Source organism: Sciurus carolinensis, chromosome X (genome assembly GCF_902686445.1).
Source record: "Sciurus carolinensis chromosome X, mSciCar1.2, whole genome shotgun sequence".
In the NCBI taxonomy this organism is placed as follows: domain Eukaryota; kingdom Metazoa; phylum Chordata; class Mammalia; order Rodentia; family Sciuridae; genus Sciurus; species Sciurus carolinensis.
The window spans coordinates 74,985,436-75,273,793 of record NC_062232.1 but is presented as its reverse complement, the minus strand read 5'-3'; the positions used below and the strand labels follow the sequence as shown (position 1 = coordinate 75,273,793).

The 288,358-nt window shown below is 33.2% G+C and overlaps 1 pseudogene; it reads left to right on the top strand.

Annotated features, from left to right (window-relative positions):
* Window positions 1-60,528: 60,528 nt before the first annotated feature.
* LOC124971350 (ATP synthase subunit O, mitochondrial-like) lies at window positions 60,529-61,161 on the top strand (annotated as a pseudogene).
* Window positions 61,162-288,358: the final 227,197 nt, after the last annotated feature.

Below are 288,358 nucleotides of genomic sequence, written 5' to 3'. Positions count from 1 at the left end.
AGCTGCCCCATCACGGCAAGGGTCAAAATGAGCAGGCCCGAGCAGGCGGGCTGGGGAACACCTGTGCATGTGTTGTGCTCGTGGATTTAACTGAATACGGCCAGTGATAAATCACCTGAGTGTGCTTATGTTAATTAACCTCCTCACTGCAGATGTGAGCATGGCACAGCCCCCAACACATTTCACCTCTGAATATTCATATATTAATAGGAGCTTTTGGGAGACATTTCGGGTTCAAACCATTGCAGATCTCTACAAGTAAATAACAGAAAATTGAAAAAAATAATTTGAAGAAGACATTAGAATATGGAAACATCTCCTATGTTTATGGATAGACAGAATTAATATGGCAAAAAAGCCATGATCTACAAATTCATTACAATCCCCATAAAAATACTGATGATGTTCTTCACAGAACTAGAGAAATAGTCCTAAAATCCATATGGAGGAACAAATTATCTAGAATAGCCAAGGCAATCCTGAGCAAAAGGAGTAATGCTGGAGTAATCACAATACTCTCTTCAAATTGTGCCAAAGGAACAGGTAATGATTTCCTAAACACGATACCTATAGTTTAGGCAGTAATACAAAAAAAGGAAAAAAAATCAATCCAATGACATCACAATGAAAAGTTTCTGCACAACAATGAGAACAATGAACATTGCAAAGTGTCAACCTATGGAACAGGATAAAATCTTTGCCAACTATTCTTCCAACAGTTGATTAATATCCCAAATATATAAAGAACTACTAAAAATTCAACACCCAAACCAAATAAACCATTCAATATATACACAAATGATCTTAACAGATACTTATCAAAAGAAGCACAAATGAGCAACAATTAACCGTTAACTGTTAAGCATCTTCACTTGTCTGGGAAATGCAAAACAAAACTACATTGAAATTAAATTCCATCCTAGTCAGAATAGTATTCATGAATAATTCATACAACAATAAATGCTGGTGAGGATGTAGGGGCAAAGGAATTCTTTTACACTGTTGGGAATTTTAATTACTGCAGTCACTATGGAAATCAGTATGGAGTTCCCTCAAATAAATAAAAAGCAGAACTACCATATGATCCAACTATATTGTTCCTTGGTATTTATCCAAAATAATTAAAGAGATGACTGCATTGGCATATTTATCATAGCAGTCACAATAGCCTAGTTGTTGAATCAGACTAGGTATCTGTCAACAGATGAGTGAATTAAAAAATGTGGTTTATTTATACAATGGAGTTTTATTAAATCATAAAGAACAAATGCATGTCATTTGTAGAAAAATGGAACGAACTGAAGAGCATCATATTAAGTATAAGTCATACTCAGAATGATATATGTTGCATATTTACTTTTCTGTTTGACAGAGGGAAAAAAAGACCTCATAAAAGTGAGACCAAAAAAAGAAGAACAATAAGGTACAGGATAAGGATAAGAATGAGGGGAGGTATTAGGCACTGAAATTGTCAAATTATATTGTATACATGTATGAATATGCCACAATGAAATCAATTATTCTGTATAATTAAAATATACCACTAATTTTGAAAAGCTGTGTTTTCCAGTTGTTGAGGTATCATTTCATACTCTTCAATTTAATGTTTTAATAACAGATTTGTTGTTTATAATTCACAAGCCATACAATTTAATCACTTATAGAATACAAATTATGTGCTTCTAACAGAGTCAAAAATTGTGCACCCATTAGAATAATCTTTTTCTGAACATTTTCCTCAACCTTTAAAGAAGCACAATATACTTTACATATCTCTCTACTATCCATTTATTTATTCTAATATTGAGTAACTATAAATTCTTTCACTATATATACAACTATCTACTCAAAATTATTAATGTAAATTAGGTCATGTTATATGTGTTTTTATGTTATCTTTCATTTACCATAATGTTTTCAAGGATTATCTGAGTTTTGGCATTTTTAATCTTCCTGTCTTATAGTTATTTGTATACTTGTCATAGTTATTTATATTCCTGTTTTGCTATTATTATTTTTATTTCAGAATCATATTTTCTTGTATGGATATAACACATTTTGATTGTTCATGTATTTATTCATTGACATTTGGGTTGCTTATACTGTTAGGCTACTATAAATTTCATGAATATTCATATTTAATTTTTAGGTAGACATATTTTCTTTCTCTTGATATATATGCAGTAGTAGAATTACCAGGTTAAAAAGAAAATCTGTGTTCAAATTTTTGAAAAAACTTTTGAGAAACAAGTCTTGGCCTCCCTTTCCCTTTCTCTTGCTCTCCCTCTCCCTCTCTCTCTTTTTCTCTCCCTGCCTCCCTCCATCTCACTTTGTAACGTTAGAGATTATATGCAGGGCCTCATATATGTTAGGCAAGCCTTCCATCACTAAGCTATACCTCCAGCCACAGATTCTTTTCTAAATGGGTTACACCATTTTGTATTCCCACCAAAATGCTCCAAAGTGCTCCAATTTTTCCATGTGCTTATCAACACATTGTTTTTTTTACAATTTAGCCATAATATTGGTTGTGAAGTAATACCTCACTGTTGGTTTAATTTTCATCATCTTAATGGCTACTGATGTTTAGAATTTTTCCCATGCTTATTGCCCATATATATATGCTTATTTGAAAAGTGTCTATTTGAATATTGTCCTCATGTTTTGATTGTTATTTATCTTGTTATTAAGTCATAGAAGTTCAGTTCACAACAGCTAGATTTTGGAACCAACCTAGATGCCCTTCAACAGATGAATGGATAAAGAAACTGTAGTATATATACACAATGGAATATTATTCAGCCATAAAGAATAATAATATTATGGAATTTGCAAGTAAATGGACAGAATTGGAGAATATCATGCTAAGTGAAATAAGTCGACCCAAAAAACCAAAGGCTGAATGTTTTCCCTGATAAGTGGAGAATGATATGTAATGGTGGTGGGGTGTGGGGAGTGAGAGAAGAGTAGGGGAACTTTAGATTATGTAGAAGGAAATGAGAGGGAGGGGGTATGACAAATGGTGGAATGAGACAGACATCATTACTCCATGTACATGTATGATTACATGAATGGTATGAATCTACATCAGGTACAACCATAGAAACTAAATGATGTACCCCATTCATGTACAATGAATCAAAATGCAGTCTGTAAAAAATTTAAAAATGAATAATTTTTTAAAAATTTAAATAAAAGTTGTTGAATAGCCCCAAAAAAACCTTATCTCGTATTTTTCCCTTTTGTGAGTTGTATTTTGATTTTCTTGATGGTATTATTTGAAGAACAAAAGTTTAATTTTGATGAAGACAATTTTATCTATTTTTATTGGCTTGTTCATGAAGGGTATGTAGAAATTCTCATAAGGAAAAGAGGGCATGCACTAATGTGCAAACACTTTTCAAGTCACTGCCTGTATTATATTCATTAATATTTCTGTAGTCAAAGTACTTGACGTGATCAAAGTGTAGAAAGATAGATTAAATTTATTAATGAGTGAAGGTACAAAATGTGGTTTATATTGACCTTTGATCACCTTTCTAATAAAATGGAACTTCTAGTGTGATTTTTTTATTCCATTACTTAGCAACCAACTAAGTGTGAGTCCAGGTTACAATGCATTTTTTAACAGTGGAAATGATTCTTTGACTTTTTACTTTTGTTTTTTCACTTTTACGGTCAAATAAACATTTCTATTTCCTTTGACTCAGATACCTAGTTTGTCTTATTTCCTGCCATTATGAATTCAGCATATTGTCATTCACCTCACATATAACATTTTCCTATCATTAGAACTTTTTTAGGATATCAATATTATAGTTCTTTATATACTTACCTCTGCTATTATATCATAAGCAACATTGATAGATATGATTATATATTATTTTTATATCTCCAGCTGTCTTTCACATGACCTTGTCTCTTAAAATTTTCCTATCTCTAGAGACACCACTGAACCATGGCCCAGATTCTAATAGTATTTTTCTTCCTTATTCCTTTCACTTACCTGGTGTGTTAACATTACCCAGAAGTATTGTGCTGTGGTCTATTTGATTCTTGAAACTGAGAACAGTTTGTTTGATGTACATAAATGCCTCAGTGTTTGGGGCATATATAGTTATGATTGTTATGTCTTGTTGATGTATTATTCCCTTAAGCAGTATGAAATGTCTGTCTTTATCCTTTCTGACTAACTTTTACTTGAAGTTCACTTTATCTGACATGAGGATAGGAACCCCTACTTTTTTACATAGTCCATGTCAGTGTTATGTTTTGTTCTCAACCTCTCACCTTCAGTCTGTGGGTGTTTTTTCCTATGAAAAGAGCCTCTTGAAGGAAGAATATGGTCGGTTCTTTTTTTTTTTTAATGCAATCGTCCTGTCTATGTTTTCTGATTGATGAGTTTAGGTCATTAACATTCAGTGTTATTATTGAGACTTGATTTATATCCCTGGTCATTTTGATGTATTTTTGGTTTTTAACTTGACTCAATTTCTCCATTGATTGGATTATCCTTTACTGCAGTCCCTCCCTTTGCTGATTTCCCTGTGCTGATTTTTATTGTTGTTTTTCATTTCATCTTCATCAAATATTTTTCTGAGGATGTTCTGTAGTGCAGGCTTTCTAGATGTAAATTCTTTTGACTTTCATTTATCATTGGAGATTTTTGGTTTGTCATTAAATCTGAAGCTCAATTTTACTGGATATAAGATTACTGGTTGGCATCAATTTTCTTTCAGAGCTTGGTATATATTGTTTCAGGATCTCCTACTTTTGAGGATCTGGGTTGAGAAATCAGCTGAGATTTGAATTGGTTTCTCCCTATATGTAATCCGATACTTTTCTCTTGTGGCCTTTAAAATTCTATCCTCATTCTGTATTCAAGGCATTTTGTTATAGTATACCCTAATGTGGATTTGTCATAATTTTGTACACTTGGTGTCCTGTAAGCCTCTTATATTTTATTTTCCATTTCATTCTTCCACTTTGGGAAATTTTCTGATATTACTCATTGAATAGACTGTACACTCTTGTTTGTATCTCTGTGCCTTCCTCAATCCCAATAATTCTTAGTTTGGTATTTTTCTGTCATCCCAGAATTCTTGGAAGTTCTGTTTATGGTCTCTTGCTATCTTCACTGTGTGGTGAAATTTATTTACAGGATTTGGTATTTTGTCTTCATTGCCTGAGGTTCTGTCTTCTAAGTTATCTAGTCTGTTGGTGATGCTTTTTAGTGAGTTTTTCATTTGGTTTACTGTTTATTTCATTTTAAGTATTTCTAATTTATTTTCAGAATCCCTATCTCTTTATTGAAGTAAACTTTTGATTTCTGCATTTGCTCACTTATCTTCTTATTGAAGTGATATTATATTGCCTGTGTTTGCTCTCTTATATCATTCATTATTTCACAAATCATTTTAATTATTTACATTCTTAACTCCTTCTGTGACATTTCTTCTATTGTGCTTCAGTGAATTCTATTATTGTTGAACCTTGGTTTGTTTTGGGCTCTTTCTTCCCTTGTTTTATAATGTTGTTTGCATATCTTCCTCTCTTGCAGTGCAAATACATGGTTTAACATCTTCTACACTATAGATTTGTAGTGTCCCTACAAGTTTCTAATACTTCACCTTTAAGGGGGAGATCAATATTTACAGCATCCCATACAAACAATATACAGCTTTAAACCAAATAGTCCTATTAAGATATTTATAGCTTCCACACTGAGACCTAGCTGAGCCTCCAGACCCAACCAGTGTTGTGCAGTAACTCTTTAGTTTGATGTAGTCTCATGTATTTAGCTTCTCTTTTGTCGCCTGTGCTTTTGGCATCATATCAAATAAATTATTACCAAGACCAATGTCAAGGAACTTTTTTTCTGTATATTTCTTCTAGGAGTTTTACAGTTTCCAATCAATCATTTAAGTTCTTAGTCATTTTAAGTTAATTTTTATATGCTATAAGAAAAAATTATCCAAATTGGAAAGAAAGAAGATAGATTCTTGTTTGAAGATGATATGAAGTTATATAAAGAAAACCCTAAGTACTTCCCTAGAAACTGTTAGAATTAATGAACACATTGTTTTAGTCAGATTTATCATTGCTGTAACAAAAAGATCGAACAAGAACAATTAGAAGAGAGGAAATTTATTTGGGGCTCAAAGTTTTAGAGTTCTCAGTTCATACACGGAAAATTCCATAGCTCTAGGACCAAGATGAGGCAGAACACCATAGATAAAATGAATAAGAAGAAAATAGCTTAAGATGTGGCAGCAAGGAAATAGAGAGTTCTGATCATTAGGACAAAATATAAACACCAAATGCACAACCCCAGTGACTAACTTCTTGCGGCCACACTCCACTTGCGTAGATTCACTCAAGAGGATTAATTCATAGATTATATTAAGGCCCTCATAATCCAATTATTTCTAAACTTTCTTGCATTTTCTCACACATGGATTTTTGGGGGACAACTCATATCTAAACCATGATATACATTAAAGTTTTAGGGTACAATATCAATGTAAAAATCTGTTGTGATTTTTATCCAGTTACATGTATTATCTGAAAAAGAGATTAAGAAAACAATATCATTAATAATAGAATCAAAAAGAATAAAATACTTAGGAATAAATTTAACCAAGGAAGGAAACGATCTATGTACTGAAAACTAAAAATATTGTAAGATATTCATGAAAGATCTGTTAGAAGATACAAATAAATGGAAAGATATTTCAGTTCATTGGCTATAATGATTTATTAGTATTATTAAAATGTCCCAGGGATATCTACAGACTCAATGTAATCTCTATGAAAATTTCCATGTCAAGAAATAGAAAACACAATCCTAAAATTAGTATGGAACCTCAAAAACCCCAATTAACCAAAGCAATTTTCATAAGTCTCACTCCCTGATTTTGTTACCTGTGCAAGGGCAGGGGTCCCCAGGGAGTCATCCTGGGTCCAGGTTCTCAGTGACCTGAGCAAAGAATTGAGTAATCAATGAGAGGTTGGCAGGCAAGTCACAGGTTTATGGAAAGGTGAAAGTAACACTCTAGGAGAAGTGAGAGAACTCTCTGGGAGAGCAGAGTGGTCCAAGCTATGAAATAGCTCAAGGCCTGTTCTCTAGAGTAGAGTTTGATTTATTGAGCTGTGCTAGTTCTCTTCCTTTCTCCCTAGGTAGGTTTGGAGTTGACTGATACCTTGAATCTTATATAATTCCTTTGCTACTACCCTTGGGTAAGTTCCCCACCCCTTGGGAAAATGTACAAAGGTGGAGCAAACCACAATGTTAATGTGTTAAATAGAAACAAATTAACTTTAGGTCAGCCACTTATGCTTTTATCCATGCCCAAGATTTGGGGTCCTCCCTTCATGGTCTTGAATGGAGGTCCTCTAGCTTTCTCACTTTAACCACAAGATGGTCCAGTTTCCCTTCACACTAATGGGATTCAGATGGAATTTTGTGAGGGTTCAGGATGAAGTTGAGAGCTCAAACAAGTAGTCCTGTCCAGTGTCCTATCTCCTGCCTAACAATTTTACATTGTATTAGAAAGCTGTAGTAATCAAAACAGTTAGGACTGCATAAAAATAATAAATACAATGAAAAGAACAAATAAGACAAAATTAAACCCAAGTATACATGGTCAAATAAATTTAGCCAAGAATGCCAAGAATGCACAATGAAGAAAGGTCAGTCTCTTCAATAAATATTGCTGGGTAATTAGGAAATCTAAACACAAAAGGGTGAAATTGAACCCTTGTCTACACCATATACAAAAATTAGCTTGTTTATGTTGCTACATACTTTTTCAAGTAATAAATTTAAAGCAATTTTAAAAGTGAATAGAAGCTTTTAGTATTAGAGTGAAATCTCTTTTTCTTCTTAATCTTAGATAAAATAAAATCATTTTGGCATGTACACAAATCAAAGTCTTACACAGTATATTTAATGTTTTAAAGAATACAAAATGCTACTATTGCAAGTTGTTCATATTGAGGCCACAAACCACTGAGGGAAAGGTAAAGAGAATATGGAAAAAAGCACTGATACTCAAAGCTTCCACTCAGAAATGAAACAAAGAGCAGGGAGTGGGGAAAGGGAAAGGGAAGGAGAGATACTGGGATCTGAACTAGAACATGACATATTCCATGTTTTTATTATTATGTCAAAATGGATTCTACTGTCATGTATAACTAAAAAGAACTGATGAAAAATGTCAAAAAAAAATGAAACAGCGTATTTCCTGATATTTCATTGATTAAATTTAGTCTAGTAACCTTAACTAGTTTTGTGGGAATAGGGAAGTGCAATCTCATATGTGAAATGAAAGACAAGGACCAGAAATAAACTTTCATTAACAATATTGACTGCAATAATCTTCTCTTGTGGTCATGAAGGATTCAGTTCACGCCCTTTCTTCACACAGAATATCATCACTAATACTTTGGGGAATGGAACACAAAAATTTCATTGCTAACTACATGAAGTTCAAAAGATATGACTCTTCCTTAATACAAAATGAAGAAAAAATTCTGCCTCCTACAGATACAATATTATAATGGTCAAAGAGGGTAGAATAACACAAATAAACACGAATTGGGAAGGGGAAAAAATGGGAAACATACACATACTAACTTCTAAAGCTTTCATCTAGAAGTGATACATTATTTCTATTCATATTTTACTGGCCAATTCAAGTCACATGGCTACACATAATTTTAGGCATTTGGGAAACTGCAATACTACTATGATTCTGGAACACATAAAGTTTGAAATAGTGTAGAATACTCATGATTACTGTAGATGGACACATACAGATATCTTAAACTAAAATATGAAAGTAAAAAAAGTCTTAAATTAGTTGACCATTCTCTTCTATGCTCTGAAATGCAGACCTCTGTAGTCAGACTGTGAATACATCCAATATTTTGATCAGTCCACAAAGAGAGATGGCAACTTTCCTTGATTATTTAAGGTCAGTCCAGAGTACGTTTTGAGCAGCATTTTAATATCTTGCATTGGAGATAGTACCAAAAAAAGAAATAGTTTTGTGATAATTTAAAAAAAGAAACCTAAAGGAAATATAGGGTGCATCACAAATTTGTTTTTCATGTTTACCAGAACATATTTTTCTCTCTCTGCTTTAATATATTTTATTTCTTATATGTCTTCATGATATATACAACTTTAGTGTGCATAAAAAATATCTGGGTCCTAATTATATATGTAGTTGCTCAACTCTATTACTTGTTAGATCTGTGGTAGGTCTAAGGAATTTATGTATTTCTTAAATATTCCTAAATAGTCTGAAGTGGGTGGTCTCTGAAAATATAATTTGGAAATGTATGAAGACTGTAAACAGAGTCATAGTAATCCAGGAATTTCTGAAGTATTTTGCTGTTAAAATCCATATTAATAATAAAATTATTATCCTAAATACAAAAAAATACAGAATATGGTATGGTTCATGCTACAATAGAGAAATCAGTTATGAGTAAATATAATTACTGGAAAAATGAATCACATTTTAAATCTGGTATATTACCTGATGTATTAAATTTATTGCCTTCTGTTTCAGATATATCATGCATTATTTAAGGTATATCATCTGCTGAGTTAGATGTCCAGCATGAATCTGATACATTACTACTTTAACTAGAATCATAACCTTCTAAATTAGAAACATATCTTGCTGAATATAATATATTATACATTAAATCAAAAATACTACCCACTGATTCACAAGTATAGAAATGACTCTACACTCAGGTCGCATATATCTTTAAAGAATTAGAACATGCCCTGCATCATTCTTATTTCAGATTTTACTTGAGCAAGCACCCACAGATTTCTGGGGTTTTATTTTAGATTTAAGAATTTCATCATTCTTGGTTTATCTGCAGCCACCAATTATCAAGAGAAACAGGAGATATATCACTGCATGAGTTATGTGTTATGGAAATACACACACATATGTTTAGTTGGGGAATCTAAACTAATACAATATTTGATTCGTTGTACTTATTGTTGCTATTCCTGTATACAACGGCCATGCCTAAAGTGCAGAAAAAGAATATAAACTTGTCACTTACTGTTTAATGAGATTTACATAAATGAGATATCTTGTGTTCTATATTCCACATAGCCTTACAACTCGTAAACTCAGATTGAGGGGCTTGGGTATAGCTCAGTACAAGGTAGAGCACTTGCTTAGCACATGTGAGTCACTGAATTCAATACTCAGCACTAAATAAATAATAAATAAATAAAATAAAGGTATTGTATTCATCCTCAACTAAACTCAGACTGAGTGAAAATATTGGAAAATAAAGATTGAATGTATTCAAAGTCTAAAACATTGATTTGATATAGTTAAACATTGGAATTATATGACCACTGCATTTTTATGTATAGATGCATTTCAATGTGGTGAAAGTGATGATATTTTACACAAATATGGTTGTAAATTCAGTCCTACTACATGTGGTCAAAATACAACCTATACAACTACACATTTTAGCTTGTGTATATCACTCTTAATGATCTTCCAATTACATGGATTACTTAGGCTTAACATGAATCTCAATTCCCTATTATTCTTATGTGATCTTTGTTCATTTAAATAAAGTTATTGCAATTCATATTTTCTAAAAGAAGTAACTGGTCATATAACTATTCTGTCACAATCTTTTCATGATTTTAGGTTTATTTATTTTTCATTGTAGATGGACACGATAACTTTATTTGACTTATTTATTTTGATGTGGTACTGAGGATCAAACCCAGTGCCTCATATGTGTTAGGCAAGTGTTCTCTCACTGAGTCACATCCCCAGCCATAGGTTTTATTTTAAAAATATTTTAAAGGATAATATTAAATAAGAAACATGAAGAACTTTATAATTGGAAAGAAATTTAGCTCAGGTGTAATTATTGTACCTTAATATTAATTTTTGCTATAAAATTAATATCTCTAGAAAAAAATTAGAATACAAACAACCCCATTAATATTGGGATCATCAAAAATTTAATTAGACATAGATTACCAATGTTGTTAGTTGAATACTTCATATACAGATATGAGCACTGAACTTTAACTGAATAACAATCTGAGGATGATGTGCAGAATCAAAACTTTTCATGCGTATATTTAGTTAGCATAATTTCTTTAGAAAACTTGTGAGTTCATACAAAGGACTGGTACTGTCATTTCCATTTTATAGATGAACAAAGAAAAGAGACAGTTTCAGGTTGACATAGTGATAATATGCAGACTGTTTGATCTGTTTAAAACTCATATATTATTAATGTGTACAAAGTAAAAAATTAGTCTTTCCTATTTTTGTTTTTGTCAAGGTAAATACACTTCACACTTCATCAGGTTTTGTTCCTTTTAGAAAAAATCTATTTCATTTATTTCTCTATGGCAAATGTAAGAATAAGAAATTTCCCCCTCAAGGTTCCTGAATTAGTTCCACAGATAAAAATTGATGTTTTCCTAGCTCTATCTCATCTACTAGCAAATTCCTTTCAAGTCTATGTGTTTTCTGAACACCTCTTATATTACTTGAGAAATGTATTTCTGTGTCTATGAAATGATTAGGGCAAGTCAGAGGCATAAAACATTAGGATTGTAAGTGCTAGTAGAAATTCTCACCCACTCTTGTGTGTTTTCCCTTAAGAAATGGCAAAAGAGTAGGTAGTGCGTAATCTATCCAGATAAGAAGTAAAGTACAGAAAAGGGCTGAAGATGTGAACCAGTTAAACTGAGGACAAAAGCATGTCAGATCCGTACTGGCAATGATCTGTCACCATTAATGTTACCCCCAGAAGAAAAACACTTGCTTTGAGAAAATGAATTTCCTTTATTGTCTGGTTCTGTCTTTTAATTATTTTTAATCATTGTGTATTGATTATACATATTAATTGAGTTCAGGGTCATAGTTCCACACATGAATGCGGAATCAGAGTGTACACTGATTGTATTCAACATATCTTTATCCACCCTAATCTGCCTGTTATGGTTGAGATCTTAAATGCTCCCCTAAAAGCTCCTGTGTTAATACAGGAATGTTAAGAGGTGAAATTATAAGATTATAAGAGCTGTAATTTCATCAGTGACTGAATCCATTTGATGGATTAATAATTTGAATGTACTACTGGGTGGTAATCATAGGCAGGTGGGTATAGAAGTAGATCACCAGGGGCCTTTCCTTGGACTGTATCTTGTTCTTGGTTCCTCTCTTGTTCTTTCTGCTTCCTGGCTGCCTTGAACTGAACAGCTTTTCTCTGTCATGCCCTTCCTCCATGATGCTTTGCCTCACTTCAGGCCCAAAACCAATGAAGTTGATTGACCATGGACTGAAACCTCTGAAACAATGAACCCTAATAAACTTTTCTCCTATAAACTGTTCTTGTCAAGTATTTTTGTCACAGCAATGTAAATCTGACTTACATACCCTTACATACCCTTCCCAATCCCTAGTAATCACTGTTCTACTTTTAGGTCAACATTATTTTTTTATTTTCCACATATGAAACTCAAGAATGTGTAGTGTTTGTCTTTCTATGTTTGGTTAATGTAATGCTCACTAAGTCCATTCATATTGTTATGAATGACAGGATTCCACTCTTTTTATGGCTAATATTAGATTGTCCATGTATACCATATTCCTTTATGCATTTATCCTTTAATGGGAACATAGGCTGATTTTCTATCTCAGTTATTGTTAAAAGTGTCTCAATAAACATGGACCTGCAGTTTTCTTTTTGGTATGCTGATTTCATTTCCTTTGGATATATACCTAGGATCAAAATAGATGGATCACTTAGTAGATCCATATTCAGATTTTGGGAGAACCTCTATACTATCTTCCAAATGACCTGTACTGATTTATGCCGGGGTCCAGCCCTAGCAGGAGTCCATGGGTTCCACACCGGTAAACGGGGCGCGGGGAGACAGCGTCGGTGATGGATGGAGAATGAAAGACACAGACTCTAGTTCTGGTGCAATCAATCCCACTTTATTCTGGGGAAGGCTGGGTTTATATACATTTTTCTTCAGGATATAATGACAATCTTGTGGTTAATATTAAAGAAGTTTTCAAAGCATAGGGAGAAATTGTTTTTAACAAGGAACAGAAAATTATGAGAAAACAGTAACCTTACAGATTATCCTTACCTATTCACAATTGTTTTAAGAATATCAAACTATTATTATCTAAACTCTATGTGACCTAAAACTATTCTTAATATTCTCGTGGTTAAAACAATAGACAAGTAATCTCATGTGACTATCTCTACTAGATCCATCTGGTTAATATCTGAATTGCTGAGTTAAGGGGTACAGGAGGGCAGCGGTCTCAATTGTAATTGTGTACCAACGTTTATTATAGGGGTGACATATTCTTTGTAGGAAGGAAGGAATGTTATGAAACCTTATTCTCTTACCTCACCATCACACATGAACAAAACCATCGTTAAAATTTAACCAGCCTGTTGGAGACAAAGGCAGATCTACAACTATTTTCTCCAGAGGCTTTCAGGGACTCATTGTACGGTTGCAAAATTATTTTTAATTTTGTTAGTGGTAAAGACCCATTGTTTTTCAGATTGTAGGTAATATTTTCTGGAATTTTTGTTGTATTCCCTTCGTCCCCTTAAGCAATCCATTCAGACTGAAATGAGTAATATATTATCAGAGAAAACACCATGCTTCGGAGCAAAACATCCGGCAATTCCTTTTAGGATGAGCCTTTGCAATCATCCTCCAGAGGATCTTTGTCAAGCACTGGATGGAATTCCGGATGCCCCCGCAGATTTACATTACTATCAGCAGTGTATAAGTGTTTCTTTTTCTCCATATACTTCTAAGAATTTGTAATTTTTTGTTTAGCAAATCTAACTGGGGTGAGATTGTGTCCCAAATATTTCACTGTAGCTTTGATTTGCATTTTCCAGAGAGCTAATGATATCGAGCACTTTTTCATATATATGTTGGCCATTTGTATTTATTCATTAAAAATTATCAGTTGAGATCATTTGCACAATTTTAACTGGGTTATTTTTGTTTTTTCTTTGAGTTACTTATACATTCTGGGTATTAACCCTTTGTCGGATTTATAGTTTGCAAATATATCCTGTCATTCTTTGCATTGTCTCCTTGCTCGGTTTATTATTTTATGTGAAAAAGTCTTTTTTGTAGTTTCATGTAATCTCATTTGTCAGTTTTTGCATATGCTTCCTATGATTTTTTTCTCCTATCCAGAAAAAGCACTATCTCCACCAATGATTTTGTTTCTCCTATGTCTCCTTACAGTTTCAAAGTTTCATGTCATGTATTTAGATCTTCAATCCAATATGATTTGATATTTGCACGAGGTGAGAAATCAGGGTCAAGTTTTAATGTTCTGCAAGTAAGTATTGAATTTTCCCATCACCAACTATTGAAAAGACTGTCATTTCTCCAATGTGTTTCTGGCACTTTTGTCAAAAAATGGGTTAATTTCTAGAAATTCCTTTCTGTTTCATTGGGCTACATGTCTACTTTTCTGCCAATACTATGTTGTTTTCATAATGATGGTTCTGTAGTGCTTCTTGAAATCAGATTTTGTTATGCTTACAGTTTCATTCTTTTTGGTTATTCTGAAAGTTTGTATTTATATGTGAATTTTAGGATTTTTTCCAAGCATTTTAGAGAATGTCATTGGTATTTTTATGGGAAATTGCATTGGATCCACAAATAACTTTGGGAAATATGGATATTTTAACAATATTAATTCCTATAATTTATGAATTTGGGAGGTATTTCATGTTTTTTTAATGCATTTTTTATTGTAAACAAATGGGATACATCTTGTTTCACTGTACATGAAGTAGAGGCATAGCATTTGTGTAATCATACAATTACATAGGGTAATAGTTTTTGATTCATTGTGTTATTTTTTATTTTTTTTTCTCCCCACACCCTTCCCACCCCTCTTATCCCTCTATGGAGTCCCTCCTTCCTTCATTCTTGGCCCCTTTCCACCCACTATATGTGTCATCATTCGCTTATCAGTGAGATCATTCGTCCTCTGTTTTTTTGAGATTGACTTATCTCACTTAGCATGATATTAACCAACTGCATCCATTTGCCTGCAAATGTCATAATTTTATTATTCTTTATGGCTGAGTAATATTCCATGGTATATATATATATATATATATATATATATATATATATACCACAGTTTCATTATCCATTCATCAGTTGAGGGGCATCTAGGTTGGTTCCACAATCTGGCTATTGCAAATTGAGCAGCTATGAACATTGATGTGGCTGTATCTCTATAGTATTCTGATTTTAAGTCCTTTGGGTAAAGGCCAAGGAGTGGGATAGCTGGGTCAAATGGTGGTTCCATTCCAAGTTTTCTAAGGAATCTCCATACTGCTTTCCAGAGTGGCTGCATTAATTTGAAGCTCCACCAGCAATGTATGAGTGTACCTTTTTCCCCTCATCCACACCAACACCTATTGTTGCTTGTATTCTTGATAATCACCATTCTAATTGGGGTGAGATGGAATCTTAGGGTAGTTTTGATTTGCATTTCTCTTATTACTAAAGATGGTGAACATTTTTTCATATGTTTGTTGATTGCTTGTAGGTCTTCTGTGAAGTGTCTGTACATATCCTTAGGCCATTTGTTGATTGGGTTATTTGTATTCTTCATGTAGAGTTTTTTAAGTTCTTTATAGATTCTGGAAATTAGCGCGCTATCTGAAGTATGAGTGGCAAAGATTTTCTCCCACTCTGTAGGTTCTCTGTTCACATTACTGATAGTTTCCTTTGCCGAGAGAAAGCTATTTAGTTTGAATCTGTCCCAGTTATTGATTCTTGCTTTTATTTCTTGTGCTATGGGAGTCCTGTTAAGGAAGTCTGATCCTAAGTCAACAAGTTGAAGATTTGGACCTACTTTTTCTTCCATAAGATGAAGGGTCTCTGGTCTGATTTCAAGGTCCTTGATCCATTGTGAGTTGATTTTTGTGCAGGGTGACAGATAGGGATTTAGTTTCATTCTGCTGCATATGAATTTCCAGTTTTCCCAGCACCATTTGTTGAAGAGGCTATCTTTCCTCCATTGCATATTTTTGGCCCCTTTGTATAGTATGAGAAAATTGTATTTCTTTGGGTTTGTGTCCATTTCCTCTATTCTGTACCATAGATCTACCTGTCTATTTTGGTGACAATACCATGCCATTTTTGTTACTATTGCTTTGTAGTAGAGTTGAAGGTCTGGTATTGCGATACCCCCTGCTTCACTCTTCCTGCTAAGGATTGCTTTAGCTATTCTGGATTTCTTATTCTTCCAAATGAATTTCATGATGGCTTGCTTAATTTCTGTAAGGTATGTCATTGGGATTCTAATTTGAATTGCATTGAATCTGTATAGCACTTTATGTAGTATGGCCATTTTGACAATATTAGTTATGCCTATCCAAGAACATGGAAGATCTTTCCATCTTCTAAGATTTTCTTTAATTTCTTTCTTTAGTGTTCTGTAGTTCTCATTGTAGAGTTATTTCACCTCTTTTGTTAGATTGATCCCCAAATATTTTATTTTTTTTCGAAGTTATCGTGAATGGGGTAGTTTCCCTAACTTCTCTTTCTGAAGATTCATCACTTATGTATAAAATGAATTGGATTTATGAGCATTGATCTTATATCCTGCTACTTTACTGAATTCACTTATGAGTTCCAAAAGTTTTCTGGTGGAATTTTCTGGTTCCTCTAAATATATAATCATGTCATCAGCAAATAGGGATAGTTTGAGTTCTTCTCTTCCTATTCGTATCCCTTTTATTTCCTTGGTCTAATTGCTCTGGCTAGAGTTTCAAAGACAACGTTGAATAGAAGTAGTGAAAGAGGGCATCCCTGCCTCGTTCCAGTTTTTAGGGGGAATGCTTTCAGTTTTCACCATTTAGAATGATATTGGCCATGGGCTTAGCACAGATGGCCTTTACAATTTTAAGGAATGTTCCCACTATCCCTATTTTTTCCAGTGTTTTGAGCATGACGGGATGTTGTTTTTTATCAAATGCTTTTTCTGCATCTATCGAAATAATCATGTAATTCTTGTCCTTAAGTCTATCGATATAATAAATTACATTTATTGATTTCCTGATGTTGAACCAACCTTGCATCCCTGGGATAAAACCCACCTGATCGTGGTGCACTATCTTTTTAATATATTTTTGTATGCAATTTGCTATGATTTTGTTGAGAATTTTTGCATCAATGTTCATTAAGTATATTGGTCTGAAATTTTCTTTCCTCGATATGTCTCTGTCTGGTTTAGGTATCAGGGTGATATTGGCTCATAGAATGAGTTTGGGAGGATTCAATCCTCTTTTATTTCATGAAATACTTTGAGAAGTATTGGAATGAGCTCTTCTTTAAAGGTTTTGTAGAACTCGGCTAAGAACCCGTCTGGTCCTGGGTTTTCCTTGTGGGTAGGCTTTTGATGACTTCTTCTATTTCATTACTTGAAATTGATCTATTTAAATTGTGTATGTCCTCCTGGTTCAGTTTAGGTAATTCATATGTCTCTAGAAACCTGTTGATGTCTTCGAGATTTTCTATTTTGTTGGAGTATAGATTTTCAAAATAGCTTCTAATTATGTTTTGTATTTCATTCATGTCTGTTGTGATATTTCCTTGTTCATTCCAAATTTTATTAATTTGGGTTTTCTATCTTCTTCTCTTTGTTAGTTTGGCTAAGGATTTATCAATTTTGTTTATTTTTTTCAAAGAACCAACTATTTATTTTGTCAATTTTTTGTATTGTTTCTTTTGTTTCAATTTCATTGATTTCAGCTCTGATTTTAATTATTTCCTGTCTTCTACTACTTTTGGTGTTGCTCTTTCTTCTTTTTCTAGGACTTTAAGCCACAGTGTTAGGTCGTTTATTTGTTGATTTTTTTCTTCTTTTATTGAATGCAGTCCATGAAATAAATTTTCCTGTAAATTTTCCTCCCTAATGTCCCAGAGATTTTGTTATGTTGTATATTTGTTCTCAATTACCTCTAAGAATTTTTTAATTTCCCTCCTGATGTCTTCTCTTATCCATGTGTCATACAATAGCGTATTATTTAATGTCCGGGTGTTGGAGTAGTTTCTGTTTTTTACTGTGTCATTTATTTCTAATTTCAATCCATTATGATCCGATAGAATACAAGGTCTTATATCTATCTTCTTGTACTTGCTAATGGTAGTTTTGTGGCCTAAGATATGGTCTATTTTAGAGAAGGAATCATGTGCTGCTGAGAAGAAAGTGTATTCGCTCATCGTTGAATGGCATTTTCCATAAATGTCCATTAAGTCTAAATTATTGATTGTGTTTTTGAGATCTATGGTTTTTTTTGTTAAATTTTTGTTTGGAAGATCTGTCCAGTGGTAAGATAGGTGTATTAAATTCACCTAGTATTATTGTGTTGTGGTCTCTTTGGTTTCTGGATTTGAGAAGGATTTGTTGGACATATATGGATGAGCCACTATTTGGGGCATAGACATTTATGATTGTTATGTCTTGCTGATTTATGCTTCCTTTAAGCAGTATGAGATATCCTTCTTTATCCCTTCTGACTAACTTTGGCTTGAAGTCCACATTATCTGAAATGAGGATGGATACTCCAGCTTTTTTGGTGCATCCATGTGCGTGGTATGTTTTTTCCCATCTTTTCACCTTTAGTCTGTGGGTATCTCTTTCTATGAAATGAGTCTCTTGCAGGCAGCATATTGTTGGATCTTTCTTTTTAAATCTATCTGCCAGTCTATGTCTTTTGATTGACGAGTTCAGGCCATTAACATTCAGGGTTATTTGAGTCATTGGCTCATTTTTTTTTTTTTGACACAACTTGATTTCTCCTTTATTTGGTTGTTCATTTAGGGTAGTTCCTCCATTTGCTGATTTACAACGTTGTTTTTCATCTCTTCCTCATGGAATATTTTGCTGTGAATGTTCTGTAATCCTGGCTTTCTTTTTATAAATTCCTTTAACTTTCGTTAATCATGGAAGGATTTTATTTCATCAAAAATCTGAAGGTAAGTTTTGCTGTGTATAAGATTCTTGGTTGACATCCATTTTCTTGCAGAGCTTGAAAAAGTTGTTCTAGGCCCTTCTAGCTTAGGGTAGGGATTGAAAAATCTGATATCCTTATTTGTTTTCCCCTGAATGTAATTTGATTGTTTTGTCTCGCAGCCTTAAAATTCTGTCTTTATTTAGTATGTTAGTTATTTTCATTATAATGTGCCTTGGTGTGGGTCTGTTGTAATTTTGTGTATTTGGAGTCCTAGAAGCCTCTTGTACTTGATTTTCCATCTCATTCATCAGATTTGGAAATTTTCTGATATTATTTCATTGAATAGATTGTTCATTCCTTTGGTTTGTTTCCTCTATGCCTTCCTCAATCCTGATAATTCTTAAATTTGGCCTTTTCATGATATCCCATAGTTCTTGAAGATTCTGTTCATGATTTCATACCATCTTCTCTGTTTGGTCAACTTTGTTTTCAAGATTAAATATTTTTTCTTCAATGTCTGAGGTTCTGTCTTCCAGGTGTCCTATCCTATTGGTTATGCTTTCTATGGAGTTTTTAACTTGGTTTATTGTTTCCTTCATTTTAAGGATTTCCTTTTGTTTTTTTTTTTTTTCAATATCCTTAACTCTTTATTGAAATGATCTTTACTTCCTGTATTTGCTCTTTTAACTGTTGATTGGTGCAATCATTCAATGCCTTCATTTGCCCTTTCATCTCATCCTTCAATGCCTGCATTTGCTCTTTCTTCTCTTCATTTGCTTTCCTGATCATTTTGATTATGTACATTCTAAACTCCCTTTCTGACATTTCTTCCACCATGCTGACATTGGATTTCATTGCTATACCATCTAGGTTTGTTTGGGACATTTTCTTCCCCTGTTTTCTCATATTGTTCAGATATCTACCCCTCTAATAGTGAAACTCTGGGATATCGCAGATTTCTTCTATTGACTAATATTGTCTCTGTAGTTTTCCAATAACTCACCTCTTAGCCTTCAGTAGCCTGAAGTCTTGGAGGAACTTGATAATGCGGTGCTCCACTAGGAAGCTGGCCTTCTACGGGTGGTGGCCTTCAGGTGGGGTACATTCCCTGGTGGCTCTGAGTTGGTCCCGAGTCTCTCAATACCTCCTCTTCTTGGCTCCTGGGTCTTGTCAAAGGTCCTGTAGCCTCATGTAGGTGTCTCAGGAAGGGAGTTGCTCTTCCAATGATGATGGCCTAGCCCTCAGGAGTAATTAAAAATGCTTGCACCAGCCTATAAAGAAGCCTCTGGCTAACTCTGTGTTGGTGACAAACATCAGTGTGTTGGTTGGCCGTGGTTGTTCAGTGATGGTGTCTATCTTTGGTCTGGTGGTTGGGCGGGTTGGCTACCCACTGCCCAACTCCGCAAGGCAGGCGAGTTGGGTGCCCACCTGCTACCTCCGCGATGCAAGCTGCCTGACTCACCTGCCAGCTCACTCCGCAGCTGCAACCAACCAGTGATGGCGCTGACCTAGGTGCAGGGGTCAGGTGGGATCACTCAGTTATGTCATCTGTCCTTGGTCTGCTGACGGGCAGGTTAGCTGCCCACTGCCTACCTCCGTGATGTAGGCAGCCTGGTTCACCCGCCAGCTTGCTTCGCGACTGCGATCAACCAGTGATGGCATTGAGGTAGGTGCAGGGGTCAGGTGGGGTGGCTCAGTTATGTGTTTCATGTTTTTTTGTATGTCTTTTTATGTTTCTTTTATCAATACTATTTAATTTTCATAGTAGAGATCTTTCACTTCTTTTTTATTATTATTTTTTGGTTGTACATGGTCAGAATACCTTTATTTTATTTATTTTTATGTGGTGTAAGGATCAAGTCAAGTGCTTCTTATGTGCTATGTAAGTGCTATGCCACTGAGCTACAGTCTCAGACCCTCACTTCTTTAATTAAGTGTATTCCTGGGTATTTTTTAATAGTGCTTGTGAATTTCTTTCATGATTTTGTCTCAACAAATTTGTTAATGGTGTTAGTAAAACTACTTACTTTTTTATGTTGATTTTGTGTACTACAACTTTTGTTTGTTCTCGGTTGAGTCTTTAGTTTTTTTCTCTATATAGAATCCTCTCATCTGTAAACAGTGTTAATTTGACTTCCTCCCTTTCCATTTTGTATGGCTTTTATTTCTTTCGGTTGCCAAATTGCTGTAGCTGATTTTTCTAGAACTATTATCAATAAGAGTGGTGATAATGGACACTCTCGTCTTATTATTGAATTTAGAAGGAATTCTTTCAGGCTTTGCCCATCAGGTATGATTTTGTTTTTGGGTTTGTCATATATAGCTTTCATTATGTTGAAGTATGATTCTTCTATACCTAATTTTTTCAGGTGTTTCAAGAATACTTAAACATAATGATTCATCATCTTGGAAAGGCATTCTACTAAGAGTCAGAAAACTTGGTTCCCAGTATGGGACCAGAAGTTACATATTATTCAAGGAAGTCACCTTTTCTAGACTCATCTATTAAAAATAATTACATACATATCCCTAACAAAGCTCCACTCTTTCCCAAATAGTTTTCACCTTGTCCTCATTGCCAGTTGACTGGAAATTTACCCAGCACCAAAACTCCATTTTGACCTTTGCTATCTAGGCTTACATCTGCCACCAACTGTGGTAATTAGCTTCCCTAGATGGACTCTGATATGGGAGTTAGCATACTGCAAATGTTGGGTAGTGTTTCACCTAGAGTTGAGTAATTCAGAATTGTGTAGATGAAGAAACTGAGCACAATGCCCTTATAAGAATTCTCAATTGATGTACTCTACCCTTTATGTCATTATTTTACTAAGTCAGAAACAGGTCAATACTACATAATCACTCTCATATGTGGATCCTCAGTGGTAGAGCACATTCTTTTCACATGCAAGACCCTAGGTTAGATCCATATCACTGCAAAAATAAATAAGTATGAAAAATAAATAAGCAATTATAAATATATATGCATACAAATTTTAAAATAAAATCTTCATTTCCCTAGAAATCATATCCCCATTTCTTCTCTGGTTCTATTGTATTACTCTACTTGTTATCTCTTTCCCAAGGCAGTCACAGATATGAAACATTTACACATTACTATGCCCACCACTGCTTTCAGTGCCCTCTGACATGATATGCAAACTATATCACTGTTACTTTCAGCGCTATAATTGAGGCAAGACAGAAACCATTACATAAAGACCCAAGACAAGAAAGAATATTTTCAGCATGTGCTATTGTTTTCTTTTGGAGCTGAGGGAAGAAGCAGGAATTGAGAGGGGTCCCTGTCAACTATGCCATACCTTGCCAGGGAGGGCGTGTGGCATGGGCAAGCAGAAATGCTACGAAATTTCATACCAGTTTGAGTATAGCTTTTTTTGGTTAAAACAGTGCTTGGTTGCTATATCTCCTGACCTGCCTTCTAGAGTTTGCACAAAGCTACATTGATCCATATTATAATTAAACTTCCATGGTGTTTCCATGGAAAGTGAGCTTGTGTATACTCCTAGCTCACCATCTTGCCAACATCACCAATTTGTGCTTATTTTAAGTTATAAAAATGGCATAATAAAAGAAGTTTTCCTGTATTTTGCTTTTTAAATTCAAAATTATGTCTGTAAAATTCATCATTGCAGAGGGGTATAGTTGCAATTCATCACTTTTCTCTGTTGAATAATATTATTTAGGGGGAACATGCCAATATGAGTGTCTCCATTATGCTATTATAATATTTATGTTAGTCCAGGTTTCTGGTATTTATTCTAGGAATGTCCAGTATCTTCATATGTTAGCTCTAATTCATTCTTTCAGCCCTGGCTTTGTGGTGTTGGTAATTGAATCCAGGGCCTCCTACATGCTAGGCAAGTACTCTACCACTGAGTTACACTGTCAGCCCCCTCAGTTTTTCTTTTTAGGATTCTGATTATACACACATAATATTATATATTATGTATATTATAGTATACATAAAGGTCTAATAAGTATGCATTAAAAGGTCTAAAATATAATGTACAATGTATTATATATCATACTAATTATATATTGGATATATAATATGTTACATATAATATATATTTTATATGTTATGTATATATTATATATTGATATACTGATATTAAAGTTTCTTATATATAAATATATTTTATACCATTACTTAATGAATAAAATATATATTAGACCTTCCTATTTTGTATTCCTCATGTATTACCATTTTTTGTATTTTCCAATTATTTAACTTACCCCTTGCTGTACTGTATTCTATCAGATCCATCTTCCAATTCACCAATTTTCTACTTAGTTGTATTTAATCCACTATTTATATAAAGTGGTATCCTACACTACTTTTTAATTTAATTTTATTTTCATCAGAACTTTGGTAATGGAATTTTATATCACTTCATTATAATTAAACTTAACTAAAATAAAACACATAAATATTACATGTTCACTTAGATAAATTTTGATGATTTTATACACCTGTGTAACTCTCTCACATGTTCAGCTGTAGTACAGTGCCATAACTCAGAAAGTTTCTTTATATAGCTTTCCAGTCAATTCCTTCCTGAGAAACATTACCATGGATTGGCCTTACCTATTTTTTATTTTACAAAAATGTAATAATATAGTGAATACTTGAGAGAAGTATAATTGGGAGCAATGAGCATACTTTATATGTGGTAAAAGGCAAAAAAAAAATCTTGTGATCTAAGTGAAGAATTTTGTAAATTAAAAATGTCCACAGATACATTTTCACACATTCTACCATGACGTGGAGTCTAGTATATATTCAATTCAGCATGGTATTGCCCTAAAATGTATTGAAATAATATATTACAGTAGGGAATTAAAGGTATATCTTTGGAAGCCAAATGATTAAAGAGCTTTGATGTTTTTTGACATATCAACTTAGCTATGTTAACTATTATTCCAATCATTCCAGTTAGATTTTGTTCAGGAAATATTCTTTTGTGAGATTTGGAGAACAGTAGCAAAGCATATGTTTCTTAACATACTTATATGTTCTTCCAGATATTCCATCAAACTTTAATCTAGATGTTGCTCTGAAGAAATATTCTTAGATAAGATTAACATCTCTAATCTGTTGACTTTATGTTCAATGAAAGGGAGATTTTTGCTAGGTGGAATTGACTTCATCAGATGGAAGTCCTTTAAAAGTGGTCATTGATCTCCTGTGTGTAAAAGATTCTATTCACTGTGTCTGCAATTGTACTGGACTTCCTAGTCTTCTCCTTTCTGGCTCTTCCTTTCTGACTACTACCTATGAACAAAAAGTTTCATGTCAGTCCATGCCTGTAGCATTCCATCCTGAATGTGATATTTCCTTCTAGCCTGCCTTCTCAATGGACTTTGGACTGACTTTCAGAAATAAGTATGTATCAATAATGTATTAGTTTTGCTTTTTTATTGAAGACTGAATTATACAGAATTTAGACAGCAATAGACAGGTAATGCAGAGTGTGGTGTTATCTTCACTGGGGTGCTGCTTTACCAAGTACCTAGAGTATGGAAATACCTTTCAACAGTGCAATGGACAGAAGCAAGAAGACAGAGAAAGCTTAAATCATTGTTCACAATTATAAATCTGGACATGGATGATGCTTCTGAATGCTCAAAGGGTAAGGGAAGAACATTTTATTGGAAACTAGAGGAAGAAGTTTCATTGTTCTGAAGTGGAAGGAAATTTAATAGAAATGTCTTTTAAATTATGAAGACAGATTTTTTTTGGTATTAGGGAGAAAACTTGGGGATGATTTACCACTAATCTACACTACCTGTACTTTTTGTTTTTTGAAATAGGTTCTCACCAAGTTGTTGAGGTTGTCCTTGAACTTGTGAACCTCCTGTCTCAGCCTCTTGACTGACAGGAATTTCAGGTGTGGTCATGGCACTTGAAAGGAGAAAGGATTTTGAAGTGATAAACTTAAATATTTAGGTCAGGAGATTTATAAACAAACTGTTGAATGTATGGCATTGTACTTTTTGCTTATAGTAAAATCTAAGAGAAAAGAGATACATTGGGGGAAGGAGTGATATACACAGAGGAAGAAAGTATTGATGATTTTGGAAATTCTTAGCTTGTAAAGAGAGAAAAGATACCAAATTAGAAGCTTTACTGTTAGAAATGTGTGTTCCAGAAAAAAATTGATGAAGGTCATTCTACAACTCTTTCAAAAAAATCCCTTGGGCTGGGGAGATAGCTCAGCTGGTAGAGTGCTTGCCTCGCAAGCACAAGGCCCTAAGTTTGATCCCCAGTACCGCAAAAAAAAAAAAAAAAAAAACCCTTGAATGTAGTATGCCTGTCTATATTTCATAACTGTCACTGAGCTAGTAACTTGTTTTCAACTTTCATTATCCCTCTCATTCAAACTGAGATGTCTATTATTGTTATCCTATTCCTGTCCCACTACTGTGTGTTGAATTTTATATTTATTTGGGTTGGTTCACATGATTATGGAAGTGGAAAAATTAAAGATTTTTAGCTGGTCGGGTGGAGACCCAGGAAAGTTGATGGTATATTTCATATTTGTGTTCAAAGACTGGAGAATCAGTAGAAATGAAGATGCGTTTCTGAGGCTGGGGTTGTCACTCAGTGGTAGAGCACTTGCCTGGCACATATGAGGCACTAGTTTCTATCCTCAGCACCAATGAAAAATAAACAAATAAAATAAAGGTATTGTGTCCATCTACAACTGAAAATATAGTTAAACAAAAATATCATTCTAGTCTTGCTTCTAGTCAACAGAATATGAAAAAGTGATATGTCAGTTATTCTCACCATCATGCTATGTTATATGTGACTTTTAGCTTTGTAGAAAGATTCTCTACTGGCTTTGTAGTATAGGAATAGTTTGGTGCATAGCAACTTACTACTAATATTTAGACAGAAATAGATAAAGATATAGATATGGATACATTCATAAAAGTGATTTTCATTCATCTAAATAGTTATTCTTGCATCATTATTTCCTGAAGATCCATAATTCCATTTGCTTTCACCTAGTATCTTTAGCCTGAAAAAAATTATTTTTGCTTTTCTTATAGGGAAGATCATCTGGAGACAAGTTGTTTTATATTTCATCTGTCTCCAAATTTCTATACTTTATCTTTCATTTTATAAAAGTAAACTGTATTAAAGTATAATTTTACACAATAATTTTCACATATTTTATTTATAAGACAGTTTCTGACATGTTTCAATTTTAGATTTTGGACTTTATGATAGGTTTAAAATTATATGCATTTAGTGGAAACTCTATATAGAATTTTGAATTTTTACTTTTTCCTGGTTTTGGGACATATGGTAAAATATTCTCTCAATGTTGGGTAGCAGCAGTGAACCTTAGCTAACAATCAGCCATGGGATCATGAGGGTAAGCAAACAATTCTCCACAGTGTAGGGTGATGCCAACATTTTTTTGGATATAGGTATTCCATAAATAACCTGAGATGTTCAATACTTTATTACAAAATACAATTTGTGTTATTTTACTCAACTGTAGGCTAATATGGGTTTTATGAACATGTTTAAGGTGGGCTAGGCTAAGTTATGATGTGTGATAGGTTAGGAGTGTTAAATATATTATTGATTTGTGGTACTTTAAAATAATTGATTTATCAAGAAATATTTCATTGTAGTGAAGAGCTCACGTGTATACAACCATGTACTATATCAACAGCATCAAGATATGCTTTTCCATCATCCCAACATTTTCCAACATACTTATTCTTAGTAAACCTCTGATTTTTATCCCAGGAAATAGAACAAATAATCTAGTTTATCTCACTGGATTAGCATATTTTTTCTATAATTTCATATAAATGAAATACTATTGTGATTTCATTTTTGTGCTTGGTGGGTAGTGAGCCTGAGGGACATAAATGTTGTTGAATGTATCACGTGTTGGTTAATTTTTATTACTGTGAAGTGTTTTCTTTGTGGAGGAAATTGTTGTATGTACAATTAATTTATGTATTCTCTTATTGAAGGATGTTTTGGTAATTTCTAGTTTTTTTACACATTATGATTAAAATTACATTTGTGAACAAGTCTATTTATGAGCATAATACATATGATATATTGTAGAGTATGTACAGTGCTATCTCATTTGACTTTTAGTTTACATTTTCTTATAACTAATAATATTGAGCATTATAATAGACAGAACAAAGATGTTCCAAAGATACCTGCATTCTAATTTCCATAATCTATGAAGTTGCCAAATTTCCCTCTCAAAACAGACTGTACAAATGCAACTGAGGTTTAAGATTTTTTTGATGATTTTATTGTGGATTAGTTAGATGGGTTCATCCTAATCATATAGTCCTTAAAATGACTTAAGGCTCAATAGAGATGTGACTCTGGAAGACATCAGAGATGCAATGCTGCTGAATTTGATGATAAGTGAAAGAGACCATGAGCCAAAAAATGTGCACAGTTTTTGGAAGCTGAAAAAGTAAATAAAGACTCTAAGTTTCCAGAAAGGAATGCACCTTTTCAGACAGTTTAAATGACCCCAGGTAGATTCATGTGAATTTTTAACCTATGAAAGTATAAGACAATGAATTTGTGCTCTTTAAACAACCTGGACTTCTGGTATTCTACATAGCAGCATTGAAAGTGTTCATCCAAATATTGGCTTGTTTGAAGTTTTATAATTGAGTTTTATAAATTATAATTCTTTTATACAAGCCCTGGGTCAAGTATGGTCATATGATTTAAATCCCTATTTTCTTTTAAATTACTGAGGACCATTGCTTGTATATACACTCTACAAATAGTTTTTTGCCAGATGACATACATACACACTTTTAAATATGTATGTTTACTTTTTTCTAGGCCAGCAGAAGCACATCTGCTGCTGCTTCTTGTTTCTTTGAAGGGTTCACCTCATTAGGCCATTAGAATATACTCTGTTTTATTTAAGTAAAAATTAATTAAGTAGTAACCAAATAATGGGGATGACACTCCATTACAATCATGTGCCTTTTCCTATTTAAGGGGAGAGGATAACACAAAGTATATACAACACAGTCCAGGAATGTGGCAGGAGACACCTTAGAATTCTCCTAACACAAATGCATTGGAAGACTTTCTCCCAAAATGTTGTTTCCTTATTTATTTATTTATGTATTTAAAATTGTTCTTTTATTTATACATGATAGTAGAGTATATTGTGACATGTTTATACAAACACGGAGAACATCTTATTCTAATTAGAATCCCCCCCCCATCTTGTGGTTAGACCTAATGTGAAGATTCACTGTGGTTTATTTATATATGTATATAGGAAAGCTAAATAAGGTTCATTCCACTGTCTTTCCTATTTATTTCCCCCCTCCCTTCCCTTCATTTCCATTTGTCTAATCTACTGAACTTCTATTTTACCCCACCCCCCTTGTGTGTGTTAGCATCCACATATCAAGAGAGAGCGTTTGATCTTTGGATTTTTTTGTGACTGGCTTATTTCACTTAGCATAGTCTCCATATCCATCCATTTTCTGGCAAATGTCATGAAGTCATAAAGACATTCTATTTTATGGCACACACACACATACCACATGTGTATATATACCACATTTTCTTTATCCATTCATTTGCTGAAGGACACCTAGGTTGATTTCATAGATTAACTACTGTGAATTGAGCTGCTGTAAACATTGATGTGGCTGCATCACTGTAGTATGGTGATTTTAAATCCTTTGAGGTTATACAAAGGAGTGGGATAACTGGGTCAATTGGTGCTTACATTCCAAGTTTTCTTAGGAATATCCATACCATTTTCAGAGTGATTGCACCAATTTGCAGTCCTACCAGCAATTTATGAATATACCCTATTCCCACATCCTCACCAACATTTACTATTACTTATATTCCTGATAATTTCCATTCTGCCTGGAGTGAGATGGAATCTCAGTGCAGTTTTTTTAAATAATTTATTTATTTTGATTCATTCTAAACAAATGGGGTACAGCTTGTTTCTCTGGTTGCACATAAACTAGAGTCATACCATTTGTGTAATCATACATGTACATAGAGTAATGATGTTTGTCTCATTCTGTTATTTTTCCTTCCCCCCACCCCTCCCACCCCTATTTTTCCTCTATACAATCCATCCTTCCTCCATTTTTGCCTCCCTCCCACACCCAATTATGTATCATTATCCGCTTATCAGAGAGATCATTCATCCTTTGCTTTTGGGGGTTGTCTTTTCTCACTTAGCATGATATTCTCCAACTTCATCCATTCACCTGCAAATGTCATAATTTTATTCTTCTTTATGACTGAGTAATAGTCCATTGTGTATATATACCACAGTTTCTTTATCCATTCATCAATTGAAGGACATCTAGGTTAGTTCCACAATCTGGCTATTGTGAATTGAGCAGCTATGAACATTGATGTTGCTGCATCACTGTAGTATGCTGATTTTAAATCCTTTGGGTATAGGCCAAGGAGTGGGATAGCTGGGTCAAATGGTGATTCCATTCCAAGTTTTCTGAGGAATCTCCATACTGCTTTCCAGAGTGGCTTCACTAATTTTCAACTCCATCAGCAATGTATGAGAGTACCCTTTTCCCCACATCCTCACCAACACCTATTGTTCCTTCTATTCTTGATAATCACCATTCTCATTGGGGTGAGATGAAATCTTAGGGTAGTTTGGATTTGCATTTCTCTAATTGCTAGAGATGTTGAAACTTTTTTTCATATATGGGTTGATCATTCTATTTCTTCTTCTGTGAAGTATTTGTTCAGTTCCATTGCCTATTTATTGATTGTGTTATTATTTTTTAAAGCTTTTTATGTTCTTTATATATCCTAAAGATTAATGCCCTATTGGAAGTACAGGTGGCCAAGATTTTCTCCCATTTTGTAGGCTCTCTTTCCAGGCTCTGGATTGTTTCCTTTGAAGCAAAGGGGTTATTTAGTTTGATACCATCCCATTTATTCATTCATGATTTTACTTCTTGCATTTTAGGTATCTTGTTGAGGAAGTCAGTTCCTAAGCCAAAATGATGGAGTATAGGGCTTACATTTTCTTGTATGTGCAGGATTTCTGCTCACATGCCAAGGTATTTGATCTATTTTGAGATGAGTTTTGTGCAGACTGAGAGATATTGGTTGAATTTCATGCTACTACATATGCACTTCCAGTTTTCCCAGCACCATTTTTTGAAGCATCTATATTTTCTCCATTGTATATTCATGATGCCTTTTTCTAGGATGAGATAACTGTATTTATGTGAGTTTACCTCTGTGTCTTCTGTTCTGCTCCATTTGTCTTCATATCTCTTTTGGTACAATAACATGCTGTTTTTGTTATTATAGATTTATAGTATAATTTAAGGTCTGTTATTGTGATGCCTCAATCTTCACTATTCTAAGGATTGCTTTGACTATTCTGGTCTTCTCATTGTTCCAAATGAATTTCATGTTATTTTTTTCTGCTTTTATGAAGAATGTCATTGGAATTTCAACAGGAATTGCTTGAAATTTGTATAGTGCATTTGGTATTATGGGCATTTTAATAATATTAATTCTACCTATTCAAGAACACTGAGATGTTTCCATCTGCTAAGGTCTTCTTCAATTTCCTTTTTTAAAACATTTTAGTTGTAAATTGACACAGTAACATTATTTTGTTTATTTATTTTTATGTGGTGCTGAGGATCAAACCCAGTGCCTCACACATACTAGGCAAGTGCTCTACCACTGAGTTACAACCCCAGCCCTCTTCTTTTACTTTTTTCTTTGGTGTTCTGTAGTATTTATTGTAGAAATATTTCACCTTTTTTGTTAGTTTGATTCTCAGGTATTTTTTAGAGGCTATTGTGAATGGTTTATTTTTTCTAATTTCTCCTCCTGATTCATCATTAGTGTTTAAGTCTATTGATATGGTTAATTACTTATTGCTTTCCATATGAAACAAATTTGCATCCCTGGGATGAACCCCACTTTTTCATGGTGCACTATCTTTTTAATATGTTTTTGCTTGAGATTTTCCAGAAATTTATTGAGAATTTTTGCATCTATATTCATCAGGGATATTGGTCTGAAGTTTATTTTTTCCTTGATGTGTTTGTCTCATTTGGAAATAGGATGATATTAGCTTCATAGAATGACATTGAAAGGGTGCCCTCTTTTTCTATATCATTGAATAATTTGAGGAGGATTGGTGTTACTTCTTTGAAAGTCTGGTAGAACATGACTGAGAACGTATCCAGTCCTGAGGTTTTCTTTTTGGTAGGCTTTTGATGGAATCTTCTATTTCATTAATTGAAATCGATCTGTTAAATTTTGTATGTCTTTCTGATTCACTTTGAATAGGTCATATGTCTCTAGAAATTTGTAGATGTCTTCAAGAATTTCTACTTTATTGTAGTATAAATTTTCAAAATAGTTTCTGGTTATCCTCTATTTCTGTGGCATCTATGGTGATACTTACCTTTTCATCACAGATTTTAGAAATTTGAATTTTCTTCCTTCTTTTTCTTGGTTAGCATGGCTAAGAGTTTATTCATTTTATTTATTTTTTTTCAAAGAACCAACTTTTTGTTTCAATTTCATTGACTTCAACCCTGATGTTTTTTACTTCTTTTTAGTATTCATTTGTTCTTCCTTTTCCAGAGTCTTGAGATATAATGTTAGAATATTTATTTGATGCATTTCTATTAATGAATGAGGTCAGTGCTATGAACATTCCTCAGAACCATCTTCATAGTGTTCTAGAGATTTCAATATATTGTGTAGCTACTCTCATTTTCATCTAAGTATTTTTTAAAATTTCATTCCTGATATCTTCTGCTATCCATTGGTCATTCAATAGCATATTATTTAGTCTTCAGGTATTTAGTCTTCTGGATATTTTTATTATATTATTGAATTCTAATTTCATTCCATTATGAACTGATAAAATGCAAGATATTATCTGTATTTTTTTGTATTTGCTAAGCATTGCTTTGTGACCTTGTATTTGTCTATTTTAGAAAATGATCTGTGTACTACTGAGAAGAAAGTGTATTCAGTCATTGATGGATGAAATATTCTATATATGCTTGTTAAGTAAATTATTAATTGTATTTTTTAGTTCTATAGCTCCTTTATTTAGTTTTTATTTGGAGGATTTATGAAGTGATGAGAGAGTCATGTTAAAGTCACCCAGTATTATTGTTTTGATTCTAGAAATTGAGAAGAGTTTGTTTAATGTACAGAGATGATCCCTTCTGAATAACTTTGGCTTAAAGTCCACTATCTCTGCTGTGAGTACAGAAACCAATTTTGCTTTTGAGATCCATGTAAATGATACATTTTTTCTCATCTTTTTATGTTCAGTCTCTGTCTCTATTTGCCAATGAGGTGAGTTTCTTGAGGACAGTATATTGCTGAGTATTATTTTTAAATCCAATATGCCCATCTATGTCTTTTGATTGATGAGTTTAGGCAATTTTCATTTGATGTTATTATTGAGAAATCATTTTATCCCTGTAATTTTGATTTATTCCTTTTTGAATATGAATTGTTTCTCCTTGATTTACTGTTTTTGTTCTGCAGTTCCTCCCTTTGCTTGTTTTCAGTTTTATTTTTTATTTCTTCATGAAATATTTTATTGAGTATGTGTTGTAGTGCAGGCTTTCTGGGTGTCAATTCTTTTAATTTTTGTTTATTGTGGAAGATTTTTATTTCATCATCAAATCTGAAGTTTAATTTTGCCAGATATATTATTCTGGTTGTCATCCCTTTTCTTTCAGGGTTCAGTGTATATTATTCCAAGACCTTCTGGGTTTTAGGTTCTGGATTGAGAAATCACCTGAGATCCAGATTGTTTTCTCTCTCAATGTGACCAGCCATTTTTCTCTGACAGCATTTAAAATTTATACTTATTCTGTATGTTGGGCATTTTCATAATGATGTACCGTGGTATAGGTCTGTTGTAATTTTGCATATTTGGAATACTGTAGGCCTCCTGTATTGATTTTCTATTTCATTCTTATGGCTTTGAAAATTTTCTGATATTATTTCATTGAAAAGATCATGCATTCCTTTCATTTGTATTTCAGAACCTTCACTTATCCTGATAAATCTTCAATTTGGTCTTTTCAGGTTATCTTATATTTATTGAAAGTTCTGTTCATAATCTGTGAACATCTTTCCTCCATGGTCAACTTTATTTTCCAGATCATATATTTTGTTTTTGTTACCTGAAACACAATCTGTCAAGTGATCTACTCTGCTAGTGATGCTTTCTATTGAGTTTTTAATTTGGTTGTATGATTCCTTTATTTTGAGAGTTTCTGATTGATTTTTCTCCATTTTTTTATCTCCTTATTGAAATGATCTTTCACTTCTTGGATTTTTTTCTCTGTTTTCACATCTTACATTTTCTTTTACCTCATAGTTACCGAAGAACTTTCTAAGTTCCTTTTCAGGCATTTCCTCTGCTATTATATCATTTCATTCTGTTAATGAGACATTTTGATTGTTTTGAGATGGTTTGTTCCCTTCCTTTTTCATGCTGTTTATATGTCTGCCCATTTATCAGTAAGAATATAAGGTGGCAGAGCTGCTACAATTTGAATTTATAGTGTTACTGAAGATTGCTAGTACCTCATACTTTAGGGGGAGACAAATAATATTAACAACCAGTACAATCAATATTCAGCATTAAACTAAACACTTAGTCTGTATTCCAGCATCTACAATGTCAATTGGCATTATAAATAGAAATGGCATGGTAGGCAATTGCCAACAGAGAGATATAATCTTTACAAAATAGTTTGCTATTTCAAAAACATCTAGAGGGAGAATGCAAAGAAGATGTAGGATGTAATAATTGAGAGGGTAGATGAGAGAGAAGAAGGAAAGAGTTAAAGGAAGAGTGAAATGGAGAATAATAGAATTTGGCTGTTAGCAAAAGAAAAGAGAATCAAGGAAACTGGAAAAAAAACAATATAAAACAACAATAAAAAACAATACATAACAAACCAATGTATAATAATCCTCCCCCCATACCTGTCCAATCAAGCTTCCAGTCATCTCCAACTGGTCCTGTGAATCAAGACTCAAAGAGTTAGAGACACCTAAGATATCTGACTCTGAGTATTGAATTCTTCAGGATGCAACAATTTCCATGCCTGAATTTCACTTGATTTTCTAGTCCCACTCTGGGTCTGCCTGATCAGGTTTTGGATCCTGCTGGAATTACACAAATCTGGGCACCAGGGTTTGAACCCACACCTGCAGGCTACTGTAGTGCAGTGGGAATGGATGGTGACTGTCCCAGTTTTCTGCAGGACACCAGGAGATATGCAACATCCTTCTCACAAAAAACAAAGTGCAGCTCACCCACTGGATCAGCTCAACAAGGTCTCTGAAAACTGTCATCTCCAATTTAACACATGACACAGTGTGACCCATAATGGGGACCCTCTTGGTTTCCCTTTTCATCCTGCCTAAGGTAGATCCACATCAGCTGCTGGTGCCTGTTGTGGGTTTTTTCTTTTTTTAATTTTTTAGATTCTCTTTCATCCAAACTCGTGAGTCCCAAGGCTGTTCTCAGAGTCTAGTATTAAATCCCAGTAGGATTTCTTTCGTCACTTACCTAAAGGAGAAACTGCTTGTCTGCTGTATTGGTCTCACACCACAGAGCAGCTTGGAAAGTAACCTCCTCTACTCCACCATCTTCAACCCTCCTGTGACTTTCTTTTTCATTTTAAAATGTTATTTTTCTATTCTCTTTATTCTTCTGCAGAGGAAGGTCTATTCTCCTTTTTCCTAGAATTTATTTAAATTTCTTTGTGATCTCACCACTCTGATGAGACAAAAACATAAAACTTTTACTTAGTAAATTACCTGGATTTTTCTCATTGATTTTGGAGAGTAGTATCATTCAACTTTCTACATAAGATCAAAAACAGAAAATCCCAATTAATTTGAAATTTCAAAAAACATATGAGTATTTGACTGTATATACATATTTCTAACATTTTTGAAGGTTTTTTGAAAATCACATTTTTGATAGTCTTGCATGACATTTTTGAGATTGCATTTTTTATTTTGTATAATATCTAATAAAATTATAATCTTTTCCTGATTAATCCAATTTAGGTGTTAGGCATGTAAATCTTTTCTTGCTTTTCATTTATCATTGATTCTCACATCAATTTATTTGATTCATTTTTCAGCTATCTTTAATAGTACATTCAAATTTCTTATTTTTGTCTGTGGTAATATAAAAGCCTATTTAGGAAATGCTTTGCTTAGCAGTTGTCTCTGCCTGAGTCAAGACATATAAATAAACTGTAACTATTTTAAGCTCCTTTGAAAGTCCTTGATAAAATGTAGTGGTCTCAGGTTCATTTTCCTCATTTGTTGTTTTCTCAAGTCTTAATTTCTAGACTACAGTGCTGATTTCCCAGCATCTTTCAGAATAATTTTGGTTTTAGTTTTTGATTTTGCTTTCAATGGCAGATCACAACTCAATATTCTGGTTTTATATCACACTCAGTGTTTTATCTGTGGTGGGGAAATAATGGTACATAGAGGTTCTTTTTCACCCACTAGTTTAATAATGTGTTTAAATGCATAGCTTATAAAAATTTCTGCCTCTTTTTTTTAACCACATTTACAGAAAGTCTCAAAAACCTCATGCCAATGGGATTATAAGACTTGGTGACCTATTTCAGTGTTCTATTGGTTTCTTGGAGAGAAACATGTTAGATCCTTATAATGACCATTTTATGCTTGCACACACTCACACACACAATTTTTAATTAAAATTAACAATTGTTTCCATAATTCACATGATAACTACCAACATCTAAAGTAAAAATTTCACAGAAACATCTCTTGCAATGTACCCCCCAATTTTTTAGCAGTATGAACTAAACATAAAATTAAAGAAGAAAGGGCCATAAAATAGTGATTCTTCAACTGTAAATGTGCTGAATTTGGTTGAATTTTTTACATTTTTTAAGTTTTATTGGTTCTCTTTAGTTATACATAACAGTATAATTCATTTTTACATAATTATTAAAGTACAGGATACAATTTGTTGTAATTCAGTCCCTATTAGTTCCCCTTTCCCTTTCTTCCTCCTCCCCCCTGTTCTCTTTATTCTACTGATCTTTCTGCTATTTACTTATCTTTTTTCAATCAGTGTCTTTTGAATATACTTGATGGTGAGATTCACTGTGGTATATTCATATAGGTACATAAGAAAATTAGGTCAAATTCATTCTACTGTCTTTCTATACTCCATTCCTCCTCCCTTCCCTTCACTCCCCTTTGTCTACTCCACTGATCTTTCTTTTAATTTCTTATCCATCCCCTATTTTGAATTAGCTTCCACATATCAGATAAGCATTTAACCTTTGACTTTTGGGGACTGGCTTACTTCAATTAGTATGATAGTCTCCAGTTCCACACTCTACTGGCAAAAAAATCATGTGTCTTTTTTCTTTATGAATGAGTAAGAGTTCATTTTGTATATATACCACAATTTATTTATCCATTCATCTGTTGCAGGACACCTAGGTTGGCTCCAGAGTTTGGTTCTTGTGAATTGGGCTGCTATGAACATTGATGTGGCTGCATCACTGTAGTATGCTGATTTTAAATCATTTGGACATATAGCAAGGAGCTGGTGGCTTGGTCAAATGATGGCTCCATTCCTAGTTTTTTTAGGAATATCCATAGTGCTTTCCAGAGTGTTTGCACCAATTTGCAGTCCCACCAGGAATGTGTTAGTGTACATTTTTCCCCCATCCTTGGTGATATTAATTGTTACCTGTATATTAGAAAATTGTCATTCTGACTGGAGTGAGAGGAAATTTCAGTATACTTTTAATTTGCTTTTCTATAATTGTTAGATGTTAAACACTTTTTCATATATTTGTTTACCATCTGTATTACTGAAATATTTTTATTAATCTTTTTATTTTTACAGACTGCATTTTGATTCATTGAATACAAATGGGGTACAACTTTTCATTTCTATGGTTGTATACAATGTAGATTCACACGATTCCTGTAATCATAAATATACGTAGGGTGATACTGTCTGTTTCATTCTACTATCTTTCTGCCCCCCACTCCCTCCCACTCCCTTTTCCTCTACACCATCCAAAGTTCCTTCATTCTTCTCCTCCCCCTGCCACCACCCCTTGTTACATCTCATCATCCACTTATCAGAGAAAACATTTGGCCTTTGATTTTTCTGGGCTTGGTCTATTTCACTTAGCATGGTATTTTCCAACTTCATTCATTTACCAGCAAATGCCATAATTTTATTTTTCTTTATGGCTGAGTAATATTCCATTGTGTACCACATTTTCTTTATTCATTCATCAGTTGAAGGGCATCTTGGTTGGTTCCATAATCCAGCTATTATGAATTACAATGAACCAAATCAATAAATGGGTGTTGCCGCCCACAGCAACAATCCCGCGGATATTCGTTACCGCCTGCAGCAAAAATCTCATGGGTATTTATCGGAGGTGGACTGGAAATAAACTATTTCTATTCCTGAGCTGCTTCCTTGCTTGCTTGCTTATTCTCTAGCTTATAGAGAAAGAGATGCTTCCTTGATTTTAGAGGAAGAGAGGCTTTGAGAGGGAGTTTTAGAGAAAGAGGCTTGCTACGCTTTCAGAGATCTATTTCTTCTTAGAGTTCTGCTGCTTCTTCTTAGAGGTGTGTCCTGCATCCTGTGAACTAAAGGTGCATGCTAGATGTGCGTGCTAAAGGTGCTGTCTATCAGAGGTGCTTCTTAGTGGTGTGTCCCACGTACTGCGATCTGTGATCTGCGACCTAGAGGTGTGTTCTTAGTCCTCCACTCTGCGATCTGCCATCTGCCTTCTACCTTCTGCCACTGCTTTTTGCCTTCTGCCTACTGCCCACTTATATTCCCTCCAAGAGGTGGAGGGTAGGGTCACGACAGTTAAGTGAAGATCAGGTGAGGAGCCAGCTGCCCAATCACGGCAAAGGTCAAAATGAGCAGGCATGAGCAGGAGCACTTGGGAACACATTGTGTGCATGGACTCACTTGAATATGGCCAATGATAAAGCTCCTGAGTGTGTTTATGTTAACCGACTTCCTCACCGCCAATGTGATCAAAACAACTTCTGGCTGGCTGCCAGGTGCCATCTTGGCATAGGCCGCATGGCATAGCCCCCAACAAATGGGCTAAGGATCTTGGCAGATACTTCAAAGAAGAAGATATACAGGTGATCAACAAATATATGATGCTGATAAGCGGATGATGACACATAATGGGGGGTGAGAGGGGGGCAAGAATGGAGGAAGGAGGGACTGTATAGAGGGAAAAGAGGGATGGGAGGGGTGGGGAGAAGGAAAAACTAACAGAATGAATCAAACACCAATACCCTATGTAAATGTATGATTACACAAATGGTATGCCTCTACTTCATGTACAAACAGAGAAACAAGATGTATCCTATTTGTTTACAATAAAAATAAATTTAAAAAAACAAACATATGAAAAAGTGTTCATCATCTCTAGTAATAAGAGAAATGCAAATTAAAACCACCCTAAGATTTCATCTCATTCCAATTAGAATAGTTATTATCAAGAACACAAGCAATAAAAGTGTTGGCATGGATGTGGGGAAAAAGGTACACTCATACATTGCTATTGGAATTGTAAATTGGTGCAGCCACTCTGGAAAGCAGTATGGAGGTTCCTCAGGAAACTTGGAATGGATCCACCATTTGACCCAGCTATTCCACTCCTCTGTTTATACACAAAGGACTTAAAGTCAGCCACATCAATGTTCAAGGTACCTTGAAATATTTTTGAGAAATTAAACAGATTATAAACATAGCAAGTTTAAGATACCTGGTATAATGGATCAAAAATAAAGAGGTTCTTTCCTATAATCCCAGGAACTTGGGAGGCTGATGCAGGAGGATCATGAGTCAAAGCCAGCCTTAGCAAAAGTGAGGTGTAAGCAACTCAGTGAGACCCTGTCTCTAAATAAAATACACAATAGGATTGGGGATGTGACTCAGTGGTCAAGTGCTCCTGAGTTCAATCCCTGGTACCAAAAATAAATGAATAAAATAAACAGATTCTTGCTACATATTTGTACATCATATTAAAAGAAAGGAAATATATATTAACCTGTATGTCTGTGTAGTGTTGCATGATTATCATACATTCTTATTGTATTTGAAAATTTATAATTACAAATATCTATATTGGATCAATCTGGTGCTAATACATTGAAAATGAGAATAAACTGATATTTTAGATATTCTAAGAACTAAAAAAGTATATATGTACTTTTACTTATGTTATCTATTTTTTTTTGTTTTCTGTGTAGTTGCTTTCTAGAGCCTTCTTTACAAGAATTGACATATTTTTTCTCACAGTTTTATTTCTAAGAAAGAAGAAATTTGTATTAGTGCTTGTAGAAACCAATAAATTCTGCCATGAATCTTTCTACTCATTTTGCACTTCTAAGAAATTAATATTGTGGAAGAATTTAAAATGAAATGGACTTATTGCCTTTTATTAGGATTGTTCAGTTTTCATTCACCTCCTCTTCCAGGCAATGTAACTTCACATGAAAGTAATTTCCATTAGGTAAGAATGTACTTCTTTGTAAAATCTTCAGGGTAGTTCTAGGATATTATCAATTTTGTATCTATGTTTCAAACTGTAGGAAAAGGTTAACTAAATTTTATCAATATGGAAAGTGTAGTGATATTGAATATCTACAAATAAAATCTTTAATAATAGTTAAGATGCAGTTATAATACAATGATTATAAATAAATGGGTTATCTTACTCATGCAGAAGTATTCAAGAAACATGAAAAGATGTACTTTTTGAATTTTGAAAGGTTACTAATTTCTTTGGATAATTAACAATGTGAATAAATATGAATGGTAAATAAAATTTAATTTTTCTTGGAATCTATAACAACATACCTAATTAAGCATTGAAAAGTGTTCATGAAATTTGTTAAGCCTATTTTAAGGACATAAAGTGCTATGGTAGATCCTTAATAAATTCAAAAATTAGAACCTTTTTTTGGATTATGGATACTTTGAACTCAGATACCATGAACCTGATTTCACAGATTTTCTGCAAGACTAAACTGACTTTTGTCCTAAGGCAGATCCAAAGTTAGGGACAGAAACCATAATCTGAAATCTACTAGTTCAAAGACATAAAGGAAAAACGTACTGTCACTTGATATTAGGAGCTATCATTTTACCCCGGAAAAGTATGCTACAACTTGACATTAGGGACTATTAATTAGCTCAATTTGGAAATGCTAACCCTCTGTTAATTTTAAGGCATAAGGCTTGAAATCTTATAAGAAACAGAAAAAGTCATCCTACCCCTGTATTAGACATATAGTTGATCTCACCATAATTCTGTCTAATTCGATTCATGCTGTCTCCCATGCACTTTATTCTAGCAATACAAAGTGTTACAAAATTAAAGACTTGTACTTACTCCAGCCAAAATGACAAACCAAACAAGTAATGAAATGAAAGAATGAATGATTTATAAAAATTAATTTATAACCAATTCCTAATATTCTCAAAATTTAAAGTAAAAAACTTTTTTTATAATTTCTCTCATATTCATATATATATAACCTCATCTCAAACTTATGTAACTTTACCTTCAGTAAGTGCCTTTTTGATTCTGCTAGACATCTTCTTTACCAAAGATTTAAATCACTCCATTTTCCCCAGTTCAATAGTTCCTATTTCTGCCTCTTCATTGAGCCTTTAAAACTCTATATAGGTATTAGGACTGACATTACACTACATTATTATTGAATTAACCATGGAAATAAAAACTAAACCAAACAAAGAAACAAACAAGAAATAATCACTTTTCAATTAGAAACAAATGTTATGTAAAGAAGTGTCTTTAATAGCTATGCATGGCTTTAAGCTAGTATTGGAGTATGGGTCTTACCTTTGGATCCACTAATAGATGCTATAAGACCACAATTATGATGTGTACTATATAAGTAGTGGGGTTACCCCAAGAATTTCTAAATACACCTATCAAAATCCCAGTGGCATTATTAAAAAAATAGGGAAAAATATTCCAAAAATTCACATGGAACAACAAAAAACACCAAATGCCCAAAGTGATACTAAGAAAAAATAAAAACAAAAGAAATGGGAAGCATTATATTTTCTAATTTCATAATATATTGCACTTTTCAGTAATCAAAATACTATGGTAATGTCAAAGAATTTAAAGCATACCAATGAAACAGAAAGGAGAGCATATAATTAAATATTTACAATATGTTTAATTAATCTTCAATGAAAATTTCAAGAATGCAGAATGGGAAAGAATGGTCTCTTGAAAAAATGGTCCTAGAAAAATTGGATATCCATATCCGTAAGAATTAAACTACACCTTGATCTCATACTATATACAAAAATCAATGCTAAATGGCTTAAATATTTAAACATAAGACCAGAAATCATGATATTACCAAAAAAGAAAAACCACTTAACTTTCATCTGAACAATAAATTTTTTTGATATGATACCAGAAACACAAACAACAAAACCAAAGATTGACAAGTGGAATTGCATCCAACTTAAAAGCTTCAGCTGGCACACTAAAGGAACTAATAAACAAATTGAATAGGTAAACTATTGAATGGGAAAGATATTTATAAACAGTATATTTGATAAGGGATTAGTATGCAAATTATAAAAGAATTCATAAATCAATAACTATATCAATACATACATCCATATATAAAACATAAACCTAATTTAAAATGGGCAAAGGGCCTGAAGAGACATTTCTCAAAAAAATGACATGCAAATGGGCAACAAACATATAAAAAGATCTTCCACTTCACTAGTTATAAGAGAAATGAAAGTCAAAACCACAATGAGATATTGTCTCCCACCTTTTAAAACAGCTATAATCAAAAAGTCAAGATATAACAGATACTCTAAAGGGTATGAACAAAAAAGAACCCTTGTAAAGTAGTGGGGATGTGAATTGGTATAGCTGTTTTGTAAAAGATTATGAAATTTTATCAAAAAATTAAAATGTAAAACTACTGTGCCATTCAGCAATTCCATTTCTGGGTCTAGTTACAATGTAAATGAAATCAGCATGTCAAAGAGACATCTGAATTTCCATGTTCACTATAGTATTACTCAAAATACTGAAGATGTGAAAACAACCAAAGTGTTCTCTAACATTTGAATTGATAAACATGTTCTCTCTCTCTCTCATACACACACACACACACACACACACACATACATGCATACACACACACACATACGTAGGGAAATATGTATAGATATTTCTATCTCTATATAGATCTATATATAGTTTTAGAGATAGAATCTACGTATCTATATACAGATCTATATATAAGTAGATGATGTCTATACAGGTAAAGATATCTTCATATATCTATATAGATGATTTTATATATCTAATATATAGATACTTTTACATATTTATTACATATTTAGAGAGAGAGAGAAAGAGAAAGAGAGAGATAAATATTGAGATTCAAAAGGGAATGAAATCCTTATTTTTGTAATGACATGAATGAGTCTGGAGGATATTATACTAGAATGCAATAAGCCAGTCACAGAAAGACAAATATTGCATGATTTAACTTATATGTGCAATCCAAAATAGTCAAAATCATGAAAGTAGATCAAAATGGTTTTTGCCAGGTACTGTAACTGGGAAGAAACAGGGAGCTTTTAAAGTGGACATAAAGTTTCAGTTACGTAAGATGAATCAATTCTGAAGATCTATTGTATAGCATAACAACTACCTATAGTGAACTACACTATATTGTATACTCAAAATTTGCTAAAACTATAGATCTTAAGTGCTCTTACCACACATACACACCTTGGTAACCTTATGGGATGATATATATGTTAATTAGCTTGATTGTGGTGATCATTCACAAAGTGGATATTGGACTAAAATGTCTTTAAGGTTCCTTCCAACCTTGAGATTTCTTGAAAAGCTTTAAAATTTTCTGATACAAGTAAATATTAATGAGCATATGCTGTCTGTGTACTTTCCTTTGCAGGGTATTAGGCAACTTGTCCAGAAGGCTAGAAATTAGGTCCATGAGAGCAAACTTGGAACAGGTTTAAGTTCTGAGAAAAGCTGGTAGGTCTAATATTCTCAACCAGTCACAGCTATTGTCATATTGAGGAGCAGTAATGTCAGTGATAGTGAGAAGCAGAAATAAACAAGTGCAAACAATGAACCCAAAAGGCAATTGTAGAGTTAATGGAAGTGTCAGATTAGCCCAAAAATAATCAACCGTAGTGGGACTAAATCAAAAGAGGGACAGTTCAGAAACAAGTATAATTATTTTGAGATAATTGATATGAACACTATGTTCCTTTATGGAGATAGGTTGCATGGGTATCTTAGGGATAGATAAAGACAACCAAATTACTATATTCTCAATCTTTTTAATATACTTTCCCCAGAAACAGTATTATTGAAACAATCTATTCCTATAGCTCAAAATAGTGGTTATTCACAAATTCCCATTCTCTTTATTCCTTTAAAAATTGAACTGTCCAGTTTTATCTTGACACACAAAGAATAAAGAATACATTTCTTAGACTCCTTTGTAGCTTGTTTTCATGTCTAAGAAGGTGTATCACTTGTGGATCATGTACTTTAAAGGAAAAGGAATTTATTTCCCTTTCCCTTTATTTCTCTATAGGATAGAGAATCACCATGATGGGAAGATTTATGGCAATCACATTTACTATAAGTTGAACTCTATACTAAGATTGACAGAATAAGATAGAATGATACTTGTTCTCTGTAAAAATTCCAGGAACAAAACCACTGTATTATATCCAGACTCCCTACATCAGTACTATTAGCAGAGGCATAAACAAATTTCTGTTTTATCTTTTTCTTTTCTTCAGTGACTTATAATCTTAACTAATATATCTAAAACATTTTCTCTATCAAAAGCTTCAAATGAAAGAAATTTTGAAAAAATTGACTGCAACAAAGTTAAATTGCATATATATCTGTACAAACTGTATATATACTGTATTTTGGTATAGATAGATACTATACTTACTTCAGGCTAATATGCATTGTAACTCTCCAAAGAGGGATATAGTACATTATGCATTTAAAATTTTATAAAACTTGGAACCCCATTTTCAGATAATTTTAAACATGTTTCATGGTGCAATGAAGATTATGATCCAAAATTACTATATGTAGTGGAAGCATTGCCTTTGATAGACATATTTAATCTCCTTATCACAGAACCAAAGAGAAAATTTCTACATTATAACAAGGAAAAGGGAGCAGTATAGACATTTACATAGTGGTTACTTGATGTTCTACCAAATAACTAAAATTCAGTTTATTAGAGGAAGGAGGAATAGTATTTACAATACACTGGGTCCTGCACAAAATTGTATGCTTGAATATGTACATATACATATATATATTTTTTATACACACATTTATATATAATCCCTTCTCATTCTTATAAAAATGCTTTACAGAAGGCTTCATTAAATTCATTTAACAACTGAAAAAAAAAACAATTCAAATATAAGGACATTTAAAATGATCTTATATAATACTACTAGTAGGAGTAATACTCCTACTAACATCTTCTTGTCAAGGTCTTTATATAAAAACTCTTAAATGTGTGTGACCTAATTTCTACTGAGAGAATTATATAAAATTGTGAATTCTTGGAACCTGAGGATACTACTGGAACTTGGAATACCACTCTTAACAGATAAAATAGGGACATAAAGTAATGGAAAGTGAGGCAGGGCGGTTCTGCAGGAGGTCTTTTATTGGATTTGGAGTTGATGGTAAGGTCTTGGTTAAACAAAATGAAAACAAACAAACAAACAAAAAGCAGGGAAGAGAGCCCTGATGTCTTAGAAAATGAAGAAATAAAATTCGGCTATGAGATATGGAAGAATAGTGTCTCTTTAATAAGACTAATATCTTTGTCACAATTTTGTTGAGTCAGCACAAATAATTGCCACTCCATCTGTACAATCAAAATGTCACACAACAGTTAATTCCATTTCTCACTATTTTTTTCACTGTCTTCTTTATAAGAATATTTATTTAGTTAGTAGACTGCTTGTGCCTTTAATAAACTGATTTGTTAATTAAGTACATTGATCTATTTCCTAAGTTTATAGGCTTGTGAAAAATTGATTCATGGATAAATACTTGGGTCACCTCAGCAGTTTAATTATTTTTATATGAAGCCTGTTGATTTATGATTAGGGAATACTGCTTGAAGTATGTATTAAGCAGTGATTATACTTTGTAGGCAGTGTCTTTTAATTTGCTTCATACACTCGTAGGAGTCACATGAATATTCACATAAATACACACATATGCACATACATGTTCCTCTTTAAATTAAGCTTGCCATTCAAAAACAGTGACTACCATTTTATGCACTGAGATCACAAACCCATGGTTCACTCCTATCTTCAAAATATTGCTGTGGAATAAATAAACACATAAATATAGAATAAGTAGAACCTGTCACAATTGAACTGTATCCTGTGGGATACATAAGAAGAAAGAATTGTTCCTTTCTGCCAAGAATTTAGGAAAGAATCTCTGAACTGGATTTTAAAGAGGACTAATATCTCAACTAATTTTAAATGTCATATGGAAGGCCTTGTTGTATGCCTAGGCTTGTAAAGTAAAAAAATCTGTTAAATCTAATAATATAATGAAATTTTCCATTCTTAAGCATAAATACTTTTAAAACTAATACATTTTTGGATCCCAAGAGTGAATGCTGATGTTTATTCACAGCATTTCCAATCATTGGTTAACATATGGCCCCAAATAATGAAATTTTTTTATTCCTTTTTAATACAGTGTGATAGCCATTCATTAAATTACACATCAAATACAATATATGGAAATAATGACACAAGTTTGCAGTTCACTCTAATACAACAAATTATTTATTGTGTTCCAGGTATATACAGTGCCAGGTAAGATGAGTAATTTGTAAAGAAATAAAATATAAGATATAATTCTTGCATTCATTATTTTAAAGTCTATTTGTACAGCAATATGTAAAATATGCAGACAATATAGATGTCTTAATCCAGTATACAGAATTCATTGCTTTTACCACCAAGGATTTAATTCAGTTTTAACATTGGATCACAGTGTTATCCACAAACTTCTCTGAATCATAAAGAGTTTGAGTCTAACCTGAGTTCTTTCACCAAAATACTCCTTATGACTATGGAACATTATTTATTTATTTATGTTTATTTATTTTAGATTTAAATGTCTTAATTTATAAATTAAATAGTATCCTTAATTCTATTTCTCTTCTTAATTCTATTGAAATTTAGAAAAAAATATATTGTGGTTATTTCAAATGAATACATAATTAAAAGTGCTGACTGCTTTAAAGTCAGTGCTATGTAGTAAAAAATCATGAAGGATGTTGGTCAACTCTGTGAATAAAATTAACCATGAGAAATAGAAAATCTGTAATTCATCAATATCTTCAAGAATTTCTATTTTATTGGAGTATAAATTTTTGAAAAAAATTTTGATTATCTTTTGTATTTCAGTAGTATCTGTTGTAATATTTCCTTTTTAATCATGAAATTTAGTAGTTTGAGTTTTCTCTTTCTCTTTGTTAGTGTGGCTAAAGGTATATCAATTTTAGTTATTTTTTTCAAAGAACTAACTTTCTGTTTTTTCAAGTATTTGAACTGTTTCTTTTGTTTCAGTTTCATTAATTTCAGCTCTGATTTTAATTATTTCCTGTTTTCTATTGTGTTTAGTGTTGATTTGTTCTTCTTTTACTTGGGGCCTTGAGAAGTAATGTTAGGTCATTTATTCATTGACTTTCTATTCTTTTAATGAATGAATTCAATCCAATGAACATTCCTCTTAGCAATGCCTTCATAGTGTCCCAGAGATTTTGATATGTTTTGTCACTATTCTCATTTATTTCTAAGTACTTTTTAATTTTATCCTTGATTTCTTCTGCTATCCATTGGTCATTTAATAGTGTATTATTATGTCTAAGTGTTAGAGTAGCTTCTATTATTTATTTTTTCATTGATTACTAATTTCATTCCATTATTATCTGATAGAATACAGGGTATTATCTCTATTTTTTTTTTTTGTATTTGTGAAGAGTTGCTTTGTGGCATAAGATATGGTCTATTTTAGAGAAGGATCTGTGTGCTACTGAAAAGAAAGTGTATTTGATCATTGATGGATGAAATATTACATATATGTCCTTTAAGTTTAAATTATCAGTTGCATGATTTAGTTCCATAATTTCCTTGTTTAATTTTTGTTTGGAGGATCTATCCAGTGGTAAGAGAGTTGTGTTAGTGTCACCCAATGTTATTGTTTTGTGGTAGTTGATTCTTGAAATCAAGAAGGGTTTTTTTTTTTTTATGTATGTAGATGCTCTATTGTTTGGGGCATAAATACTTACACTTTTTATGTCCTCTTGATATTTAATTACTTTAAGCCATATGAAATGTCCTTCTTTGTCCCTTCTAGTTAACTTTGACTTGAAATCCAATTTATCTGATATGAGGATATAAACCCCTGCTTGTTTATGCAATTCATGTGAGTGATAGGTTTTTTCCCCATCCTTTCACCTTCAGTATGTGGATGTCTTTGCCTATGATATGAGTCTCTTAGAGACAGCATATAGTGTTATTGGTCTTATTTTTCAATCCAATCTGGCAGTCTATGTCTTTTGATTGATGAATTTAGTCCATTTAATTTAAGTTATTATTGGGATTTGAATTCTTTGTCATTTTGGTTTATTTCTCATTTTTAATTTGTATTAGTTTCTCCTTTGATTGACTATTCCTTTAGTGTTGTTCCTCCCTTTACTGGTTTTCACTTTTTTTTTCTTTTCATCTTCATGGAATATTTTGTTGAGTTGTTTTGTAGTGCAGGCTTTCTGGTTGTGAATTCTTTTAATTTTTAAGTTTCATGGAAGGTTTCAATTTCATTTTCAAATCTGAAGCTTAATTTTTCTGAATATGATTCTTTCTTGGCATCCATTTTTTCAGAGCTTGGTATATGTTATTCCCTGAGATTCTGGGTTCAGAAATCAGCTGAGATCAGAACTGGTTGTCCCCTAAATATAATCCGAAATATTTTTTCTCTGTATGTTAGGCATTTTTATTACAATGTGCCTTGGTGTGGTCTCTTTTAATTTTGTGCATTTGGGGTCCTATATGTCTCTTGTATTTGATTTTCCACTTTAATCTTTAGTTTTAGGAAATTATCTGATATTATTTTATTGAAAAGATTGTGCATTACTTTGGTTTGTATCTCTGTGCCTTCATCTATCCCAATAAATGTTGTTTATTTTTTTCATGTTATCCTGTATTTCTTTGAACTTCTGTTCATGGTTTCTTAACATTTTCTCTTCATGGTCAACTTTATTTTCAAAATTATATATTTTTCCTCCATTGCATGAGAATCTATCTTCCAACTGGTCTAGTCAGTTGGACATGCCTTCCATTGAATCTTTAATTTGTTGTTGCCGCCCACAGCAACAATCCTGCTGGAATTTATCAGAGGTGGACTGGGAACGAACTAGTTTTATTATCTTTATCTGGGTTACTTCCTTGCTTACTTGCTTATTTGCTAGTTTATAGAGGAAGAGAGGCTTTGCTTAGAGGAAGAGAGGCTTTGCTTAATTTTAGAGGTGCTACACTTTCAGAGGTCTGCTTCTTAGAGGTGAGTCACTTCTTGGAGGTGCAGGGTGAGGTGTGTGGTGTGCAGCCTGCATCCTGCAACCTGTGACCCAGAGGTGTGGCTTTAGTCCCACGTTCTGCGATCTGCGATCTGCGATCTCCTCCCAGGTGAAGAAAATGTCTTATATACCCTAATGCAGCCAATCAGCTTAGGATTAAGTAGCATGGTTGGAGCATGTGCCACGGTACCAATTAAAGCGCAGAGGAGACATTAACAAATCAGGCAAAAGGTAGATCATGCCGTGTTAACTAATGTGCCACCTCTTGGCTCAACGCCAGCTGCCATCTTAGGGCTACTTAAACATGTCTCTACAATTTGGTTTATTGATTTCTTCCTTTACAGGATTTCTGCATGATTTCTTCTTAGAATCTCTATCTCTTTATTGAAGTGATCTTTCACCTACTAAATTTTATCTCTGATTTCACTCCTTACATCATCCTTTATGTCATGGATCAATTTAACTATGGACATTCTAAACTCCTTCTCTGGCATTTCTTCTACTGTCTTGTCAATGGATTCTATTATTGAAGGTCAATTTCAAGCAATGAAATATAAGATGACATCAGAAGCCTACTAACCAGAAAAACCAAGGAACAGACACTCACCAAGTTCTATAAAACATTTAAAGAAGAATTATCACCAATACTCCTCAAATTATTCCAGGAAACAGACAAAGAGGTCACTCTTCCAAACTCATTCTATGAAGCTAGCATCACCCTCATATCAAAACCAGACAAAGACACATCAAGGGAAGAACACTTTAGATCAATAACCACGATGAACCTAGATGCAAAAATTCTCAATAAAAGTCTGGCAAATTGCATACAAAAACATTAAAAGGATAGTGCACCATGATCAAGTGGGGTTCTCCCCAGGGACACAGTTGGTTCAACATACAGAAATCAATAAACGTAATTCATCACATCAATAGACTTAAAACAAGAATCACATGATTACCTCAACAAATACAGAAAAGACATTTGACAAAGTACAGCACCCCTTTATGTTCAAAACAGGAGAAAAACTAGTGATAGGAGGAAAATATCTCAACATTTGAAAAGCTATATATGCTAAACTGAAGGACAATGTCATTCTAAATGGAGAAAAATTGAAAGCATTTCCTCTAAGAACTGGAAAAAGAGAAAGATGCCCTCTTTCACCACTTTTATTGAATATCGTCCTTGAAACTCTAGTCCAAGCAATTGGACAAAAGAAAGAAAGAAAAGGATTACAAATAGGAAAAGAACTCAAACTATCACTATTTGCCAATGACATGTTTCTATATTTAGAAGGGCCAAAAAATTCATGAGAAAATTTCTAGAATGATTAAATTGTTTCACATAGGAGCAAGATATAAAATCAACACCTATAAATCAAATGCATTATTATAGATCAGTGAAAAATAAATTGAAAGAGAAATTAGAAAAACTACCCCATTCACAATAGCCTAGGAAATGAAATATCTGGGAATCAATCTACAAAATTGGTGGAAGTCCTAAACAATGAAAACCACAGAACACTAAAGAAAGAAATTAAGACCTTAGAAGATGGAAAGATCTCCTGTGCTCTTGTACAGGCAGAAATAAATTTGTCAAAATGGTCATACTACCAAAAGCAATATACAGATTTAGTGCAATTCCTATTAAAATCCCAATGACATTCTTCATAGAAATAGAAAAGGCAATCATGGAATTAATTTGGAAAAATAAAAGACCCAAAATAGCCAAAGCAATCCTTAGAAAGAAAAGTGAAGCAGAAAACATCACTATACCAGAACTTAAATTATACTACAGAGCTATAGTAACAAAAACAGCATATTATTGGCACCAAAACAGATACATAGACCAATGATAGAGAATAGAAGACACAGAGACAAGCCCACATATAGTTATCTCATACTAGACAAAGGCACCCAAAACATACATTGGAAAAAAGATGACCTCTTCAGCAAAAGGTGCTTAGAAAACTGGAAATCCATATGTAACAAAATTAAATTAAATCCCTTTCTCTCACCCTGTACAAAACTCAACTCATAATGTATCAAGGACTTAGGCACTATAACAGAGACCCTTCACAAAATAGAAGAAAAAGTAGGCCCAAATTGCTGTCATGTTGGTTTAGGAACTGACTTCCTTAAGAAGACTCATAAAATGCAAGTAGTAAAATCAAGAGTCAATAAATGGTATGGAATCAACTTTACAAAGCTTCTTCACATCAAAGGAAACAATTAAGGATGTGAAGATAGAACCTATAAAATAGGAGAAAACCTTTACCTCCTGCACTTCTGATAGAGCATTATTCTCCAAGATATATAAAGAACTCAAAAAACTTAACACCCAAAACAATAAAAAATAAAAATAATAACAAATAACCCAATCAGTAAATCGGCAAAGGTATTGAACAGTCACTTCACAGAAGAAGAAATACAATTGATCAACAATTATATGAAAAAAAATTCAATATCTCTAGCAATTAGAGAAATGGATATTAAAAGTATACCGACATTCCCTCTCACTCTAGTCAGAATGGCAATTATCTATAATAAAAGCAATAATAAACATTGTCAAGCATGTGGGGAAAAAGGTAAACTCATACATTGCTGGTGGGACTGCAAACTGGTCCAACTACTATGGAAAGCATTAAAGAAATTCCTCAGTAAACTTGGAATGGAACTACCGTTCAACTCAGCTATCCAACTGCTCAGTTTATATCCAAAGGACTTAAAATCAGCATGCTGTAGTGGCACAACCATATCAATGTTTATAGCAGTTTAATTAACAATAGCTAAACAATGAAACCAACCTAAGTACCTAAGTACCTTTCAACATGCTAAGTGAAATATGCCAATTCCAAAAAGCCATATGGAAGATATGTGGTTGCTAATTCACAATAAAGGGGGATGATAGGAAAGAATCAAGGTACTTTGGATTAGACAGAAGGGAGTGTATGGGGATAGGAAGGATAGTAGAATGAATTGGACTTTATTACCCTATGTACATATATGTTTACATGACCAGTGTAATTCTACATCATGTACAACCAGAAAAATGAGATGTTATACTCCATTTATGTATGATGTGCTAAAATGCATTCTATTATCATATATAACTAATTAGTACAAATAAAAAATAAATTAAGAGTTAGACACAATGTCTGCCAGGTAGTAAAAACTCAAAAAAATCCATAATTTGTGTGATGCACTATAGAGTTTGTATTAGGAATAAAGATAAGATAATGTTAGACAGGTGAGATTGACCTAGAAAATGGAGGAGAATGCTAGCAAGGTAGGGCAGTATTTAGGTTGGATTACAGTGAATAAACTGCATACAGTGAGACCAGATGGAAGGATATTGTGATCCTCCAAGAATGAGCTATTGAGAGCCTGTATACAACATCAGGAATTGAAGTAGAGAAGAAAGGTAAATCTGAAATATTTTCTGAAGAATAATCGGCAAAGATCAAAAAACAAGTGACAAGTCATTCATCATTCTTAGTTTCAAATGTAAGATGATAGATGAACAAATGCAGTTACTTAGAGAAATTGGATAACTATCTGAAAATGAAAAGGGATATGGCATCCTTTCATACTTATAGAGTTTGTGAATGATGACAAACACTAAAAGGAAGGGTCCTATAGGTGTTTTAAAAGATGGAGAACTGCAGTTGTGTCTCAGTGGTAAAGTGCTTGCCTATCATGGGTGAGGATTGGTTCAATCTTCAGTACCATATAATAAATAAATAAATAAATAAATAAATAAAGTTATTAAAAATCTTTTTAAAAAACATGGAAATGGTACAAAGATAGAGAAATCACTAGAGATACAAACTGTAGAGCTAACAAATCATCATAACAAAAGTAATACATTGAATACATGAATTATTGAGTTTATCAATAACAATTTTGTTAGTCAGCTGTTACTAAAATAAATACACGAACTATATCGATTTTTTAAAAAATTACATTTATTTTGTTCTATAGATTTTGAGATACCAGTCCAAAATCAGGCAGATCCATTGCTTTTTGTCTTTTGGTGATAAGAATTGGCTGGTGTGGGGGACAGCAGGTTGTCAACCATTATTTCAGGAGTGCATGATATAACAAATCCATTCACCTCATGGCCAGGACACAAAATAGAAAGAGGCAGAGACCCCTTTGGGGCACACCCTCAATGAACTAAACCCTCTTCTAAGACATACCTCTTAAAGTTTCCTCCACCCAAAATAGCACTAAGCCTTTGACACACGAACCTTTTGGGAACATTTGTGGTAAAAGATATAGCTTTAATAATAATAGCTAACATTTACTGAGCATAGTGGTTCAAAATTCTAATATGTGTTAATTTCTTTAAAGTTCACAAAAACATATTTTAGGAAATATTATTATGAAACATTAGAGAAGACAAAAATGAAGTAAACAGGCGTTGAGTTACTTGCCTTAGGTTATAGCTGGGCAACCTGGCTCCAGAGTCTACACTCAAAACAAAGAAGTGAGTAAAGTTATAAAAAAGAAGAAAGATAGGAGCTGCCTTAAAGACAAAGAGGAAGAAAATGGGACAGCAAAAAATACTACAAAGAGTTAGGGAGGTAGGAAGAGATTTGGGATTCTAGGTAGTTGTTAAGAGTTTACTATTTGCATGGTCAAATGAGGTAGAAAGTTCTCATTGTCAAGAATGTTGCAAAATAATTAGGATCAGGGGACTCAAACCCATAAATCATTATGTATGGTCAGTTACATTTCTCAAAGGAGTTATACAGATAGGAAGTGATAAAGGTTAAGAAAGAAGGTCAATATCTATTGTTTTTTTTTTACTTTTAATTATTTAGTTGACTAATGAAGGTTAAATATATTCAAGGTGCACAACATTATGATTTGATATACACACATTTGGTTTAATAATCACTAACAAGAGACAATTTATTAAGTGAATTGATAACCAATCATTTCCTAGAGGAAAGAACATTAGCCTAAACCTTGCAAAAATTGTAGGCATCTAGAAGATATCTAAATGAGTGATGAAAGATGTAAAGAAAACTCTGAAAAGGAGTATGGATGCAATGTATCAACTAACTATCCATATTAATATGTTGTATCACAAAGCACCCCAAAACTTTGTGACTTAAAACAGGGTTTCAAGCATTGGTCAATCAACTGGGGGCTGTCCGATTCTAACAGAGCTCAAATGGGTTTGGTGTGATTTTTCTGGCCTTAGTCATAAGAGGTATCTTCCTATTATCAGCAGGAAAACTCAGATGTGGTAATGTTAGAAGCCAAGAGGAATTTTCCAGTCTTGCAAGTACATTTCAGGTCTCTGCTTATGTCAAGTATACTTGTTTTACATGCAACATCTGCTCAAACCAAGTTATATGACCAAGTCCAAAGACAGCTGGTAGGCAAGGAAGTTCTGAATGTAATGTGAGAAAACAGAAAATTCCCTGTTTAAAGAGAAAGAATTCAAAGTTTATAAGGGTGAAATGATTTATTTAACATATTACAGGTAAGATACCCAAGGTATTTGGATTCCTGTGATTTTTTTCAGACTTTCGAATGATGCAAAAGTTCAAATAAGAAGGCATTTGGAAAAACATTTTGAATGATAAGTTGAAGCTGTAAACACAAATTGATGAATGGCAGGTTAAAATATTTGTACTTTGTAAGAGATAATGAAGATTCATGAACACTGCAAGTGCTTTATAAAAATGATATTTTATGAAGATAGATCTGGAAGAGTTATTTAGGCATAATTAGAATGGAGAGAGAACATGATGTGTGAACCCAAACAGGTACAAGTAAACCTAATTATAAGAAAACCAGAGTGGATATATTGATATTTGATAAAGTAAATTTCAGGACAATAAATATTAGCATAAAGGGGAACATATGACAATGATAAAATTTTAAACTATCTATAAGGCAAATATCTTAAGTGTGCCTTTAACAAATAATGGAATTAAAACTACATAAAATATAAGTGAAGTAAGGGGAGCCATAAACAAATCAACAATTACATTTTAAGATTTCCATATTCCTTTATCAGGAATTGGTAGAACAAGTAGACAGGCAATCACAAGGATATAGAAGATTGATCAATGCTATGAACCATTTCAAATTTCTACTGATAGAACAATGAACCAAATAAAAGAAAATACATATTCTTTTCAAGAGTACATAGAACATTTATTCATATGGATCATATAATTGGCCCCAAATAAGGGTTGTTTTATGTTTTTTATTAATGCATTATATTTATGCATATTAGGATTCATTTGTACATAATCATACATGCATGGAATATAATTTGATCCACTTCAGTACCATTTCCTCTTTCATTCCCCTCCTCCCTTTCCCTATTTCTCTTACATTTTTTACTGATCTTCCTTAAATATATATTTTTAAATTGGTGCTTTATAGATAAAAAGAAGAAATTCACTGTGGCATATTCTTATATGAACATAGCATAATTTGGTCAATTTTATTCCACCATTTCTCCCTTTTCCCATTGCTCTATTTTCTTTCTCTACTGCAGTGATCTCCCTTCTAGTTTCATAAGATGCCCCCCAACTTTTTCCCTTATTTTGATCTTGTTTAAATCATGCAGACTATGTTCACTGACCAACATAATAGGTATGTAGAAAAGGGACTATGTTGAAGCTAAGCTATATATAACCCGTTAGGCAACAAATAACTCATGTATAAAAGAAAAAAATGTATAAATTAGAACAAATTTTGAATTCAGTGGTAATTTAAAAACTACATGAAAATATGTTGAAGACAGAGGTATTTATGGAGAGGCATCAGCAAAGTAGGTGAATAGGAGACACAATCTTATTCCACCCCTTTATAAAGATCAAGTAGAAACTATTCACAGATAGTAATTCCCTGTGGAAAAAAAATGGTAACATTTGATAATGGTTGCACTTCACCAGAGATATCAGGTAACAACATAGACCTCTCACAAAACTTATCTGGTTGTTCTCAGAATAGATGGAAATGTTACTTGAATTGAATACCTACATACCTATCTTCAGTCTATAACTGCTCCCTGCCCCTGAGATGGGCAAAATTCCTATAGTGAGTTCTAACAATAAGCAGATACTAATGCAGCATACCTGGGAGTTTAAGTAGTGCTCTTGGAAGCCAAAAATACTACCATCAGAAGTCAATCAGGTGGGAAAAAGAACACAGTGGCGAATTTCAACAAGCAGCCATTAATTTTGTCACCTTGAAGGTTAAGCAGTGATCTCAGAAAATTCAAATCTCATTCCCAGATATTACCTAGGGAGAGACATGCTATGCATACTGAATAATGATAGTAAACAGGAACTACTTCTGCCATACTCAGAAGTTCAATCAATGCTCACTTTTGCCTCAAAGATCACTCCCAGACTGAGTAGAGAGAGAAGCAAATATAAGCTTACCACTTCTACTGAATATAGGAATTGGTTCATCCATCCTGATCTACTTAACCATAGAGCCTCTGCTATAATATGCTCCAAGTGCTATAAATTAATAGTGGTACCAATGAATATAACCTGTAGCCCAGCCAGATTAGAGATAATTGCAGTACCTATCCAGCAGTGCAGCCTAATTTCAGAACTCAACCAGTGCTCTTGCCAAGTACTAGAATAAAGCCATCAAACCCACCTGAATTCATATCAAAGGCAGCAAACCAACTCCAGAGAAACCAAAAGCAACTTCTCCCTCTCTAAGGGCATTACCTGCTGACCTAATCAGAAACATAGTCTAGCATTAAAATTGAAAATCTATCTCTGCTAAGGAATGCCTGTGAAAAACAGAAATAGTGTTTTTTTCCACAAATGTACAAATGCAGACATAAGGACACAAAGATTATAAAAGCTCAGGAAATCATGACATCACTGAAAGCATCAAACAAATCTCCAACAATGGTCCCTCCTATAGTTTGGATCTGGAATGTCCTCCAAAGTCCCATGTGTTAAAAGTTTAGTCTTCAATGTGGCACTATTGAGGAGTGGTAGAACCTTTAAGAATTGATACCTAGTATGAGGTCTTCCAGGCTTTGGAGTTGTGCCCTTGAGGGGATAATTGAACTTAGGCCCCTTCCTCTCTCCCTTTCATACCTGGACATGAAGTGAGTGACTTTGCTCAACCACATGCTGCCTTCTATGATATACTCCCCCACCATGGGCCCCAAAACCAACAGGATCAACCAATCGAATGAAATCTCTAAATCCATGGGCCAACAAAAACTTTATCTCCTTATAGGTAGATTATTGTGGGTTATCAGTTAAAATAATGGAAATTTCAACAAAACAGATGCAAAGAAAGAGATACCTGTAACATGTCAGAAAAAATATTGAGAATACCTCTTAGAAAAAAGTTCCTTGCACTCTTAGAATATACAGGTAAAAATTAAACAAAAATTCGGGGTGAATGCAACAGAAAATTTAAGAAAATCAATGAAAAATCCCAAACAGAAATCTTATAAATAAAGTATATAATGACTGAATTAAAAAAATGAACAGAAAGCTTCAACAGCTGGCTCAGTCAAGCAAAGAAGGAAGAAAAGAAAAGAAATAGTGAGCTTGAAGATAGAAGATTTGAAATTATTCACCTACTGAAGAAAAAAGGAAATATGGAATATGAAATATGATCAAGAAACCTAACCTATGTAAGATGGAAATTAAAGGAGAAGAAGGAGAAAATGAATCAGAAATCATATTTTAAAAACTATTCAGATGAAAAGTTCCCTAATGTGAAGAAAAAAGCCAACATTCTGGCATATGAAGTGCAGAGATCTCCAATCAAACACAACCCAAAGAAGAGCTCACCATGAAATACAATGTTCAGCTACCAAAAATAGAAACAAAAATTCTAAGAGCTGCAAGAATTAAGAAGTATAACATATACAAAAGTATTCCAGTACAACTGTCAGCACACTTCTCAGAAAAAACCTTTCAGGCCAAAAGAAAATAAGATGCTATTTTCCAAGTGCTGAAGGAATAAATCTATAAAATAAGAGAACTGTATCTGGAAAAGCTATTCTTCAGAAAGGAAGGAAAGATAAAGACTTTCTAAGAAAAAGGCATTACCTAAGGGCATTACCTGTTGACCTAATCAGAGAGAATTCGCTAACACCAGACCTGTCTTAAGAAAAATGCTAAATAAAGATAATTCTTTATGTTGAAAGAAAAGAAGGCTAATGTGTAACTCAAAAGCATCTGAAGATATAAATCCCATAAGAAAAAATGAAGACACAAATTCAAAACACTTATAGTATAGTTGGGGGACTAAATCACTTTTATCCTAAGAAGATTAAAAGACAGAGCAAACTATCACATACAATGACTTCTTAAGATATAGGCAATATAAAAGATGTCAGTTGTGACCTCAAAATTCAAAATGTTGCTGGAGCATTGAGTTAAATTATAGAGTAGTGTCTATGATCAAAATCAAGCTGTTTTCAGCTTAAAATAGCATGCCATAATTACAAGATGTTGTCTTGCAAGCCTCATGGTAACAACAAATTAAAAAAATATACTGCTAAAAAATTACTTTACCCCAAAGGAAGAAAGTAAATGAGGGGAAAAGGAACAAAAGATCTACAAAATAAGTATAAAGCAAGTAACAGAATGGTAGTACTCAGCTGTGGCTTCTTAGTAAATTTATTAGTAATTTAGTCAATGCAAATAAACTAAAATCTCCAATGAAATGACATAGAGTATTTGAGTTGGTTTAAAAATTAAAAAAAACCACAATATCCAATTATATGCTGCCTGAAAAAGACTCACTTTATGAGTAAGGACACTGATAGACTGAAAGTAATTCCATAGGAAAAGATATTTCATGCACATGGATTCCAAAAGTATTAGGAGTAGCTACATTTATATTAGATAGTATAGACTTTTATTCGAAAATTATAAAAACAAAGTTTTTACATAATCCCAAAGTGGCAACTGAGCAAGACGCTATAATGATCATGAATACATAGAGAGCCAATATCAGAGCATCTAAATATATAAAAAAACATTAATAGGTCAAAAGGGAGAAAGAGAGATACATAACAATAAGAGTTCAGGACTTAATCATTCCACTTTCAGCAATGGAAACATAAATCTGCATCAAAAAATCAGATTTAAACTGTGCTTTAGACCAAATGAACCTAAGAGATATTTACAGAACATTTCTTCAAATGGCTGCAGAATACATATTCTTCTGAACTGTACATGGAAGACTCTACAAGGTAGATATTAAGCAATCATAAATTCAATAAGATCAAAATATCAAGTATTTTTTCCAAACATGATACTAGAAATTAATAGCTGCAGAAAAGCTAGACAATTAATCAATACATGGAACTTAAATATTCTCCTGAACAGCAAATGGGTCAATGAGCAAATTAAAAGATATATTAAAATATTTATTGAGATAAATGAAAATTGAAATAGAACATACCAAAACTTATGGAAGTTCAAAGGCAGTTCAAAGCAGATAAGTTGATAGCAATAAATGACAGCATCAATAAGTAGAAACAACTTAAAATTTAAAAAAAAAAACTTAATGATGTAGGGCCAAGAAAGTAAAAAATCACCTGTTGCTAAGTTGCCCATGGTTCTACTCAGCAGGCTACTCAGCAGGCTGAGGCAGGAGGATTGTAAGATGGAGGCCAGTGAGCAAATTAGCAAGACCCTGACTCAAAAATAAAATAAAATAAAAATGCCATGGATGCAGCCCAGTGATAGGGTGCTTGCCTAACTTGAGCAAAACTCTGGGAATAATCCTAAGTAATGCAAAAGGAAAAAAAAAAGAATAAAAACTAGAAAAATAAGAAAAAATAAGAACCCAAAGCTATTAGAAGGACAGAAATAATAAATATCAGAAAGAATATTGGCCTTTGGTTTGGGAGTACTGGCTTATTTCACTTAGCATATAGTCTCCAGTTCCATCCATTTACCAGCAAATGTCATAATTACTTTCTTCTTTATGACTGAATAATACTCCATTGTGTATATGTACCACATTTTCTTTATCCATTTCTCTGTTGAATGACATCTACATTGGTCGGATTGCTTAGCAGTTGTGAACTGAGCTGCTATAAACATTGATGTGGCTGTAAAAACTGAATGTTCCCTCTGATACGTGAATGCTAACATACAATAAGGGGGGGAGGGAAGAAGAGAAGTTAATTGGAATAGACAAAGGACAATGAAAGGAAGGGAGGTAGAAATGGGAATAGGAAAGACTAGAATGAATCAGACATGACCAATGTAGCTCCACAACATGTACAACCACAAGAAGGGGAAGTTATACGCAATGTATGCATAATTTGTCAAAATATAGTCTGCTGTCATGTATATCTAAAAAGAACTAATATAAAATAAAAAATAAATAAAATACAGAATATAAATAAATGAAATAGCATAAAAATATGAATATTAATGAAATAAAGAGCAGGTTTTTAAAAGATAAAATCAAGAAAACTTTAATTAGACCTACCAAGAACAATACAGAGAGGAATTAAATTAAATTAGAAATGAAAATGAAGATAAGTGCATCCATATAAATAGAAAGAATTGTAAGAGAATTTTATGAGCAACCATATACCAAAAATTCATCTCCCATCAAAGAAGAGTACCTGGGAGAAGATGGCTGCCCCAGCAGTGTCGCAACTTTCGCAGCAGGTGTGATGCTTCAGGACATCTGTGGTCAGACCATTTACCAAGCTCGTGAGACCACCTGTTCAGATAGATATATGTCATTGAAGGTCACTATGCCACTGTCCTTTATTTGGCTGCATCTAAACAGAATAAACTGGGACAAGTAGAAAAGGAGTTGTTGAGAGTAGCACAACTCCTTAAGGAACCCCAAGTGCCTGCTTCTATTCTGAATCCCTACATTAAGCGTTCTGTCAAAATGAAAAGCCTAAATGACATGACAGCAAAAGAGAGGTTTTCCCCCATCATGTCTAACCTGATCAGCTTGCTTGCTGAAAACAGTCACCTAGACAATACCCATCATCTCTGCCTTTTCGACCATCATGAGTGTGCACCCTGGAGAAGTACCTTGCACAGTGACCACTGCATCTCCTTTACCTGAAGTAATTCTCTCTGAGTTAAAGTCAGTCCTGAAGAGCTTCCTAAGTCAAGGCCAACTATAGAAATTGAAGATTAAGACTGATCCAGCAATCATGGGTGGCATGATTGTCCAAATTGGAGAGAAATATGTTGATATGTCTGCAAAAAAACGAAATTCAGAAGCTAAGTCAGGCTATAAGGTAGAGCATCTAAGTGTTGATTTTCTATCATCAGTGAAAATTTCTAGACATGGAGCAACAATAAAATGCTTCCTGAAAAAAAAAAAAAAGAAAAGTACCTCATGTTTTCATTGCTGAACTTCAGAAAATATTAAATGAAGTACTAATAGCATCTTCTCATTCTATTCAAAGCATTGTATAAAAAGGAATTTTCCAAAACAATTCTATGAGCCCAGCTTTACCTTCATACAAAAGCCAGACAAGGACCAAAAAAGAAAAACAAACAAACAAAAAAATTCCTTACACCTACAATCCAATAGCTCTGGTGAACAAAACCACAAAATACTCATTAAAAATACTAAAATCAATAGCACATTAAAAAGATTGTTTACTATACTCAAGTGGATTGCCTTCAAGGAATGCAAGAATGGTTCAACATATGCAGATGAGTAAACATGATAGATCACATTAACAGAACCAAGGACAACAATTATATAATTATCTTAATAGATACAGAAACAGCCTTTGATATAAATTGAATATTTATTCATGATAAAAACTTTCAACAAATTATAGAAGAAATGTACCTCAACATAATAAAGGTCATATTTCTGAAATTAACCCACAAATAACATTGTATTGAATGGGGAAATGTAGAAAATTTTTCCTGTAAAAACTGGTACAAGATGTGGATGCCAGCTTCCTCCACTTTTCTTCAACATATTATCAAAAGTCCTAGCCAAGGCAATTAAGCCAGGGAAAGAAAGAAAGATTATCCAAATTGGAAACACGGAATCTAAACTTCCCTTGTTTGTAGATTGAATTGATCTTTTATACAGAAAACCCTAAAGACTCCACCAGTTAAAACAACTGAATTCAGTAAATTTGTAGGATACAAAATCATGTAAAAATCAGTAGTAGTTTATAAATCAATAACAATTAGGAAAAAATTGAATAATTCCTTTTACAATAATACAGAAAAACAAACAAATAAATTGAATGAAGGAGGTTAAAGACCATCACAATGAAAACTATCAAAACTTCAATGTAATTTTCTCCAGAAAAAAATCTTAAAATTCACAAGGAACAATTTAAGTCCCTGAATAACCATAACAATAGCAAGAAAAAAAGCAATAATATTAAGGTACCATACTACCTGATATCAAAATATCCTGCAAAGCTATAGTAACTATGGCACTGGTATAAAAACATCTGACACCCTTACAAAGGGAATAGAATAAAAATTTCAGAAATTAATGCACACATTTATAGACAATTAATATTTGATAAATGAGCTGAGAATAGGTACTGGAGAAATGACAGTCTTTACAATAAATGATGCTGTGAAAATTGTGTATATACATACAGAAGAAGGAAGTTAGATTCCTCTCTATCACTAGTTAAAAATCTTAACTCAAAAATATAAAATATTTAAATATAAATTTATAAATTATGAAACTACTAGTAAAAAGTATCAGCTTGTGAAATACTTCAGAACATTCAGGTGAGCAAGGAATTTGGGGATATGACCCCAAAGTACAGAAAATAAAAGCAAAAAGAGACAAAAGGGATTATAACAAAAAAAGCTTCTACAGAGCAATTAAAACAATAAACAAAAGTCAGAAACTACAGAATGTGAGAAAATATTTTCAAAGTGTCAGTCTGTTAGGCGTTAATGTCTACAGTTCACAAGAAATTTAACAACTAAATACTAAACAAAACAAAACAAATAGTAAAAAAATTTGATTTCTAAATGGGTTAAAGACTGAATAGACATATTGCAAAAGACGACATAAAATATGCCAAAAGATATATGAAATAAAAATGTGTCCAGCATCACTATTTATCAGGAATTGCAAATCAAAACCACAATGAGATATTAACTCATCTCAGTTAAAATGGCTACCATGGGAAAGCCAAGAAAAAGAACAATGCTGGTGAGAATGAAAGGGGTACTGATAAACATTTCCAGTAAGAATGTACACTAGAACAGCCATTACAGAAAATAAAACAGAAGTTATGTTGGACATCAAAATGTTAAAAACAGAACTACTATATAATCTAGCAATTATAATACTATATATATTTCCAAAAGCAATGGAATTAGTATGTTGAAGAGTCTGATCCCTTGTTTATTCCAGTATTATTCTCAAATGCAAGATATAGACTCAAACTAAAATGCCTTAATGGATATAAGAAATAAAAATATGAAAGATACACACAGCAGCATATTATTCAACATGAGAAAATGATAAAATTCTGTCACTTTTGACATGTTTTGACCTGGAGGACATTATGATAAGTTAAATAAGGTGGGTACATAACGACAAAGATCACATATTCCCATCAACAGGCAGTCAAAAAAGTTAGAAGTTGAGAGTAAAGTGGTTACCATAGGATGGAAAGAGTTGAGGGGAAAAGAAAGGACAAAAGTTGTTTAAAAATGTACAATGTTATACTTACATAGGAGAATTAAGTTTTGGTGTTTCATGCCTCAGTTGGGTGAATACTGTTAATAGCAATGCATCATATAAATTATAATAGCTAAAATAGGGGATTTTCCATTAAAAAAACAATCCAGGACCTGAAGCACTCTCAGCTGAGTTCTCCCAGACCTTTAAAGAATAACTAATATCAATCTTTCTCAAATTATTCCATGAAATTGAAATATATTCCCAAATATATTCTGTGAAACTGATATAACCTTGATACCAAAACCAGAAATAGACACATCAAGGAAAGGAAACTATAAACCAATATTCCAGATGAAAATAGATGGAAAAATCCTCAACAAAATCTTAGCAAACCACACTCACAAACATATCAAGAAGATAATACATCATAATTGAGTGGGTTTCACTCGAGGGATGTGAGTTTGGTTCAACATACCCAAATTCACAAATGTAATTCACCACTTAAATAGATTTAAGGGCAAGAATCGTACAATGATCTCATGAGATGAAGAAAAGTCCTGTGATAAAATCCAGCATCCATTCATGTCAAAAACTACAGATAAGCTAGGGATAGAAGAAACTTACCTCAACATTATAAAGGCTATTTATGACAAAAACAAAGTCACTATTATATTAAATAGAGAAATACTGAAAACATTTCCTCTAAAATAAGGAACAAGAAAAAGATGCCCACCATCACCACTTTTATTCAATATAGTTCTTGAAAAAGTAGTTAGAATCAGATAGGACAGGGAAATATAAGACATGAATAGACCAGGTGCAGTGGCCCATGCCTGTCATCTCAGTGGTTTGGGAGGCTGAGGCAGGAGGATCCTGAGTTCAAAGCCAGCCTCAGCAAAAGTGAGGCTCTCAGTAACTCAGTGAAACCCTGTCTCCAAATAAAATACAAAACAGGGCTGGGGATGTGGCTCAGTGGTGGAGTGCCCCTGAGTTCAATCCCTGGTACTGAAAATAAATAAATAAATAAATAACAAAGTCTTGAGTAGGAAAAGAATAAATCAAAGTATCAGTTGAAGACATGATTCTATGACTGTATTTCTAGAATATCCAAAAAAGTCCACCAGGATATTTCTAGAGCTGACAAATGATGTCAGCAAAGTAGCAGGATAAAAGATCCACACTCAAAAATCAATAGCTTTCCTATACTCTCAACAGTGTTCTTTTGAGAAAGAAATCAGGAAAATTATTCCATTCATAAAAACCTAAAAACAAACAAACAAAACAATCTTGGGAACTGATCCAACCAAGGAGTAAAAAGTTATCTACACTGAAAATTATGCAATACTGAAAAAAGAAATTGAAGAAGACCTTAGAAGTTGGAAAGATCTCCTGTGTTCTTGGATAGGAAGCACTGATATTGTCAAAAACGCCATACTATGAAAAGTAATATGCGTATTCAATGCAATCCTCATCAAAATATCAATTGCTTTGTTCACGTAACTATAAAAACAGTCCTTAAATTTACTTGAATGAATAAGAGACCCAGAATAGCAAAAGCAATACTGAACAAGAAGAGCAATGCTTCAGGCCTTACAATACCTGTACTGAAATTATACTATAGTGGTATAGTAAAAAATAGAGCATGGAATTGTCATCAGAAAAGGTTTGAAGATCAGTGGAAAAGAATAGAAGGCACAGATACAAAGCCACATACAAACAGCCATCTGATACTTGACAAAACTGTCAAAAATATACATTGGATTATTAGTTATTTTTACTAGGAAGATAGTAAAAGTGTGACAAGTTTAGAAGAGAAAATATTCTATGACTAACTTAGCTTAAGCAATTGGTGTCCAAGCTAAAATATTATATCGAACAGGAAATCTTTAGTGATCTTAAAAAACATATGTGCATTGGAGAAAAAATAGGCTTTTTAATGAATGGTTCTGGAAAAACTGAATATCCATATGTAGAAGAATGAAACTAAATCCTTCTCTCTCACTTTGCCCAAATCAAAATGGATGAAAGACTTAGGGATTAGACCAGAAACCTTGTAACTGCTAAAAGAAAACTTCAGGTCAACAACTACCACTTGACCCACTCCTCAGTATATACCTAAAGGGTTTAAAATCAGCATACTACAGTGATGCAGCCACTCCAATGCTTATAGCAAATCAATTTACAATAGCTAAGCTCTGGAACCAACCTAGGTGCCCTTCAACAGATGAATGGATAAAGAAAATGTGGTGTATATACACAAGGGACTATTATTCAGCCATTAAAAATGACTTTATGAGGTTTTCCAGAAGATGGATGGATCTGGGGACTATCATGCTAAGTGAAATACATCAATCCCCAGAAACCAATGGCTGAATGGTCTTTATGATATGCAGGTGCTAACACACAATAGGGTGGTAGGGAAGGGAAGGAAGAATAGAATTTCATTGGATTAGGTAAAGAGGAATGAAAGGAAGGGAGGGGACCCAAGAGTAGAAAACAAAGAAGAATGAATTGGACATAACTTTCCTATATTCATATATGAATAAACCAGTGAAACTTCACACCATGTACAAACACAAGAATGGGATCCTAATTAGAGTAAGTTGTACTTGATGAGCTTATAATATGTCAAAATACACTCTACATTCCTGTATATCTAAAAAGAACAAATATAAATGCCAGAGTAGAACAAGTGAATCATAGGTAGGGGGGAAGGAGGAAAGGAGGGAAAGAGAAGGGACAAGGGAAGAAATTTGAGCAAATTATGCTATATGCATGCATGAATATGACACAAGGAATGGCACTAGTAAGTATAATTATAATGTACCAATTTTTGTTATTATTTTTTATTTAGGTTTTAATTTTTTACAGACTGCATTTTGATTCACTGAACACAAATGGGGTACATCATTTTGTTTCTATGGTTGTACACAATGTAGATTCATACCATTCATGTAATCGTACATGTGCATAGGGTAACGATGTCTTGTCTCATTTCACAATTTTTCATATCCCCCTGCATCTCATTTCCTTCTACATATTCTAAAATTTCCCCATTCTTCTCTCATTCTTCCCCCCATTATATATCATTCTCCACTTATCAGGGAAAACATTCAGTGTTTGTTTTTTTGGCTTGGCTTATTTCACTTAGTATGATATTCTCCAATTCCATCCATTTATTTGCAAATGCCATAATATTGTTCTTCTTTATGGCAGAATAGTATTCCATTGTGTATATATACCACAGTTTTGTTATCCATTCATCAGTTGAAGGGCATCTAGGTTGGTTCCATAATCTAGCTATTGTGAACTGAGCTGCTATAAACATCGATGTGGCTGTGTTACTGTAGTTTTCTGATTTTAGGTCCTTTGGGTATAAACCGAGGAGTGGTGTTACTGGGTCAAAAGGTGGGTCCATTCCAAGTTTTCTGAGGATTCTCCATACTGCTTTCCAGAGTGGCTGCACCAATTTTCAACTCCACCAGCAATATAAAAGTGTGCCTTTTCCCCTACATCCATGCCAACTTCTATTATTGTTCCTGTTCTTGATAATAGCCATTCTAATTGGAGTAAGATAAAATCTTAGAGTTGTTTTAATTGGCATTTCTCTAATTACTGGAGATATTCAACACTTTTTCATATATTTATTAATTGCCTGTGTGTCTTCTTCTGTAAAGTGTCTGTCCAGTTCCTTGGCCCATTTATTGATTGGGTTTTTTGTATTTTTGGTGTAAAGTTCTTTATAAATTTTGGAGATAAGTGCTCTATCTGCAGTGCATCCAGAAAAGATTTTCTCCCACTCTGTAGGCTCTCTCTTCACATTCTTAATTATATCCTTTACTGAGAAAAAACTTTTTAGTTCAAGTCCATCCCATTTATTGATCCTTGTTTTGATTTTTGTGCTTTGGGAGTCTTGTTGAGGAAGTCTGATCCTAAGCCAACATGATGAAGATTCTGTCCTACATTGTCTTCTAATAGGTGCAGGGTCTCTGGTCTAATTCCTATGTCCTTGATCCATTTTGAGTTGAGTTTTGTGCAGGGTGAGAGATAGAGATTTAATTTCACTTTACTGCATATGGATTTCCAGTTTTGCCAGCACCATTTGTTGAACAGGCTATCTTTTCTCTATTGTATGTTTTTGGCTCAAGAAGGGCATGGAACAATGTATTTCAAGCTCTGAAAGAACACAGATGCCAACCAAGAATCCTATACCCAGCAAAACTAACCTTCAGATTTGACAATAAAATAAAAATTTTCCACAATAAACAAAAGTTAAATGAATTTACAAATAGAAAGCCTACCCTATAGAACATTCTCAGCAAAATATTTCATGAGGAGGAAGTGAAAAGCAACAGTACAAGTCAGAAAAGGGAGGAACTACCCTAAAGGAAAAGTCAATCAAATGACAAGTAAAAAACCAAAAATAAACCAAAATGACCAGGAATACAAATCATATCTCAATAATAACCGTGAATGTCAATGGCCTAAATTCAATAATCAAAAGACATAGACTGGATTAAAAAAGAAAGACCCAACAATATGCTGCCTTCAAGAGACTCATCTCATAGAAAAAGACATCCCCAGATTAAAGGTGAAAGGATGGGGAAAAATATACCATGCACATGAACCCAGTAAAAAAGCAGGGGTCTCCATCCTCATATCAGTTAAAGTGGACTTTAAACCTAAGTTAGTCAGAAAGGATAAAGAAGGGCATTTCATACTGCTTAAGGGAAGCATAAAACAGCAAGATATAACAATTTTAAATGTTTATGCCCCAAACAATGGAGCATCTATGTATATCAAACAAACCCTTCTCAATTTTAAGAATCAAATAAACCAAAACACAATAATAGTAGAGAACTTTAATACACTGCTCTCACCACTGGGTAGATTCTCTAAAGAAAAACTGAACAAAGAAACTATAGAACTAAATAATACAATGGTATAGACTTAATGGATATTTACAGAGTATTTCATCCATCATCGAGCGAATATACTTTCTTTTCAGCAGCTCATGGATCATTCTCCAAATTAGACCATATACTATGCCACAAATAAACCATTAGTAAATACAAAAAAATAGAGATCCTACCCTGTATCCTACCAGCCCATAATGGAATGCAATTAGAAATGAACAATAAAGTAACAAAAACTACTCACACACCTGGAGACTAAATAATATGCTATTGAATGATGCAATCATAACAGAAGAGATCAGGGAAGAAATTAAAAAAAATTCTTAGAAGTAAATGAGAACAATGACACAACATATCAAAATCTCTGGGATACTATGAAAGCAGTACTAAGAGGAAAGTCCATTGGATTGAGCTCATACATCAAAAAAATAAAAAGTCAACAATTAAATGACCTAACATTACATCTCAAAGTCCTAGATAAAGAACAGATCAACACCAAAAATAGTAGAAGACAGGAAATAATTAAAATCAGAGCTAAAATCAATGAAATTGAAATGAGAGAAATAATTCAAAAAATTGACAAAACAAAAAGTTGGTTCTTTGAAAAAGTAAACAAAATTGATAAACCCCTAGCCACACTAATGAAGAGAAGGAGAGAGAAAACTCAAATTACTAGAGTTCGTGATGAAAAAGGAAAGATCACAACAGACACCATTTACATAACATAATTAGAAGCTACTTTGAAAATCTATACTCTAACAAAATAGAAAATATGGAAGACATTGACAAATTTTTAGAGACATATGATCCTCCCAAACTGAATCAGAAAGACGTGCACAATCTAAACAGATTAATTTCAAGCACTGAAATAGAAGAAGCCATCAAAAGCCTACCAACCGAGAAAAGCCCAGGACCAGATGGATTCTCAGCCGAATTCTACAAGACCTTTAAAGAAGAACTGACACAAATACTCCTCAAAGTATTCCAGGAAATAGAAAAGGAGGGAACCCTTCTCAATTCATTCTATGAGCCTAGTATCACGCTGATACCAAAACCAGACAAAGACACATCAAGGAAAGAAACCTTTAGACCAATATCCATGATGAACATAGATGTAAAAATCCTTAACAAAATACTGGCAAATTGCATACAAAAATATGTTAAAAAGATAGTGCACCATGATCAAGTGGGGTTGATCCTAGGGATGCAAGGTTGGTTCAACATTCGGAAATCAATAATTGTAATTCGTCACATCAATAGACTTAAAGTCAAGAATCACATGATTATTTCAATAGATGCTGAGAAACAGTTGATAAATGCTTCATGCTTAAAACACTAGAAAAAATAGGAATAGTACAAACAAACCTCAACTTTGTAAAGGCTCTCTATGCTAAGCCCACAGCGAACATCATTCTTAATGGAGAAAATCTGAAAACATTCCCTCTAAAAACTGGACCAAGATAGGGATGCCCTCTTTCACCACTTCTATTCAACATCATCCTTGAAACACTTGCCAGAGCAATTAGACAGACCAAAGAAATTAAAGGGATATGAATAGGAAACAAATAACTTAAGCTGTCACTATTTGCTGATGCCATGTCTAATTTTTTTAAATTAAAAATAATATTCTATCATATTGTTATTGGGGTTGACTTTATAAAAGACTATAGAACTCAAGCAGACATTTCTCAAAGAAGAAACACAAATTTCAACAAATAAACAAAAATAATTCTCAATATCTGTAGCAATCAGGTAAATATAAATTAAAACTACACTAAGATTTCATCTTACTCAAATCAGAATGCAATTATCAAGAACACAAGCAATATTACATTAAATGCTGGCAAGGATGTGGGGAAAAAGTATACACGTACTCTGGAAAACAGTATGGATATTTCTCAAAAAACTAGGAATGGAACCACAATATGACCAAGCTATCCCACTCCTCAGCATATATCCAAATGATTTAAAATCAGCATACTACAGTGATACAGCCACATCAACATTTATAGTAGCTCAATTAACAATAGCTAAGCTATGAAACCAGTCCATGTGCCTGTCAGTAAATGAATGTATAAAGAAAATGTGGAAAATATATACAAAACTAAGTTTTACTCAACCATAAAGGAAAAAGAAATTGTGGAATTTGTTGGTAAATCAGAACATCATGCTATGTGAAATAAGTTAGTTTCAGAAAATCAAAAGTTGAATGTTTTCTTTCACATGTGGAAGCTAGTGCAAAATAAGGGAAAGAAGGAGGAGAGGATCTGATAGCATAAACTTATTAGGGAAGATCTGTGGAATAGAGGAAAGAGATCAAACAGGAGGGAGGAAAGATGAGAAAGGGCAGGAAATGCAGAATGAATTTAACAAAAACATGTTACCTTCATATATAAATAAAGCACAAGAAATTTTATCTTTATGAATATGTAGGAAAAAAACAATAAAAATACATAAATGAGCAAAGGGAAGATGAATAGTGAAAGAGAATGGGGAAAGATAGAGGGAAGGCAAATGGGGGATCAGAATGAAATCAAATTCCATACATCTATAATCTTGTCAAAATGAACCCAGCTATTTTTCATAACTATACTGTAGCAATAAAAATAAATAAATTAAGGAAGTCTGAATGTACTTACCATAAAGAAATGATACTTGTTTAAGGTTATGAATATGCTAATTAACCTCATTTAATTATTTTTCATAAGACATGATTTGAAACATCTCATTGTGACCCATTCATATAACTCTTATGTGTCAATCAAAAATAAATGATAAAAAGAAGAGGCTCAAAAATTAAAGAAAATGGGTCTGGGGTTGTGGCTCAGTGGTATCTCTCTCACATAGCATTCATGAGGCCCTGGGTTCACTCCTCAGCACCTCATAAAAATAAAATAAAGGTATTAGGTCCACCTACAACTAAAACAAAATATTTTTAAAAATTAAAGAAAATGTATAGCGAGATCATTCATCCTTTGATTTTCTGAAATTGGCTTATCTCACTTAGCATGATATTCTCCAATTTTATCCATTTACCTGCAAATGTCATAATTTTATCATTCTTTATGACTGAGTAATATTCCATTGTATATATATATATATATATACCAAGGTTTCTTTATCCATTCATCAATTGAAGGACATCTAGGTTGGTTCCACAATCTGGCTATAAGTGGATGATGACACATAATGGGGGGTGGGAGGGATTAGTGTTAGGGTTAGGGTTTGGATTAGGGTTAGGGTTAGGGAGGGGGGCAAGAATGGAGGAAGGAAGGACTGTATAGAGGGTAAAGAGGGGTGGGAGGGGTGGGGGGGAAGGAAAAAATAACAGAATGAATCAAACACCATTACCCTATGTAAATGTATGATTACACAAATGGTATGCCTTTACTTCATGTACAAACAGAGAAACAACATGTATCCCATTTGTTTACAATAAAAAAAAAGAAAAAAAAAATGTATAGTATGCAGCTGGAGCAATAGATTTCCACATTCTAATAATAGAAAAATATTTAAAGATAAATGATATGTGAACTTTTATTTGTGAAGAAGATGCAGTAAATGGTTTCCAGATTTACTTTCCAAACTGGAAGAACAACAAAAACATCCAAAAATATAAACGGTGTCTCCTCCCATCTTCCAGATTGAAAAACCTCAAGACTGACAGTGAATGGGTAATGTCTTGCCTCGGTAGTAAGAAATAACTAAACTGAAACTGAGTATTTTTGTGGTCATATCCACCTAGGTATTAGTGGCAAATAAGCACAAGAAAAGGTTATCAACCTCACAGTGAGACTTTAGGATGCTTCAAATATGTATTAAAGACAATACTAAATGTTAGCAAATACATATCATCACCAAAATCTTCATCTGTAAAGTGATAGTATTAGTAAGTTGGGACTCTGGAAAGTGATTATGGCATAGGAGTGGAACTCTCATTCATGAGATTATTGCCCTTATAAAAGAGGCCTGAGACAAATCTTTCACCATTTCCAACATGCAAGATTAGATTAGGAAGACTGTCTATGTGGAAACAGGTCTTAATCAGGTAATGAATCTCTGGTCTCTTGATCTTGAACTTCTTGGCTTCTAGACCAACATGAAATAAATTTCTGTTGTTTATAAGCCACCTAATCTGTGACATTTTTATAGCATCCAAATGGTCTTAGCATAAATGTGTAACAATTGGACACTGGGAATGTAAAATGTTTAACTCCTTTAGAAAGGCAGCTCTCATTTTCTCCTAAGTTAGACATATTACACTTTACGACTCAGCAGTCTTTCTTCTAAGTATGTACCTCAAAAGTGACAAAAAAAAGTACATAAAAATTTGTACAAGAATGTTAATAGAAGTTTTATTCATAATTTCTCAAAACACCATTATTCACACTAGTTCCAAGGAAACATGGATATAGACTTTAAAATTGTGGTATATCTATACAATGAAAGGCTTCCTATGAATGAAATACTATTAAATACAACAGAAAATGTCCTTGGAAATATCAAGCTAAATCAAAAACTGGAAAAAAGTATATCTTACACAATTCCATTGATCTAAACTTTAATAGGTAAAAATTTTTTGGTGCAAAACTGAAAATAAAAACATCCATTGTCTGGTATGGGACTAGGGTTGCATGTGAAAGAGCTAAAAATGATCTTTGTTGGGTGATGGGGAGGGTCAACAACTTATTAGGGATGATATGCAGTTCTAGAAACTCATCAGACTACCCTTGTGAGACCTATCCTTTCCCTGCATGTGTAAATTACAACTGAATTTTAAAATACACGTTTGTAACAGTTAACAACATCTGTTTTTGATAGACAATATTTGAAAAATTGACAGTGATTCACAGAAATAAATCAGGAGTGAGTGTAACAAAGTTGAAATATTCTACAGTGTCAAATATTCCATCATCACCATCACCAAATAGTGTTACTATCATAATATCACTAGTATGATAGCTCCATTGGGAAAGATTTTTCTTTACTTTGAGTGCTTTTCCTTTTTTATTGTTTTTTGTTGTTTTGGTACTAGGGATTGAACCCAGGGACAATTAACCACTGAGTTGCATCTCTGGTTCTTTTTTAAAATATTTTTTATTTTGAGAAAGTGTCTCACTGAGTTGCTAAGTGCCTCACTAATCTGCTGAGGAGTCCTTTGAATTTGTGATGCTCCTGCCTCAGCCTCCCAGGTTGCTGGGGTTACAGGCATGCACAGTGCACTCAGCTACATTTGGTTTTTGATTTAACCCTGATACAGTGCCTGACATACAGCTGTTGCTCAACAAACATTTAATGAGTCAATGAGTATTATCAAAGTTGTAACAGATGAGATATAAAAAAGGAGAATAAATTTGCAATGTTGTCCATGAATCAGTTTTGAAATAATAGTTAAAATAATAGATTTAAAATAAATCTATTCTTCAATAAACAATCCTTGGATAATTTACATGGAGAAGAAAGACATGTATAATATGGGTTTCATGGAACATGGCAAAATTGTTCTATATTTTAAAATATTTAATTGGTAAAACAAATTAACCTCAAGCGTTGAGTGAGAGACAAATGATTTTTGTCTCCAATATGAAGATACAGAATAAATGAAGAAAATTATATGTTCACACATATAATTACTATAGTAGATTATGAATGCAGTTTGGACTGTAATTATGACAGCTGCAGACCTATGATTACAAAATTGGTCCCACTGAAGAGACCTTATAGAGATTCTTTTGTTTAATGCTAAACTGTTTCTGAAACAAGAATGTGTGGTACCAAATTTCAGGACAGTGTTATATAAATGCAGAAGCAGTTGTGAGTTCTCTCAATGTTCTTTTTATAAGAAGAAGAAAGGAAAATTAACAAACAAAACTATGTAACTCTTTCTTTCTCCCTCTCTTTCTCTCCAATTCCAACTGGGTTGCTATATGTAAATAAACAAAAAGATGGAACACAAGGAAAAAATGAAGCAACTCAACTAATTAGTACTTGCAGAAAAAAATTTCACTGGAAATAATGGTTGAATCAAGATTTCAAATTAACTGGAGGTTTCAATTATCTATGATATAATTGGAACATAGAGTTACTAAATGTTTATGTAAAGAATAAAGAAATCAATCTCTGGCACTCTATCACTGGGGGGAAAAACAGATTTGCCATCTTGAAACCGGAAAAAATTCTCTTGTCACAATTGTTTTGCTGTCAAGTCTTTCCACCAAACATATAAAGTGATGGCTTTGTGAAATTATAAATGATTCAAACTCAATAGCATATGGAAAAATGATAAGTCATCAGACAATCCTCATTTGTTAAAGTATGAGTTACACTAAGAATACTTCTCAAAACCGAATTCAGGTTTCTTGGTCTGAACTGATAAATCATGAAAAAGTGAATATTTACATCTTATCCAAAAGGGAAATGGCACTATTACCAAGGAACCGAGTATATTCAATTTTAAGTACATTTTAAAGTGATATTAAGGTATAAATATATTTATTTCCTGCAAGAATAAGGACATAGATGTAGTCTCCAAATATTTTTAAAACAGTACAAATAATTTCCTTCTTTTAAAATTATTTTTCTTGTCTTGAAAACTATTTGCTTATTATAATTTACATTTTATTAGCATTAGAAATAATTAGTAAAATACATATTATATGCAAAAAGTTCTTGACATACCCTTGTCTTTGCTACGTTAGTGTTTATTCACACATATTGGAAATCTACTATAAAGATGTTTCTGATGGGATGGGATGAAACTTGAAGTAGTTCCTTTCATTTCTTTCACAAATTGCTGGAAAATTCCAGGTCCATCTCACCATTTACTGTTTTAAAGCAGCGACAAGATAAATGGTATGTTCTTGGAGAGAAATATGTCATCAGTGATAAACAACCCTAAACTCAGTCAAGCAAGTAATGCATTGCAGGTCAAAAACTACACCCCTGACAATACTGCACATGCAGGTAATACACCACATGTCATATTTGAAGCAGGAAATGCTTTTTCTACCACTACATCTTCAACAAATTGTAGTGCTTTCTGACATATAGATATGAAGGACTTGCAGAAGTAGAGAAATACATTTACAAGTAGCACAACAAAGCACAGATGAAATTAGCAACTAAAACTTATCAACAATATTAACAAAACAATAAATCAGGATGGAATCAAATTATAAGTAAGAGTTAAATATTCCCTATAACCAAAGATTACATCTAAAATACAGAGAAGACTCTAGTTCAATGTCTAAAATATTGTACATGATTTTGGCTGAAATGATAAGGAGAGGAGATTGTTCATTTCTGATTTAACCTCATTCCATCTTCCCTCTATCTACTCAACTGTAGATGAATTAATTATGAATATATTAATGTACTCCTACTCTCCTCCTAGTCAATGAATACAGCTGCAGAAGGAGTAGGGAGGATATTACCTTCAAGATTTAATTAAGTATTTAAACAAACAGATCTAAATTACTTGAATAAAAAAATCTAGATATAGACGTTATACATAGCTATTTTTCTTTTCCCAGCAAAACTCAGGATTTTATTGAAGATTGGTGAACAAGATAACTACTTTTGTTTTCATGCAAAGACCAAAATGTAATCCTATGGGATAGTTTCATAGGTTTGATGTATTCCACATGTTTTCATCTAACCTATTTTGGCAGATTTGCCTTGTAAATCTCCTTTACCATGTTTTTGATGGGTACTTCATTTGAAATCTAAAAATAAGTGGAAAAGGTGGTTTATGCAGAGTTTATGTACATTTCCTCCAGGAAATTCCTGGAGCCACCTGAAAGACCAAGCACAACTTAGAATTAAATTTTCAATTAAGTTTGCCTATTATTGCTTAAAAATCAGATTAGAAGCAATAGGAGATTAGTATTGTTTTAATAACTTATCTATATACAATATTTACTCTATTTCATACCTGTTTTAAATGTACTGCATAACTAATTCCATCATTGAAACAAGACTATTAAATAAATACAATGATTATCCCCAATTTGCACATGGGATATCTGAAGCATAGAGAGGTCAAAAATCGAGTTTCAATCATGATGGAGGCATGATTTGAAGTCAGAAAGCTTATCCCTGCATCTTCATTTATAACCACTATGCTGCAATTAGAAATTTAAATAGTGAAGAGTAATAGAAAGCAGCAACAGAAAAGCATCAACAGCAAATACTCTAAGAGCAGTTAACTATAGATAGTGTGCACGCAAGTGCATGCACACACACACACACAAATTCTAAGGGTTTCACTGTGTTATCTCACAAAAATAATAATAGAGACAACAATAGTCTGTTGAACATCAAATGACACACCAGATTCTCTCACAATGTTATGTATCTGGTTAATCCCTATAGCTCTAAAATACATAATATCCAATAAAATTAGAGGCTCAGATAAATAATTAATATTTTTGTTATGTTACATATTTTAATATTATAGGGAATATAGTTATACTTCAAAATTATTCATTGTTTAGAGAACTTGAATTTAACAACATCTCATATTTAAAACGGAGTTTCAGAATTAAAAGTATTTGTTGAAACCGGGCACAATGGTGCATACCTGTAATCCCAGAGGTTTGGGAGGCTGAGGGAGGAGGATTGTCAGTGAGTTCAAAGCCATCCTAAGCAATTTAGCATGACCCTGTCTCAAAATAAAATATAAAAAGATCTGTGGAGACAGCTCAGTGGTTGAGTGCCACTGGATCCAAAACATTTGTTGAGCCCTGATTGTCTCCAAAAGAGATAATCTGTGGAGATCAGTCTCTACAGACTGAAAATTCTATGGTAAAATAAGAATTATAGAAGAAACAGAGCAGAAGAAACATAAAAGAAAAATAATTGAATTTGGAAAAAAACATAAAAAGAAAAAAGATTGAGAAAAAAGTGATATATATGTTAGAGAGTGGTAAAGTATCATTAATCTTTGAGAGTCAACATCTTTTCACTGATGTTAGGAAGTCATGGGATGACTAGTACTTGGCCAGTTCTAAACCAAACTTCATGGGGCTGAGGTATTTGTAGGGTAGAATAACAGAATTTAGAGACTGTAGAAACCAAACTAACTAAATATATACTGTATTTGCCTCAGTTTACCCATGGAGTGAATTTCTTAAAAGGTTAATGGAGATGATGAAGCAACTGAATAGCTATTTGTTTCTTGATTGCTACTCTTATGTTTTAACTTGGACTTTAATACTTTGGTAATTTGTAGGGGAGAAAAACTCCAAAACAATATCAAACAAACAAAACAAAGGACAAAGTTTAATGTCTCCGTCATGTAGATGAGGTATAGCATAAGCTTTGATAAGGTTTAGAGTTTATTTTCTAGTGGAGATATGTGTGTGTGTGTGTGTGTGTGTGTGTGTGTGTGTGTGTATGTGTGTATTCTGATAAAAACCATTGAGCCAGGATAATGGGTAACTGGCAGTCTCTGCCAAAATAAGAATCATGTTTCTATTCAACTTTATATTACCATAACTGAGTGCTTAACCTTACACTTATTGGGTGCTCAATAAATACTCATTGAAAAAATAAGCAAAATATTTCTTATTTATAGTATACATTAAAGTTCTCATCAACCTAATTAGACATTTTGCAATACTGGAGGCTAATTCAATATAGAACACATAAAAATTCTGAAAGACAAATTGAAATATATATTCATAGGTATGTATATAATCTCAGATATAAATATATACATATATATTCATATCTCAAATATGAAATAATATTGGTGCTCAGAACCAGTTTAACAGGACACTTGAATTTGTGGTGAGAAAATGTCATTTTTCAATTAACATACTAAAATAGTTTTAAAGGTTTTAAATCCAAATATGGTGTGAAGATCTTTGAGTCATCAACACATAAATTCTTTTACATCTATCATCTTTTGTATCTTTTCTGAGATACACAAGTTTTTATTCAAATTTAGAGGTGTAAAAATACTTTGGAAAGGATGGCAGGTCCATTTGTAGTAATGAGCCACTACTTGGAAATTTAAGCATGTTCTTTTTATGTCTGAAGCCAAAGAAAAACCTGGAGGCATTCTGAAACCTCATTTGTAATATTTAGGAGGTAATTGCATTAATGACTTTAAGTGCAAGCTTTATGCAATGTGTTTGAAGTGTTGTTTAAGGATCACTTGTTCAGACAATTTCCTGAGGACAACATAGAGAAAAAAAATGGCTGATTGCAACTCAAAATGACATTCAGTTAACATCCCTTCTTCACAGTACATCTGGAAATACATTTCCCTCGTGAATCATTTGTTTGGGGAGTATAAGGTTATCAGATGTTATCTTAAAAATATAGCTTTGCTTGGTTAACATCAAATTGTAACCTACAAGAGCAAAAAGTCTAAATGTGCCAATAGGAAGATTTCTTGCTTACTGTATTCATAATGTAGCATTTTATTTCCTTCAACAACTAACATTAAAGAGTTTCATTACATAGAAAGTATAAAAAAACCTTGAATCATTTCTTAGATACCTATAGCTATGGCAAAAACCAAGAAGAATTTTAAGCAAGTATGAAGCAGATGTTATTTTTATGAAAGCCATAATAATCTGATTTACATAAGAAATATAATTACGTTTCCAAAGATCAAATACTGATTATTATGTTTCACAGATGTATTATGTATGTGGTATTGAAGATACAGTTGCATCCAGTTAATAAAATGTCTCCCAATTTGTACATAGGAGAAGGAAATACAGATGTCTTGGGAATGTGCCATGCTATTAGTATTACAGATATGGGACATGATAATCAATAAGTAACTATCAAGAAACTATATACCTACCAGATAACTAATTCATAGAGCAATACTTTAATACTGGACAATGCTATTTTTAGAAACCCTGTTCAGTATATCATATCTCATACAGAGGTTAGGGCTATACCATGCTTTCAACAAAACGTCCCACTAATTAGAATTTCTTCACTGCCATATGAGAAAATTGAGAAGAGGACTGGAATGCATTATTTAAATTGTGTATCTGAGGATTGTCAGATTTCAAATCCCAGCCTTACTAATTACTAGTTGCATGACTTTGGGGTCTCATTGTATCAATTTCTTCATCTAAATAATGGAGATATTAGAATCTAGTTCATAGATTCTTAGAACTATGTGACATAATGCATGTGAACTTTTCAGCACTAGCAGACAAATTTATGCTACATAGTATTAATATTAATGTTATTTTTAGGCACCTAATCATTATGCACCATGCTATGTATTTAACATTTCTTGTTTTAATACTGAAAAAAAACTTTTTCTGTTGTTGCTATAAGATGCTCACAGCATCTCAGATCCTGCACAAAAAGAAATTTTGATAGGACCAATTTTATATGGGAATTATAGATGAGTTTCCTATCCTTTAAAATAATTTTCCTACTGAACTCAAATGGAATTTAATGGTTCTTGTAATTAATAATAAATCTAAAGCTTAAAAATGAACCTGACATTAGCTATCAAATTACCATAAATTTATTAAAATACCATCAGTAGTAAAAGAAAATCACTAATAATAGCAAAAGTAAAAGAAATTGGAAAATGTACAACATCCATAATGTTTATAAGCCTATTGAAAGTGTCCATTGACAGATATAGTAATATCACATATAGAATGATGTATGTGGAAATTTGCTTTGTAAATTCCTTTGGAGAAAGTAATCTGATTATTGCTATTTTCTGTAGCAAGAATGATCTTATATATTTATTTTCTTATTTAGTCAATTTGTTCATAATACTGTTCATTAATTTTATTGGTAGAAAAAGACTCAGCAACTAAAATATCACACTTTTATAGAATGACCAGAGCTTCAGTAGGAATCATTTTTTTAGCATATTTTCTATTTTCTTCCACTTTTTTGGGTAAATAACTCAAGTAAGTTTTCAGCCTAAGTCACATTATTTGACTGTTGATACATTTTGAAGTATCAGTTTTGACTCTTGGGTTTACTTATTGTAATATAATATAAAGCTGGGCTCCCCTGCCCTTTACACTGCAGTCATTACCCCACCTCCCAACTTCTTGTCAGTCTGTGAACATCCTAGCTAGCTATTGGTTCATCAGTCAGCTTGCAAGTATCCTTCTCTGTTATTGGTCCCGTTAACACATGGAATTTGACTGCTTAAGGATAGTTTGCTGCCATTTTCTCTCTCTTCTTCTTCTCCTCACAGTCATGCTTTCTCTCTCCTCTCCTCACTTTCTCTCTCTCTCTTCTTGCTTTCATGCCGTCTCCTCCATTTCACTCTCTTGCACTTGTGCCCTTTCTCTTTTCCTCTCATTTTCTCTCTTATCCTGCAGGGAGACACTCTGTTTGCTTAATAAACCCTCTTATGTCAATTCCCGTGTCCAGAGTGGTTTTGTGGGTTCTTACATTGGTGCCGTGACTCAGATGGGCTCTTCCACTGTCTCTTAAGCAAGTGGAACCCCATCTGACACACCAGTGCCCCCCAGACACAGCCTCACCTTCCAATCACCTGGATGTTCTGCTCTGCTCTGCATTTATCACTGGACTTCAGATTGGTGAGTTCCATAGGTAGGTACCCCCAGCCATGACTTTTATAGTTATAGCTGGCCCCCTTAGTCAGTCTTATCTGCTGGGTGGGTTCCTGATTTTATGGTGGAGATTCTTTCTCAGGGTTGAGGCCCCTCTTCATGTTTGTGCTTGCTCTCTCGAAAAACCTGAGGTCAGGTCCTCAACTCTTCTCAGCTTTTGCCTGGCCCATATTGATGCTTGGGTGACAAGCCCATCATTGTGCTGCCTTCTCATCTCCAGCCTACTAATCTGTGGCCTCGGGACACCGGGGCACAGACTCAGCTGTATCAGTCTCCACCATGGGATCTGGGTCCTCCATTCCAGCAGATTCACCCCTGGGATGGCTAGTAGACAACTTTAGAACCCTTTGCCTGACCCCCAGCTTAAAGCCATTAAAACTTAATGATATTTGGCCCCTTTCCCTACAGCAGTAAGGAGTTCCTAAAATTAGAGGGGGGAGTAAAGCCAGAATTGGGGACAGGCAGTTAGTGTAGAAATAGAGGATCAGTCAATCGAGGAAATGAAGTCCATGAAAACCATCTGCCTCTGGAAGACTGAAAGTTGAAGACTGCCCCTGGGAGAATGGACTTTTTACATCTCACCTGCAAAACAAGCTCTAGTCACTTAGGCAGGAGGGGGAGATAAGGCGGGGAAGAACTGGAGAACAAAAGATTTTCTTATAAAAACAGAAATGGGGAAATGTAATATAATGCAGCTCTCCCCACCCTTTGCATCACAACCTAGCTTGTCATTCTAAAAGCTGCTTTCCACGCCCTTTCTGTAGCAGCCATTTTCCCCGCCTCCAAACTTCTTGTCAGTCTGTGAACATCCTAGCTAGCTATTGGTTGGTTCATCAGCCAGCTTGCAAGTATCCTTCTCCATTATTGGTCCCGTTAACCCACGGAATTTGACTGCTTAAGGATAGTTCACTGCCATTTTCTCTCTCTTCTTCCTCTCCTCACAGTCATGCTTTCTCTCTCCTCTCCTCACTTTCTCTCTCTCTCTTCTCCTCACTTTCATGCTGTCTCCTCCATTTCACTCTCCTGTGTGCATGCCCTTTCTCTTTTCCTCTCATTTTCTCTCTTACCCTGCAGGGAGACACTCTGTCTGTGTGCTTAATAAACTCCCTTATGTGAGTTCCCGTGTCCAGTGTGGTTTTCTGGGTTCTTACACTTATTACTTGACACTTTATTCCAGCCTTTTAGAATGCATTGCAGTACCCATTTTTATGTGTATGGCACCTCTAGTGTAGGATGAAGTTTTATGTGAAAATTTAGTTCCAACGAGTTCTAAGACTGCTGTAACTGTATCCTTTGCACCTGCTTGGAGAGAACTGGAAGGTATCTTTATTCAACACTGAGGAAGGAAGAGGTTCCTCTAAAGGAAAGTTTCATCTATTTCAATAGTACTTACTCTAAACAGTCATAAAAGAAGAATGATTTTTACAGTTACATAATATAGTACCACTTTAAGTCAGAAACAGATGTTTCAAATTAAAGTGACCCATTTATAGAAGCACAAATTTAAAGACATTTTTTAAATGGTAGGATTACAGAAAGGCTACTTATCAATGAGCCTGCTTCAGAAGTCCTGAGTGTTGTTCTCCCAGCAAAAAAAATGACAAATTCTTTGAAAATATATAAACACCACAATATTTTAAAAGGTGTGGGGTTCAAAACTGCTGGCAATGATGATCACTTTCTTCCAGAAATAAGATCCTGGTTGTGCAATGAGCCTACTCAGAGTAATCTGTACACAATTAGCATTTGAAAACATTAAGCAATCAAAAATTTTACAAAATCATGAAATAGCACCATTACCAGAATACTAAAACTGTAGTGTAAGAAAAGATACATTGACATATTATATTAATTGAGGAGGTGAGACAATCTTAATGGACAGTAATATTTATCTAACTAACCCTGTCATAAATTTCTACTATTAGCCAACTCTTTCTCTTAAAGTTTTAAAACCTCCATTAGGTAGCATATATTATCTAAGAGAGTAGAACAGTAAGCCATTATATTTAAATTTTAGATGGATTATATTTAAAGAAATGAAACACACATGAGTTTTTTTTAAATTGAGCTGAAATTCACTTAAAATAAAATTAAACATTTGAAATGAATAATTCACTATCATTTAGTACATTTACAAATTTGCACAATTATTACCTCTAGTTTTAAATATTTTCATCACTCCAAAATAATATTTTATATCCACTAAGCAATTATTTCCTTTTCTTCCTTGCCCTCAGCCTCTGGAAACTACCATTATGAATTTTATCTTTATATATTTACCCATTCAGGACATTTCTTATGCATGGATTCATACCATATATAACCTTCTGTGTCTTAACATAATTTTTTTTTCCAGTTTTTAGCATCTATCAGTAAGTCATTTCTTTTCTTTTTTGCCATACTGGGGATCGAACTCAGGGCCTTGTGCTTGAGAGGCAAGCACTCTACCAGCTGAGATCTCCCCAGTCCTGTCATTTCTTTATATGGCTATAAATTTTACATTTTATGTACATACTGTGGCGGGCTGACAGATCTGGCTCCATGACAATGTTATAGGCCAGACTATGGGGAAATGACTGGAAAGACTCCATTTTGCTCTGAAATTCCATGTTATGTAGGAAATAAGCTTCTCCCATGGGAACATCCCGCCTCTGTGCCCATCATTAGTTGCTTAGCATGACAGGGTTAGCAATACAAAATGACAATTCTTATGTGATGAGAAATTTCTCTCTTTTGATTCCTTAGCTCCTAAAAAATGTACCATGTGAACAGTGATTGTGTGGATATTAGTAACCATTCTTTAGTTTGTATCTAGGTAAGGGTCATTTTGACCCACTTCCCCCTCTGTTGACGATCTCATGATGTTAGTTTGTAATTTTGAATCATAGCAACAGACACTTATGATTGATGCGATTTTTGGTATAAGAACCCATACAACCCTGTGGTCAGGGCTGTTCTCCCAATAGTCATTTTTTGGGGCATTGTTTGAGACAGTCAGTCGACTAGCTTAATAATGACTCTCAAATTGCACTTCTCAGTGGTGATCAGTCTGTTCTTAAGTTGTGCCCCATAACAATACTACAATTTGTTTATCCTCTCATTCATTTATGGACATTGAGGTTGTTTTCAACTTTTGTCAATTACAAATAATGTTACTATAAACATTTGTATATAAGTATTTTTAAGTACCAGTATTGAATTAATTTGAAAATATATCTAAAAGTAAAAAGTAAAATTTCCAGATTATATTAAAATTATATGTTTAACTTTTGAACAAAATGTTTATTTTTCACAGAAAATGATAATTTATTCACTCTTATCAGTAATTTGCATTTTTCCACATCCTTACCAACACTAGTTACTTTTAATTTATTTTCAATGATCATCTTAGTGGAAATGAAGTGCATCTTCTGTGTGATTTGCACTAAACCTAATAACTAATGATTTTAGCATTTTTTCATGTGCTAGTTTACTATTTGCATACCTTTGGAGAAATATCTATTCAAGTCTTTGGATTACTTGTTTTAAATTTTTTGGTTTTATTGTTATTGAACTATAAGAATTGGATTGTCTTTTTGTTATTGAGTCATAGGGCATCTGTATATTCTGGATGCTAGACCTTTATAATACAAGTGATTTGTAATTAATTTTTCCATTCTGCAAAATGGGTTTCTTTTTTAATTTCTTTATTAGTAGTTAGACATAATATTGTGATTCATTTTGACATAATTATAAAAGCATGGAATTTAATTTACTCCAATTCAATCCCCAGTATTTTTCCTTTCCCTCCTCTGGTCCCTATCCCTTTTTCTTTCCCTCTATTCTACTGGTCCTTCTATTTATAGTTGTTTTAAATTAAAGCATTATAAATATACAGAGGTGATATTTACCTGAGGTACACACGCACACACACACACACACCACCCCACACACATACAGGATAGATAATTCAGTTTCTTTCCACTGTTCCTCTCTTTTCTCATTCATACCCCTTCCCTTACACTTAATTCCCTTCCACTATTCCACTGAGTTCTGTTTTCATGATATAGCCTTCCTCTTTTGCCTAGCTTCTGCATATGAGAGAGATTATTCTACACTTGACGTTCTGGGTCTAGTTTATTTCACTTAAAGTGTTTCTAAGTCCATCTGTTTACCAGAAAATGCCATAATTTTTTTATTCTTTATGGTTTAGTAAATCTCTATTGTGTATATATACCACATTACTTTATATCTAATCATTTGAGACAGGCATGTGGGATGGTTCTACAACTTAACTATTGTGAATTGTGCTGTGACAAACATTGAAGTGACTGTATCCCTACTATATGCTGATTTTAGAGCTTTTGAAATTATACCAAGATTTTGGATGCTGGGTCATAGATACAGTGGATCCATTCCTAAATTTTTTGAGGAATCTCCATACCACTTTCCAAAGTGGTTGTACTAACTTTCAATTTCATCATAAATATATGAGTGTACATTTTTTCCATATCTTTGCCAGCATTTGTTATTATTTGTATTCCAAATAATTATCATCTCCACAGAAGTGAGACAAAATCTAATTTAATGTAGTTTTTATTTATACTTCCCTGATTGCTCGAGATGTTGAACACTTTTTCCCATATTTGTTGGCCATTTGTATTTCTTCTTTTGAGAAGTTTCTGTTTATTTCTTTTGCTCATTTATTAATTGGGGAATTTTTGGTGTTAATTTTTTAGTTCTTTATATATTCTGAATATTAATCTGTTATCTGATGTGGAGGTATCAATTTATTGTCCCATTCTGTCGGCTCTCTCTTCACAATCTTAATTATTTCCTTTGATATGCAAAAGTTTTGTAATTTGATGCCATCCCATATTGATTCTTGGTTTTATGTTTTGCATTTTAGAAGTCTTGTTAATGTCATTGCCTGTGCCAAATGGACTACATTTTCTTCTAGCAGATGCAGAATTTCTGGTCTACTTCCTAGGTCTTTGCTCCACTTTGAGCTGACTTTTGTGAGTCTGAGAGGCATAAATCAAGTTTCATTTTTCTACATGTGGATATCCAGTTTTCCCATTAATTCTAGTTTAAAAGGCTATCACCTCCAACATATATTTTTAACCCCTTTGTAGAGTATCACCTAACTATATCTATGTGGTTTGTTGCTGTGTCTTCTCTTCAATTGATCTTCAAGTCAGTTTTGGTGTAAATACCATAATATTTTTGTTACTATATTTCTCTAGTATAATTTGAGGTCCAATATTAGTTTACCTCTGTATCATTTGGATACTATGGGTCTTTCATTTGTCCATGTGAATTTTAGGACTGCTTTTTCTAGTTTTATGATGAACATCATTGGTATTTTGATAGGGATTGCATTGAATTCACATAACACTTTTGGAAGTATGACCATTTTCATAATATTAATTCAGCCTATCCAAAAACATGGCAGATTTTGCCATATTCTAAAATCTTTTATTTCTTTCATCACAGTTTTATAGTTTTAAATGTAGAGGTCTTTCACCTCCTTAGCTATATTTATTCATGAGTATTTTTTGAGGTTATTGTGAATGGGATAGTTTTCCTAATTTCTTTTTCAGCAGATTCATTACTGGAGTATAGGAAAGTGATTGCTTTGTGTATGTATATCTTGTATCCTACTGCTTTCCTGAATTCACTTATCAGCTCTAGAAGTCTTCTGGTATAGTGTCTTATGTCCTCTAAATACAGGATCATACTGTTAGTGAATAAAGATAATTTTATTTATTTATTTTTCTATTTGTACCACTTCAATTTTCTTCTCTTTATTGCTCTGGCTAGTTTCAAGTACTATGTTGAATAGCAGTTGTGAGAGGTGACATTAATCTTTTGTTCCTGTTCTTAGAGGAAATGCTTTTGACTTTTCTTCATTAAGTGTGGTATTGGTCTTGAGTTTGCCATATAAAGCCTTGAGTTATGAGAGTCTTAACTTATTCAGTGCATTAATTCTCTTATAGTGATTAGCTAAATGGTAAGTGTAGGCAGGTATGGTATGATTGGAGGAGGTATGTCATTGGGAGGCATACCTTTAGAATATGTATTTTGTCCATGGTGAAAGGAGTCTCTCTCTGTCTCTCTCTCTCTACTTCCATGTTACTAGCTGCTTTCCTCCACCACACCCTTCTGCCATGATATTCTGCTTCACCTCAAACCCCATGGAATGGAGCTGATCTTCTATGGACTAACACCTCTGAAACCATGTGCTTCAAATAAACTTTTCCTCCTCTAATTTTTCTTGTAAGGTCTTCTGGTCACAGCAGCAAAAAGACTGACTTAAGCAATTTGATTCTGGACATTTCTTTGTTCAAAGATTTTTAATAGCTACTGCAGTTTAATTGTTTGATATAGGTCTGCTTAAACATTCTCTATCTTCATGATTCAATTTGGGTAGGGAATATGTCCTTAGGAATTTATCAATGGCTTCAGTTATGAGTTCGTTTTAGTTTCTGCTTATCTTGAAAGGCTTTTATTTCATGTTCAATTCTGAAAGAAACTTTGGTAGGATATAGTAACCTTTGTTGGCACCCATTTTCATTCAGGGCTTGGTATATTTCATTCAAAGTCCTCCTGGATTTAAGGACCTGGCTTGAGAAATAAGTTGAAAATCAAATAGGCTTACCCAAAAGGGACATGCCAGATTTCTCTTGTGGTATTTAAAATTCCATCCTTATTCTGTATATTAGGCACTTTCATTATAATTCAATCATTTGGACATAATGTTTTTGATCTTGTTCATTGTGCTTCTAAATGTCTCATATTTGGATTTCCATCTCATTTCTAAGACTTGCAGAATTTTCTGTTATTATTTAATTGAAAAGATGGTGTGTTTCATTGGTTTGTATTTAGGTGATTTCTTCAACCCCAGTGAGTCTTAAATTTGGTGTCTTATTGTTGTCCCAGATTTTTTGAATATTCTGGTCATTGTCGCATAATATATTTTCTTTAGTATTGACTTTACTTCCAAGATTTTATATTTTGTCTTTGAGTCATGTCCTGTGAAACTATCTTCCATTGGACTAGTTTATTGATGATGCTATGAATTAATTCTTTGGGAAAACTGGGGATCAAACACAGGGTTGTTGTACTACTGAACTACATCCTCGGCCCTTTTTTTTTTGTTTTTTAATTTTGAGACAGAGTCTCACTAAGTTGCTGGAGCTGACATCACACTTGTGATCCTCCTGCCTCAGTATCCCAAGATGCTGGGATGACAGGCATGTGCCACTGTGCCTGGCTTCATTGAATTTTTAATTTTATTTATAGATTTTTCATTTCCAATATTTCTGTTTGGCTCTTTTTAAGATTCTCCATCTCATTATTGAAATGACCTTTAACTTCCAGTATTTTCTCTAAGTTCATTCCTTAGATCTTCTTTTAGCCGATTAAGAATTTTAACTATAAATCTTTAAATTATTTCTGTGACATTTCCTTCACTGTGGTATCAATGGGATCAGTTGAAGTATTGTGGTCTGGTTTGGTTGGTTTATTCCACTGCTTTTTCATACTGCTTGTATGCACACCATCTGTGTGCATACTACTTCTTTTATGCAAACAACCATTTAGTGAGCTTCTTTTTCTTAAGATCCCTGGACTGGACCAATATCCCAGTATTGATACTTTCACTCAGTGTATGTCTTCTTTAGTTTCCAATATCAGCATCACTTTGTGAGAAGACACTAAACTCTATTAACTACAATCACTTCAGAGCAAAGTAAAGTATTAATCAACATTAGGGAATCAATATTTGATGATATTGTTCTCCAAAGCTTTTCTAATCCAGCTGTACACTTGTAATAGTGTTCTGAAATAGGTTAAAAAAAGTTAATTATTTAGGAAAGTAAAATTTCTGTTATATAGAAACTAAAAGCGGAAGGAGAGAAAAACTGGAAAAAAGAAGAGAGAAAAAATAATAAAAGAAAAGAATTAAAAGAGTAATACAGAACAAAGTAAAAGAAGAAAAAAAAGATGGATGAGGCAGGCATTTGAGGCAGAAGTTAATGTACAAGGAATGATTCCAATTAATGTTTTAAAACATTAGAAGAAATGCAATCAAATGGGTTGAGGACACAATAGCAAATACTAAGGTGACAACTATTAAAGTGAAGAGTATTATATGTATGATCAAAGTTGATGTTAGAGCAATTCATAGTAAACCATGATAAGGTGGATAAGATTCTTATTGAGTCATTCTGGTTTGGATTTCATCAGGATTTGGAACTTTTAGAAGATGTTCATCACTCTTCAGCTCTGGACCCCCTCAGAAGTGCACAGGAGCCACTCCCTGGGTTGATATAATCCTCCTACTAGCAAGTTCTTATTTCTCAGCCCAGGGGCCTGAGGCTGGATGCTCCAATGGTGCTGTGCTGCATCTGTGGACTGTTTCTATTGTATGCAAAACACAGGATTTAGGTCTTCTTGTTGTCACTCTGACTGCCGCATGACACTGTACACCTGTCGCTTTCCCTGGATCCTTCTTTAAAGTGGCATAGTCCCTGGTGGCTGTCTGCAAGCACTGGACATGTGGTTGTAGGTTCTCTGTGGTTGGTCTGCAGTGAAGAAGCATTTCGCCTAACCAACACAGATCACCAAAGCAACATTCCTATAACTTGGCAAGATTCTCAGACATTTACCTGTGTCCCAGCTCCTACTGATAGTGGTTGTGACCATTGGGCAATGTTCCTCTCTGCTGACTGGAACAGAGCTAAACCTCTTCTCTGTGCAGAGCTCTTACTACTGCTAAGGACCATGGGCACCATCCCCCTTTGCTGCCTGGGAAAATGGTAATATTCCACTGATTTTAATCTCTCACTCCCCAATGTTGTGAATCATGGGTATCTGTCCCTGTCCCTTCCTGAGTTCCTATGGAGACTTTGCTAAACTCTGGGTTAGGCCAGCACTTCCCAGGAGTGACCAGCTCTCAGGTCTGTTACCCCTCTGTCCCCTTGTTCCCATTGACCAGTAGGGTGTTTTAACAAATTTTAGCTAGTTCTCATCACTCTACAATTTCCTTCTAGATGGATTATTGAGACATCCAACTGCAGAAGTACTTCCTCTATTTTTATTAGGGGCTATATGTAAGTAGGCAGGAGCTCTGTTATTGTCATTTCTTCTAGGGATACTGACTAGTTGTGGACTTCACAAAATGACTGCTATGTCCAGCATGGATTTCAGTTCACAATTTGGGTAAAACTGCTTGATCCACATCACTGATTCTGTTGCTCCTGTTGCATTTTAATTTGATCTGCTTTTCTTTCCAGCTGTTATTAAGGAAGAGCTTTTATGCTTTTCCTCATTCTCTGTTGCTCGTCTTCCCTCCCCACATCCCAGTTTAGATTTGGGACTAAGAAATTCTCTCCTTATTTTCTGTTACATTAACTAAATTTCAGGTCTCTCCAAGTATCATACCGACCAGTATTGAGTCTTGGAGCATTTACTCTGCCCCTCATATCTCTTGTCAGCTCTTCCTTCATTGTCTCCTTTCTGGGCTATGTGTGGTCAAGAGTCACTGACAAGCTCCACTCCACCATCTTCCAGCATTTCTCTTTCTTGATAATGTCCTTTTGTTAGGTAGTAGTTAGTGATGCTGTGCAGTGAGATTCACAGCAAGTTTACAGGTTTACTATAAGTTAGTCATTTTCTTTAAATTACTACCAAGGCAGATGAGTAAAGAACTTGTAGCAGATAATTTGTAGAAAAAACACAGCAGATGCATAGAACTTAAGAATAAGTAAATACAATCAAAAGGAGCTACTTGGGAGAATGCATCAAGAAAAGAGGATTAATGGGACTAACACTTGACAGGGTCCTCTGAGGTCCGGGTAAAGCTAGGAGTTATGACCATTGGTATCTCCATATATTTCAGAATGGAGATTTCTTTAGTAATGCAGGAACACTATGGTAAGTTCTGACTGGTCACTACCCCCAGTACCCACATTACCACAGAACTGACTTGTAGATGAAGTACCCCTGAGGAAGGTAGATACCATGACAGTTCCAGAGAGGACCAACTAAGGTGAAAAACTGCACTGCCTGATGTGAAGAAGGAGTTGAACACCTGACTCGTAAAGAGTGCAGAAGGTGGTCCCAGTTCTCAAGGCAAACATCAAACAATAATAAATTTGGAAGTGGCATGGTTTCCTTCGTCATTCACTGCTTTTAGACAGCTCTCCATCCTCCTCAAATGCTCTCTGCTTGAGCCTTATTTGCTTTTACTTTGTTTTCACTTATAATTAAGTTCCCTTTCATGACTTTTGGTGTCTGACTTTAAATTTTCTTTTTCATTGGAATAAAATAACTAAGGTTGAAGCTTCTGTTCCCCACTTTCCTATTACACTTTTACATGAAAAAAGTTTTTACATTTAATTAAGTCTAATTTGCATTTCTTCTTGCTAATACTTTTGATTTTTATACTTCTGGTTCTTATCATAGCTAAGAATTTGTTGCCAAACCAAAAGTTCTGAAAGTCATGAAACCCATATTTTCTTTTGAGAGTTTTTAAATTGCAGTTTTTATATTTAGGTCTTTGATCAAATTTTAATCTAATTTTTGTATGTGGTGTGAGATACATCTCCACTTTCATTCTTTTCTATGTGTATATCAAACTGTCTGAGCATCATTTGTTAAAGAGGCTATTCTTTCTCCATTGAAAGGTCTTGAAATCCTCACTGAAAATATTCCATTTCTGAACTCTCAACCTTATTTCATTGGTCTATATGTATATCTCTTTGTAAACATCACTGTTTTCATCACAATAGCTTTGTATTAACTCCAGATATGCAGAAGCATCAGTCCTCTAAATTTGTTATTTTTTCATGAATGTTCCAATATTTCAGAACCCATGTAATTACATATGATTTTAAGAATTAGACTTTCCATTTCTGAAAAAATACAGAATTCCGATAGAGAGTTCATTGAATCTGTAGATCACTTTGGGAAGTATTTGTCATTTTAACAATATAAATATTTCTAATCTATGACTATGAGATTCCTTTCATTTGTTTTTGTCCAATTTATTAGAGGATGTTTTGTAGATTTCAATGTACAAGTTTTCAACTGTTTGAATTTATTCCTAGGTATTTTAATTTATTTTTATTTTCAATGCCATTTCAAATAGAATTTTCTTAATTTCATTTACAGACTGTCGATTTTTGGTATATAAAATGTTTTGGTATATAAAAATGTTTTTGTGTGTTTTCACCTTATACTCACAAACTACTGAAATCATTATTAGATCTACTAGTGTTTTACAGATCCTATCATATTCTCTCTATAGGATCATGTCATCTATGAATCAGTTAAGTTTTGGTAGGAAAGTGAAGAAGCAAATGACCTTTACTGCTTGTTCAATTTCACTTAGCATAAATATTTTTGAGGTTATAGCATGTATCAGTAATTCATTATAATTGTGGTTAAATATATTCACTTTTATGCCTATATCAAAATTTATATTTTCCTCCACTCTTTTATGCATTTGTTTTTTTCAACTTTTGTCTACTATGAATAAATTGACAATGAAGTTTTTTGTACAATATTTTTGAGGATCAGCATTCAATGTTTTGATTATGTACTCAGAAGTGAATTTGCGGGATTATAAGTCTTTGTATTCTATGGGGAGCAAAATATCTAATAAAAATATAGGTTTAGAAGATATAAATCTTGCAAAAGATGCTACAGTTGGGGTAGAGGCAAGGAAATAAAAAGGCAGAATAAAATGATTAATTCTCAAGAAGTGTACAGAGGGTATGGAATTAAAAATGAATTAAAGGAATTTGAAAGATCAAGGTTTTGTACTTTATCAATTATGAACAAGCCAGCTTCATTAACAGAAAAGGAAATACCACAGGTAATCAAAACTATTATTATGAGGATAATGCTTGTTCTTATTGTAACAAAGACAAATTTCTGAGAGTCAAGCATGTAAGATTTTTTTTTTGCATTTGTATTTTATCATTTTAATATATATGAATTTACTTATTAATTAATATTTTGTTTTATCTATGCTTGATTCACCCTTTCCAAGTTGTCTCATAGAGAACAATATGAAATTTAGAAGCATTTAATAAAACCCATCTGTATTTTTAACAACTCTATAGTACATATTATTTTAAAATCTGCCTACTTTAGCACAATTGCATTTCAACTGTTTGCAGTTTGATTCTTAAGAACAGAAATCCAAAATGAGAATTCTTAATTTTTATGGTTTTTAAAAATCTTTTTTATTCATCTCTGAATAATAATTGAAGCATAGCTCATTCTAATCTACTACCCAAGTTCTACCTCATCACATGTCAGTAGATAAAAATTGCCATTTTGATCACTTTATTCTCACCTACCACATTTAGTAAATAGGTATTCCTTTAAATGCTACTTTTGAATAAAACCATTTACCACATTAAATAAGTGCCTACGTTAAAAATCTAGTCTTTCTGGGTGTTTTCCCTTAGTCTTTACACACTCATAATCCATCAGAAAGTGCTACAATTTCTACTTCCAAAATATATCCCACATATCCATTTCTTTTCCTCCTAACCATCTTCAGTCTAGAAATAGGTCACCCACATCTCCTGACTATCTTGAAATAGCCTCAAATATGGGACTCCTTAGCCAATAACCCTCCCCACCCAGTGACAACACATTTTTTATAAAAATGTAAATTAGATAATTTCCTATCATATTTAAATCCTCCATTGCCTTATACTTAGAATTTCTCTCCCAAACTATTTACTGCAACCTCTAAAACTCTGCATGACCTGACCCTTGAATGATTTTTTCATAATTCTCCTACTAATTTCTACCTCACACAATGTGTTCCAGGCTCTTTTTTAAAATTTATTTATTTTTATTCATTGTAAACAAATGGGGTACAACTTATTTCTCTGTACATGAAGTAGAGACATACCATTTGTGTAATCATACATTTACAAGGGTAATGATATTTGTCTCATTCTGTTATTTTTCCTTCCCCCCAACCCTCCCACCCCTCTTTTCCTCTTTATAATCCTTCCTTCCTCCATTCTTGCCTCCCTCCACACCCCATTACGTATCATCATCCGCTTATCAGAGGGATCGTTCATCCTTTTGTTTTTTGGGATTGTCTTATCTCACTTAGCATGATATTCTCCAACTTCATTCATTTGCCTGCAAATGCCATAATTTTATTCCAGTTTATGGAATAAAGTAATATTCCATCATGTATATATACCACAGTTTCTTTATCCATTCATCTATTGAAGGGCACCTAGGTTGGTTCCACAGTCTGGCTATTGTGAATTGAGCAGCTATGAACATTGATGTGGCTGTATCTCTGTAGTATGCTGATTTTAAGTCCTTTGGGTATAGGCCGAGGAGTGGGATAGCTGGGTCAAATGGTGGTTCCATTCCAAGTTTTCTAAGGAATCTCCACACTGCTTTCCAGAGTGGCTGCACCAATTTGCAACCCCAACAGCAATGTATGAGTGAACATTTTTCCCCACATCCTCTCCAACACCTATTGTAGCCTGTATTCTTGATAATCATATTCTAATTGGGGTGAGATGGAATCTTAGGGTAGTTTTGATTTTCATTTCTCTTATTACTAGAGATGTTGAACATTTTTTCATATATCTGCTGATTACTTGTATATCTTCTGTGAAGTATCTGCTCATTTCCTTCGCCCATATCTTGAATGGGTTATTTGTATTCTTGGTGTAGAGTTTTTTGAGTTCTTTATAGATTCTGGAGATTAGTGCTCTATCTGAAGTATGTGTGGCAAAGATTTTCTCCCACTCTGTAGGCTCTCTCTTCACATTGCTGATAGTTTCCTTTGCTGAGAAAAAGTTTTTTAGTTTGAATCTATCCCAATTATTGATTCTGTTTTTATTTCTTGTGCTTTGGGAATCATATTAAGGACGTCTGATCCTAAGCTGACGTGATGAAGATTTGGACTAACTTTTCTTCTATAAGGTGCAGGGTCTCTGGTCAGATTCCAAGGTTCTTGATCCATTTTGAGTTGAGTTTTGTGTAGGGTGAGAGATAGGGGTTTAGTTTCATTCTGCTGCATATGGATTTCCAGTTTTCCCAGCACCATTTGTTGAAGAGGCTATCATTCTCCATTGCATATATTTGGCACCCGTGTCTAGTATGAGAAATCTGTATTTATTTGGGTTTTTCTCTGTGTCCTCTATTCTGTACTATTGATCTACCTGTCTATTTTGGTGCCAATACCATGCCGTTTTTGTTACTATCGCTCTGTAGTATACTTAAAGGTCTGATATTGCAATACCCACTGCTTCACTCTTTCTGCTAAGAATAAGGATTGCTTTAGCTCTTCTGGGTCTCTTATTTTTCCAAATGAAATTCATGAATGCTTGCTCTATTTTTGTGAGGTATGTCATTTTTTGGGTTTTTAATTGGAATTGCATTGAATTTGTGTAGCACTTTTGGTAGTATGGCCATTTTGACAATATTAATTCTGCCTATCCAAGAACATGGGAGATCTTTCCATCTTCTAACGTTTCTTTAATTCATTTCTTTAGTGTTCTGTAGTTCTCATTGTAGTGGTCTTTCACCTCTTTTGTTAGATTGATTCCCAAGTATTTTATTGTTTTTTTTTTGAGGCTATTGTGAATGGGGTAGTTTTTCTAAATTCTCTTTCTGAGGATTCACCACTTATGAAAAAAAATGCATTAGATTTATGAGCATTGATTTTTTTTATCCTGCTACTTTACTGAATTCATTTATGAGTTCTAAAAGTTCTCTGGTGTAATTTTCCAGCTCTGCTAAATATAGAATCATGTCATTGGCAAATAGGGATTGTTTGAATTCATCTTTTCCTATTCATATCCCTTTAATTTCTTTGGTCTGTCTAATTGCTCTGGCTAGAGTTTCAAGGATGATGTTGAATAGAAGTGGTGAAAGAGGGCATCTCTGCCTTCTTCCATTTTTTAGGGGGAATGTTTTCAGTTTTTCTCCATTTAGAATGATATTGGCCATGGGCTTAGCATAGATAGCTTTTATAATGTTGAGGAATGTTCCTACTCTCCTTATTTTTCTAGTGTTTTGAGCATGAAGGGATGCTGTATTTTATCAAATCTTTTTCTGCTTCTATTGAAATAATCATGTGATTCTTGACTTTAAGTCTGTTGATATGGTGAATTCCATTTATTGATTTCTGGATGTTGAACCAACCTTGCATCCCTGGGATAAAACCCACTTGATCGTGGTGCACTATCTTTTTAATATGTTTTCATACGTGATTTGCTAAAATTTTGTTGAGAAATTTTGCATCTATGTTCATTAGGGATATTGGTCTGAAATTATTTTCCTTGATATGTCTCTGTCTGATTTTGTTATCAGGGTTATATTAGCTTCGTAGAATGCATTTGGAAGGGTTCCCTCCTCTTCTATTTCATGGAATACTTTGAGGAGTATTGTAATGAGCTCTTCTTGGAACGTCTTGTAGAACTTGACTGAGAACCCATCTGGTCCCGGACTTTTCTTTATTGTTGGGCTTTTGATGACTTCTTCTATTTTATTGCTTGCAAATTGATATATTTAAATTGTTCATTTCCTCCTGATTCAGTTTAGGTGGATCATATGTCTCTAGAAACCTGTTGATGTCTTTGAGATTTTCTATTTTGTTGGAGTATAGATTTTCAAAATATCTTATAATTATGTATTGTACTTCAATAGTGTCTGTTGTGATATTTCCTTTTCCATCCCGAATTTTAATAATTTGAGTTTTCTCTCTCCTCTTTGTTTGTATGGCTAAGGGTTTATCAATTTTGTTTATTTTTTCAAAGAACCAATTTTTTTTATCTTGTCAACTTTTTCAATTGTTTCTTTTTTTCAATTTCATTGATTTTAGCTCTGATTTTAACTACTTCCTATCTTCTCCTATTTTTGGTGTTGATCTGTTCTTCTTTTTCTAGGGCTTTAAGCTGTAGTGTTAGGTCATTTATTTGTTGACTTTTTCTTCTTTTATTTAATGTGCTCCCTGAAATTAATTTTTCTCTTAGTACTGCTTTCATAGTGTCCCAGAGATTTTGATATGTTTTACCTTTGTTCTCATTTACCTCTAAGAATTTTTTTTGTTTCCCCCCGATGTCTTCTGTCATTCATGCATCATTCAAAAGTGTATTATTTAATCTCCAAGTTTTGGAGTAGTTTCTGTTTTTTATTTGTCATTTATTTCTAATTCCATTCCATTATGATCTGATAGAATACAAGGTAGTGTCTCTATCTTTTTTATTTGCTAACAGTAGCTTTGTGGCATAATATATGGTCTATTTTAGAGAAGGATCCATGTGCTGCTGAGAAGAAAGCATATATGCTCATTGTTGGATAGAATATTCTATACTTGTCTGTTAATTCTAAATTGTCAATTGTGTTATTGAGATATATGGTTTCTTTGTTCAATTTTTGTTTGGAAGAGCTGTCCAGCAGTGAGCAAGTTGTGTTAAAGTCACCTAGTATTATTGTGTTGTGGTCTATTTGGTTCCTGGAATTGAGAAGGATTTGTTTGACATACAAGGAAGAGCCATTGTTTGGGGCATAAATATTTATGGTTGTTATGTCTCCCTGATTTATGCTTCCCTTAAGCAGTATGAAATGTCCTTCTTTATCCCTTCTGACTAAATTTGGTTTGAAGTCCACATTATCTGATATGAGTGAGGGTTCCAGGCTCTTTCTGATTCTCCATATTCTTTCTTCAGAGCATTTTTTTCCTTCTGTTATTTGTACTTGAAAAGCTTTTAACCAGATGAAACTTGAATGTCAAGTCCCACCAATATTTGGTATTTGGTCTTTGATTTACAGTAGATTGCAATCACATATTCTATTTACCTTGCTCAGCACATCCATTAAGGTTTTCTATCATCCCTACCAGATTATAAACTTGATTAATACAAAACTCTTATTTATTGATTATCACACTATCATATGCACATAGACTGTGCCTGATTAAAAAATAAGCACGTGTTTATTGTATAAACAAATTCCATATTATTAATAGAAAGGAAACTGCCATCTTCTTTTTTTCCATTTAGTTCATTACTTCCCTCTAAAACTTTATATTTTTCTTACATGTTTAATATCTTTCACTCAACTGTTATATTCCCCCAGTCATGCATAACTCAGGTTAATTTTAGATAACAAATTAAACCTTTAGACTCTTTGTCATGATATACCTTAACTTCTCAACCTTACCTCTTAGCCACTTCAAAGGATACATATCAAATTCATGGCCTTAGATGTGCTACTGGTGATATGAATAATAACAGATACTTGCATATATTGTTTCCCCTTCAACCCTTCCTGCCAAACAACTCAGAAACTAGTTCATGGATGGATACCCCTCAGAATCATGGTTTGGACCATATTAAAAATTATACTGTCCATTCCCAAATTAGTTTATTAAATAGACTTGAATTTCTATCTTGGTCTATATTCTTAACTTTCACAGAATTTCTTTTGATTTTATACTTATTCTAGGACAGTAGTCCTGTCATATGTCTTGATCACTAAAAGATCATGCTAAGTTTCAACTTAGTTATAACTATATTCTGTAATATTGGACACATATTCATTAGCTCAGTCTGTGGGATGATGAATGAAGATGTGATTTTTTTTATTTTCATGGCAAAATTTCCATCCAATGACTGACAATTCTTTATTTGTTTAGAGTTGAGATCCTTCTGTTAGTGTGATCTCCTCAGTATCAACTATTTCAGAATTGTTCTTGAGCTTCAGTGAGTTGCATAATCAACTTCATAATAAGCACTTTAGTCCTGAAACTTCAATGTCAAGTCTTGCCAGTCTCTGGTATCTTGTTTGTGACATAAAATAGGATGCAATAATATTTTCTATTTTGGCAAATTTAATCCATTCTTTTATTCCTTATCATTTGATTTATTTTTCTACCTCATCAGTAAAACTATTTTCTGGATTGGTCTCCAAATGATATCAGCAATTTCTTAGGTCTCATTAAAATGCATCCCTATGTAGATGTTTACTAATGATCACTTCCTTGTTGAAATGTTCTTAAATTTTATCATTTGTAAATTTTAATTAATATGTTTTTCATTTCATCTTTTTAAGCAGGCATTTTTGTTGCTTTTCTAATAAAACAGTCTTATTTTTCTTAATAGTAATATTTCCATTGATTTTATTTTAATTTGTTACTTAGAGAATTAACTTATTCAATATCTCAATTATCACTCTCATGTGAAGTTTATATTCTTACTTCAAACTTGTATGGAACACTCATATTTCTGTTTGATTCCTAGCAATTTCATTTTAATAGTTTCCCAGAACCTCTTTACCAACATGTCAAAAAGCTGAACCTCATTTTTCTAAATGGTTTCCAATATTTTTTGTTTTCATGTGAAATTCAGAGTTATTTTTATATCTCCCCACATCACTGCCACATTCAACTATGCAGTAACAGAGTTTTTTTATTAAATCATTTCTCACATAATACTTTATATTCAGCATTCTTTCCAGAAACCATGTTCCATCTTTTATAAAACATGTATAAATTATGCAAACACCTGCCTAATTGTTTCCTCAGTTTTCAATATTATTTCCTGTGGAGCAGTCATCTCCAATTGAGTTATATTGGCATAAAGGTACAAAAGATAATCCATTCAAATTTTAAACAGAAATATTACAGCATTGATTTATATTTATTTGATTCTTAAAATCAAAAATAAAAATTACTCATATTTAGCACACATTTTGGCACTAGCATCCAACTTGGTTCATAGGTCATGTGGTTGTTTGACAATGGTGATGTATTTTGATACCATAGTAATGGACGGGTTGACAGCAGTGGCTACAATTTTTGTTTTCAGCTTTTTGTTAGATACTGTGACTTATCTGTCCCAATTCAGTGGGTTTACATATTATATTACCAATTTTTTATTAAAATAATAAACAATGACTAAGGAGCCCAATAATATTCCTATGATGAAAGAGAAGATTGAAATATTAATAATGCAAATACAGAAGAATAATATGAAAAAAGCAGCACTGACACTTATAGAAGTAGCACTTTTTCACTCTTTCATAAGTTAAAAGTATTGATATATCAGATATAAGAAGTCATCCAAATTTACTAATGTCAACAAAATATTTAAAATACATATTTATATCCATTGCTCTCAATAATAAAGCTGGCCTTAAATATGAATGTGCTTTGACATATTCTTGACTAGTCACAATGGAAAGTATCACAGAAGTATGTCATAAAGTATTATTACTTTTATTTTAATCTCACTCTTTAATTTTAAGTATACTATTTGATGGTCATATGTAATACCATAGGAAAATTCATGCTTTATAATGAAATAAGTATACCCATAAAAGAATTATAGATCATATTAACATTCATATCACAAATTGATTATTTTTCATGAAACCCTCTTGCCACTTCATAATAAAGTTCTCCCGTCAATAAAGTTTAAACATTTCAACAATGGTCCTGTGGCTAGTTCCAACTAATAGTTTTAACATTTTTCTGACCATATTCTATCCATATAAACTTTGATGCACAAGAAGTCACCAACCATTACATCATCTTCTCCTATTGACCTTAATAATTAGGAGTTCTTAATATTGAGTTGGGTAGAATTATTTTAAAATTCTTTATTTCATTTTCCAAAATTTTATTTCTGAGAAACATCTAGAGTTTTAATTTCTGTTAAATATTGTAGAATGTAGCAACACTTGGCCTTTACTATTAAATGGCAACAGGAAGCTGGAGCTAAGTAATAGAGGTTCCCTTTATATTGAACATTTGCTTCAGTTCAGAAATATCCATCTTTATTTTTTTGTCTCTGTGCCTCTAAGGCCAAATGTTAATTGATTGTGATGTTTTAAGAGAAATGGAAGAACTTGGGAGGCTGAATCAGGAGGATCACAAGAATAAGGTCAGCTTTGACAACTTAGTGAGACTCTTTCTCAAAAAGATAAATGAATAAATTGATTAATTAATCAACTAATTAGTTAATAGATAAATAAATAGTTTGCGTCTGTAGCTCAGTAGCAGAGTAACTCAAATTTTAATCCCTGACACTGCAGCCAGGGGTGGGGTTGTAGGGAGAGAAATTTAAGAGAGCATATATTTTGTTGGAAGAGAAGAATGTTCTGAGTTCTCTAGCCCTTTGTGTCTCTAATGTCTGCTTTCCTGCTTCTAACAAACTTACACAACTCCAAAGATTCTAAGTGACCCTTCAAATCCATAATAACTTAAGTTTGCAGGATATTATCTTTCAGGTATTTAGGGTCTCACAAAAAGTAAAAAGTAGAAAAAAGTTCTCCAAGACTCCTCACCCTTTAAAATAAAAAACAAAAAGAGACCATTAGCTGTGAAAGGAACATGGAAGAACTGTTCTCCAGTTGAAGCCAGGAACAAAGAAGTATCTGGGAGGGTTATAGATGCCTGAGGCATAATTGCTATATGAAAACAGATCCTTTAGGTTACAAAGTAAAAGGAAAACTTGGAATTAAGCTCTAAGTTAAATCCTTGTGGGGGAAACTGATTGATTGTTGTTCAACAGTTTTGATACTTATAGAAGTAAAAAAAGAAAAGCAAGTAATTTCTGCAGGAATATTTTCCCATTTCTATTTAGAAATCCAAACAATAAACATCTAGAAATACCATTTTAATCAAATGTCATAACAAATAAGAGAAAATAAGCCACTATAACTGAAATTAAGTGGAGGAAAAAAATAGATAAAAAAGACCTAAACTTTCTAATACTGGATTGTTCAGATATAAAATGTAGAAAAGATTTGCATATAATGATCAAAAAACAAGAACACAATCATAAAAGTCATCATTAATTTCTATATTAAACATTGACATACAAATTCAAAACACAAAAGGAACTAATAATAGGAAACATAAGATAATTATTCAAATGTTTTTATGAATCACATCCGACACAGAAACAGCAGAATATACTACAAAGTAGATAATAATGTAGTGAACCATGGATTTGTAAAAATAACCCAAATATTATCTAAGGAGAGCAAGGATATAGCAATTTTTCTACATGTAAAAATATCCTGATTTAAATTAAGATAGCTTCATAAAAGAAGAGAATGAACATATTTGAAAGAGATTTAGTTTTAAAAAATAATAAGAGCACAAGGGTGGACTAGATGTACATGTTTTCTGCTTCTCCATGAAATAGAATGAAAACAACAGAAGAATAGTGGCAAGTTAAGGTGGGTGGCCATGGGAGAGCAGAAGCATTATCCAGCTTCTAGGGGCTCCTTGCATTCTTTGACTGCTGGCTCTTTACTCCATCTTCAAAGTCAGCAATTATAGTCTGTCTGTCTGTCTCTCTCTTTCTGCCCCCCCTCTCTTCTTTCTACTTCAGTTGCTATTACTCTTTATTTATTTAATTCCTTTAAGAATCCTTGTGTGGACATTAGGCCTATCTAGATAATCTAGGATAATGTCCTCACCTCAGCCCATAATTTAATCCCATCTCTATTTAAAGTCCTTTTCCCTATGTAAGGTAACATAGTCACTTGTTCCAAAAATTAAGATGTGGACATCATTGAAGAGGGAACTCAATGTTAGTCTTTTTGTTTAAAATAGATAAATTTACCTCGGAATCAGACCAGAGACCTGCATCTTATAGAAGAAAAAGTAGGTCCAAATCTTCAACTTGTTGACTTAGGATCAGACTTCCTTAACAGGACTCCCATAGCACAAGAAATAAAAGCAAGAATCAACAACTGGGATAGATTCAAACTAAAAAGCTTTCTCTCAGCAAAGGAAACTATCAGCAATGTGAAGAGAAAGCCTACAGAGTGGGAGAATATCTTTGCCAACCATACTTCAGATAGAGCGCTAATTTCCCGAATATATAAAGAACTCAAAAAACTCTACACGAAGAATACAAATAATCCAATCAACAAATGGGCTAAGGAAATGAACAGACACTTCACAGAAGAAGATGTACAAGTAATCAACAGATATATGAAAAAATGTTCAACATCCCTAGTAATAAGGGAAATGCAAATCAAAACTACCCTAAGATTTCATCTCACCCCAATTAGAATGGTGATTATCAAGAACACAAGCAACAATAGGTGTTGGCGAGGATGTGGAGAAAAAGGTACACTCATACATTGCTGGTGGGGTTGCAAATTAGTGCAGCCACTCTGGAAAGCAGTGTGGAGATTCCTCAGAAAGCTTGGAATGGAAACACCATTTGACCCAGCTATCCCACTCCTTGGCCTATACCCAAAGGACTTAAAATCAGCATACTACAGAGATACAGCCACATCAATGTTCATTGCTGCTCAATTCACCATAGCCAGATTGTGGAACCAACCTAGATGCCCTTCAGTTGATGAATGGATAAAGAAACTGTGGCATATATATACAATGGAATATTACTCCGCAATGAAGAATGATAAAATTATGGCATTTGCAGGCAAATGGATGAAATTGGAGAATATCATGCTAAGTGAGATAAGCCAATCTCAAAACCTAAAGGACGAATGATCTCGCTGATAAGCGGATGAGGACATATAATGGGGGGTGGGAGGGATTAGCATTAGGTTTAGGGTTAGGTTTAGGGTTAGGGATAAGGAGAGCAGTAAGAATGAAGGAAAGAAGGACTGTATAGAGGGAAAAGAGGGATGGGAGGGGTGGGGGGAAGGGAAAAAATAATCAAACATCATTGCCCTATGTAAACGTATGATTACACAAATGATATGCCTTGACTCTATGTACAAATAGAGAAACAACATGTATTCCATTTGTATACAATAATAAAAAAAATTAAAAAAAACAGATAAATTTATCCTAAAATTCTTCTCAAATCTCTAGAGATCCAAATAGCCAAATCTTCTTGATTTTAAAACATATTGCAAAGCTACAGTATTCAAGATAATGTGTACTAGCATAAACAAAAATGGATGTGTAGAGGGATGAAAAGGAATGTAGAGTTCATAATTAAATCCTCACATACAAGGTCTGACAGCTTTCAGCAAAGATTCCAATACAATTAAACAGGGTAGGAGACATTTTCATCAATAAGTTTTCTGGAAAATTGGATATTCACAAGAAAAAGTAAAGTTATACCTGTTCCTTATACTGCATAGAAAAAATTATCTCAAAATGGATCAAAGACCTAAACACACAATGTAAACCTATAAAATCCTTAGAGGGAGACTATTTTATTTTGCTAAAGGTGTGATAAATTACCACAGACTGAATGACTTAGATGGAAATACATTTTGTCTGATTTCAGAGGTTTTTCCTGATTCTTCACTTTTTTGAAAGTTTTCCCTTCCTTTTAACATGCCTTTGTCAGTAAATCCAAATTCAAAAACTGTAAAAGTTAAAGGAATTAATTTGTGGTCTTATGATTTGCAAATTAGGAGAAACAGGTTCCTATTCCTCCAAAGAAATGTTCTGAGGGAGGCCGGAAATTTCAGAGTTTATATAACATTGAGAAGGAGGAAGGGCTATGTGATAGAAGATTAAAAAAAAAAAAGAATGCATAAAAGAATGAAACAGACATTATTACCTTATACACATATATGATTACACTACCAGTGTGACTCTGAACCATGTAGTCAGAGGAGTGAGAAGTTGTGTTCCATTGTGTACAATGTGTCAAAATGCATTCTTCTGTCATGTATAACTAATTAGAACAAATAAAAATATTTAAAAAATGGAAATGTCCATAAAACAAGAGTCTAATAACGTCTTGATATATACCGTGAACCTTTGGGAACAATGTAATTGTCTAGGTTTTTTTGTTTTTGTTTTCGTTCGTTTGTTTGTTTTGCCTGAAATAAATAGGGAGAAACAAACATAGTCTACACAGCAGACTGGAATTGGAATCAGGCATAGGTCACATTTTATAATGGCCTCCTCATTTTGACAAGGGTCTTTCAGTGTTTCTTTCATCATAATTTTTCTTCTATTTTCACATTTCCCTTTCAACCATAATCTTTTCAATGAGAAGAGTTGCTGGTCAACCTTTAGATTTTTTATTGCTTTTTAAGTTCTGGTTCCTCACTGTTAGGGATGCCCATCCCCAAGGATTCATGTCCACAGAGGAGGGAGAGATGCTACTGAAAATGGAGAATCTATGGCTACATTTTAACAACAAGGAGATGGTTAAGCAGTATCTCAATATTCTTCATTTGAGGTTATCCAGTAAAGAAGATTGACTGCCTCCAGTCATCAGGTAATCATTGTTTTGGCAGAAGTGGCTAAACAGTAAGTTATACAATGTGTAACTTTGCAACACAAATTCTCATGTTACGCATGTAACTCTGTGACCTTACAGAAGAATTCTAAGTGCTGGGTGTAGTGATGCACACCTATTATCCCACTGGGGCAGGAGGATCATGAGTTCAAAGCCAGCAACATCTACCAAATGAAGGCATAAACAACTCAGAAAGACCCTGTCTCTAAATAAAATATAAACCAGGAGCTGGAAGGATGTGGCTATGATCACCCACCGCCCGCGGGGACAATCACAACGCCTGCGCTCTTCTTGATCATAGGAACCAAAAGGAGTTTATTCCACAAGTCTCAGACTTATATCGAGAACATAAGACTATCAGAGAGTAGACTACCAGGAAAGTCAGCCTATCAAGGAACAGTTTCCAGGCAGATACCAGGATTGCCTCATGTACAACAGCCAACCAGAGTTACTTCCTAAAACTTGTATATGAGTGCAGCTATGTCTGGCAAGCTGCCAGGCGCCATCTTAGAGATCAGGCCAGGGTGCGGCTCTGGGGCCCTCAGAGCCCGCCCCTGATATGTGACTCAGTGTAAGCATACAAGGTTCAATCCCCAGTACCAAAAACAAAACAAAATAAAACAAAACAAAACAAAAGCAAGTAACACTGATAGCATTATGAGTAAGGATTTTGAGTTATAACCTGATTTAAATCAAAGTTTTAATAAATTCTTTAAACAAGGTCTAGCATCACTTAAGGAATTAATTTGTTTTTTTCATATTTGAGCAATATTTTTGATTCACTAGATATATAGACATGATATTTTGTTTAAATAATAGCACAGTGCCCCCTTAGGAGGTTAGGCTGATATCAACTACCATGCAATTTGTAAGATAATTTTATTTTAGTAAGAACATTTCAGTACTTGCCAAACACAATAGTTGTTGGTTATCGTGATTCTACCTGAAGAAACACATTTCAAGACCTAAGAAGGTATAGACACAGAAGGTAAGTGGTATAAAAATCAATCCTGTAACAGGAATAGTACCAAAAGACTACAAAAGAGGAATGGCCTCTTAAACAATCATTCCCTTGTAATGGGCATTTCTAACAAGGTGGTTCAGAAATACTAAATATAGGTAACTTACTACAAATTTGACAATTGGATATATTCTTAAAATTAGCATACATTTGGGTCTGTTGAGGAAGAACATTGTAATTTATGGTATCAGACTGTCGTAACTTAGAGAGAAAAAAATTATACAGTCCAGGTCATACTTCTTGGGAGACTTGACTATATCCAATGGCATCTGCTTCATTTTTTTTAAGTTCTGGTGAATTATTTGCCAGGCTTGTTGTAAATTTTAACTTGAGGTTTCTGCTATCTTCAATAGCTTATTCAGGTGCTGTAGACTTCCACAAATGAGAAACACATATCTATATACCAATGTACTTTACTTTAATAGCACAAGGCTTATTTAATAATATGTGATCTGGTCCTATCCAAAGAACTTGTAAAGGACTTTTATGAAGATGTCAGGTCCAATACACATAAGAACTTGGTTTAAGCTTCTGTGATAGTATTTCTTCATTTTGGGGAGTGAACTACAGAAGATTGTTTTACAACCTATAATTTTATTTTCAAGACTTCTGTTAATTCTTGACAATAAGAAAAGAAACTTCCTTCATCTAGTCTCATAAGTCATCTTGTAATGATTTAAAACTTGACAATTTATTTTTCCTCCCAGGAATGGATCTGAGTTTAAGTAGTACCAAGGGTAGAATCTTAGGTCAGTATGAATTAAAACTTTCTGTTAGGTTAGCCAGTTGAGTTTTTATAATTGCACTAGTACATTACATTAATTCTGAGAATTTAGAATGACATGCACAATGAAAGTATTGACACATGGGCTAAACTTTGCAAACAGAATCAACTATTCATCCATTAAAATAAGATCCTTAGTCATTATGAGGTTCAGAGAGTGTTCCTCAAAGGGCCAATCTTTTTACTAGTAAAATATGACTACCAAGGTTGTGACCCTATGATGGAGGAAAGTATCCATCCAATGAGAAAAACATACAAATCAAAACTAATGCACACTACTGACACATTTATAAAATACAATTCAAAGATGGTTTAACATCTTTTGGTATTTCATAATACTTTCCGCAAAAAATTAAATCAACAATTCTAATATGTTTATTTTGGACTTTCAGAAACTTTCTGGAAATTACAAATTTAGTTTTTAATCAAAAGACTTAATTTTAAAATTTAATTTGTCAGACTTATCAAAAAATTTAAAACACTAATTTAACCAGGATAATTATGAAATAAAGCAAAGTTGTCAAAAGATTTTGAAGGCACACAGTACTAGAAATTACAGAATCATTATTTTCAGAGTACTTTCATAAAAGTGAAGAAAATTCATTCACAAATTTCTATGAAGAGCCAATAAATGCTTTAAGAAAACTCTAAAATTTGAACACAGGGATTAAACTTCTGTACCAGTGTACTTTTAATATCAAACTGCAATTTTAAGAAAAATTATGATTTCATTCCAAATTTTATTAGCATACATGAATGTGGAGAACGGTGATTTGAATCAAATCATGGTCTCTGACTCTCTAGTGGCAAAGTGAAAGTGCAGGAGTTGACTAATAAAAGTGCAGGTCAAGGTGCCCCAGTTGCTATGGTAACTCTGGCCAAGGGGTCTACCTGCAAAGGTACCTGAGGCTCTATCAGTAAAGGCCTTGAGTTTAGCACCTTCTCCCAGGAGTAGTGAACTCTAAGCAAAACAGGATGACCCTATTGTCTCGCCAGCCCTGTGTCCTTCAGATTGTCTGCTTCACTGAAACTTTCCCAGGAATAACCTTTTAATGAAACCTATACAATAAACTTACTGAGCTAGCTAGGGCTCAGTCAAGTCTTAGACAGGATGGGCTCACCCACCTGGCCCCACTTTCTCCCTATGTGTATCTGTTCATGTTTTCTTAATCCCCCATCACTCCTGAGCAGACGGGATCCCCTTAATTAACACGTGGCTCCTATAGAGGAGATAGGGCCACAGCACATTAGTTATAACTTTATTCCTTACCAGTAACAAACCAGAATTCCACAACCTCCATCATTTTATAATTTTTAAAAATATGTGCTTTTTCATAAGATACTATTAAAATGTGGAAACATGACAAAACCAAGAATATATAATATTTTTGTATCATATAACTTTGAAATTATGTTTAATAATTGATGCTTTAGTGCTTTAACTTGTTTGGAAATGACATGGATATTTAATGAATATCCATTATTTAATTTAACTCAGTACACACTAAGGATTAGAGGAAACTTTAAAGCAAGTCATTTTTAGGACATAATTATGATTAAAATTACATTTACAAATTCTTATTCCATTTATATGTATTTGATTTACTTGTTCTAGGTCAAACTAACATTTTATATTCAAATATCTAAAAGAGATAGATGTTGTATGCTGTATTATATTTAATGCTGAGAAATGCATCTTTTTTAATTAGACAAACAATATTTTATCAAAAATTACCAAATAATATGAACTTGATAAACATCTAGATTAATTTTGTTTTTAGGAGGATAATTTTATTATAAGTACTTAGTTAATTAATTTGTTTATTAAAATAGAGCTTTTATAAGTCCTTCCTTAAAATAACACATTTATAATATAAATATAGAGAGACATTCACAAATATATGAACAGAAGTAGATTTTATAGTTTGTTTTGAAATATATTTCTAAATATTGGGTCATATTTTGAAAATTAATGTGGGCTACAGGGTTAAAAAAATTCCCCATCTGGAAAAATAAAATATGTGACTGAGGTTTTAAGACAAATCTTTTTCCAACAGATATATCTATGCAGAGGAAAGTATTAGGGGTAATATTCTTAGATAGGTCTCAATGGAAATGGAAAGGAGTAGAATTTAAAAATCACTTTAAGTTGATTTAACAGACCTACTACTGACATAGTTTCTTGATTCCATGAAGGAGGTTTAATGAGGCTAGTTTAGGCTAAGGATAGATAGGTGGCTACTGAATAAAACAGAAATAAGGTGGCTCCTGTTTCAATGAAAGGTTTATTAAACTTATTTCTAATTATTAAACATATATTTTATAGAGTATATTGTAAGCATATTTGTAAGTATATTTTTGGAAAAATCCCCTGTAATTTTCCAGACAAACCCTGTTGAGGGTTGATGCTGAAAGATTCAGGATGAGTTTCTGTTGTTGTTATTGTTGTTTTTTTTATCACAACTTGACTGTTAGTGCTGTTCTGTGCCCTATAACTTTTACACACCTTTCAAAAATGCCCAGGATTTTGGTAATGATAAATGCCTTGGGGAGTACTGGAAGAGATTAAGGATTTTGGTTTAGGACGTAATTGTTTTTCTTGGAGGTTCATAAACTAAGAGGTCTGGATATGAATATCCATAATTTTAGTAAATTTTTCTTTGGATTTTTGAATAAGAATTTAGAAAAATTCTTCAGTTGGTGTAACCAAACATGAGGTCTTCTTTAGTCCAGGATAGGTAATGTTGTTTAATGAAAGTACTTAAATCATCCTGATGACTGGCTAAGAAAATTTAATTAAATAGCATGTTAGTTTTGCCTCTCATATTTAATGCTACAATTTTGGAAGAAGGTATAGGATAATCATAAACATTTTTATTTAACCATTGAGCACACTGCTACATAATTTACCAGCCAGTGTGTTTGAGGAATATAAGAATTTATTTGTGATGTTCTTGGGCTAATTTGTATCCACTTTAAAAAAAATCTCCAGTGGGTTTTCTCCAATTAGCCACTGCAATCCATTCTTTAGCAGAGCCCTCTCTCGGAAGTAGGTGGATTAACTGATACAAATCTGAAAGACCAGGCTGACAGTTTTTAATCTTTTGCAATAGCATTCAATTTAGCCTTATCTAAGGGACATATACAACAGGAGTAGTTGCTTTCATTAGACCTAGTTTTAAATGGTGCCATTTAAATATGGGGGGGGTACTAAACTATCTGGAGTTTGAAGGGGGCTCAATTTTATTATTACAAAATTTGAGCTCAAATGTCTAGGGCTAATAAGAAGGAGAGCAATATGGAGGGGAAGCATTCTAATGAACCAAACAGACTATAAGATTTCAGGGAAATACAGCTTTCAGAAACTTCTGAACATTTTTTTAAATTTCAAAGACAATTACAAATATATTCCACTAAAGGAAGCAATAATAGATCTATCATTGTGTTTAGTAACCTGAAACATACCAATAAAATTACGCTTTTTATTAAGTTGTTTAATTTTTTAATGTTTTAAAATCGAGCATAAAAATAAACAAATTTTGAAACTCAAAGTTTCCACACATGGGTTGACATAGTTTCTAATTATTATCAGCAGTTTTAAAATTTGATTTTGTCTAACATGTCAAATGGTTTAAAACTTTTAATTAAAGAGGATAATTATGAAATTAAATGAAAGAAAATTTTTGAAGGCACAAAGCAGAAGAAATTACAAAATCATTGTTTTTAGAATAATTATGCAAAAAGTAAAGGAATACCTTTCACAATTTCCTACTAAGAGTTGATCAATGCTTTAAGCAAACTCTAACATATATCTATTTACAAGAAGACACATAATATTTTAACCATAAAAAAACAGAGTTCCATTTATAAATTGTCCATCAGTGGCAATTCCTAGAGAAGAAGATAACCATAAAAACAAGGATTCAAAATGAAAGTTTCCTTTTGTTAAAATTGAATACTCACCTAGATGAAGGATTTATTCTCCCACAAACCTAGAGGAGAAATTTCTTCCTTGGGAAGCCATAAAAAAGGATGCCCAAATAATATGGGAGATTCAGAAAACAAAAGAACTTATCCCTGTGACCTGAAACCACTGTAGAGAAAATGGAGTCAAAAAGAACTTCTGTAGCTACTTTTACAATGTCTGTGAAAGTACTTGAGGTGAAAATGAGGCATTTCGGATCCCACTTCTGACACAATATCATGTCAATCAATCCAAACTCAGAAACTGAAAAGATAAGATAATTTTTCTTGAAATCTTAGGAATGCCATTTGGGAGAAACACATTTGTATATCTCTGACTCAAGGTTCTGAGGATGACAGGAGAAGTGGAAGTTACATGGGCTACTAAATACTGAGAAGGAACAGGGGTTATGTAATTGGTTGGAGATAAAGGAATGAATGTATAAACAGAATGGAAATGTTTATGAAACAAAAGTCTGATAACCTACTAATATACATTTTGAACCTCTGAGTTCAATGTAATCACCTGGTCATTGCAAACATTACAGAAGCCTGTAGTCAAAGTTTGAAAGTGAACAAATTCCAATTATAGGCAGAAGCTGAAATCATACAGAAACCTGTTTTTACAAATGACCTCCAATCCATTTTGAGTTTTTTTCAATATTTTTAATAAAAAAATTCTTTCCTTTTCACACTTTGTAAGTTTTTATTAAAAATCACAAATTATGTATGATATAATAGAATCCAAGGTAAGCAGTTAGTTAGATGGCTCATGTAAATCTGGCTAGGAATTAGGTTATTTTTAGTCGTAACTATAGCAGTATTTGTAAGATGCTTCAAATTCCTCTAAGTATATTTGTTTTTGTTGCCTCTCATTTTAGTCAGCTTTTTAATCATTGTGACAAAAAAAAACTTGACAAGAATAATTAAAGAAAAGTTTATTTTTGCTCACAGTATCAGAAGTGTCAGTCCATAGAGGGCTGATTATAGCTCTGGGCCCAAGGTGAGACAGAACATCATGGCAGAATAGTATGGAAAGTAGTTCAATGTATGGTGCCAGGAAGCAGAGAAAAAGTTTTCCACTCAGTAGGGACAAAATATGTACCCCAAAGGTATATCCCCAGTGACCTCCCTTTTCTAGCCACAACCATCCTGCCTACTGTTACACCTCAGATAATCCATATCAGTGAATTAATCTATAGATTAGGTTAAGACTCCCAATCATTTAATCTCTGAATGTTCTTTCAATGTCTCACACATGCATTTTTTGGGGACACCTCATATCCAATCCATAACATTTGTCCTGACTATGACCTCCACCTAGTTCTCCTCTCAGAGAGATCCTGTGTCTTCCCGCTCTTTCAGCTATATTCCCTCGTTATTTTTAGTGTTTACTTTGTGTTCTGTTTATTTAGGGCCCTGATGATTTAGTGGTAATATCAGTAGAAGACAAGCATTATATAATCTCCTGAATAAATCTTGACATTTACTGGATTTGTGTGCTATGACTTTTGCATTCATAATGGTTTCTTAGTTCTTCCCCTACCATAGAGATCAGATAGGAAGGTTAGAAGGCGCTGGAGTGGGAGAAATCTAGAGATAAGCATCCTAAATACTTTCCCCAGGAGAGTAGGCCTTTGTTTATGCAGATTGCTTTGGGTGTATTTCACAATAATTGCTCTTATTACCCTCTAGTAGAACCAGGAGGGGATAAATTTCTGAATTTTAACTTCAGAATCTGAAAAAGTCTGTAGAGTAAAATCAATAAAAGTGTGGGAGCACACACTAAAACTATGGCCTATGGAAGATTCTGTGTCTTGATTCTTCAACACAATCATCCTCAGAAAATTGAGAAAAGTCACCATTTCACTGTTTTTTCCAGTTTATGGCTCCAGTAGCTTCTGCTGTTGGTAATCAAATCTTAATTGTGACTCCATGTTTTTCTTTCTCTATATATATTTGAGGGTTTCAGTTAATCCTACAACCTCCATCCCCTGACAGACCCAAGAAATTTAGTTCATTTTCACTTTTATAGCTTTTTGTTGTTGTAACAATGGGTGTGACTACTTCCCAGCTCTTCATAGCTGGAGCTGAAATTATAGTCTCCATTGTGTTTTGATATTTATGTTTGATGAAATATATATATATAATATAGAAGTTACATTTTAACCACTTTTAATTTTATAGTTCAATGACATTAATTATATTCATATTGTTTTACAACCAGTACCATTATCCATTCCTAGAATATTTTTATCTTGGGGAACTGAAATTATATTCATTATGTGACTGTCAGCTTTCATCAGTGTGACAAATACCTGAGAAAATTTCAAGGAGGAAAGTTTTATTTTGGCTTATGGTTTCAGAGGTTTCAGTCCATGGTCATCTGACTCCACAGATTTGGACCTGAAATTGGGCAGAACATTAGGGTACAAGGGTTTGGCAGGACAGAAATCCTCAAGTCACTGTGGCCAAAAAATGGAGAAAGAGACAGAAAGAGGGAGACAGAGAGACACAAGAGACAACATATAATTTGTAAAAGCATGCCTCCAATGACACATTTCTTCAACTAGGCCCCACCTCTGACAATTTCCACTACTTCCCAATAATGACATCAAATTTTTAATACTCTGATGAAGTCAGAGCCCTCATGATCTGAATACTTCCCAAATATTCCACCTCTGAACACTGCTGCATTAGGTACCAAGTCTTCAACATACACTCCCCTAGAAGATACTCCGGATCCAAACCATAAAATTTAAACAATAGCTCCCTAATCTTCCCTCCACCCAGCTCTGGCAACCATCAATCTATTTAATGTCTCTGTAAACTTGACTACTCTATCCCAGAGTAGTTGTATCATAGAATATTTATCCATTTGGATTATTTCACTTAGTATAGTATATTCAAAGTTCATGTATGTTGTAGTATGTGTAAAATCTTCTCTTTTAAGGCTGGTGTGTGTAAATGTCATACATTTTTATTTATTCTTTTGTCAACAGATACTTGTGCTGCCTCCACAATTGGCTACTTTGAATAATATTGCCAATATCTCAAATACAAACATCTTCAATATCCTACTTTCAAATATTTTGAAAATATACCCAGAAGAGAAATTGCTAGAATATAGGGGAATATTACTTTAATTAGTTGAGGAACTACCATGTAGTTTTTCATACTGATTTTGAAAACTAAAATATTATTAAGTTTCCTAGTTCATAAGTATCTTTAATTTATTGATATCTTCTTTAATTTCATTCATCAGTATTTCACAATTTTTTCTTAAGTATTATAATTATTATTGATTTAATAGATAGTTTCCTTGTGATTCAGTATTATCGGATTTTGTGTTTCTAGGAGTTTGTTCATTTCATATAGTTTATCCAACTAATTAACATAAATTTTTGATATTACTCATATTAGTTTTTATATTTCCATGGGTACAGTATAAGTTCCACCACTAAGTTACATAAGAGTGATAAAAGTAATCTTCATTATCTTGTTGATCTTAGAAGAAAAGCTTTCAGTCTTTCACCATTTTTATAGTTGTAGATGAACATAATACCTTCATTTTATTTATTTTTATGTGGTGCTGAGGACTGAACCCAGTACTTCACACGTGCCAGGGAAATGTTCTACAACTGAGCCACACCCCTAGTTCCAGTTTTTCACCATTGAGTATGCTGCCATTGTTATTTCTGATTTTAGCGGTTTGGATCTTTTCTATTTTTTGCTCTGTCTGGTAAGTGTGTCATCTTCTGCTTTTGTTGATTTTTAACTATAATTGATGTTGTGAATTTTACTTATTTCTTCTCTATTTTTCATTATTTCCTCCATTCAGTTTTTGCTTATTCTTTATTAACTTTAAAGTTATTCTACATTGAGATAATTCTTCTTTTTTAAATATAAAATTTTATTGTTTTCAATTTTCCCCTAAGTGCTACTTTTGATGCATCTCATCTTCTGGTATATCATATTTTTCTCATCAATATATGTTTTCTAATTTTCCTTGTGATTTCTTCTTTGACCCAGTGGTTGTTTAAGATTTTGTTGTTTAATTTCCACAAATTTATGAATTTTCCAGTTTCCCTTTTGTTATTGAGTTCTATCTTTATCACATTTATTTAAGAAGACCTTTTATGTGATATATATCTTTATAAATCTACTAGAAATTAAATTTTGTTCAATATATGGTTTATTTTTAATAATGTTTCTTACACACTTGATAAAAATGTATATTTTACTTGAGAAAGAAAGAAATAAGATGGAACAAAACAATGAATAAACTCTTGGACCTTAATTCATAATCTCTTGCTCTCCACATGAATGGAATATGCCTTTTTTAACCTCCTATTATCAATCAAATCAGTTACAAATGTCAGGTATAGGGTGACACCAGGAGATATAATGAGCTCTTGGGTCTTAAATCATAATTTGCAACCTGCTAAAATTCTTTCACTTGTGGACCTTAATTCATAATCTAAATTCATAATCTGTTATGTTTCACTCTCCAGCATTAAATATAAATCTGCATCTGATAAAAGTCTTTTCTATTCATCACTATTCAATGTTTGGAATATGCCTTTTACTACTCTCCTTTTATTAATAAATTCAATAATAAACACCAGGTACAGGGTGATGCCAAGAGACACAACAAGCATCTCTAACAAAAGAAACAATTTACATAAATTATCAAAATACCAGACCATTCCTGACACACTCACTCAATAAAAGGATGGACCATTATGTTATTCATAGCCAATTTCTTATTTCTCTCTCAAATCAGGGCTGTCCCCTTCAAACAGAAGTGTACACTTTCTCCTCTTGTTTCTCTTCCTGATGACAGCTTTGATTATATATTCACGTGCACTTGATTTGGAGTTTGTTTTATCAACATTGATTCAAAAGTTCCAATCTCTGGTATCATAATGATATGGAATAAAGCAGCCTGTATATTTCTTTTACATCTATTGGTTTATTGATTTGTTAAAGACTATAATTTTTTAACTTATCATCTGTCTGGTTGTTATCTCTATGACTGAGAATGAGTATTGAAATCCCCAACTATTACTTTAGATCTGCTTATTTCTCTATTTAATTCTACCACTTTTTGCTTCATATGTTTTGATGATCTCCTTTTTGTTGTTGTTTTCTAAATTTTTTTGTAGTTGTAGACGGACTGAATGTCTTTATTTTATTTGTTTATTTGTATGCAGAGTTGAGGATTGAACCTAGTGCCTCGCACAGGCTAGAGAAGTACTCTACCACTGAGTTATAGCCTCAGCCCTTGATGGTCTCCTACCATGTGTCTAAATGTTTAAATATTTTAGACCTACTTATTGTATTAAATCATTTATGAATGTTATATGAGTAATCATTGTCATTTGTCTCTTGCAAATTATTTTATTTCAGTTCTATCCTCATTGATATCGGTCTTGTGAGACAAGGAGGAGGAAGCAAAAACAAAAAAAAAAACAAGGGCCTGGAGTGGTAGCTCAGTGGTAGAGTGGTTACTTAGCATGTGTGAGGAATTGGATTAGATCTTCAACACCACATAGAAATAAATGAATAAAATAAAGTTATTGTGTCCATCTACAACTAAAAAGCTTAAAAAGAAAACAAAATCCCAGTAAAGTACACCCAGACTTTTGATCTAAATTAGAGTGAAATAATATATTTCTTTTGTTTAAAGTTGCTAAATTTGTAGTAATTTTTATGACAGTCTCTTGTGCCTTAGTCTACTCAAGCTTACGTTAGTTTAGTATGTAATATCTGGGGAATATTTGTACTGTTTGTAAGGAATAGGGAATATATTGTATCTTCCTGAAAGAATTTTTTGTTGTTGGGGTTTGGGAAGAGACTGGATGACTTCTTTTTCTTGTGGGGGGGGGGTTACTATGGATTGAACTCAAGGGGCACTCAACCACTGAGTCACATCCACAGCCTTATTTTGTATTTTATTTATAGTTGTTATTAAAGAACATCTAAATTCCTTTTAACAAATTGTCAAACCATTTTACAAATTGCTTCTACCTTTGTATGATCCTACAGGGATTTTGATGGTCTTCAACGGTTTTCATGATGTTTTCAAAATGGCTCCATACTTTATGAGATCTACGGGATCTGGTTGGATCTTCCATTTTGGGTCTTTGTCACAGAAGGAAGTTTTGGGTGATGAATTTTGAGAGTTCATTTGGGTATGCTGTTCCATCACCTTAGTGCAGATTCTTTGCACTCACCTGTGAACTTCTCAGGTGGCAAGGTTTCCATTGCACTCGAAAGTAAAAATAAAAACTTTTAGACAACAATTGCCAATTATTTCTTTTGTTTAAAGTTGCTAAATTTGTAGTAATTTTTATAACAAAATCAATAAACGTTATATAGGGAGATTAACTAATTATACTTAAATTAGTGGCATAATTATTATTTCCAATATTTAATAATTGGGTATTAAAGAAAGACCATTGGAAAATACAGTGAAGTTTAGATCTGGAAAAAGTATTGTATTACCCATATGCCAATAGACATGACAATCCGTTAGCTGTCTTTTTTAAACAAGGAAATGGTTCACTCAGTGTATTTTAATAAAGTACAAGGCTCAATTTGAAATCATTCTGAGAACATACGATGACATTTTTTCAGGGCTTTCATAGTATATTTGCTTAAACATCTTCAGAACAATTTTTATTTGATGTTGATAGTAGAATATAAAACATGTGATACATGTTTTTTAAAGTCACACACAAAAGAGGAAAAGAGCATATTTGGTAAGATTTCAGAGCTTTTGCCCCAAAGTTCTTAAAATATGAACAATGCATAATGAGATTTATAACAGTGTGGTAGGATCTATACCTTTTGCATTTGCAAATTTTTATTTATAATCATTTAAACAAATGTAATATTAATATTTGTGATTGCAGAATCTGTTTTTCTATCATAGAAATTACATTCTATATCTTGTTGTGTACATTATCCAAATCAGAAAGGACCCCTGTCCATCAGATCATAGAAAATTGGAATATAATCAATACCAAGTCATAAAACATTATTCTTATGTTAGTTCAAACCCACTATTTAAGCATAAATAATTATGTGGCAGTAATTAATGGTATTTACTGGAGAAGGATAGTTTTTACGTAACTCTCAAATTTTTTAGATAAGAAACATTCTACTTACTGGATTCATTTATATTTCCTAATTTTTAATTTGTTTTGAAAGTCTGTAGCTCAAACAACAAAGAATAATCTAGAAAATGGTGATTTCTTTTTAGTTAAATGTAACATTTCTTGCAATGAGCAATACTGTATCCAAAATTTTGGAGAAACATACCACAACCTGTTTTTCCCACCCTCTGCATCCCTCCAGCACTAAATAAACTCTTTTGTAGTGGAATATCTGAAAATAAAACTAATAAAAGTAAAAGTATCTGGGTTAATTTTATCAACATTATCCCTCCCCAATATTACAGAGCTTAGAGATCAGATGCAGTTTAAAGACAAGTTTTCCAAACAATGTGAGGACACCGGTGTTGTGGGCAAGAAAGGGATCCAGGGCATCTCCAGATGATCGTCAATTCAAATACTTTGATTTAAATACCAAAAATTATTCAGCTCATAATTTCCTCAGACCTGCTTTCTTGGAATTCTTGATATAATCAGATTTTGAGAATGGGGACATGACAATAGAGGGACTTCTATTATTGAAGCAGCATGTACAGATAATCAAAACTCAACCTGGGAAGCTTTGGTGAGGACCTGAGCCCACCCACCCCCACCTGCTGCTCAGACTCAGGGCCCATGCCCCATGGGGACTCAGTGCAGCTCCCCATCTACCGATGCATTCAGAAACCTCTGCAACCAGCTCAAATTATCCCTGAAATCGAACCTGCCATCTTTAGGTGGGGAGGCTCCCATCCTGAGACACCTGCTGAAGACTAGAAGCTCATTGTCAGGTACCTCTCATGCATCAGGCTACTGAAGACTGGGAGATTTGAATAGTATATGACTGTTATATTGTATATTGTTTAATTTCAGTTTTTAAATTTTAATTAATTAATTTTTTTTATTTTTTATTTTTCTCACTCTCCCTATATTCCTCTTATTTACCTGTTTCCTCAGAGTCTCTTTCTCCCTTCTCTTATGCTGACAACCAACTTCTTTTAATTCTGCTTTCACCCTTCCTATGATCTAGTATCTCTATATACTAACTTCTTATCCCATTAACTTTACATCCTACACCACTCCCCATCCTCTTTGTCCACCATTAGAAATTGTAGACCTCATTGTAAACCTATTGGTTATACTGTAGCTAATAAACCAGCTCATCCTCTCTATTTAGTATGACAATAGTGTTAATGCCTTCATAGGGGTTATTTGGTTTAACATTACATATTGTTGGTATTGGGTGCAGCTAATATTGATCTCCCCCTTAAAGGTGAGGTATTGGAAACCTGCATGGACACTATGAACCTATAGGGGAGAAACTGCAATACCTCAGATATGCACTGCTAAAAGGGAAGATACATGAACAACATGAAAAATCAAGGGAATAAAGTGCCCCAAACAAAACAAGATGCCATATTAATAGAATCAATTGTGAGCACAGTAGAAGAAATGTCAGAAAAGGAGTTCAGAATGTACATAATTAAAATTATTTGTGAAGTAAAGGATGATATAACAGAGCAAATGTGGGCAATGAATGATTGCTTCAATAAACAGTTAAAAGAGCAAATGCAGGAAGTAAAAGATCATTTCAGTAAAGAGAGATTTCAAAAAAAAAAAAAACCAAACAAACAGAAATCCTTGAAATGAAGGAAACAATAAGACAAATTAAAAACTCAATAGAAAACATCACTAATGGACTAGATCACTTGGAAAACAGAACCTCAGACAATTAAGACAAAATATTTAATCTTGAAAATAAAGTTGACCACACAGAGAAGATGGTAAGAAATCATGAACAGAACCTCCAAGAATCATAACATGAAAAGATCAAATTTAAGATTTATTGGGCTTGAGGGAGGCACAGAAATACAAATCAAAGGAATGAACAATCTAGTCAATGAAATATGAAAAAAATTCCCAAACCTGAAGAATGAAATGGAAAACCAAATACAAGAGGGTTACAGGACACCAAATGTACAAAATTAGAGCAGATTCACAGCAAGGCACATTATAGTGAAAATGCCCAACATACAAAATAAAGATAGAATTTTAAAGACTGTGAGAGAAAAGCATCAGATTGCATATAGGGGGAAACCAATATGGATATCAGCAGATTTCTCTTCCCAGACCCTAAAAGCTAGAAGCCCTGGAACAACATATTTCAAGTTCTGAAAGAACATGGATGCCAACCAAGAATCATATACCCAGCAAACTAACCTTCATATTTGATGACAAAATAAATTCCTTCTGTGATAAACAAGTTTAAAAAAAAATTTACCAGTAGAAAGCCTGCACTAAAGAACATTCTCAGCAAAATATTCCATGAGGAGGAAATGAAAAACAACAATGTAAGTCAGCAAAAGGAGGAATGACCCTAAAGGAAAAGTCAATCAAAGGAGAATCTAAGTCAGGTTAAAAACCAAAAATAAATCTAAATGACCAGGAATACAAATCAAATCTCAATAATAAGCCTGAATGTTAAAGACCTAAACTAGATATAATTAGTCAATAAATTTTACATGGTTTGTATCAAAATTTCTAGGAAAGCTTATTCTGAATATTTGCTCATTTTATCATACTTTGTTGGTGAAGGATGAGAATGCTCATATTTTTAAGACATTTTCGAATTAGAAGTATTGTTATATGTTTGTAGAATTTTCAAGGCTGTCATGTACATAGTAGAAAAACTGAGTACTTAATTGATGTTTAGAAATATCTGATACATGTTAAATGTACAGGTAGTAAAATATCACTTTGAAAGTATCTTTTTGATAATATCCATATGAAATATTATCTTTCAGGAATGTAATTGTTAAAGCACCTCTGCAAGCAATATAATACCATCTGTACTTCTTCAGTGATATGGAGGAGGTGGAAGGGAAGCACTTGCAAAATTAATATGTTAGTGCATTAATACTTGAATATTTTCAGACATCAGTTTTTTGCATTTCATTTTGCTATGCATTTAGTGTATATAATGGACAAATGAGTCCCAGTTTTGCAACATTTAGTCTTAGATGTTAAAGAAGTTACCCGTATATGTCCAAGTACTTAGTGAAATTAGCACATTGTATACACTTTGTGTTGTAATTCATAGGAAATTCTGTCTTCTGTAAATGACTTCTGCATATGAATTTCTTCAACCCTCTCTAAGCATCACATATACCTGTACTTGTCCACTGAACTGAAAGTAGAGAAAAGAAAGTGAGAAGGAAAAGGTTCAAGAATAAAATGGCCATGGGAAAAGATACCTCAGATTATTATCATTGCTACATGCGCAATTTTATTTTTCAGTGCTTTGTACATAGTGGATAAATTCTTATGTGGAACATCTAGTCCTTCTATATATTTAGCAGAGCTTGATAAATTTAAAAGTGAAGTCATAAAATAAAACTTTGTATATAGCTTTTAAAAAACTAATGGGAAATCCTGTGTTTGGAATTGTGAAACCATCTCTGAACAGTATACCGTATGTACTTTTACACTGGGTTGAGGGAGATAGGAGGGAAAAAGTGGCAAAAGGTGTTTACAGTGTGCTGTGTTAGAAAATTTCAGCTTACCAATTGCCCTGTAATGCGCATTTCTTTTAACTTTGCTGTATTGCATACATTGTGCATATACTAGAAAAAGAACTACCTGAATTTACAATATCTAGTCTCTACATGTTAAAAAGGTTGCCAATGTATGATAAAAGTAGAGTTAGTAAACTAACACATTTTGTACACTTTGTGTTAACATTTATAGAAAGGCAGTCTTCTGAAAAGTACTTTTGGAAATGAAATTGCTGCATTATATTTGAGTGACACATGTGCATATATCACATGTGACATGGGAGAAAAGGAAGTGGAAGAAATGAAAGATTCTAGCCAGAATGATATCACTTTGAAGACACTTTCAGATATAATCACTACATGTGTGTAGTTTAACATAAACTACTATGAACATAGTGGACAAACTCATATCCTTATTGGAAACACCTAGTATTTCTAGATGTTTAGAAGTGCACATAGTAGGTTAAAAGTAGATATAGCAAATAAAATTTTTGTGGATAAAAACTTTTAGACAGTTTTAAATTTGCAATTAACTTTTACTGCATATGCATCATGGTTCTCTTCCTATATGAAATCCCCTCACCAGTCAGAACCTAATTTCACTTGTTTTTATCTTACTTAGCAGTGATTAAAAACATGAAATTTATTAATTGCTAAAAAAAAATCACTGTATACCATAAAAGCATACTCTTCCATAGAAGCACAATCATAGGTTGCAGTAAACATTCAATACAACTGTGGACATGAAAAACAAAACAAACAAAAAAACAAGCTTCATATCAAATAGATGACATCAATTTAAATTTGAGTGCTGAGTCTAGACAAAGATAACTCTTATATAGCAATAATAATAACTAATTAACATTATTATATTTTTGTTATATTTCATTTCATCCTCTAAAAATTTTGAAGACAGATATAATTTGTCACTCATTTGAAAAACTTTAAAAATTAGGCAGATTATGTGACATTTACAAATCTTTCAGTCTGTCAGTGCCAAAAAAAAAGAAAAGATTTAAATATAAACATGTATGACATTAAAGCATGCAACTTTAATCTCTATGTGGTCTGGCCTCTTTAGTTGAATAATAGACTGGAGAAGAATACAGGTCATATATTTGGACTGGTTAGAAATAATTGTATTTGTACACAATAGTACAGTAACCTACTTCATCAAATAACAAATCTATTCAATATTTTCTCACAGCTCTGTAACAGAATTTTATTAAATATTTCTCTATTACTGACTATAATTTAGTATCTTACTAATATAATACCTGAGAAGTATAGAAATATGAATACAATTTTCTCAAAACTCTATGATCCAGGGATCAGCTTTAGCCATGAGAAAACATAGCTCAATTGTACTCTTTGCTAGTCTGAATTGCCTGTGTGCAACTCTGCCACATTCATTCCATTCTTACTTGAGATTCCATCTGCAGAAACTTGACATCTGTTTCCCTGTAGCCACAAAATTTTTTTCACGTGTTCATATAAACAATTTGAAGCAAGGAATAAATTATCACAGAGAATACAAGCTGCAATTAAAGCAGTGACATCTGTAGGAATATGTGATACAAAATTAACTCTCTAATTACCAAATAGTATTTTATAATTTTGTTACTATCATATATTTTCAAAGTTTTAATATGGATTACATTTAAACAGCTTTTTGACAAAGCTTTGTTCATACTGATGAATAAGTTTCAAAGAACATGAGAGACATTGAAAATTTAAGGCATTAACATAAAAATCTACAGTAAAACATTATGCAAGGATTTAACTAAGGGTATCCTTTAGCTTTACACATATAAACTTCATATTTATCTTAACATATCTACATAAATTCTCAAAATTATTTCATTGAATGAAACAAGTAACTGCATTATTCACAAATGGCAATTTGTTTAGATAGATTCCGTATACCATGTACCACTGGGAAATAGAACTATTCACAGGAAGGTTTGAAATTAAGCAAGCATGCAATGGACACAAGAAGAAATAGCCTATGTTGTGGAGAGGCTAAGGGTACAATTGGTATACATAATTGGGGATTCTGACGTCTCCTGAGGTTGCTATTTAGATCCATTATGACAATAAGTATAAATTCACTGATGTAAAAACTAAGTTGTCAAGATCCGAAAGAAATCACATTCTGAGATAGACGATTATTATGACTCTCGGCAGTGGTGCTATACTTCTTTTAGCTATGATTGTATAGTATTAGCTATACTATTATTTTAACATTGAAATCATTATGACATTGGTTTGTTGGTTATGGTAGAAAATGTTTATTAAAATTATATAAACTGGTTAGCCCTTCCAAAGACTTTAATTACAATATGCTATTCTATCATCATTGTTTTAACACAATTGCAAGGTTACTTTATTGGACAGATGGAATAACAAAAGATTTGAGAAAATATAGCTTGCTGAGTCTTACAAATCACATTAAGCATTGTGATCTAGAATACTTTAATTCCAGAACTAGTTTGCATGATCATGGAATGATCAGATTTTCTGATCATATTAGAATACTAAGAGTGAATGGTCATCAGTGTCCATGGAATTTCCCATGGACACTGCAATCTGGGAGATGGCAAGGCTGAATGATGTAAGCCAGAAAAAGTGAATAGGAAGAAGATATAATATGGGAAACTATGTGAATGATAGAAATTATAAAAGATAAAGGGCTATTACCTACGTAGTCAAATTTGAATAGGAAAAACAACGTAAAGACAAAATATCTGTGGCATGTGATATAAAACTGTTTTAAGAAATATTAGACTATATATCAAAGTATTTTCTGAACTTTCTGGATACAGACATTTATAAGTTTTTGTGTAAGTTCAGGTACAACTGGAAGTGCAAACAAGCAGGTGAATGGAACCTAGTCCCCTTGTTGGTAAGAGAGAAACAACCTTAAAAAAGAAAGGCACTTGTAGTCTGCTTTCCCCTATAACTATCAAAGTCTTGTTTTGTATTGTTTAATCTAATGTCATTCTAGCAGAATGTTAGGAGACACTTAACATTTTAAAATTTCTGAAAATTCTGGAAAATAAACAGAGGGAATGACCATGTCACACTTCCTTTCAGCTACACATATACTATAATTGTTCTGAAAGTATCTGTTATCTACAAGACCCAGAATTATTCTCTTAGATAAATAAGTTAGGTTGGAATGAGCCAGGTGGGATTTGAATCTCTCACAGCTACTCTGGAGCTCTATAACTGAAGCAGTAATTTAATTTCAATTAACTTTGCAACAATGTGACCCACAATAATAGGTGATTAAATATATTGGTTCTGACATATATCATTATAGAAGATATCACTCAAGTAATTATATCTCTTTTACAAAACAATTTTCTCCCTGCCTCTCCCCAACACACGGTACTGAGATAAGAGGTTTAATATGTATCTAATTCTCTATGCTGAACACTTTCTTCTACTTCCTGGGATTTTGAAAATAATTTTAGATTTTATTTCCAACTATTGTTGTATTTCAAATCTCCAATTGTGGCTTTTAGAGTTTAATTCTTTTTGAACAAAAATTATCATCAACAATTACATTAATCATCTCTTTAGGTTTAACTTTTATATAATTTTTATTCACTTTATATTGTTTATTTTGATGTTTTTCTGATTTAATTTTGAGCTTAGTATCTTTATTTTCTCCAAAAGTGTTTTTGATTGAGTTTATTTCTAGCCTTTGAGAGGACTTTGATGGTTAATTTTATGTGTTGATTTGACTAAGTCATGAGGTGCCCAGATATTTGATCAAATATTATTCCAGATGTGTCTGTGAAGGTGTTTTGGGATGAGATTCACATTTGAATTGGTAGACCAAGTAAAGCAAACTGCTCTCCCCAATGTGGATGATGTCCCATTTAATCGAATTAAACCCTGAATAGAATTAAAAGGCTGCACCCTTGCCAAGAGTAGGAAGAAACTCCTCCTGCCTGGTACTATCTTCAAGATAGGACATGATTTTTATCATACTTTCAGACAATAACTAAAACAACAGTTCTTCCTGGTCAGAGGACTGCCAGTTCTTGAAAGAACACCATCAACTCTCCTGGGTCTCCATTTTACTGAATACAGGATTTTGGACTTGTCATCTTCCATGATTATGTTCATCAATTCCTTACAATAAATCTCTTCCTATATATAAATATATCCTATTGGTTCTGTTTCTCTGGAGAACCTTAAATGATCAAAGTACCATTTGATGCTTTGTGAATATCCATTATTCATTTCTTCTTATTTTGTTTATGGAACATAAATTTTCCTCTTCTGCTCTTGTTTAAGTGACCATGGTGGAGCTGCCCTCATTTTCTACTGAAAGACTGGGCACTTGAACCATGTCTGGATCTTCAAATTCAGTTTAGTGGCTCAGAGATTTGAACATAACCCAATTTGGTCTGATTATAATTATATGTGGGACTTTTTCTAGATAAGTTTGGACTGGTTATAATCATATGTGGACCTTTTCAAGATGAGTGAAAAAAGAATGCATGTCTTTCCATTAAGGTGCTAATTTCTAATTGCTAAGGTTATCTTCCAAAACCAGAGAAAAGTTTTTCTGAGAATTACATAAACACAGTATCCTAATATGGAGTTAGTAAAATTTCTAATTTAAAAATTTTAACTGTGATTAAGGATATAGCTCAGTGGAAGACTGCTTTCCCAGCATTCCCAAGCCCTTGAGATTGGTTCCCAATACTGAAAAAAGAAAGTAGCCACTCAATTTTTTCTTTAAGTGGATCTTTAGATTTTCAGGCATATACACTATGTAGTATAGGTTTCTGTCACTTGTAACCAAAAAATTTCTCTTTGTCATAATGTGAACAGCTGAAAATATTACTTTTTAATTTCCTATACAGAAACTTTATTTCCTGGGCATAAGTATCTTGCATTATAATCACTTTGGTGACTCTTTAAATATTATCTCAAATTCTAACTTGTGCTTAATAAAAGGAAAAATTCAACTCAGCATGATTATCACTATTTTATAGTTATCAAACATTCTGTCTTGGTGGAAGATTATACAACTTTCCTTTTTGGAGCTTAAAAGCATATCTAGCATATATCCAAGTATAATCTTCTTTAATACTTCTTCAAGTTTGATATATTCTTTTGATATTAAAATGTAATTTTATAATTTTGCTCAAAATCATTGAAATTTAATTACCATTTTTTAGAATACATTTTCTTCAACTTCTCTTCTTCCTGTGCATCAATTCATTTGTTCTTTCTTTCCTTTCTGGAAATTCCTTTATTCCAATATGCAGTGCATATGCCTTCTAATTTTTCCATCCTTAATATTATTCATAATTCCATTCATTATGTTCTATATGGTTAAATAATGCCTCTAGTTTTTTTCTAGGTCATTGTTCTCCAAAACATATGCTTGTATTCCTTCTAAAATAAGTTTGAGCTAAATGTAATGGATGTCGATTCATTGAACCTTGGGAAAAAAGGACATTAGTGGAAAATCTGGTGATTACTGAAAATAATCAGAAGGTCAGCTAATGACAATATATCAGTGTTAACCTCAGTTTGGACAAACATGCCATAGATGTGTAAATTAACATTAGGAGAAACTTAATGAAGGATATACAGAGAGTCCCTGCAGAATAATTGTAACTGCAATGCAAATCTAAATTTATTTCAAAATATAAAATAATAATATCAGGTAAACCACTAATCCTTACACATACAATTTTAAGCTGAATTTTAATGATTTTATAAGTTTAGAAAGATATGAAGCATATGATTTCAGGCACACTGTAAATAGAGGTTGAGTATGCCCAGTGCAAATATCCAAAATCTGAAATGCTCCAATATCAGAACCCTTTTGAGGGCTGACATGACACAAGTGAAAAATTTTACATCTGATCTCATATGATGTATTTTAGTCAACATGTAGACTCACTAAAAATATTGCACAGAATACCTTCAGGCTATATGTATAAGGTGTATATGAAACTTAAATGAATTTTGGGTTTAGATTTGGTTCCTACCCACAAGGTATTTCATTATTTATATTCAAATATTCAAAAATCCCAAAATATTTGAATTCTGAAACAATAATGGATCCAAGAATTTCAGATAAGGATATTCAACTTGTATTATGTGGAAAAACAAAACCATGACTTATATACAAACCATTAAATATATACAAAGAAATGTCCAGACTATAGTAATTTGATGGTTACTGTTAAAAGAAAAACTGACTAATAAGTTTCTATCTAATAGGTTAAAATTTTACAACATTCTTTTTTTCTAGGACTCATTATATTCATTTTCATTTTCACACAAAATTCCAACCTAATAGAATTTATTTTTATGTTTGAAAAATTGTTTGTTATTACTTCATAATTATCTAAAAACATGCAAACAAATGGAAAACTATAATTTAAAACTTCCTTTTGATTATTTCTTTCAATTCTCATAAAACAAGTCATCAAGTATGAAGAATGTCAACTTTTTTTTTTTTTTGGTGCTGAGAATTTAACCCAGAACTTTGCCCATTCTAGGCAAGTGCTCTACCACTGAGCTATATCCTCAGTCAACCCTCTTTACAATTACTAGCTGTACATAATTCACAAAAACAAAATGTAAAATTTAGAATATATAAGAGTTAGATTTTCCTTTATAAAGTTGGAAAAAAACAACATTAGAGGTGTGTTAATGGCACATATGCTTCAACCAGGCATGCATTCCAGGGCAGATCAACTTCATGAAAGAATTCAGGTGTAAAATTTACTATCTGGAAATTTATTCTTTTAAAACCATTCATTCCTATGTCTTCACATACTCTCATGGTTTGAAAGGGAGTATTGATTCTTTTGTTCAGTTCTGCTGAATTTTAAATTTGGATACTATGCTATTTATTTCTACTTGTTTTTTTCTGTTCATTTATCTGTTATTTTACATGTTAAATGATATTTTCCCCATTAAATCAATCTGAATATTAATTGTTTTCCATATGAAAACTACTTTGACTCCTATATCACTCTGTGATTTTTTTTGTTGTTGTTGTTTATTGAAGTCAGTCACAGATGTTTCTTATTGAGTGGCAAATTTAGGGGGCAATTAAAATGAAAACAATATTTCAATTGCCTAATATCATTTGGAATCAGGAGGCTACTTTCAAGCTTCTATCAACACTTAAAAAGAAGTAATTATTTACCAAGTATTGAAAATGTCTACATATCTCATTTGTCAGGGGCCAACTCAAGATTTTTGGTATTTGCTTCAATTTCTGCTAAAGACACAGATCTCCTTCCAAATATTTGATAACTAGTTCTTCTGGATAATTTTTAAATTGAATTCACAACTTACTCTGCAAGTCCACTTTTCATTTTATTTCCATTACTTTGGTGTTTAGTAATGTTATTAAAAATAATAAAGACAATTGCTTATCTTTCGTTCAGCATAATATAACCATGACATTGTTGACCTAAGAGAGATTGATTCTGAGCAACATTCAAAGGCCATCCTACTTTTTGGATGAAATTTTGAAATTAGATACAATGACTGTTTTAGTTAGCTTTTTTGTCACTGTGGCCAAAAGAAGTGTAAAGAACAATGTACAGGAGGAAACATTTATTTTGGCTAAGTTTCAGTGGTTCAGCCCATAGTTAGTTAGCTGACTCTACTGCTCTAGGGCAGAGGTGGGGCAGAGGAAAGGCAGAACTTCATGACAGAAGGGCACATGGAAGGAAGTAGCTCAGGACTTTGCAACCAGGAAAGGGAGAGAGAGAGAAAGAGAGAGAGAGAGAGAGAGAGAGCTCTGCTCACTATGGACAAAATATAAACCCCAAAGCATGCACAAGCAAGCTACATCCTCCAGTCACACCATGCCTGCCTACAGTTACCACTCAACAAATCCTTATCCATGAATTAATCCACTGTTTAGGTTACAACTCTCATAAACCAAAAATTTCAACCTGTGAATGTTCTTTCATTTTCTAACACATGAATTTTTTGGGGCCACCAAATATCTAAAACATAGCAATGTTTAATGAGAAATTACATAAAACTCCATGTTGTTTTATACTTATAAATGTCATTTCATGTATTTCTGAGACAAAAAGTAAGCTTGATGTTTTGATATCTAAACATTTATCTAAGCTTCAAAAATATCTAGTGCCAGAAGTTATGCTACTCTTAGAAATTAGTTATAGCAAAACCATAAAAACACATTTGAAATAATATTGACTTGAGATTTATCATAGGGATAGAATATATATTGTATGAAAACTCAGTAGAAAGGTAACACTATCATATATCTGTATTTTAGATGTTAAGAAATTATATTTTAAACATATCATCTTCAAATTCACAGACAATATTTGTTTATCAAATAATGATTAGGGCCCAAGCCCTGTATGTATGGATCTCCAGTGCCGGCCCTAGTCCTGCATGGATGCCAACGTGTTGTGGCTCCCCATCTACCAACATGTTAGGACACTCTGCAGCCATCTTTTATTATTCTCTACACCAATACTGCCACCTTTAGTTGGAGAAGCTTCCATCCTGAGACACCTGCCAGAGACTAGAAGCTCATTATCAAGGTACTTACAGGTTAGTCGCTGCTACTGCCACCAACTGAGGATGTGGCCACTTACATACAGAGCTATCAGCCAGGTCCTGAAAGATCATCGCCAAGGGCTCTGCAGGCTTGATTTCATCTGAGTTATTCCTGCTAGGTATGCTAACAGCCACCATCTTGCTGCAGAGGGAGGAGAGAGCCTTGCAAGTGGTCAGTAGGTGGGAAAATGGTGTGAGGGCATTTTAATCCTGGCTTGTCCAGTCAACCAGCTCAGCACCCACTAGAATCCAAGAGACAACTCAGGAGCACGGACATCAGCCTGGTCCACAACTCCACTGAGCACCTGATCCAATTGGGTTGGCAACAAACAGGGCCCTCCATCTCCTCAATCCCTGGTCTCTCAACTATCCCCTGGCCACCAACAAGTCCAGAACCTGCAGTTATGTGGCTGACACATAGCTTTCAATGTTTGGCCCTGATTTGCCCAATACAGAACAACTTTCTGAGATAGGCTCACAGGTCCTGGCGCTCAGCCCTCAGGACTTCCAGGGACAGAGGTTTCTGATTGGGAAGTTGAAAGGGAGAGGAGAGATACAATTTAGAGACTAAATTATAGATAAGGAATTGTGGGGTCCACAAGTGAGGGAAGGAGTGAAGACCAGGCTCCTGTGTCATGCCCGTGGACTCCTAAGTAGAGTCCTGGGGTGCAATCTTTGAGAGGGACTAGCAATTGCTATACCCCACCTCCAGGAGTCCTGTCTCCAAATCTAATCCTCCCACCTTAGTAACTCATCATTCTGAGGGTGGAGTTACCAGCAAAATTCAGACAACTCCAACTACCAGAAGAGAAGAAACACAGAGAAGATATTGAATACCAACAGAAACAATTGTTCAATTTTTCTTCAATACTCTTTTTTATTCTTTTCCCCAAATTTTGTCTTTTTTCTTTTTTCATTTCCTGCTCTCACATCCCCATCATCTTTGAAATCAAGTACCTTTCATGCATTAACCTACTGAAGACTGGGAGGTCTGAAGAGTATATGACAGTCATTTTGTAGATTTATTTTTAATTTTAAATTTATTTTTAAAAAATTTTTTTCAATCTCTCTTCTTTCCTCTTGTTTATCTGTTTCTTCAGGGTCTCTTTTTGCCTTTTCTCATGCTAACAACCAGCTACTTTTGATTCCACTTTCACACTTCCTATGATCTAGTACCTCTGTATTCTCACCTCCTACCTCATTAACATTACATTCTACACCTCTCCCTCATCCTCTTTTTCCACCATTAGAAATTTTAGACCTTATTGCAAACTTCATGCTGTAGCTAATAATCAAGCTTATCATCTCTATTTATTACAATATCGTTAGCATCTTAATTGAAGTTATTTGGTTTAAGGCTGTATATTGTTTGTATTGGGTGCTCTTAATATTGATCTCCCCCCTAAAGATGAGATATTGGAAACCTACAGGGATACTATAAAACTCTATGGGGAAACTGTAATACCTTGGATCTGCACTGCACTGTTTTCATTGACAACATGAAAAAATGAGGGAAGAAAGTACCCTGAACAAACCAGGATGCTATATTAATAGAATCCATTGACAGCATGGTAGAAGAAATGTCAGAAAAGGAATTAAGAATGTACATAATTAAAATGATTCATGAAGTAAAGGATGATATAACAGAGCAAATACAGGCAACAGATGATCACTTCAATAAACAGTTAAAAGAGCAAATGCAGGAAGTAAAATACTATTTCAATAAAGAGAGATTCTGAAAAAAAATCCTTGAAATGAAGGAAACAATAAACCAAAATTATAGTCAACAATTTCATTAATCATCTATTTAGAATTAACTTTTATATAATTTTTATTCACTTCCTATTTTTCTATTTTGATATTTTTCTGATTTAATTTTGAGTTTAGTGTTCTTCATTTCCTCCAAAAGTGTTTTTGATTGAGTTTATTTCTAAGTCTTTGGGAGGACTGTCATGGTTAATTTTATGTGTTGATTTGACTAAGTCATGAGGTACCCAGATATTTGGTCAAACATTATTCCAGATGTGTCTGTGAAGGTGTTTTGGGATGAGATTCACATTTGAATTGGTAGACCAAGTAAAGCAGACTGCATGTCAAGGTGAAGAGATTTCTTATTGAGTCTTCCTGATTTGGGTTTCATCAGGATTTGGAACCTTTAGAAAATGCCCACTACTCATCTGCTTTACCTCTATGTTTCCTGGGTGTGAAGGTAGTAATCATATGAGTTCACCTATGATAAAATTCTGGGAGGTCCTCTGATAATTAATTGGTATGCATAGGTACCTACTAGTTTTCTGGTGAGTTAAAGAAGATGGTTCTTAATTGTCTATAACTTAGCAAACAGGATACCACATGTTAGGGGGTACAGTGTTTTGTCCTCTCCTGAAGGTTGTCTGTATTCAGCACTAAGAAATTCAACGTGGGCAACCTATGTATATTTTGGAGTGGGTGGGGTGTGGCAAAGTAAGTTAAAGGTATCATATGGTTGGTACGATGCTAGGTGGCCCATGGGGTACAAGGCAGGTGTAGAGCTTCTTCCCTCTATGTAGTGCATTGTTTACAGGTCATTTGGCTTATATCTGGGAACACTGGAAAGTGACTGATGTCTGTGTGACACTCCTCTCTAAACCCCTTTGAGGGGTGAACTGATGTTGTACATGTGCTGAGGTTCTCCATTGTCTACTTGTGGTTATCCTCAGGAAATTCCATCCGTGGATACATATTTCTGAATAAGAATTTAGTTCACTGGCAAATTTGGGAGTCATAACTGCAGACCCTTCTAGAGGTGCAGGGGCACAAGACTTGTGAAATGCTGAGTACCCACTCCCTTCTACAAGGTCTTCTTTATAGTAGCACAGAACTTATGACTATCTAAAACTGTGGGGTCCCTGTGCATGGGATGTGCAACAGAAGCCTCTGTTTTGACTTATGTAGATCATGATAGTACCATTCCTCTAACTGGGGCCAGCCTGCAACTGAGCACCTATAACTGGTGGCTGTGAATTGCTGAGTGCCTTCTCCCCTACACTAGGACTGTATATCAGTGGTATGTAAGAGATTGATAACAGATTGCAGCCATAGAGCCTTTGTAAGCAGACTCTCAGTGGACAATTTGGGACATAGAAGACTTCACCCTGGCTGCTGCATATCACTAGATTTGACTTGTCAGTGTGAAAGAGATAGGGTGTCAGTTGTATTCGCCTGTTGTCCCTCACAGGGAGTACTTGCGTTGGAGTTAGCACTCCCTGGGAATAATTTGCTCTGGGGTCAACTCCACCCTACTCCACTTGTCCTCAGTGTAGGGGAGGAGATTTTGTAAGCTTCACCTAGCAGCAACCCTTCTAGGAGTTCCTTCTAGATGAATTACTGAGACAACCTGATTTGAAAGTGTTCCCTATAGTTTTATTTGTTACTCTCTGTAGGTGTTAAGAAGCTGTATTGTTTTAATTTCTTCTATGGAATCTGGCTTGCTGTGGACTCTACAAAATGACTGCCCTAACTGGCACAGCTTTCAGCCCACAATTTGGACTACATTGTGGGATCTCCTTCTCTGTCTTTGCTATAGATATCCTGTTTTAATTTGGTCTGCTTTTCTTTACAATTGTTGTTAAGGAAAAAACTTACAGACTTTTCCTCTCCCTCTTTCTGTTACCCCTCCCTCTGGGTATCTCCCCAATTCAGGATTCAGGGTCAAGAAATCCTGTCCTTATCTGCTGTTTCAGTATCAATATTCAAAATCCCTCCATGTCTCAAACTGTCCAATGTCTATTTTAGATATTTTATTCGGTCACCCACCTCGCCTCTGTGATCAGGTGTTCTTTCATTGCTTCTCTTTTGTACTGTGGAGAAGTTTAGAGTTGCTGCTTAGATCTGCCCCATCATCTTCTGGAATCTTCAAATAAAAATATTTTATAATGGTGAAAACAATAATCATCAGCAACATATTGCAATCATAAATGTATAATACTTAAGGTAGCTTCAATGTACATAAAACAAAACTGATAACAAATGACAAATAATCAAATAAACAATTTTTGGATGTATTTGTAATAATTGTTAGAAAAGTTGAAAGAAAATTAGTATGGTTAAAGAATATTTTAACAACCATGTCTAACAAATTGACATAATTTACATCAGAAGAGCACTAATTGCATTTAAAGTAACAGACTACATATTCTTCTCTATTATGCCTTGAAATTTTTCCAAAACAGACATACACCAGAACTTAAAACACTAGTTGACAACTGGACTTATATAATCAGAATTTTGGCTGCAAATCCCTTATAAACTGACCTAGATATGTGTGAACAAAAGGATGTGTTTTTCAATCTATGAAAAGAAGGTTAAATAGTATCCTTCATTAGTTTTTCACTTCCGTGACCAAAATGCCTGAGAAGAACTACTTATAGGAGGAGAGATTTATTTTGGCTCAAAGTTTCTGAGGTTTCTGTCCATGGTTGACTGATTCCATTGCAGAAACATCACAGCAGAAGGGCATGGCAAAGTAAAGTTTTTCAGTTCATAGCAACCAGGAAGCAAAGTAGAGTGGGTGAAGGGGCAGGGGACAAGATAAACCCTTTCAGATTAGTCCCTTAATGACCTACTTCCTCCAAGTAAATCCCTGATCCCAGTAGTTCATTTAGTTAACAATGGAGTAATTCATTTGATGAAGTCAGAGCCTTTAGATCCAATCATCAACTAAACTCCCCACGTCTGAGCCATGCTGCATTGGGGACCATACTTTTTACATATAAACTTTTGGGGGATATTCTGGATCCAAATTCTAACACCTGCATAAGTCAGGAACACATACCTGTTGCACCCTTACTTTCTAATTTCCACAGAGATAGAAAGATCACACAAGATACATTTTTCTAATGCAAGTACCAAGGTACTTGAGAAAGAAAAGATTTCTTGGAGAATAGCAAGTGTTTTTCGAATTCCATGGGCAAAACCTGGAGAATTTAAAGCATAAAGCTTATATCATAAATAAAGTGTTAAAGAATTTGCGACTCTATAAAAGCAAGTTTCCAACAACACAGATAGTAAAAATACTTCTCATTTGGGGATAAAGTAGTTGAGAAAATTCAAAAAAGAGAGCAAAAATGATATATTTACTTGAGAAAAGGGATTCAACTCAGATTTATCCCAGTATTTTAACAACCCTGAAAGTGGATGATAGTAATTGACAAATAGGTCTGATTATCTTCAAATTAATGTAATGGTGAGATGACTTTTCCTCTGCATCCATACTGGAAATTTGAAACAAAACAAATTTATGGAATGTTATTGCAAAGTAGAAATAATCATAAAGTATGTTTTCTATTGGGGAAGGATAACTGAATGGTTAGGCATCAAAATTGGGAAAGAAACATCACTATTCATCAGTGTTTTCATATATACATATATATACATATTTACATACACACATACACATATAAATGCATTTTATAAAATGTTATGACTTAGAAAATTCACATTCAAAATAAACATTTATACAATAATATTTCAGAAAATTAACCGAATCATTATAACCTAATTCTTGCATTAATTCACATGTAAATCATTAGTGTTGGTCTACACTTTTTAGTACACTATTTAAATACGTTTTTCTTAAGACTGAAACTATTTTACATAATACAACCAAATCTAAGATTTTAGCTAAAAGTATTTTTCATGCTCATGTACACAATTTTTTTTTCAGTAGTTTTGTACATGGATTCAAGGAGATGATGTAATTTTGAAAATAGTAGATTAGATAGCTCTGGTTTTTAGTGCTCTTTCAAAATTATAAACCTTAGGAAATGGGCAGGGTACTAGGCTGTGTACATTTTATATATGGACATAATTTCCTTTTACAAAAGACATGTACACACTTTGTACTTTTCTATTTATAAACAATTGTCAGTGATTAGCTAAGGGGAGTAAAGTTAAGAGGATATGCTAGAAAGCAAAGAAAAGATAAAGCACTTAACAATTTTCTTAGGATGAAAAAGAATAGCACAATAAACGAAGAGTCTCTAGTAGTTTTGCCTATATAATATTGTCTAGATTCTGAACATGCTAAACTCCTATTCAGGGAAAGGCAGTCAAAATAGAAAACAGAATTCTGTCTTTGATTTTGAAGGACAGAGGTGATGCATATCCCCAACTGTACTAACTGGATGCACAATGATTCAAAGATATTTAAAAATTATTCAGAATGAAGAGTAGAGATTTCAGGCATGTCATCACTGTGTCCAGAGCTGACATCATCAGGAAAGTTTTCCTAACCAAACTTAAACTTCACTTTGCAGCTTCTTAGCTTCCTTTGGTTTCTCCTCTTTTAAACCAGTTCATTCATCTTCCTGTTCATTTGGTAACTTACATATTTTCCTTCTAACAAGGTGATTTTCTATGTAAGTTAGCAAAAATACATGTCCATATATTGCACCTTTCAAGCCATGCTTATAGAGTGCTATAGGATATGGATGTTAATTAATATATAAGTATTAATGTGGTAAGGACTTACTATACTTTGCCTTGGGAGTCTCATGTGATTTAGTGAAAGAACAATGCCAGTCTTGCCTCTGTGATAAAACTTGTCACATTTCCTTGTGCAGCATCATTCAGCTTTATGATACTTAGTGTCCATAGCTATCAAATCAAGTGACTAAAGGTGACATGGAAAAAGGCAGAGTAGGGAGCAACAATTTACTTGGACAAAAAAAGGTTCAGAATCTAGTTTTTGGAATACTGAGTTCCAAATAAAAACTTAAACAGCAACCTGTAGATCACTAAATAGAGAACAAGGTTGCTAAATTGCAGTAAGAACGCATGATGGCAATTTTGCTTATCCAACTTTCCTCTCCTATTCTCCATCTCAGTGGTGGCTGTGGAGATGGTGGCCTACATTTCCACTACAGCTTCCTTGTGCCAAAGTGGTGCTGGGGAGCAATGCAGACCTTGTTCTCCAAAACATGATTCTCTATTCTAATCTCTCTGTCAGTTCCGGGAAGGACCAGTGCAGAAACTTGCTTTCATCTCACTCAACCCCTCAACTTGGAACTCTCTTGGAACTGAAACAGCTTTCTGGGTGGCACCTATTAAAATAATTTGAAGATGCATTCTACTTGCTGATGCCTGGAGCAAGGTGTGAGAGACAAGGCAAGCAAGAGACAAATCCAAAACCTGAGGAACAGAAAGTTGAGAAGAAAGATACATGAGAAGGTGAAAGCTTTGAAGAACTCCTGCATGTATCAAAGAATTCAGATTTCAATATCCTTGCCCAGGGTCAGACATATGCACAGAGAAGATCAGAGAGGAACCTAAGCTTATATGGCTGATATTTGGGTTCCTGATGAGCACTAGGCAAAGGCTAAGGGAGAATTGTGGGTAGCCTAGTTAAGCACTGGGATGCTCACCACAGAACCAATCTGCAAAGAATTTTGAAATAGTATACATATATTCATAAATATATGTTATTTTTGAAAGCTGGCATTTAAGAAAATCTCCATCAGGGCTGGGAGTGTAGCTCAGTGATAAAGCACTTGCCTAGCATGCATAAGAACCTGCCTTTGATTCCCAACAACAACAACAACATCACACATACACACACACATGCAAAGGTAAAGAAGAAAAAAGAAAATTTCGATCAGGTTCCTGACAGATCAGTGAAATAATGGAATAGAAAGTTCAATGACTCACAAGGCAAGGAATTCAGACCTTGCAGAAATAGGTTTAGAATGCCACTAAGCAAATTTATTACTGCAGCTCCCAACTGACAACAACAAACCTAGAGTGGAGGAAAACATTCTAATTTTCAGACATACCACATTACAAATTCAAAATCCCTAACTATCAATAAATAATTACAAGGTACATCAAAGATTTGGGGTTATTCACAGGAAAATGCAGAAAAAGATTGGCAGAAACTGTTCCTACAAAAACTCAGAAAATAGATGCACTAGACAAATAATTTAAATAAAATGATTTAAATGTATTTAAAGTAGTAAAGCAAACTATGGGTAAAAAAATGAACAAACAAAAAAGGACATAAGAACAATGTTTTGGCAAAGTAAAATGTCAATAAAGATTAGATATTATATATTTTTAAATATAATATTAATTCTGAAGTGGAAATGTAAGAGATTAAATTAATAAAAACATCACCAGCAGATGGAACAAAGAGTCTGAGTGGGAAAATAAAAAATCAGTGAATTTTAAGATAGAAAAATTGACAATGTCTGATGTCTGAAGTGCAGAATGAAAATTTAATGATTGAAAAAATGAAATGATCCCAAGAGACCTATGAGATACTCTAAAGCATACCAACATCTCCATAATGGAGTCCTAGAATGAGGAGAGAGAAGAAAGATAAAAGAATATTTTAATACTGAACACTCAAATTTTATGAACAACATGAATTTACGCAATCATGAAGTTCAACAAATTTCAATTAAGATAAAGGCAAAGGAATTCACACTAACACATATTGCAATCACATTTTCAAAACAAAAGACAGAGACTCTTGAATATATTAAGAGGAAAAGAAAAAAAAAGAGAAAAAGGAATTTTCATAGATACATTATTCTCTATAAGTTTTTTATCCAGTTTCTCATCAGAAAATATGGAGGTCTGATTGCAGTGAGAACATATATTTGAAATTTAAAAGGAAAAAAAAACCTGGTCCAACAAGAATCTAATATCCAGAAAAACAATACTTCAAACAAAAATAGAAATTAAGATATTACCATTTAGACAAAAACTGTAGGACAGTAATTAATAGCCAAAGAAGTTAGTATGTAAAAATAGTAAATTGAGGCCATGTATAGAAATTAAGAACACCAATATATACCACTGTTTCTTTTTCCATTCTTCTGTTGAAGGGTATCTAGGTTGATTCCACAATCTGCCTATTATGAATTGAGCAGCTATGAACATTGATGTGGCTGCATCACTGTAGTACGCTGATTTCAAGTCCTTTGGGTTTAGGCCAAGGAGTGGGATAACTGGGGCAAATGATTGTTCCATTCCAAGCTTTCTAAGGAATCTTCATACTGCTTTCCAGAGTGGCTGCACCAATTTGCAGTCCCAACAGCAATGTATAAGTGTACCTTTTTCCCCATATCCTCACCAACAACTATTGTTGCTTGTATTTTTGATAATAGCCAATATAATTGGGGTGAGATGGAATATTACTCAGCTATAAAGAAGAATAAAATTATGGCATTTGCAGATAAGTGGTTGGAGTTGGGGAATATCATGCTAAGTGAGATAAACCAATCCCAAAAAAACAAAGGACGAATGTTTTCTCTGATAAGTGGATGATGATAACATGACGGGGAGGGGTAAGCAATTAAGGGGAGAATGGAAGAAGGATAGATTGTGTAGAGGGAAATGAAGGTTGGGGAAGGGACGGGGGAAGGAAAGATAATGGAACGAGACAAACATCATTACCCTATGTACATGTATGATTACACAAATGGTGTGAGACTACTTCATGTACAACCAGAGAAATGAAAAATTGTACCCCATTTGTGTACAATGAATGAAAAAAGAAAAAGAAAAAAAAGAACATCAACAATAGTAATTACACAGGCAAATAAAAAGCCATTAGTGTTTCATTTATAGTTTGTAATCTTTTGTTTCCTCTATGATGTAAAAGAAAAAATTCATGAAACATTAATTATTAATCTAGGCTAATGGGGCCAGAGTATATAAAGATGAATTTGTTAAAATAACATTAAGGAGTGTGTAACTGCAAATCCTTTCATAAAAAAAGTCACATACTGACATCTTGAGTGACTTATGCAACAGAAATCTATTGTTCATGGCTGTGGTGTATAGAATTCCGAGGTGAAGTTCTAGGAGGACTTAGTTTCTGGCAGGGGATCTCTTTCTGATTTGCATATGGCTGAGTTATCATTGCAGCCCTTCATGACTTTTCCTCTAAACATGCATGAAGAGAGAGGCATTCAATACTATCATATTAGGGCACCACCTTTATGACAACTTTTAACCTTAATTGAAGGACATATCTCTGCTTACAAATTACATTTTGTGTTAAGTATTCAACATATGAATTTTAGAGGGACACATTTCAGTACATAGTGTGAAAGTACAAAGTTTTATAAACTAAACTTTTTTTAATCTCTTAAAGTTAAATTAATATCAACTTAACCTAGATTTTTATAAATTTGAACACACGAAGCCACTATTGACAGCAATAAAGAAAAAGATATTTTTACAGTGATAGACACTTCAGTATTACACTTTTGATAATAGATAGAACATCTAGATAAATGAATAAAGAAATGGAGGATTTGAACAATAGTATAAACCAAAACACATAACAGAATTTAGAAGAGTTCCAAATGTATATTGACAACACTGGGGCAAATACTAAAACTTATTTTCTAAAATCATAATCAATATACTAATCATGGAGAGAAAAATAATCACATAAAATAATTTAAAATAGAGCAGAGAGTGGAACACATGCAAACAGAAAACAAGACAATAGATGGAAAACAAATAAAATATAGTGACTATTTCAGTTATACCAAATATCACTCCAAATATGAATATTCTAAATATGATAGCTTAAAGAAATAGATTACTAATGTGGATTTTTAAAAATAACTCAACTATATATTATTTACATGATACCCACATTAAATATGAAATGCCAGAGTAAAAGTAAAGTGGTAGAGAAAAATATATCATGCTAACAACACTAATCACAAGAAATTTGAATTAACTTATTAATTTCAGGCAAAACAGATTTCAGAGCAAGAAAAACAATTTTCATGGATAAAGAGAAGGCTTACATAAATATAAAGGAGTAAATTATTCAAGAAGATATAATAATTCTTAATGAGAATGTGCTTAGTACAATGAGTTAAATATGTGAAGCAAGAAAAGATAGAATAGGAAGGAGAAATTTTTAAAATCCACTCTTACAGCTGGAAATTTTTAACACTCCCTACAGTCATAATTAACAAAGACTGAAGAAAGAAAACTCAGTAAGTATATATTTGAATTGAACTATCAACTAAATGTATTTGACATTCATAGAGTACTCAGCCAAAAAAAGCAGAATATTTTCTCAAGCTAATATGGGACATTTACAAGATGCACAACATTCTGGGTCACAAAACACACTTTAAGCATTTTTATATGATAAAAGTCATACAAAGTGTGCTTTCATATAATAAAGACACAAAAGTAGAAGCTATTAAAGAGAGTTGGGGCAACCCCAAAATATTTGAAGATGAAATAATATGCTATAAAATAACATGGATTAAAGAAAAAGTCTGAAGATAAATTTCAAAGTATTTTCAAAGAAATGAAAATTGAAATTATTGAAATATGTGTGCTGCAATGAAAGCAGTGCTTAGAGGGAAACTTATGGTACTGAATACATATAATATAAGAGAAAGTTTTAATATCTATCAAACTTTCAAATTAGGAACTTAAAGAAAGAAGAAAAATTATATGCAAAATAATCAGGATAAAATTTTAAAATATAAATTATAAAAATAAAAATAATAAAATTAGAAAAGAAGGAAATTAAATTGAAAACAGAAAATTAGTTGAGAGTACTTCACAGGTTGAATGTTCTTATTACAACAAAATATGTTTTATTAAGGGTGAAATTGAACCTTTGGTTTGACAAAGTTTTCTGAGATATGACACCAAAAGTATAATCAATAAAGAAGAAATAAGTCAATTGAAGTTCATCAAAATTAAAACTTTTTTGCCTCATAGGAGAATCTCAAGAAAATGCAAAGAAAACACACAAAATTGGAGAAAATATTTCTAAGTCACATATCTGGTATTAGACTTGCATTAAGAATATATAAAGAACATTTACTACTAAAAAACTGAGCTACCAAGTCATGAAGAGACATGGCAGACGTTAAATGTATATTACTAAGTAAAACAACCTGACTAAAAGGCCACCTACAGTATGATTCCAACTACATTACATGCTTGATGAGGCAAAACTATAGAGACAATAGATCCATTATTCCCATGGATTCAGGGAGAGACAGATTGTAGATAAATAAGTAGAGCAAAGAAGATTTTTAGAGCAAGACAACTATTCTGTAGATATTGTTATGATGTGTATGTGACATTATACTTTTGGCAAAACCCATAGAACCATACAACACAAAGAGTAGACTCTAATGTAGCCAGTGAGCTTCTGTTAGTGTTACTGTACTAATATTGGTTCATTGATTTTAACAAATATACCACACATTGCAAGATGTTAATAAGGAAACTGAGGTTGGGGTAGAAGGAGTATACAGCACCTCTCTATATTCTGTTCAGTTTTTCTGTAAACTCAAAACTGCTCTAAGAATTTGACTTTAAAAAAAAATAATAAGCAATGCACTTGAACAAACATAACAATATTCCCCACAAGAAGATATACAAATGGCCCAATGTACATGAAAAATGCTAAACATCATTAAAAATTAGGTAAATACAAATCAGAATCACAATTAAATACCAAATCACACCACCTGAGATAAAAAACAAAATAGAAAACAATAAGAAGACTTGGAAATAATGTTAACTTAATGCATTGCTGACAGGAAAGCAAAATAATGTAGACGCTTTAAAAGCAATTTGGAAGGGGTGGGAGTATAGCTCAGTGGTAAATCACTTGTCTAGTATGGGTGAGGCCCTGTGTTTGACCCCCAACAGCACAAAAGATAGGTTTGACAGTTCTTCAGACAGTGAAATATGTAATTACTGTATCATAGGATACAGTAATTATATTACTGAAAATATGCACAAAATGGTTGAAAACAGGTATCCTACAGAAAGTTCCACAAAACTTTTTATAGAAACCCTAATCAAACTCGTCAAAAAATGAAAATAATTCAAATGTCCCTGAAATGAAAAACATAAAAATGCAACACACACACACACACACACACACTGCAAAGAAACGATGCACTGATACTACAATGTTTGTGTTTCTTTTTCCTTTCCTTTCCGTTTCTTTTCTTTCCTTTCCATTTCTTTTCTTTCCTTTCCTTTTCTTTTCTTTTCTTTTTTCTTTTCTTTTCTTTTCTTTCTTGTAATACTAGGAATTGAGCCCAGCAGTATTCTTCCACTGAGTTATACACCAGCATACTAGGCCCTTTATTCTATTTATTTATTTATTTATTTATTTATTTATTTTGAAACACAGACTCACTAACTTGCTGAGGCTGGCTTCAAACTTGACTCACTTTCCTGAGTCATTATGATTATAGGCATGTGCCACCATGCCCAGCTGTACTACATACAATGTGGATGAACCCTGAAAAATTACACTAACTGAAGAAACCCAGACACAAAAGGCTACCTGTTGTATGATCCCATTTACATGAAATATCTGGAGTTAGCAAATTTATGGAAATTGGGAGCACACACATGATAGCCTAGGTTGGGGAGAATAGATCATAGCTGATTAATGAATATGGGTTTCCTTTTGGGATGTTGAATATTTTCTGGAACTATTATAATGGTAATAGTTTCACAACACTGTGGATGCATGAAATGACAATAATTATAAATTTATCATATAATTTATCATACTGAAAATAATCAAGAGACCAATTATTTCCAACATCCCTTTAAGTCTGAATGTTTGTTGTAAATCTAGTCTGAAATTCTATATGTGTGGAATATATTGTAACCTGTTTATCTGAGCACCTCTTAAAATGTAGAAGCAATATTATTTAAAAATAAATTATTTAGTAAATAGCTACCATAAGTTCTTTGAGAACATCCGTGACTGTTTTATTCGATGTTATATTCCAAAGTACTTTGTGCAAGAGGTGCTCACTAAATATTTTTTTGCTGAAGAAGGATCTATCTGTACAACCATATTCAATGGTATTTTAAAGATAATACATAGCTACAGAATACAAGACTTGAATATTTAAATTAATGTCAGTATAGCCAATAAAATAGAAAGATACCATAAAAATAAGTAATCTAACATTTCACTACAAGACTCTGGAAAATGAAGAACAAACTAGTACCAAAATCTCTAGAAGACAAGAAATAATTAAGTGCACAGTTGAAATTAACAAAATTGAGAATAACAATACAATCACAGAAATAAAGTTTTGATTCTTTAAAAAGATAAACAAGATTGATAAACTCTTAGCAGTACTAACCAAAAGAAATTGAGAGAGTATCCAATTAAGAAAATTAGAGATGAAAAAAGGAATTATCACCACAGACACTATCCAGAGGATCACTAGGAACAATTTTGAAAATGTACACTATAAAAACTAGGAAATTCTTGAAGACATTGACAAATTTCTAGACATATAACCTACCCAAATTGGACCTTAAATATATTGTGCACAAGAAATAAAAGCAAGAATCAACAACTGGGATAGATTCAAACTTAAAAGCTTTCTCTCAGCAAAGGAAACTATCAGAAATGTGAAGAGAGAGCCTACAGAGTGGGAGAATATCTTTGCCAACCATACCTCAGATAGAGCACTAATTTCCAGAATCTATAAAGAACTCAAAAAACTCTACACGAAGAATACAAATAATGCAATCAACAAATGGGCTAAGGAAATGAACAGACACTTCACAGAAGAAGATGTACAAGTAATCAACAGATATATGAAAAAATGTTCAACATCCCTAGTAATAAGGGAAATGCAAATCAAAACTACCCTAAGATTTCATCTCACCCCAATTAGAATGGCGATTATCAAGAATACAAGCAACAATAGGTGTTGGCGAGGATGTGGTGAAAAAGGAACACTCATACATTGCTGGTGGGGTTGCAAATTAGTGCAGCCACTCTGGAAAGCAGTGTGGAGATTCCTCAGAAAGCTTGGAATGGAAACACCATTTGACCCAGCTATCCCACTCCTTGGCCTATACCCAAAGGACTTAAAATCAGCATACTACAGAGATACAGCCACATCAATGTTCATTGCTGCTCAATTCACCATAGCCAGATTGTGGAACCAACCTAGATGCCCTTCAGTTGATGAATGGATAAAGAAACTGTGGCATATTTATACAATGGAATATTATTCCGCAATGAAGAATGATAAAATTATGGCATTTGTAGGCAAATGGTCGAAATTGGAGAATATCATGCTAAGTGAGATAAGCCAATCTCAAAAAACTAAAGGACGAATGATCTCGCTGATAAGTGGATGAGGACATATAATGGGGGGTGGGAGGGGCTAGCATTAGGTTTAGGGTTAGGTTTAGAGTTAGGCTAAGGAGAGCGGCAAGAATGAAGGAAAGAAGGACTGTGTAGAGGGAAAAGAGGGGTGGGAGGGGTGGGGGGAGGGGAAAAATAAAATAAACATCATTACCCTATGTAAATGTAAAAAAATAAAAAATAAAAAATAAAAAAAAACTTAAAAAAAAAAACCCAAAAAAAAAAAAAATATATTGTGAAATATTTGACCTGCTAGCTTCTTCACCAAAATTCAACAAGTCATCAAAAGAAAGATTGACTGAATTTACATAACTAACACATATTATTAGAAATTTTTGGGAAAGTATCAGGTGGCTTAATGTTGCAGTCTCATGATAGATTTCAGGAGATTATTTTTCATTATGTTCTTGTTTCTCTATAGCATTGTGCTGGAACAATTCTTACCAATACCACCTACACCACAAAGTAGAAAAACATCAGTTCAGTCAACTAATTGCTAAAAATTAAAAGTTATTATCAAGGCAATGCTGGACAATTGGCCTAGGTGGAGAGCAAATAACAAGAAGTTAAACTGGATCAGTCCTCATCCATATATTTTCATTTCCTGTCCATTTTTTTACATATACACTAATTTTAAAGTAGAGAATATATTAACCAAATAAGAGAGCAATTTTTAAAAAAATTATTTATCTTGTTTATAGGTTGTTGGAGATTCTTTGAGGATCAGTATTGCTAAGTAGTGTAGTCAAATATCAAGTCTAAATTTTAATGACAGAAATATCTAATATTGTTCTGCATTCCCTAGCTTCTACACAAACACAAACTCATAGATACGAATATATGCATAAACTTTTAAGGAACATCATCAAGTCTGAGTTTTTATTTCTTTTTCCAGGTAAAGGTAGATGATAATTTGAAACATCTGAAGAATTAACGTTTTGTGAAAAAACAAAGTTAAAGGACACATAACAAAGTAACAGAGTCAATAAGCCAGTCATGGAAAGAACTTAAAATATCTTTTGTAACTATCCTCACTGAATAAAGGAGGATAGTGGTAAATTTCATTTGTAGTAAACCTCAGTAAAGAAGAACAAGTGAAAAAGCTGTATATGAAAAGGACAATAGTTGAAAGAACTAAAGGTGAGTTGAATAGTGGGTCAGATACAATGGAAAAAGTAGTAAGATAAATCTTCTTGAAGTATTCACCCAGAATGGTGAAATTTTTCTACAGGAAACAAAACAAAAAAGAACTGACAAGAAAACTAATTAGACGTAAGACTTTGTAAGAGCAAAATGGATGCAAGAAGGCAGTGGAGAAATGTTTTCAGAAAATTAAAAATGGAAATTCAGTCACATAATTATTTTTAGGTTGACATTAAAATGAGAAGGTCAATTAAAGTATTTGTTATATAGGATATCTAATGTTTAATTATAGAAAAACCCTCCTTACAAACATTGTTACAGAAAATTTTCTAGCAAGTAAATAATGAATCCAATAGAGCACTAGGAAATATTGAAACAAGAAAGAGACATTAATGCATTAAACATTAATGCTGTCTAAGATTAAAACAGCAGTGCCTCAAAAATGTATATTCATGATGATAAAAAAACAAAACACAAGATGACTACATGGCAGCAATAGATGTGGTCATAGGGATGATCTGAGTGAGATGAGAAATACTGATCTTTCCTGTGTTTAGGGGAGGAGTTGGTATTTGTCTTGCCAGGGAACAGATAGAGATATTGATAACTTTAAAAATAAATTTTAGGGAAATAAATATAAACAAGGACTTACCAGCAAGAGAAATTCAATTACTTCTACTTCTTTCTAATTTACTTTTATTGTAAACAAATGGGATACATGTTTCTGTTTGTACATGGAGTAACAGCATACCATTTGTGTAATCATACATTTACATAGGGTAATGGTGTTTGATTCATTCTGTTATTTTTTCCTTCCCCCCCACCCCTCCCACCCCTCTTTTCCCTCTACACAGTCCCTCTTTCCTCCATTCTTGCCCCCTCCCACCCCCCATTATGTGTCATCATCCGCTTATCAGAGAGATCATTTCTCCTTTGGTTTTTTGAGATTGACTTATCTCACTTAGCATGATATTCTCTAATTTCATCCATTTGCCTGCAAATGCCATAATTTTATTATTCTTTATAGCTAAGTACTATTCCATTGTATATATATACCACAGTTTCTTTATCCATTCATCAATTGAAGGACATCTAGATTGGTTCCACAATCAGGCTATTGTGAATTAAGCAGCTATGAATATTGATGTGGCTATATCTCTGTAGTATGCTGATTTTAAGTCCTTTGGGTATAGGCCAAGGAGTGGGATAGCTGGATCAAAGGGTGGGTCCATTCCAAGTTTTCTAAGGAATCTCCACACTGCTTTCCTGAGTAGCTGCACTAATTTGCAACCCCACCAGGAATGTATGAGTGTACCTTTTTCCCCACATCCTCACAAACAACTATTGTTCCTTGTGTTCTTGATAATCACCAATCTAATTGGGGTGAGATGGAATCTTAGGATAGTTTTGATTTGTATTTCTCTTATTACTAGAGATGTTGAACATTTTTTCATATATCTCTTGATTGCTTGTAGATCTTCTTCGGTGAAGTGTCTGTTCATTTCCTTAGCCCATTTGTTGATTGGGTTATTTGTATTGTTGGTATAGAGTGTTTTGAGTTCTTTATATATTCTGGAAATTAGTGCTCTATCTGAAGTATGAGTGGCAAAGATTTTCTCCCACTCTGTAGGTTCTCTGTTCACATTGCTGATAGTTGCCTTTGCTGAGAGAAAGCTTTTAGTTTGAATTTATCCCAGTTATTGATTCTTTCTTTTATTTCTTTTGCTATGGTACTCCTGTTAAGGAAGTCTAATCCTAAGAGGACATGTTGAAGATTTGGACCTACTTTTTCTTCTATAAGATGCAGGATCTCTGGTCTGATTCCAAGGTCCATGGTCCATTTTGAGTTGAGTTTTGTGCAGGGTGAGAGATAGGGGTTTAGGTCCATTCTGTTGCATATGGATTTCCAGTTTTCCCAGTACCATTTGTTGAAGAGGCTATCTTTTCTCCATTGCATATTTTTGGCACCTTTATCTAGTATGAGAAAATTGTATTTATTTGAGTTTGTGTCCATGTCCTCTATTCTGTACCATGGATCTACCTGTCCATTTTGGTACCAATACCATGCCATTTTTGTTACTCTTGCTTTGAGGTGTAGTTGAAGTTCTGGTATTGCGGTACCCCCTGTTTCATTCTTCCTGCTAAGGATTGCTTTAGCAATTCTTGGTTTCTTATTCTTCCAGATGAATTTCACGATTGCTTGATCTATTTATGTAAGGTATATCATTGGGATTTTAATTGGGATTGCATTGAATCTGTATAGCACTTTTGGTAATACGGCCATTTTGACAATATTAATTCTGCCTATACAAGAACATGGGAGATCTTTTCATCTTCTAAGGTCTTCCTCAATTTCTTTCTTCAATGTTTTGTAGTTTTCATTGTAGATATCTTTTACCTCTTTGGTTATATTGATTCCCAATATTTTATTTTTTTTGAGGCTATTGCAAATGGAGTTGTTTTCCTCATTTCCCTTTCAGATGATTCATCGCTTGGGTATAAAAATGCTTACATTTATGCGTGTTGATTTTATATCCTGCTACTTTACTGAATTCACTTATGAGTTCTAAAAGTTTTCTGGTGGAATTTCTGGTCCTCTAAATATATAATCATGCCATCAGCAAATAGTGACAGCTTAAGTTATTCTTTTCCTATTTGTATCACTTTAATTTCTTTGGTCTGTCTAATTACTCTGGCTAGAGTTTTAAGGACAATGTTGAATAGAAGTGATGAAAGAGGACATCCCTGTCTTGTTCCAGTTTTTAAAGGGATTGCTTTCAGTTTTTCTCCATTAAGAATGTTGTTGGCCATGGACTTGGCATAAATAGCCTTCACAATATTCAAGTATGTTCCTACTATCCCTATTTTTTCTAGTGTTTGAGCATGAATGGGTGTATTTTGTCGAACAGTTTTTTCCACATCAATTGAAATAACCATATGATTCTTATTCTTAATTCTATTGACATGATGGATTACGTTTATTGTTTTCCGAATGTTAAACCATCCTTGCATTCCAGGGATGAACCCCACTTGACGTGGTGCACAATTTTCTTAATTCTTTTGGATACGGTTTGCCAATATTTTGTTAAGGACCTTTGCATCTATATTCAAGGATATTAGTCTAAAATTTTCTTGCCTTCATGTGTCTTTGCCTGGTTGGGTATGAGGGTGATATTAGCTTCATAGAATGAGTTTGATACGGTACCCTCCTTTTCTATTTCCTGGATTATTTTGAGAAGTATTGGAATGAGTTCTTCTTTGAAGGTCTTGTAGAACTCAGCTGAGAATCCATCTGGTCCTGGGCTTTTCTTGGATGGCAGGTTTTTAATGGCTTCTTCTATTTCATTGCTCGATATTGATCTGTTTAAATTGTGTATGTCCTCCTGGTTCATTTTGGGAGGAGCATCTGTCTCTAGAAATTTGTCAATGTCTTTGGTAGTTTCTATTTTTTTGGAATACAGATTTTTGAAGTAGCTTCTCATTATGTTATGTATCTCAGTGGTGTCTGTCGTGATATTTCCTTTTTCATCATGAATTTTAGTAATTTGAGTTTTCTCTCTCCTTCTCTTTGTTAGCATGGCTAAGGATTTATCTATTTTGTTTACTTTTTCAAAGAACCAAATTTTTGTTTTGTCAATTTTTTGAATTGTTTCTTTTGTTTCAATTTCATTGATTTCAGCTCTGATTTTAATTATTTCCTGTCTTCTACTATTTTTGCTGTTATTGTGTTCTTCTTTTTCTAGGGCTTTGAGCTGTAATGTTAGGTCATTTAGTTGTTGACTTTTCATTCTTTTCTGAAATATGCTCCATGCAATGAATTTTCCTCTTAGTACTGCTTTCATAGTGTCCCAGAGATTTTGATATGTTGTATCATCATTCTCATTGATCTCTAAGAATTTTTTTATCTCCCCCCTGATGTTTTCTGTTATCCATGTTTCATTCAATAGCATATTATTTAGTCTCCATGTGTTGGAGTAATTTCTGTTTTTTATTTTGTCATTGATTTCTACTCTCAGTCCATTATGATCTGATAGAATCCAAGGCAGTATCTCTATTTTTTTGCATTTCCTAAGGCCTGCTTGTGGCATAACATATGGTCTATTTTTGAGAAGGTTCCATGTGCTGCTGAGAAGAATGTTTATCTGCTCGTTGATGGATGGAATATTCTATATGTGTCTATTAAGTCTAGGTTATTGATTGTTTTATTGAGTTCTATGGTTTCTTTGGTTGGTTTCTGTTTGGAAGATCTATCTAGTGGTGACAGTGGTGTGTTGAAGTCACCCAGAATTATTGTGTTGTCGTCTATTTGATTCCTGAAATTGAGAAGGATTTGTTTGATGTACAGTGATGCACCATTGTTTGGGGCATGAATATTTACTATTGTTATGTCTTCCTGACTTATGGTTCCTTTAAGCAGTATGAAATGTCCTTCTTTATCCCTTCTGACTAACTCTGGCTTGAAGTCCACTTTATCTGATATAAGGATGGAAACCCATGCTTTTTTACTGGGTCCATGTGCATACTAGGTTTTTTCCCATCCTTTCACCTTTAGTCTGTGGATGTCTTTTTCTATGAGATGAGTCTCTTGCACGCATCACATTGTTGGGTCTTTCTTTTTAATCCATTCTGCTAGTCTATGTCTTTTGATTGATGAGTTTAGGCCATTAATGTTCAGGGTTATTATTGAGATATGATTTGTATTCCCAGTCATTTGGGATAATTTTTGTTTTTTAACTTGGCTCAGTTTCTCCTTTGAGTGTTTTTTCTCTAAGGTAGTTCCTCCCTTTGCTGACCTCCATTGTTGTTTTTCATTTCCTCCTCATGGAATATTTTGTTGAGAACATTCTGTAGTGCAGGCTTTCTATTTGTAAATTCTTTTAACTTTTGTTTATCATGGAAGGATTTTATTTCATCTTCAAATCTGAAGGTTAGTTTTGCTGGGTACAGGATTCTTGGTTGGCAACCATGTTTTTTCAGAGCTTGAAATACATTGTTCCAGGCCCTTCTAGCTTTTAGAGTCTGGGTTGAGAAGTCGGCTGCTATCTGTATTGGTCTCCTCCTATATGTAATCTGATGCTTTTCTCTCACGGTCTTCAAAATCCTATCTTTATTTTGAATGTTAGGCATTTTCATTATAATGTGCCTTGGTGTGGATCTTTTGTGATTCTGTGCATTTGGTGTTCTGTAAGCCTCTTGTATTTGATTTTCCATTTCATTCTTCAGGTTTGGGAAATTTTCTGATATTATTTCATTGAGTAGGTTGTTCATTCCTTTGGTTTGTATCTCTGTGCCTTCCTCAATCCCAATAATTCTTAAATTTGGTCTTTTCATGATGTCCCATAGTTCTTGGAGATTCTGTTCATGATTTCTTACCATCTTCTCTGTTTGGGCAACTTTTTTTTCAATATTAAATATTTTGTCTTTATTGTCTGAGGTTCTGTCTTCCAAGTGGTCTAGTCTTTTGGTGATGCTTTCCATTGAGTTTTTTATTTGATTTATTGTTTCCTTCAAGGATTTCTGTTTGGGTTTTTTTTTTTTTTTTTGGATACTCTCTATCTCTCTTTGTTGAAATGATCTTTTGCTTCCTGCACTTGCTCTTTCAACTGCTTATTGGTATTATCATTCATTGCCTGCATTTGCTCTCTTAACTCATCCTTTGCTTCACAAATCATCTTAATCATGTATAATTTGAAATCCTTTTCTGACATTTCTTCTACCATACTGTCATTGGATTCTATTAAAATAGAATCTACATTTGTTTGGATCCTTTTCTTCCCTTGTTTTTTCATGTTTCATGCATCTTCCCCTCTAGTAGTGCAGATCTGGGGTATTGCAAATTTCCCCCTATAGGCTTATAGTGGCCCTGTACGTTTCCAAAACCTTTTCTTTAAGGGGAGATCAATATTAGCAGTGCCCAATTCAGATACTATGCAATCGTAGACCAAATAACCCCTATGAGGACAATAACAAAATTTTCATAATAACCAGAATGAGTTCAACTATTATCTTCAGTATAACAAACATATTTGCAATAAGGTCTGCAGTTTCTAATGGAGGACAAAGGGCATACAGAGGGATGTAGGATGTAGCTGTTAATGGGATAAGAAAAGAATATACAGAAGTTCTAGATAATAGAAAGGGTGAGAGTGTAATCAAAAGAAATTGGATGTTAGCATACAAAAAGGGAGAAAGAGACTCTGAGGGAACAGGTAAACAAAAGGAAAAGAGAGTCAAAAAAAGTAAAGAAATAAAAACTTAAAATTGTTCACTAAGGAGAAGAAAGAAAATCTACACTATAACAGTCATATAGTATTCAAACCTCCCAGTGTTCAGTAGCCTGATGCATGAGAGGTACCTGACAATGAGCTTCAAGTCTCCAGCAGGCATCTCAGGATGGGATTTGCCCCACCTAAAGATTGGAGCTAGGCTTCCAGGATTATCCAAGATGGCCACTCTGGCTTCCAAATGTGTTGGCAAATGGGGAGCTGCAGCTCGGGTTGTGGACGTGGTCGACTGGAGGTCCTGAAGGCAGGGTGCAGTTGGTCAGGCAGGGGTCCTGGAGGTCGGGTGTGTTTGATGTGGTTGCAGAATCCTGGAGGTGGGGTGCGATCAGTCAGTCTGGGGTCCCGGTGATAGGACACAGTCAGTTGGTCTGCGGTCCTGGCAGCAGGGAGCAGTCAGTTGATGTGAGGCCCCCGGAGGCAGGGAGTGATCAGTCGGGTTGAGGGATCCTGGAGATGGGGCTCAGTCAGTCCAGCCAGGGGTCCTATGGGGCCTGGCTGTTGTCTCAAAATGGCGGCAGTCACGTGTAATCAAACCTGCAGGTACTGTAATAGTGAACTTCCAGGCAACAGCAGGCAGCTGGCGCTCCACTGGCGGTTGGCGATCAGTTTGCTGACTGTCCTCAGATGATCAGGAGGTGAACCTTGGGCGGTGGGTGATGGATAGGTTGAAGGCAGGTGATGGACAGGCAAGAAGAAGGCAAATGGTGATTATAGGCACCTGCCAGAGAGCAATCTGCACTCAAAAAAGGCTTTGATATGCTGGCAGACTGCAGGTGATCACAGTAGACAAATGGAGTAAACAGCAGGGAATGGATAAGCACCAAAAACTGCCTCACCAAGAAACAGATATCCTCTGTTTGAAACCGGAATTATGGAGCCACAAGGAAGGCAGCCTCCCTCTAGTCCGCCATCTTGGATCTCCCAATTATTTCTATTTCTAATGAAAAACAATTTAATATCTCTAATGGAAAGCTAGAAAGTGTGATATTATAATTTGTATTAAGAAATATGTATATAAGAAATATACATATATATCTATATTTTTTCATATACATATTTCATATATATGTATATATGTATATACAACATATATATGTATATACATGTATATATATGTATATATACATGTATATATATATATATATATATACATATATATATATATTCCTTTGTTCCTACTTCCTGGCACAGAGTGCCTAAACTCATTGGAATTTCCTGAGAAATAGGTATGAAAAGCAAATATTTTGTTTTGATATTTGATCTTGGCCATGTTTCTGAGTGATATCTTTTGTTCCAATGATGTAATTATTGGTGTACTTCTAGATGGGGCCTGCCAACCAGAAAAACCCAACCATGATTAAAAAATTTGAAATTTTAATTCCACTCACCATCCTTTGTGAAGAGGACAGACAGGAGAGAGATTGAGTTAATAATCAGTTGTGTACATGATGAAATTTTCATGAAAATCTCTGAATATAGGATTTAAAGAGCTTGTAGATTGGTGAACACATTCACATGCCTGAATATTGGCATACCATACTCCACAGGAACAGAAGCTGCTATGCTCAGAACACTTTAAGAGTCTGTTTTATCTGACTGTTCATATGTAAATTTCTACATATAACATATTAATATAAGAAACTGGTAAACATGTTTCCCTAAATTCTGTGAACCACACTAGCAACTTAATTGAATCTCAAGAAAGGATTGCAATAATTTCCAATTTACGGCTGGTTTATGAGAAGCAGAGGTAGAATGACATGGGGTTTGTGTTTGGCATCGGAAGTGGAGAGAAGTCTTGTGTGACTACACTTTTGAGTTGTGAGATCTAACTCTGACTCTACTGTGGGCATAAATAATCCCACATATCTGGTGTCAGAAGTGCTGTTTTGATGAAAATAAAGGGAACCAAAGAAAATGTGGTATGGCAATATTAAATATGACCTCAAAACTACTTTATTGCTCCCTCCATCAAGAAATGATTTTATGACTGTTCTCTTTGACTCTGAAGAGGCTTTCTGAGTACTTTTACAAATACTGCTCACATAAAGGAGAAAATGCTTTTCCATCTAACATAATTTTCCATGCAACATTATAAATAAAACATTAGCATTATGGAATATTTAGTTAATATAAATATATTTAATTAACACAGTTAATATAAATTTACTTAATAGGGTTATATGCCAGTTTGTAATATAATCTTCAAGGATAAAAACTACTTATAACAAGTAAAGCTATAAAGAACTAGAGGAAAATATTCATGTATATTTAAGTGGTGTCAAGATGGACTAGGAGAGTACTTTTCTCTTATTTATGAACTAATTAATTATAACTCATATAAAGTGTAAAAACTGAAAAAAATGAAAGCTTATAAGTATACACATACATAAAATGTTTATTAGCTATGCTAAATGTCTGCTAAATAAACAAATGGAATCACTTGATTTTTCATGTAGAACAGTCTTTGAGTAACTAATCACTCAATCCCACACACACTAAGTATATATAATCTCACTTATATGATAAACTGTGATAGATGTCAAAGATTATAGCTCTTCCTGTATTTTCATTGCCTTTGAATTTTGGTTGACCATGTGCCTATTTTAAACAACGGAATGCAGAAGAAATTATATGCTGAAACTACTGACTACAGATTTAAATAGGATCAGCAGTTTTCATTTCCTTCCTTTCGTAAGGCTTATGTTGGAGTACCTCTTGGAACTCATCTATCATACTGTGTGCAGACTAAATTGAATGAACAGATTGCACAAAGGAGAACTAAGTCAGTGGACAGAACTAAGATCAGAGTTCACAGCTAGCAACGACTACCAGTTATGTGAGAAAACTGTCATTGATTTTAAGCACAATAGAGTTCCCCATCCAACATAAGAATTGAGTAGAATAATCCCCAACTGAACCCAGTTAACCCAGATAATCATGAGGTATAATAAAATACTGTTTAAAGTTACTAAATCATAGGGTAATCTGCAACTCAATGATAAAGAAAGAACTGGAAGACTAAGGGCTGGAATTATCTGAAGTATCATTCACTCACATGTCTGGAAGTTTCTGCTGTCTCACAGATAAGACCTTAACTGAGGCTATCATAGAGAACTACTGCTACACTCAATCACATCATGTGACGATTGGGTTCTAAGAACCAGTGTCTTGAACTTTACAATGACCTAACTTTTGAACATGGCATCACTTCTGTCTTATTCTTTTGGTTTAAGGATTCAAAAGCCACTCTAAGTTTATGGATGGTAGGGAAGTAGAGTCTGACAACTCATGAGAAATGATAAGATTTTGAAAAATTTTGAAATGGAAGATATTCCTTTAGTCATTTTTCTTTGTACCAAGGAATGAACATAGGAAAGAGCTTAACCACTGAACCATGTCCCCAGCCCTTTTTATTTTTTTATTTTGACACAGGATCTCACTAAGTTGCTTAGGGCCTCATTAAAATGCTGAGACTGGCTTTGAACTTGTTACCCTTCTGCCTCAGCCTCCCTCCTCAGCCTTCCAAGCCACTGTGATTACAGGTGTGCATCACCATCCCCACCATCTGTGGTCATTTTTTGAAGGAAAATCTGCCATAAATACAAGTTAAAAGGATATGTTTGGTCAAAAATGTAAAGAAATGCATCAAAGTTTAAAAATCTACTTTCTCTATTTTAAAGAAAAAGCAACTAAAATACCATGCCTTATCTTAAGTGGCCTTTGAGGAATACTGTATGAATTTAGTACAGAAAGAAAAGAAAAACTATAGAAAATGACTTTATTGTCAACATACAAAATAGTACAAAACCTAACAGAAATATTTCATATCTTGCTTCAAAAATACAAAAATCCTGTTTTTTATTTTCTTCAAAAATGCTCAAATACTATTTTCTGTTTTTAAATAAAACAATGGTTTCATTTAGGAATAAACTTAAAGCATGGACAAAATAAATAATTGCAATTAACAAAATATCTACTAGAGAGTCTCCTGTTTGTTTTTGAAGCAATTGACTGCAATAATTGACTCCAGTAAGTAAATTAATGCCATTTTAGAATTATTACACAACAATTATATTCTTCAGGATTGTCTTAAAATTCCACTTAAAAACTGAACAATGAATTTATTAAGCTTCAAAATATAATTTTATTACATTTTCAAAGTGCATTTACTTTGATCTTTACTTTTATATAGATGAAACATCCATTTAATGCTTTGAATCTTATTTATTTGATGTCCATTGCTTAAGAAAAGATGCACTTCAATGTTCTGTGCATTTGCTACTCCACACTCCTACCATATTTATTATTTTACTTTCCAAGGGTTCCAGATACCACCATCTTGTTTTTTTCCGCTGCTGATGGAACTTATATCACATTTCTGTTATAATGTACTCTTTTTAAAAATAATCTTTAAATTCATTAGAAGAGCAAAGGCTTTACTGATAGAGTGTACCATGAAGTGAGCAGAAATAAAGTGAAGGAGTTCAGAAAGTTCAGAGAACCTCTATGATTAAGGCTTTGTTCCAGGCACATGTATATGAAATGTTAAGTTGTCACTAACTTGTTGATTTCTCATCAATTTGTCTGTTTTATTAATTTTATGTTCTCAAATTTTTTTTGCCCCTTTAGGATAATGATACACTCATTAAATGAAAATTATGTCTTATTAAAATTTTAGTTACTGTACCTTTTAAATACACACATATAAAATCTCAGAGCATTTTCCAGATGCATATAGGTATATTGTTTTGGGTAGGTTACATAGTTTAGCTTTTATCCACATTTACCTTAGTAAAAAGTTTGTCATATTTTTATATGACTTTATACAGTTTTCACAGAAACCTTGTGGTAATTAGAATTGTATACATAACTTTCTAAGTACCATAAACACATGGATTCTTCATACATTTCCAACCCAAAATGTTAAAAGTGAGTTTGTCATTTTCTATCTCCTTAGCTCTTTTAGTTCCTCCATCAGTCAGAACACAATTTACTCATTTTTTCATGCTGAAACCCTGTGAATCATTCTAGAATTCTCCATTTTCCTTACCACCCATATTCATTAAGTTATAAAATCTACCTCCTATGAAATCTCTTAAAAAATTTTCAAACTCATTTTTGCCATCATCATCATCATTACTTCTGTCCTAAATTGATATATACCACATTTTACAGGAAATGATTATTTTCTGAATATTCTTCCAGACTTATCTCTTTGACTGTTATTTGAATGCTCTTTTTAGAAAAATCACAATATATGTTTTATCAACCCTTACTTTAATCCTTTTGATAGCTAACCTTGCTCTTCAGGATAAAGGTTTAACAAAATACATAAAGCACACTGAGATAGCTCCTATCTTCTTCATCACATTCGTGTCTGATAACATACTCATAATAATAACAATTTTCATTTTCCTATATATACCATAGTCTTGCTTGCCTGTATGATTTTGCCAGTGATATTCCCTCTTTATGGATTTCTTCCCCTTTCTCACCATCTTCTTGAATTATTTTTATTTGTACCTTGAGACTCAACTTAAGTATCATATTCTCCAGGAAACATTTCCTGAGTTCTTCATACTTACATTCCCACCAAAGCCACATAGTTATATACATCTCCTGTTTTTACATACAATATTTTATTTATCACCATGTTAGGTTGTGTCACATTATATTTTAACTTTCAACTACAGTTAGCTTCCACCTTTGTCTCTGATCTCCTTGAAGGAAGAAATTCTCATTTATTGTTGTTTCTTAAGACTTAAGCTTGTGCTAGCATAAAATATGTATTTAATAAGTATGTGTTGATGAGTGGGTGAATTAAATAAATTAATGGAATAAGCCTGGACTACTTATCAGAAATCAGAGTTTCTAGTTCTATTCTCTTACTAAATAAATTCGTAGCCAGAGACAAATAAAATAACCTCTTAGAACCTCAGTTGCCATATCTGTTTAAAAAAGTTATATTAAAAATTTGAAGGCATCTTATGCATGAATACAGTATAATTTTCACCATTATTTCCCAGGTTTAAAATACAAAACTAATTCATTGAAATTTCTGGGCTGAAACTTTAGAGAGATACAACTTTTCTGTTCATTAGGATGGTTTTAATTACAAGCAATGGTAAACTCCAAATCAAATAATTTTATAAAATGAACAATATTGATTACTTCCTGTATCTGAAAATCTCTACACAATGTAGAATTCAAGGTTCATTGATTGAAAGACTCAATGATTATTTTAGTATTGTTTCCTACCATCTGTCCACATTGTCATCCTTAGTGTGCAAGCTGTGAATATCCTCATTGTTGCTAGATGACAGTCACAAACAAGTGTTTAACAAAGTTTCTTACCTACATTCACCAGCAAGGCATACTGACGCATGTCTATATTCCTGATGACATTAGAGGCTAAGGTAGGAGGACTGCAAGTTTGAAGCTAATCTCAGCAAATTAGCTGAACCTCAGCAAGTTAGCATGATCCTATCTTAAAATAAAAATAAAATAAAAAAGCAGTTGGGATATAGCTCAGTGGGAAAGTGCCCCTAGGTTCACTACCAGTACCTCCCAAACAAAACAAAACCAAAGAAAACAAATCACAATAGAGCCTTACTGGTGATTGGTTCAGACTGATCAAGATACACAACTGAAGCTCTGGATTGAATTAATATCATTGAATCATGTAGAAATAAAAACCAGGGTTTTAGTTTAAAAGGGAAAGGAAAATGGGTCATATTCAGTCAACCAACAAAAGTATTGCAATGAAGTAGTAGAAAAACTATTCTTTGTCCATCAAGGCAACTCTTTTTTAATATGTTCTAATCAGTTATACATGACAAAAGAATGCATTTTGACACACTGCACACAAATGAATCACAAGTTCTCCTTCCTGTCACTGAACATGGTGCAGTCACACCTGTAGTGTAATCATAAATTTATGTAGGATAATAGTGTCTGTCTCAATCCACTCTTTCCCATCCCCGTACCCCCTCCTCTCATTTCACTCCCCTATGCACAATTCAAAGTTCCTTCATTCTTCCCCACCTTCCCCATTGTGAATTAGCATACACTTATCTGAGAAAATATTCAACCTTTGCTTTTTTAGGGGGATTGACTTATTTTGCTTATCATAATATTCTCCAACTCCATCCAGTCAATTGCAAATGGCATAAGTTCATTCTTCTTTAAGGCTGAGTAATATTCCATTGTGTATATGTACCACATAGTCTTTATCTGTTCATTTGTTGAAGGGCATCTAAGTTGGTTCCATAGTTTAATTATTGTGAATTGAGCTGCTGTAAACAATTATGTGACTGTGTAACTGTAGTATGCTGATTTTAAATCTTTTGGTTATAATCTGAGGAGTGGAATAGCTGGGTCAAATGGTGGATCCATTCAAAGTTTTCTGAGGAACCTCCATATTGCTTTCCATAGTGGCTGCACCGATTTACACTCACACCAGCAATGTATGAGTGTAGATTTTTCCTCACATCCTCACCAATACTGATTATTGTTTTTATTCTTGATAACTGCCATTCTGACTGGAGTGAGGTAAAATCTTAGTTTTGATTTGCATTTCTCTAATTGGTAGACATGATGAACACTTTTTCTTATGTTTGTTGATAGATTGCATTTCTTCTTCTTTGAAGTGTCTGTTCAGTTCTTTAACTCATTTATCGATTGGGTTATTTGTTTGTTTGGTGTTAACTTTTTGAGTTCTGTATATATCCTGGAGATTAGTGCTCTATCACAGGTGTGTGTGGTAAAGATTTTCTCCCACTCTTCAGGCTCTCTCTTCACATTATTGATTGTTTCCCTTGCTGAGAAGAAGGTCTTTACTGTGAATCCATCCCATTTATCAATTTTACTTCTTGCGCCTTAGTGGTATGGTTAAGGAAGTCAGTTGCTAAGCCAATGTGGTGGGGATTTGGTCATACTTTTACTTCTATTTAGTGCAGGGTCTCTGTTCTAGTGCCTAAGTCTTTGATCCACTTTGAGTTGATTTTTGTGATTTTGCAGGGTGAGAGATAGGGGTTTAAATTCATTTTGTTATATATCTATTTCCAGTTTTCCCAGCACCATTTGTTGAGTAGGATATCTTTTCTCCAAAGTATGCTTTTGGTGTCTTTGTCTAGTATGAGATAACCATGTTTATTTGGATTTGTCTCTGTGTCTTCTATTCTGTACCATTGGTGTACATGTCTATTTTGGTGCCAATACCATGCTATTTTTGTTACTCTTGCTCTGTAGTATATGTTAAGGTCTGGTATTTTAATGCCTCATGTTTCACTCTTCTTGCTAAGGACTGCTTTTGCTATTTTGGGTCTCTTATTTTTCTAAATGAATTTAAGATTGTTTTTTCTAGTTCTATGAAAATTGTCATTGGGATTTTAATAGCAATTGCACTAAATCTCTAGAGTGTCTTTGGTAGTATGACATTTGGACAATATTAATTCAGCCTATCCAAGAGCATGGGAGATCTTTCCACCTTCTAAGGTCTTCTTCAATTTCTTTCTTGAGTGTTCTGTAGTTTCCTTCATAGACGTATTTCACCTCTTTTGTTAGATAGATTCCCAAATATTTTATTTTTTTGAGGCTATTATGAATGGGGTAGTTTCCTTAATTTCTCTTTCAGTGGATTCATTGCTTATGTATAGAAATGTATTTGATTGCATTTGCCCTTTCTAAAATAAATTCTTTGTGCCCAAAATGTTCTGTATATTTTATGTACAATTTCTTTGAAATCCTCAAGAATGTATATAATCTGTCTATCTGGATTATTATTAACTGCTTTTATTTCAAACAATAGATACTCAGTACAAATTATGTTATAAAAGAAATATATTTTTATGTAATTTGGACATCCTGGTCTATAGTTGTATTCAGGGATATCTGTAGCCACAGGCTCAAACAGATGCACTTGGAATTGCCTTTTGCTCTATCTTTCATAATTGGCTTCCTCTACATAGTGAACAATTTAGATATCAGTACCTTCACATATATATCTCACTAGTTTAACCAACCAGAAATGTCTTTTGGAATAAATCCAAGAGAATTTATCCTATTAGGTCCAATTGATAGGAACATCCTTGTGTACAAAAGAAGGAGACTAGTTGACATTATATTGATATCATAATACGAAGTGAGTTCCAAGTTTAATATAAATATTCTTGTGTGACAAAATTGATATTTGCTCACCAGAGAGGGAATGGGGATGGAATGCTGAATAGACAAACCAGAGTTCCTCTTCACCATTCACCATATTTCCTTTGCACACAGCATATTTTTTATGATATCAATTACCCTTCTGTATTATAACTTTGTTTATCTATCTGTTTGATTCATAATACTTGAGATCAGAGCATGGTACAGATTTCTAGTTTATACTAATATCTTAATTGGGAGTTTCTCTTTTTTCACACATATGGGCAGATCATGCTTTTTATTGCCATAGAATGAGGTAGGAAATGCTGGAACAATTATAGCTAATGATTTGTTTAAATACAAAAAAAAATAAGTTGTAGTCTTTTCTTCCACTGCTATGGTAACAGACATATACTCTAAATGATGTAGCTTCAAGACAGTGGAACTTCTATCTGCCTGCATTCCTGGGTGATTGGGAAAATCACAGAAAGTTGGCAGTTTTGTAAGTGCAACATATTCCAACTTACTCTGACAAATGCAAAAAATTAAAATTGATTTTGAGTGCAGCTGTGGAAAAGTAAAATAAAATGAAACATTATAATAGAGCCTGGAAAGGTAACTAACTGAATTATACAATGACTAAATATTTGGACAAAACTGTCATTATTGATAAATTGTGACGCTGAACATAGAACAAATGAACATGTAGCAAAGAAAAGATGTTGGAAAACAAAATATAAACCCGAAATGTTAGTAATCTTAGTTGCTATTCATTGTATTAGGTACAGAATTAAAAGAAAAAGAGGAAGTCTGGAAACAATTGACTAGATTTTGAGTAAATTTTATAATGGAAATAGAAGAGTCCAGAGATTCTGGACTTTTCAGTGTTTGAAAAGACTAGTGTTTCTGAGTTCCATCATAGGAGTGATAAAGCTTTGAAGAGCAAAAGTCCAATAAAACCTTTAATCTGATTAAAATTACTTCTGGGAAAAGTTCTATTTAAGTATATGACACCCAATAAAACCTTTTAATTGAATAAAGTAACTCCTAAAGATTCCATTAAGTGTGTGGTCTTCCAAGAGAAGACTGACAGCCTCAAGGTGATTCCCTTTACCTCATAGGAGAGAAGAGAGGACAGTGAAGAGTTTCTCTTTCTTTCTTTCCCCCATCTCTCACTCTTCGTCTCTGTGTGTCTATATGTATATATTTATATGGGTGTATCCAGTTTCTCACAGTGTTTGATTCAAATCAGCATCCAAACAGCATCCATACATGCTGTTTTGCTGGCATGTTTCTTACGTGTATGTTAATCTACAGTTTCTACATATTTGTTAAAGAAACCACTAGTTCTCGAAGTATAGTCCAAGGATTAGCAACATCAGTATCTTTCTAGAGATGCAAATTCTTGAGATCTACCTATTGAATCAGAAACTCTGAAAAAACAATACTATAATCTTGTAAAGTTTGAGATCTTCACAGTAAATATTTTGCAGGTTGTAATTTCATATCATTGACTATGTTCATCAAGCTCCTACACTTCATAGAGATCATGCATAGGTCTGAAGACTTCTCAGCTACATTGGTTTGACAATAATATTTCATAGACAATGAACTTCTTTAACTTCACGTGAAATCCAAAGATTCATAAAGTCCTATTGTCTTTTTATAGCGATGGGAAGATTGATCAATAAATCAGATGTGTCAGCCTGATACATTAACTATAAAGTTCTCCATCAACATTTCACAACATAGTTTCAGCATTCATTACCCTAAACCATTATTTCACTAGGGTTTTCAAATGATAATATACTAATTCTGTCTTATCTTCATTTATTAGTTGAAGTAATTGTAAAGATAAGAATTTTTTTGCATTAACTATTCAGTTACCCTGAGGTACAATTTGTATAAGAGAAGCAGGATAACTGCTTCCTTGTTCTTTTCTTTTATTTGCCAGTTTCCCAAGTTGTTTCCCAAGAAACTTACAAAGTAAATTTAATTTTTAAATCAACATAATTAATTCATGGATTTTAATATATTTGATGTTTCTATCTATTGCAATTATTGTTTTAGATACTCAAATTTTCTTAAACTCGCCTAGTAGAAAACACTTCAAGTAGGCTCCTGCATCCTGTTAACATGATTCAATATTTTTTTAACCTGACTTCCTTGTTTTCTGGCACAATGACAACATGCTTCAGGATCATTTTGTGCACCACACCTGTTAATGAGTATTTCTCCAAAAATCTCTAGTTGTCTTAATTAAGAAATAATATTTAAGATGATCACTTCAATATGAGGGGTACTCCCCTCATGAAGGTTTATTTTTATTTTCAATAGAAATCAAGGAAATATATGCTTGTAAGTGAAAAATGGATTATAAATGTTTGCTGATATTTGCCACTAAAATTAGGAATTCAGTTATTTTATATCTCTGGTCTTTTATGCAGTAAATGTTGGATTCTATTGGCATTAAAAATTGTTTTGTTTTTGTAATGTCTACATAAAAGATTCTGGATAAAATATCAGTATTAGTAAAAATGTGATTATGAATCAGTTTACATGATCTTTGCATGTTCTTTTGTCCTCAGGATGTTCCCTACTGGGGATATATAGTTAAGTAGAACATTTTAAAGACAATCAAAATGGTTCTTCTGAGTTTATGCAGCTGACAAGATATGGAGTTCAGTTGATTTAATTTCTTTAGCTTTTTAAGTATCATTTTTTTCATTTTGAATTAATTTATTGTAATACATAAGACATTTATATTGTCCTAAGATCAAATTTACAAACAATTTAGTTTAACTTTCATTCCTCTACCCTATGCTCTCTCTACACTTCCCTTTTTGGTAAATTTTTTGTTAATATTTTTAGTTTTGTTTAACTAAGGTGTATATAAGAAATAAATATATATGTATATATATATATATATATATATAAATGAATTTAGGTATAAATTAGCATACTACACACATTTTCATACATCTGTCTTCCTTCACTTCATAGTATATTTTGGAAATCATTCCATATCATTATGTGTAGTATTTCATCATGTGATTTCTCAATCCTTTTCAAACACAGTTCCCTGATCCTGGGCACTCAGAAATTTTCTGGTTGTTTGCAGTGACAAAAGTAGTGCTGCAAGGAATAATTATGACTATACATGTTTTCAGGTTTTCTGGTGTAACTTTGATATGGATTCCTAGAAGTGAACTCTGAATCAAAAGTAAATAAATGTGTTTGACTGTGAGATGTAAGAGAGTTACATTATGGAAAGTAGACTTTTTCATACATAAGAATGACTTGAGAAATGGGGACAGGAGACTGGCTTGGATTTTATGGTGGCTAGAAGTTAGGCTAGGATAAGGGTTCCTGGGTGGAAGCTGACATTAATGTGGCCTGTACATGCACTTGGAACCAAAGGAGAAAGCACGGGACTTTCTTATATGTTTGAAATGATGTGGAGAAAAAGAAAAGGATGGAACTTGAAAGTTGTCCACAAATATCAAAAACTAAGTCACAGATTTAATAGTATATTAAAAATGCATATGTGATTTTAATGGATTTTGACAAATTTTACCTAAAGTGGTTATATCCTTTCACTGCTTATTTTCCCACAGTTTTGTGAAGGAAAAAAAAGCTATGTTATCAGACTTTTAAATTTGTTGATTATCTGGTAAAAGAGAAAAGATATTTCAAAGTAACTTTAATTTTTATTTATTCTAAGTGAGGTATGTAATTTTGTATGTTAAGATGTGTCCAGTATGTTTTATCCTTTGCTTACTGTTGGATGTTTTGTTTCATTCATTTTTAGGAAGTTCTTTATATATTACTGATATTAACTATTTTTATCTGTGATATAGCTAACATGTATATTCTCCATTCTTTTCAGTTGATTTTTCTGTATTATAGTTTTTTTCTTCTTGGTAAATTTTTTTAGTTAAATGTCATCAAATTTATCGATATTTTGTTTTACTATCTAAATTTCAATTCACAGTGAAGTTTGAAGTTTGAAATTGAAGTTTGTTACTTGGAGTTAAAGTTTAATTCACTGTTCTTTTCTTCTAATACTAGGATGGTATTTGTTTTCACTTTTCAGTCTTTGATCTAATTGGAACATGTCCAGTTGTGTGATATGAGGAACAGATCTAATTTTGCCTTTTTTGGCACACGTTCTGAGTTTTGCTGTTATGTATTGAAAAAGTCCATCTTTCCTTCATTGTTTTGAGATGCCATATTGATCATATACACCATTTCCTTATTGCTTAATTTTGGGGTCTATTGAACTATATACCTTTTTGTATGCTGGTGGTCCAGCCATTTTGATTTTTTTTTTATTTTTACAGACTGCATTTTGATTCACTGTACACAAATGGGGTACATCATTTTGTTTCTATAGTTGTACACAACGTAGATTCATACCATTCGTGTAATCATACATGTGCATAGGGTAATGATGCCTGTCTCATTCCACCATTTTTCATACCCCCCTCCCACTCTTTTCCCTCTATGTAATCTAAAGTTCCTCTAGTCTTCTCCAAGCCCCCATCCCCATTATATATCATCATCCACTTATCAGGGAAAACATTCAGCCTTTGGTTTTGGGGAATGGACTTATTTCTCTTCGCATGATGTTCTCCAACTCCACTCATTTCTCTGCAAATACCATAATATGATTCTTCTTTATGGCTCAATAATATTCCATTGTGTATATTTACCACAGTTTCTTTATCCATTCATCTGTTGAAGGGCATCTAGGTTAGTTCCACAATCTGGCTATTGTGAATTGAGCAGCTATGAACAATGATGTGGCTGTGTTACTGTAGTATGCTAATTTTATGTCCTTTGGGTATAAACCGAGGAATGGATAACTGGGTCAAAAGGTGGGTCTATTCCAAATTTTCTGAGCAATCTCCACACTGCTTTCCAGAGAGGCTGCACCAATTTGCAACTCCACCAGCAATATACAAGTGTGCCTTTTTCCCCACATCCACGCCAACATCTATTATTGCTTATGTTCTTGATAATAGCCATTCTAATTGGAGTAAGATGAAATTTTAGAGTTGTTTAATTTGTATTTCTCTAATTAATATAGATGTTGAATGATTTTTCATATATTTATTAATTGCCTGTATATCTTCTTCTGTAAGGTGTCTGTCCAGTTCCTTGGCCCATTTATTGATTGGGTTCTTTATATTTTTGTGTAAATTCTGTAAGTTCTTTCGAAATTTTAGAGACTAGTGCTCTATCTGAAGTGCGTGTGGAAAAGATTTTCTCCCACTCTGTAGGCTCTCTCTTCACATTCTTGATTGTATCCTTTACTTAGAAAAAGATTTTTAGTTCAAGTTCATCCCATTTATTGATTCTTGGTGTGATATCTTGTGCTTACTTTAGACCAATATCCCTGATGAACACAAATGCAAAAATCCTTAACAAAATTCTTGCAAATCACATACAAAAGCATATTAAAATGATAGTGCATCATGATCAGTTGGGGTTTATCTCAGGGATACAAGGTTGGTTTAACATCCGGAAATCAATAAATGTAATTTGTCACATCAACAGATTTAAAGTTAAGAATCATATGATTATTTTAATAGATGCTGAGAAAGTGTTTGATAAAATACAGCACCCCTCATGCTTAAAAAACTAGAAAAAATAGGGATAGTAGGAACATACCTCAACATTGTAAAGGTTATCTATGCTAAGCCCATGGCCAACAACATTCTAAACGGAGAAAAACTGAAAGCATTCCCTCTAAAACTGGTCCACTCTTTTAACGAAAGAAATATGATATATATTGGTATTTGATAGAATTTGCCTTTTTTCAGCATTTTTATATTTTTCAGAATTTTCCTAGTATTCTTACTTGTTAATGTTACTAAATGCACTCTAAAACCCAGGTTCAGTAAAATATCTGATATATTTTTATTGGAATTACTTCAAATTTGAACAACTTGGGGAATATTCACACATTTATGATTTTTATTCCTACTGATTTTTAAAACGAGTTTTACTGCTGAAGATATTCAGAAACCAGTTCAACAAATGTCTACATATTTTGAGTTTTAAAATGTGCCTTAGGCCATCTCTGTTTAGCACAAATACTGGCAAAAGCATACTTTTCAATAGTGACTTCACATGGGACCAAGGAAGAGAATTGCAAATGTGGGACTTTCCAAAGTATGGATTTGGGACTATAGAGAATGACAGACAAAGGCGTAGAAGGACATAACTGAGGAGTATTTTCCCATCTTATGGTTGCTCTGTCCCTTTTCAAAATTTCAATGCACCAGTCAGTTTTATATTTTTTTCATTGTTTTCTATTGTTTTTTTTTTGGAAAAGTTTTTTGCTATTACATTTTATTGTTTAATTACTATATGTTTTAATGTTATATCACAAGAGAATGTTGTGTGTTCCATATGAGGAAAGGAGGATGAACTAGACATTTGGGTAATGAGAGGAAGGGGCTCTTGCATAGGCTAATATGACTACCTACATTCAGTTTTCCTATGGTTTTGGCAACACAGGGGCTTTATATTTTTAATGTCTTACAGTAAAGTGGAATCATTCATTACCATGACATATTTATGTATTTTTTCTAATACATTGGTACTGTACATTTTCTTTGGTAATTGGAATATTATAAAGACACTTAGAAAATAAGTATTAAAAGAAGTTATGTCAGAAATTCTACCAGCACAATTTCATGTACTCACATATTTTTCCTTGTAGATATAATTGATTTTCAAAGATTCATCATACCTTAGTTTTTCATAAACAATTTTCTGAACATTGCTAAATATGCATTTAAGATAATTCGTATACCTTTTTCTGTACTTTACTTATTCTTTAGGAATTCTCTTTGTCAATGCATTGTCTAGTAATGTCTAGGCATTTTAGTATTATTTTGTTAAACAAAATGACATGTAAAACTAAAGAATATTTCCAATCTTTAGTATATAAAAACACCATTTATTTTGCTAAGACAAGTCTAGAAATCAGGTGAAGCCCAGAAATAATTAGAAAATTGATTAATTGTACCTATGTGGATCATTCTATTTCTAATCAGATCATCTGCTTATTTAACCTGACAGGTAATACTTCCTTTAGAATGCTTTGAATAGAAATAAGTGTATTTTGAGCTTGTCAAAGTGCTAATTGTATGACAGAGAAATTTAGATTCAACAGTTGGTAGCTACACTTAATGGAAGTTATCACACATTCTCAAATTCTGTACTTACAGGAGAGTCTGTTCCCTAATGTGAATGTGGAAAAAGGAAACTATCATTAAATCTTTTTAGTCCAAGGACACCTGGAGTTATGTACCTTGCAAAGGACTATATAAGTCAGTAGTATTAAGTGTTTGGGGAAATCAGTTTTTTTTTAATTCTTTGCATAAACTTTTAAAGTAAAAAAATAAAACATACTTGCTCAAACTACCCTTTTAGATGCTCAGGCCACTTACTATTTAAAAAATATTTTTTCTAAGAACAAAATGCTGTATGTTCTTAAGGTCTAAAGTAGGCATTCAGTCATTTTTACATGGCATTATAAAAGTCTACTGTTGTGTTACCTAGCTTCAGAAATCATGTGAAAAAATTTGCATCACAAAAACACATTGACACAACTAATGTGGGTTATTACATTACAGCAAAGCTTTTTTACAAGCTTCTTTTCTAAGAGCAATAAAGAAATCAAAATTGACAACATGATTAAAAAGCTTTATATAGTACTTATGCTAAGAAAATCACGTAGCAGCTTTCTATTACCCACAGTAATGGGTCCAGGGAGAGCACACAATTAAACTACACGAATAATCATCTTAACCAGAAGTTCCAACCATCTGAGCTGCTAGTAAGTAGAAGATTTTAATTTCATTACTGGTCTGACTTTCCTCCCCTGATGTATTAAAATAGACAGTCATTGTTAACTGGGTGTCTCTCCTCTCTCCCTCCCTCTTTTCTCCCTCTGATATTCACCCGATCTTCCTTTCACACCTTTACTTATTTATTTTTGATTTATATTTTCTACATATACATAAAGCAGATAGTCTCTTTGGAAATTTTATGTATGTATATAACATGATTCTGTTAGATTCATCCCATATTTTTTTCACTATTCTCTCCTTCCTTCCTCCCTCCCTCTCATTATTCTACTTCTACTCCATTGATCTTCCCTATATCAATGTGATATCTGATCCCCTCCCCCACTTCCTTCTTCCTCTTATTTACTTCAGCCTCCACATATGAGAGAAAATATTCAACCCTTGGTTTTCTGAGTCTGACTTATTTCACTTAATGTTATTTTCTCCATTTTTATTCATTTACCTGCAAGTGCCATTATTTCATTCTTTATGGTTGAGTTAAACTCTATTATATATACATGCCTCATTATCTTTACCCATTTGATGGGTACCTGGGCTGCTTCAATAACTTGGCTATTGTGAATTAGAATACATTGATGTGCCTGTATCCCAATAATATGCTAATTTTAGCTCTTTATGATAAATACCAAAGAGTGGGATTTCTAGGTCATACAGTGATTTCATTTCTAGTATTTTGAAGACTCTTAATTCTGATTTTCTTAGCACTTGTGTTAACTTAACAGACCTACCAACAATGTATGAGTATATCTTTTTCCCCACATACTCACCAGCATTTATTATTATTTGTATTGTTGATAATTGTCATCCTGACTGGGGTGAGATGAAATCTTGGTGTAGTTTTGATATGCATTTTTCTGATTACGAGAAATGTTGAACATTTTTTCGTATATTTCTTGGCCATTCGTGTTTTTTCTTTTAAGAAGTGTCAGTTTAATTCTTTTGCCCATTTATTTATTTTTTTCTTTTCTTTTTTGGTGTTAAACTTTCTGGGTTTTTACATATTATGAATATTAATCCCTTATCAGAGGAGTAGCAGGCAAAGAAATTTTTCCCATTTTATAGACTCTCCCATAATTCTGGTAATCATTTTGTTTGCAGTGCAGAAGCTTTTTAATTTGATGTCATCTCACTTATTTATTCTTGGTTTTAATGCTTGAGCTTTGGGAGTCTTGTTGAGAAGTTGTTTCCTTCTCCTTTATGATGGAGTGTTGGCTCTATGATTTTTTTCTAGTTGCTGCAATATTACTGACCTGCTTCCTAAATCTTTGATTCATTTTGATTTGATTTTTGTTCAGGGTGAAGATATGGATCTAATTTCATTCTTCTACATAACAATATTCTGTTTTTCCAACAGAATTTGTTTAAAAGGCTGTATTTTCTCCAACACATATTTTTGACACCTATATCAGAAATCAGGTGGCTGTAACTATGTGACTTTGTATTTGTGTCTTAAATCTATTGCATTGGTCTTCATGTCTATTTGATGCCAATACCATGCTATTTTTGTTACTATAGCTCTATAGTACAATTTGAGATCAGGTATTGTGATGTCTCCTGCATTAGTTTTCTTATTCAGAATTGTGTTGGTTCCACAATCTAGCTATTGTGAATTGAGCAGCTATGAACATTGATGTGGCTGCGTCACTGTAGTATGCTTATTTTAAGTCCTTTGGGTATAGGCCAAGGAGTGGGATAGCTGGGGCAAATGGTGCTTCCATTCCAAGTTTTCTAAGGAATCTCCATTCTGCTTTCCAGAGTGGCTGCACCAATTTGCAACCCCACCAGCAATGTATGAGTGTACCTTTTTCCCCACATCCTCGCCAACACTTATTATTGCTTGTATTCTTGATAATCACCATTCTAATTGGGATGAGGTAAAATCTTAGGGTAGTTTTGATTTGCATTTCTCTTATTACTAGAGATGTTGAACTTCAATAGATGAATGGATAAAGAAAATGTGCTATATATACACAATGGAATATTACTCAGCCATAAAGAAGAATAAAACTATGGCATTTTCAGGCAAATGGATGAAGTTGGAGAATATCATTCTAAGTGAGATAAGTCAATCCCAAAAACCAAAGGGCAAATGATCTCTCTGATATGCGAATAATGATACTTAATGGAGGTGGGAGGGAGGCAAGAATGGAGGAAGGATGGATTATATAGAGGAAAGAGGGGTTGGAGGTGTCGAGGAAGGAAAAATAAAAGATTGAGACAAACGTCATTTCCCTATGTACATGTAGGATTACACAAATGGTATGACTCTACTTCATGTATAACCAGAGAAATAAGTTTTACCTATTTGTGTATAATCAATCAAAATAAATAAATTATTAAAAAAAAGAATTGCATTGGCTATTCTTAGTCTCTTACTCTTCCATATGAATTCAAAGACATTTTTTCCTATTTTTGTGAAGAATGTCATTGGTATTTTCATGGGTATTACATTGAATGTATATATTGCTTTGGGCAGTATGGCCATTTTGACAATATTGATTCTGCCTATCCAAGAACATGGGAGGTGTTTCCATTTTCTGAGGTCCTATTCAATCTGTTTCTTCAGTATTTTGTAGTTTTCATTGTAAAGATATTTCACTTCCTTGGATACATTAATTTCCAGGTAATTAGCTAATTAATTAATTTGGGGGACAGTGTGAAGGGGATGATAGTTCTGATTTCTTTTTCAGCTGAAGCACTGTTGGAGTATATAATAGGTATTGGTTTATGAGTGTTGATCTAGTATACTTATACTTTTCTCTATTCATTTATTAGCTGTAGGAGTCTTCTGGTGGAATTTTTTGGATCTTATAGATATAGGATCATGTCATCTCCAAACAGTGATAGTTGACTTCTTTTCCTATTCACTTTCCTTTAATTTCCTTCTCTTCCCTGATGACTAGAGTTACAAGGACTGCATTGAATTGATGTGATGAGAGTACACATTGTCTTATTTCTGATTTTAAAGGAAATGATTTCCAGTTTTATGGCATTCAGTATGATGTTGTCTTTGAGTTTGTCACATATACTTTTTGTAATTTTAAGGTCAGTTCCTTCTATACCTAATTTCTCCATGTTTTTAACTTGACCGGTCGCTCTATTTTACCAAATACTTTTCCTCTATTTATTGAGAGTGTCATATGATTATTTTCCTTCTATTTATGTTGTGAATTACTTTATTGACTTGTGTATATTGAATAAAATCTGCATCCCTGGGATGAAACCCAATGGTTCATGGTGTATTATCTTCTTAATATGTTTTTTAATGTAGTTTGTTAATATTTTATTAAGAATTTTTGTGTCTGTGTTCATCAGAGATATTGGTCTGTAGTTTTCTTTCTTAGATTTTTTTTCTGGATTTGGCATCAGGGTCACTACACTGGCTTCATAGAATGAATGTATTATGGAGTGTTCTCTGCCTTTCAATTTCATGAAATAATTTGAGAATGATCGATGTTAGTTCTTTAAATGTCCGGTTGATCTCAGTTGAGAACGCATCTGGTCCTGGGTTTCTCTTTGTTGGTAGTCTTCTAACTAGCCTTTATTTTCTTTAGGTGATAGTGATTTGTTTAGATTTTCTATATTGTCCTGGATCAATTTTGGCAGATCATATGTATCTAGAAATTTGTCAATGTCTTCTAGATTTTGTGATTTATTGGAGTATAAATTTTAAAATAATTCCCAACGATCCTCTGGATTTCAGAGGTATCTGTGGTTATTTCTCTTTTTTCATCTCTAATATTATTAATTTTCATCAGATCTCACTTTCTTTTGGTTAGTTGTGCTTCATGTTTATCAACCATATTAATATTTTTAAAGAATCAACTCTGTGTACCATTTTTTATTCTCCATTTTATTGATTTTGGTTCTGATTTTTATAATTTTCTACCTTTTACTGTTTCAGAAGTTAGTTCACTCTTCTTTTCCTAAGGTCTTGAGGTGGAACATAAGCTTATTTATTTGGGAACTCTCTAATTTTTGATGTAGAATCTCAATGCATTACATTTTCCTCTTACTGCTGATTTCATATTGTCTCAGAGATTTTGATATATTGTATCATTGTTTTCTAAGAAATTCTTAGTTATTTTTGTATCATTTCTTCTTTGATCTATTCTTCATTTGAAAGAGTATTGTTTAATCTCCATGAGTTTATGTGGTTTCTATTGTTTTTTCTTGCTGTTGATTTCTAGTTTCATTCCATTATGGTTGGATAGATGCATGGGATTATATGTATCCTTTTGTATTTGCTAAGACATTGTGACCTAAAGTATGGTCTATTATGGAAAAGTTTTCATGATCTGCTAAGAAGAAGGCAAGTTCAGCTGTTTTGGAGTTAAATATTCTATAGATGTTTATTAGGTACATTTGATTCATAACATTATTTAGGTTGCACATGTCTTTTTTATCTTATGCTTTTATGACCTTTCTATTGTTAATAGGGGTGTGTTGAACTCACTCAGTATTGGGATCTATCTGGAATTCAATGTCAAGTTGTACTTTTTTAAATGTAATTGCTGTGCTGACATTTGGGTCATATATATTTACTACTGTTATTTCTTCTTTTTGGAGTGTTCACTTTATCAGGATGTGATGGACTTTTTTGCCTCTTTTAAATAAAATTTGTTTGAAATAAATTATTTTGGATTTGAGAATAACTAGTCTGTCTTGTTTCCAAACTCCATTCACATGGATTATTTTTCCCATTCATTTACATTCAGCCTATAAGTGTCTTTGCCTATGAGTCTCTTGCAGACCATAAATTGTTCTATCTTGATTTTTGAACCATTCTACTAATCTATGACTTTAATAGGGGTGTTTATATTTATATTTAGTGATAATATAGATATGTATATATATTAGTTGTTTACTGCAATTATAATTTATTGCTATTTTTAATAATGTCTTGATTCTCATTTAGATGATCAGTCTTCTACTGATCTCCATCTATTAAGAGTTCTGGGATTTGCTTTTAGGTTCTTCTGTGTGCACTTTATCTGTTGATCTCAATTGAGAATGCATCTGGTCTTGGGTTTCTGGTCCTGGAGTATAAATGATTCGTCATAGTGTTGACTTGTTATCTTGAATAATTTTAGTTTATCTTTGTCTAGAACTTTTTAGTATTTCTTCATGAAATAGGAAAGAGAGCTTTGTGGTATAGCAATCTTGGTTGGCAATTATTTTCTTTTAGAGCTTGAAATATCTCGAAACTGTTGGCAGTATTAGATGTTCATTCTTGGTAATTGTTTTTGACTTTGCAACCCTTAGGTCAAGAATTAGGATTATTAAACCCAACACCTTTGTATTTCTCTCTTCGTTGCCAGTGGCTATGAGGCAAATCCACTTGTAGTGTATCCTGGTGTTCAATGTGGGTAGTGCAGTTTGAGGGTTGAAAAACTGTGTGTTTCTGTGGCAGAGGTGGTGCAGAGTTCTAAACTGGATATTCTAGTAATTAGAGTTTCATCTAGATCAAACTTTGGAACTCTGCCTGGGTTTTTGAGGACTACTCGTTTGAGTCAGCTTTTTTTATTGCTGTGACTAAATGACCTGACCAGCACAACTATAGAGGAAAAGTTTATTTGAGGGTCCATGGAGTCAGAGCTCTTAGTCCATAGAAGGCTGGCTCTATTTCTCAGGGTTCAAGGTGAGGAAGGACATCATGGCAGAAGAGTGTGGCAGAGGGAAGCGGCTCACATAATGATTAGAAAACAGAGAGTCCACTCACCAGATACAAATATTTATGCAAAGTCATGCCCCAATTTCTACCTCCTCCAGCCATACCCTACCACTTCAGTTACCACTCAGTTGATCCCTATTGGGATTAAATTGCTGATTGGGTTAAGAGTCTTACAACCCTATCATTTCTCTTCTGAACTTTCTTCCACAATCTCACACATGAGTTTTTGGGAGACTCACATCCAAACCCTAACAGCTCTATACGCCCTATTGGAGGGGAATGCTGGTCTCAGCAGAATGTATGAAACTCTAGGGTCTCTGGCAAAATCCACCTTTAAGTGATAGGGGCAAACTTCCATAGGTTTCACCCTCAACACTATGAATATGAAATTCTGGGTATTTTTCCTGGAGTGCAGCTACTCCTGTGTAGCAACAGAGGGAGCTTTCTCCATTTGAATCCAGAACCTGAATGGTCCAGACTAATTTTCTTTTTGCCTATTTCAGTTTCTATGGTTCAGGCATCTTCTGAGAATTTTGGTTAGCTGCATGAGTTCCCAATCTCTGGTTTCTACGGTTAGTAGGTGTACAGCAGAGGTCATATGAGCACTGCTTTCCCCTGCCAGGAGTTTGCAGAGGACCATTAGTTTCTGGGCGTCTTGAGTACATGCTTTCCCCAGATGGAGGTTCAATGTGGACAACCTCCCCCTGGTAACAACGGCAACAGTGCTCACTTTCCCCAGTCATGCGAACTCAGTGGTTAACCATTTCTCCAGTAGGGTGATTTCAATTGATGGCCCCCTTCTCCAGTAGTCTTCTCCCTGGCAATGAGAAGTTCTGCTGGGAGTCCAGCAGTCTTTTTCCATGCCCAGAATACTTCCCCTTCCACAGGTGTTATTTTTGGATTTACTTTTGCTGATTCACTTCCCTCACTGACTCTGTGTCTATTAAATTCAGTCTTCCTCTCTAATCCACAGGTATCTCAAGTTGATTCTTTATTTTTAAATTTTTTTATCCACCAGCCACATCTGTCTCCTTTTCTTGTCTATGCTGCACCTCTACCACCACAGGCCGAAACATTTCTCTACTAAATTATTTCTCATTGTTATGTTTGTGACTTCTGTGACTAAATAAATTTTTATTTTTACAATTCAGTATTAATTTTCAGTGAGATTCCCCAGTTTCCCACTCACTGAGAAGACTTCTTCCCTCTTTTAAGTCTCATGTTGAGGCACTGATGGGACATGAACCCTGCCTCTAGTATGCCATCTTCTCAGCCCCTCATTTATATATCCTAAATTACTACCCTGAAAATTAATAATTACTTCTTGTTCTCCTACTTCCTGCTAATGAAAAATTCAAATTGGCTCTTTTCCTATTATGAGTTCATCTCCAAAAGGATCACTCAACTTTCATTAGTAGCCAGTTTTTTACTTTAATTTTTCATGATAGTAAACCACAAAACGATTTGCATTTTTACCTTTAGTTTTAGAAATGCAATGAGTGGTGAAGTTTATGTTAAACTAGACTTTGCTCCAAGCATTATGATTTCACTCCAATAATACAATTATTACTATGCTCCAGCTAATTATTCCCATTAAAAAGTGTAAGGTCAGGTTTGCCAAATCTCCCAGTATTTTAGTAGAAGCCATTTAAATCATCATTACAGTTACACAAGCTAATATTCTTATCATTTATATATTCTTTATGGTCAGGAGCAGTGGCTGAATTATGGTTCTTGAGCTGTCCTGTGATAGAGATGATGCCTCTCCTGGAAATTTTTAGTGCAAAGTTTCTAATTAAAGATTACCCAATTGCTATGTTAGCACCCTGTTCAAAAGGAGATTCTATGCCAGCCATGGAGCCTTCAGTTCTTGACCTTGAGGTTAGACATCAGCTGTTCTGGGGTTAGAAAGTTATGGGTGCAAGCTGATAATCATAATTAGGCTGCTCATACCTATGAGCTTGGTTCTCCTTGTTTTAAAGAAACTTTTTCACAATAACACTTTTGATGTTAAAACCTATATAATAAATGTGCTGAGCTGGCTCTGGGTCATCCATCCCTCATCAGGGGACACAGAACAACCAGGCCCCAGCTTTTTCTCTATTTTTCTGTCCGTTTGTCTTTTCTTCATTCTCTTATCACTCGGTCTGGTACTTGAGTAAATGACCATGCTTTTTATGCTTATGATACAAAGTGACATAGTACAGGTAATCTAACCCTTAAAAGTTTACTGAAATTTTTTATGTAGCGGAATAGTTTTCATACTTTGCTTCATTAGAAATTATATATATACATACATATATATTTTTTAATTGCTACTTGTCATTGTTAATGCCGCATTGTTGACTACATTAATTTAGTAGCGAGATTTTGTAAAACATAATAATGTCATTTACATTGATCTGATATACATTTCTCATTGTTCTACTCTATACACTTTTTGCATGGTATCTCTGAAACTAGAATAATTTATGAAAACAACTTTTCAATAAAAAGAAAAATAAAAAATTAACGAATATTACTGTGAAAGAAAAGATTCATACATCTTATGAAAATCTGAATAAACCCTTTGATGCTAAGTTGAGGAATAAACATAAAATTTGTATGCTTTCTTAAGAATGTAATGAGAAATACATATGCTTTTACCAGCAAATAAGCTGATAAAATTCAAACACATAAAAAATGGTAGTATATGTGTGTCTATGTATACATGTCAGAGAGAAAGAGAGCCCTCTCTTCTGAGATCAACACAAAGGTATAAACATATCATCTTAGGTTCTCTCAATTTCTGTTTAAAGAAGTTTTAGCAGAAGACTAAGCAGTGCATTGATTTCTAGTTAGTCTCTGTAACAACATGTACAGAACTGGTTATCAGTTCTGGATCTAGTAGAAATTATTAAAAGAAACATGTCCTTTAAAATGTTGCTTTATGAAACCAATTGCATATGCTTTATGGTAAGAGGAGATTGCTTATATAAATTTATGTCATTCAAAATTTGAAGAGAACCAAACATAAAAAATAAAGTGTAAATTTCAAGTCTAGATGATACCATGAGTTGTCTTTAAACTCCTTGCTCTTATATAATGTATATGTTGGACAACGTATTTTTGGAGGAAGCATAGTAAAAAAGACATATCAATGTCCAATATTAATGTTAACACCCCATGAAACAGATAATTATCATGTTCATATAATGGGAATTATATACACACACACACAGATACAGTGGATTGTAGGTTTTGATGCTACAGACTAACTGAATGCTAAGACCTAAAGAAAGCAGAAGTCAAGAGAAAGTATAAAATATTTAAAGTGAACAAAAGAGAAGCAATACACCAGCAGTAGATGACAGCTATAAAGATGGAGGAGTAAAATGCCTAAAAAACAATAGAGTTTAAAAAGAGAGGAACAGAGAACAGAAAAAAATTGCCTCTCAGTGGGGGAGGAGAGTAAAGAAGGGATAATATAGGGCCAAAGAGCAAGGTACAAATTAACAAATATAAGATCAAAACAAATTAAACAGACATAAAATTTTAGATTACCGAAGTCAAGCCAAGGCTAAGAAAAAATATATGAATGGATGTTTATGTGTGTGGGTGTGTATGAATAAATATATGTGTGTGTAATTTTTTCTTCAAACCTACCCATATGGTAGACACACCACACATATGCACACACACACAATGAGGCAAAATGAAAAAAGATAAATAAATGACAATTAAAAAAGGATAAAATAGGGCTGGGGTTGTAGCTCAGTGGTAAAGCACTTGTGGAGCGTGGGTGAGGCACTGGGTTTAATACTCAGCACCACGTTAAAAAAAAAATAAAAAATAAAGGATAAAAGTTAAACTATTTTACAAAAGGATAAAGTTAGAATAAAAGAAATAAAATTAAAATTAAAAAGAGGGAGGGCTGGGGCTGTAGCTCAGAACTAGAGCGTTTGCCTAGCACATGTGAGGCACTGGGTTTGATCCTCAGTATCTCATATAAATAAGTAAATAAAATAAAGGTATTGTGTCTATCTACAACTAAATAAAATATTTTTAAAATAAATAAAAAATTAAAAGCAGAGAAAAGTAGGTATAGGGAAAAGCATTCTTAATGAGAAATAAAGGGCTTGTTTCCACTGAGGTGGTTGAAACTGTTGGCAAGGATTGATGGTCATTGATTATGTTGTTGTGCCATTCTTTGTTTTTACTTTTGGGCTTTTAACACTAGGGGAAAGGGATGGGGGTTGTTAAGTCTGACTTCTTTGTATTTCTTACCTAGCTGCCAGCTATTGTGGCCAGGAACCAAAGATTGTTTTAATAGCTCTCAGCTTCGTGTCTCCCAGTATTTAATATCCCAAACTGGGGAGTGCTGAAAAGTGGTATACTCACATAGCATAGCTGGTACAGAGTTCTAAGTTGAAAGTTCTGGTGGCTGAGGTTTGGTCTTTGTTGATCTTTGGAACTCTGTTGGTGGATATTTGAGATTTGATCATCATGTTTCCTGTTGCAGGGAAGATGCCAATCCCTGATGGATGTCTGGGTCTCCACTTCTAGGCTGGAGACCCTAAAACTTGACAGGCTTCACATATTCCATGTTCATGGATGTGGATTATCTAGGATCAGACCTGGAGTACAGATGCACTTGTCTGACTGGTTACTGATATCTTCCCTGTTGCTTGTCTGGGATGCTGGTATCAAAATGGGCTCTCTCTCTCCTTAGTACTCACAGCCTGTGCCATCCTAGACACAGTCCTCTCAGCATCTTTTTCAATTGTGCTTTTCCAGGTATGCTCTGAACCCCACAATAAGTGACTGTTCAGTCAGGCTAGTAATTTTCTTTATGAGATCCCAATCTCTCTCCTCTGTGCACTTGGGTGTGGCTACTCAAAATTAGTTCCCACCTTCAAAACTATGATTCTTGTTGGCTTCTCCATCCTTCAGCCAAATGATTGAAATTGCTTTTCACTCAATAAGTCCCCTCATCATCTCTGGCTCAGTCAAGATCAGCCTCCCTTTCTATTTCAAAAGTTCCCAGAAGGCAAATTTTTTATCATGTTTTCTTCTCTGTCTGTACTTCCTTCTCCAACAGTGAACCTATGGGACTGACACTGCAACCAGCCAGGCTGGAACATCTCTAACATTATTTTTTATATTAAGTTTAAAGTTTCAGACTTTCTGTATCTCTCTGATTATTTTGCTGTCCAATGTTGAATTTCAGTGAATTTCCTTAGTCATCCACCTTGCTGAGAAACTGTATTCCCAATATTTAAATTTCAGAGGAGAGGAACTGCTGGGGAATGCACACTTTTTCTACACTGCCATTGAGTTATGGCTCTCTTTTTCTTTTTAGTTTGTAAAAAATTTCTATATATCATACACAGAATACATTTGTTCATAATACATAGGTCCAGGTGACTGTATTTCAAGTATTTAATAATACATTTTTACTAGAATTCTCTTTTTCTTCATTATGTTTTGATTAAAAGAAGTTCTTAATTTTTTTTTTTTTGTACCAGGGATTTAACCCAGGGGTGTTTAAACACAGAGCCATGTTCCCAGGCATTTTTAAATATTTTATTTAGAGATAGGGTCTCACTGAGTGCCTCACTAAGTGACTGATGATAGTTTTGAACTTGTGATCTTCCTGCCTCAGTTTCCCAAGCTGCTGGGATTATAGGCGTGAGCCACTGTGCCAAGCAAAGTTCTTAATTTTAATGTAGTATAATTTATTAGTTGTTTCCTTTCTGGCTAACATTTATTTTTCTTTTAATTCATTTCTGCCTATCGAAAGATTGTGAACAGATTTTTTTCTGTGTTATAATCCACAAAGATTCTAGTTTTTTTTTAATTTCCTAGAGCTTCCACACTCATGTTAAAGATCACCAGGAACAAGCCTCTGATATGAAAAAAAATCAGATTTATTGACTCAGTGGAAAGGAAGGACATTTTGAAGAATCAGTGGAATGTCATTTAACAAGATGGAGGAGGGAAGTGTCTTTTCTAAGATTGGATTACCACTGAAGGATTCCAAGGATAGTCTAATGGGAGCATTAATCACTTCTGAAGTGGTTGCTATTTCTGAGAATGTATTAAAAGTGCAGATTAACTAGGGATTGGATACTGACAAGAAGTGAGAAAAGTTTAGCAATTGGTCTCCCTAGTAACAAACAAGAATAGAAAAGTTGACCCTGTGGTAATCAATAGTAAGAAAGTAGCAGTCATTTCAAGAAGTGGTTCTTCTGGAATATTATAGGTACTGTATAAACTTGGAAGAAATAAAGTTTCCTTTTAAATACAGCTGACTATCCTCTTCTTCCAAATTAATTAACAACAGAGCTGCTTTCTTTCTTTCCACTCCCGTACAGAGTTTTAGTCTTTAGGATCTTCATACACTTTTGGGTGTTATTAAAAATAATATTTATCCCACAAGGGTATGCTGCTGGTTCAGCATCATTTGTTGAAAGAAAATTTATTTTCCCACAATTCAAATTTGTAATTTTTTGAAGTAAATGACTACTTATACTTTGTTTCTGGACTCCAAATTCTTTATTCAGTTTCACTGGCCTGTTCTTTGTTTGTTTGTTTGTTTGTTTGTTTTTCTAATACATACATCTCTAATTATTATATTTAATAAAGCATTGATATTTTTCTCAAAAATGTTTTGCCTATTTTAAGCCTTTGCAAATAAATATGCATTTATAATATATATTTTTTCCAAATTTCATAAACAATTGGCTATGATTTTGAATATGTTAGCTCTAAATTTATACACTGTTTTAGGAAGAATCAATAGTGGTCTAGCATTAGAAAGTTTGAAAAAATGCCAGTAATTTGACCTACAGTACTCAGTTTTGTGTTGTTAACTCCTCATCATTTTGCTATAGTGCCAGATATGATAATGACAGGATTAAATTATTAGAGGATACCAAATAATGTGATATTAGAATTATCATTTCAATATGAAGATAATGACTTTAATCTTAAAAAATTGTGCATTAGAGAAACGTCATAGTAATATAACAGTACAAAATACTTAACATGAACATGAAAATAGAGGACACTTAGCAGGAAAATTTTTAAAATAAGTGATAACTCTGGAGAAGATGGTCAGCTAGTTATCAACTGAACAGGCAAACTGAGCATGTACAGATCATTTTGGACACTAGTAAATTAGAATTGGTCCTAAGAATTCAGTCAAAATGGTGGCAGAAAATAGTTATAAGATTTTTTCCTGCTATCTGGTAAAAAATAAGACATCTGTTTTCAGTCCTTTTCTGATTATTTGGGATATTATCATCCACCTCTTTTCCTCTCTATGTTTCCTCTCTATGTTTCTCTATGTTTTTTTCTATATTTACCTTTCATCCTTACTTCCTTCCAGAAGAAATCTCCTTTTATCTATCCCTACCTATCAGAACAACTTATCATCAGTGTTTGACTAGGAATACTAAGATTCTCAGGACAAGTCTCATTAGGTCACATAATAAACAATATTAAGGAATGTAAAATGTACCTAAGTATTTGCCCTATGTAACCTTGAAATTAAGGCAGACTCTGAGACCAGTTAATTTTATGTGCTTATTTTTCCCGCCTAACTACTAAATAATTTTCTTATTGATAAAGTAATTGTAGCCCAGTGTGATTTGATTCATGGTAAGTCACAAAAACCCAAATCAGTTATGATCTTCCACTTTTTTTTGGAATCATTAGAATTGAAATATTTAATGCCTTGCACGTCTGTCCCATTTCATGAAACAATGTTTGTTGGGAGTGGCAAATAAATTATTTCTTTGAACTCCACAGCCTTGGACAGCTTCACTGCAGCATCTGAGAATCTTTCCATGGGAAGGTGAAGAAAAACATGCCCATTTGCAGGTGGCCACTGTTAATGGGGCCAATTTCATGCCTGGTAGGGAATACATGAGTTCAATAGCTTTGAATTTAGATGTCTGCTAGCCATGGGTAAAAGAGTTACCAGTGTGCCTGATGAGCCTTGAGGTGCCAGCTGCCTGGACGAGGAAGAATTATTGCACAAGTGATAAGACCCAGACCAGGCCAACTTCCCACAGCTTATCATTTCTTGTTTACCTTGAAGAACTCCTCCTCACAATAAATTCCTTTGGTGTGTTTCATTATAAATAAAGCATTTGTGGGCTTTTTCCTTTGATAGAAACCAATCCATCAGGTATCTTCCACCCATTACACCCCTACTTCAAATATTTTCACATGTCTTTGTATTTATTTCTTAATACTATTTTCCTAGCCTTTATTTCCAGCTGACTCACACCTGCAATGATTACCTACTCCTTCCCCACACGGGTAGTGAGCAGGACATGTTTCTAATTATCATCTTATTGTGAATTTCATTTTAGAAAAATTAAACAAATTTAATGAATTCCTCCATTCCTCCAATACTATTTATTTGCAACTTTCCACCTATAAATCTTCTAGGAAACAAATTTCTTTGACTAAATATGATCACTTGCTTTGATCAATCGTGAGTGTCAAAACTGACTGTCATATCATTTAGAAAGGGAAGGGTTATTAAGGATGGGACAAGAGAAAATGATAGTTCAAATAACTTTAGCTCCCATTTAAAAAATGCAGAGGTAGATTTACTTTATTGATTATAAAATTTCATGTAACAGTATCCCCAAGTTGGAAAAAGAAGGAAAACCAGCTCGTTCTGGTCCCAGTACATTCTGGGAAGGAAAATTGAGATGCAAGAAGTGTTAGGAGATCAGATATCAGCAGTTTTACAAACTCCTACTAGAACAAGCAGAAAAGGATGGAGCAGCCAGGCAGAGTACAGATTAGAACTTCTTGCACACTGGGCAGGGTCTGCAAACCTTTAAAAAAATTCTCCATATGCTCCTTCCCTCAATTGAAACTATGATGCTGAGTAGTGTAAGGAATTTGATGAGCCTGAGGCAAAGTACGATTCTGCATGGCTTGACAATGGGGACTGGAGTGCCTCATTGAGGATGCTATTTGAAGTTGATGAAACCCTTTGGGAGAGCAAAAATCTGGGATTGCAATGAAGAGAGCTCATGATGGATTGGGATCTCAAGATAGGTGGCCAATATTACAGAACATGAGCTGTACAAGGTGCGACACACCTTGCTGCACATCACACCTGGGAAGACAAATGAATCCAGTTTTGCATCAGTACTCACTTTTCCAGGAAGCAGCACAAACTATTGAGTATTCAGAGAGACAAGCAGATGTTCAAAGGGCTCCCCACAGATGCAAAAATTCCAGATATATTGTTTAGTCCGCTGAGGCTAACATAAGCCATGTTTACCTCCCTCACAAACATACCCGTAAGCTCAATAAGAATCAAGAGGAAGAAGAGATAACACTAGAATTAAAGAAGGTACTTGATCAATCCAAAGAAAGACTGATTTACCAAACGATGCAGTTTAAATTATAGCAGTGCATTGATTGTAGAATTACATTCAATCTCTAATGAAAGATAATTTTATTATTTCTTTTCATTGTATTCCAATAGGGTCATGGACAGGCCATGACAGAAAAATTGAATATGCTCTGTATGATAAAATTGGAATTTTATTAAAATATCTGAGAACATTTTCAGACTGCTGGCAGAAAATTAAATATATCTACAACATTATTTTTCATAACCACACAAAATTTTAAAATATTATGTTAATATTTATCTAAACTATTGAATAACTATAATTGGACCAACAATTAGTCACAACCACATAAGTGAAACTCATATTCTGGACAAGAGAATGAGGACAACACACACCTCACAGTGAATCAGAGCTAAAATAATAAGGGAGGGCAAAAGAGAGAACAACATCATTTGAATACCTTAGTGTAGTTATGCCTGAAATAAGAACTACTCTTAATCACCTCTATTACAGAGGTTGATAAAGTCCCTAATCCTTTTTTGGAAGCTTTTTGTGCTTGGTTGTTATAATTATATTTTTAAAAAACACACAAATAATGAAGTGCTTTTGTTTTCATAAATAGAATCTTTTGATAGAATTGGGATGGATGACAACATTCACACAAAGTTTGGTGTTACATTTGCATGTGGACTTTTGGGATTTCTTTGTTTACTTGCTTACACATTACATTTTCTCCTCAGTTGTATTGAGGCATAATTGAAAACAATTGTATATATTTATGTTGTACAATGTGATTTATTGGTTTACATATATAATGTGACATGAATACCAAAATCAAGGTAGGAAACTCATTTATCACCTCAAAATTACCTATGTGTGTGTTTGTGTATGTATGTTGGGACAATTTATGTTCTACTCTTTTAGAAAATTTCAACAGAGTATATATTGAATCTCAAGAACTATTTCTTCTTGCATAACTGAAACTTTGTAAACTTTGTCCAATATCTCCTCACTTCCTCCAATCTAAATCCCCTGATAATAATTCATATATTTTATATGATAATCTATTCAATGATTTCATTGTTTGAAAGGTCCAAAATGCTTTTTTAAACAGAGATCAGATATATATTCAACTAGAGTTTCCATATTTATTTTATATATTTCTGATGATAATAATGAGATATTTATGTTAAAGAAAATCCCAAAGAAGATAATTATATTCATTAATATTTTAATATGAATTTCACACCTAAGAATTATTTTAATATTACCATAATATACTATTGTACCTAAAATGATCAACAGTAATCCTTGAAGGTGGTAAAATTCCAAGTCAATCTGAAATTTTCCCTTACTGATTACGGATGAACTTTTACAGTTGGCTTCTCTAGCCCAAATCCAAATGATGTGCACATTTGCATTTGATCGATATGTAACTTCAGTTTATTTTATCAAATAACATTTCTATTTCTATTTCTACTACTTGTCAATTATTCCAACAACTTGTTTTGTAGAATTTTCCATGTTCTGGATTTGCAGGATTGCATCATCTTGGTGTTCTTTAACATTATTTTTGTTTTCATTTCTCATAATGTGGTATATAGGTTTAAAATACTGATGAAAAATAGATTTGTTTTTTTGAGAAGAGTGCTTCGTTAATGATGTTAAGTGCTTAGATAATATCAAGAGGAACATAATGTATGGGGTTTTTGCTCTTATGATGCCACAGTTGGTTTGGTTTGGTGTTATAGACATGGTATATCCACTATAAAATTACCTATCAGGTGAGTTACCCAATCTGCTAATCAGGGAGATCCAGAGGACCCTAGAGAACAAGAAGCCAGTCAGTGCACAATCTGCAAAGAGGAGAATCATTGGAGATGGAAATATCCCTAATGCTTCCAAGAGAAGACACATGATCAGCAGGACACTGACCCATCCTCACAGATGGCTCCACTGGTAGAGGAAAGCTAAAGGAGCCAAGAGGCTTCTCATGCATTCCCAAGAGTGATTTCTGAGGAATCTCAGCTGTCTCTTAAGAGTAAATAGAAATAAGGGCAGTTTTGACCAACTTAGTCTTAAACACCTGGTAGGAGAGTATAGCCTAAGAACAGTCCTACATGTACATTTAAAAGGAAAACCAATGGGTTTTTTTCCTTTCTTTTTTTATAATGTAATTTAAGAAGTACACTTGTGTCAGGCCTACCAAAAGTAAGTAAAGTTGGAGGCTATAAAGGAAAGAATCTTGTGTGAGAGTACCTAATGATAAATGATCACAAAGGACTTGAGAGTCAGAAATTTGTCCTGAGTTAATTTGAGTCTGATATAGACCTACAAATCTTCCTAACCTCCTACACTGATAAATTTAATCTCTTTTTCACTGATAAGATTATGAGGTACTACTGTCCTCATGGTTTTCAGTGACTGGCTAAAATTCTAATTGCTTTTGTGCTAATGTTTACAAAAGAGTAATGGTTTGTAGTCTTGTTTATTTTTGCCTTGTCCATCTACCACTGCCATCTACCTTGCCATCTACCACTGTGGACCTCTGGGCTGCTCTGATGCTGGATGTCTTTAACTATCCACACACCGCCTGATAAGCAACAAGAATTTAAGGTTATTTTGCCTCCTTTTAGCAGGAAGCAGTTTGGAGATATCATGTAGAAATTGACAGTGGGGAAATGTAACAGTGGTTTACTTTATGCTTTGAATATGGCCCTTGTTGTTCTGCCTCTGCAACTTATTTCTTTAAATGGATGTGTCTCTTTCTCTTCCTTTCTCCCTGCTCCTCTCTAATCTCTCCTCTTCCCTAATCTCAGGGGATACAGGATTACTTTTTTTTTCCCCATCCTAGGCAGATTTATCTGTCCTTGAGTACACACACCCACCATAGGAATGAAGTAATCCAGACTTTGTAGATGGTACCAGAAAATCTCAGAAATGTCCATCTCCCAAATTAACAAGTAAATTTCAATGCCATCTGAGAACACATGGAATGTGTGAGGTGTGGTGACTCATGCCTGTAATCCCAGCTGCTTGGGAGGCTGGGGCAGGAGGATTTAAAGTTCTAAGCCAGCCTCAGGAAAAGGAAGGTGCTAAGCAACTCAGTGAGACCCTGTCTCTAAATAAAATACAAAATAGGAATGTGGATGTGGCTCAGTGGTTGAGTGTCCCTGAGTTCAATCCATGGTACTCTCCTCCCAAAAAAAGAACATGTGGAATGTAGCCTATGAGTCACCTCTGGGACACAAGTTGGCTGTTTCACCTTTGCTAGGAAAGCAATAAATCTTCTTCACCCTTTTGCTCAAAAAACAAAAACAAAAAACAAAAATCTGCCTTTTACTCTAACATTTTAGTGAACATTGATTATCTTCACCTAAACTTATTATTTTTTTTCCATTCTTTCACTTCCTAATTTTGTCTAATTTTTGGTTTTAGATGACTTTCTTTAAAACAGTGTATGGTTGGAATTTTTCTGATAATATTTTGTTTTCTAAGTAGATATTTAATCCATTCACAAGTAAGAAAATTACCAACATATTTGAGTTTTACTGAACCATAGTAAGCTGCACTTTCTCTTTTGTGAGCTATTCTTTGTTTATTTGTGCTCTCTCCTTTTTGGTTTTGTTTGTTTGTTTGTTTGTTTTTGCCTTTCTTTATCTTTAATTCTTTTCCTATTAGTTTGAGAATTTTATTTTCTTATGGGTAACCTAGAAATAACCTATCCCTACTTAAAGCAATCTTAGTATAATCCCAATGTTTATTGATTCTTTTTGGTTGTACAAGAATCTCAATTTAATCACCTCTCAAAATATTTGTCATTTTTTTCATTTATTTTAATTCTCTGTTTAATTACCCAAAATGTTATTATTTTGTTGTTGCTTTATGCAGTGTTTACTTATATTTATCTATATATTTACCTCTTTATTTATTCTTCACTTTTTCTTACATGACAGACCTTCCATTATAGAATATTTCTTCACCTAAAGTATATCCAATAGAACATTTTTCATGAATTTTAATTAGTAAAAAAAATCCCAGATTTCATGGTTTATAAAAGTCTTTGCTTCCTCTCATTCTTGAAATATATTTACTTGGTTTAAAATTGTATTTTGGGAGTATTGTTTTTTCATTAAATGAAGGATGACATTCAACACTCTTCTGAACACAATTCTAATTGAGTCAGATTTCCAGTTACACTGTCACCTTTTAAAGGTAATCTGAGTGTTTCCTCTAGATTCTTTAAAGCATTCTTTTTATCTTTAATGTCTAAAATCTTATTACAATGCTCTAATGATGATTTACTTATATTTACCATGCTTATACAATTCATTTGTTACTTTGAAATTTCTGAAGATATCTCAACTCCAGTTTTTTTTATGTTTCTGAAATATGCTCCTTGCTTCCTTAAAAGGAGATGGAGATAAATATTTATTTAATATCTTTAAGGGCCATATATTTTCATGAGTATCTGTAGAATGGGATCATAGCTATGCCTTATTATAGGGTTGGTTTGAGGATTTGATAAATTAGTCCACAAAAAGCACTTAAAACCATGCCTGGGTTAGTAATGACTTAATAAATTTTAGTCATTGTTACCTCCTTAGATCCTTCCAAGAACTCAGTTCTTGAAACAATAGACATCCAATAAACATACTTGTTTTTGGGGTGCTAGAGATTGAATTCAGGGCCTCTAACATGCTAAGCACTCACTCTACGCTGAGTTACAACCCCATTTTCAATAAAGTCTAGCCTCTACAACAGTTTTAAGAAGTATTTGTAAATTATATTTAAGATCACACAAACACAGTGATGACTCTCAGCTTGTGATAGTTCAAATCATGATTTTTCAATTTTACTCTGGGTTAAAAGCAATATTTATTCATTGAAAACCATATGTCAGATATTGAATTTTGATCTTTTTCTAAGCTAGCTATTTGCTTTTGTGTGATGCTGGGCAGAGCAGCAAACCACAGCTCCAAGTCAGTCATATAAGATGAGCTTATTGTAAACTATTAATACAATAATAGTGTATTGTTAAACTGTGATGTTAAGTAGGTTGGATGCATTAAAACCAAATCTGATTTACAATATTTCCAACTTGCAATGAGTTTATCGGCTATAATCCCAAGGTAATTCAAACAGCATCTGAAAAATCATGATTTGAACTATCATAATCTGAGAGTCATCTCTGTGTTTGTGTGATTTTAAATATAATTTAAAAATACTTATTAAAACTGTTGTAAAGAGTAGATACTTTTAAATATTTTCTGAAGTATCTATATGAACATTACTGGAAATGGAATATTATCTGCTTCAATTTTGTTTTTTTGCCTCTCATACTTCTTCATTTTCTCTTCATGAATGTAATCATTCAAATGTTACATCTTTTCAGTCTATCCTCCACTTATTTTATTCTCTTTTTCATATTTTCCATCTTCTACCTTTAACTCTCTAGAGAATGAGTTATTTAAATATAATTTCTTTTTCACTAATCATTCCTGTGTGAAGACTGCTTTCTGCCATTTAATCCCACCATGGAGTTTTTGTCATTTCAATGAATATCTGCAATTTCATTTGTGGAATTTTCATTTTTTTTAAATATGTCTGTTGTTTCTTGATATGTTTCTTGTTGAATGAACTTTGTATCTGTCCTATATTTCTTGAAACATTTTATGTTTATGTTTTCTATATTGCATGTCTGACAATGTATATACATATAGCCCATGAAGTTCTGAATAATTTTCTTTCTCTCTGACTCAAAATCATAGCAACTTACCCACTCAGGTGCTTGCTATTCTTTTAGAGGCTGTACATCCTATTAATTATCTTATGTAGTAAAATATGCATGATATAAAATTTTCAAGTTTAACCGGGGCACAATGGCACAAACTTGTAATCCCAGCAACTTGAGAAGCTGAGACATTTGTATGGCAAGTTTGAGACCAGCCTCAGCAAATTAGTGAGATCTAGTCTTAAAATTTAAAAAAAAAAATAGTAATAAAAAGGGCTAGAGATGTAGCTCAGTGTTAAACCACTGTTTGGTTTAATCTCCAGTACCAAAAAAAAAAAAAAAAAAAACCAAACAGAAAAAAATAAAAAACTTTCAATTATGACAATTTTCAAGTATACACATTAAGTAGTATAACTTAATATCATTAATTGTATGCATAAGGTTGTACAGCTATCACTACCATATATTTCTAGTGATTTTCATCACACCATAAAAACCTATACCCACGTAGTATTAAATACTGATTGCTTCTCCTAACAACCCCTGGTAAACTCCAATCTATTTTCATTTTTCAAATATTTTTAGTTTTCAATGGATCTTTTATTTTATTTATTTATATGTGGTATTGAGTATTGAACACAGAACTTCACACATGCCATGCAAGTGCTCTACCACTGAGCTACAACTCCAGCCCTTCCAATCTATTTTATATCACTATGCATTTGTCTATTTTATGTTTTATTTTTGGCCTTTTGTGTTTGTTTTGATTTATTTCTCATAATGCTTTTCAATGTTTATCCATATTGCACCATTCATTACAATATCATCTCTTTAATCAGATAAAATTCCATTATATGACTATACTTTAAAAAAATCATTCATCTGTTGATGAACATTTGAGTTATTTCCACCTATTGGCTATTATGAATAATTATGTCATAAGCATTCATACCTACTTATCTGAATTAATTATGACAATTTTACCTTTAATTTTGGGAGAATTGCCAAACAATTTTACACAAAGACAGCACCATTTTTCATTCCCATTAGTAATGCCAAAATATTCCAATTACTCCATTTCTTCGATAATTCTTGCTATTTTGTTTAATCATTCTAGTGTTTGAAAGTGCATTTCTTATGACTATTAATATTGAACATATTTTCATGTACTTATAGAACATTTCTTTATAAAAATATGTATTGAAGCCAATTTTTAGCGGTTGTTTTTCCAGAAAATCATGGCCTCAGTGTATAAATGACCACAAGATTCAGTGAGACTGAATAAAAGCAGACAGATCCAAGATTCCAAAGAGTGAAATGTATTTAGCACTTGGTGTTAAAAGCATGGTCATGAGTGGCAGCAAGACCAGTGGAACCTCATAGTTTGGCCCACAAAGACGAGGCTTATATTATAGTCAGGACAAAAGTGACTTCATCTATACTGGATTGTACTTGGTTCATCTCAAGTTAATATCAAAGATTTCAGACATGTTCCTGGCACTAATGGTAACAGAGTCTGGTCAAAAAGCTCCACATAACAATATAATGGTTTTTGTTTGTTTATAGTATGCTTGGAAACTATGTGGGGAAAATCCAAACAGAATTGTTTGGGAGCAATCATAGCAGTTACATTCAAGATGGCTGTACTCAGGTCAAGGTGAATCCCTAAAATTTTCTTTTTGTTGCTTATTTATAGGAATTCTCTAGTACTATGGAAATTAATTCTTCATTATTTATGTGATTTGAAGTTATTTTCTTCTATGAGTTGTTTTTAATTTTCTTGATAATGTCATTTGATGTACAAAAGTTCTTAATTTTAAGAGGTTTATATTTCTTTTGTCCCCTATATTTTTCATGTCCCATTTAACAAAGTATACTGCCAAGTAAATTGACCATGAAGATTTTTCCCTTTTATTTTCTCTAAGTGATTTAGAATTACAGTTTTTCAATGTAGATCATTTATTCATTCTGATTTTTTTTTTTTTGGTATATGTTGTAATGTAAGGATTCAACTTCATTATTTGTTTTAACACTGTTGTTCCACGTTGACTGCATTTGTCACTTGATTATAAATCAGTTAACTCTAGATGTGAGGAATTACTTCAGTGCTCTCATTTCTCTTCCTTTAGTCTTTATGTATATCATTATGTGAATATCACTGCATGTTTTTATTTTGTAGTAATTTTTGAATTCAGGAAGTATAAGTCTTTCAACTTGTTCAGTTTTCATTTCAGGTTTTTTTTCTTTTCTTATTCAGGGTATTTTGAGATTTCATGTTGATAGGTTATTTTATTGTAGAAAAATGTCATTAGGATGACGACTTCCTACACTTATTGAAGGTATATTGTGTTCTATTTATTACTGAATGTATAATATTGAAGTTTTCAAATATTGTAGGACTTATTCCCCTTTAGTTATTTTAATACTTCATATAATTTTTGACTGTTTTGATGCATATATGTCAGAATTGCTATATGTTCTTGACATATTCTATCTTTACTCAATATAAATACTGTCTTTTGTTACTTTTTTTATTTTAGTGCATTTAGTGATATTAATTTGCCTATCCATTTCTTCTTTGGTGACTCCTTAGATTAAAAATTATTTCCCATTTTATTTTTAGTTCCAAACTCTTTGTCTTTGTATCTAAGTGGGTCTCTTATATTCAGAATACAGATGAATCACGTTTCCTTATCCATGATGCTAATCTGTGATGCATAATTGGAGATGATGATTCATTAATACTTAAAGTAATTATTAATATAAAAACTCTTAATTCTGCCATCTGTTCTGTTTTGTTATACATTTTATTTATCTATTGCTGCCTTTTTTACCTTTTTCATTTTTGTAATGCGCCATTTTGATTCTCTTCTTTCCTTCTTCATATGTTTTACTTAATTTCTTTTCAGCTGCCTGGGGGATTACAATTAGAATCTTAAATATAACACTTTAGTTTCAATATACCAAATTAATTTCAATAATTTGAAAACACTGTATTCCTATGCATCTTCTTCACTATACATTTATAATTTTATTGTCACATTTCTTTTTTTACATTCTGTTACCATTAATGTAGGTTTATAAGTAACATTTTATGGACTTATTTTTTAAATCATGTAGGGAAAAAAAAGAGTTACAAAAGTGTGATAATATTTCCCTATATATTTATCTATGTAGTTACATTGGATAGTATTATTTATTTTCTCATATGCCTTAAAATTATTGTGAAGTGTCTTTTTATTTCAGTAAAAGTACTCCCTTTAGTATTTCTTCTAGGGTAATTCTACTATTATTAAATGGCATCAGCCTTACTCATCTGAATGTCTTAATTCAAATTCATTGTTTAAAGATAATATTGTCAGATATAAATTCTTTTTGTTAGTTTTTTCTTTTTATAGTACTTTATGTCATCTCACCTCCTGGTTATCTACAAAGTGATTAATAAGCAATCATCTGTTAATCATATTGAGAATCTCCTACATGTAATGAATCATTTCTTATTTGTCATTTTCAAGAGTCTCTTCTGCCTTTTTTATTCAACAATTTCATTATGATAAGTCTAAATATGATCTATCTTATTTTATCCTGTTTGAGGTTTATTAAACTTCTTGGAGGTTTAGATTTATTTCTTTCATAAAATTGAGGTTTTTCTCCATTATTTATTACTTAAATATTTTTTCTTCCCTTTTATTTTTCTCTGGTTATGTTTGCTGTGTACACAAATGTGATGTATATACATACAAACACGATGAATATGTTGTTAATTTTCTTGCTGTCCAACAGTTTCCTCAGTTTTTGTTCATTTCTTTTTTGTGATTTTTTTTTTTATATTCCTCAAACTTCAAATATCTGAGTTACCTCAGAGATACTTTCTGGTGAATTCCTTTCTTCCTTTGAATGGGCTCAAATTCCCAGTTTCTCCTTATGCTTTTAAATTGCTTTTTTATTTTTTTACATCTAAACATCTTGAGTATTATACTTTGGTGTAATATATTTGGAAATTATACAGTGTATATATGATTCAATTTGGATATAGAATTATATTTCTCCTAAGGTATTGCTGCTACTTGTTTTCTAAAAGTTGCCGTCATCTACTTGCTTAGTGAATTTTTCAAACTATTTTTGCAAAGTTTGTATTACTTGTATATGGTCTCTGCCATTTCTGTTCCATTATCTATTAAGCCTATAATCTGACAGATATTTTCTTCTAATGTCTGGTTAAAACCCAAATATCAGGGCACGGTGGTGAATGCATGTAATACTAGTGGTTCGGGAGGCTGAGCAATGAGGATCATTTGTTCAAAGCCAAACTCAGCAACTTCCGTATCCTTTCTCTAAATGAAATATAAAAAGGGCTCAGTACGTGTCTCAGTGGTTGAGAGACCCAGGATTCAATCCCCAGTATCAAAAAACCAAAACAACAACAACAACAACAAAATACCCACAATTTATACTTCTCTTTTTTTCACATTGTGTGTGTGTGTGTGTGTGTGTGTGTGTGTGTGTGTGTTGTGTGAGGGGTTGAAAACAGGGCATCATCACCATACTAGGAAAGCACTGTACCATTGAGTCACATCTCAGCCCAAGCATACACTTCTTTAAATCTCCTGTGATAGGTGATGTAAGGTGATATCTGAGAGAAATAAAACAAGGTCACATATATGCACTAATTTCTCAGGGAACCAGCAATCTAGCTAAAATGCATAACTCCAAATTTACAGAGGACAAGTTCTTATTTCTTTCTCTGGCACTGACCAGCTGCTCCCAGAATTCAGACATCCATCCCTGTGAGAGTCAAAGGGCTACGAAATACTTACTATATATGATTCATATACTCATATTGCTTTACAAATTTCAGCATCTTCTCCTTTCAATATTCTACTTCATGGTCACTTTAAGTGGCTGATCTCCTTTGAGAGTTTAAAAGAAGTTTATTCTGTTTTTTAAATCACTTTAATGTTATTTCCATACAGGGAACAATTGCTGAGGCTTCCTACTTAGTCATTTAATATGCTGTTCTCTTATAGTGCTTACCTTAAAATATAAGATGTCCTATGGTTACAACTTATTGAATCTTCTCCCCAAATGAAAGTTATTTATGCTTCTTTTAGCTTTCAGTGGAAATCTTATGCTATGTTACCTGAGCCACACTTAAGAACTTGAATCAGAGTAGAAGTCTCAATATAAGAATTTGTATGGGTGAGACATAGGAACTTAATTTCATCTTGTTGAAGAGGCTCTTTTCTCCATTGTATGTTTTTACCACCTTAGTCTAGTATGAGATAACTGTATTTCTGTGGGTTTGTCTCTGTGTCTTCTATTCTGTACCATTGATCTACCTGTCTATTTTGGTGCCAATACCATGCTGTTTTTGTTACTATTGCTTTGTAGTATAGTTGAAGGTCTGGTATTGGATACTTTCTGCTTCAGTCTTCCTGCTGAGGATTGCTTTAGCTATTCTGGGTCTCTTATTCTTCCAGATGAATTTCATGATTGCTTTTTCTATTTCTATGAAGAATGTCATTGGGATTTTATTTGGAATTGTATTGAATCCGTATAGCACTTTTGGTAGTATGACCATTTTGACAATATTAGTTCTGCCTATCCAAGAACATGGGAGATTTTTCCATCTTCTAAGGTTTTCTTTAATTTCTTTCTTCAGTGTCCTGTGGTTTTCATTGTAGGGGTCTTTCACCTCTTTTGTTAGACTGATTCCCAAATATTTTAATTATTTTTAGGCTATTGTGAATGGAGTATTTTTCGTAATTTCTCTTTCAGAGGATTCATCACTTATAATAGAAATCCATTAGATTTATGCTTGTTGATTTTATATCCTGCTACTTGCTGAATTAATTCATTAGTTTTAGAAGATTTCTGGTGTAGTTTTTGGATCCTCTAAAAATAGAATCATGTCATTGGCAAAGAGTGGTAGCTTGAATAATTCTTTTCCTATGCATATCCCTTTAGTTTCTTTGATCTGTCTAAAAACTCAACTCAAAATGAATTAAGGACTAGGAATTAAATCAGAGACCCTGCACCAATTAGAAGAAAAAGTAGGCCCCAAATCTTCATCATGGCAGCTTAGGAACAGTTCCTTAAAAAGACTCCAAGAGCACAAGAAATGAAAGGAAGAATTAATTAATGGGATGGATTCAAACTAAAAAGCTTTTCCTCAGCAAAGGAAACAATCAATAATGTGAAAAGAGAGCCTACAGAGCAGGGAAAACTCTTTTCCACATGCTCTTCAGATAGAGCACTAATTTCCAAAACTTATAAAGAACTTAAATGAATTTACACCAAAAATTACAAAGAACTCAATCAATAAATGGGCTAAGGAACTGGGCAGACACTTTACAGTAGAAGATATACAAGCAATCAACCAATATATGAAAATGTTTTCAGTGTCCCTATTTATTAGCAAAATGCAAATCAAAACAACTCTAAGATTTCATCTCACTTCAATTAGAATGTCTATTATCAAGAATTGAGCAATAATAGGTGTTGGAATGGATGTGGGGAAAAAGGCACACTCATACATTGCTGATGGAGTTGCAAATTGGTGAAGCCACTCTGGAAAGCTGCATGGAGATTCCTCAGAAAATTTGGATTGGACCCACCATTTAACCCAGTTATCCCATTCCTCAGTTTCTACCCAAAGGACTTAAAATCAGCATACTACAGTAATGCAGTCACATCAATGTGTATAGCAACTCAATTCACAATAGCTAGATTGTGGAAACAACCCAGATGTTCTTCAATAGATGAATGAAAAAGCAAATGTGGCATATATACACAATGGAATATTATTCAGTCATAAAGAAGACTAAAATTATGGCATTAGCAGGTAAATGGATGGAGTTGGAGAATATCATGCTAAGTGAAATAAACCAATCCCAGAAAATCAAAGGCTGAATGTTTTCCCTGATAAGTGGATGATGATATATAATGGGGGTCAGGGGCAGAAGGGTAAAAGAAGAATGGAGGAACTTTATTTTTTAATTATTTTTTTATTTTTACAGGCTGCATTTTGATTAATTATACACAAATAGAGTACATCTTTTTGTTTCTATGGTTGTAGATTGTGCAGCAGGAAATGAGGGGAGGGGAATGGGCAGGGGAAGGAAAGATAGTGGAATGTGGTAAACATCATTACCCTATGTACATGTATGATTACACAAATGGTGTGAATCTACATGGTATACAGTTATAGAAATGAAAGTTGTACCCAATTTGTGTACAATGAATCAAAATGCAGTTTGTAAAAATAAAAAATAATAAAATTTTAAAAATAATTTGTAAGTGTGAGCATAATATTTGTCTTTATTAAACTCTCAAATTCAGTCAGAAACAGATATCCAACCCACAAAACTCTATTCCTCATATCAATAGCAGTCTATCACCTTGACTCTTCATTAGAGTCATGGGTGAAAATTTAAGAAATTCTTTGCCACTGTGTAAAATGAACTAACAGTGATGTGTTCTCCAGTAGCAACAGAATTATCCTTGCTTTTATACTCAGACTGGTCATATAATCAATCTCAAATTCCCTATCTTGAATTTTTGTTGCTTTCAATTACTTAAAATATTGAACACACTATAAATCAGGGCTCAGTTTGAGTAACAGAAACTTCTTCAAGTATTTTAAGTTAGTTCAACATGTATGAGGTTATTGCAGAAATTGGAGAGTGAGGCTCATGTTTGAACTATCAGTAATAAGACCTAGTACCTCAAAGAACAGAGGTTGAACAATTTCAGTTATAATTTCTGGAGATCTAATGGACAGCATGAGTAGTGACAAAAGTGCTTACTTATTTGATTGTTATAATCATTACATAATGTTTACATCACCTTTTATACCTTGAATATATATGATTTATTTATTTTATTTTTTAGCTAAGATAAGAATATATATAATTTTTGAGAATTAAATATCTTAAAATTTACAAAAGACTTAATTGGATCAGGCCCACCCACATATTCATATATTAATATAAACTGACTTGAACTTACAGAATGAAATAACTTCACAGACATACTTATATTAATATTTCATTGAATTACCATGGATGGGAATTTTGGCCAGATGGAGCAGAGTTCTCTGTACTACAGCTTCCATTACTTCAGTTACCATAGTTTTAAAATTAACTATACCATTAGAGGATAGCTATTATAGTGGTAAGAATCACACCAGTAAAAAATCTGAATTCTGTCATTTGAAGACATGCAGTCCACAATGTTGAGAATAAATATGATAAATTTTTAAAGTTGCATATTTAAGAAATTATAAGAAGCCCAGTGTGGTTAAATTGAAGTATAATTACATAATGAAATAAAGAAGCAGAAAGTGAGCCTCTACATGTTCATCAGGTAAATTTCAAAGAAATATATAAATTTGTAAAACTATTGAACTACTTTCTGTAAGCAATGGAAAGGTGTGTAAGAGAATTTAAAATCATATATATTGATGTGATATTGATATCAATAAACAAAGTTTCACATCCTGGTTTCACCACATTCTTACTTTATGCATTTGTTCAAATTACTTGATTTTTATAATATCAGTAGTCTTTTATGTAGAAGAGGGTAAAAATAGCAATATACATTGTGAATAAAATTCTTAAACAACTACACAAACTCTGTCAATAGGATACAGGTGTAACCTTTAAATGGTAAGTTTTATGTCATTAAATATATTGAACAAAAATGATATTATGTTTTAGAAAGAAAAATCCAAATCAATGTGCACAATAATTTAGAATGGAGACCAGAGGTAATGAAATAATTGACAAAGTTCTAGATAAGAGATAAAAATGTGTAAACAAAGACACTATTGATCAAAATGAATAGGAAAAGGCAGAGTGAGAATCCTTTCAGAAATAGAGTTTATTTGTATTAATGTACTTAATTCACAGGTGTCCTCAATCAGTCCATCATATTTCTACCAGATTAAAGGCCATTCTCTCATCCTCACCAAGACTCATTCTGGAGAAAGCTACCCTGATTGTTTCTTGATTATGTACTTCCCAAAGGATGTCCTATATGCTTCTTTACAACTAATACTCAGTTGTGGCAGATTAGACTACAAATGGTCATTTGACCAAGATAAGCCATTCTGTAAACCAATCATCAGTGTATGAGTTGACAACATGAATAATCTGGACAAACATGGTAAACTAGGCCCTTTGGATTTCTTTTTATTTATTTATTTATTTAATTTATTGTTTACACACTGCATTTGATTTATGGTACACAAATGGGGTACATCATTTCATTCTTTGGTTGTACATAACATAGATTCATACCATTCGTGTAATCATACATGTACATAGGGTAATGATGTCTGTCTCATTCCACCATTTTTCATACCCCTGCCTCCCTCTCATTCCCCTCTACATAATCTAAAGTTCTTCCATTCTTCTTTCACCCCCTGCCCCCATCCCCATTAGATATCATCATCCACTTATCAAGGAAAATATTCAGCCTCTGTTTTTTGATTTGACTGAAAGCATTCCCTCTAAAAATTGGAACAAGACAGGGATGCCCTCTTCCACCACTTCTATTCAACATTGTCCTTGAAACACTAGCCAGAGCAATTAGACAGACCAAAGAAATTAAAGTGATACAAATAGGAAAAGAAGAACTTAAGCTGTCATTATTTGCAATGACATGATTCTATATTTAAAGGATCCAAAAACTTCCTCTAGAAAACTTCTAGAACTAATAAATGAATTCAACAAAGTAGCAGGATGTAAAATCAGTATGCATAAATCTACTGCATTTCTATTTATAAGTGATGAATCCTCTGAAAGAGAAATTTGGATTTTCCTTTAATGAAATTTAAACTAGGAATTCCAAAATGATGGCATAGTTAATTGGGGGAGCTGAAACTGAAAGCATATACAGAAAGTGGTGAAAGGAAACTGGAGTCCTGTAAAAGAATAAATGATCTAAAGTTCATGGGTTTGTCAATATTTTAAGCAAGTGGAAAAATTAAGTGGAGTTTATTTTGTAGGATACCAATATTACATACAGATAAAATATTATAAAATTCATTTTACTGTATGGGGTTATGATGAGTTATGCATCATAATTCTGGTTAGCATCAGGGCAGAAATAAAACATACTAAATAGAGGGTAAAATATTCAATTCACAGAAGAAAGAAAGAAATATAAATAAAGAAATCACTGAAAACAAAGAGTGCTGTCTTACATTGGTAAACAAACAAAGAGTAAAAATCCATGAGCAACTGCTACTTACATGTGTTCCTAGAATAATCTTTGATGGTCCATAACATACTCTCCTAAATATTCATAGCTCTGCCTCTGTGAAACATGCTTATTGTATTACTTATGTTTTGAAATTTCTATGAAATTCCCATAACAATTTTTTTCATATGTTCCTTACATTATGACTATATCTTGCACTAGTCAGAGACATACTCTATCTTGGTAGTAGAAGAGACAGATATCTTCTCTGCCTGTTATTTGTGGAGTTCTCTATTTATTATTCTATCACTTATATTTTTAATATCTTTCTTTGTCAGATATTGTTCAGTTGTCTACAAATATGACTCAGCTAACTTTAACAAAAAATACATTTCCTATCCCTGTCACCTCATAGAAGTACATGTTGTTTATTTTTTATTTTCATTTTTCTCCTAAGGAGATTTCATATCAATCAACTATCTTCAATTCCTCACTAACTAGTCACATTTTCTCTTCCTAAAATTAGTCTCTTAATGTTGCTACGCTACCGAAACTGCTTTATGAGCTCTCACAAAGGACGTTCTTGTTTCCAAATTCAATTGTTTTGTTTGTATTAATTATTTTTGATACTTCTGCATTATTTGAAGATAACTCCATACTTCTAGTGATTCCCCCTCCTTTGGTTTTTGTAAAACCATACTTTCCTCATTTATACCTGACTGATTTCATGTGTCCTTTGTCAGCTTCTCTTTGCCCTCCAACTTACAAAATATCTGCAGTCCAAATTATATTATTTTGTTATTATATATTTTGAATCGAGTCTATTTCTTAAGTTCTAGACTTTCAAAGTCCATGTGTGAACAGAGTATATTTTTTTATAGTGTCTTTCTCTAAATTAACTAAGCTTGTTATTGGGTCAAGCACAAGGGTTTTAAACCTCCCTGCTAGTAAACTTCAGCTGGAAGAGTACACCAGTTTTCTGGACATGCTTAGCTATATCTGAGCTGTTTTCCAAAATTCTCTTCACATATACTTCAGGGGACCATCACATGAAATATTTAGGTATTTGAGGGTATGCCCTCATCACTTCGAACTTCAAGCAGAATACCACTGTATTTATATATATTTTTAAGATTCCATTCACATTTCTCTGATCATTTTTTCTTTTATAGTCTGTTCCTCAGAAAATACATCTATATCCACAGCTTCAAATATTGCCTGTATGTAAGCATCCCTTATGAATATCTTCTGTCTAAAACAAAATAATTTCATAGCCAACTGTTTTTTTGACATTTACACCTCACTCACACTGCAAATTCCACATTTTCAGAGTTGAACTCATTTTCTTGCTCAGAACAATTTATTGTCCTGACATTTCATTTATTCTAACAGCATTACTTGGCTTGAAATCTCTGTATCATCTAGATTTCTCCCACTCTCCTATTCCTATGGCCAACCAATTGCTGAATTGTTTTGATTTAGTTTAGTGTACTTTTAGTTACCTTTTAGTTAGGGTACCTTTTTTCTATTATTTTTTGTCTGCCACTGGTTAAATTTAGGTTGATTTACTCAATCTTATGCTAAGGGAAGAGCTTCTTAACTGCCCTTCATGTCCTTAGTCCCCTACTATAAGTTATCCTACACTGCTGTAAGAGAAATCTTAAATTCAGCTATAAGATTATTTCAAAACCATTCATGACCCTCACTATTTAGTTCCAAACTATCTATTCAGGCCTATTATTATCTAATCTGCTAGATTCTCTATAAGGTATAACTTCACAACACATTTGGCTACTTATTGACTCTTGCTTTTTTTCTTCCATGCTCATTTCACTCCATCTTTCTTTCTGTCCCCACCCTGAATTCCACATATCAAAATGCTACAATTATATATCACCACTTCTTTAATGAAACTATTTTGATTCCTTTAACTAAATATAATTTTCTTCATTTGCTCCCATTTTGTAACTATTTTAATGTCACTTATACCAACTAATTTTTATTTCAGCTATTTTTCCCTTATCTACCTTCTAACCCTCCCCCATTTACACCCAACCTTCAATTTCATCTAGCTAGTGTCAGAGTAATTTAAGAGCATGGATGATCTTCCTTATGTTTGTGTTCCCTGTAGTGATTAATAGATTACACATAAAGTATGCAGTAAGATCACTTAGTTGAATTAAATTTCAAATAAGCAAGACTTACTTATGTATAGGCTGGGGACAGGAAACATCTGCTGTTGCACATGGAGGGAGAATGAGTCTACTAGTTTCTTGCTATACTATGGGCTGCTCCTTAATGTTTTTCAGAGAACACAAATGTATCAGTATATTAGAACTCACCAGAGAAACAGCCACAGGCAACAGATTAGATAGATAGATAGATAGATAGATAGATCGATAGATAGATAGATAGTCAACAGATTATGTGTGTGTGTGTGTGTATGTGTGTGTGTGTGTGTGTGTATGGTCCGTTGGGGATACTTAGTGTGTAATAGCAAATACACACACAGAGATCTATTAATATATATTATATATGGATTTATTATGGAAATTCTTCACTAATTATGAATTTTGAGAAGTCCTCTGATGTGCTATTGGCCATATGGGGAGCCAGGGAAGGTCATGGCATAACTTTCAGCCAGTGTTCAAAGCTGTGATAATCTGGAGGACCATTGGTAAGTCTTAGAGTCCAAAGTCTTGAAAACATGAAGTTCTGATGTCCAAGGACTGAATGAGGTAAGATGGGTTTCCCTACTCTAGAAGAGAACACAATTTATTTTCCCTCTGCCTTTTGTTTTATCTAGGCTCTCAATGGATTGGATGGTATTCACCCATATTAGTTAAGGGCATATTGTTCATACACAGTTCATTGATTAAAATGCCAAACTTGTCCAGAAACATCCTAACAGATAATGCCTCAAGAATAATATTTACCACATAAATGAGTATAATTTAACCCAATCAGAGTGACATTTAAAGCTATCCATCGCAGAGATTTTCATTGCACATAAAAAACTGATTGTGACATAATAGACAATCAATCATCTAGAATACTCTGAGAAACCCCTGAGGACAGCACATGTCTTTATTTTCTCACTGTTTTGTCCTCCATAATAGAAGGAATCCTTATATTATGCATACTACACTTCAAATATGTATGAATGAATGAAGAAAAGTGAAAAATGAATGAAGTGAGAGAACACTATGAAGGAAGAGGTTTCTGTTGTGGTACTATTCAAATATTACTCTCAGCTTATTGGAAAGTTAGACTGGGGTAAGGAACTCTGTGTAGAGAGAGGTATAAAACAAAGACATAAATTTTAAACACAACAGTCTGAATACTTTAGAATTCACTAGTAAAATTGGTAATCTCTACAAAAATAAATTATATTACCAATACCATTTTTGATGAAAATTATTGAAACTGCAAAAAATTTGCCTATTCAAAATTTCATTCCACAAACTGTAGAAAAATGATGGGAGACTGCTGCCTGCCTCCCCAATCACATACTAAATCTATAGAATTTGCTAAATATGATACAAAACAGGAATTCTGCCTTAGCCCATTTACAATTTTCAAGAATATACTATTTTTTAAATAAACATGGCACCTATAAAACTTAATTTTCAAATGTAGCCAAGAAATAAAATCAATTGTATTTCTTCTAAAGGAATCAAACATGGTTTATCTATGTTTGAACATGGAAGAACCAGGAGAGATTATGATTTTTTTCCATTAGTGCTGCTTCAGTTTAGCAGCCCTTTTGTCAAGGAAAAAATGAGTCAGTAAATATATTTAATGCTTTCATTCTCATTGAAAGTTGTAATTGTGATTTATGTGGAACTACTCAAGAGGCAATTATATGCAAAGTAAAATATGAAGAATCAGAAGTTTTTCTTCCTGGGCCTTCTGTGACTTATCAAAGATTGAATCTCAATGTTATTGTAATGCAAACTATTTTTTAGAAAAATGAAAGACACATAAAATGGCAAATTTAAAAATTTCCTTTGGTTTGTTTTTAAATAGTTCTGTTAGTTATAGGTCAATGGAGAATGCAAAGGTACACATACAATAATTAACTATTTTAATTTTAATCTTCTTTTGTAATTGATCTTTTATGTTATTATGTAAACACCAATGAACATTGTAAACTGAGCTGCCTTTTACCTAGAAATGCACTGGGTCAACCTTTCCTCTTGCAAAGATTAAAATAAGCTATGAAACAGAAATAAATTTTTGTGGTTTTTTTTTCAAAGGCTATGAGATTATTCAAATAAAGAAAGCTCAGGAACATTTTTTTCTATAAAGATGTTCCTGTGCAACAATGAAATTGCCAAGATCATCTTTATTATTATACACGAAAATAAACATCTGTGAATGCATATCCCCAACAGGTTTTAACCAAAAGAAAGAAGGAAATGGTTTAGCTATAGATCCCCATTGCAACTGAGATGAGAAAAACACAGGAATGAAAACTGTTTCCATTGTATTGAACAAATCTGAATTCCTTTACAAGCTTGCTACAATAGGATTCTGATATACTTTCAAGATATACTTTCATATTTCTTTTCCTTTCTACTCCAGAATTTAGCATTAATATATGATTTAGAACACTTAAATTATGTTTTTGCTTTTGCTTTGTCTTGAGAGAGATGTTGAGTAAGAATTAGCTATGTTTTCTTAATTGTATAAATTCATGGTATAAAAAATGATGTTTCCATATACATATAAATAATGAAATAATTTAGTATAGGTAAGAAATTTAACATATCTGTCTTCACTTACAGTTACCATGTGCATGTGTATGTGTGTGTATATACTAAGAACACCAAAATCTACTCTTAGAGAATTTCAAGACTACAATATATTATTAACTATAGTCTTCATACTATAATGCTTATGATTTCTAGATTCATCCATTTGAATAATTACAACTTAATATTCTTTGACTAACATCTCTTTATTCCTCCATTCACCACCTTCTCACACCACTTTAACCTCGGGTAAACACCATTTTATTCTTTTATTTTATATATTGAACATTTTTAGATCTTCATGAAATAAAAATCATGTAGTATTTTTCTTTCTCTGCCTGACTTACTGTTACTTAACATAATATACTCCAGTTTCATCCATGTTTGCACAAACAGCTACATGTTTCTTTATGAAGGTGGATATTTCATTATGGGTGTATCACAATTTCTTTCTCCAGCCCTTCTCAAAGAACATTTAGATTGGTTCCATATCTTGAATATTTTAAATAATGCAAAAAACACAATGGTGCAGATAACTTTATGAGGTAGTGATTCCTTTCCTTTGGATGGAATAGGGAATCCTGTTCCAGTGATCCAATATTTTTAATTTATTGAATTATATCCCAGTGTTCTCCATAATAACCATACAATTTATATTTCCATGAATAGTTTACAAGGATTTCCTGTTTTACACATTCTCAACAAAACATGTAACTGATACCAAAATTTCAATCCTTGCCTCAGATGCCAATCCAATAATAAGGACAAGTTTATCAGACAAAGGAAACAGAAGTTTTATTGCTTTGCTAGCTCATATCACTGGAACTTCCAGAGGGAACACAACACTTTAGAAAGATTCATGCACAGGCTGTCTTCCAAGTATCGTTATCAGAACTGATTAATGTTTAAATTATGTCCTCTAAAGAGCGATTTTTTCAGTTTCCACATCTAGAGTTCTTTGGGGATTAACTCAGGGGCACTTAATCACTGCTATTTTATTTTATTTCATTCTTTTAAATTTTAAGACAGTGTCTTGCTAAGTTACTTAGGATTTCACTAATTTGCTGAGGCCAAACTCACCTTTGCACATTTTTAATTGGGTTATTATTATTTATATGTGCCATCAAGTTGCATGAGTTTCTAATACATTTTGTTTTTTTTGTTTTTTTTTTTAATGGTATTAGCAATTAAAGAAATTTAATTAAAAACAAGATACAATTTTTTGTATCTTGTGCAAATAGGAAAAGAATATATGAACCATATGAAAAAATACCTACTTATATGTATGCTATTGCAACTATAAATTGGTATAACTATTCTTTTTTTTTTTTATTTTATTTTTTATTGTGAACAAATGGGATACATGTTCTTCTCTGTTTGTACATAGAGTAAAGGCATACCATTTGTGTAATCATACGTTACATAGGGTGATGTTGGTTGATTCATTCTGTTATTTTTTTTCCCCTTCCCCCCACCCCTCCCATCCCTCTTTTCCCTCTATACAGTCCTTCCTTCCCCCATTCTGCCCCCCTCCCTAACCTCACTCTAACCCTAAAACTAACCCCTCCCACACCCCATTATGTATCATCATCCACTTATCAGCGAGATCCATTCTTCCTTTGGTTTTTTGAGATTGGCTTATCTCACTAGCATGATATTCTCCAATTTCGTCCATTTGCTTGCAAATGCCATAATTTTATCATTCTTATGGCTGAGTAATATTCCATTGATATATATGCCACAGTTTCTTTATCCATTCATCACCTGAAGGGCATCTAGGTGGTTCCACAATCTGGCCTATGGTGAATTGAGCAGCAATGAACATTGATGTGGCTGTATCTCTGTAGTATGCTGATTTTAAGTCCTTTGGGTATAGGCCAAGGAGTGGGATAGCTGGGTCATGGTAGTTCCATTCCAAGTTTTTAAGGAATCTCCATACTGCCTTCCAGAGGGTTCACTAATTTGCAGCCCCACCAGCAATGTATGAGTGTACCTTTTTCCCCACATCCTCGCCAACACCTGTTGTTGCTTGTGTTCTTGATAATCGCCATTTGATTGGGGTGAGATGGAATCTTAGGGTGGTTTTGATTTGCATTTCTTTCTTACTAGAGATGTTGAACCTTTTTCCATATGTTTGTTGATTGTTTGTAGGTCTTCTTCTGTGAAGTGTCTGTTCATTTCTTAGACCATTTGTTGAGTGGATTATTTGTAGTCTGGTGTTGAGTTTTTTGAGTTCTTTATAGATTCTGGAGATTAGTGCTCTATCTGAAGTATGATTGGCACAGATTTTCTCCCACTCTGTAGGCTCTTTCTTCACATTGCTGATAGTTTCCTTTGCTGAGAGAAAGCTTTTTAGTTTGGAATCTATCCCAGTTGTTGATTCTACTTTTATTTCTTGTGCTATGGGAGTCCTGTTGAGAAAGTCTGGTCCTAAGCCGACATGTTGAAGATCTGGACCTACATTTTCTTCTATAAGATGCAGGGTCTCTGGTCTGATTCCGCGGTCCTTAATCCATTTTGAGTTTAGTTTTGTGCACGGTGAGAGATATGGGTTTATTTTCATTTTGTTGCATATGGATTTCCAATTTTCCCAGCACCATTTATTGAAGAGGCTATCTTTTCTCCATTGCATATTTTTGGCCCCTTTGTCTAGTATGAGGAAATTTATATTTGTTTGGGTTGTGGTCCGTGTCCTCTATTCTGTACCATTCTAATACATTTTGATTGTTAATTCTTTGTATCTGAAATAGAGTTAACGATATTTTATGCCATTGCTATGCTGTCTTTTAATTTTATTGTTTTCTTTGATGTGCAGAAGTTTTGGTTTATGTAGTTCCATTTGTTTAATTTGGTTTTGTTTGTGATTTTGGTATCTAAAGAATCATTTATAAGACTAAGGTCAGGGCAGCTTTCCCTGTTTCTTATAGTAATTTTATAGTTTCTGTGTTATGTTTATGATAATCCAGTTGAGTTCATTTCTGTATATGGTATAAGTTAAGTATGAGATTGTCTTTTTTTGAGGTACTAGGGATTAAATTCAGGGCACTCCACCACTGAGTCACTTCCCCAGACCTATTTTGTATTTTATTTCGAGACAGAGTCCTCACTGTGTTTTGAAGACTGGCTTTGAACTTGGGATCCTCCTGCCTTAGCCTCTCCAGCTGCTGGGATATAGGCATATGACACTGCACCCAAGCTACAGAACTATTTATGAAGAAACATTTTTTCTCCTTTTTGTCTTCTTGGGGTCCTTCGTAAAAATTAGGTGTCCATATACGCATGGCTATAAATCTGGGTTCTCTCTTTATTGAGTTCCATTAATCTATATGTTTGTTTTTATATTAGTTCTACACTGTTTTGAATAACTAAGTTTTGAAAGATTTCTTTTTTCATTCTCAGGATTACTTTGGTTTTACATGTCTCTTGTGGTGCCATACAAATTTGGTTGTTTTTATTCTATCTCTTTGAAAAATGATATTGGAAAGTGATAGAATCACATTGAATTTATAGATTCCTATGAGTAGAATGAACATTTTACCATGTGATCAAACCCATAAATATTGAATATATTTCCATTTAATTTGTGGAAAAGTATGGTCTATTTTAGAGAAGGACCTGTATGCTGCTGAGAAAAAGTGTATTCACACTTTGATGGATGAAATATATATATATGTTTGTTAAGTCTGAAATATTGATTATATTATTTAGTTCTATAGTTTCTTTATTTAGATTTTGTTTGGAAGATCTATCCAGTGGTGAGAGAGATATGTTAAGTCATCCAGGAATATTGTGTTGTGGTCTATATGATTCTTGAATTTGAGAATGGTTTGTTTGATGTACATAGATGCTCCATTGTTTGGGGCATAAATGTTTATAATTATTATGTCTTACCGATATATAATTCCTTTACACTGTATGAAATGTCTGTCTTTGTATCTTTTGATTAACTTTGACTTGAAGTTCACTTTAATTTATATGAAGATGGAAACCCCTGCTTGTTACATGATCCATATGAGTGATATGTTTTTTGCCATCCTTTCACCTTCAATCTGTGGATGTCTTTACCTATGAGGGGAGTCTCTTGGAGACAGCATATTGTTTGCTCTTTTTTAATCCAATCTGCCAGTCTATGTCTTTGATTGATGAGTTTAGGCCATTCATATTCAAGGTTATTATTAGGATATTATTTATATTACGGTCATTTTGGTTTATCTCTGGTTTTTAATTTTATTTGGTTACCTCTTTTGATTGACTATTATTTAGTTTATTCCTCCCTTGATGCTTTTCACCTTTTTTTTATTGCAACCTCATGGACTATTTTCTTGTAAATGTTCTGTAGTGAGGATTTCCGCTGTGAATTCCTTTAAATATTTTTTGACCGTGGAATATTTTTATTATTCATCTTCAAATCTGAAGCTTAATTTTGCTGGATATAAAATTCTTGTTTGGCATCCGTTTTCATTCAGAGCTTAATATATATATTCTAGGACCTCCTAGTTTTGAGGGTCTGGGTTGAGAAATCAGGTGATAATCTGAAAGGTTTTCCCCACTATACATAATTTTGATATTTCTATCTCACAGCCTTTAAAAGTCTATCCTTATTGGATTATATTTTATGCCACAAAGCAACTCTTAGCAAACACAAAAAAGCAGAGATAATACCCTGCATTCTATTAGATCATTATGGAATGAAATTATAAATCAATGATAAAATTTTAAATAAAGCTACTTTATCAACTGGAGATGAATTAATACACTATTGAATGATGAATGGAGAGTAGAAGAAATCAGGGATAAATAAAAAATACTTACAGGTAAATGAGACCATTGATACAACTTATCAAAATCTCTGGGACACTATGAAGGCAGTGCTAAGAGGAAAGTTCATCACATTGAGCTCATTCATTAAAAGAATAGAAAGTCAATGAATAAATGACCTAACATTACATCTCAAAATCCTAAGAAAAAGAAAAACAAATCAACACCAACAGCAGTAGAAGACAGGAAAAACTTAAAATCAAAGCTGAAGTCATGGAGGAGGGGGCAGGGGTATGAAAAATGGTGGAATGAGGCAGAAATCACAACCCTATGTACACATGTGATTACACGAATGATGTGAATCTACATTGTGTACAACCATAGAAATGAAAAGGTATACACCACAGTTTTGTACAATGAATCAAAATTCAGTCTGTAAAGATAAAAAATAAAAAATAAAAAAAGCTGAAGTCAATGAAATTGAACAACAGAAACAATTCAAAACACTGACAAAACAAAAAGTTGGTTTCATGCTATTTATATTTAGATCTTTTCAACTTCAGCCTGTGGCCATCTTTAATTGAGGTGGATTATTTTAAAATAATACATTTGGTCTTATTTTAAATTCATTCTTTTAATCTATGTCTTTTGATTGACGAGTATACATAATTTATGTATTTATATTCAGTGTTGTTTCAGAGAGGTTTCTTTTTTTGGGGGGGTAGTAACAGGGATTGAACTCAGGGGCATTCAACCACTGAGCCACATACCCAGACTATTTTGTATTTTATTTAGAGACAGGGTCTCATTGAGTGGCTTAGTACCTCGCTTTTCCTGAGGCTAGCTTTGAACGTGTGATACTCCTGCCTCAGCCTTCCAAGTCTCTGGAAATACAGGCATGTGCCTTGATTCCTACCATTTTGATTTATATCTAATGCTTTATTCAGATTTATTCTCCCTTAATTGTGTAGGCATCTATATGATTCATCCATATGCTAGCTCTGTCATATTGTTGCTGTTGTTGTTTTGTTTGTTATTTTCTTGTTTATTACTGGGGATTGAACCCAGGTTTGCTTAATCACTGAGCCACGTCCCCAATCCTTTTTTGTATTTCATTGATATTTTATTTAGACTTTTTATTTGTTCTTATTAGTTATACATGACAATAGAAATGTATTTTGACATACATATATGGAGTATAACACTTTGGTTGTACATTATGTAAAATTACATTGCTCATGTATTCATATATACACAAAGGAGAATAATATCTGATTCATTCTATTATCTTTCCTATTCCCATACGCCACCCTTCCTTATATTCCCCATTGTCTAATCCAAACTACTTCTATTCTTTGGTATCCCTCTCCCTATCATGAGTTATCATTCACATATTAGAGAGAACATGAATCTTTGTTTTTTGGGATTGGGTTATTACACTTAGCATGATATTCTCCAGTTCCATCCATTTACAGGCAAATGCCATAATTTCATTCTTCTTTATGGCTGAGTAACATTCCATTGTGTATATATTACATTTTCTTTCTTCATTCATTCACTGAAGGTCATGAAGTCTGGTTCCATAGTTCAGCTATTGTGAATTGAGCTGCTATAAACATTGATGTGGCTGTGTCACTGTAGTATGCTGATTTACGTCCCCTGGGTAGAAATGAAGGAGTACGATAGCTGGGTCAAATGGTGGTCCCATTTCAAGTTTTCTGAGGAATCTCCATACTGCTTTCCATAATGGTTGCACCAATTTGCAGTCCTCCCAGCAGTGTATGAGTGTACTTTTTCCCCACATCCTCACTATTTATTGTTGCTTGTATTCTTGATAATTGCCATTCTGACTGGAGTGAGATGAAATCTTAGATTAGTTTTATTTCTCTAGTTGCTAGACTTGTTGAACATTTTTTCATGTATTGTTGATCAATTGTATTTCCTCTTCTGTGAAGTGTCTTTTCAGTTCCTTTGCCCATTTATTGATTGGGTTATTAGTGGGGATATTTGGTGTTACGTTGAGTTTTTATATGTCCCGGAAATTATTGCTCTATCTGAGGTGCATGTGGTAAAGATTTTCTCCTACTCTGTAGGCTCTCTTTTCACATTGATTGTTTCCTTTGCTGAGAAGAAACTTTTTAATTTGAATCCATCCCATTTATTGATTCTTAATTGTACTTCTTGAACTTAGAGTCTTGTTAAGGAAGTTAGATCCTAAGTTGATCTGGTGAAGATTTGGGCCTACTTTTTCTTCTATTAGGTGCAGGGTCCTTGTTCTAGTGTCTAAGACTTTGATCCACTTTGAGTTGAGTTTATGCAGGATTAATGGTAAGGGTTTAATTTCATTTTGTTACATATCTATTCCAGTTTTCCCAACACCATTTGTTGAAAAGACTATCTTTTCTCCAATGTATGTTTTTGGCACCTTTGTCTAGTATGAGATAACTGTATTTATGTGGGTTCGCCTCTGTTTCCTGTATTCTGTACCATTGGTTCCCATGTATGTTTTGGTGCAAATACCATGCTGTTTTTGGTACTATTGCTCTGTAGTCCATTTTAGGATCTGGTATTGTGATGCCTCCTGCCTCACTCTTCTTGCTAAGGATTGCTTTGGTTATTCTGGGTCTCTTATCTTTCCAAATGATTTTTATGATTGTTTTTTCTAGTTCTATGAAAAATGTCATTGGTATTTTAATAGGAATGGCATTAAATCTGTGTAACATTTCTGGTATTATGACTAGTTTGACATTATTAATTCTGCCTATCCAAGAGCATGGGATATCTTTTTCTTTTTCTAAGGTAGGTCTTCTTTAATTTTTTTTTTAATTTTTTTTTTTTTAGTGATCTCTAGTTTTCATTTAGAACTCTTTCACCTCTTTTGTTAGATCAATTCCCAATTATTTCATTTTTATGAGGCTATTGTAAATGGGGTAATTTCCTAATTTCTCTTTCAGTAGATTTCATCACCGATGTATAGGAACACATTAGATTTATGGGTGTTGATTTTATATCCTGTTACTTTACTGAAATCATTATTAGTTCTAAAAGATTTCTGATGAAATTTTTTAGTTCTTCTAAATATAGAATCATGTCATTGTCAAATAGTGATAGTTTGAGTTCTTCCTTTCCTATTCATATCCTTTTAATTTCCTTCTTCTAATTGCTCTGGCTTGAATTTTAAGTATGATGGTGAATAGAAGTGGTGAAAGAAGGCGTTCTTGTCTGTTCCTTTCTTCAAGGGAATGCTTTCAATTTTTCTCCATTTAGAATAGTGTTGGACTTGTATTTTGCATATATAGCTTTACAATGTTGAGTTGTGTTCCTACTATCCCTAGTTATTTTAGTGTTTTGAACATTAAGGAGTGCTGTGTTTTGCCAAATGCTTTCTCTGCATCTATTGAGATAATCATATGATTCTTGGCTTTAAGTCTATTGATGTGATGGGTTACATTTTTTAATTTCCATAGTGATGGGTTACATTTTTAATTTCCATATGTTGAACCAATCCTGCATCCCTGAGATGAAACCCCATTCAATGATGGTACCCTTTTTAAAATGTTTTTGTATGCAATTTGCCAGAATTTTATTGAGAATTCTTGAATCTATATTCATCAGGGATATTGGTCTGAAATTTTCTTTCTTTGAGGTGTCATTGTCTTGTTTTGGTAGCAAGGTGACACTAGCTTCATAGAATCAGTTTGGAAGCGTTTCCTTTTTTATTTAATGGAAAAATTGAGGAGTATTGGTGTTAATATTTCATTGATGGTATTGTAAAACTTGACTGAGACTCTGGTCCTGAGCTTTTCTTGATTGGTAGGCTTTTGATGGTGTCTTCTATGTCATTGCTTGAAATTGATCTGTTTAAGTGGCATACATCCTCCTGATTCAGTTTGGGAGGATCATATGGCTCTAGAAGTTTGTCGATGTCTTCGAGACATTTTGTTTTACTTGAGTATAAATTTTCAAAACAGTTTCTAATTATCTGCTGTATTTCAGTAGTGTCCATCTTGATATTTCCTTTTTCTCATGAATTTTAGTAATTTGAATTTCTCTCTTTTCATTAATGTGGCTAGAGGTTTATCAATTATATTTATTTTTTCAAAGAATCAACTTTTGTTTTGTTAATTATTTGAATTGTCTCTTTTGTTTCAATTTTATTGACTTTAATTCTGATTTTAAGTTTTTCCTGTCTTCTGTTGGTGTTGATTTGTTCCTCTTTTCTAGCCTTTGAGATGTAATGTTAGGTTTATTATTGACATTCTATTCTTTTAATGAATGAGCTCAAGGCAATGAATTTTCCTCTTAGCACTGTCCTCATACTGTCCCAGAGATTTTGATAAGTTGTATCATTGTTCTCATTTACCTCTAAGTTTTGTTTTATTTCATCCCTGATTTCTTCTCCTCTCCAATTATCATTCAATAGCATTATTTAGTGTCCAGGTTGTAAAGTAGCTTCTATTTTTAATTTTATCATTGATTTCTAATTTTATTCCATTATAATGATAGAATGCAGGGTATTGTCTCAATTTTTGTATTTGCTAAGCGTTGCTGTGTGGCATAAGATATGGTGCACTCTAGAGAAGGATCTGTGTACTGCTGAGAAGAAAATGTATTTACTCTTGATGAATGAAATATGCTATATGTCTGTTAAGTCTAAGTTACTGATTATATTATTTAGTTCTGCAGTTTCCTTGTTTAGATTTTGTTTGGAAGATCATAAAAACCCCTGCTTCTTTATGCGATCCATATGAGTGATATGATTTTTCCCATCCTTTTCTCTTCAGTTTGTACATGTCTTTGCTTATGAGGTGAGTCTCTTGAAGACAGCATATTGCTAGGTCTTGCTTTTTAATCCAATCTCTCAATCTCTGTCTTTGATTGATGAGTTTAGGCCATTTACATTCAATCTTATCATTGAAAATGATTCTTATTCCCTGTCATTTTGGATTATTTCTGTTTTTTAATTCGACTATACTACTAAGGTAGTTTCTCCCTTTGCTGGATTTAATTTTTATTTTTGATTTCTTCTTCATGAAATATTTTGTTGAGAATGTTTTGTAGTGCAAGATTTTTGGTTGTGAATTACTTTAATTTGTTTATCAAGAAAGATTTTATTTCATCATCAAATCTGAAGCTTAGTTTTGCAGGGTATAGTATTCTTAGCTGATATCCTTCTTCTTTCAGAGCTTGGTAAATATTGTTCCTAGACTTCGTAGCTTAAAGGGTCTGGGTTGAGAAATCAGCTGAGATCCAAAATTTTCCCTCTGAATGTGACTAGAGTTTTTTTTCCTCTGGCCACTTTTAGAATTCTCTCATCTTCATAATAATGTGCCTTGGTGTGTGTCTGTTTTAATTTTGTATTTAGGGTCTTCTAAGCTTCTAGTATTTGATTTTCAATTTCATTCTTAAAGTTTGGGAAATTTTCAGATAATTTCATTGAAAAGTTTAGGCATTCCTCTGGTTTGTATATCCGAGCCTTTGTCTATCCTGAAAAATCTTAAGCTCGATCTTTTTATGTTATCTTGTATTTCTTGGAAGTTCTATTTATGGCCTTTTAACATATTTTTTCTGCATGCTTGACTTTATTTTAACGATTACATAATTTGTCCTCATTGCCTGAGACTCTGTCTTCCAGGTGGTCTAATCTACTGGTGATACTTTACAATGAATTATTTATTTGACTCATGATTCCTTCATTTTGTGGATTTCTATGTGTTTGGTTTTTATTCAGAATCTCTTTATTGAAGTGATCTTTTGCTGCATGAATTTGCTGTCTTACATCAGCCTTTACCTTGCAGATCAGTTAACCACGCACATTCTAAATTTCTTCTCTGACATTTTTCCACTGTGGTGTCAATAGATTCTGTTTCTGATGTATTTTGGTATGTTGGAGGTGATTTGTTCCCTTGCTTTTTCATATTCTTGTATGTCTACCCATCTAACAGTTGATTTTGATGCCGTAGCGTTTCAACCTTGTTGATTTATAGTGTCCCTGAAGGTTATTTGTGTCTCACAGTTTAGGGGGAGACAGATAATAACAACTGATGCAATTTACTGTATTAAAACAAATAACTCTTACAATGAAATTACTATGTTGGTTGTTACAATACTGAGAAATGATATGATCAGTTATTGCCCATGATGAAAACAGTAAGTTTACATAAGAGTTTACAATTTCATGTGGTAACCATGAATATAATAGAAGTGGTGTTTTATCTGATGATTATGAGGGAGGAGGAGCAAAAATAGAGGTAAAAATTTTAAAAAAGAATGGAAGAGAGAACATTAGAGGTGGCTGTTAGCAGAGGAAAAGAAAGTCAAGAGAAATCAAGAACTGAGAGAAAAAAGTAATAAAAATAGACAAGAGAATATAGGATATTTCAAACTAAAAATATAAAAATAAAATATACAGAAAAGTTTATAAGAACAAAATTGATATATACTAAACAAATATCTTATTCTTCAAAATATTGATCTATGAATAAGTCTTCAAAAAATGGAACAAAATAGGATATATGAATATGTATATGTGTATGCATATGTTTCCTGTTACAGATAGAGTACTTTTAAGATGAAAGGAAGAAGAGATGTCATGGTAGAAAAGGATTTGTAGATTCTAAAGGTGGATGGGGTCTATGTAGAGGCAAACTAGGATGTAATTTTAAGAGATGAGAACAACAAAAAAGGAAAAACAAAAAATAATAGTTAAGAAAAAATGAATCGAGGTAAAAGAATTAAAGGCAGAGTGAAAGGGAGAGAAAGTTTATTTGTTGGCAAGAAGAATGAGAGAATTATAAAGAAAGGTAAACAGTTGTGAAATAGTCAATGGGAAGTCAATTCAACCTAATTAATGACATAATCTTACAAAAAATAGAAAAATAAAGTTTGAAAAAACATTAAAAATATAATAATAAAGAGCATTAAATAGGGGAAAATAAAAAAAAAATAACTGTCTTAAGAAAATGCTAAAAGCTAAAAAAATAGACTAATAGGTATGTGTACAAATGAATAAATGTTCATCATTAGTTAATTAGTATACATTCTAAAAACTCAAAATGTAACTAAAGCAAAAAAAATAAAATAGCAAAATAGTCAATGAAAAAATATTTGGTCCCCTCTTTGTGCCAACTGCCTTTCTGTTCCTCAGAGTCCCTTCTCAGTGGGATGATGTGAGGAGCTGTGAAAGATGATGGCAATTACTTCACAAAGTATTGTCTTTGAGATTGTGGAATGAGTTGTCACCAGTGTAGCTTCCTGCAGACTTGGTCTATTATTTCCCCAGAAGAATTTACAGATGTTAATGAATCAACAAGCTTCTGGGTCTATAGCCCACTGCACTCTGCAGGGCACCACCTGTGGGAGGAGGGAGTTGGTCCTTCACTAGTTCTATTTTTTGGGCATACTGAGTTTTTGGGAGTGAGCAAAGGTGATTCAGAGCCCTGAGCTCTGTATCCTCCACCCTACCCTGTTCTGTTCTCCCTTGATATATAAATATTTCTCACACCACACCACACACACACTACTGGCTCCTACCTGGAGTACATCTCCTACACAGCTCCTTAGCCTTATCTGGTGTACACCAACTTTCCAGTGTTCAAGGTTTTTTGTCTGATGTTGAGTATCAATGGAGTGGTACCCCACTCCTTCCCTCTTCTCTTGGAGAAGTAATTCTTTGGTGGTTTTGTCCAAGTCATGGAGCTGTGTGAACCACCACTTCTGGCTAATCTACCATCTTCCTCATGCCTCACCCTTATTTCTGATGAAACTAATAAAACAGAAAGTGGCATATCTCTATAGGCAAGTAAGAATCTTCCTTAGGAGGTCCAAATTAGGCAAAGGTGCACCCCAGTCAAAAACTGAACAAGGATTGAGAATAACTTTCCAAGGGGTAAGGAGCCTGGAGGGCCAAGGCAACTGCTCCCTGGAGACTTTTATTACTGATTCAATGTCCTTTCCTGTTATTGAACTATTCAGGTGAAGGTTGTATATTTCTAGGAATTTACATTTCTTTTAGGTTACCAAATATTTGGTGTATGATTGTTCATAGTAGCCTCTTATTATCCTTTCATCTTTGGTGCTATCCACTTCATTGTCTCTTCTTCATTTCTGATATTAAGGACTTTCTCTTATTTTTCCTAATTAAACTAGCAAAAAGCTTGTTGATTTTTGTATATTTCCAAAACAACTTAATTTTGTTGATTATTTTTCAATTTTCTAGTTTGTATTTCATTTACTTTTGTTTCTAATCTTTTCTGTTTCCTTCTGTTAACTCGGTATTGATTTATTACCTAGTTATAAATTAGATTCTTTATTTATAATCTTTTCTGAAAATGTACTTATTGCTCTAATTTTCCTTCTTAGAACTAAAGTTGTTGTATCCTATATGTTTTGGTATGTTTTATTTCCATTTAGTTAATTTGAAATATTTTTAATTCCCTTTGATTTATTTAGTGACCAATTGGGTTATAGGAGTATATTGTTTAATTTTCTTGCATTTTTATGCTTTCCAAGATTTCTATATTATTGATTTAGGTTCATGCAACTGTGATGTGAAAATACACTTGATTTAATTTCAATCCTCTTAAATTATTAAGCCTTGTTTTGTGGATTAATATATGATCTATCCTGGAAAATGTTTAAGTATGAAAAGAATGTGTATTCTGCTTCTACTGGCCAAATATTCTCTATATGTCTCCTAGGTCCCTTTGGTCCACAATATAATTGCAGTTCAATGTTTCCTTGTTGTTTTCTGTCTAGATGATATTTCCATCATGGAAAGTGGGATACTGAAGTACTTGAGTATTAAATATTATATTGTGTCTCTCTTCATTGAGATCATTCAGTAGTCACTTTATATATTTGCTTCCATGTTGGGTGCATATACATTTGTAATTGTTAAGTCTTCCTGTGGGAGATGTGGGAAGGGATAAGGTCAAACCTGAAGGCTCAAGAAACTAAATTCCAATCTCTAATGGGAAGAAAGAAAGGATGTTTCAGCTCAATAACAGTGAGTGAATGAGTGAATTAAATTCACCTCCGCCCATTTGTTCTACCAAACCCTCAAAGGACTGGTTGATATTCACACATAAATCGTGTCAATTCTTTACTCAATCTACTGATTCATTGTTAATATGTTTTGGAAACATTCTCATAGTCACAGCCAGAAATAATGTTTACCAGTTAATTATCTGTGCACCCCTCAGTCAAGTTGATATATAAAATTAAAAACCCATTTGTGTATTACTATTCTTACATTTGTGTCTTACTATTTTGATCTAGGTTATAAACCATCACTATCTGAAAAGGAATATGAGTGTAAGTGTTTTAGGTTCCTAGACAATACAGTAAATAAAGGTCAATAATGTGTTTTAAATGATGTTGAACATTTTTATACATTTGTTGGCCATTTGTTTTTCATCTTTTGTGGAATATCTATTTAGCTATTCATCCATTTACTGATTTGGTTATTTAGTTTTAGGGTTTATTGGTATCAATATGAATCCCAATATTATTATATTATAATTCACTATTAAAAAGATTTTGAGTAGTACTTTTGCACTATCTACCACTAGTTGGCATCTAGAATATATGTGCAATACAGAACATTTTACTAGGTTTATATTGTCTCAGATTACTACCTGAAATGCTAATTTTCCTTGGGAAAATGTTTATTCATTCTGGAATTCTGGTCAGGTTATTTTTAAGTGTTAAAGAAGAGGATACTTTTAAAATCATAATAAATTTTATAGGTTTAAGGAGAGCAAGTGTTTCATTGAAAGTTATGAAAATTAGAAAAAATATGAAATGATGTGCATATAGACATGGAAATAAAAATTTGTGATAAAAACAAATTATAGTAATAAATAAAGAATGTTGTAAGATTTTGCTTGTGATTGTTTCACTTTAGGGCACACATGAAGAAGAACAAACTAAAATATATGACCTAAAAATATTATGACAAAATAAAATAAACACCTTGCATTAATCATTGACCTAAGGAAAGTTTCAGTTCGTAATATTTTAAACTTGCTTCACTAAGCAGCATAAAATAACTGAAACTTTAAGAACTGAGCACCTGTTGCAATTTAGGGCAATTTAAATTGAAGTAGTTCCATGTTAATCCTTGATTCTGATGTAACAACATAGGTTTTGAATCAAGGAGAAGTAGGCCTTATTCTAGTAAAATGAGCAGAGGAAAGAGCAGAGAGACAACCTAAAAGGACTGGCATTATTTCAGTCAGCTCTGTAGCACTGTGACCAAAAGGCTTAACAAGAACAATTTAGAAGTAGAAAATTTATTTTGGCTCAGAGTTTCATGGTCAGTTTACTCCACAGATCTGGGCCCAAGGTGAGGCCGAGCATTGTGATGAAGGGGCATGGTGGAGGAAAGCAGCTCAGGCCATAATCATCAGGAAGCACAGAGAGTTCCCTGCTCACTAAGGTCAAAATATCAAAACAAAGGCACCCCCCAGTTACCTGCTTCCTTCAGTTATACCCTACCTGCCTACAGTTACAGCCCAGTTAATCCAAATTTGGGGATTAATCCACTGATGAGGTTACAACTCTCATAATCTAATAATGTCACCTCTGAACATTCTTGCATTGTCACACTCATTAGCTCTTAGGGATCACCTGATATGGAAACCATAAAAGGTATCTAGTCATTTGGTTGGGACATTTGAAGACACTATCCTGCTAGTTTTCATAACACTTGAGACCTAAAGAACACTCATAGTTTTTCCATTTTGGGAGCTCAGCTACAGCTAAAATTGCTTCAAGATGGTGTAATATCATAACAATATCTAGAAATATCTATCCAAGAGTAGAAGGCATAGATTATAAATCAATTTTACCTGTGGTCAAAGATGAAAGAATATGGGACAGAGAGTTTATCATCCTTCTTGCAAAAATTGCTTAGAGTGTTTTTTTTTCAAGAGGCTAACATTGCATGCTCATTTTGAAGAATCTGGTTGGATGAGTTGGGAATGACTATGTACTTCTCCCTTTATTGCTTTTGAATAAATCAGGAATCAGGTAAGAAGGTTAGTAATCAAAATCTTATACAATCTTTCTTAGGACAAAAATTATTCATATACACTCTTTGTTTTGATTGAGTGGATGAATTGTCTTTGACTCAAATTTAATAATTTTAGTATATATGTATGAAGATAAACAGAGCATTAACTAACATAGTACGTCTCATTCAAAATAAGAAATAGAAAAGTGGAAATACAGCTTCAGGTGGATCAGAAAATAGAAGAGATGTGGAAATTGAGTTTTGCTCGAATTCTGTCATTATTGTGTAGAATTACTTCCAATCTGAAAGATAAGAAACTAATACTCTATGAAACAAAACAAGTGACTTAAATTTTAACACTACTAAAAAGCCACTAGTTTAGTCTACTAAACTAAATTGATTCGTTATATGTTTGTCTTTTTCTCCAAGGTAAAGTTTATTTTTGTGTGATAGTTACACAAAGTATTAGAACAAATTACTAATGTTTTTATTGGTTTTATCTTTCCCTGCCCCATGTTTACAAGAAGCCCATTCTTCCTCTAAGTTAATTTCAGTGCTTTTCTGCACTGTTAATCCTTAGGAACAATTTGTGCACACAGGAAAACAGATGAAAAATATGCAAAGTCCAGAAGTACTAGAGTTATCTATAAAATAATGTTTTAAGGAGGAGAAAAGCTAGTAATTCCAAAACTTGTAACGATATTTATTACATTTGGATTATTAGTAAGTATAAAGGCACTTTGAAAGCAAAATTATAAAAAGTGAGACTTTCAATTAGTGAATAATTTTAGCGCATTTGAAAGTCTACAATAATAATGACACTGAAATCATTCAGTAAATAATTATTTTTGGATTTTATAGTAGCCAAAATTGGGGTCATATTAATGTCACAACACAATAGAGCTGACCACAGTGACAGATTTGGATTGTGCACATTTTAAATTATTTTATGATTTTTTTTCTTTTCTCTAACTTTGGAACTCATACCTCTTTATTTGACTAAAATCAAATAAAATAGAAATGCAGAAAATCAAAATTGAAGAAAATATGTATTCTCATATAATTCTGATAGCAATGCAAAATGTTCAAACAACTTTGGAATAATACCTAACATGGCGAAAATGGTTACAAAAATTCTACTATAATGCTTAAATGATTAAATCATATGTTAACACACATAAATCAATAAAGTCACTGTATTTTGGTGTTACTTTGGGATTAACTTGATGTATAACAACAGATTATGTAAAATTTTAAAACTCAATAAATTATATTGTTTATGCACATATATGTATGAAGTGAAAAGAAAACATGAATAGGAATAACAACAACTTTTGCATAATGCTGAATTCTCAGAACACAGGAAAGGACAAGTAATTTGGGGATGATTGGCAAGACATAAATAATTTTCAATTATACTTGTAATACCTAAAGTGTTTCATTAGAAGATATATTAAAGCTGGGTGGTAGGTAATTGTCTATCTTTCTGTTTTTCCTGTAATTTGGAAATATTCTATAAGTTAATAGATCAAAAATTACAATGAAAAATTAGATTTATTTTGTAGGTTCTCATATTCTGTAGAGCTTTTTTCTGTCAGACACATATTTATATATGTATTTCTCTTTTCCTTATTCGGCAATTTGTTTATCACAACTTTTGTCACATAAATTTTAAAATATTTGCATAGAAACCTTCCTAAACTTCATCATTGAATTTCTAAACTTTGAATCACATTTATGTACATATATCTAATATTTTCTTTTAAGATTTTAAAAAACTTTATCATACTTTTGTTTATACTTAAATATTTCCTTCATTTGAGATCTATTTCTGTAATTGGTGATACGAAAAAAATATTTAGCACTATTCTTTTTACAAATGATTCATTATTTTAACACAATTTATTGAATAATTCATTTATTTTAATTGCTTGAAATAATGCATGTTCTATATAAATTCCCATGTATTTCATTGTGTTTCTGGAAAATGTTCTGCTAATCAATTTGTCTATCATTTTTATTCCAAAATACTTTATAAATTCCCACACTTTCATTTACATAGTAATTAATAAGTATTTGCTTAATCTGTAAAAAGCACTATTTTAGGTATGGGAAATAAAATAGTGAATAAGCTAGATGTGGGAATTTTTATGTAGCTATTTGCTAAATATGACATTAGCAAATGATTATTTTGTATTTTTATATGAAGCATAATGCCTTCCACATACAGGATTGTGAAATATGGATGAAACAAGCCAGGCATGGCGGCACACACCTATAATCCCAGCAATTTGGGAGTCTGATGCAGGAGGATTACAAGTTCACACAATCAGTCTCAGCATTTTAGCAAGTGACTTCAAAGTACCATTATCTCCAGATTTTGGGCGTCAGGAATCCAGGTTTAATTTGAGAAGTTGCCTCAAGGCTCTCACAAGGTTGAAGATATTGTTCACAGTTTCACCCTTATCTGAAGGTTCAACAGGGGGACAACATGCTTTCGGTCTCCTCACATGGTTGTTAGCAAAATTCTGTTCTTTGTAATTTGTTGAATTAGAGACCTTGGTTCTTTACTAGTTGTTTTTGACCAGAAAACTTCTTAAGATCGTGCCCATTGTCTTTACATGGCAGCTCAGAGATGGTAGCTGATTTCCATCTGAATTAAATGAGAGAAAAGGAGAATATGGCAAGACCAAAGTCAGGTTATTTTAGTAGTCTACTCTAGAAGTAGCATCTATTAATTTTTCCATATTCTATTCATTAGAATGAAGCCACTAAGTTCAGAATATACTCAAGAGAAGGGAATTACATAAGTGCATAAATATCAGGAGGTGGTAATCATCAGTGTCAATTTCAGGGGCTACCTACCATAATTTCATACAACTTTCTGCAAATTTTCTTATGCTCCCTCCAAAAATATATATGTATATTTTGACCTAACAAAGATGGAACTTCTCTTCATAAGTTAGGAAATCCTATCATCAATTCTTATTTTCTAAATGCATAATGTGTTGTTATTAGTATTAGACTAGATTCATAAACAAAATTTTAATAGTTTCCTTATCTGTATATGTTTTGCAATGGTTTTAATAAAATATGAATTATTATTACTTTCAAACATTTCAATATTAAACCTTGGGCAAGATTCAAAACTGGAAACATTTATTGATGTTGTGTCTTACAATAAGTAACTTTTTAAAATTATTTGTAAAATGCAGAGAATAACAATACCAAACTTACAAAGTTGTTGTGAGGATTAATAACATAAGGTATGAAAAGCATTAACAAGTATTGAAAAAACATTAATTTTCTCTGTGATTTAAATACATGATCACTAGTTACAGTGTGCCATGAATAGTGAAGACAATATCCATTTTCAATTAAAACAAACCAGATAGAAAGATAATTTATTGATAGAAAGATAGATAGATAGACAGATAGATAGATGATTTTGATCTTCTGTGTTCTACAACAGAATTCATCTATTTATATAGTTTTTCACAATTGAATCCCTAGACCACTGAGAAATTATTTCTTTATGGGAATCTGTACTTGACCTCCTTGCCCTGGTGCATTTCAGAAGATATGTCTTAGAACATTTTAAAGCTTTCTCTTTTTCTCTATGAAACATCTTACTACATTGGTCCTTTGCCCTAAATTTCCATATGAATCATTCTTTAAGTTACTGATGTATTCAATGATTTTAATTTTGTGATCTAATCCACCTCAACAAGCCTTAAGCTGGAGATTTAGTATGATACAATGGATATTGTTTCTAGTTCACCATATCCCTATCATCATCTATTGTCTTCCATCCAAAGAATTTCACATAGTTTTATTTCTTGCTCATTCTTTAATGAGTTTGCTACTACTGGATTAAGTAAATCAGCATCATTAGTAGGTGGAAGTTCCTTCAAATGTATATGAATTGCTTCTCATCTGTGTCTGAAAGAAATAAGCAATAGATGATGTCCTTACCTATTTCCTCAGGATTGGTGTGTAATAATTTGACTAGGGAGAATGGAAACTATAGAGTTTTAGCAGGTAGTGTTTTGATTACATGATTCTTTCAAAATCTGTGGTCTTTCCCAGAAAATGAAGATAAATCGCTATCAATGACTAAATCAGAAAGGTAAGTGGGTGGCATGAGCCATTTTTCAAATATGTGTGTGTACTTTGGAGTGGAGTATTACACATCGATTATAGGAAAAGGAAAGAATAGTGGCCAGTAGGTCCCCTCTCTGTGTATGGTGGGTAAGAAATTTCCTGAATTTGTCCAAATGAGATGGTTCTGAGAGGGCCCATCATGTCACTTCTGTAGCATCCCTGATATAGAAGAGCTGCCATCAGCAGCTGAGAGGACCCCTTCAGCTTTCTAAGTGGTGTAATCATAATTTATTCTGCTCCATTCCCAGAATAGCTAAAGAAAAGTGTGCAGAAATATTTCCTCAGTTTTCTACAGGAGTAGAAATCTTATAGCAGCAGTTCACCTGAAGAGTAGATTCTGGGCTATGGATAAGAAAATGAGAGTGTTGTGTATTCTCAAAAGCAAAAGATTGCCTATAAAGGTATCGACCACATGCTATACACATACAAACATATACACATGCAGAGGTTTTGAGGTTACAACTTTTTCAATATAGTCAGATGAAATTCTTAGATGGGACTGCCTTCATACCAAATAACTTTGTTTTCTTTTCTTATTCAGAAAATGACCCAAAGGTGGGTTTTGTTTCCAAGTGTTACATATAATTAAAGATATACACAGGAACATGTAGGTATAGAGATAGAGATAAACACACAGAGTCAACTCTATACATTTTTCTTATCTAAAAAAAATCAGAAGTAGATTGAAATGGATCAAAATACAGGACTGCTTAGCATTTGTTATTGCTACTAAGCAGCTTTGAAAATAATGCAGGCAGTAGGTCATGGATGCTCACTTGCCCCTTAAGCCACAGTGAATAACTGCACAATAAACAAGCAAGGATCCGTAAACATAGCTCCAGGGTCTTTCATTCTGTTAGCTCCTAATTCTTGTCCCTCCTCTGTGCTTCAGGAAAAATGATGGTTCTGTGAAAGAGCATTGTAACTGCTTGGGATAATTTTAAAGCAGCAGTACTTTAACTATTTCTAACCTGTTTTATTTTACTTTTTATTGACTCTTTTTAGTTATAAGTGACAATAGGTTTTATCTTGACATAATTTATAAAAGCTTGGGAGTATAATTTGTTTCCCAGTACTTCCCGTACCACTTCCCTCATTTTTCCCCCTGTCCCTTTCCCTCTATTCAACTGATATTTCTGATATACGTGTTTTATTTAATTAGTGTCTTGTAGCTGTTCATGACGGTGAGAATCAGTGTGATATGTTCATATATGTACATAGGAAAGTCAGGTCAGGTTCATTCCACTATATTTCCCTAACCCATCATGCCTTCCCTTTCCCTCATTCACCTTTGTCTATTCCACTGATCTTTCTTCTACTATTTTTGAATCCCCCCTTATTTTGGATATATATTGCTGGTAGGACTGCAAGTTGGTGCAACCATTATGGAAAGAAGTATGGTGATTCCTTGAAACATAGACATGGAGTCAGGCATGGTGGTGCACACCTGTAATCCAGTCACTAGGGAGGTGAGGTAGGAGAATCACGAGATCAGAGCCACCCTCAGCAACTTAGCAAAGCCCTTAGCAACTTAGTGAGAACCTGTATCAAAATAAAAAATTTAAAAAGGTCTGGGTATGTGGCTCAGTGGTTAAGTGTCCCTAAGTTCAATCCCTGGTACCAAAAACAAAACTAAACTAAACCACCATATGACCCATCTGTCCCACTCCTTGGTATATATCCAAAGAATTTTAAATTTCCTTGTGACGGTGACACAGCTACATCAGTGTTAACAGCAACATAATTCACAAGAGCCAAGCTATGGAGTCCACCTAGGTCCCCTTTAACAGATGAATGGATAAAGAAAATATGGTACATATACATAGTAGAGTATTATTTATTCATAGAGAAGTATGACTTTATGGCATTTGGGTATAAATGGAAATAACGGGAGACGATCATGCTAAGTAATACAAGTCAGTCCCAAAAAATCAAGATCATGTGTTTTCTCTGATATGTGAAGCTAAATTCATTTTATTTTGATATTATCCCCAGTTCACCAGAACTGATGAAGTTAGAAAGGAGTTATTCATTTTCAAAGTTGATTTTTAACTAATTTTTTACCTCCAAATTTAAAAAAACTCTAGAAAATTTTTAGCCTTCTAAAAATAAATCAACATTTTTACAAAAAAACTACAAATGTTAATAAGATCTTTTCTAGATGTAAACTAAATGTATGTCACTGCAAAATTGGTTCTAGAATATATGGATATGATGAATTTTTATCTGTATATATTGACCATGCTTCATTTATCTTTGAAAAAGTTATGTTTGTACAATGTTTTGCATTTCTCAGTAAAAAGTGTTAAATATATTTGTGTTAACATTTAAACATAAAATTAATTTTCATGCTTGGAAGTAATGCAGACAGCAACTTATGCAAATGAATAAATTTAAAAAGTCATGTATGAAATCCAAATATGGCAAAATGTACCAAAATGTGCAAGGTACACAAAAAATCACTTTTGCTTGAACAGAATTCATCTTTGTCAATGCTTTTATCTTTTCGTATAATTAAAAATTGGTTTGACTTTTCAATCTAGTTCTACAGAACGAGAGACAGAATATAGATGGATTAATTACCCACTAACATGTTTATTTGTGGTTACCAGTGCATCAATAAACAAAGCAAACCAGCACTGTTTCCTTGGCTAGAATAAAACGTCTGCATAATTTGCTTGAACATGCATTTTTCAATGATCTATTGCTATGTAGGAATCACTCCATGCTTAATGACACCAACAAAATTTTGTATTATTATTATTATCTCTTATGGTTCAAAGGAATATATTTAAATAGGTAGGTGGTGGTTTAGTGGATCTGCCATGTTATAAGTCAGTTGGTTCTTTACTAAGGTGTGGTAGTTGATTGTGGGCCTGGGGTTCAGTAATGGATGACAACTAGAATATGTAGACATGGCTTCTCCATATGACCTGGGTTTCTTCATAGCGTGGAAGCTGACTTCAAGAAACTAGTGTCCCAAGAGGGATCCAGGTAGAAATTCTATCATCTTGTGAAGAACTGATATTATCAATGTATGAGCTACAATTTAACCACAAATAACATCCCTTATATTGTAAAATCATTTTGCTTTGGTATTATAACATCATTTCCACTGGAACTGTAACAGAGGACCACGCATGTTCAAGGGGAGAGAAAATACCTCTTGATAGGTTAGTGCCAAGGGTGTGGAAAAGCATGTTGGTCTTAAATATTGGTGCAATCATTGTGGAAAAAAAACAATTTGGCACAGGCATGTATAGAAAGCAATATATAGTAATTAAATACGGTGTAGTATCTGACATTTCTATGAGTTTAGGTGAATAAATTGCTTTATCTTTCTAAGGTTTGGTACCTTCACCTATAAACTGGAGATAATAACCCCTAATTTATAATGATTATATATGAAGATTAAATAACTATATTTAAAACACTTCATGCATTTGAATATTTACTAAATGTTAGTTCCATTTTTGTTATTATACATTATTATTGCTATTATATGTTGTACAGCTGTGGAAGTATGCTGAATTTCACCTGGTTAAGCTGTAATCAGGAAGCTTTCAAAAGGAAGTAAGCTGGGGAAACCAGAGGGATTACTTCAAATTCTTTGTATCCCTGAGGAATTACTGTCATTCCTTGCCTGAATTCCAATGTTTTTGAAGCTGTTTATTTTATACATTTTATATGGTTTTGAGTTGTTTCAGGCAAGGAGATAAGTATGGTCTCTTACTTCATCAAGGTTAGATGAATTGTTTTACTTATATTATTGTTAATTTTTTATTGAAATTTTATATTATAGTTTTCCTCAAGAGTCAAAATTGAAGTCCATGCTTAATAATGAAGAACTAAAAACTCCTTTGAAGCTCTACATAGATTCATGAGAATTGCTTACTGGTGAGCTTACAGAGCGTTACTTTGATTGGACTGAGATGAGGCCATTAGGTTGGTGGATTCCAAATTGCTAGAACTCAAAATTTTCACTCTGCAATAGCTTGATTTTCATTGATTAGGACAATATATTGTATCTGGAAGCTAGATATTGAGAGGTAGCAATATAGGAGGGTAAATTCAAACTTTAACTTAATTCCTTGTTTTCAGTCAAATGTTTCTAAAACTCTCTTATTAGAAAAAGTAACAGTACATATCGTGACACTCCAACAACACTTATTCTTGAAAGACCATGTATGATAGAGTGGAAACTTGTCCACCTTTCAGAGTAATAGAAGACTCTGCCCACAGTTACTGCAATAACTTCTTTAGGTACAAAGGTGAGCATGGGCATTCCAGAATATTTTTAAAATGATACTGTGATATTTTTATGAGTTTCAGTATTGGCTATGAAGGGGAAGATTGTTTACACATTTGGAAAAAAGAAATAAGACAGAGGAAGCGCACCCTTACAGAAATGAATTTCCAATCCTGGAAGGAATAATATAAGCATGTCCTCTAACGCACCTATGGTAGATCTTTTAAAGGATGGCAGAGCAGTTTTATATAATATAGACAAGTGACTTACAAGACCATTATTTTTCTAAAACACTGTGATTTGCATGTTGCAAATAATTTAATCTCTACAACAATCATTTAACACAAAAGTTTGTAATTTTAACGTTATCTCTATTTTCAAAATATTAAGATTAGACTAATTTTGTAGCTAAAACAGATTAACCAATTAACCAAAACCATTAATATATATTTAGCATATCCATTCTACAGACTGAAAACCTGGAACAAAATAAAGACTGGACATTATAAATCTAGGTTAGCTCTAACCCTAGATTCCAACAGCCCAATGTAGTTGTGGTATAAGCCTAGTACTCTCTCATAAGTATGTATGTTAGTCAACTTTTTGATACTGTGACAAATACATGGGAGAAACAACTAGGAAGAGAAAAACCTTATTGGCTTATAGCTTCAGAGATTTCAGTACATGGTCTGCTGGTTCCAAGGCAGAAACATAATGGCAGAAGGGCACGGTAGAGAAAAGCTACTCAGCTTTTGGCAGCCAGGAAACAGAGAAAGAAAGCGACCAACAAGAAGACAAATCTTTCCAGGGCATGCCCCAGGAACTCATGTTCTCCAACTAGCTCTTAGTTCCTCCATTTTTTCTCATCTCCCCGTAGTCTCTTCAACCATGATTGATTAATCATTTAATGAGTTTAGCACGGTTTTGATCCAATCATCTAAAAGCCCCACCTTTCAACATTGTTGCATTGGGGACCACGACATTGGTCTCTGGGGGACACTTCATATCCAAACAATAACAGTGTGACAGAATTAATCAGGGCATTATTCTTTTTGTGTTTTCATAAGTTCAGTTTTTCAAGTAGTCATTGAGAATCACCAAAAGAATAACCACCACTACTATGGAAAGCTATCACATTATCATGATATACTTGATTGACATTTGACTGAAGGTATGGAATGGGAAGCTTTGGAATCTGACTTCCTGAGGTTCATCCTAGCACCATAACCTTATAATGTCAAGATTACTGATACTCTATTCTGTATTTCATGCAAATTTCCTAATTATAAGGCATTCTTTTCATTATAATTCATAAAGGATACACTGTTAAATGTTTCATGTAAGAAACTGACTGGTACCTTGTAAAAGTACAGGTTAATGTGAAGACTGTTCCCTTTTGTTACATTTTGAATAGAATATTCAAAATATTCAATTTGAGTACAATTTGTATAATTTTAGGTTCTTTGAATAATTCACATGCATTCATTTATTCTTGATTAGTGAATCAAGATCTTAAAAAGAATGTATTTTACTTTATGACATGTGGCATTAATAATTTATTCCCTCACTCACAAATCTTTCTTTCAGGAAATCAGTAGGAAACATTCAGGGAAAGTAATGCTTAAAATCATAGATTATTAATTCTAGGTAGCCACAGCATGATATGAAGAGCAATCTTGGTGGATTTGACAAGAGATTTTAATGTTCTGACAAGCACAGCCATATAAAAAGTGGACTTTTTATGTGAACTTAGAATGAGATCTTTAGGATTATCTAGGTAACTGAATCTAGGTAAAATATCTTCTAGTTATGATTTATCCTTATAGTAGTATAAGAGACTTTTCATTGTTACTATGCTTTTTGAAATCTTTTTAACATGATTGTACTATGACTGAACAGACACACCAAAATGAAAATGGCCCATTTTTTACTCTAAGATACCTTATTAAACAACCACTGGGGCTATGCAATGAAAAAAATTATGTTGTGCTCCATCACTAAGACATAGAAAATCAGTCACGTGTGTCATAAACCCTTTCCAATGTGTTGCCAAAGACTTGTCAAAGTGTAACTTCTTTGTTATAATTGAGCAGACATACTTTTTCTGACAAAGTCTGTCAGAAGAAATACTGAGTTGAGCAATGTGAGAAGGAAGAAGTATGGAAAAAGAACATCAAGCTGCTGTCAGAGAGAAATCTTGTACTCAATGAAACACTAGAGGGGTTTGCCTCATGGGTTTAAGAAAGGGTAAAATACGGTCAATAAAAAACTGTAATGATTTCACTAAAAAGAAAAGTGAATGAATTGTGTGAAAAATATGAGTGATATTGTAGACACTATGAAACAAATTTATAGTGTAGAAATGATTATTTTGTAACTATTGTTGACTTGTGTCTTAGTTTTATGCTGCTATAACAAAATACCACAGACTGGTAATTTATAAAAAACAAGTTCATTTATTTATACTTCAAGGGGCTGGCATCTGGAAAGGGTCTTATTACTGTATAATCTCAAGGTGGAAGGTGAAAAAGCGGGTGATAAAAATAAAGAGATGAAATCTAAGCCTTCAGTTACTTTATTATCTGCATTCATCCATTTGTAAGCATGGAATTTTCATTACACAAATACCCATTAGACCTTACTTCCCAGTGCTATTGCATTGGGGATTAAATTTCTAACACATACTTTTTGCAGGACACATTCAAACAGTATCAAAAATTTTAGTTATTATTTCTATAACTCTGTCCTCCAAAATTGTATTTCAAGTGTATTTTGTGTAGCTTCCAGATCAAAATAGTAGACTGAACATATGTTTGTTATCTCGTTCTCCTTAACAAATGCTATCATGGGTTTCAAGACACTCTGAAAGTCTTCACAATTCTTTATTAAAGATATTGTCAGTGCAAGGGTTACATTCCTGAAAAGGGGGCTATGCACCATATAGAGCAGAAGTTTCCATACATGAAGGCTTCCCTTGAAAATATTCTAACATCTGGAAATCTATAAAAACAATTTTTTATTCAAAATTTAGTAAACATTAGACTATTTCATTTATATATTTTTTTAATTTATTTTTATTGTAAGTGAATGGGATACATCTTGTTTTTCTGTACATGAAGTAGAGGCATACCATTTGTGTAATCACACATTTACATAGGGTAATACTGTTTAATTCATTCTGTTATTTTCTCCTTAACCCCCACCCCTCTTTTCCCTCTATACAGTCCTTCCTTCCTCCATTCTTACCCCTTTCCACCCCCCATTATGTGCCAACATCCGCTTATCAACAAGATCATTCATCCTTTGGTTTTTTGAGATTGGCTTATCTCACTTACCATGATTTTCTCAATTTCATCCATTTGCCTGAAAATGCAATAATTTTATTATTTTTTTATGGCTGAGTATATTCCATTGTATATGTGTACATATATATATATATATATATATATATATATATATCACAGTTTCTTTATCCATTCATCAATTGAAGGACATCTAGGTTGGTTCCACACTCTGGCTATGGTGAATTGAGCAGCTATGAACATTGATGTGGCTGTATCTCTGTAGTATGCTGTAGTATGCTGATTTTAATTCCTTTGGGTGTACGCCAAGGAGTGGGATAGCTGGGTCAAATGGTGATTCTGTTCCAAGTTTTCTAAGGAATCTCCACACTGCTTTCCAGAGTGGCTGCACTAATTTGCAACCTCACCAGCAATGTATGAGTGTACCTTTTTCCCCACATCCTCACCAACACCTATTGTTGCTTATATTCTTGATAATCACCATTCTAATTGGAGAGAGATAGAATCTTAGGGTAGTTTTGATTTGCATTTCACTTATTACTAGGGATGTTGAACATTTTTTTCATATATCTGTTCAGTGCTTGTAGATCTTCTGTAAAGTGTCTGTTCATTTGCTTAGCCCATTTTTTGATTGGGTTATTTGTATTCTTGGTGTAGAGTGTTTTGAGTTCTTTATAGATTCTGGAAATTAGTGCTGTACCTGAAGTATGAGGGACAAAGATTTTCTCCCACTCTGTAGGCTCTCTCTTCCAATTGCTGATAGTTTCCTTTGCTGAGAAAAAACTTTTTAGTTTGAACCTATCCCAATTATTGATTCTTGCTTTTATTTCTTGGTCTATGGGAGTCCTCTTAAGGAAGTCTGATCCTAAGCCAACATGTTGAAGATTTGGACCTACTTTTTCTTCTATAGGATGCAGGGTCTCTGGTCAGATTCCAAGGTTCTTGATCCATTTTGAGTTGAGTTTTGTGCAGGGTGAGAGATAGGGGTTTAGTTTCATTCTGCTGCATATGGATTTACAGTTTTCCCAGCACCATTTGTTGAAGAGGTTATCTTTTCTCCATTGTATATTTTTGGCACCTTTTTCTAGTATGAGAAAATTGTATTTATTTGGGTTTGTGTCCATGTCCTCTATTCTGTACCATTGATCTACCTGTCTATTTTGGTACCAATACCATGCCGTTTTTGTTACTATTGCTTTGTAGTACAGTTGAAGGTCTGGTATTGCAATGCCACCTGCTTCACTCTTCCTGCTAAGGACTGCTTTAGCTATTCTGGGTTTCTTATTCTTCCAGATGAATTTCATGATTGCTTGCTCTATTTCTGTAAGGTACGTCATTGGAATTTTAATTGGAATTGCATTGAATCTGTATAGCACTTTTGGTAGTATGGCCATTTTGACAATATTAATTCTGCCTATCCAAGAACATGGGAGATCTTTCCATCTTCTAAGGTTTTTCTAGGTCTTTCACCTCTTTTGTTAGATTGATTCCCAAGTATTCTATTTTTTTCAAGGCTATTGTGAGTGGGGTAGATTTCCTAACTTCTCTTTCTGAAGATTCATCACTTATGTATAAAACTGCATTAGATTTATGAGCATTGATCTTATATCCTGCTACTTTACTGAATTCACTTATGAGTTCTAAAAGTCTTCTGGTGGAATTTCCCAGGTCCTCAGGTCCTCTAAATATATAATCATGTCATCAGCGAACAGGAATAGTTTGAGTTCTTGTTTTCCTATTCATATCCCTTTAATTTCCTTGGTCTGTCTAATTGCTCTGGCTAGAGTTTCAAGGACAATGTTGAATAGAAGTGGTGAAAGAAGGCATTCATGACTTGTTCCAGATTTAGGGGGAATGCTTTCAATTTTTCACCATTTAGAATGATATTGGCCATGGGCTTAGCATAGATGGCCTTTACAATATTAAGGAATGTTCCCACTATCCCTATTTTCTCTAGTGTTTTGAGCATGAAGGGATGCTGTGTTTTATCAAATGCTTTTTCTGCATCTATTAAAATAATCATGTGATTCTTGACTTTAAGTCTGTTGATATGGTGAATGACATTTATTGATTTCTGGATGTTGAACCAACCTTGCATCCCTGGAATAAAACCCACTTGATCCTGGTGCACTATCTTTTTAATATATTTTTGTATGCAATTTGCTAAAATTTTGTTGAGAACTTTTGCGTCGATATTCATTAAGGATATTGGTCTGAAATTTTCTTTCCTCGATGTGTCTCTGTCTGGGTTAGGTATCAGGGTGATATTGGCTTCATAGAATGAGTTTGGGAGGGTTCTCTCCTCTTCTATTTCATGGAATACTTTGAGGAGTATTGGAATGAGCTCTTCTTTAAAGGTTTTATAGAACTCTGCTGAGAACCCATCTGGTTCCGGACTTTTCTTTGTTGGTAGGCTTTTGATGACTTCTTAATTTCATTACTTGAAATTGATCTATTTGTGTATGTCCTTCTGGTTCAGGTTAGGTAATTCATATGTCTCTGAAACCTGTTTCTGTTGTGATATTTCCTTGTTCTTTCCAAATTTGAGTTTTGTCTCTCCTTCTCCTTGTTAGTGTGGCTAAGGGATTATCAATTTTGTTTTTGCAAAGAACCAACTTTTATTTTGTCAATTTTTTCAGTTGTTTCTTTTGATTCAATTTCATTGATTTCAGTCTGGAGGTGGTGGTCGGTCTGGCACGTGGTCCATGCACTGAGTCTCCGCCAGTTCTGAAGCAGACAGACACCCAACGCCCCAGTGGACACAATGCCAATGCCCCCACATCCGCTTTTATATATATATATATATATATATTATAGAAAGCTTCAAACCTATTTTTTAAAAAAGAATTCAATAGTAAAGCCACAAGATGTCATTAGCAGGTCTAAAATTACCTGTATGTCCACCCAGATGTTTGCCAGTCCCTGCTTGAAGTTTGGACTCATTTTGAAGAAAATGTATGAGTATATTATGTACTATTTTGCTTTATGTTTATACAACATAGAACTGATTTTAAACATATCCACAATGCAATAATCACTTTTATAGTCAGTAATAATTCCTTAATATCATCATAGTATTCAATTTTCCCTCATAGCCTTATAAATGGTACAGTGCACATTTAAAGCATTTTTAAATTAAAAAGTTTTGACTCTTTGGAGCTTAATTTTAGGTGATTTTTAGTATGAAAAAAATGTAACATTTTTTCTTTACTACTGCTTCTGTGCACAGATGGTTTGAGTGACCCATATTAAATAATTTCATGGAATGGCGGGAAATGATAAAGCAAAGAGACAAAAACATCATTCTGACAGTGCAGTGCTTAACAAAGAAATAAGTGGTAGAAAAAGGAAAAATAATAAAGAGGTATTTCTATAGTGTTATATTTATGTTGTTTTAACAGGTATGAAAGTGTCTACACCCAATTCAAGAGCCATTTAATAATACTCAACAATAACAAAAGAGATTTCCATTTGCTCTTTAGTAAACTAACATTTCCTTACCTTAATTCCCACAGTTATTGGAATATAAACCCTGTGACAGAGTCTGAAATGAAAGTGAAGGCAGCATGGGGGAACAAATTAACAGTCAAAATGTTTTGAATTAATTTCACTCCTTCCAAGATAGATTTGGTCCTCAAACTTGACATCAGCTACTTGCATTCAGTAGTTTTGTCCCATTGCTTATATGCCACAGCTGATATCTAAGACTGTTGCCTTCATATGAATACATTCAGGCACATATCTATAAATAGGAAATGGACAGAATATTTAATTTTCAAAATTGTACACATAAGAACACTAATTTTTGAAAAAGACTGATATGCCTGTAAAAGTCTTCATGGGAAGTATTCTTACCATCACAGTCACACATCACACTCAAAACAGTGGCCTCTTAAATATGAATGAGTCTTTTAAAAATTAATTTTTGAGTCTTTAACATAATGATTACTCCATTTCGAATATTTTGCAGTTTCTCTAAAAGAATTCGGTGAAATTTTATTTTTGTTTCCTTATATAATATTTCAAATCTAACTTTTTATCCTTTATTTGACAGACTGATGTCCTTGAAAGTTTTTACCTTTCCTACCTCCATTCACAAAATACTAACACAGAAATCCATTTAATATTCAATTATCAGTTATAGCATTTGTGTTCCCATACAAATACATAAATGAATGTGAATAAACAGAACATTATTTATACTTTATTTTATCTCTCCGATAATAGTCACTTTTTAAAAAATCAAAACACACACATCTCAAATCAATATTGCAGTTCGTTGTGTATTTTTCCCTTTTTTGAAAAAAAAAAACACAAAGTTTTGAGATGAAACTCAATTCCCTGCATCTGCTGACAACTTGAGATTGGAGTTTTTCTCCTTCTGCTGGCTGGTGGAGTCTGCACAAATTGCAGGCCTCTATATCCAAGAAGTGTCTTACTAGTGGACCACGCCTTTCAGTGTTTCAGTGGACCCTAACATTTCACCATCAATTTCTTCTTCTTCAGGGTTCATATCTCATAAATTTGAAGAATGAAATTTATAGACCGGCATGAGAGAATATAAGAGTAGAATTTATTGAAGAATAGACATAGGAATAGAACTATTATAGTGCAAGAAGCGAACTGCAGCAGGTTTTCTCTGTCTGAGTGTGCTAGTCTAGGCATTTATATAGCACTTATGTCACTGCTATAGGTCCAAACTTATGATAATTAGGGTTTGGAAATGTACTAAGCTGTTGGTCATATCTTGAATCCCAACTTCCATTCAGATTTACACATCTTCCATTTTCTCTATAGAGGCAAGGAAGAAAGAGTTTGAGGTAGTTGAATGGTCTACACCTGAAGGTTCCAGGCTGTAGCACTGCATGGAGTGGGCTTCTAGCCCCAGAAGGGTGATTGGTCATGATGCTTGACTTGCAGCACCTCAGGACCTCCACACTTTCTTGACAAGCTCCAAGTGGCCAGGGGCCATGCTTGCAGCCCTTGCTCCAACCCACCAAATCTGCCACTCCACTGCAGGCAGGGACCAGTAGGCCAACTGCACATTGGCAGTCAGGGAAACATGTCACTTTCAAACTTTACCTATTTTTTTCAAATTAATGGAATTGACTTTTCTTCTTTCCTGAAAGGTGCTCAAATTCATATTATTTCTTTTTTGTTTGTTTATTCATTGTTTTTAGATGCACAAGATAGTAGAGTGTATTTTGACAAATTAAGCATACATGGAGTGCACCCCATTCCAATTTGGATCTCATACTTGTGGTTGTACTTGATATAGAGTTAAACTGACCGAATAACTTCCATATCTGAGCATAGGAAAGTTATGACCACTTTATTCTAATATTTTTCCTATTCCCATCCCTCTCCCTTCCCTTCATTCCACTTTGTGTAATCCAAAGAACTTCTATACTTCACCTCCCTACTGTCCCTTTTTATGGGTTAGCATCCATATATCAGAGATAACATTTGGCCTTTGCTTTTGGGGAACCAGCTTATTTTACTTACTATAATCTCCAGTTCCATCCATTTACTGTCAAATGTCATAATTTCATTCTTATTTATAGCTGAGTAATATTTCATTGTATATATACACCATGTTTTCTTTATCCATTCATTAATTGAAGGAACCTAGGTTGCCTCCATAGCTTGGCTATTGTGAATTAAACTGCTCTAAATATTGATGTGGCTGCATCAACGGGCAAATAGTTTCCATCAATTTTTCATCCCTATGCATATATGAGAAAAATGGGGATAAGAACAAATGTCTGTAGCAGAATCACTAAACAAAAACAACATTAAGATTGATAATTTTAATGTTTGTGTCTTAATTAATTATATCTTTTGTCTTCCCTTCTTCCCCGACACCCTTCTATCAAAAGAGAAGGTGACATTCATTTAGTTTGGAAATTTTAAACTCTAAAGTTAAGATCCCATTCAGAATGCTTTAGAAGGTAAAACTTTCCAGTCTAATTTTTTAGTCTGAAAGTTTCTTTTCTCTTTGATTTCATTTTAAACAAACTGAGTAAACATGTATCAAGGCTTTTATTTCTTTTTAAACAAACTGAGTAAACATGTATCAAGGCAACATACTGCACTCCATAAAAGACAATTTTTCTTATGCTATTCAACAAGTAGACCAAACGTGAAAAGAACTAGAAAACACCAGGGAAATTTAAAAGCATTTTATTTTTTAAATTTTAATTGACAAAATATATCCAACATATACGTAACATAAAATTTACAATCTTATTTATTATGAGTGTACATTTCTGGTATTAAGTATGTTCATAATGTGCAGCTGTCAACTATATTCATCTCTAGAACTTTTAATTCTGAAAAACTTAACCTGTATCTATTATTTAAAACTTCCAATTCCCCACTCTCCCTTGGCCCTGGCAACAATAATTCTTCATCTCACCATTATGAATTTGTTCTCAGTGCATAATATGATTGTAATTATGCAGTGCAGACATGTATCACTTAATAATAGGAATATGTTGTGAGAAATGTGTCATTAGGCAAATTTATTATTTTATAAACTTTATAAAGTTTACTTTCAAAAACTAAGCTGGCTACATTTTCACTGGGCTATATAATCTTAAGGTATGAGAGTCAGTATTTGCAGTCTGTCACTAATGGTAATTTCACTGTGAAAATTATTTTTTGTCATTTTGTCACTGGCTTATTTCATTTAATGTGTTCTCAGGTTTCATCAATGTTACAATATTGTCAGAATTTCCTTCCTTTTGTGGGTTTAATATGATTTCATTTCATGGGTAGTCTACGTCTTATTTTTACATTCTCACATTAATGAACATGGGTAGTTGCCACATTTTTAGCTATTGTGAATTACAGTGCTATTAACATGGAAGCACAAATTCCTCTTTTAAGCCCTTGATTTTGGCTCCAGGAGTGGAACTGGTGAATCAGATGGTCATTTTATATTTAGTTACCCAAAAATTCTCATGCTCTTATCCACAGTGGCTACAATATTTTACATTCCCACCAATAGGAAAAGAGTTCCAGTTTATCCACATCCTCACCAATACTTGTTATTTTCTGGTTTTGCTATTTATGTGTTGCTTTGATTGTAATAATAACCATCCTAGTGAATATGAGATAGTATACCTGTGGTTTTGATTTTCATTTCTCCAGTGATTAATAATATTGGTTATGTTTTCATGCACTTATTGGCCATTTTTATGTCTTTGAGGAAATGTGATGCCGTCCAGCAGCGTCAATTTGGCGCAGGGGACAAACAAGTAGCGAGGCTCTTGAATTCAGACGGTTTATTGTTGAATCAGGAAACCCGGGAACCCTGGCTCTCGAACCTGTAACCTGGAATCTCGAACGTGGAACCTCCACCCTCAAACTTGAACTGAACTCCGAATTCCGGCGCTGGAGGAGGTGAAGGGTAGGGCTGACGCCAATTATGCGAAGATTAGGCGAAGAGCTAGCTGCCATGGCAAAGGTCAAAACGAGCAGGCATGATCAGGAGCACTTGGGAACACTTGTGCACATGTTGTGTGCGTGGACTTAATTGAATAGGACCAATGATAAATCACCTGGGTGTGCTTATGTTAATCAACCTCCTCACTGCCTCACTGCCGATGTGATCAAAACAACTTATGGCTGGCTGCCAGGAACCACCTTGGCGAGTCCACATGGCATAGCCCCCAACAGAAATGCCTCCTAAAGTTATTTTTCCATTATTTAATCATATTTTGTTGTATTTGTTGATTTGTAGGAGTTTTTTTATATATTCTACATGTTGCCACCTTACCAGACATAGAATTTTCAAGCATATTCTCCCCTTCTGTTGACTTCATTTTTTCCCATTGATCATGTATTTATGTTACAGTTTTTATTTTTATATAGTGAAAGTTACCTATTATTTTGTTTACTCTATTTTTGGTGTCATATCCCCCAAATAATCACCAAATCCAATATAATAAAGCATTTTCCAAGTGCTTTTTCTAAGATTTTTGTAGTATTATTTCTTATATGACCTTGATCCATTTTGAATAAATTTTATCTATGGTATAAAAGGAGGGTCCAAATTTGCACATTACCAAAAGTGAGGTACATATTCAATTCAATACCCATCAAAATGCCAATTATACTCTTCACAGAACTAGAAAAAGCAGTCCTAAAATTTGTATGGAAGGGCAAAAGACCCAGAATAGTCAAAGAAATCCTCAGTCAAAGAGCAATGCTGGAGACTAAACAATGCCTAATTTCAAATTATACTACAGAGCCATAGTAACAAAAATAGCATTGTACTAGAATAAAAACAGACAAATAGATCTTGGGAATAAAATAGAAGTCACAGAGACAAATCCACACAGCTATAGTCATCTAATAATAGACAGAGGTTCTTAAAACACATGGGGAACCACATCCTTTAGAAAAAATGGTGCTGAGAAAAATGAATATCTATATGTAGAAGAAGGAGCCTAGATCCCTATCTCTCACACTACACAAAGGTCAATTCAAAATGGGTCAAACACATAAATAAAAATCAATAAAATCAGAAACTAAAAGAAGAATACATTGAGGAATTATTCTAATATATAGACACAGACAACAACTTTCTGAATAGGACTTCTACAGTTCAGGATATACTACCAAGGATAGATAAATGAGATGCCATGAAATTTCAAAACAAAACAAAATAAAAACATTCTTCACAGCAAAGGAATCAATAGTGTGGAAAGACAGCCTGTGGAATGGAAGAAAATCTTTGCCAGTTACTCTACCGACAAAAGATTAATATCCAGAATATATCAAGAATGAATAAAAATTCAATATCCCCAAACCAAATAACCCATTAAATAAATAGGCAAATTAATTTATCAGACACGTTTCAAAAGGATAAGTACAAATGGGCCATAATTTCATAGAATAAACATTCAATATCTTTAGTCATCAGACAAATCAGAAGTACATTGATATTCCATCTCATTCCCGTCAGCATGGCAATCACAAAGAATGCAACTAACAATAAACACTGGTGAGAATGCAAATGAAAAGGAACTCTCCCATACATTGTTGTTGGGAAGGTAAATTCATATCCATTATGAAAATCAGTATGGAGTTTCCTCAAAAAACTCAGAACTACCATGTGGTCCAGATATACCACTCCTTGGTATTTATCTATAAGAATTAAATTCAGCATATTGTAGATACACATTCACATTCATGTTCATCATAGCACAGTTCACAATAACCAAGTTATTTAATCATCCTAGTTGTCTATCAGCTTGTGAATAGATAAATAAAATGTAAAGGTAAATACACAAAGGAATTTTATTCAACCATAAATTTCAGGAAAAAATATCATTTTCAAGAAAATAGATAGAGCTGGAGACCATAATTTTGAGCAAAATAAATCAGACTCAGAAAATCATTACATGTTTTCCCATAAATGTGAAATCTAGAGAAAAAAAGGAATACTGTGAAAGTGGAAGACAGATCATTAGGGCAGAGGAAGAGGATAAGGCAGAGGGAGAAGGGAAGGAAGTATTGAGGAATGAAATCGATCAAATTACGTTTGTTTATATACCTATATGCCCAATGAAACTCACCATTCTGTATGAATAAAATTCACTCCCCAAAAACAAAATTAAAAAACTGGAGAAGAAAAAATACTATACTTTTAGCATGTGATATCCAGTTTTTCCTGCACCATTTGTTGAAAAGACTGTCTTTTCCCCATGGAGTAGTGTTAACACTAGTGTCAAAATTCATTTGACCATATTTGCTAGTGTTGATTTCTGGGTTCTGTATTTTAATACATTGGTATAGCTGTCTGATTACTCTAGGTTTGTATGAGTTTGAAATTAGGAAATGTGAGAATTTGACTTGTTTCTTTATAAAAATTAATTTCACTGTTTAGAGTCCCTTGAAATTCCACATGAATTTTAGGGTGAACAATTATTTCTGAAAAATACTGTGGTAATTTTAATGGAAATTGTATTGAATCTACAGATCACTTTAGGTAGACCTGATATCTTAACAATATTATGTCTTCCAATCTATGAGCATGAATGCAAGTGTATAATTTATTATTCTCCTTTGTTAAACCTTTTCAGGTTAAATATATCTGTCTCCTCAAATATTTATCACTTCTTTATGGTGAAAACATTAATTCTTTATAGCGAAATAGTATTCCATTTGTATATGCACCGCATTTTCTTTTTGCATTCATCAGTTGATGGACACTTAAGTTGTTTCCATTTCTTGGCTGTTGTGAAGAGTGCTGAAATGAACATGGGGATAAAGATGTTTCATCAACATAATGATTTCATTCCTTTGTATATGTGTCCAGTAGTGGCATTGCTGGGTCATTTGGTAATTTCATTTTTTAGTTTGAGGAACATTTAAATTGTTTTCTGTAATGTCTGTTAAAACTTACATTTTCACTATCAGTGTGAGAAACTTCTCCACATCCTCACTTTCATTCATTATGTTTTGTATTTTTTATAATAGGCATTTTTACAGGAGTGAGGTGATATCTCAGTATTATTTTTATTTCCTCAGGGACTCTGTCTAGTGACCAGTAATTCTGGAATTCTGTCAGAGTGTGGGCAGAATCACCATGGATGAACCATCCCCACAGTACTATATTAAATCTGTGGTCACCAACACTGGCCAAGCTAGATCATACTCTGAACCCACAACTAACCAAGACCAACAGAGCATTGGGGTATGACTAGGGCCCACAATGCTATGTGCTACTATGCTGAGGTGAGCCTGTGGTTGAATATTGCTGTAACTAGTTATAGGAGATGCTGGCCAGAATAGAAGTCAAATAGACTCAGGTCACACGTCTCTTATCTGACCCTGGGGCTGTTCCTGAGTCTCCATATGCAGTCACTAGCTTGAGGATGGGGGGCATTAGTATCTTCTTAATATTAAGTTTAACCACCCTACACTGAGGTCCACAGAAAGTCCTGTGCTTACTGCCCTTTCCTATCCTCAGTAAACAAAGTTCTGCTCCATGTTATGCTGCCCAAGATGGGGTAGTGTTAGTGAAGGCACTCCCATGGCCACCAATGCTGACGCCGAGTGGGGTCACACCTTAGTTTTACAGTCACAAGGACCAGCATAATTTCAGGGGTGCAGCGAAGCTCATGCTGTAGCTGGCAATCAGGCCAAAACATAAGTCCATCCCACCAGGTTGCAGTTCTCCTGTCTAGTTCTGGGACAGGTTTAGAACTCTACCTCCAATCTAGCTAAGGTTTTAGATATAACAGAAACATTAAAATAGGCTATTCGACAGTAGAAGCACACATTTTTCTCAAGCATGCTACAAATGTGATTTAAGATAGATTATATGTTAGTATAGATAGATTATAGTCAGGAACATACTCTTAGTTTCATTCTTTTTCTATTACGTTCTAATACTTTTCGCTGTCATTGTTCCAACCTTTGTGATATTCACCCTTTTGCTAGCTTTGGATTAAATTTGTTCTTTTTTTCCTTATTGTTTGTGTTATAAATTCACTTTGTGCATTTAATGTCATTCTTTATTAATATAAGCCTTTGCAGCTGTAAATTTTCTTTTTAGCCCTGCTTTCATTACAAACCATAAATTTTTTTATAGTGTTTTCATTGTCATTTTTTCATGATATCTTCTCATTACTCTTGTGAGTTTTTTCTTTCATCCATTTGTTTTTATGAGTGTTTTGATTAATTTCCATGCATCTTTAGACTTAAATTTTCTTTCTGATTTTGATTTCTAGTTGTACTTGGCATAATTTAAATATTTTAAAATTTATTAAAACTTGCTTTGTCACCTAACATAAACTCTATTCTGAAGAATATTCTTGGTATACTTGAGAAAAATGTATGTTGCTATTGTTGGATGGAGTGACCAGGTATTTCTTTTGGATCCAATTGGTCTGTAATGTTATTTGCCTATTTCCACACTGAAGCTCTGTCTGCTTGTTCTATATAATATGTCAGGTGAGTATTAATATATCCTACTACTGATGCAGAACTGTCTATTTCTTCCTTAACATGCTTCATATATTTGGGATCTCTTATATGCTGATGCATATATTTTTGTAATTATTTTATTATTTTGTCAAACTGTTTCTCATAGCTATGTAATAGACTTCTTTCTCTTCTATAATAGATTTTGGCTAAATGTCTATTTTTTTCTGATATTAGAAGAGTCACCTCCACTCTCTTTTGATTACTATTTACATGGAATACCATTCTCCATCTTTCCACTTCCAACCAGTGTGTTACCTTGGTTATAACATGATAACTTATAGATAGGATAAAATTAGATTCTTGCTTTTTAATTCATTATTCCCATCTATGTCTTTTGATTGAGAAATTTAATCTGTACATTTTAATTAATGACTGAGAGTAAGGACTTCTACTCACCATTTGGTTATTCATTTTCTGTATGACTTGTGAAATACTTAACCCTTCATTTTCTCCTCCACTGACATTCCTTCTGGTTAGTTGAATTTTTCTGTAGCAAAATATTTCGATAACCCTATTTTTTATTTTTGTTTATATTCCATAGATATTATCTTTGTGATTTACCAGAGGGATTATATAAAACACTCTAAAATATAATTTTTTGTCTTAAATTGATAATAATTTAAATTCAATCACATATACAAACTCTGTTTCTTTATATTTTCACCAGTCCTCTTAATTGAATTCTTATCACAAAATTACATTTGATATAATTTTTTTAAATTAACATGGTTTTATAATTGTTTTATGCTTTTGTCTTTTAAATTCTCTAAAGGAAAAAGAAGAAGTAAAATTATATATGAAAATTATAATAATATATGCTTTAATATTTGTCCATGTATTTACCTTTAAGGAGAACTTACATAGTTTCAAGTTATTATGCAGTATCTGTTCATTTCAACCTTTGGAACTTCTTTTAGCCCTTTTCTAGGGCAAGTTCAGTGACACTGAATTCCCTCCGCTTCTATTTATCTGGAAATGTCTTTATTTATCCCTCATTGTTGAATGACAGTTTTGACAATACAGAACTCTCAGAAGACAGTGTTTTCTTTACACACTTCAAATACATCATTCCAGTATCTTACGACCTGTAAGATTTCTTCAGAGAAATCCACTGATAACCTAATTGAGGTTTTCTTCTATAAAATGAAGGATTTCTAATTTTGAGAATATCTCTTTGGTTCAGGGACATGCATCTATCAGTGGTAAAACATGTGACCAGCATGTGCAAAGGTATAAATTCATGGGTATGATTGTCAGCACCACACAAACACATACACATAGAAACACACACACACACATACACACACACACATGCTAAGATGATCTCTGTTTTTGAATTCCAAAGTATCGATTGTGTATTCATATTTTATTTTTGGTGCTGGTCTGTTTTAGTTCTCCTATTTGTAGTTCAATAAATTTCTAAATATGCATAACCAATGTTTTCCTCAAACTTGGAAAGTTTTTGACCATTAATCCTTCAAATAATCTCAAAACATATTCCTATTTCTTCTATTTCTGAAATTTCCACAAAACTTTAATTTGTCATCTTAATGAACACCTAAAATTAACTGAGGCTCTCTTCCTTTTCTTATTTCTTTTTACTCTATCCATCTCATACAAAAATTCAAGTTTCAAATTTATTTATTCTTGTTGGAGTTTGAACCCAGTTCCTAACACATACTAAGCAAGTATTTTACCACTGAGTATAATTCCATCCCCTTATTTTTTCTGCCAGTTGTGTATATTGTTGAAACTCTTTAGTTAATCTTTCAATTTAGTTATTATATTTTTCATCTCCAGAATTTCTGTTTTGTTCTTTTTATAATTTTTATCTCTTTTTTGATCTTCTGATTTTGGTGTCATATTATTTTCCTATATTTATTTCTCTCACACATTTTCTCCTATTTATTGAGCAAATTTAAGACAATTTTTGACGTCTTTGTAAACTTAACTTTGAGATCTAGATTTATTTAACCTGTGTTTATAAAGACTTATTTTGTTCATTTGGATAAGTCATGTTTTCCTATTTTTTTCTATGTCTTATTATCTTATGTTGAATATTCAGATTTCGAAAAATCAGTTACTTCTCTTAGTCTTTGCCAATTGTCTTCACGCAGGGGATGAACTTCATCAATCAGTCTCGTATGAAAGTTTAAAGTCTTTTCTGCTTGTTTTGGGGCCCACATCTTCCAGTGCACGAGATTGTTTTTCCTAAAATCCCCGTATATATTTGATACTTTTTTCTGTGAGTTCAAAACTTTGTTCTGTATCTTGTTGTTTACTCATTGTTTCCATGGGGTAGCAAACATCTAGAGCTTCTTAATTCATCATTTTGTTAACATTTCAATTATTTTGCTTTCCTATTACAGTTTGCCAAATCTGTCTATTCATTTTAGACAGTCCTACCTTCTTTGCTGGTTACTCTTACCCTTCTAAAACTTGTATTTATATTTGGAATGTTTTCTCCCTGCTGTTCCACTAAGCTACATATTGTATTTTCAAGGAACTCATCAGAATCCAATGACAATTCATCCTTCTACAGCATTATTTTTGCCCAGATTATTAAAATAGGATATTGCTAGTTTTCCTACTTTTATTCCAGAGCAACTACAGTCTGTTTTCCACATAGAAGTCAGAGTAATAATGCATGATATTTTAATTTTTTATTACCTATTTCTCATCTTCTTTTTTCAATAAAATATAATTTTTTGATTATTAACTTCCACATAACATCCAGAACAGTAAGAGCTGTCATACATTGATTATTCAGATAACCCAGGCATTGTTTATATCTATAATATTCACAAAAGTAGGAGATCATTATTATCTCTCTTTGATGAATGAAGACCAAAACCCACAGATGTAATAACTTCTTTGATATTGTCAACCTCATGAATGTTAAAGCCGTATCAGAAATATGAGTTTTGGAGTTGGGGTTGTGGTTCAGTGTTGGAGCGCTTGTCTAGCATGTGTGAGGCACTGGGTTTGATCCTTAGCACCACATAAAAATAAATAAATGAAATAAAGGTATTCTGTCCATCTACAACTAAGAATTAAAAAGGAAATGAGTTTCATTGACTTTACCGTATATACTATACTACTTTCAGATACATAGTGAGTTCTTAATAAATATTAATTAAAGAAAAAATTTCAATGACTGGTTAGCTTAGAAGTCTTTAAACTACATTATGGGCCAAATTAAGTCCACTGCTATTTTTTTAAATTTTTTTTTTTAATTTTTGCAGACTGCATTTTGATTCATTATACACAAATGGGGCACACCATTTCATTTCTATGGTTGTGCATGATGTAGATTCATACCATTTGTGTAATCATACACATACATAGGGTAATGATGTCTGTCTCATTCCACCATTTTTCATACCTCCCTCCCCTCCTTTCCCTCTGCATTATCCAAAGTTCCTCAATTCTTCTTTCACACCCTCACCCCATTATGTTTCATCATCCACTTATCACGGAAAACATTCAGCCTTTGGTTTTTTGGGATTGGCTTATTTCACTTAGCATGATATTTTCCAATTCCATCCTTTCATCTGCAAATGCCATATTATTCTTCTTCATGGCTGAATAATATTCCATTGTGTATACATGCCACAGTTTCTTTATCCATTCATCTGTTGAAGGGCATCTAGGTTTGTTCCACAATCTAGCTATTTTACAGTGAGCTGCTACAAACATTGATGTGACTGTGTTACTGTAGTATGCTAATTTTAAGTCCTTTGGGTATAAACCGAGGAGTGGATAACTGGGTCAAAAGGTGAGTCTCTTCCAAGTTTTCTGAGCAATCTCCACACTGCTTTCCAGAGGGGCTGCACCAATTTGCAACTCGACCAACAATGTAAAAGTGTGCCTTTTTCCCCACATCCATGCCAACATCTATTATTGTTTATGTTCTTGATAATAGCCATTCTAATTGGAGTAAGTTGAAATCTCAGCATTGCTTTAATTTGCATTTCTCTAATTACTAGAGATGTTGAACATTTTTTCACATATTTATTAATCACCTGTATATCTTCTTTAAAGTGTCTGTCCAGTTCCTTAGCCCATTTATTGATTGGGTTCTTTGAATTTTTGGTTTAAAGTTTTTTAAGTTCTTTCTAAATTTTGGAGATTAGTGCTCCATCAGAAGTGTGGGTGGAAAAGATTTTCTCCTACTCTGTAGCATTGCCTATTTTTTAAATATAATGTTTTACTCAGTGACTAGGGAGGCTGAGGGAGGAGGATTGTAATTTAGAAACCAGCCTCAGCAACTTAGTGAGTCCCTGTATCAATATTAACATACTTTTAAAAAGGGGCTAGATATGTTTCCCAGTGGTTACACACCCAAAAGTTCAATCCCCAATACCAAAAATGAATAAATAAATAAAATCAAAATTTTAACAAAACCAAGCCTATTTGTTTACATATTGTCTATGGTAATTTACTTTGCTACAACTGTAGTGCTGAATAATTGCAACTAAGGTCTTGCAGCTTACAAGATGATATAATATATAATGTGAATTTATATTATATTGTATAAAAATATAATATATTTATTATAAAAATTTATTATATAAATATATACATTATATATTATATAATTTTATATTATATATAGAATATATATTTATTATAGAAATATAAAATATAATATGTATTATCTTGTAAGCCAGAAGACCTTAGTTGCAATTATTCAACTCTCTCTCTCTCTCTCTATACATGTTTGTATGTATATGTATATATAAATATATACATATTTACAGAAAAAATTGCTGACCATTGTCCTAGCATATGGCCCAAATCTTCCTGAAAGTTTTCATAGTCCTTAATCACACCTTTACATTCTAATCTGAAATATATACCACAATTAGTTTAGTTATTCATTATCAGTTTTTGTGGGGTTTTTACTTTTTTGTTCCCTTTTCTTGCAATATTGGGGTTTACACAAGGTCCCGCACATGCTAGTCAAATGCTCTACCTCTGAGTTATATCCCCAGTCTTTATTTATTATCAATTATTAAATATAAATTTCTCTAGGAAATTTCCATGAGAAATCAATTGAAAGCCCCTCAAGAAAATGGGGTACGTCTTTTTTCTATCATCCAATTGTCTTATAATCTGAAAGATAATGTGGTGAGGATAATATGAGACTTTTACATGGGAAAACTTATAAGTGAAAGTGACTTGAATATTTTGTGTATATGACTTTAGATGATGTATGGCTTAAGCTTTGGGGAATTACAATTCCATTAAAATATGTTGTCAACAAAAGATAGATTTATTATTTCTATAAATAGATTGTAGTAGCTATTACACAAATGGCATGTCTATTGTTGAGTGAAATGGGGCAGATGACAGATGTAGAAGTAGATAAAAGAAACTATAAGAAGTAGAAGTAACAGAACATTGGACCAAAAAAATCTGAGTTTGAAGCCAAGAAAGAAAATAAACTACAAGATAATTAACCCAGAAAATGTGAAGTCAGAAATGTATATAAAACACAGTAGCATATATAAGAAATTGAAAGGAGATGGAATAACAGAAAAAGAAAAAGTAATTTAAGTCTGTAGCAGACAAAAGCATAGCTATCAGCCAAAAACCTTCTATAATAAATAAGACAGAAATAAGGGAAAGAAAAAACATGTACACTCTCTTTCAAATTTCTGGGAAATCAGCTCTTTACTGCTGCAAGAGACTTCCATTTCATAAAATGATTCCTACTAACATATGTGTAGACATAAGACCACAAGACTGAAGGAGAAGCAGAATGTTACAGTACAGAATTTGGGTACCACTCTGGTAGTGCAAAGGCAGAGCTACTTGACCACAGTATAAAATGATAAACTGACCAATTTAAAACATAATGAAAATCCAAGGATAAAAGTTAGGAGGCAGAACTTAGAGAAATGAAAATAGCCCCTCGCTGCCCCCTTTCAGCTTCGAAGCAGCCAGAATGATCAGTGTCCCCTTTCTTTTCCTTACAGCAGTTAGGAGTTCCTAAAGCAAAAGGGGGGAATGAAGCCAGAATTAAGGACAGGTAGTTAGTGTAGAAATAGGGGATCGGGTCAAATCAAGGAAATGAAGCCATGAAGGCATCTGCCTCTGGAAGTTGGAGACTGCCCCTGGAAGAATGGAATGTCAAGGATCTCCAGAGCCCATTGATTACCAAATGTACCTGCCTTTATCAAGGACTGCAAGCATAGAGCTGCTAATTAATGCCCCCTTGGCCCTTATCTGCTTGAATCACCTTGGCCCTCCCCCTGCCCATGGTTTCTCACTTTATGCAAAACCAGACCTAGTCACATAGGCAGGAAGGAGAGAGAAGGGGGGAGAGAACTGGAGAATAAAAGAGAATTTAACCTATAAAAGATGTAGGGTACGCTCACTTCTTGGGACTTAAGAACATCAGCCATGGCCCCCTTCTTCCTGCCGGGAGAAGTCTGTATTATTACCTTTAAATAAAACCTGCTTAATATGCTAAAAAAAAAAAAAGAGAGAGAGAGAGAGAAAAATGAAAATAATAAGAAATATACATAATAAAAGAAATAGTTAAATAAAAAATAACAGATAAAATATGGAAAAAAATGAAAAGTAGGTATGGTAAAAGAAGATAGAAAATGTTAACTACACAACAGTGGTAGAAATTGAGAAACAGACAATATAATGTAAGTTGCAATTACTATATTTTTTGTGGAGAGATTATTTAGTATCAAATGGTAGCACCAATGGAAGAGCAAATAAAGATGGAAAATTAATTCAACATTCCATCCAACACCAACAAACTATACTTATTTTTCCATGTTCCCCTAAAGTACTTGTACATAGTTCTATGTAGTATAGGTAGGTAGCTAGATGGTAGATAGATAGATCATCAGATAGTGCGTTTAACATTAATGACTTTTATTTTTTGTATGTTGAACATGTATATTTTAGCATATTTCAGTGCAGCTTTTATAATCATCTATTTTAATAAATGTCTCTTTGGGTTTGAATTTCAAACCCTTCATTACTCTCCTGGTCTCTCTTCCCTTCCAACAATCACCACCACTGATTCTTCTCATACCTGAAAAGGATTATCTTTGCAAATATTAACACATATTGTACAAATTCATTGTTTTCTGCTATCAGTGTATAATTATCTTTCTTAACTATGCCCTAATAATTGTTAATAACCCTGAACCAATAGAGCTAAGGTTAGGTTCTGGTAGAATTGAAGTTCCTCATCTTTGTCCAACACCAGATTTTTCCCACCCAGAGTGTGCTGTAATGTCTCCTTGCTTCAGGGTATTTGTGGATTAATTCTTTGTTTCCTTAATTAAGTACTTAACATTTGGACTTTATATATAGAATGTTTTATTGACTGTGTCCTTCTCTTTATTTTCTCCTCTCATTCCTATTGTCATACCCTTACCTCCCTGCTTCTACCCCCAGGTATCTCCTGTAAATAACCAATGATCACAACCTGGTTTAAATCCTTCCATACCTTTGTCCACATTCATATTGATCATAGACAAACATGTGTTTATGCATATAAATTTTATAAATAAATTGTATAGATATATTTATCTCTGCATCTTTCTTTCCTTATGAGTCCAAACACATTGTAGAAATCATGCCGAAACTGGTAGTGTAGCACCAACTTACCTTTACAACAGCCACATAATACACCATGTTCGATCCAAATTTTACATTTTCCAATTTTTGCCAATACAAAGAGTACAGTAATTTTTCCTGTGTACATTTATTTGTGGATATATTACCTAATGTTGTATTGAAGAAAGATGTAAGATAAAGAAGATAAACCAAGAGAGTGAGAAAAGGACAAGAATGGGAGAACTAGAAAAAAAAGTGTCAGAAAGAGAGAAAGAGACAGAAACAGAGACAGAAAAACATATATATTAAAAGCAGCAGAGTACAAGGCGTATTTTTATTTTTTATATCTCCTGTAAGATTACTTTTTCAAGCAGATTATAAAAATTCACAAATCACTGAATATGAAAAGAGTATGATGTTCCACAGCCATGTGGGAAGAATGTTTTAAGAGACTTTGTTACTCTACTGGGTAAAAGCAACAACCTTTATTTTAATTTGAATTTCTCACTAGGGGTCTGAGGCAATAATTTATATATTTCTAGGCCATTTGAATTTGTCCTTGTGTTAATTATCTGCTTATAACCTTTTCTAATTTTTCTATTCAGACTTTTTCATTTTTAATTTGAAAAATATGTACCTTTTGGGTATCAGTGTTTTATATGTCATGTGAGTTCATATAGTTTTCCTAATATATCTTATATTCTTTGATTTTGTACATTGCATCTGTTATCTTAGAAACATGTTAATTTTCACAGTTAATTGTTTCTTTCTCTTTTATTACACCTTTTATTTTTCCTGTCCCAGAAAATTCTCCCTAAATCATTAGTTTTATATATAAAGTATTAAATTATTTTTGCTTCAGAATTTACCCTTTTGTATTTAATGTATCTGAATTTACTTCTTAATATGGTGTTTGTCTTCCACATGCGTAACAAGTAATGCCAATTTTATTTATTGAATGATTTGTCTTTTACTATATGTTTTTATACATATTGGGATCTACCTCTGAGTCTTTTTTATCAGTAGTAGGGATTGAAACCAGGGGAACTTAACTACTGAGTTCATCCTTAGTCTTATATTTTTATTTTTGAGACAGAATCTCCCTAAGTTGCTGAGGGACTTACCAATTTTCTGAAGCTGGCTTCCAATTTGAGATCCTCCCGACTCAGTCTCCCAAATCCCTGGGATTCTAGATCTGTACCACTGTGCCCACTTCTGAGCTGTTTTTCTGTCTTGCTGATCTAATAATTCATACGTTTGCCAGTATCATATTGTTTTGCTATGTTAGTTTTTCCATGTTTTTATATTTCTATGATTTTAGCTATTCTAAGTTATTTGAGTTTCCAGTAAACTTTAAGATAATTTTGGCAAATTTTGATCTTAAATTTGTGTTTTTTATTGTATATTCAAAGGAGGGGCATGTCATAAGCTCCTCTCACAATCTTCTTAGGATATGATTTTGATTCTGCTTTTGACTTTGTCAGATATGACAATACATGACTTTCAAGGCCAGGTCATAAAACAACTATTTTGCTCGGGTTTTTCTTCTTGGGATCCTGCCAGCTTACTATGAGGATGTCCTAGAAGCCATGTGGGGAGACCACTCGCACAGGAACTGAAGAACCAAATTCATGCACAGTCTCAGTAGAACTCAGAGTCAATCATCAGCCTCAAATTGACCAGCAAGTGAGTGAACAACTTAAAGTGAATCCACCAGCAATTTCCAACTAACAGTCAACTTAAGATAGATGAAGAACTGGAAAAAACTACTTTTCTTATGGAAGAATAAATATCTGGAGATTATCATTACCTACTTTTTAAAGTGAATTCACACCCCCACAATGAATGATGATATGCATAATTTCTACAATTAAAGGTTAAAGCCCATGCTCTATAATTAAATGATGAAATCTGTATATAGTATTTTTCAGTTAGAGTAGTTTACATTATTGCTACTCTTCACAATTGTCCAGTTCTCTATATCTTGGCATACAAGAGTATTTTATCACCCATCCAGTTGAAATGAGACATGATCAGATAAATAGCTTTCACAAATACTGTTTTGTCTTTCATTTTCCAGAAGTATTTAGTTGCTTTTACTTAAATTTCCAGCTTGCTCTTTCAATAACGTGATAATTATGGAAATTCCTGTGGATCTGGATGTGGACATAAAATCCAAGAAGCCAGGAATGATAAGGAAACTTTTACCAGAGTGCTGCCCTACAGTCACCTGGACCCTGAGCACTAACCATAATTGGTGTGCTCATCTGTTGAAAATTAAGGATTGTTGGTTCACTCATATTAACCTAGCCCCACTTTACTATTCTAATAGCATTATATCTTGCATCAACAAAAATAAATAAATAAAAACATCTTGGAAATAAAGTTACTTTTGTAGTATAATTTTTGGTCACATTTTGAACAATTAACTCTAAAGTAGCTGGATAATGCAAAAGAATTGGTTTGCTAAGAGTAGTATAAATATGCTCACATTACAGATATTTGAGTCACCAAATCACTGCAAAATTGTAACAGTTTTATGACCTGAACAATTCAATGTTTTATACAACAGAAACAAAGAGAATTAAAGTTGTATTGTTATTGTCGAAAGAAAATATAAAATATATTATGAAAAATAGTAAATTCAAATAGGTAAAAACATTATCAAAATATATTATATTTTAATTTTAATGTTTGACAACTATATGAACCAAATGGTGTTATTTAGTGCAAAAATAACTTGTGGAAACTGGAATTGTTTAGAATTTCAGGTAAAGTTTTTGTTCCTTTTAAAAAATAAAAATTATATACATTTAAGGAATACAACATGATGTTTTGATATACATAGTAAAATTATTATTTATGTCAAAACAATTAACATATCCATCTCTTCACATAGTTATCATTTGTGTGTATGTATGATAAGAGTATCCGAAATCTATTTTTAGCAAATTTCCTCTACATGATATCACTATAATCATCATGCTGCACATTAGATCTCTGTAATTATTCATTCTATATAACTGCAACTTTGTACCCTTCGACATATGTTTCCTCATTTAATCACTTCTCCACCCTGTAACTTCTATTAATTGCTTCCATGAGATGAACTTCATTAGTTCTACAAGCAAGAAAGACCGTGCAGTATTTTTCTTTGGGCATCTGGCCTATTACACTTAACACAATACCTTCCAGTTTTATCCCTATTTTTGAAAATGACAAGACCTTCTTTTTGAAAGCTGATTCTGTCTATCTATCTATCATCTATCTATCTATCTATCTATCTATCTTTCTTTCTTTCTATCTACCTATCAATTGATCTATCTTATATTTGGTTTGTTTCACCTTTCATCATTCAGTAGACAATCTATTTCCATACCTACCTAGACTGTTATTAAAAATGCTTCACTGAGCATGGGACTGTAGACATCTCTACAAGATGCTGATTTTATTTCCTTTGGTTTTATATATTTACCCAGCAAAGGGATTACTAGGTCATATAGTAGTTATGCTTTTTTTAATTTTTTGAAGAATCTCCATATCATTTTCCCTAATTACCATACCAAAATAAGATTCCATCAAGAGTGTACACAGAGTCTCTTTTCTCCACAATTGCCCCATTATGTATTTTTTATAATACCCATTCTGATGGGTGCAAGGTGATATATCCTTGATTTTAATTTGCATTTCCTTTCATATGCCTGTTGGCCATTTCTGTGGTATATTTAAGGAATTGGTTTTTTACATTTTTTGGCCCATTGTTTCATCAGGTTATTTTTTGCTGTTGAGCTATGCGAGAGATTTATATATATTTTGTATTAACTCCTTATCTAAGTTTTGCGTTTACTTTCTCCCAGTGCATACCTTTCAGTTGTCTCTAGTCAAGACAATTCTAAAGAAAGCTTATAACTGAGGACTATCTGGGGTCAAAACTCTTATTAACTAAATGATCACTTTCCTTGAAAGGACCAGAGGGAACATTACCATGCCAACTACAGAGTTCAACTTCATATTTCTGAAAATCTAAGAACCAGATTGCTATTAAACTCATTTGATCATGAATAGTACCTCTAGTTTTACCTGTCCTTTGACAATTGGAAGTGTCTGGTCCATTATTTTTCTATAACCTGGATATGCCTAATTTTATTATGATTAAATTTAAATTAAACATTTATGTCAAGACTATTTTCCTATGGTTTGAATATGTCCTCCCACATTTATGTAATGAAAATCTAATCAATGCAACTGTGTTGAAAAGTGGGACCCTTAAGAAGTAATTAGGTCAAGAAGACTATTTCCTCATGAATGGATTCATGGTGTTATTTCAGAAGTGAATTACTTGTCAAAGTATGAATTGTGACTCTTGCTCTCTCCCTAACCCATTTGATCCCTTCTACCATGGTCTGATTCACCAGATGAAGTCCACTGAATCTTAGACTTATAAGTCTCCAGAACTGTGAGCCAAATATTTCTGTTCATTATGAATTACCCAGTGTATGGTACTAAGTTATAGCAACACAAAGTAGACAAACACAGTTACACAGGACATGATTTGCAGACTATGTAGAAGCTAAGAAGATTCAGTTGTTATCATTAAACAATACTGTGCAAGAAAATGAGAGGGAAGATATTAACTTATTGGGGAAATGTTAATTTCCTCCCAAAATAGACATGGTAGTTCTAGGGAAATAATAAAGATTCTAGAGTTTGTATTAAAGGAAATATAAAATTAGGAACATCTTACTATCTCCAAGATTAAATTCAAAATTCAACTGCTCTGCAGCTCCCTGAGATACAATATGTAGTGATTAGTAGGTTGGTCTCTCTTTCTCTCTTTCTCTTTCTCTCTCTCTCTCTCTCTCTCTCTCTCTCTCTCTATATATATATATATATATATATATATAAAATTTTATATTATAATTATTTTATATGTATTGTAATATCCACAGATATAATGACCACTTCTATCTCACAGAGTGTTGTGCCATAGACACATAATGCCAACTGAGATCACACCATGATATTCAGCTAATGAATTTTCTTTTCTGGAGCATCCAAGATATCATTGTTCATACATCTGTCACCTTGGAGGCAAACACCAGAAGGCTGCACTTATCTGGGCTACACAGATTCTATCTATCTCTATCTCTATCTCTAGCTCTATCTCTGTCTCTATCTGTACCAATATTTATCTTTCTCTGAAGTCTTAGAATTTCTGTTAATCATCTCAATTGCAGAGTACTTTAGGGCTTCAAAGAGTTAGGATTTTGTAAGGCAGAAAATTGAAGCTTCCAGTCATTTAAATATTGGGCCTTGAATCTCGTATGTCTTTATTTATATTTTATTCTAATTTTCGAAACAGTACGGGAGTCCACTGATATTCAACATCAATGTCATAGACCTTCTTGACTGAGGTAATACCAAATAATTTGTGGGCATAGTTCATCTACTATACTCTCCTGTTTAAGTTATATGACAACTTTTTGATATTTGAAACTATGATGAAAAGAAAATTTTAGTAAAGCTAAAAATAGATATTGACCAAATAATTTTATCACCCATTTAATCCATACCAAATGAACAGACTAAATTTTGCTCTCTATACATTGGGTGTTTAAATGTATCTGATGTCAGCTTAGGTGTCTGTGAACAGTAAAATGGACAAAGAAAGTGTTTATATATACAATGGAGTTTTATTCAGCCATCAAGAATGAAATAATGGTGTTTTCAGGAAAATAGATGGAACTTGAGAGAATTTAAGTGAAATGAGACAAACTCAGACAGTTACCAGTCATTTTTCCTCACATATAGAAGCTAGAGAAAAAAGAAAAAGAAAATGTTGAAGGGGATGATCTCATGAAAACAGGGGATGGAAAAGGGAAATTCCATTGACCAAATTACATTGTTACATTGTGTGCATGAACAAATATGTAAAAATTCCACTATTATTAATTATCAATAACTATTCAGTGTTATATATAATGAATTCCATTGTTATGTATAATTATAATGCATCCAAAAATAAATAAATATACCTGGTCTCCATTACCTAATTGTGCTTGGAGTAAATAACAGCACTCAAACTTCATTTCAAGGAACCTTAGACTCTGCAGAGAACTTCTAGGTTATGGCATTAGTGAAGAAAATGATTATTCTGACTCTTTTTTACAACATCCTTCTTAGTCAAATTGTCTTTTAATACTACTTTTCTTCTATTTTAACAAGGTTCTTTTTCCTCCAAATTCTAGGAGCAATATGTATATTAATTTTATTAAATCTTACTCTGTTATATGACTTTCAATTATTTACTCTCAATTATTCATGTTTTGACTTAAAAATATCTTTTAAAAATGCCTTTTTTGGTGGTCTAAAGTTCCGTGTTTTGGTTTACAGATTATGGACTCATTTACTAGATTAATAAATTCTCCCTCATCCTAAATTTATGCAATTATGTTACTAAATGTCCTCCTAATATTAACATTTGCTACAATTACTACACATTTGCCATTTGAGTTATTACTATTACTATTATCTGTTTCATACATTATTGTTATCACTATTAGTTTTTATATTTAATTGTTAAATATCATCGATTTATATATAATTTTTTTTGTACCACAGGAAAGAAAATGGCACTGTCATTTCAATTGATACAATATTTTTTATTGCTGGTAATTCATAACTTTTATCCCATAAAGGTATTTAAATATTAATTTACACTTAGATTTTCTACTATATGACCTTCATATATGCAGAAAAAAGAAAACATAAGAGAAAACATTGACTAAAATATACCTAACATTCCTTTACTTCTAATATCCTTTTATACTGAAAATGCAGCAGTTCTGAACCTTTTCAACTCTAATCTTGACCTCTTTGGCATAGAGAACTCCACTATATTTTACCAGATTTTCTTTGTAAACTCAGGTAAGTTTAAATGAGTTTTTTTTTTTTCCCTATGCTTACCATTGGTGTCAATGGGCTCATATTCTAATATCAAATGGTTTCATAATCTTTATTGAATGAAACCTCCAGGACTACAGCTGTTATGGTTTGGGTATGATTTTAGTGCCACCAAATTCTTCATTGTGATAAAAGTTTGGTTTCTGAGTTGGTGCTATTGGGAGGTAATGAAGCCTTTAAAGGGTGGGACCAAGTGGGTGGGCCTTAGGTTACTGGGCCATAACCCATAACCTTGGAATTTAGTTCTCATGTAACTCTTTTGTACTTCTCCAAAAAAAAATTGCAAAAAAGGTCTGAATTTGGTCACACCCAACTTACTCTTATTTGCTCTTATTCTCTGTCTCTCTCTCTCTCTGCTCCTTGTTCAAGATGTAATCTCTTGTTTACTCCCACATGTGTTCCTGCCGTTGCTATCCATACCAAGAGGTGATTGAAGGAACCAAGTGGTGGCCCTTTATATATAGCCTGCCTTTGGACTTTCACCCTGCAAACTTGTGAGCTAAATAAAACTCTTTTTTTTTTTCATAAATTTCCTGTGTCAGGCATTTTGTTATAATGACAAAAGAATGGATAATACAGAAAATTGTTACCAGGAGTGGGATCATTAACTATACCTGAAAATACTCAAGTGTTTCTGGAACTAGTTTACTGGAAAAGAGAAGAATTTGGAGGAGTATTCTAGAAAAAAACCTAGAATTCTATATAAATGGAATATTACAGGTGATTCTACTGAAAGCTCAGAATATCGGAAGGCTGATATAAATGTGAACAGCAAGATCTATGCTAATGAGATTCCATATGGAAATAGGTATTTTACTGGGAATCAGGGAAAAGACCACTGTTGTTGTATTATGGCAAAGAATCTGTAAACATTGTGTTCATGTCCCAAGATGTTGTAGAAGGCCAAAGTTAAGAATGATGGACAAGTTTATTTGGTGGAGGAGATTTCTAAACAACAAAGAATTCAAGCTGCTGCAAGGGTATTATTGGCCACTTTTGGTCATTTTAACAAGGAAAATGAGAAGCAAATGGAAGCACAGCAGTATGATTAGGAAAAATCAGTCTGATCAGGAAAAGAGCAAAACAATCTTATAAGAATGTGGCTATGGAGGGCAAGGCAGATTGACCACTAGCTAAAGTGATTAGGGTGGATAAAAATGAAGTCAAGAGATTCACATAAGAATAATAGGATAGGAAAGATTCCTCAAGGGAATCTCAATTACATGTTAGGGTAAATTGTTTCAAGAAAGAGCCCTAGAGCACCCTGTACACTCAGAGTCAACTCAGGATTCTAGCATGCCAGTGAAGTGTTCCAAGACTCCTATGACAATTATTTATGTACGTCCAGGTATAGCTCAGTCTGGTGGCAAATGTCATCATCCCCTCGATGCTGGTTTTGCAGGTGTACAAAATGCAGAAGTGATGAAGTCTTGGCAGCTTCCATCACAATTTCAAAGGAAAGATGGGGGGCTAGGCAGTAAGTCGCAGTATCACTTTTCCTATAGGGAGTCCCTAATTGAGTGATGCCTAGTATTTTGGAGTGAAACCAAGGTGGAGATCCCAGAAAGTCAGAGAAAACTGTAATTTGTCACAGCAATCTTGGAGAGCATAAACAAGAGCTGCATCTGTTTGTCGACTTCCTCTTCTCTGTTTTTCAGGGGTGACGTTCAGGGTAGGCCTGGTTTGTGGAGCTGACCTTGACTGAGGAAGGATCTAGTCACAAGTTCATTCAGGTTGATATCAGAATAGGTGCCTCAGAGTTGTGAGACATAAATTCACCAAAAGAAGGAACAAGATGTTGAGGAATATTGTAGATTTAAATATTTTAAAAGACAGGACAAACATATGCAATGCTTAATCATTGATTGGATCCTGATTTTTAAAACCACACTCATGCTGCTCTGTCTGGTTGGGGCCAGACACTGACTTCTGCATTCACTGACTGTGTGGGTACTTACTTTCCAATGATGGAAATATCCTTTGTTTACTTTTCTGCATAGTCAATTCTAACTATATTGGGCTATTGAACACTAGAAATACAGCCAGTGTGAATAAATAATTGAATTTTTCTTTTGTAATCAGGGATTGAACCCAGGAGTATTTAACCACTGAGCCACATATCCTGCACTTTTTATTTCTTTATTATGAGGCAAGGTCTTGCTGAGTTGCTTAGGGTCTCACTAAGCTGCTGAGGTTGGCTTTGAACTTGTGATCCTCTTGTCTTAGCTTCCTGAGCTGCTGGGATTACAGGTGTGTGCCATCATGCCAGGCTGAATTTTTAATTTAATTTAATTTAAATTAATTGAAATATAAATAGTGACTACTGTACTGATAGCGCAGGTCTAAACTATGACATTGTCTCCATTCAATTAATAATTATGGACCAATATATCTCATTTACTATGTAACTGTCTTTCCTTAAGAGAAGAGCATAAAGTTAATGGATTGAGACTAAATATTTTCCCTATCTGAGGGTCCACAACATGGAATCTATATATAGCAACCCAAGGTCAAAGTGAAATATTTCTTCATTACAGGTAGGCAGGAGTGCTAGTGAGACAAGAAGGTAGACCACACATAAGTGGCCAGGAAAAAGGGTGTTGGAGAAGAAAAGGAGGAAGAGAAGATTAGGAAATTGAGCTTCTGGCCCCAACTGGTTCTATCCATAAAAATAGTCTGTTAATGACCCATAGCTATGACCAGTCACAAAATATTCCCTAAAAGGCACTTCTTCTTACAAAACCTCACCCCTTTCCTTGTGCAGATAAAGACTTAGAAATCACTTTCCTCCAGATTTGTTGAAGAGGACTAAAAAGAGAGTTTATAGGCTCCTTTCTGAATCCAATTTTTTTTCATCTCGCCAATCACCTATAGGGACAAATCAAGTCCATAAAAACCCCTAAACAGAAGACAGTCAGAGGTATTCTTCAGTGGGATACCTCCCATACCATGGGAGGTTTTCTTTGCTTTAAATACATCTTACTATTCTGCCCTCCACCTATTCATGGATCTCATTCTTTGAATTTGCAAGACAAATAACCCCCACATGAAATCTATGATACCTATTATCCTAGCATAATGTGTTAAATAAATCAGTAGACCTCAAATACCAGTAGCATCAACATCACCTTGTGTAATTTAATTGTAATATGGTTTTTGGCAGTATTCAGTTCCTTGTAGGCTGTCACATAAAGAACCTCAATATTTTTTTGGTTATCAACCAGAGAACACCTTTAGTTTCTTCCCATGTGGCTCTTTCCAAAGGGAAGCTCACAACATGGAAATTTGTTTCTTATGCCAATGAAGTAGAAAGTTATATTCTTGTATACCATAGTCAGATGCACATAATCATATATTCCATCACCTTTGCCATATTCCATTGAATAGAAATAAAATCACATGCCCAGACTCTATTAAGAAGAGGAAATTTTACAAAAGAAAGACTGATAATTGATGTGTATAATGAGGTCTACCTTAAAGTCTTCCTATCCCAGTATGGAAATTGTTAGAAATTCAAATTCATGGACCATTTCTTATACCTGAATCAAAAACTCTAGTGGTTGATTCCAACAATCCATGATTTAGCAAGTTTTTCACATGATGCTGGTGCATAATCAATATTTAGAATCATTGGAATAACCCATTTTTTCCCTCCGACTTGAAAATTTTACTTTGTTATATATACGTAAGAGATCACTGATTGTCTACTACTATGTTTCTCCATTCCTTTGTAGTGATATCTTCCATTTTTCATTGTAAACACATGATTGTCTAAAATTAATATTTCATTTTTGGCTTATCTTGCACTAGATGTGGCCAGGGGACTGAATTCCAGGTGAAGAGAAGTGGTATATAGACTTGTCAGAAAGTTGTCTTAACAGGAGTGGTTTTACATTTATTTTTCATTTTCATCTTTCTTTCTAACTCTAATCCTTGTAAGATGACTAGAGTTGAAGCTGCCATGTTGGGTCATGAATGGCCTTGAATGACACTATGAAACAATAAAAGAGATTGACAATATGAAATATAAAATAGGATGAGTAAATAATACTGACAGTTTTGCATAGCAGCAATTATTTCCTTCAGATGAATTAAACAAATAAAATTGACTTTAAAGTCCCTATTACTTAGAATCTTTTGCAGTTAAACTTAATAACTAACATAATGTATATACCTGTATCCATTAATCCAAACATTTTGTATGCACTTGTATCTATTGCTGGATCCTCTAATCTCTTCCTTTCAAAGAGATATTTTTTCTATTTCTGTCTCAGAGTTATATTACATGTAATATGCCAAGTAAATTTTAACATCTGGTGAGGTGAGTCTCTCCCATTATTACTGTTATTATTTTTAAAAATATTTACTTGAACTTTAAAATAATCCTCTGTAGGTTCTGCAAATAATAACTTCATTGGAATGAGTAGTGAATGCTGTACGAGAGGTAGTAACTTATGAGGTACTAATATTTTAATATTATGTCTTCTCATTTAGGAACATGATTTGTGCCTCCGTTTACATATGTGTTTTTGTCTTTCTATGAAATTTTATAGTCTTATTCATATAGATCATGTTCCATTCTTTTCACTATAACCCCAAATATGGTGATAACATTAGTGTGAATGATTTTTTTCTTTTTTGTATTTAAATGGACAGGCTATAGAAAAACTATTGATTATCAAATATTTAATTATAATTATGCCATTGAATTGTATTATTTCTAATAGTTTTTAGAATATTCTTTGAAAATCCTAGAATGGTTTTCTTGTGAAATATACTCATTGAAATTTTAAATACTTATACTTAATGTTGATTTTCTCATTGTATTAGCTAAATGTCCAATAATAATGTTGACTAATAACAAGATAGATATCATTACCCTATGTACCTGTATGATTACATGAATGGTATGAATCTACATCATGTAGAACCATAGAAATGAAATGATGTACCCCATTTGTATACAATGAATCAAAATGAGTCTCTAAAAAATTAAAATATAAATAACAAAAAGAATGGCAAATATTGGTCCTTTTCTGATAGTAATGGAAATTAATACTTCATTATTAACTATATTTGCTTTGAGTTTTTCTGCAGAATGTATTTATCATACTTTGTACTTCCCTTTCATGTCTCTTTACCTACATTATTTAGGAAGAGTACTAGTGATTGAATCAGGGGCACACAACCACTGAGTCACAACCATAGGTTTATTTTGTATTTTATTTAGAGACAGGGTCTCACTGAGTTGTTTAGTACTTTGCTTTTGCTGAGGCTGGCTTTAAACTTGTGATCCTTCTGCCTCAACCTCTCAAGTCACTGGTATTACAGGCATGCACCACCACGTCTGACTCTTTACCTACATTTTCATTTCATCCCAATGTTTATTTTTTTAAAATATTTTTATTAGTTGTTAATGGACCTTTATTATATTTATTTATTTCTATGTTGTGCTGAGAATCAAATCCAGTGCTCACACATATGAGGCAAGCACTCTACCACTGAGACACAACCTCAGCCTCCCAGTGTTTAATTTTGATGTCTTTTGTTGAAATCAGGTACATTCCCCCTTTAATTTATCGATAAAGTAATTTATGTTGACAGACAATAGAGCTATAAACAAACTTTGCATTTATATAATAAAATACCTAGTTATCATGATGTATCATTATTTTAATTTACTACTCAATTTGGTTAGTATTTGTTTAATTTCTTATTTATACTGACAATTTAAATTTGCTTATTTTATGCTTTTTTAAAAATTTCTTGGTACCGGGTATTGAACTTAGGGGTGCTTAACTCCTGAGTCACATCCCCAGTTCCTTTTATTCTTTTGTTTTGAGACAGAGTCTTGTTAAGTTGCTTAGGGTCTCTCTACCTTGCTTAGTCTGGCTTTGAACTTGCAATCTGTCTGCATAAGCTACTCCCCAGCTGCTGGGATTACAGGCATGCACTACCATGCTCAGCTACATTATGCTATTTTCTAATTTGTATGCTACTTCGTCAATTTTAATTAGAAAGATTTTGCAGGTTTCATAAGATTAATTATAAAGCTATTCAGGTTTTTCTATATATGAAAGAAGTTTGCAAATTGTGGGAGTTTTCCTAGAAGAAAACACAGGGTGAAGGCTTCTTGACATTGACTTGTTGGATACAAAACCAAAGGCACAAACAACAAAAGAATCGACAAATGAAAACTAAAAATATATAAAATTAAAAATATTTCTATGTAGCAAAACAAAGAATGAAAAAAATGAACCCAACCTATAGATCGATTGGAAATATTTGCAAATGATCTGCTGATAGGATAATATCCAAAATATATAAGAAACTCTTACAATTTAATGGAAGGCTATTACCTGGTACATTTCTGAAGAAGGAGAGATATATCCTAAGAATTGTGAGTCATTGTCATAAAAAGTTGAGAAGGGGCTCAAAGATTTTGCACAGGGAGAAATGGAAGTTCTAAAAGCAGAAAACTATAAAGCTCATTACAAATTATCAGAATATTTTTAGAAACACTCTGAGGAAATTAAAGCTTACAGATCTGCTAGCATTAGAAATTTTATTTATAGTAATGAAGAAAGACTATTGGCTCCAAATAAGCAACAGGACAAACTCTAGATCACACAGAACTTTATCAGAAACAAAGGAAAGAGTCAGCTAAAAAGACATCTCCAGAGGTTATAACAAACATTAAAGACTACCACTGAAATGTACTACTGCAAAGAGGATAGCATTTAATTGAATTGGTCTGTGGAGCAATTTCTGCCCCAGAGCTTTGTTAAAACCAATGAAGGAACAAGATGACAAGTTGATACTTCCAATTTTTGATGAAAATATTAGTCTTCATATTCAAGAAACTCAGTGTATTCCAAGTAAACATAAAGATTCCCAACCAGACAAATAACAGTAAAATTATTGGCTTTTTTTTTTTTTTTTTTTTTTTTTTTTCCAGTGCTGGGGATTGAACCCAGGGCCTTGTGCTTGCAACAGTAAAATTATTGAAAGTCCAACATAAAGAGAAAATCTTGAAGACATAAGAGAAACATAAGTTTTCATATATGATAAGAGTAACAACTGAACTCTCATAAAGAGTAAAGTTGTAAAAATAAAAGAAAGAAAGAAAGAAGGAATAAAATCAAGAAAATCATTGCTTAACAAATATAACTTATTTAAAAAAAGACAAATCAAAGATATTCCCAGAAAACCAAAAACTCAGAAAAATTGCTACAAGTAGATCTACCTAAAAGAAAGTACAAAAAAAATGCTTCAACCTGCAAGGAAGTGACACCAGGTAGGAATGAGGATCTGTGTGAAATGATAAACAATGGCAGTAAATTTCAGGCAGTCATAAAAGAAAGTATAATTACATTTTTCTTCTTAATGACTTTGAAAAACAATTTCATGAAGCAATATGCATATAACTTACAACTAGGTTTTTAAAATATAGAAATTCAATATATTTTAGAGTAACAGCACAAAGCAGATAAATGGTAGCAAAGATATATTAGACTAAGGGAATTTCACAGGATGGTAACATATCTTAGAAACAAATAAGAAAAATCAGAAATTTCAAAAAGAAGGTTAATAAGCAAACTCTAAAAGATACATTTTACTATCCTCTGAATTTCAAGATAATATTATATAAAGCAATAATTATTGCCACATATTCTTAAGTTTATAACATGCAGATATATTACATATAATAGTAATTATATTACAAAATATGGGAAAAGAGTAGATTTTTATAGGAATAATATTTTTATGTCTGTCAGGAATTAATAAGTTTGAAGTACATTTTGATAGGTTGAGAAATATAGTGAACTCTAGTGTAGCTACTAAGAAAATAACTCAAAAAATATAGTGAAAAGAATCATTAAAGGAATTAAAATGCTACATAGGAATATATTTACTAAGTACCAAATAAAGTGATAAAGGAAAAAAACAGACACAAAAACATGAAGAGAAAATAAAAGCACAAAGTTAAATATACTTCTTGTATTTATAATATATCAAAGTACATTCTACTGTCATGTACAACTAAGAACAAATATATATGTATATGTGTGTGTGTGTGTGTATATATATACATACATATATATAAATATATATACATATTCTGAAAAAATTCAATTAGGTCACCAATTCCATTATATGCAAATGAACTAAACAATTAGATAAAAATGCAAAGATTTATATTGGATAAAAAGCAAATTCAACTATCTGCTGTTTAAAGGAGACAGCAATTAGATTTAAAGGTAAAAAGAGTTTATATGTAAAATATAGAAAATGCACATTATGTGAATCACAGCCATGATAAAGTTGCATTATTGAAACGAACATTAGAAAAAATTTACTTTGAGCCAAAATGCTAAATGTTACTAGGGACAAAGAATTACATTACATGAAGATAAAAGGTTCCATTCCATCAAGAAGATAAAATTATAAACATCAATGCACTTAGCAGAGTTCCAAATATGATGAGGCAAAAATTGAGAAGATAGGTAGGAGAAATGGATGATTTGATAATGATGTAGAGATTTCAATATACTATTTTAAATTTTTGTTTAGTTATATACAATACCAGGATACATTCTGATATAATCACCAAAGCATGGTACAAAACCAATTCCAATTCAGTCCCCAACACTTCCCAACCCACCTACTCCCCTCCCTTCACTCCATCAATCCCTCTTCAATTCACTTAGAGTTTGCTTTAAAAAAGTGTCCTTACACTATTTTAATAATAAGTAGAATAAGTAGGCAGAATGTCAACAAGGAAATAGAAGAGTTGATCAATACCTTGAAAAATTTACATCTGAAAGATCTATGGAACATTTCACCCTTTCTTCTTAAGTGAGCATAGAATATGCTTTAGTACAGTCCATGTTCTGCTCCATAAAAGCAATCATCAGTAAATATACAAAATTGAATTCACATGAAATATATTAACTAATTACAAATTAATTAAATTATAAATCAATAACAGAAGGGAATTTAGGAAATTCAGAAAGTGAAAATTAATAAGCACATTACTAAATGACCAATGGATAAAGGACAAAAATCACAATAGAAATTAGAATATATTTAATGATGAAAGACCACATAGACTTCCTTTTAGATAATGAACAAGACAAGTGTATTGATTCTTGGACATTTCTATTCAATATTCTGTTGAAGGTTGCAAGACAATGCTATCAACTGGATTGTATACCCTAAAAATGCATACATTGAAGTCCTATTCCTGAGTACCTCAGAATATAACTATATTTGGATTAGGAACTTCAAAAGAGGCTTAAGTTAAAATAAAGGGATTGGAGTGAATGCAATATGATTTTGCTTATATGAAGAGAAAATTTGGACACGCAAAAAGAGGTCCATGAACAGAGTAAAAATTATGTAAGAAAATCATGAGAAGGCAGTCATTTGCAAGGCAAGGAGAGATGTACAGAGGAAGACAAACATACTGACAAACTAATCTACTGACACCTTAATATTGGTCTTCTGACCTACAGAGCTGTGAAGAAATGAACTTTTGTGATTTAAGCCACCCAATCTATGATGCTTTTTTATGTAAGTCCTAGAAAACTAATATGGGCAAATAAGGAAATAAATACAAATTTGGAAACTAAGAAACAAATTACATCTCTTTATGCAAATTATTTGATCTTGTATATACAAAATATTAGTAATATACACACCAATACAGATGACTTTAGCAAAATTGTTAAGATACAAATAAAATATACAAATCAATACTAAATTTATATACTAGTAATTAACCACCCAAAAATAAAATGATGAAAGCAATTTCATTTATAATAGCATAAAATGAATAAAATACTTAGGGATAAGTAAAAAAGCATGTAAAGTTAGAACTATGAAAACTACAACAGATCACTGAAAGAAAAAAATAATATATAAATAAAGGAAATACACACAAATTTACATTGCTCGTAAGATTTCATTCATTCTAATACTTGTTGTAATGGTAATACTTCCAAATTGATCTACATATTCAAAACAACCTCTATCAATATTCCAACTGGATTTTCAGATTCTTTTGTGATTTAACAAGTTGATCTTAAAATTCCAAGAAAATTAAAAGGTATAAAAATATACTAAAAATATCCCTTAACAGATCAAAACCAAGTAACAAAAAAAAACCAAATAATAAATTCAACTGCATATAAGTTAAATAATTTGTTTCAAATAAGACTTTCTAGAAAGTAAAGGCAATTCAGAGAATTGAGGGAAAAATAATTGCAAGTAGATCACCTCATAATGATTTAGTGTCTGGAGTATATAAAAACTTTTACAATTCAACAATAAAAGTTTGGGTAGTCCAATTAAAAATGGATAAAAAATTTGAACAGAAATTCATCTAAATAAGATATAAAAATGATCAATAAGCACATGGAAGGATGAGCAGCACCACTAGTTAGCAGGAAAATGAAAGTCAAAATCCCATTGAGGTTCTATTCCACACCTACTAGAATCTCTATGATCAAAAAGAGTGACAATAACACATGGTAATGAGGATGTGGAGAAGTTGGAACCCTCATGCATTGATGTTGGAAAGTGCACAATGGTACTGCACTTTGGAAAACAGTGGTTGGTCTGTCTTAAAAGATTAAACATGAAGTTACCATTGTATCCAGTTATTTCTTTCCTAGATATATACACAGGAAAACTGAACACATGTATTCACACTAAAGCTTTTACATGAATATTCATAACCCTGTTATTTATTGTAAGCAATAAAAATAACCTAAATTTCTATCAACAGATAAACATATAATGCATAGCTTACCTATAATATAAAATATTTTACAGCAAAGAAACTTGTTAAGTACAGATAAATGCTGAAACATGAATTAAATTTAACATTATGTTATATGTTAGCAGCTTTCCATCACTGTGACAAAAATGCCTAAAAGAAATCAACCTAAAGGAGAAAAGGTGTATGTTGGCTCACAGTTTCACAAGTTTAAGTCCATGGTCATTTGACCCATTTCCTTTTAGTCCTGCCCTGAGGACAGGATGATGAAAGTGCAGGGCAGACGAAAGTTGCTAAGTTCATGGCAGCCAGGAAGCAGAAAATGAGCTTTTACAAAAAATCCCTCTCCTGAAGGCAGTAAGCTATGAAACCATAAATGGCTTAAGCTATTTGTGAGTCAGACCCTTCATGATTCAGTCATGTTCCAAAGGCTCCACCTCTGAACACTGCTGCATTAGGGACCATGTCTTCAACATATTAGATTTTGGAGGACATTTTCAAGTCTTAATAGAAATCAATCACAAAAGAACAAATATTGCATGATTCATTTATATGAAATATTCACAATAGGTTAAATCTGTAGAATATAACAAGATTATTGGTTGCCTAAAGCTAGTGGGAGGGCAATGAGAGGTACTGACTGGTTGTTGGAATGGTATTTCTTTGGAGGGTGAAGAAGATGTTCTGGAATTAAATAGTGGTAATGTTGCACAACTTTTTTTAACAACTCATAACCATTAAAATGTTCAACATAAACAGGTACAATTTATGGTATATGAATTACATGTCAAGAAAAAAACAAATTGTATAATGCAAAAATAGAGCTTATGGACATGACAAGAACCCAGTAGCAGTAACAGAAGAAACAATTAGAAAAATTAGTAGGAAAATTATATGCGTGTGATGTCATGCAAGTCAAAGGATTCAAGGTAGAGAGCTTGAAAAATTATATAAAATATTACTGAATATTAACAAAGGGTTGGAGTACTTGCTATTGTATTTAAAAGCATGATACACTTGTGGGACAAACACATGATTAGAAAGAGTTAATGGGTTTATTTTGAACAATTTACTACAAATTGCTCTCTTGAAGATTTGATAGAAGGGAAGGATAGAAAGGAGATAGTAACCGAAGGATGAAATGAGGTTAAGATAGATTGTTTTTCTTTCTTTCACACAGGGATTGAACCCAGGGGTGCTTTTACTACTGAACCACATGCCCAGCCCTTTTTATGTTTTATTTGGAGACAGGGTCTTGCTAAGTTGCTTAGGGCCTCACTTATTTGCTGTGACTGACTTTGAACTTGCAATCCTTCTGCCTCAACTTCCTGAGCCACTGGGACCACCATGCTCAGCCAAGAGAGATTTTTTAAATGGCAAAAATAATTGTACATTTTATGCTGAAGGGAATGATATACTAAAAAAAAAAAAAAAGAAAAGATAATGATGCAAGATAGAGTGGGTAAGAATGTTGAAGCAATGTTCTTTAGGTAAGAGAGGATTAGATTAAAGCTCATCTGTGATTACTAACCTTAATTCAGAGTTTGGACAGTTTATTGATGCTAACAGAAGAAAAGGAAGACTATATGGTCACAAAAATGGGTAGCTGGAAGTAGGGATAGGTGGTAGGAGCTTACAGAAATACTACTGGGTCATTCCAATTTTATCATTGACATAGGAAGCAAGATTATCAACCCTGAGTGAATGAATCATCTAAAAGAGTAGGAGAGAAAATAAACTAATATGGTATGATTGTAGAGTATCATTAATGTTCACTTGATGCATTAGTCAGCTTTTCATGATTGGTCCAAAATACCTGAAAAAAAAAAAAATAGAGGAGGAAAGATTGATTTTGGTTCAATTATGTTAGTGACCTTGGGTTCTTGAATCCAGAATTGTAGAAATGAACAATTGGCACAGTTAAAATTCAAACACAATTGAGGCTTTATTAAGGACTTTTACTTGAGCCAATAGGAAGACATCACTTGGAGAACAAAGATTCTGGGCTCAATCAAACAAAGAACAAAAGGCAATAATTTTATAGCAACTGCAGGGTAAACAGAAACTATTTCTCTTGATTTCATCACATATAGAGCTAGGACTGTAAACATGCCTGTGCTCTTCATCATGTTTCTTCATGTGACACATGTATTAAGACATATTGCCATCTTAAGTCTCCATCTAGGGGTGTGCATTTTATTATGCTAAAAGGTAAAGGTAATTGTAGGTTTCTTTAGTGACTAGTCTACGCATGGATTTATTCCTCACCAACTGGAGTTGCTCTTTATTTTCTAGGAATGTCTCTGATACCATTATTTTCAAAATGGTTCAGATCCTGCTTTGTCTGATTTTAGTTAGAAGTTCTGTTGACCACATAATCTCAGAAAGCTTAGCTTATTTTCCCACTTTTCCATCTTCTGGAGTGTTATCTCATTCCCACAGCCTTGAAGATTAGTAATTCCTAAGACTTAATGCCTGTAAGACTGAGAGGTATGGGGACTGCCTTATTTTTCTAAAAAGTGTTTATCCAGTAGTCCTGAGGGCCCTTCTTTTATGGGGCTGGATTCCTGACTGTTGCAGTTTCATATTGGATAGCTGTATTGCTTTGGGCCTGGCACAAGGCAGAATATCATGACAGAAGCACATAGCATAGCAACCAGAAAGCAGAGAGAGAGAGAGAGAGAGAGAGAGAGAGAGAGGATGGAAACTGGAACAAAAAAATGTCCTTCCAGGGCATTGCCCCCTTGAACTGTTTCCTCTAAGTAGGTCAAGTTCCTATACTTTCCACCACTTTCCAATAATTGCATTCAGCTATGAAACACAAAATGGATGATTCTGTTGATGAGGTCAGAACATTCATGATCTAATCACTTCCCAAATCTCTACTTCTGAATAGTCCTGCATTTGGGAACAAGTCTTAAACACATGAGCCTTCAGGGGACATTCTAGACCCAAATCATTATGCTGGGCCCAATTTACCATGTTTTCAATCTGTAGATTAAGCTTTTTAAGGCATAGCTAGCAAGGCTGCCTAATTCAAAATCACAAAATTTTGAACATTTGCTAATAGGAGTATTATAGTTTTATATTTTACATTTTTATTTGATTGATTCTATGTTAATGCTTTTATAAGATGAAAATCATGGACTGAATTGTAAATTTTTGCTTATGCTACTGTGATTATTTCATCACCATTCGTTGAAAAGCCTACATTTTATTTATCAAATTCAAAACTTAGTAAAAAATCATTTTAATATATTTCTGTTGATATATTCCTATATTGACTATGCTCTTCTATTGATCTTCATGTTTTTGTTTACCATTCTACTTAATATTGCAACATTATGATTAGCATTAGTAAATCTTGGAACCAGATCATGTTTCCCCAAATTCTCTCCTTTGTCAAATATTTTTAGCTATTCTAATTCTTTTGCTTTTCCATTCAAATTACAGAGTCTTCGTGTTGATATACAGCAGCAAAAAAGCCATCTGGGATGTTTTTGAGATTACATCTCAGAATTGTGTGACTATTTTTGATTCAATTATATCGAATCTATAGATCAATTTGGAAGCATGAACATTATAACTACATCGATTCTTCCAAGCAATGAATATTGTATACCTTTCCATTTATTAATTTCTTTCATCAGGGCTTTATTTTCAGCACAAAAATGCTGTACATATTTTGTCAGTTTTATAGCACAATGTGTCTGTGAATAGACAGTTATATTTCTTTCATTTGAATCTATATGCCCTTCATTTCTTTTTCTTGCTTTGTTGCCCTAGCTAGACCTTAAAATATTATATTAAATCAGAGTTGTCAGAGTGGTCAACTATACTGTGTTTTCAATTTGGGAGGGGGACCTTCAGTGTTTTGCCTTTAAGTAGGATGTGAGCTTTTCTTCCTTGTCTTTTTATTTATTTATTTTTATTGATGCTCTATGTCAATTTTAGAAAGTTCCTTCATTTCTAACTTCCTGAGAATGTAATGTCCTACAAATATCAATTTTGACCACATTGAAGATATCATTTAAGCCTTGTGTATACTTACTAACTTTCTGCTTTTCTATCAAGTTCTGAGGAATTTTGTGTTCTCTAGCTTTTGTTTTTTTGTGGATATATGCATTTCTCTTTTCTAACTGGTTTCATTTCTTGTAAAATGGAGCTATGTCATTAAGTTCATACACACGTAGGATTGATAGGTCTTCTTTGACAATTGAACTTTTTAACTTTATAACTATGTTCTTATTTATATCTCATAATATTCTTTGCTCTGAAGTCAACTTTTATATTGTTATAGTGACTCTATTTTTATTTTTCTAGTCTTTCAGTGGTATATTTATTGAGACAATATATACTGACATTTGTACACTTTTATACTAGTCTTGTAAAAGTTTTAGAAGATATTATAGTGCATACTTGAATAATTTAGTTCTATAGCTTATGATATAGCTAACCTGTGTTTTATTATAGTTTCAAAAATAAAAATGCATAAATTACTTATCTTTAAAATAAGCATGACTATATCTCATCCCTAAAAGTAAAAGGCACAACTTAAACTTCAATAAATTACATTACCAAATCAATGTAATTTATTCTTAGCCAACTGGTTGGTTAGCTATAATAGGTTAGTACTTCACATGTTCCTATGATTTGTTTTCCCATTCATTTTATTTTTATGACCCATGTTAGTTTTTAGACATATTTTAACTGACTTATAAGTAAGAAACAGAGACACTTGTTTCCATTTAAAGTCACAAATCCAACTGAAAATACCTATCATTAGTAGATCAGGCAAAATGATCTTGAAAGAACTTCAATTCAAATTCCAGCATTTAACACAATCAAATATTTACATTTTGTTTATATCATATCCTTCTTTGACTTCCAGAAAATTACTCTTGTTTTTCCTAGAATGATTGATTTTTATAGATATATAAGACCTCATTTTGAACAACAAAGTATTTAGCCAGAAGGCTCCTGAGAAATATTTTCTTATTCTCAAAATGTGACTTATCTTCTGTAGATATATGGAGCAGTGTTTAGCTGTGATAATGAAATAGCAATAGTCTTCTTAGTAGCAACCTAAATATGAATCCAACATTATGTAAAATTAATAAAAACACATTGCGTAAAAATTAATGGAATTCAGGAGAAGGCATGTTTGATCTAGATTATGAATCATGTCTGAAAATTTCTTACATTAGAAAATAAATAGGACATAAAATAATGAAATTCCTAATATTGGACCTGTGATAAGTTGAAGTTTTTCTATTGCCTTGAGTTAAAATCATCTTATTTAACATGCATCCTAGATAAAAGAGCCTATACTATTTCACTTTGCTTAATTTTCCTTCTTCACCTATCATTATAATAAATTCCCTCATATTCTTATTTATGGCATTTTGTCCACTGTATATCATTAGAATATAAGCTCCTAAAAAGCAGCAACACTGCTTTTCTGATATAATTGTATTTTAGGGCATATACTAGTGCTTTCCACATTATGTACACTCACAGATTGTTTATGTCACAAATTCTCATCAAATTTGTGAATATTCTCCTTTAGGTCTCTATATTTTTCTTCCATTCTTCAGTGCCTCTGGCTTAAAATATACTTGTTATAGATTCCTTCCTAGGCTGTTTTCTCCCTCACTAATAATGCCAAAAATGTAAAACTTTGGCAAAATTAAAATGAATATAGTCTACTTAAATATTTGAAACTGTCCATAATCATATCCTCGGGGTACATGGGCTGAAAGGATCTCTGTTCGTTAGGTAATACTAGAGGCTGAATGTTTGTATCTCCCCAAAATTCACTTATTGAAACCCAATCACCAAGGTAATAATATTAAGGAGTGGGGACCTTATGAGATGATTTGATTATGAGACTTTTATCCTCACAAATGGTGTTAGTGCTGTCATAAAACAGTCTTTTTTTAAAAAAATTTAATTTATTGTAAACAAATGGGATACATGTTGTTTGTACATGGAGTAACAGCATACCATTTGCGTAATCATACAATTACATAGGGTAATGATGTTTGACTCATTTTGTTATTCTTTTTCCCTTCCCCCCCACCTCTCCCAATCCTCTTTTCCCTCTATACAGTCCCTCCTTCCTCCACTCTTGCCCCCCTCGCACCCCCCATTACGTGTCATCATCCGCTTATCAGCAAGATCATTTGTCCTTTGGTTTCTTGAGATTGGCTTATCTCACTTAGCATGATTTTCTCCAACTACATCCATTTGCCTGCAAATGCCATAATTTTATTATTCTTTATGGCTGAGTAATATTCCATTGTATATATATACCACAGTTTCTTTATCCATTCATCAATTGAAGGACATCTAGGTTAGTTCCACAATCTGGCTATGGTGAATTGAGCAGCTATGAACATTGATGTGGCTGTATCTCTGTATTATGCTGATTTTAATTCCTTTGGGTATAGGCCGAGGAGTGGGATAGCTGGGTCAAATAGTGGGCCCATTCCAAATTTTCTAAGGAATCTCCACACTGCTTTCCAGAGTGGCTGCACTAATTTGCAACCTCACCAGCAACGTATGAGTGTACCTTTTTCCCCACATCCTCACCAACACCTATTGTTGTTTGTATTCTTGATAATCGCCATTCTAATTGGGGTGAGATGGAATCTTAGTGTAGTTTTGATTTGCATTTCTCTTATTACTAAAGATGGTGAACACATTTTCATATGCTTGTTGATTGTTTGTAGATCTTCTTCTATGAAGTGCTTGTTCATATCCTTAGCCCATTTGTTGATTGGGTTATTTGTATTCTTGGTGTAGAGTGTTTTGAGTTCTTTATATATTCTGGAAATTAGTACTGTACCTGAAGTATGAGGGACAAAGATATTCTCCCACTCTGTAAGCTCTTTCTTTGCATTGCTTACAGTTTCCTTTGCTGAGAGAAAGCTATTTAGTTTGAATCTATCCCAGTTGTTGATTCTTGCTTTTATTTCTTGTGCTATGGGAGTCCTGTTAAGGAAGTCTGATCCTAAGACAAAAAGTTGAAGATTTGAACCTACATTTTCTTCTATAAGATGCCAGGTCTCTGGTCTGATTCTGAAGTCCTTGATCCATTGTGAGTTGATTTTTGTGCAGGGTGAGAGATAGGGGTTTAGTTTCATTCTGTTGCATATGGATTTACAGTTTTCCCAGCACCATTTGTTAAATAAACTATCTTTTCTCCATTGCATTTTTTTGGCCATTGTCTAGTATGAGAAAATTGTATTTATTTGGGTTTGTGTCCATGTCCTCTATTCTGTATCATTGATTTACCTGTCTATTTTAGTGCCAATACCATGCCATTTTTGTTACTATTGCTTTGTAGTATAGTTGAAGTTCTCGTATTGCGATACCCCCTGTTTCATTCTTCCTGCTAAGGATTGCTTTAGCAATTCTGGGTTTCTTATTCTTCCAGATGAATTTCATAATTGCTTGCTCTATTTCTGTAAGGTATATCATTGGGATTTTAATTGGAATTGCATTGAATCTGTATAGCACTTTTGGTAGTATGGCCATTTTGACAATATTAGTTCTGCCTATCCAAGAACATGGGAGATCTTTCTATCTTCTAGGGTCTTCCTCAATTTCTTTCTTCAATGTTTTATAGTTTTCATTGTAGAGATCTTTTACCTCTTTGGTTAGATTGATTCCCAAGTATTTTAAATTTTTTTTTGTTGCTATTGCAAATGGAGTTGTTTCCCTCATTTTCCTTTCAGATGTTTCATCACTTGTGTATAAAAGTGCTTTAGATTTGTGCGTGTTGATTTTATAGCTTGCTATTTTGCTGAATTCATTGATGAGGTCCTAGAAGTTTTCTGGAGGAGTTTTTTGGATCCTCTAAATATAGAGTCATGTTATCAGCAAATAGTGACAGCTTAAATTTCTCTTTTCCTATTCGTATCTCTTTAATTTCTTTAGTCTGTCTAATTGCTTTCGAGTACAATGTTGAATAAAAGTGGTGAAAGAGGACATCCCTGTGTTGTTCCCATTTTTAAAGGAAATGGTTTCAGTTTTTCTCCATTAAGAATGATGTTGGCCATGGGCTTAGCATAAATAGCCTTTACAATGTTCAGGTATGTTCCTACTATCCCTATTTTTTCTAGTGTTTTGAGCATGAAGGGGTGTTGTATTTTGTCAAACGCTTTTTTCTGTGTCAATTGAAATAACCATATGATTCTTATTCTTAAGTCTATTGACATGATGGATTACATTTATTGTTTTCCGAATGTTAAACCATCCTTGCATTCCAGGGATGAACCCCACTTGATTGTGGTGCACAATTTTCTTAATATGTTTTTGGATACGGTTTGCCAATATTTTGTTAAGGATCTTTGCATCTATATTCATCAAGGATATTGTTCTAAAATTTTCTTTCCTTGATGTGCCTTTGCCTGGTTTGGGTATGAGGGTGATGTTAGCTTCATAGAATGAGTTTGGTAGGGTACTCTCCTTTTCTATTTCCTGGAATACTTTGAGAAGTATTAGAATGAGTTCTTCTTTGAAGGTCTTGTAGAACTCGGCTGAGAATCCATCTGATCTTGGGCTTTTCCTGGATGGTAGGTTTTTAATGGCTTTTTCTATTTCATTGCTTGATATTGATCTGTTTAAATTGTGTATGTCCTCCTGGTTCAGTTTGGGAGGAGCATATGTCTCTAGAAATTTGTCAATGTCTTCATTAGTTTCTATTTTTTTGGAATACAGATTTTCAAAGTGGCTTCTCATTATGTTATGTATCTCAGTGGTGTCTGTCTTGATATTTTCTTTTTCATCATGAATTTTAGTAATTTGAGTTTTCTCTCTCCTTCTCTTTGCTAGTGTGACTGAGGGTTTGTCTATTTTGTTTACTTTTTCAAAGAACCAAATTTTTGTTTTGTCAATTTTTTCTTTTGTTTCAATTTCATTGATTTCAGCTCTGATTTTAATTATTTTCTGTCTTCTACTACATTTGCTGTCATTCTGTCCTTCTTTTTCTAGGGCTTTGAGTTGTAATGTTACATCATTTAGTTGTTGACTTTTCATACTTTTCTGGAATGCACTCCATGCAATGAATTTTCCTCTTAGTACTGCTTTCATAGTGTCCCAGAGATTTTGATATGTTGTGTCCTCATTCTCATTGACCTCTAGGAATATTTTTATCTCCCTCCTGATGATAAAAGAGTCTTTAAGGAGACTTTTTGTCCCTTTTGTCATGTGAGGACTTGTAGAAGTCTTTATCTCTGAGGAATAGGTTCTTACCAAGCACAAAATCTGCCTTGTTTATGGCCTCCAGAAATATAAGTAATAAACTTCTTTTGTTTGTAAATTTTCCAATCTAAGAAAACTGTGTTATACCACCTAGTACCACAAGTGGACTGAGACAGAAATTGGTGCTAATAAATGAGATACTTCTATTTAAAAATACCTAAACATGTGTAAACAGTTCCATTGGGTAATGGGTACAGTGTTGGAAAAAGTTTTTTGTTTGTTTTTTATTTGTTCCTTTATTTGTTTTTTCATTTTGTACTGGGCCTTGAACCCCAGGGGTATGATGCCAGTTTGTTACAACTGCAGCCCTTTTTATTTTGAGACAGTCTCACTAAGTTTCTTAAGTCCTCATTAAGTTGCTGAGGCTGGCCTTCAACTTGGAATCCTTATGTCTCAGTCTCCTGAGTCATGGGATTATAGGTGTGCACCAACATGCCCTCTTTAAATTGGGAGAATTTTGAAATGCATGCTATAAAAGGTATATGTTGCTATGAATGCAGCATAAAGGGTGATTCTGGTGAGTGCTTTAAAGAAGAGGAGATCTGCAGAGAAATGCTTTGTTTTCTTAGAAATTATTTCCAGGGTCATCATTAAAATATTGGTAGAAATATGGACAGTGAAGGCCATTATGATGTGTTATAAGATGGAAATGAGGATTATGTTATAGGAAAATGAAGGAAAGACCTGATATATAGTTTCAAAGAACTTGACTAAATTGTGTTCATTTCCTAGTGTTTCATGAAGGAAAAAATTAAGAATGATGAAAATAAGATATTTGATGGAAAAAAATTATGAACAAAGTGTTTACGGTGCAATATGACTTTCCTTCACTACTTGTAGTAAAATTTGAGAAAAGGATGAGTTAGACTTGATTCAAAACAGTGAATTAAAGGTCACTTTCCTAGTTGCTCTGTGGTGTGAATCTAAAAATTCAGACACACAGCTTGTCAGCAAAGTGAGAAGGGGAAACTTTTCTGGGAATTAATTCTGGACATTCAAAGAAGATCAGGAACTCAGGCAGTTGGATATGACAAAATAAGAAGTAATCCCCAGCAGTGGCATGAATGGATGAAATCTCCCCTGTGCTAAAACAGTGGAGTGATACATCTGTCAAAGGAACCCACATTTTTGGGTGTTCTGAGGTTTGTCTGATCAAAGACACTGCCTGACTAACCTGAAAAGTGTCCTACACAATATTTTTAGAAAGAAACTGCAATTCCCCTGGCTGCTAGGGAAATCAGAGGAAGGAACAATTTTCTGCTCCCATGAATGGTAACTGCAGCTGGGTGAATCCAATCCTGACAACTATGCCTAACCAGAAATACAGGCCTGGGTAACCCACACCACATGACATATTGTGTGCCTAAGTGACCAGGAGAAAATCAAATGTGGAGAGGAGTTTATACAGGGGCATAATGGTCTGGTAAACATACCCAGTCTTCCCTTCTCTCCAGACCAGCTGCTTGAAAGATGTGCTGGGAGAGACATGCCTGACTGGGTATTCAAAAGAGCCATGTAGGAATTGATTGAGTTTGGAGTCTGAATCTGAGAGTCCAAAGAACACAAAGTTCATGAGTGACTGAGGGGACATCAAGTTGGACCCTCCACCACATGAGTGAAACTCGGGGATTTTTCTTGGAAGACAGTCTCCCAGCATGAACTGGCAACTGCCTGGCCCTAGAGGTGTGCTGATTTAAGAAATCTTTGAACCAATTGCCACTCAAGGAAGAACCAGGAGGCTACCTAAGCCTAAACCCCACTGCCAAGAGTTCTGCCTATATGATCTCCCTTTGCACTTCAGCAAGCCCACCTAACACATGTGAGAAGGGAAGTCAAGAACCTTTTGAACTCCAATGGAAACAATATACTTTTCACCAAGAACTTTTTTTCTTTTTTATTCTCTCTGTTCAATTGTGACCTGAATAGTTCATGGAAACCTATACATATTTATACCTGTTTCTTTTTCTCATTACTAGCATTTTTTGAAGACAATTATTTTTCAAATATTAGTATTTTGAGGACTAAAATGTTTGATTAGAATATGCCAATTCATTCTTTTACTTTTTCTTATTATTTTTTAAGTTTTTATTTTACACATTTTTCTCTCGCTTTTTTCCCTTGAATCTCTTTCTCTTTTCCACTGCCAAAAGCCAATCTTTATTGATTTCTTTTTCACTTTTCCTTTATTTTTTACTTTTATATTCTCTCCTCTTCCCTCACATCCTAAATCACTTCTTTTCCATCCCTGTTCACCACTTAAAGTTGTAAAGCATTATGTAAACTTACTGTTTTTACCATGGGTAATAACTGTCATATAATTTCTGTTTATGTGATTGTTAACATAGTAGATGCCAAAGCAGGGACTATTTGGTTTAATGCTGCAGTTGTTTGTATTAGTTGTTATAATCTGCCCCCCCAAATGGTGAGGTATTAGAAACATTCAGGGATACTGTAAATCCACAGGGTAGAAACTCTATTGCCTAGAAATCATACTATTAAAGGGTAGACCCACAAACAATATGAAAAAGTAAGGGAACAAATCACCCCAAGCAAAACAAAATAATTCAATAACAGAATCCACTGACACCCATGGTGGAAGAAATGTCAGAGTAGGAGTTTTGGACATTCATAGTTAAAATGATCTGTGAGGTAAAACCTGATGTAAGGAGTGACTTCAGGCAGAAAATACAGGAAGCAAAATATCACTTCAATAAAAAGATAGAGATTCTGAAAAACATCAAATAGAAACACTTGAAATGAAGAAATCAATATTCTGAATGAAAAATTCATTGAAAAGTATTACCAGAAAACTAGATCACATGGAAAATAGAGTTTCAGGCACTGAAGAGAAAATATATAACCTTGAAAATAAAGTTGACCATGGAGAAAAGATGTTCAGAGACCATGAACAGAATTTCCAAGAAATATGACACAACATGAAAAGACCAAACTTAAGGTTTATTGGGAAAGATGAAGGCTAAGAGGTATAAACCAAAGGAATGCACAATCTTTTCAAAGAAATAATAGCGGAAATGTTCCTAATCCTTAATAATGAAATGGAAAATCAAATACAGGCAGCAAATAGAACCCCAAATATACAAAATTACAACAGACTCACATCAAGACACATTATTATGAAAATGCCTAACATACAGAATAAGGATAGCATTTTAAAGGCTGCCAGATGAAAATGACAGGCCACAATTAAAGGGAAACCAATCTGGATCTCAGATGATTTCTCAACTCAATCTTGGAATAGTATATTACAAATTGAAAACAATAGATGCCAACCAAGAATACTTACCCAGCAAAATTAAGATTTAGAGCTGATGATGAAATAAAAACCTTCCATGATAAACAAAAGTTAAAAGAATTCACAACTAAAAACCATGCACTAAAACCATACTCAATAAGGTATTCCATGAAGAAGAATGAAAAATAAAAGTGAAAACCAGCAAGGGGAGTAAAGATGCTGTAAAAATAGTCAATCAAAAGAGAAATTGACTCAAATTACAAACCATACATAAATCAAAATGATGGGGAATCAAAATCATATCCCAATAATTAATTTGAATGTAATTGACTTAAACTCATCCATCAAAAGACACAGACTAACAGATTGAATTAAAAAATAAAACCTAACAATACACTGTTTCCAAGAGACTTACATTATAGACAGAGTTATCCATAGACTGAAGATAAAAGGATGGGAAAAAACATCATTCACATTTATCTCATAAACAAGCAGGAGTTTCTATCCTCAGATCAGATAAAGTGAACTTCAAGCCAAAAGTAATCAGGAAGGATGAAAAAGGTCATTATGTAATGCTTAAGGGAAGTATTTATTAACAAGACATAACAGTCATAAATATTCATGCCTGAAGCAACAGAGCATCTATGTAAAGCATAAAAACCCTTCACAATTTCAAGAATGAAATATACCACAACACAATAATATTGGGTGACTTTAACACACCTCTCTCCCCACTGGATAGATACTCCAAGCAAAAACCAAATGAAGAAGATATAGAACTAAAAAATACAATTAGTAATTTAAACTTAACAGATATATATTGAATGTTTCATCTGTCAATTACTGAATGCACTTTCTTCTCAGCCACACATGAATTCTTCTCTAAAATAAACAGTAGCTTAGGCTACAAAATAACTCTTAGCAAATACAGAAAAGAATAGAGATAATAGTTTGCATTCTATCAGATCCAAATGGAAGAAAATTTGAAATCAATGATAAAATAAAAAATAGAAGTTACTCTAACACCTGAAGACTAAATAATATGCTGTAGAATGACCAATGGATAACTGAAAGAATCAGGGATGAAGTGAAAAAAATACTTAGAGGTAAATGAGTATAGTGACAAAATATATCAAAATTTCTGGGACACTATGAAGACAGTTTTAAGAGGAAAGTTCATTGCATTGAGTGCATTCTTTAAAAGAATAGAAAGTTACCAAATAAATAGCCTAATATTAAATCTCAAATGCAATTAAAAAGAACAAATCAACTCCAAAAGCAATAGAAAACAGGAAACAATAAAAATTCAAGCCAAAATGAATGAAATTGAAATAAAAAATACAGTGGCAATATCCAGTGAAAGAAAAAGTTGGATCTTTGAAAAAATAAGTAAAATTGACAAAATCTTAGCCATGCTTAAAAAAAAAAGAAAGAGAAAACTCAAATTTCTAAAATTCATGATGAAAAAGGAAATATCAACATGGACATTATTGAAATACAGATGATAATCGGAAACTATTTTGAAAATCTATATTCTAAAGAAAAAGAAAATTGTGAAGACCTGAACAAATTTCAAGAGACATATGACCTACCCAAATTGAATCAGGAGAACATAGAACATTTAAACAGATCCATTTCAAGCAATGAAATTGAAGACACCATCAAAAGTCCACCAACAAAGAAAAGCCTAGAATTGGATGGATTCTCAGTTGAGTTCTATGAGACCATAAAACAAAAACTTAAATCCATACTCCTCAGATTATTAAATGAAATAGAAAATGAGGGAAATCTTCCAAACTCAATCTATGAAGTTACTATCATCTTGATACCAAAACCAGACAAAGACAAATCAAGGAAAGCAAACTTCACACCATATCCCTGATGAATATAGATGCAAAGATTCTTAATAAAATACTGGCAAATTGCATATAAAATGTATTTAAAAGATAGTGCACCATGATCAAGAGGTGTATATCCCAGGGGTGCATAGTTTGGTTCAACATACGAAAATCAATAAACGTAATTCATCACATCAATAGACTTAAAGACAAGAATCACATGATTATCTCAATAGATGCAGAAAAAACTTTTGAGAAAATATAGCAGCCCTTCATGTTCAAAACACTACAAAAAACTAGGGAAGGTAGGAATGTCCCTCAACATTTTAAAAGTTACATATGCTAAACCCAAGGCCAATATTATTCTAAATGGAGAAAATTGAAAGCATTCACTCTGAAAACTGGAACAATGGAAGGATGTCCTCTTTCACCCCTTCTATCCAACATAGTCCTTGAAACTCTAGCCAGAGCAATTAGGCAAAAGACAATAATAAAAGGGATACGAATAGGAAAAGATGAGCTCAAATTATCACTATTTGCAAATGAACATGATTCTGTATTTAAAAGACCTGAAAATTACTCCAGAAAACTTCTACAAATCATAAATTATTTCTGCAAAGTAGCAGGATATAAAATTTACATACATGAATCGATTGTGTTCTTATACACCAATGAAGACACAACTAAATGAGAAAGTAGGAAAATTACCCCATTCACAATAGCCTCAAAAAAATTTTTAAAAAATGGTCAGCAATCTAGCACAATAGGTGAAAGACCTCTACAGTGAAAACAGCAGAACCCCAAAGAATGAAATCAAAGTAAGCCTTAGAAAATGGAAAGATCTCCTATGTTTTCAGTTAGGTAGAATTAGTATAATCAAAATGGCCATACTACCAAAAGTGCTATACAGACTGAATGCAATTGCTACAACCTTTTTCAATGATGTTCTTCATAGAAATAGAAAAAGCAGCCTCGAAATTCATTTGTAAAAACAAGAGGCCTAAAATAGTCAAATCAATCCTCAGAGAGAAAAGTGAACCTGGAGGCATCACAATACCTGACCTTAAATTATACTATAGGGCTATCGTAAAAAAAAAACAACATGGTATTGGCACAATAAGGGACACAAAGATCAATGGAACAGAGCAAAAGACATAGAGAATAACACATAAATACAGTTATTTCATACTAGACAAAGGCACCATAAACATATATTCATATCCTCTTCAACAAATGGTGCTGGGAAAACCGGAAATTCATATGTAGTAGGAAGAAATTTAATCCCTGTCTCTCACCCTGAAAGAAACTCAACTGAAAGTAGATCAAGGACCTAGACATTAGATCAGAGACCCTACAACTAGTAGAAGAAAATGTAGGCCCAACTCTCCATCTTGTCCACTTAGGAACAACTTCCTCAATAAGATTCCTAAAATGCAAGAAGTAAAGTAAAAAAAAAAAAAAAACAATAAACAGAATGGTATAAAACTTAATAGCTTCTTCCCAGCAAAAGAAACAATTCAGAACATGGAGAGAGAGCCTATAGAATGGGAGAAAATCTTTGCCACCTGCACTTCAGATAGAACATTAATCTCCAGAATACATGAAGAACTCAAAAAACAGTACCAAAAGAAAACCAAATAATCAAATCAATAAATGGGCAAAAGAACTAAACAGGCACTTCACAGAAGGAATACAGTTGATCAACAAATATGTTGAAAATGTTCAGTATCTGTAGCAATTACAGAAATGCAAATTAAATCTATACTCAGATTCCCTCTCACTCCATTCAGAATGGCAATTGTCAAGAATAAAAGTTACAATTAAAGTTGGTGAGGATGTGAGGAAAAAGGCTCACTCATATATTACAGGTGGGAGTGCTAATTGGTGCACTCCCAACCACTACAAAAAGCCGTATGAAGATTCCTCAGAAAACTTGAAATGCAACCATCATTTGACACAGTTATCCCACTCTTCAGTACATACCCAAAGAACTTAAAATTAGAATACTAGTGATGCAGCCACATCAATGTTTATATCAGCTGAATTCACAATAGCTAAACTATGGAACTAACCTAGGTGTCCTTCAACAGATGAATACATTAAGAAAATGTGGTGTATATACACAATGGAATAATCCTCAGCCATGAAGAAGAATAAAATTATGCAAAATTTGCCAGTAAATGGAAGAAACTAGAGACTGTGTTGCTAAGTAAAATAAGCCAATCTCAAAAGATCAAGACCAAATATTGTCTGTTATATTGATGCCGATACACAGTAATGGGAGTAAGGGAAGAATGGCTGTTCATTGGATTAGACAAAGGGGAATGAAGGGAAGGGTGGAGGATAGGAATATGAAAGACGTTAGAATGAATGAGACAGAAATCTCTTAAGCGCATATCTGAATACACAACCAGTAAAGTTCCTCATCACGTTCGACAGCAAGAATGGGATCCTAACTAGAATAAGTCATATTTCATATATGTATAATATACCAAAATACACTTTACTGTCATGTGTATCTAAAAAGTATAATTAAATAAATAAATAAAAATAAATTAAATGCAGATTCTTTTAATAAAAGAGGAAAAGCATTTAAAGATTTGGAAAATACTCAGTCTGCCCATGTGATAAAGGATTTTCATAAACAAACACGAAGAATGTAGTCAGGAAAATTTGGTGAGGATATCAGTATGAATAGAAGAAAATAAGTTGAAATTAATTAAGAAAATGGGAGAATAATCCTGAAAGGTTTTTTACATACCTCTAAATTTGTTCCACCCATCACCAGTTCAGAATGCTAGGGCTTTGGGGCAGAATGACTTCAATAATTTGCTTTCCAAATTCTATTTCGATTTCCCTTGGCTACCAACTGTGCCTCAGACAGGTACAGGTATGACTTAGAAGGCACATGTAGTAAATCATGGTAGTACCCATGTAGTGGCATTTCTAGGGGTGAACAGAGTACATATGGCTAGTTGCATATAAATTCAAAACGGTATCCTAGGAGCTGGGGTTATGGCTCATTGGTAGAGCACTTGCCTAGCATGTACAAGGCACTGGGTTCGATTCTCAGCACTGCATATAAATAAATAAATGAATAAATAAATAAATAAATAAATTGAAGGACCATCAGCAACTAAAAAACAAAAATAATTTTAGAAAATGTTATCCTAGAGAGCCTGAGGACACAGAGAACTACCATAGGTATGATGTCACAAAAGAGAACTGACTCAGAAAACTAATACCTACAGTTTAGTATGTGTTTATATTCCAGGTACCTTGGGGTCAATATGGTCTCCCCATAAATAAAGTAGAGATAATTAGCTCATTCTTTTCATCTTACTCTATTGAATTACAAATATAGTCTAATGAGGTGAATTATATATAGGTATCAC